Raw genomic sequence first — 283,790 nt, forward strand, 5'->3', positions numbered from 1 at the left:
AGTGTCTTGAATCAGACCATTGGGGAGAACTGGTTTGAGGAACTTGAAATCGCTGGTCCCTGAGCCTCCCATCAGACACACCTCATATTGATAACTCTGGGACAAGGTCCCAGTGCCACTAACGTCCACCAGGTGACCCGGAAAGTGACCCTCAGGAACAGAGCAGCCGCCCACCAAACCAGCCCTGCTCCGTCTGCACAGCCGCACCGCGATGAACGCCAGCACCGAGAAGAGGAAGAGCGACGACACCGACGCCAACGCGATGACCAGGTAGACGGTGAGCGGGTCGGCCTGGGCGCGGTCGGCCGCCGCTTCCGGCAGCGGCAGGTAGGGCTGCGAGAAGCCGTCCACCAGCAGCACGTGCAGCGTCACGCTGGCCGACAGGGGCGGCTCGCCATTGTCCTTGACCAGCACCACCAGGCTGTGCTTGGCCGCGTCGCGCTCGCTCAGCAGCCGCGCCGTGCGCACCTCGCCGTTGTGCGCCCACACGCCGAACAGCCCGGGCTCCGTGGCCTTGAGCAGCTGGAACGACAGCCAGGCGTTCTGGCCCGAGTCGCCGTCCACCGCCACCACCTTGCTCACCAGGTAGCCCGGCTCGGCCGCCCTGGGCACCAGCTCGGTGCAGGGCGCAGAGCCGTTCTGCAGCGGGTACAGCACGAAGGGCGCGTTGTCGTTGGCGTCCAGCACCTGCACGCGCACCAGCGCCTGGCTGCTCAGCGCGGGGGACCCTCGGTCTGTGGCGCCCACGCGGAACTCGAACGCTTGCAGGGCTTCGTAATCCAGCGCCCTCAGAGCGAACAGGTGTCCGTTGTCGGCATTGATGGACACCAGCGGTGCCAGGGGCAGGTTGGGGTCCTGGGGCGGCAGCAGCGAGTAGATGACCTGGGCGTTGTCTCCTGCGTCCCTGTCTGTGGCGCTGACGCTGCCGATGTGCAGGGCGGGGCTGTTGTTCTCGCTGACGAAGAGGGTGTAGGAGGTTTGGGTGAAGGCCGGGGCGTTGTCGTTGACGTCGGAGACCAGCACGGTTATGTTGTGCTGGGTTTTCAGTCTGGGAGTCCCCATGTCAGTAACCGTGATGGTGATGTCGTACTCGGCTCTGCTCTCTCTGTCCAGAGCCCCTTCGGACACTAGAGTGTAAAAGTTTTCTACAGATGGTTTCAGGATGAAGGGGAGATTGTTCTCGATGGAGCACATCATTCTCCCATTGTCTCCAGAGTCTAGATCGGAAACACTGAAAATGGCCACCACAGTCTCTGGTGAGTTTTCTGGGATGGGGCTGGTAATTGACGAGAAGGTCAGTTCTGGTGGGTTGTCGTTGACATCAACTACCTGAACTATCACTGTTGATTTTCCTGAAAGGCCTCCCCCATCCTTGGCTTCTATGTCGACTTCATAACTATTAACTGCCTCAAAGTCCAAATATTTGACTAGTTGGATATCACCAGTAATTGGATTTAGTTGAAAGGTTTTGCGAATTTCTTCCGAAGTATGAGAAAATGCATAAGATACTGTCCCAAAACTTCCTGTATCTAAATCAGAAGCTGAGACAGTGACAATAACAGAGTTAATGGGGCTGTTCTCTAGAACTTCAACCTCATAGAGCGACTGTGTAAATTCTGGGGCATTGTCATTTATGTCTAAGACCAGGATGTGAATCTGGACAGTCCCAGACCGGGGTGGAGACCCGCCATCCAGCGCTATGAGCGTTAAACTGAACTGTGGCTGATCCTCACGGTCCAGCGGTTTGTTCAGCACTAGTTCTGGGTACTTCCTTCCATCCCTACGACTGTTTGTGAGAACATGGAAATGAGAATTAGGATTGATCGTGTAGTTTTGGAGACTGTTTCTTCCCACATCCAAGTCCTCAGCATTTCCCAATGGAATTATTGTTCCTGGTGGAGTGCTTTCTAGGATTTTCAGCTGCATTTCATTTTCAAAGAACACTGGAGAATGGTCATTTATGTCTGTGACCTGGAGCTCCTTTGGAATAAACTGCAAAGGGTTTTGCAGTACTATCTGAAAATGCAGTATACATGGCTCTGTGGGGCCGCATAGCTTTTCCCGGTCCAATTTTTCATTCAGGAGCAAATCACCGGTCTGGTGGTTGAGCTGAAAATGCTGTTTGTTCCCCTTAGACACAACCTGGGCCCCCCTCACAGCCAGTTCCCCTGCACTCAGCCCCAGATCCTTTGCTATGTTGGCTATTAAAATGCCCCTCTCTTTCTCCTCAGCCACAGAGTAGCCTCTCGATTCAGACCCAGCCAGAGACCCACCCAGAAAAACAAAGAGAAACAGGACTTGCCTTTGTCTAAGAAATCGCTCCCTTCCGGCCTCCATTTCACTTTCTGCCATGTTCTTACAAGAAATATTGCCAAGCTGGGCCTCCAACAGCGCTGGAAAACGCAGTCTTTTGCCTCCGAAACTTTGAAGAAGGTCTAGCGAATAGTCCCTTCCAGGGCTCACATTTGCTTGCTTAAAAATCCGTCCAGGTTCTCAACCCTTGATGTACAGTACCGGATCACTACGTCACTGAGTACGCACAGTGCCCCTGGTTTAATTCTCCTTCTTAGTCAACAGCGCCACCATGCGTTCACTCGCAGTTTCAAGCTGCTAGAGAAGGTGCTTTGGAGCTTTTGTTGTTTTGGTATTTTTGTTGTTGTTTTGATATTTTTAGTTGCTTATTCCCCTTACTAAAACCAGTTGACGCTACGGAAGAAGTTTCTTGTGTTACTTGAGTTAAAAACATAACTAGGGAAAGAAATGTGCTCTTATCTAAAAGACGTGACTGATTCTGGCAGAATCCTCATTTTTATGATTTTGCAGATGTACATATTTGCTAGGGCTACCCCACCCCACCCTCCTCTGTAATTATTACACATAAATTTGAAAAGATCTTGTTATAACTTATTACACTATCATATTTGTGGTTTCCTTTATTTTCCAAATTGTGTAAAAGGTGCACGAGTTGCTTTTATAGTCAAAAAACACTATGAAAAGATGAAATCATGCAAGGCAATAAAAAATTAAAATAGATCATGTCATGAGGTATATCCAGAGGTCACAAATGCCTAACTCCATCCACACTTTTACACTCAGTCAAGTAATACAGAACTTCCTCCTCTACTTATTTAACAGTAATTTTACAATTATTGGTTTCATCAGTATAACTATTTCATCTGTGGAAACAGACACTTGTTGAGTTTGTAGAAGTTAGACACACAATGCTAACAAGGCAGATATATACCTTACACAGTTTTCCATATAATGGAGTGAACAGGCTTTAAACAGATGTTCAAGCCATGTGAAAAGCACTATATAGGAATGTACTTAGTGCACTTGACAGTATGGATAGGGGGACCTAGTTTAATGGGGTGGGAATATTTGAGAAAGTTCCCCCAAAGATGTGCCTTTTAATCTGGAACATTAAGGATGAGAAGCTTGCTAGGCTAAGGCTATAAAATGGGAAGATTCCTTATATGAGAAATTGATATGTAAAAGCCCTGGGTCAGTAAAGCATAGCTATTTCCGACAATGAAGGAAGGTCAGTATATCTAAAACTTACTGTCTCAAGGGTACATGGAAGAGAAGTCTGGAGAGGTAAACTGGGGCCAAATAATGTGTGCATGGTTTTTATTCTAAGAGTAAAAGAAGGCTACTGTAAGCTTTTAGGCAAATAAATGAAACACAAATATCATGTATTCAATCTAGCTCCTCCACAATGATCAGGAATATTACATGAAGGCTCATCTATTAAGAGCAATTATACTGCTATCTTTATATTAACTGATTTGATAATAACTGCAAGATATTGAAATAGTTATTATAATTTTGAGGAGGATAGAAATTATGTGAATTAATACACATAATAAGTTGGTTAATCAGAGACTTTGGATACCAAGGTAGTTTTTTATACCACTGCTAATCTCAAAATAAGACTTTTAAAATTCATTTTATAATTTAGTAGTATAGTTTAAGCATTAAATGAACATTAAAAATTAAAATTTTATTTTAATGTATGGGTCAAAAATTATACTGCAGGAAATAGAGAAGTAGGATGAATCCTTTAGAAAATTATAAAAGAAAATTTAAATGATAAAATACAAAACACGATTTCCCCATTTGTATTCCTTAAGCCATGAGTAGGAGAGTCCAAGTAAGCAGGAAGAGAAAAAGAAAAAATATTTTGAAGGAGAGAGATACTAGGGACTGATAACTGCATAGTGTTTGAATAACAGTAACTACTTCAATTAATAACATATATTACATATAAAATTCATTATGTATCACAGAACATTTAATTCAAGTAGAATTTGTCCTGTGATTTTTTAAATATAAATATATGTCACAGGTAAAATAAAGACACTTCTTTCTATCAATCAAAAATTTTATTAAGAATGTACAGTCTTCAAGTCATTGTGCTAATTATGCAATAAATGGGAGCTATTGAGGAGCATAATTCAAGCATCTAAAAATAAAAAAGCATTGAAAAGCAGGAAATTGAAAGGGAAAAAGAGAAGTACTCAATACAAAATAAAAGAAAAATCAAATGAGCAGACAGACCAAGATAAATATTTTATCCAGGAGCTTATATCCAATTAAGTCATAATGCTCCAGAAAATTTTGAAAAATGCAATGCCAAAATACATTTGAAGTTTATAAACTTTGGTTTATAAACCTACATTACCTCATATCTTTTGGGTTTGCATTATGTGCTCAAAGTTAATAGACATCTTTTAATAATTAAAACTGAGATTTTTTAAAAAGGGGGAATTGAAATAAGCAGAGGTTAATTTTTTTGAAATAGAAAGGATGAAGAATTAACATGTCTTTGAAAATGACTGTACATATGCTGCACATTTAACTATTTTGGAATATTAGTGGTTGATTTATTGAACACTGGTTATGTGAATGGTTTGTGGAATCCAATAGCCAAGGTTCTTATGATCTCTAAAAAGTCATCACTTCCATGTATGGACACTTTGCAAAGTATATAATTAGAAAAATATAAGAGAGTGCTTTGTTTTTCATGAACATGTCTGTATTAATGGTTTTAGCCAATATGACTTCATGGGGTAAAAGTTACATTACTCTAAGAGAATATAAAACAAATATTCTGAGCTTGAAAAAAGAACAACCCTATATAGTGAAAGAAAACATTTAAAAATGTAGGGCTGCAAAATTACCTAGGCCCTAGGAAAAGGGAGTTTGAGAAAGGTGCTGTAACTTAAAAACTCAGACTTTTGGGGGGGAAATTTACTTTCATATTTTTAAATTTTATTTTTAAAAAGATTTTATTTATTTATTTTTAGAGAGCGAGGAAGGGAGGAAGAAAGAGAGGGAGAGAAACATCAATGTGTGGTTGCCTCTCACACATCCCTAACTGGGAACCTGGTTTGCAACCCAGGCCTGTGCCCTGACTGGAAATTGAACCAGTGACCTTTTGGTTCACAGGCCGGCGCTCAATCCACTAAGCCACACCAGCAAGGGTTTAAACTTCATTTATTTTTTAGAGAGAGGGAAGGGAGAAAGAGAGGGAGAGGAGCATGCTGGGGAGGTACTCACAACCCAGGCATATGCCCTGACTAATAATGGAACCTGTAACTGTGACCTTTTGGTTTGCAGGATGATGCTCAACCAACTGAGCAACACCAGTCAGGGCTACTTTCACATTTTAAATGGAATTAGGGTACAGGGAGACTACTCACCAACGAGAATATGAAGAAAATTAGCATTAATTATACCACAAAGCAACACATTTAGAAACTCCAGTAACATGCACTGAATTGAAATATTTACATTTCAAAAACAGAAGAAAAAAGAAAAAGAAAAAGAAAAAAACTCCAATGGGCAAAGCAGTAAGAAAAGAACTTTTACAAATTAACCAAGACTAGGGTTAGTAGACCTTTACTAAATCTTAACTGAATTCAAAGCTATCCCTGAAACTGGGGTTTGCCTCATTAACCCTCTCCTCACCGTGAGCAAGGAAGTTGGGGAGAATCGGTTTGAGAAACTTGAAATCGCTGGTCCCTGAGCCTCCCATCAGACACACTTCATATTGATAACTCTGGGACAAGGTCCCAGTGCCACTAACGTCCACCAGGTGACCCGGAAAGTGACCCTCAGGAACCGAACAGCCACCCACCAAAGGGGCCCTGCTCCGCCTGCACAGCCGCACCGCGATGAACGCCAGCACCGAGAAGAGGAAGAGCGACGACACCGACGCCAACGCGATGACCAGGTAGACGGTGAGCGGGTCGGCCTGGGCGCGGTCGGCCGCCGCTTCCGGCTGCGGCAGGTAGGGCTGCGAGAAGCCATCCACCAGCAGCAAGTGCAGCGTCACGCTGGCCGACAGCGGCGGCTCGCCATTGTCCTTGACCAGCACCACCAGCCTGTGCTTGGCCGCGTCGCGCTCGCTCAGCAGACGCGCCGTGCGCACCTCGCCGTTGTGCGCCCACACGCCGAACAGCCCGGGCTCCGTGGCCTTGAGCAGCTGGAACGACAGCCAGGCGTTCTGGCCCGAGTCGCCATCCACCGCCACCACCTTGCTCACCAGGTAGCCCGGCTCGGCCGCCCTGGGCACCAGCTCGGTGCAGGGCGCAGAGCCGTTCTGCAGCGGGTACAGCACGAAGGGCGCGTTGTCGTTGGCGTCCAGCACCTGCACGCGCACCAGCGCCTGGCTGCTCAGCGCGGGGGACCCTCGGTCTGTGGCGCCCACGCGGAACTCGAACGCTTGCAGGGCTTCGTAATCCAGCGCCCTCAGAGCGAACAGGTGTCCGTTGTCGGCATTGATGGACACCAGCGGTGCCAGGGGCAGGTTGGGGTCCTGGGGCGGCAGCAGCGAGTAGATGACCTGGGCGTTGTCTCCTGCGTCCCTGTCTGTGGCACTGACGCTGCCGATGTGCAGGGCGGGGCTGTTGTTCTCGCTGACGAAGAGGGTGTAGGAGGTTTGGGTGAAGGCCGGGGCGTTGTCGTTGACGTCGGAGACCAGCACGGTTATGTTGTGCTGGGTTTTCAGTCTGGGAGTCCCCATGTCGGTAACTGTGATGGTGATGTCGTACTGGGACCTCATCTCTCGATCCAGGGCTCTGTTTGTCACAAGAGTGTAAAAATTCTCAACAGAGGGTTTAAGGAAGAACGGAAGATCATCTTGGATGGAGCAAACCATCTTTCCATTGTCCCCAGAGTCAAGATCTGAAACACTGAATACAGCAATTATGTTCTCCTGCAAGTTTTCTGGGATTTCATTGATAAGCGTTGACATGGTCAGTTCCGGAGGGTTGTCATTCAAATCCATCACTTGGACAAACACCACACAACTTCCAGAAAGACCCCCACCATCTGTCGCCTGAATATTTAATGTATAAGTCTGAATGGATTCAAAATCCAGTTTCTGTGTTAAAAGAAGTTCTCCTGACTTTGCATTTATTTGAAAAGTTTTGCGAATATCTTCAGAAGCTTGGGAAAATACATAAGATATTTCTCCATAGGCTCCGATGTCTAAATCTCTAGCCGAGACGATAGCAACCTGGGATCCAATGGGGCTGTTTTCTGGGACCTGAACTTCATAGAGCAGCTTTGAAAACTCCGGGGCGTTATCATTGATGTCCAAGACTTCAATGTGGACCAGGGCAGTGCCCGTCAGTGGTGGAGTCCCACCATCCAGGGCCGTGAGAGTTAACGTGATCTCCGACTGTTCCTCGCGGTCTAGTACTTTGTCCAGCACCAGTTGTGGTAATATTATGCGATCGGGACGCTCTTGTAATGTAAGATGGAAGTGGGAATTGGGGCTGACTGTGTAACTTTGGAGACTGTTGCTTCCTACATCTAAGTCCTGGGCACATTCTATTAAGAAAGCAGTTCCAGGAGTGATACTTTCTGGGATTTTCAAAATTATTTCTTTGTCTAGGAAAACCGGGGAATGATCATTTATGTCCCTAATTTGTAGCTTGGCCTGAAAAAACTGCAAGGGATTTTCCAGTAACACTTGGAAAGGTAGCACACAGGGCTCACTACGGCCGCACAGCTCCTCCCGGTCCAATTTCTCATTTAACAACAAATCTCCGGTCTGCCTATCCAAGTGCAAACGCATTTTTTTCCCTTGGGAAACGACGCGGGCCCCCCGCTCACGTAGCTCCTCTACTTCCAGCCCCAGGTCTTTTAGCAAATTGGCCACAAAGGAGCCACTCTCCATTTCCTCGGCCACTGAATAGTGCCTAGGCTCTGACCCAGCCTGAGCTATACCCAGCAAAACAAAGAATATCAAGACTTGCCTTTGTTTCACAAAGCGTTCCTTTCCTTCTCTGGACTCCATCGCCTTCTGGTCTCCCAGCAAACCTGACCCAGCTCGGGGTCGCGTTGTCGCTGACTCAATCTCCCAGTAAGTCCCAGATACTGGGATAAGTAAAGAGACGCCCAGGGCCCTGATTTCTCGGAGCGACCGCACTAGAAAGCCTCCCCTTCCTGCTAGCTTATTTAGCAGAGCGTCTGGCTAAAAGAAGGGCTGATTGGTTGCTTTCTTCATTTTACTTCTAATGCTGCAGCGCCACCGGGCGTCCTTTCTGAGTGTTTATTTTCTCCAAAACGTTAAGAAAATCCCAATCATTCCTTTCAAACTGATGGAATATTTTCAAGTACTACTCTCAATGTAGTGAAGTCTTATCTGCGTTTCGAAGGGCTTTTTCATTGCATCCACAACGATATGTAAAACGTAGACAAATGTCCATTCCAGTTTTCTCAGAGATTCGAGCAGTTTTTATTTTTTAACTGGAAAAAAATCAACTTCAAAAAATGGAAGGGAGTCACTTCAGTCCTAGGATGAAAGAAGGCGTTGACGAGTCAGTTTCCAGTTTTTACTCAGAGCTCTGGCATGTGCTCATCTCTGTGGTGGTTGTTACCATCCTCACACTTGAGCCAATGGAAAAGTATAGACCCAGGAAAAGCACAGAAATCACAAAAGAGCATTCTCATGGACATCGAAATATCCTTCTTACTCACATTTCTCTCCTGCACTCTCCCACTTCCCATTTTCCTGAAATTTGGTGCATTTGAGCCACATGAAAATCTAACATAGCTGGATAATTATTCTTGTGAATGTCAAAAGTTTTATTTTTCTTTCTAACAGATAAGAACATTTTAACATAACTTCAGTTTAATTATTGCATCTAGCAACATTAATCGTTTCATAGTATCAAATACCCAGTTAATATTGAAAAATTTCCAACCATCTTTTTAAAATGTCTTTTTAGAGATAATTTGTTAAATCAAGTGCCAAACAAGGAATATATGTTGCAGTTTGTCATTGGATCTTTAGCTTCTGCCATTTTGTGTGTTTTTAAAAAATGTGATAACAAGAAATAAGTTATCAAAAAAAAGTTATGGAGGAATCTTAAATGCATATTGCTTAGTGAAAGAAGCCAGTCTAAAAAGGCTACATACACTATTATTGCAACTACCTGACATTCTGGAGAAGGCAAAAGTACAGGCACATTAAAAAGGTTAGTGGTTGTGGGAATGAGGAGCCGGAGAAAAGGTGAATTAGAGATAAAACAGGGGATTTGGGGGGAACTAAGACATTTCTTTATGATACTGCAATAGTGAATACATAACATTATACACTTGTCAAAACCCATAGAAAGTACAACACAAAGAGTGAACCCTAATGTAAACTACAGACTTTAGTTAATAATAATGGGTCAATATTGATTCATCAATTATAATAAATGTACCACATTAATGCAAGATGTTAATACTGTGGGAACTGTGAGTTGGAGAAAGTAGGTATATGGGAACTCTCTGTTTTATCTGCTCAATTTTCTGTGACACCTAAAACTGTTCTAAAAAATAAAGTCTATAAATTAAATATTTGTATTAAGAAATGTTTCACATATACTGTATGGAAAAGTTAAAAAGAACTATAACAACATAGTTCTACCCTATTTAAATGTAAAAGTTATTTATATTTTGTCATATTTGTTCTATCTAGAATGTACCTAGAAGACATCATAACACTTCACCTCCAAATATTTCATCAGGCATCTCTTAAGTATAACGACATTATCCCACAGTCATAATGCTAGTATCACACTTAACAAAATTAACAATAATTTCATAATATTATAAAAATCCAGTTCCTATGAAATCCCATAATCTTTCCACTATTCTTCACTGGTTTTCTTCAGCTTGGTAAGAATTCATATTCACTCCTGAGGTTTTCTTTTTCAAATGCACTTACTTTCTTAACTACCTGTAATACAGAATGTCTTAGAAATTTTGTTTTTTAATCAAGTCTCATGAATTATATTGGGTGTTACATCTGTTAATTTTAGAAAAGTCTCCCATCTTTTATGATAACTTTCTGAAGTGTTCAGACCAGTTGTCTTGTAGGATGATCTACATTATGAATTTGTCTGACTGTTTCCTCATAGTGTCATTAAACCTGTTCCTCTATCCTCTGTATTTCCAGAAAACTGGAATGGATGATTAAGTAAATGTAACAATGGCATCACGTTTTTTAAAGCTCTCATTTATTTATTATGCTTGGGTTTTAAAATTTGGGCACTCACAGGTTCTCTTTCTTAACATTTAGAAATAAATTCTTACTTGTATTGTTAATATTATTTTTGCTTTTCATTTTTACTTTTATACAAAAAATACAAATTTTTCTGTAATCTATCAAGATATACATTTCACAAAGCTCAAGCAAACAGGATTTCAAAGTAAAGGTGATTCAAGGGGTTTATTATCTTCCCCAGTACAAATGTGCAACTTACAGTTTTGAAAGAAACACTTGCATAAGAATTTTGGCATTTGTGATTTAAGGAGAATCATCATAGTCCATTGGCACAAACTGTTGCCTTGAAAAAACCTTGATCAGATATTACCATGGGTTATAGTCTGATTTGAGTATATAGAGATTGTTTTGCCTATCCATGTTACATGACATTTCTTTTTAATGTACTGGAGATACTGAGATATTAATTGATAAAGAATGAATTGTCTTGTGTTTAATAAAGAACAGTAAAATTTAACAAACACAAATTTAACATTGCAATAAACGAGCTACACAGCAACACAGTCAATTACACCTTAAATAATGAAAGAGACATTTATTTTTGTCAATGACTCTTTTCCCTCTACAGTGGACCCTTGAACAATGTGTGTTTAAACTGCATGCATCCACTTGTGTGGGGAATTTTTTCCCCAGTAAATACCTGTACTGTTTTTGATCTGCTGTTGGGAGTCTGTGGATGTGGAGGGTTGACTATATGCATTGATTTACACCATTTTATACAGGGCACTTGAGTATCTGCAGACTTTAGTACCTTCAGGGGTCCTGAAACAAATCCCCCATGGATACCTAGGGACAACTTAAGTTTGGGGAGAGACAAAACTTATATGGGGATTTTGAATACATGGGGGTTAGCACCAATAACCCCTGTGTTGTTCAAGGGTCAAATGTAGTTTTATATCTGTATCTGATTTTGTATCATCAATATCATTAAAAGTCATCACAAGACTTTTTCAAATATAAAATAATAACTACATGACATTAACCATCTCAAATAAATAATTACTTGAATTTAATAGTAATTAAACTGGAGACCAGTCCTGCTGAAAAGTACACTATTAAAATCTATCAGCCATCACCTATGAAATATCAAGAAGAGCAAAAGATGACTTTAAAATAAATAGCCAGGCCTTCCCTGTGAAGTTATGAAGACTATCATTTTAGGTATAGAGTTGGGATGAGTTTTCTTGTCAAGCTTCTGGATATCTGCTAGGACAGTCCACGCAAAGTTTTAGAGGTAACTTACCTTTGGAAGATTAAAGGAAATTAGGGAGGAGCAGAAAAAAATGCATTTCTTTTCTGTACTTAACAATAAAGAGGCTACTGGCTTCTAAACAAAGACCATTGTGAGGTAAATTAAAAGACAGAATAGCTAAGCCACCAGTACTTGTTGACTATAAATTAACAATTTTCTATGTTTCAGAAGAAAAGAAAACACTACTGAAGTTAGAGCCATAAAATAACAACTCTGATGTTATTCAGAAAGGAGATGTTTCCTCTACTTTTTATCCAGGCCCCCAAAGCAAGAATGCCAAGGATGATACTTGTCCCTCTCTACCTATTGTCTTGTTCCCAGCCTCTAGGAACCTAATTTCATTGGAAATAAAGTGATGGTGCATGTTATCGCTCTCGTCTCTCTCATGCATTAGGTTGGCAAAATATGGAATATTTTAACACTCCATAAAAAGAAAATTCTGGAAGAAAGGATTAAGGCATTTTCTTTTTATTCCAGAGTGCTGAGATTATGATCCACAAAGTCTGTTTCTGGAAGCACCCCAGGATGACCAGATAGGTGTCAAAATGACCAATTCTATGGACATGTCATCCAACATTCTCACATGAAGAAGATATTTCTGAAACTATTTCCAGAGTGAATTACCTGAGAATTTGCCACAAAGCCATGAAATACCTGGTAATGTTCTTGCATTGGCTATCTATAATGCACAGATATCAGTAGATTTAAAATATTTGGTGAGTGCTTTCCAGAGGTTGGAGAATACAGTGAGCCTGGAGAATTCATCCAGCCATTTCTCATTTACTGAGACTAAATCTGCAGCCAAGTCTTCGACAACCAGGTTGCTGAGTGTCATGTATCTCAAGGGTTGTCACTGTCACAATTTGGATTAGGAGGTCCCAGGAGAGTTGATATCTACCACTCCTTTCTGCGAGAGTCAAACTTACCTTGGGTTATTCTTCATCCAGCGATTTTTCCCCCCACAAACGGGCTAAGTATTCGCCCCACGATTGCATTGCTCATTATTGTAAAAGTGGAAATTAAACTGATTGTGTAGTTTCCAGTGATGAAAAATTCCCCCAAATCTCATGCACGTACCCAGTGCACATTCTGGAACATTCAGAAGAATTTTTCAAAAGGTAAACATCTCAGACTCATAGATTTTTCTCAGAAAACAAAAATTTACAGGTAATACTTGGAAATGCAGAGGGCTTGTGAGTCTTTTTTTTTTTTTTTTAATTCGGGAGCAAAGGCTCTTCGTGGCTGGATCAAAAATATTTTTTGAGCTCTCACCTGTCCCCCCGCTGCCACGCAGACCGTCCCTTTTCCGCCGCCAGCGCCAAACCTGCAGAAACTCTGACCATAAATACAGTTTTCCTCTTCCTGGGCCACCTGCGCAACTTCCAGGAAGAAAAGAAAAACTCACCACTTGCCATTGCTGCCAGATTTTCTCCCACACGATTTCTTGCACATCCTCTGAGGGTGCTGCCTTTAATAAAAGAAGCCTTTGTAAGAGGAATAACATAAACTTATGTCTAGTCCCATTCATTGGCAGAAAGGTCTAAAATGTAGGCTCACTCCTGGCGTTTTCCAAGCCCCGTGCACCCCAGCACCCTGCAGATTTTGTCTTCTCTAAGATGGAGTCTACAACAAACGCAGGGCTCCTCCTTCTGCTTTTGAGCCTGTAGCACCACCAGGCGTCCGAACTGAAAACACGGTGTCTACAGCGCTTTCTCTCAAACGTCCAAGTCTGTTTGTAGTTCCGTCGTCTAGTGGCACATTTCCTACCTCCTGATAAGTTAAATGACTTCTATGGCTTTTAGTTTAGCCAATATGAACAAAATAATTGTTAACTAGTATACGGTTTTATTATAGTATTATCAATTATTTGATTATCGTAGTATCATAGCTGCACTATTTCTTCCATATCAGGTAGGCCAGTCATTTGGCCATGTGTTCATTGAATTTATAAATTCATTGGCAGGTGTTTATTTCAGATTGTATCCGGGCACTGGGAAAGGCACAGGGCATATAAAATTGGATAAAGCCTAGTGCCTACACCCCAGGAGGTTACAGCCTTTACTGGGGAGACCCAAGTAAAGAGACAATGACTGTAGTGAGTGGTAAGTGCTAAGACAGCTTTGCACAGGCATTGTGAAGTACTCAAAGTGGATATTGAAGTAAGAACAGAAATAAGGTATCAGGAAAGATTACCAGAGAAGGTGAGGTTTGAGAGAAGTTGAATTTTATGGTACCAACTTAAACACAGACCCACTGAAGTTATTTTTTACTCTAGATGAAGTGTTTCTAATTTTGCAGGAAATAAAATTTTCTCAAAAGATGGGAACATCGTGGTGTATGTAGAATGCAGTCTTTCAGTCAGTCCTCAACAGCACAGACCCCTGTATGAGGTGACAAAGACTAGGGATGGGTCCCTTTTTCCAGTTTGAATTGGGCTCATCTACCTAATACTCAATTTAAAGGAGAGTCCTGAAGCTTGAGTATGTGCACGGGTGAGTGGTTTGTTCTGTTAACAGTACCTTTAGAAGATACTTCTAAATGGCGATTAAGAACACAGGCTTTTATGTCAAAAAGTCTCATATTCAAGACTTGGCTCTGCTACTTCTTGTATGAAATATTTAAAAAGTTACTCTCTCCAAACTTCAGTTTTCTCATCTGAAAAAAAAAAGATATAATAATGTTATCTTATTCATGAAGTTGTGAGAATTAAGTGAAGCAATGCTTATGAAATGTTCAGCCTAGTGACAGAAACATTATGGTGTTTCATAAATGCTAACTGTTATCAGTGGTTATACTATAAAAAGAGGAATTTACCTACATACTTCTGCTAATTTCCACAAACAAATGTTAAGTTTAAATGATTCCTAAAAAGCAATCCTCGTGCACTATTGGTGGAAATGTAAATCAGTGTGGCCATTATGGAAATGAGTCTGGAGGTTCCTCGAAAAATCAAAAATAGAATTACATACCCACATCTGGGTATGAAATCAAAAAATTAAATCACTGTCATGAAGAAATATCTGCACCTTCATGTTCATTGCAGCATTATTTACAATAGCCGAGATGTGGGAAAACCTGTGTCCATGGGCAGATGAATGGATAAAGAAAATGGTATATGTATATATAATTAAATATTATTCAGCTATACAAAAAAAGGAAATCTTACCATTTGTGACAACATGGATGAACTTTGAGGGCATTATGCTGAGTGAGATAAGTCAGGTGGAGAAAAACAAATACTGTATAATCTCACTTATATGTGGAATATTAAAATGATAAATGCATAGAAACAGAGAGTAGTATGGTGGGTGCCAGGCCCTGAGGGTGGGAGCAATGGAGAGATGTTGGTTAAAGGGTATAAACTTTCAGTTATAAGATAAATGAGTCCTGGAGACCTAATTTATGGCACAGTGGCTATAGTTAACAATACTGTATTATATACTTGAAAGTTGCTAAAAAAATAAACCTTAAATGTTATTGCCACCCCCAAAAAAGGGTAATTATGTGAGATGTAAAAAAATAAATATTCTTTCAATGATTTCAATCAGACTTTGATGGGAAAGAGGGGAGAGCTATTGTCTGCTTCTGTTAAAATGTATTTTAAGCCCTGACTGGTGTGGCTCAGCAGTCAGGGCACATGCCTGGGTTGTAGGTTCAGTTGCTGGTCAGAGTGCAAACAATGTTTCTCTCCCACATTGATGTTCTTCTCCCTCCTTTTCTCCCTCCATTCCCCTTTCTCTAAAAATAAATGAATAAAATCTTTTAAAAATGTATTTTAAGTACTTTTCAACTACAAGTTCATTAGGAAACAAAACTGGCTTTCTGATCCCTTTTTTCTTTTTTAAGAATTTTGTAAATGCATAGCCTTGGGTAATTATTAAACATTAGAACTACAGAACAAACAGCAGCAGCATTGGGTTGACTTTAGGAATTATCTAGTGCTGTATATTCATTTTGAGGAATCTGAGAGTTAAAGGAAGGAATGAATAGCTTGCCCTAGTTAAAATAGCAAGTTATCTCAGAGATGAGGCTAAAACCCTGAATGGACTACTGATTGTCTGTTTCTGGAAGGGCTGCAAAAACAAAATAAAACAGAACAAAACAGAAGGACAACTTTCTGGCCTAGACAAATTTAATCCAAGGATGTTTCTATTTTTGAACTTTATATCTTCGAATAGGGTGTCTACTATGTTTACATTTATCCAACTTTTAATAAATTGGGCTATTTGAAGTCACAGAGGGAATTTGCAGCTGTTTTTACAAAAAATGCAAAGGGATTATTGCTAGACTTCATAAATCTTGGCAAATTCAAGAAAACATCCCAATACGTTTACATAAACTTACTCAGGTATGTTAACTTTGGGCTGTAGTTCTTTGTCAATATAAATATGTTTTGCATTATAAAAATAAATGACTCTTAAATTACATTCTATCATCTTTACCCAAAGCTCACTAAAACAATACAGCACATTCTTGTTTACGTAAAATTCTAAAAATTTTAAGCATATAATAAATTACAAGTGCTTTACTTCTTTTGAGTTTCTTTTGTTCTTTGTCTAGTTCTTGAGTGGGAGCTTAGATTATTGATTTGAGACTTTTCCTTCACCCTAGTGTATGTATTTAGTACTATAAATTTCCCTCCAAATATGATTTTCTTTGTCTCACAGATTTTGATATGTTGTGCTTTTATTTTCATTCAATTCAATGCATTTTAAAATTTCCCTTGAGATATTTTTCTCCTGACCTATGGATTATTTAGATATGTGTTGTTTAGTTTCCAAGTGTTTTAAAAATTTCCTTCTTATCCTTCCATTATTGATTTCTAGTTTACTTTCATTGTGGTTGGAGAGCATCTTTTGTATCATTTTAAGTCTTTTAAATTTGTTTAGGTTTGTTTTATTTCTCAGGCTATAATCTACTGGTATTTTGGTATATGTTCTGTGATCACTTGAAAAGAGTATAATTCTACTCTCCTTAGGTGGAGTGTTCTATAAATGTCTACTAGATTTTGTTGGTTTATGGTATTGTTGAGTTCTTGCTGAGTTTCTAATTGTCTGTTAACAGTTGAGAGAGAAGTAATGAAGTCCCGAACTATAGTGGATTTGTCTATTTCTCCTTTCAGCTCTTATCGGGTTTAGTTTCGAGTATTTTGCAGCTCTGTTGTTTTATGCATATACATTTAGGAGTGCTGTGTCTTCTTGGTGAATTGACTGTTTTTTATCATTATTATATAATGTTCCTCTCCATTTCTGATAATTTTCCTTTCTCTGAAGTGTACATTATCTGATATTAATGTGGCCACTGCTACTTTCTTTTGATTAACATTTGCATGATATATCTTTTCCCATCTTTTTACTTTCAACTTGCCTCTTCTGTTTGAAGTGAGTTTATTATAGAATTTGTTGCATAGTTGAGTCATGTTTTTAAGTCTATTCTGACAACATGTCTTTCAACTGATGTATTTTGAATATATATACTTAATGTTATTATTCATGTTAGGGCTTCAGTCTGACATATTTTTTTTCTATTTTTTCTGGTTTTTTGTTTCTGTTTTCTTTTTTCTATACCTTCCTATAGGTTACTTGAACATTTTTAAGCATTCAATTTGATATAGGTATAGTGTTTTTGAGTATGTTGCTCTATGTAGCTTTTCTAATGGCTGCTATAGGTATTACATTTTTTTATAGTTTACCACAGTCTACTGGTGTCAAGAAGTACAGACATACTATTACCTCCTTTTATGTCTCTTTACTATCTCTCATTGATAATATCATTGTATTAATTACTTGCTTTACATACCTTCAGAACCACATCAGATAGTGCTAAAATTTTTATTTCAACATAATTTAGAAAACTCAGGAGAAGGAAGCCGACTGTATGCATCCTTTTTTATTTTTTATTTTTAGAGAAATTCATTTAGCCATTCTTTTAGGGTAGGTATGCTGGTAATGAAGTCTCTTAGTTTTCCTTCATCTGAAAATGTCTTGATGTTCCCTTCATTCCTGAGGGATATTTTCACTGGGTATGAGATTCTGGGCTGACAGCTCTTTTCTTCCAGTCATTAAAAATATTGTACCACTTCCTCCTGGCCTCCTTAGTTTCTGATGAGAAATCTCCCATCATTTTGAATTTTTTTCCCTATAGGTAAGGTGCCATTTTTCTCTGGCTGCTATCAAGACTTTTTGTGATTTAATTTTCAGAAGTTTGAGTACAATGTGTCTTGGAGTGTATTTCTTTGGGTTTATCCTACCTGGGATTTGATCAGTTTCTAGAATATCCAGGTTTATGTTTTGCTAAATTGGGGGAGTTTTCATTCATTCTTTCTTTGACTACTTTTTAAATCTTGTCTTCTTTCTGATTTCAATGCTTCTTATTTCTTTTTCTTACCCAATTGCCCTGGCTGGGGCTTTTAGTACTATGTTGACTAGAATGGCGAAAGTGGCATCCCTGCCTTGTTCCAGATATTAAAGGAAAAGTTTTCAGTTTTTCATTATTTTCTATGATGTGACAGCCTCGGTTCCAATGCCCTCCTCCCTCCACCCACCCGCCTGCAGCTACCTGGGAGTTCCCCACGATAGCAGGGTGTGTCAAGCCGAGTCCTCTTTGGCCTTGATCGCCTGTCAGGCTTGCCGCTGCGAAATAAGCAGGCAACGACTAAATTCGATAGTTCCTTTTCTCTTCCCCCTATAAAACAACTCCCTCCTTCCCTAGGAGTTCAGAGTCGGAGCCACTCGTGGCATGACTCCCTCCCTGCCTGCTAATTCCCTCAATAAACTTGTTTTTTTCTGCTCACTGCATCTTCATGGCTTTCTGAGCGACTCCATTCTTACATGATGTTAGCTATGGGCTTTTCACATGTGACCTTTATTGCCACATAACAATGGATAACTGTAAGGTGACATCTTTTACTGCTCTTTCATAATTTTTATCTCTTTGTTCTGTGCTATTGCTGAATTTCTTAGTTATATAACAATTTATTAATTTGTTCTTCAATAGCTCTCAGGCTAAATTTTATTCCATCTGCTGAGGTTTTGTTACATTACTGTGTTTCATTTTTTAAATTTCTGATAGGCTATATTTATATCCATCTATTTTTAAAATTTCAGTCTCTTATTTTTTCATTCTTTCATAATTTGTTGTTCATTTGCAGGCATAACTCCTGAATTCATCTCTACAAGTATTTTTAAGTTTTATTTTGAATAGTACTGTTTTTAAAATGTTGTCTTTTTTTTTTTACTTGCTCTCCCAACCTATGTTCATCTACTAGACCACACAAACATGGTCTAGAATCAGGCCTTATAATAGTGATGTGGGCTTCTGGCACAACATGATACTAAAAATAGTACAGTTGAGTCCTGGCTGGTGTGGCTCAGTGGATTGAGCACCAGCCTGTGAACTGAGAGGTCACTGGTTCAATTCTCAGTCAGGGCACATGCCTGCATTGCAGACCAGGTCCCCAGTTGGGGGGTGTGAGAAAAGCAAGCAATCAATGTTTCTCTCACACATGGGTGTTTTTCTCCCTCTCGTTCTCCCTCCTTTTCCCTTTTTCTAAAAATAAATAAAAATAAAATCTTTTTAAAAATAAAAATTAAAATAGTACAGTTGACTTTAGTGAGCCTGCTGGCTGTAAGTTCAGTACCTAGTTTGTGTCCTCCTACCTCCATAGGTCTGAAACCTACTATAACGTATGACTTCAGGAATCTTTTGGCGGTGGTTTTTCAGCCTTTTATTGTGAACAAGATAGACCCATCATAGCTCCTGGCTCTAAGCAATAACCCTGACTTTTATTCTCCATCTTTCATGGAGGACATTTTTCTTCTGATGGCCCATAAGAGCCAAACTAATGCCAACCAGTGCCAACTTCCCATCCAGTAGCTCAGCAATGCAAAGGTTTTATCCCTTCTCACAAGTTTATGTTTTTTCCATTTCTCATTTTGCATTTTTAAATTTTCTATTTTAATTGTTAGCAATAATTTCTATGTTTAGAATAGTGCACAGAAATAAAGTTTGCTTCATCAACCTAGCCAGAAAACCCTTGTTATTTTTATTTTTTAATGTTACTTTTAAGTGTTAAGTAAGTACAATCAATAGTTTAATAATGTTATTTTAAAGTGTTACATAGATTTGGAAATAAAGTCAAATTTTTGGTTGAGGAGTGGGTCTCTGATAGTCATATATTTTAATGATACTCAACTCTATAGAAAATAGGTCGTTATATGGAAGAATTATGTGGATGAATTCTGCTTCCAAGAATAAGTAGAAAACACCTTAAGTAGAAAACAACTATAACAACAAAATATACAGACATGACAGAAAAAGCAATATATTTATTTATTTATAGGAGAACTAAATAAAACCAGACTGATTCCATTTCTTATATATCAGCATGTCTAGTTCCAACATAGAAATCTATTTTAAATAACATTTCTATTATAGATATCTTATAAATATATAAACATGTCTACATAATAAAATTTAATTTTTTAATAATTTTATATTTATTTAATAGCTTTATGATTGTATGGAAATTTAAAATCAAGTTAATGTAATTTTCATTTAAAGTTAAAACACCATTATAAATAAATCTTAACAAGATTAAAGAAACTTATGCTTATTTAAGATACTCTGATATATAGTATTACAAAGAAATACTAATTTTGATCAAAATATTTTTATATGTATAATTCCAGTCCTCAAAATCTTCTCTTCATCCTAGAGAAAAGGGTTTGTTGAACACCAAAAGAAATAACAATAACATTTGATTATAAACCAAATAATAGAGTAAATATTTATGACTCCATATATAAAGAAATAACTAAATAAATAATAATGGGGGGAAAGTAACAAATTTTTCTTACAAAACCAGGGAAATAGAAAAATCACCATTCAAATGCCATAGTATTAATTACCACAGGAAATATCCAACAATGGATACTAAAATTAGTGAGCAAAAGTTCAAGCAGAAACATGATATTTGCATAGTTTCAAAGTGTCTCTTTCCAAGTAGTTATTAATTCAAGGGAAAAATAGTAGTGAGAAAACTTGGTAGGTATTATCTTGACCAAGTGATCAAGATGAACACTACTAAACTGTTAATAAATTTTACCTTATGTTTTTTACCACAATAAAAAAGGATTGGCATCACCAGTTAATATAATATATTGACATCATGTGCCCCTTAACATGATGCCCCAAGGGGGACACAATATCATTTCTGTGATATTCTTTCAATAATGCATAACATCAATTTAAGCATAAAAAAACAATGTCAATCTCAAATTGAAGGTCACATTTGTTAACTAAACTTACTTTGGTAATCATTTCACAATATAAGTTGCCATTATTATACATACCTTAAACTTATACAATTCTATACATCAATCATATCTTAATAAAACTGAAAAAACTGAGATACATTTTGCATATAACTGACTAGTATCCTTCAGAAGTTTCAAGGTCATTAAAGACAAGGAAAGGTTAAGGTATTATCATGAGTGGTAGAAACTAAGGAGGCATAAGTAAATGTATTGTGGGATCCTGGATTAGAGCCTTGAAAAGAAAAAGGACTAATGAAAAACTGGTAAAATCTGAATAAAGTCTGCAGTTTAGTTAATAGAATTGTACCAAGGTTAATTTCTTCATTTTGATAACTGGGCTGTGTAAGATGTTAAAATTAGGGGAAGCTAGGAGAAGGGTATATGGGAACTCCATACTATTTTTGCAATTTTATACCTCAAAATAAAAAGTTTTAAAAGGGTTTAAATTCTCTATAACTTAAAACTTCCAGTGGAAATGTAGAACTATGTGCATTTCAAAGTGAAATTGATATTTGTCAGGGTCTTTTTATACAGGAGCACTTCAAGGCATTTGGGTTATAGCTTTGAATAAATACAAATAATTCTGATAGTTACTTGACATTTGGGAGACAGTAAGTGTCCTAATCATTTTCAGTCTTTGTGTTAATTTGCTAATGAAAACCTGGACTTAGTCTCACCTGGTACATAGTTCTCTCCAAATACAAATGGTTCACATCATACTCAGAAAATTGATACAGAGATGTTGTTAGTTTTTAATCACTAGGAACAATTGAAATTTTCTTGGGAAATTTAAATCTGAATAAAAATAGGATTAGATCATCATTTATTCCAGTAGTTCCCAATCTGAAGTCAGTGGCAAAATTTTCACTGGTCCAAGGCAAAAATGAAAAAATGGCAAAATACATTTTTATAAAACTATGTTTTTTTTAATTTAAAGGACAGTTCCTTTAGGAGGGTGTTGTCTTACTATTTTATATTAAAATATAATTTCTTTTATGAAATAATGGTATAAAATGATAGGTTTTAAGATATTTTTATTTAATGTTTATACATGGAAAAATTAAAAGTTGACAAATCTATGTCTCCTGCTCATTTTGTGTATGTGTGTATGAACTTTACTGCTGTTTGAAATTCAGTCTTAAAATCACTAATCTACACCATTTTCTTTTCTTATCATTGACATCAAGCCAAGCACCACTAATTATGCTCACATCATCAAATGTAATCAAATAAAACTATGTAATCAAATGCAGCTAATCCAGTGACTTTTAGTTAATATTATTTTAACAAATTACTACTTACCCACAAAATTTAATTCTATGTCTTTTCTCTCTTAAAGCCGCTGATATCAACATGTGTTAACCAGTCCTAACCCAAATACACTGGAATACAAAATTGTTCTATGTTTTGTGCAAGGAAGACTTTTACTTCAGTGGTCAGGATCATATATCAAGTTATGGAAAATATGTACCATTGGTAAAAAAGACAATTTACTGATGTTTTGTATTTGCTTCATTTATTCTCAAAATATTAAGGAAAATATTGAAGTCAGGATAGGTTATTCTAATTCTTCCCTAAGCACCTCCAACATTTTAAAAATAACTTAGCTCTAATTTTTAGTATATCCTGTCCACTAGGTAGACAGCCAGGGGTGGTACCATTAGGTATCAGTCATAATTCCAAGAATAAGACATATCAATAAATATTATCTGGTATATTTGAGAAATATTTTTAAATGTACTGCTCCACCCTTGGAGTTCCAGGTACAAATATTGTGCCCTCCTGTGTGGGACATATACTTGTTGGTCTGAATTTACACACATTTGTATAAAATAAGGCGCTGAATTAAAGCCTCATTAAAGCAGACATTTTTTAACTTTTAAGGCACAGTTAGTATTGATAGCATCCTTGAAATATGTTAATGTTTTAATATTGGTTTCTTTAATTTTAAAATGAGGAAACTTTAAATAGCTTATGAAGGCAAACAGTGATAATTAAAAAGAAGCCTAACTTTGTCCTTACTCCCTTTCACTTTATGAATAATTTGCTAGGAAATAACTTTTTCTCAGTTTCTATGCTATCTCTTCAGAATGCTCAGAGGGGAAAATGACTTAAAAGCTAATCTGGTAACAACTGAAAATGTATTTTTTTCTTGAGGCTACTTAATTGGTATTAACGAACTCTTTTTCCTTCAATATCTTTTTATTTTGCAGTTGTTCAATAGCAGTTATTAACTACAACAAACCTAATGTATTATTTTGTCATCCACCTTTCATTCCCCACATTCAAATAACTGCTCTCTGATGAGGAGTGAGATAGACATCTTTGTATAAAGAGAGATTTGGGACTTTCCCAAGGCCCCAAACAACCATTAAGAAATCTACATCTAACTTAATTTTTTTTCTTTTCTTTTTTAAATTTATTGGGGTGACACTGCTTAATAAGACTGTAGGTTTCAAGTGTACATTTCTATGATACATGATCTGTATATTGCATTGTGTGCCCACCACTCAAAGTTAAATCATCTCCTGTCACCATACATTTGGCTCCCTTGCCCTTTCCTAATTCCCACCCCCTTTCCCTCTGGTAACTGTCACACTGTTGTATGAGTCCATGCGTTTCAGTTTTATATCCCACGTAAGAGTGAACTCATATGGTTCTTAGATTTTTCTGACTGACTTATTTCACTTAGCATAATATTCTCAAGGTCCAGCCATGTCACAAATGTCCACATTTTATCTTTTCTTATGGCTGAGTAGTATTCCACTGAAGAACATTCCTGAGCTGAATCTCTTTAGCCTTAGATCTGCCCTTACTCACACTTCCAAATAAGTCAAATATTTTTTCATTTTTCTTTTTAAATTATTTATTTATTTATTTTTAGAGAGAAGGGAAAGGAGAAAGAGAGGGAGAGAAACATCACTGTGTGGTTGCCTCTCACTCACGTCCCCAACTGGGGACCTGACGTGCAACCTAGTCATGTGCCCTGACTGGGAATTGAACCAGCAACACTTGGTTCGCAGGCCAATGCTCAATCCACTGAGCCACAGAAGCCAGGGCTTATTTTTTTCTTTATCCTTCCTCCCACCTGATTATCTATGAGACTACCATTCACCAGGCATTTGCATGATTATGAATGATGGCATGCAAGATGTTGATTCAAAGATATCTCCGCTCAGCAAGGGACAAAAATCTAGAAATTTCTGAATAATGATAAACTATATTTCTGTTTCTCAGATGTAATTGCTTTCTGATACTATACCAAAACTAGAAGCTAGTTTCCTCCCCTATGTATGCATATATTTCTACTAGAAAATAATTTAAAGGCAAAATAAAAGGATACCTCTATGGAACTCAGTCTTTCCAGGGCCAGCATTAATGGACTTCCAAAGGAGACATGAATAATGGCTACATATAGCTCATGAACATGAGCTACATTAAGTTATCAGGTACTCGGGCAAGATCCTCTGACCTCGGAGACCTATTCCCATCAGAATCTGGTGGTAAACTGGAGCCAGCCTCTGTTTTTACCTCTCCAGTGCTTTGGGGAAAGGGGAAGTTGGGCATAAAGCGCTTAAGAAACCGGAACTCACTGGCGCCAGTGCCAGTGGCTGAGCACATTTCATAAGGACAAGGCTGGGGAAAAGGTCCATTGGCTCTTCCTTGTACCAGGTGGTTAGGGAAATTACAGTCATCATAGAAATGCTCTTGAATTGTGATCTTTTCTCTATATTTAATTTTCTGGTAGATGTGTGTTACGGAGATCACTGTGACAGAGAGGAGAAAGAGAAAGGCAAGTACAGCCAGAGAAATGACCAAATATCTAGTGGATGGATTTACCCTTGTAGGATGCTTGGATGGGTCCCGGAACTGCAGATAGGGCTCAGAAAAGCCATCTACCAGCAGGATGTTGAGTGAAGCAGTAGTGGAAAGAGCCGGTTGTCCATGATCCTGAACAAGAATGATCAGTTTCTGCATCATGGGGTCTCTCTCAGATATCTGCCGCAATGTATGGATTTCCCCATTTTGTTGTTGAACAGAGAATAACCCAGAGTCACTGGCCTTAAGCAGATGATATGAAAGCCAAGAATTCTGACCTGAGTCACCATCCACAGCCACCACCTTAGTCACCAGGTAGCCTGCCTCTGCAGACCTGGGCACCAGGTCATTGCAGGGTAAGGTGCCATTCTGCAATGGGTACAAGATCATTGGGCGGTTGTCATTGTCATCCAGGACAACCACCCGGACAGTAACCTGGCTACTCAGTGATGGAAAGCCACCATCAGTTGCCTTTATCACAAACTGAAAATTTTGAATGGCCTCATAATCCATGGTTCTCAGTGCATAGAGCTTCCCATTGTCTGAGTTTATGGAGATGTAAGCAAAGACTGATAGATCTCCACTTTCTGGAGGCAGCAGAGAATATGTCACTTGGGCATTCTCACCCAAATCTAAATCCTCAGCATGGACCTTGCCAATAAAGACTGCAGGGCTGTTATTTTCCCGAACAGTCAAGATGTAGGAGTCTTCCTGAAATACTGGGGGATTGTCATTAATGTCAGATAACAGCACCTCTATTACAGTCTCTGTGGACAGATTGGGTGGTCCAGTATCCACCACCACAAGAGTGATATTATATCCCGAGATCTCCTCCCGATCCAAGCCTCTGTCAGTAACCAGTGAGTAAGCATTCCGGAATGTGGGTTTGATTGCAAAGGGAAGGTCTTCTCTGAGGAAGCAGGTGATTTTTCCTCCCACTCGAATGTCCCGGTCTCGGACAGAAAAAAGGGCCACTACAGTTTGTAGTGGGGAGTCCTCAGGGAGAGGGCTGGATACAGATGAGACAGTCACTTCAGGAGGGTTGTCATTCACATCCACCACTTCCACCAGGACTTTGCTGTGGGCAGAGAGGCCTCCTCCATCGGTAGCTTGAATGTCAATGTCATATGTTTCAATCGCTTCAAAATCTAGGGGCCCACTCAGTCGAACCTCTCCAGTTTCAGAGTCAAGCTGAAATGTCTGGAGGATTGCTTCTGGGTTTTGAGCTAAAGAGTACGTAATCTTCTTGTTGGAGCCCTCGTCTAGGTCCGTGGCAGTCACCCTGGCCACCAAAAAACCACTGGCGCTGTTTTCCGGTACCCGAGCGCGGTACACCAGTCGGGAGAACTGGGGCACGTGGTCGTTGACATCCAGGACCTCCACGCGGATGTGGGCAGTGCCAGACTTGGGCGGGGACCCGCCATCCACCGCAGTAATTGTCAGGTTGACTTCCGGCTGCTCCTCTCTGTCCAGGGGTTTATCCAGCACCAGCTCAGCGTATTTGGGCCCGTGGCTGCGGAAGCGGGTGTGCAGGTGGAAATAAGCGTTGGCGCTCAAGGTGTAGTTTTGGAGACCGTTGAGGCCCACGTCCAGATCCTGGGCGCTCTGCAGAGGAAAACGTGAGCCCAGGGGAGTGCTCTCCGGAATCTTTAAAAGTGGTTCCTTGTTTGGGAAAATCGGGGCATTGTCATTGATGTCAAATACCCTGACCTCGGCACGGAAGGACTGCAGAGGCTCCACCAGGACTATTTCAAAGTGCAGGACGCATGGGTCAGCTTTGCCACAAAGTGACTCGCGATCCAGTTTCTCCTTCATGAAGAGGTCACCTGTCTTGCGGTGGAGCCGGAAATGCAGCTTGTTGCCCTCGGAAACCAGCTGTGCCCCGCGCTCAGCCAGCTTCCCTACCTCCAGCCCCAGGTCCTTTGCCACATTAGCCACAAACGAACCACTCTCCATCTCCTCCGCCACCGAATAGCGGATGGTTGCCGCACCCCCCGCAGAAATGCACAGAAAAAGGAGAAGGGACCTCACTTGCCTGTTCTGCAAGAGTTTTGTGCGCGCCACTGCCATCCGTTCTCACGAGCTCGCTCTCTGCAGCAGCCACCTGTTGTGGGTATACTTTCACTTTTCTGCCTACAGATTCCTGCAACCGCTCGCTGCTCTTGGCTTTACTAGCCTCTCAGTGCAGCCCCGCCAATGGCTAGCTGAGTCCTATAAGCTGTTTTGCACTTGTAGGAAAATTTGCACTCCCCAGCCTATCGAGTGTATTAATAGATATGTTCTCATTCCAGAGAGTTAAGCAGAGGTTGAAAGTTTGTTGCCAAAGCAACGGCAGACTCGCCTTGTAATCCTTTTCAGAGAAAAAGCCCATGGGAATTGAGGAGCCCGTGAGGACTCTCGCTCAAGCTGAAGTCACCGTTTCTGCGAGCTGGCTGGGGCCACTGAAGCAACCCTCAAGGAGTAAGCTACTCCGCACAGTTCGCCAGAGACCAAGGGAGAAGCAACAATATCTTGCAGCGCCTTCTGGGTCTCCAACCGAATGGTTGGGAGTGGGGGAGGTTGGCTTGGAAGAAGGGATCAGTAGGAAAATGAAAAAGGACACGCAGACATTATCTTTCAGGAAACTGGGATCCAGTAGGTACGCAGATAGTGGAATTGGCCAACAAGCCTCCAGATTTACACAATTTCATTCTTTTTCCCAGAACTCTCAAATGTTAGGAAGCAGCAAGCTTGGCACTTAAATTATCATGATGGCAGTAACATTTATTATGTATGATTTCTACATACTGGCACTGTGTTGGGTAGTTTACACACATTTTAAAATTTAATCCTTGCAACAACTCTATGAGGTGCACATTATTATTTCTTTTTTAAAGATGGAGAAACTGAAACTGGAAAAGTTTTGGCAGTCCCCCAAGATCCCCTACCTAGTAAATATTAGAACTGTAACTCAATTCAATATTGTCTGACTGCAACGTCTATGCTCCTAATCAGTATACTATTCTGCTTGTCAGAAAAATATAGTGGATAAGTTAAACAAAGGTAAATACTTGGCTTTGGGTTTTAAAGTGAATGAAACAATAGACTATATACTTATATTGAAAATAACATAAGACTTGGCAGGTATTTGTGAAGACTTTTCTTTACAATCACAGGATCATAGAATGTTTGAGAATGAGAAGGCACCTTGGAAATAGGAGGTCCAATCTCCCTGTCCCTTATTTTACAAATGAATAAACTAAGACCCTAATGATGAAATCACTTGCCCAGTTCATACATCTACTCATGGCAGTATAAGAATTAGAACCTGACTTCTGACAATCTCACGCTCATTGTCAAAAACATTTGGTGATTTCCCATTTGTGCTCAGCATTTTGTATGCTACATGCTGTAGAAACAGTTACTGCCACTTAAGAGAAGTCTAAACCACATTTTGCAAGTGAGAAAAGGTGCATAAGTAATTAATGACATCCTGACATGAAGAAGTTAACAGATCTCTCAGTCTATCAGCTCTCTTAATATCTGGCTTATGTGTGCATCTCTAAGCAGCTTAATTACGCCTCTTAAAAACCTGTATATAAAGTGTACAGAAGATAATCTTTTTATTATGCTAAAAAAAAACAGTAAGGAATCTTTTGAATTTAATCTGTTTCTTTCATTTTTTAGCTCAATGTGAGATTGATGTTGCTATTTTTAGTTCTAGCTCATTCATTACCATTGCTGTGTAGAATTCCAGTGTATTGTCAATGCCCTTTAGCCACAGAATATCAAGAACACATCTATAGTTGAACAAAGTTGTATTTTATGACTTATTGCAACACGGGAGACTGCAAAACACAGAGAATCATGAGACATCTCACTAAGAGAGTGTTAGAAAGAATTTATTGTATTTAGTCTTGTGCAAAACAATTTGGGGTGGTTTGAAGCAGGACTTTGCTCTGGATTGGATGCTGTCAGAAACAGTCAATTTTCTGATTGGGTATATTAGTAATTCTTATGCAGAAGGTGTGAAGAATGGGAGGAGGCTACAGCTGTAATTCGTAAACAAGCTGTGATTGGTAATTCATATTAACCAGGATAGAGATTTTTAAAGTATATTTTATTGATTATGTTGTTACAGTAATTCCAATTATTTCCCCCTTTGCTCCCCTCTGCCCAGTACCTCCCTTCCCTCCAGCAATCCCACCCCCTTTAGTTCATGTCCATGGGTCGTGTATATAAGTTCTTTCCTATATATTATTCTTAACTTCCCCCTGTCTATTTTGTACCAACCGATTATGCTTCTTAGTCCCTGTACCATATCCCAATTTCTCCCCCTCCCCTCTCCCAGATGATAACCCTCCAAATGATCCCCATACCTCTGATTCTGTTCCCATTCTGGTTTGCTTAGTTGAATTTTGTTTTTATTTTTTAGATTCAGTTGTTGGTAGTTGTGAATTTGTTGTCATTTTAGTGTTCATAGTTTTGATCTTCCTTTTCTTAATAAGTCTCTTTGACATTTCATATAATAATGGCTTGGTAATGATGAGCTCCTTGCCTTGTCTGGGAAGCACTTCATCTGCCCTTCCATTCTAACTGATAGCTTTGCTGGATAGAGTAATCTTGGTTGCAGGTTGCCTTTCATCACATTGATTACTGCTTGCCAGTCCCTTCTTGCCTGCAAAGTGTCCTCTGAGAAATCAGCTGATATGCCTATAGGCACCCCCCTGTAGGCAACTCTCCACCTCTCTCTTGCTGCCCCAAGACTCTGTCTTTATCTTTCACCTTTGGCATCTCAGTCATGATGTGTCCTGGTGTGGTCCCCTCTGGGTCCAGCTTGCCCGGGACCCTCCGTGCTTCCCGGACCTGTATGTCCATCTCCTTCACAAAATTTGAGAATTTTTCCTCATTTTTTTCAATTCTTGCTTCCTCATTCTGCACTGGTTGACTGTTTTTTTCTTCCTTGTATTCCAAATCATTGATTTGAATCCTGGTTTCCTTCCCTTCACCATTGGTTTTGTGTGGATTTTCCTTTGTTTCACTTAGCATAGCCTTCACTTCTTCTCTTATGTATTTACCGTACTCAAGCATAACTGTCAAGCCTGTGAGCATCTTTATCACCAGTGTTTTGAATTCTGTGTCTATTAGGTTGGCTATTTCCTCATCTGTTATGTTGGCTATCTCCTCATTGCTTAGTTCTCCCACTGGAACCTTGATTCGTACCCCCTTTTGGGCCATACTTCTCTGTCTCCTCATCCTGATAGGATGCTGTGTTTGTTTGCCTCCATGTCCCAAGGTAGAGCTGTTGCTCCTGTTATGTTGTAAGGGGTGGAGCCTTAGGGTTTTGTCAGTACAGGGCGACCCATTTCACCACGTTGTGGTGCTGTATGTGGGGGAGGGGTCAGAGAGGAAACAATGCCGCCTGCCCAGCACTCGCCCCTTTTCCAGGCACTTCTCCCACTTCCCTATGGGACTGGTGCCTCTCTAGCTGTTACCCTGGCCATTTTCCCAGAGTGGGTGGATCTGCGGATATTCTAGGACTGTGGGGGCCCTTTAAACAAGCGGACTCTGCTGAAAGACTGGCAGTTTCTGCCTCCACCCCAATCCCCACTGGTTTGCACTGTCAGAAGCAATGAGGCTTTGTTTTCCCCAGTGCTGGGACCATGAGCTATGTGGTCTGGTCAGGAGCTGGGAACACTCCCCAGGTGTCCCTCCTCACTTTTTAAAATGTGTGACTTCAATTTCTGCCAGCCTGCCACTGCCACCGCTGCTGCCGCCGCTGCTGCCACCACCACACTGTGTCCTCTCCACCTCGCCTCTGCCCCTCCTACCTGTCTGGATGAGTATTTCTTCTTTATATCTTTGTTTGCTGGACTTCCATGCAATTTGATTTTCTGGAACTTCTGGTTGTTTCTAGTTTTGAGGTAGTTGTATTCCTTCTTAGTTATGGAGGGAGATGCAGCATGTCTGTCTATGCCTCCATCTTGGCCAGAAGTTGAGAGATATTTTTGATCATTACTGTGGATTGAACAATGTTCTCTTTTGTCTGTGTTCAGATATGATTGTGGCAGGCTCTTGTCTTTCTCTTGACCCATCACAGTCACAGAGTGGTCTTCTCTATGTTGTTGGACTAGGAAATTGTTTTTGTTCAACAGGAGAATGCCATAGCATAGCTCAGAGTATCAGGCCAGCTCCTAGCTGTCGGGAACTTCTGTCTTTTTCAGTATAAATACAGCAAAACTTCTTTACTCATTTTATTGTCCTACTATTCATAGTAGTATGTCATTCTATATCACTTTGTGCAAACGTGTACATTTTGGGGGAGAGAGCATATGCCTAGAAGTGGCATTGGTGTCAAAGCATCTGTTCTTTTCAGCTTTACCTGATATTGCCAAAACTGCTTTCTAAAAGATCGTACCAATTACACTCTCATCAACAGTGTAGCCTCCACTTGTTCATATTCTTACCAACACCTAGCAGTACTAGTCCTTTAAAATTTTAACCATTCTAGTGATCTCATTGTGCACTTAATGTGCATTTATCTGCTTATTAATTACTAATGAAATAGAGCACTATTTAATATATTTTTTGTCATCTGGATAGCCTGTGAGTGGGAGGAGGGTTGTTCAGTTCTCTTGCCCATTTTTTACATTGGATTGTTTGTCTTTTTTCTATTGATTTGTAGTAGCTCTTCATATACTCTGAATATGAGTCCTGAGTATCTCTTTATATGTAGGAAAAAAAGACGTGTTTATCCATAGTCAATACATGTCTACAGAGTTTTTATTTTAAAAGAAGATATTTTGCCCAATGATTCACATATTATGTAGAAGCTTATGGCATCCTAGAAAGTCTTTTCTTATTTAGATATAATTGACATATAACATTATTTTAGTTTCAGATGAATGATGTAATGATTTCATATTTGTATATATTGTGAAATGATCACCCCCAATAAGTCTAGTTAACATCCATCACCACACATGGTTATAACTTTGTTTTTGTGATGAGAGCTTTTAAGATGTACTCTCTTAGCAATTTTCAAATAATCAATACAGTATTATTAACTATAGCCAGCACCTAGGAAGTTTTAATACAACCAATTTCCAAATAAGTTATCCAAAACAAATAATTTAAAAACATACATTTTATGAGTTAAAACACAAGAAATACTGCTCTTCAACTGGTTTCCTCTGAATCTTAATTTGCTTGGTTTGTCCTCAGGGGATGTAGTAATTAATACTCTCTTGATGGGATTAAATTCCAAAATATTTTTTTTCCTTTGAAAACCTTGGGAACTTTGAATATGATGGTATTTTTGAAAAGTCTCCAGCCTTTCCAGTGAAGTAGAATTGGGGCCCACAGAATAAATCTATAACCATTTAAGTTGTAATGTCAGGGTCTTTACTCAAAAATCTGGATACTGGAAAGAGGTGCAAACCCTAGCTATTACCATATCATGAGGATTTGGAGAACAAAAAATCCATTCCAAAACTATATCTAAATGCTGACTCTTAAACTTTTAAAAATATTACTTTTAAATAATTTAAAGTTATGAGTACTTACAATGGCCTACTACTTACCCACTGATTTGGCGTGACCAAACTTTAATCAGGTTTCTCTTCTTTGCAAAGGCCCCTGAACTTTAATTTGACCCCCAAATTAAACAAGCCCCAAAAGGCAGAACATCCCACTAAATGGCTTATTCTGAGAACTGGCCAACCACAGAAAAAAATTGTCTTGTGAAAACACCCTAATTATTCCATATGCTTACCCTATCCCCTTGCCCTACTCCCACACAAAGTTCCTGCTAGCCCTGTTTACCCCTCCTTATTTAAAAAAAAACAACTTTTTTTTTTCAATTTGATTTTGAGACATTTGCAGGTTTGTGGTTACAGTGCTCTGCTTCTGCAATAGTTTTTTTGAGTAGAACTTCTCCTTACCTAGTCTGGATTTGCTTATATTTGACATAATAAGTAATAATAAATGACTATATACTTTTCACCTACATTCCCCAATTTTGCTACACTTGCGTTACCACTTTCTCTTTTTTCATATATATGTTATTATAATATTACTACATATTATACAACATATTACACATTATAAGCATAGAGATTAGGACTTCAGCATATCTTTTGAGGGGACACAATTCAATCCACTCCGCTAATGTCCCATTGGCCAAAGCAACTCACATGGACAAGCACAAAGTCAAAGGGTGGGGAAGTATACTAAATCCAATATGAGGTCGAAGTATATAACATGACCAAACTCAGCATCATTAGGGCAGAGAGGTATACTTCTCCCATACAACTTGAGAGGGAGAGTAACCATTTTTTAATACAGGTTCTGCAACTTTAAGCAAAACAACGTATAAGGAAATCAACTTTATCATAGGCTAATTGGCATAAACAAAAGTTAAGTTCAAATGGCAGCTCATTAACATTATAATGAAATGGTATTGAACTAAAAACTATTTTAACATTTATATAAAATATGCCATTTATGTTTTTTTATTTACATTTGCATCATAGATTTAAATGCTTCTGAAACTGTTCTGCTAAAAATTTTGTTACTATTTTCAACTTTTTCCAGAAAAAAATACCCTAACTAGAATATGGAGAATCTCCCATTTGTTATTTTTATTGTTGTATCTAAATTTAAAGTAGTCTTAGAGTTTTAATCTTTATGATATTTATTGTTATCATCATATTTATAAGCATATTAGTATCTGGAATCCCCTTTCATTTTTTTTCATGTACACTCCTTAAGTTTTAAAAAAGCTGTATATTTTTAGGAGCAAAAGTATTTTAAAACACTTAGTTCACACCTGCAGTTTTGGACTTTACTACTATTTTTAAATTCTATTCTTTCATTGTCTTTTCATGCACTTTAGGTTTCTTAATTCATTTTGGCAGGAACACAAGTCTTTGAAGGTCTAGAAGTCTTTCTTTGGCAAATCAGTTTATCCCAGCTGCTCTTGACCAACCATCTGTTGCTTCAAATGACAATGCCTCTTATTGTTACCATCTGCAAGTCCGTCTAATGTTTCTGTCTTTCGCAGTAACATAAGAAGCCATATATAAATCAAAATTATTTACAGGCCAGATTTATATTACACTCTTATTTTAAACAGATGGCTTTCATTCCCTTATTCATGCTTATTTGTTTTCCATGTTGACTCTGGTAACAGAGATTATAGGTGTCTTTTCCTGAAATCTGGCAAGTGTTTTGGAAATTTCCCAACTTAATCAAATGGAGTAATACTTCTTTTCTTCATTAAACTCTGACAAGTTTCTTTCTTTTATATATAATTGAAGACAACCCCAATTCAGTATCTATATTTTTATTGAAATCAATATTTTAAAATAATATTTTATACTTTAAAACAGGAATGATAACCATGTTTCCTATGTTAAAATTCATAGAAGAATAACAAGAAAATACCTAAAAAAATACTAAATATTACTTGGGTTGGCTGACAAAGCCAATATTTTTGGATAGTTCTATTGTTTTCTGAGGTTGATAAATTTGTTTGTGAAAGAAATTTATTTTATCCTCAATTTGTTGGAATTGGTTTTATACTGTAACTCAGATATCTGAACATATAGTAAGACTCTAGCTATACAGCAGTTATTTGTTTCAAAAGATAGGAAGAATGATATTAAACTAATTGGGAAGACAAGGTTTTTATGAGACACATACAATTTTATGATCAGTTGGGTTTTTGACTTCATAACTTCTAAAAAAGTGTACCGAACTTTTTATAGTATTTTTATGACAACAGCATTTGAATGACTATTTCTTTTGCTCCTTTTTTGTTATGTATCAAAGAATCTCTACCTACTCAGTGACCTAACAGTCTCCTCATCTGAAGTTAAATTTACATATGTCACAGCACTTACTCATTACTGTGTAAAAGTACACAGTGTAAAACAGTGTAAAAATACACAAAGCAAAAATAATAAGCATACCATAAACTTCCTATATTTTCAATTCTCTGAGAGTTTATGTACTAGTCTTGGAAGGAAAAGAAACATGAGTTTTCCTTTTAGAATTCCTATAACCTCTTACTATTTTCTAAATATAATTACATATTTTCTTCCTTCCAGAAGCTGAAATCTTAGCAGTACTTTCAGCAAAGCTTCCTCGAATGTATTTGGCAACAAGATAGAGCTTTAATAGTATTTCTTTTAGTAAAATATACTCTGTGAATATTTTAGTAAATATTTCTAAATGCCTATATATACAAATACTTTTAAAATAGTTATCTGGTAACAAGATGTATTGGGGGGATGCTTGGGAAATTTAAATGTATTTGTAAATTGTTTTCTTGGGTAGAAGTGAGAGATCACTCCGAAAATTCTCAGTTTATCCTATATCTCTCTATGGCTTTTAAAAATAGATCTCCCAAAATCTGCAGCCTGAGCTCCAAGATCCCAAACCCCTTCAATTTTCTTCAGAGTTTAGGGTTTCAATCCCAAGTATTTTTTAAACTTTATCAAAAGCACTTTCCTCATCAACCACCAGGTGGCAGATGGATCCATTTTTTGGAACTCGACCCCGACCCCGCCCTACCGGAAGTTGTCATGTAAAGGAAATCTCTCTTGGCCACGCCTAGAGTTCAGCACCCTGGATGTGGACAGCGACACCGCCCCTGTTTAGTCCCATGACTCGCTGCAGAGATTTTCACCTGACAAAGGCACTGGCCAATACCAGTGGATTTCAAGGGACGCGTGAGAGACTAATTTACAATGCCAGATATGGAGGGGGGTAAGAACCCCTTGATTCGGGATATTTAGGCTGGCAGGGAACCAGCTGATATTAAATAATATCCCATATTGTGAAATCCTGATTTTTTTCTCTCTTCCTTCCCACCGAATTCTAAGTGCATTCTTGTAAATGCTGTCTTGCTGTGCGACAGACAGTAGATTAACCAACCTCGATGCGTTGGTTTATCCCAACAAAATGCGTAGGACAGCAAAGGCGGTACAAAATTCTGTGTGAGTTATGGCTTCCAGTCCCTCATCTTGTTCCAAGAAACCGGTGTGGGGACGGATTGCTCTTGCTGTATTGCTTTTTAATTAATTAGTTTCATACACAGAACCAGCAGATGTTTTTGCTCCCATGAGATACTGTTTCAGGCGAAGAGATTGATTGGGCTGCAGCCCAAGTGTGGTCTAGAAGTGACGGTTTAGGTGTCATTTTCCAGTTGCCTAACAACAAATCAGACAAAAAGAGCACGTTTGTGGGTTTTAATTCTTTTCTTAGAACGGCAAAAATCCAAGAGAAAATAAAAATAGGCTCCGGACAACATATTAACTGGGACTAGGGCTAAGAATTGGAGTCTAATTAAATCTCAGAGATAGGGCAGCAGATAGGGCCGAAGAGAACTACGTGGTTGTAAAAAATGGGCCAATAAACTAAATTAAGCTGTGTTTCAGCTGCAATTTATCCTTGTTATCTGGATTGCTTTCTTTCCCACTTTTGTTTTGGCAGCAACAATTCAGAACCTTAACCAGCAGAGGGCGAGTCAACTACATTTTTCGAACATGAGACACTCCCTCCCGAGCCCTGCCACCCTCGCCCCAACAGGTCCCTTGCCCCGGGGAAATTAATTTTCTATGCTCTTCAAATGCAGAGCAACCCAGGAAGGTGTGGTCGAAAGAGCAGCGCACAGAACTTGGCGGAGTGCCCGCCCTCTTAGCCTTAGATCTGTGGCTGCTCTCTACACTCCTGGTCTGGAGCTGCTGAGAGAATTGCAATGGTTGTCGCTCCCTGAAGGGGTCAGGGATGAAAAGCAGCCCGACCCCCCAGGAGCTGTGGACATTTGGGATAACTAGCTTCAGAGAAATGAGGGAGCCAGAGGTAACCTAGTTAGATGACGAATGTCACCAGTCAAGGTTCAAAAGAGAAAAGAAGCAGTTTACTTCTCAGGGCCAATAGCTCAGTGTGCTGAAACATCCACAGAAAAGGCTCTTCTCTGGCTTTGCTACTCTAGAAACAAAAATGGGGGTGAGAGAGGACATGAAAGACTAAGTCTGGCTGAGTCATCTTTAAAACAGAAGCAAGCAAGTCACTCAAGGGGAAAGACAATGAGAGAAAGCCTGCCAGAATGCAGAGCAGAGCAATAAAGGATGCTGTACAAAGTTAATTTATTGTAGGGCGGAGCCTTCTGCATTCCGTGTACCTCTTGCTCCAGAGGGGGTTTTACCTTGTATTGCAACATTTTGCAGAATTTCCTTGGTCAGGCTGCCAGAAATCCCATTAATTGGACATGCCCTTTCTCCTTCATATATTTATGTCTCAGAATTCATCTAACTCGGTTTCATAGAAGTAAAATTAATTTTTTCTGGAAGCCATACAATTAAATTTTATGCAGATTGCATTTTCTCTTCCTCAATCATTAAATTTCTGTAAAGCTTGTGTATAAAGGATATCACTTCATTAATAAATTCAATTCATGACAGTACGATTCTCCTTTAAGATTGGTAATGGGAAGGACAAGAATAAGGTGTCTTAACAGGATAGGTTGATACTTTCTGAAAGCACTTTTGAGTCACAAGTTCATGATTAATCTTACATATAAATTGCACTTTGATGGTGTTGTGTAATGCACCTGTTTTCTGTAGCATTCCTTCCGTACATGAGCCGTTGAAAATACATTTCCTATGCATATACAAAACTTCAGTTATATTGCACCAAGATCCAAGCAAATGCTTAAAACTGGCTCATATAACCTCCCCATAGAAACCAGAATTATCTTTTACAAACCAAAGTACTAAAGCAGTGAACAAGCACTTAATAAAAGAAAATATCCAAATATCCAACAAGCATATGAAAAGTCTTTCAATATCATTAATTATCAAATAAATGTAATTATAAGCAACAATGAAACACCTTTACCCACCTAAGAGAATAACTTAATTAATTAATTAATATTAAAAGCTGGCATTTTCAAGTGTTGGGAAGGATGGGGAAACTTCAACTATCACAGACTGCTGGTGGAGTGTAAACTGGTACACTCACCCTAGAAAACAGGCAGCATTTACTAAATTTCAATATATACAGACCCCATGACTCAGTAACTGTATTCTTATGTGTATACCCAATAGAAATGCTTATATGTGTGTAAAGATGTATACAAGAATGTTTATTATAGCTCAAACTTGAAAGCCATTCAAATGTACCTCAACAGTAGAATGGAATATATTGTTATTGCTATATATAGAAATATACACAGCAATGACTGTTTTTACAACTATTACTATGAGCAACAGTATATTATATATAAATCTCACATAATGTAATGTTCCACAGAAAAAATCATATATAAAAGAAAATATTTTGCATGATTCTATTTCTATAAAGCTGAATAATTGGAGAAACAAAGATGGTAAAAGTCAGAAGAGTGGTTACTTTTGTTAGAGATCAAGACTAGACGCAGGCAGGTGGGAGGCTTCAGTGAGGTTGGTAATGTTCTATTTTTGATCTAGGTGTTGGTTACCACTCTCTAAAAATCTGTTGAGCTCTACACTATGACTTGCACATGTTAAGTATGTTATATGCAATAAAAAGCAGACTTATAAAAAGACAAAAGACAGATTATGTTATACTCATGTGTAAAACCAGTCAATGTCTTCCTATACAAGGAGAGTGCAATCTAAATTCCCTAGTATAGCTTATATGGCCCTATGAGCTAATCCTACCTAAATTTCCAGTCTCTTATTATTCACTTTCTCTCTCAGTCACCACACTTGATTGTCTTTAATCAGTTCCTAGAGCATGTCTATCTCTTTTCAATCTTGGGCCCTTGGGCTGTTTTCTCTGCCTAGAATATATTATCACCAGCTGTTTTCATGATGCACTCTTTTTAATCCTTCAATTCTCAAATTAGTGTCACCTCTTTAGAGAAGCTTTCTTGGACTCTCCTATCTAATATCCCTGTGCTATTTTTGTATCTGCTGTAACAAATTATCACCAATTTACTATCTTAGACTTCTGAAGATCAAAAGTCTGAAATGGGTCTCACTGGGCTACAATCAAAGAAGGCACCAGCAGTTCTTTCCTGGTGGAAGCTCTTAGGAAGGATTCCTTTCCTTGTTTTGTTTTGTTTTGTTTTCCCCTTCCTTTTAGAGACTGCCTACACTTTTGGGCTTGCAGCCCCCTCTTCCATCTTCAAATTCAGCAGGGCAACATCTTTAAATCCCTCTGATTCTGACACTCTTTCCCCTGCCTCTCTTTTTCCACCCTTGTGATAAATCCAGATAACCCAGAATAATCCCCTGAAATCAAGGTCAGCTAATTAGCAACATTAAATCCCCCTTGTTATGTAATATATTCACAAGTTGGGGAGACTGCAATCTGGACATCTTTGAAAAGGGCACTAGTCTCCCTACCACAGTACTCCTCTTTTGTACTAGTACAGCACCATATTTTTTCCTTAAGAGCACTAATCACAATTTTTAATTATTTTATATATTCATTTACTTGTTCACTAACTGCCCCAGCTCAAATGTAAATTCTATAAGAGCATGGAGCCTATCTGTTTAGTCCTCTGCTGTTCCCTTAGTGCTTACCATAATGCCTGGCACATTGTAGGAGTGAATAAGTAATCATGGAAGAAATAAATAAATGACTATGGGTTTAAGTCTATGTTTTGAGACCTAACAGTTCTATTTGGTTTTATCTTTCATATATATATATATATATATATATATATCGTCGGCAGCCGTCCGTCTTGAGAGACGATGGTGTAGCTTCTTAAGAGTCTTTCTGCACCGCCGAGAATGGTTGTGCAGTCCGACTCGGGAGTGACATGGTATCTGTCTCCTCCCGTGTTGAATCGACATCTTGCGATGACGCTGGAGTGTCCTCTCCAGTGAAGCTGAAGCTACAGAGCCTGGGCAGGGTGATATGGAGGGTCTGCTGTTGCCCATGCAGCAGACCCCCCCTCTCTTTGCAGCTGAAGGGTCCAAGGGAAAGACAGAGTCAATACAGCTTGGCTTCAGGTGCGCCGCAGGAGTTGCCGGTGTTGACTACAACGTCAAACCGCCTTAGGGACTCCGGCTCCGGATTTTCTGTTGGGGTTTACTCCCTTAGCCTTTCCCCTGAAGAGGTATGCCACAAGGCAGTGGAGGTATATATATATATATATATATATAGTGTTTTGGCAAGTGGGGAATTTCTGGAGAAATCATAGCATAGGTTTTTCAAGCTCTCCATCATACAACTCACTGTAAAAAAAGCATGCCTACAGATAAAGGCCCGTGTATGTCACATACGTATCTTCATCTTTTTATTGTATTTAAAAGGATAGCTTATAAGTTACATCCTCCTAGTAAAAAGCATATCACAGGGCTCGTGCTGCTGAAGAAAAGATAATCTATGATGAAGAGTTGAGATTCTTTGTTACAATCATGTGAAAAAAATATGGTGCATGGGGCTCTAAGTATGAACTAGGATGTAACTACCAAGATAGATATCACTAGATATCATAGTTTGTTTCTGTTTTACCAGGTTATAATATCATATACCAAAGTTTTTAAATTTTTTGAGTGATTCATTCATTTATTCAGCAAATATTTATTGACCACCTATTCAGTGTTAGGCCCTCTCTAAGCGCCCCTGCATTTAGAGAGCCTGCAAACAGTTACATGAGCCATGGCAAGTGTTATAAAGCAGAAAGGTGGTAATGAGAAACCAATAGATGGTTTTGAATGGAGATTTGATATATGTTATAAAAAGATAAATCTGGTTGCTGTCTGGGTAGAAGAAGGGAGATCAGTCAGAGGACATTGTACTAACACAGACAAGATAATGGTAGTTTGAACTAGGATGATAGTGCTGGAGTTCATTAAAAATGGTTAGATTTGGGACATATGGGTATTTTAAAAATAAAATTGACATGATTTGATGATGGATTCAGATGTAGAGTATTAAATAACAACAACAACAAAAAAGAATGGTCCTCTCTTTGGGATATCTTGGTGGTTGATGGTGTCATTTACTGATATGGGAAAATCAGGGTTAGTTTTCGGATGAAAAAGTCAGGAATTTTGAACATGTTAAATTTGAAATGCATGTTAAACATCTAAGTTATGTTGATGGGGAAATTGATTATTTGGGTCTGAGGAATTAGGAAACATATCACATCTAGAAATATGAATTTTAGAGTAAAGATTAGAAAAACCATAACTAAGCAATAAAACTAAATTTGATCATCTAGGGAATTAGTGAAGATAGAGAAGATGGCCAGTCCTAGGGCATTTCAACATTTAGAGGTCTACAGAGTGAGGAGAAGCCAGCAAAAGAGACTTGGGGTTGGGGAAGCAGTCAATGTGGTAGGAAGAAATTTGGGAGGAAATGTGCCCTGAAAGTCGTGCAGAGAAACTGTGTCAAAATATGGAAGGAAAGACTGCTGAGAGTTTAGAAAGATAAAACTTGAGAAGGAAAGACGAAGATCCTTTGTTGAATTTACTATTTTATCCCAATGGCTTTCAAAGCATTTCAAAGACCTCCACTTGATATACTGTTTGCAAACCAGTTATTTGTATTACTTGTAGTGATACCATGATGAGCTGTTTCCAGTGATTGCCATCGTGATCATTAGGCCTCTTTATCTTGCACATTGTCCATTCCACAGAGCTCTTGTCCTTCACATGGGCCCAGTAAAGGAGTTTTAGAATGCGATCACTAAATAACCTGTGCCAGCTCTTTTTCATAGAAGGGGTAAATTGAGGGACTTCTCTCCTAAAAATTGTTTCATTTAACCTAACATTCAATCAGCACTATAGTCATTCAATTAGTAAATGTTATTAAGCACCTTCTATGTGTTTGGCCTATCCTAGGATCAGGAAATACAATGTTGAATGAGATGGGCACCTTTCCAGCCTCACAAAGTTTGGATTCCATGAGCAATATAGGGAATCAGATTGTCACAATAAATGTGTTACAGGTTACCATAAGAAGGATACAGGGTACTAGAATAACTCAAAACAACTTGTGGGGTGGGGGTTGAATGGTGAGGAAAGGCTGGGCTCTGAAAGATGAGGGGTTATCCAGGAAGGAAAACAGTGACCTAGCAACAGGGAAAGGCATAGCACAGGGTTAGAGGCAATGAAAGAATGAAAGGTTAGTGCATTTAAAGAACGCTGTAAAAAAATAAATAAACTTTATCATTATTTTTCTCTCCTTTAGGGTGACCTACCTCAATACTTTTTAGAGACTTTCAAACTACCTTAAAAATAGATTTTTTTTATTATGGGTAATACATGGATAAATACAAACAATCTGAATTATCCATATTATGGATAATCAAATTTTATTTTTTAACTTTAAAAGGTATTTATTTACATGCAGTAATCAATAGTCATTGTTAGTTAATATATAATAGCTAATGCAGATAAGTGCTAGAGATTTCATTAATCTTTAGTATTATTCTCTAACTCTTCCAAGATTGTCTAACCAATCCAATTGTTCATTACTTCACTCCCATGAGGCCCTGAGGAATACTTGTACATATTAAGTACTTCTCTTTATCCCAGTTCTACAATAAGAGCCATGATAGGCATAATAATTTATTAATAAATATGTACCAAGTGATGCTTCATTTCTAATATGCTCTGACCCTGAAACTAAAAGAAATGCAATTCATTTCTAAATTTTAATAAGCTCAAAATAACACACAACTGATGAGTCATCCCTTATTATTACTGGGTATGAAAGAGGTAAATGAAAATAGGTGATCACTTCTGGCCAAGACAGAGGCCTAGACAGACACGCTGTGTCTCCCTCCACAACTAAGAAGGAATATAACTACCTCAAAACTAGAGACAACCAGAAGTTCCAGAAAACTGAGCTGCCTGAATGTCCAACAAACAAATATATAAAGAAGAAATACTCATCCAGACAGGCAGGAGGGGCGGAGCCAGAGCGGAGAGGGCTCAGTGTGGTGGCAGCAGCAGTGGTGGCAGCACCAGGCTGCCAGAAAGTGCAGTCACACATTTTAAAAAGTCAGGAGGGACACCTGGGGAGCACTCCCAGCACCAGACCAAACCACACAGCTCACAGTCCCAGTGCTGGGGAAAATAAAGCCTCATTGCTTATGACTGTGCAAACAAGTGGCGGTTGGGGCAGAGGAAGAAACAGCTGGTCTCTCAGCAGAGTCTGCTTGTTTAAAGGGCCCCCACAATCCTAGAACATCCACAGACCCATTCACTCAGGAAATGACAGCCAGGGCAACAACTAGAGAGGTGCCAGTCCCGTACAAAGTGGGAGAACTGCCTGGAAAAGGGGCAAGTACTGAGCAAGCGACATTGTTCCTTCTCAGACCCCTCCCCCATATACAGCACCACAACGTGGTGAAAAAGGTCGCCCTCTACTGACGAGAAAAACTAAGGCTTCACCCCTTACAACGTAACATGAGCAACAGCTCTACCTAAGACACAGAGGCAAACAAATACAGGAGCCTGTCAGATGAGGATACAGAGAAATATGGCCCAAAAGAGGGAATAGATCAAAGTTCCAGTGGGAGAAATAAGCGACAAGGAGATAGCCAACCTAACAGACACAGAGTTCAAAACACTGGTGATTAAAATGCTCACAGGCTTGACATATATGCTTAAGTATGGCAAACGCATAAGGGAAGAAGTGAAGGCTATGCTAAATGAAACGAAGGAAAATCCATACAAAACCAATGGTGAAGGGAAGGAAACCAGGGTTCAAATCAATTATTTGGAACATAAGGAGGAAAACAACAGTCAGTCAATACAGAATGAGGAAACAAGAACAGAAAAAAATGAGGAGAGGATTAGGAACCTCTGGGATAACTTTAAACATGCTAACATCAAAACCATAGGGGTGCCAGAAGGAGAAGAGGAAGAGCAAGAAATTGAAAACTTATGTGAGAAAATAATGAAGGGGAAATCCCCATATTTAGTGAAGAAAATAGACATACAAGTCCAGCAAGCACAGAGAGTCCCAAACAAGCTAGACCCAAAAAGGACCACACCAAGACACATCATAATTAAAATGCCAAAGGTGAACGGTAAAGAGAGAATCTTACAAGCAACAAGAGAAAAGCAGAGAGTTATCTACAAAGGGGTGCCTATAAAACTATCAGCTGATTTCTCAAAAGAAACTTTGCAGGCAAGAAGGGACTGGCAAGAAGTATTCAAGGTGATGAAAAGCAAGGACCTACAACCAAAGATTACTCTATCCAGCAAAGCTATCATTTAGAATGGAAGGGCAGATGAAGTGCTTCCCAGACAAGGTAAACCTAAAGGAGCTCATCATCACCAAACTATTATTATATGAAATGTCGAAGGGACTTACTTAAGAAAAAGATCAAAATTATGAATATTAAAATGACAACAAACCCAACTATCAACAACTGAATCTAAAAAATAAGAACAAAATCCAACTAGGCAAACCAGAATAGGAATAGAATCATAGGTATGGGGATCATTTGGAGGGTTATCAGCTGGGAGGGGGAAGGGGAAGAAATGGGGAAATGGTGCAGGGACTTAGAAGCATAGTCCATTGGTACAAAATAGACAGGGGGAAGTTAAGAATAATATAGAAAAGGGTGAAGCCAAAGGAGTTATATGCACGACCCATGGACATGAACTAAGGGGGATACAATTGCTGGAGGGAAGGGGGGTCCTGGGTAGAGGGGAGCAAAGGAAAAAAATTGAAACTACTGTAATAACATAATCAATAAAATATACTTTTAAAAATAGGTGATCAGATGTTTTCCTTAATTATATTGTCATAATTTTTAAATAAATAATCAATGAGTCTATGTTTAGCATTCATTCTTATATGTACCTCTCCATTAGCCACATTCCATGCACAACTACAGAAAATAATCATTATTTGCATATAGATGAACCTAAATTATTGCAAATATGTTTTACATCATCTTCTAGTTTGTCTAATTTTAGTAGTATATTATTCTAACTCTTTGAATACTGGTAATTAGGAAATGGCATGTAGGAATGGTTACTTGCTATTGGTCATCTTTCATTTACCAGGTTTTCCTTCTAGGTATGCTGGATTGATTTTACAACAGATGAAAAATCATTTTTCTATTTTATTAACCACAGAACTCTTTGTTAGAAATTGATTAACAGTTACTGTATCAACTTAGAAGTCTTCAGCTTCTAAGAAATTTGAGAGTATTTTCCCAAAGGTTTGAATTATATAAATTTCTTATGTTAGAATGCATGTAGGTGAAGTGAACTTAGCTATTAGACCCATGGCAATAGCAGAGGGCTATTGCTAATAACAAAGGTAACACTTCCACCTTTCAGAAGACAGCTTACTGGCACTATATATAGTTAAAAAGCTGAGTGGCAACAAAAATCCTGCCTTCATAGAGTTTATATTCTTGGAGATGATATGGGAGGAGGGAAAAATAAAGTAAAAAGTATATTAGAGCTCTGACTGATGTGGCTCAGTGGATTGAGTGCTGGCCTGTGAACCGAAAGGTCATCGGTTTGATTCCCAATCAGGGCACATGCCTGGGTTGTGGGCCAGGTCCCCAGTGGGGGTGTGAGAGAGGCAACCAATCGATGTTTCTCTCACACTGCAGTGTTTCTCTTTCTCTCTTTCTCTCTCCCTTCCCCTATCCCTAAAAATAAATAAATTAAATAAATAATGTGTGTGTGTGTATTAGATGGTGAACAGCTCTATAAAGGAAAATAAAATAGCAAAGGAGGATAGGGAGTACAGTGGGGGGAGGGCTACATAGAAAAGGTAAAATCTGAGTAAAAAACAGAACCAGGTGAAGAAGCTAGACATGTGAATATGTGAGAACATTCCAGATAAAGTGAGCAGTGTAGCTGTACCAAAATAAGGGGTAGAACAGTAGGATATAAGATGCTAGAAAAGAGCAGCTTGTGGACTGCCTTATAGGTGATTATTATATCTTTGGCTTTTATTTGGGAGAGATTGAAAGACTTTAAATGAATGGTCAAAATTGACTAATGTTTCAAACTAATAGTTAGGACTGTTGTGTTGAGAACAGGCTGAAGAAGAGAGCAAGAGAAAAGGCAATGAGACCACTTAAGAGGCTATTGTAATAACCTGTGAAAGATTATGATATATTGGCAGAGTGGTAAAAGTGGTTGTAATTAGAATTGTTTGGATTCTGAGTAAATTTGAGGATTAAAGACAATAAGATTTACTGATGAAATAGATGAGAGAGGGAGAGAGAGAGAGATCAAAGATAACTCTGGAATTTGACCTGAGCAACTGAAAGGATGAGTTGCCATTAATCGGCACAGAGAAGAGATTTGGGGCAGAAAGATCAAGAATTTGCATTTGGAAATGTTAAATTTTATATGTCTACTAGATAGCCATATAGAAATGTTAAATTGAACTAACAAGAAAAATAGGGACGGACTCAGATGGAGAGCAGGATGACAGCTAGGGTGGAGGGAGGTTAAGGGGTGCAAAGATTGAGCAAAAAGAAAAAAGGCCTCATGGACATGAACAACAGTGTGGTGATTGCTGGGAGAAGGGGGATCTAAGGGGACTAAATGATGATGGAAAAAAATACAATAAATATTTTTTTTAAATGTTGAGTAGCCATTTAGATATATAAGTCTGGAGTACAAGAAAGATAAAATTGGGAAGTAGTGAATAAATGGTTTATAAATCTATGGGACTGTATGAGGAACATATGAGAGGAGACAAAAGAGATGAGGTGTAAGAACCAAAAAGGAGATGAGGGGTAAGAACCAATACTTGTAGCCCTTCAACATTAAGAGGCTGTGGTAATGATGAGGAACTAACCAAGAAGATACAGGAACTAATCAAGTGAAATAGTAGAAAAACCAGTAAAGTGTAGAAACCATGTAAAGAAAGTATTTCAATGAGGAAGAGGGCATTAACTGTGGTCACTGTTGCAGAAAGTTCGAGATGGGGAGTGAGAATTAGAAAGAACGTTGTAGTGAAACAGTCACAGTGAAAGCATGATTAGAATGGGTTCCAGAGAGAATAGAACATTTACTTCATAGGTTTGTTGTTACCAGTAATATTGATGGTATAATTCTGAGGCTATTTTGTGTATGTTGTAAGAGAGAAAAAAATGAGTAGTACTAAGGAGAAACCACAGCTACATTTTAAGAACTATAAAGGAGATGACGTTCTTCAGCAGGAAGGTGAGTTTTCAGGGAAGAAGCTGAGTATATAAGAGATTTTGCTGACTGACCAAAGAGAACAGTGGAAGGGTGTCAGGAGTTGAAGAGAGTGGAAATAACCCAAGAAAAAGAAATCCACAGAACAACATGGGAGTTACTCTCTGGGACAAAAGAGTTGTTGGGGGAGTTCTGAACTTTTGGAAACTGATGTAAACTGTAAACTTAATTCTGCTAGTCCTGATGGCAGTAATGTTCATAAGACTATGACTTGGGGGTGAGGGGTGGGGGACTTGTCAGGAACATTCAGAATTATGAGGCTTTCATTTAACTAAAATTGATGGCTTCCTTAGAGCACAGGGCTACAAAAAAAGCAAAAGAAAGAAAGAAAAAAGAAACCCCTTATGGCCCCTGCCAATGTAGTTATGGAGGCCAGAGACGAGGTGCAGTTGGCATCGGCATGAGAGTTTCATTCTGCTGCTTTGAATATTATCCACAGCAGGAGGAATCAAGGTTCTGGCTTTCCACCCATTTTGAAGATGAATCCACTCCTGAAGCCCATGCTTCTCAGGCAATCAGAACACTGGAATGAGAGTTGTCTGTCAATGCTGCCAGTTCTCACATGGCGCAATGGCCTGTGACAACCAAAGGACAACAGGGATGTCTAAAAAGTAGCTCTGAGCTGAAGAGTACTCAGCTTTCCCTGTGGCTAGGAAGGGTACTCCTGAAATATGGAAAGTTTAGTTAGAGCCTCCCAGATGAATTGTTTTTTTAAGTTTAGAAGTTGGCTACTTTCTATCACCAGGATCAGAAACACAGTGGCCTAATCAATAACTGTGGACATTTTGAAACACCCTAATATTTAAAAGGAAATTAAAAGGAAGTCTTGCTTGCTATCATTGCTAAAAATCACAAATAGACACACACATACTGAGTCACTGTAATAATTCTCTAGTCTTAGTTCACTGAGTCTCTGCAGATCCAATTTGGCATCAAATAACAGCCCATTCTTCTCTGCCACCCTGGTCATTGGAAGCTGATGAGGAGGCAGATAGTGCCTTAGCTACAGAGAAGGAGAAAGGAGTGCTTTCAGGTAACATTTTGTTTTGGAAAAAGTCTGCAACTGTAAAACTCTGATCTGCTTTTTCTGAGCTACACTAAGCAATTTTGGAGACTTTGTCCAAGGCGTCTTTTCTTAAATCAACTTAACTGAGTAGAAAATAGGATACCTGAGTTTGCCTCTGCTTATGTCCCTGACAATTGCAAATCACCAACTTACTTACGGTTTCTCCATCCATGCAAGTGAAAAATAAAAGTGCCCAAGACAGTCAAAGGGGATTTCTGCACCATTGCTGACTGGAGGCCAGAGTGTTTCAGCCTCCGAGAAGGAGAGAATGCTCTCATCTTCAGTTGCAGGCCTTCGCTAACAGGCAAGAAATGCAAACTGCTCCTCTCAGAAGGGACCTCACTTACGCAAAGAGGACAGATGGAGTCAGTTGCCAGATTCCAGGTGGGACCCTGTAACTAATGTCTTAAAAACGAATTAGGTTCTTAGGCCACGCTGTGCCAAGAGGGATGGACTGCATCTTGTAAGAAGCATGCTAAGGTGGTGATGGGGATTTAGCTCACCTGATACCATTTCACCTAAAGTCAATTCTGATGCCCATTTACCTAATTAACTCAGCTAAAATTAGCATTTTCTAGAGCACTGGTTCTTAATCCTCACTGTGACTTAAATGGTTCTAACCTGGGAAGTTTTTAAAAATACAAATGCCCAGGTCACAACCTCAAAAATTCTGCTTCATTTTTCTGTGGTTGAGCCCAGGCATTATGAGATAAACAAATAATACAGATAAAACAAATAATAATATTTTAGTGTAAATATGTTCCAACTATTGTATGGAACATATTGTATGAAGCATACTTATACTAAAAAATTATTTGCTATTTATCTGAAATTTAGATTTAACTGACTGTCATATATTTTTATTTGCTAAATCTGGCAATTCTACCTGACACTCTAGGTTTAGCCAGGGTTAACATCCACTGTTCTGGTGTATGTAAATCATACAGGTTGGACTGGGTTTATTTAATGTTTTCTGAATAATTTTGCATATTTTTAAAAGTATATTTTCCCCATTTCTAGGCAGTTCAAGAATTCATTTTTAGCCTGTGTGTTTCTAAGGAACTATTAAATATCTATAATTTTCAAATCTCTGATAAATGTTTTAATATATTAGGTTTCATGTGATTGTTCCAATTTAACTGTTTTTAGTGTTTATTTCCTTTTCACTGTTTGCTGTTATTGTTTACAAGTGAAATAATAAATATCTGGACTTGATTCAATGCTCCAGGGGGAAAAGCAAGGAGATTTTTTTTTTAAGTATTGTCAAAATGATAGTTGTTCAATGCTGAATGATGGCTACAAGGATTCATTGTACTAGTCATTCTAATTTATGTATTTGAAACTTTTGGTACAGTTTTTAAATTCATAAAAGTAAACAGAAGTAATAGACATCCCTAAGGAGTGAAGAATTAGGTAGAGGCCAGAAGGATCAAGTCCTTAGAGCTCCCCCAGAGTGGAAGGACTGAAGAAGTGTCATCTCACATCTTTGTAAAGACCAGAAAGTATGATTTTTTAAAATGTTTAATAATTCAATAAGTGACAAATGGTACCTAATTGTTTTATTATTTTACCTTTGATTATTAATGAGGTTCAACAGTTGAACATTTTCCAAAATGTTTTTAAAATTCTCTTGTCTGAGATTCTTAGAGCCTGAGCATTTTTATCAATTTGTATAATTTCTTTCTACAATGAAAATTAGTCTTTATTGTATTTTCTGTTAATATATTTGGCAGTCTATTTACCTTTTAACTTTCAGTCATAAAATAAATGTGTATAATCAAATCTATTTTATTTTGTTCTGCTTCAATTTATTGCCTTTAAACTTAGAAGGTTCTTCTCCCCATAGGTATTTAATAGACATACTTATTTTACTCTAATTTTTATGATTTAATTTATATTTAATCCTTTAATCCAAATGACATTTATGTTTTGTTGTATGGTATGGGTGAAAACCCCCTTTATTTTGTCTGCCTTTATCCCATCTATATCTCCAATTTTCTTTCTCTTAAACTCTGCTTTCTCACTTACTCCACAGGCACACAAAGAGTGAGGGAATGAAATGAAAAAGAAATACAAAATTATGTGATTTTTGTTTTCTTAATTAGAAGGGAATAGTTCTCTCTGTAAGTGACCAACATTTTTCTGGATGCTTTTCCTTTCTGACTAGTAGCCTACAATGTGCATGTTTCCTTTAAATTAAAAGTTCTTTGAAAGTATCCAGTAGAAACCCTTGAAATGTAAGGTGGAAAATCAACTTAACTTACTGTTGAAGCATGCAAATATGAGAAGAGTACACTCAGCATGTTTCATAGGAAATGCATTGAATTGGAAAAAATTAAATTTAAACTCAATTAAACATTATGTAGATTCACTTCATGTAAATGAATTTTTTGCACTGTGTTGACTTCCTGAGTTGTTATTGAAGAGTTTTAACCAAACCTGACTCTCACTGGAGATGAGATGAGAAGGGTTTAATAAAGGTAGTATGGGAATGAGGAAGAAGAGCAGAGGAAAGATAAGGAGGAGAAAAAATAGTGAGAAGTAAAAAGAATCAGGGAGAAGAGAAAGCACATGGGAAACAGAATGAATTGGAGAGTTGGGAGGTAAAGGAAAGAACAGAAGAGAAATAGAAGTCAATTTCCAGTCATTCAAAATGGGCTCAGGTGCCATGGCTGTCAGGTTTTTAAAAACGGCTCACATTTATTAAGTGCTTCCTCTTTACCTGACCCTGTTCTAAGATCTTTACAGATGGTAATTCTTTTAAATTACTTATCCCTCTTGGTATGTAATTAGACATTAGTGTTAAAATTCACTTTGTTTTTATTGTTAATACACATTACCAACTCTTTCAGTAAATCTAAAACCCAGGTCTACTACTTGGGGAGTTAGTGAAACCTCTGACCCATGACACATGGGCTCCTTTACAGGAAAATGGAAGACAAAATCTTGCATGCTCTAGTCTGGTCTCGAGTCACTATGAAGCCTTGAGGGCACAGCTCTAGAAGCAAGGGAATTGGCCCACTATACTGGATGTTTATAAGCTCCTGATCTAGCAAGCCTTTTGGGACACAGGCTTAATGTATTATGTTCCTTCCACTGAAATGTCAAGTTTGCATTTATTATAGTAATTATCTATTGCACAAATATATAGACTGAACATTGATTCTGAAATCATACACTGTAATCTATCTAATATATCTACTGAGCCAAATAACACCATCAATTTTTCACACAGTTTTAAAACCAAAGTTGCTGCTCAGATACTTAAAGGCATCTTGTATTCTCGTAAAGAGTTGACACCTGTTTTGTGCCAGTGTGAGCCTATCAATAACCAATGTTGTGGCTGGACCAGTCCTTGTGATTCTTATAATAGCAAGATGCCCTTAACAATAAACATCAGGAAACTTTGGGTGGGGGATGGTATTACTTACAGGTCCTCAAAGTTATTACACAGTACACATGGGGCCACACATGGAGGTTCAGGTAGAGAGAGAAGGAGAGTGAGAGGGCAGGCCTAGGGTTCTGTTTCTACTGAGGTTGCAGGTGATGGCTTAGGGTTTCTTGGGCTCACTCTTTATTGGTGATATAAAATGCAAGACAAGAAGAAGCTATCAGGCCAAAAAGGTCAGTTACGGATATCAACCAAGATCTGTGAAACAAAGGATCCTGGAGTCTGGGAGGGATGGAGAGGCGTGGCCTGGCTCTTCCTCTAGTCTAGTGTCTGACAATGTGTTTACTGAGATAGCCATCTTCGAGGTGGATGCCTTGCCATTCAAAGCTTAAATCAGGCACTTTAATTCCAAAAAGAAAAGCCAACTGTCAGGGCTTACACTACAACCACATATCAGATCATAATTATAATCTCTTGATAAAAGAGATGAAAATTTTGTGCAATTTATGATACTTAAAGAAATAAAAATTAAACCACAAATTTTTGGCCCTGACTGGTGTGGCTCAGTTGGTTGGGCAGCATTCCACAAACCAAAGGATCCCATGTTCGATTCCCAGTCAGGGCACATGCTGATGTTGTGGGCTAGGTCCCAGATTAAGGGCATATGAAAGGCAACCAATTGGTCTTTCTCTCACACACCCATGTTTCTCTCCCTCTCTTTCTCCCTTCTTTCTCCTCTCTCTAAAAAAATAAATACATGAAGTCTTTTAAAAATAAAATAAACCACAATGTTATGCTTAGCATATTGACAAAGATGAGAATGGCTGATAATATCTAATGTTAGGCAAGGTGTGGAAATAGTCATAAACTGTTGGTAGGAGTATGCTGTATTTTCAGGGGCCAATTCTGTAATATGTCTAAAAAAGTTTAATGTACATATTTTTTTACTTAGTAACTCCACTTTTTGGAGATTATCCTGAAGGAATATTGGAATGATATGCCAAATATGACTTTTTTTTAAAGAAAAGTGTTGTGTTCATTGTAGCACCATTTACAGTAGTAAAATTTTGGATAACCTTTAATATTTATTAACAGAGAGTGGTGAAATAGATTATATCATAACCATATCATGAAATACATGTAAATAATTTAAAAGATTTATATTTATATTGGTGTGGGGAAAAGTATGCTACAGAAAGTAAAACTAGTACTATCGTTACACATAAAGCTCACAAAGACCTTCCAAATTTCCTATTTGGGATACACCTAGCCCTGGGTTTATAAAACGTAGATACTGAATTTATCATTGTACACCAGTGCTATTTTTTGTTCCTAGTAGCAAAAATTTGGATGTAACCCAATTGTCCATTAATAGAGGAAAAGCTGAATGCATTATGACATTATGATCTGGCCATTATGTGGAGTTGTACAGGAATTAAAAAGAATGATTTAGAATTGACCTGGAGAAATCTCCATCTTACTGTAAGTTTTAGAAAAAGAACATTCAGGGTAATGAGCATGGTATTATTTTGTTTTTATTTTTAAAAGAAAGCAATTAAACTTCTGTGATATATGTATGTGATATATAATACATGTGAGATATAAATATAATATATATATATGTGTGTGTGTGTGTGTGTGTGTGTGTGTGTTTAATTCTCTACATTTTCCCTAACTGGTTATGACAGTAGGCACAACTTCAAAGGGAAAATAGCACCAAGTTCATTGACTGAAGTCATCCTGATTGCAAAGTGTGTGTGTGTGTGTGTGTGTGTGTGTGTGTGTGTGTGTAGAGACACAGAGAGAGGGAGAGAGAAATGTGGGAAAACACACCTGAACATGTTAACACTGGATACCTGTGCGAGGGAGAATCGAAAGAAGCTGATAATCAGATTAATAATTTTTCTTTCTATGCCTCTGGATTCTTTGATTTAAAAGGAAGAACATGTATTATTTTTATAATAAAAATTCAGTGTCACAAAATTTAAGTTAGGCTAGTGAAAGCAAAGCTTAAGAATGGAAACTGTTTAATCAATCTCCTGTATGTTTATGCCTCAGTTGGCAATTTTTCTTTTTGCTCTGCCCCTGGCTGAGAGCTTGCCTGAATTGTTCACGTGCTTTGTGGGTTGATGATGCCCAAGTCACATGGTAAATGCATAACCGAACAAATTGTTGGGTTTATACTTTTCATGACCCAACCTCCCTCATTTCTTTATGCAGACTAGACTCCATACTACAGAACTGAAGTTACCAGCACCTCTCTCACAGGAGCTTAATTAAGCTCACAGACAAACTCACAGACTTCTTTTTTTTTTTTTTTTTTAGGCAAAAGACTTAAGATTTAATGTTCTGGCAGGCATTTTCCTATGGATCAACCCCAAGACAAAATAGGAATCAACAAACGTGTTACCTAGCTAGTTCTGACAATAAGGTTGCTATATACCACTCTCAGGCACAGTTTCAAAGAAAGACTAGCACCAGGATTCTTTACTAAAACCCCCTAATTATAATAAAAGTGTGTGTGTATGCGTGTGTGTGTGCACGCACACACATAAAATCAGAAGGAATTTCTCAGGCTGCAAGTTATGTGTCCTGCTAGCCAACAGCCAAGCTAATTCTGGGAGAAACGATGTAATCAGCTTCTTCTACAAAGTACAGGAAGCACACGAAAAGGTGATGAAATAGTCAAGGAATGACCAACTTGCCATTTTGGGGGGAAGCTCTTGGGGCTTTCAGGTACTAGGGAAATACATGGTTTTGTGTGTGTATTTAGCATACTTCTTGGTGTTTTGGTGATTTTAAACATCTAGATTTAACACTAGAATTGCATTAGTGTTTGATCAATTACATTTATGCTTTAGGATTGAGTTTTGAATGCATAAAACATAAAATACATTAACATGAGATCCTGAAACTCAGAATCTTACCTAGGTGCCTAAAAACCAACAGTCAAGGAAGGCTCTGAACACTCACTGGGGAACTTTACCCTTTAAAATGAGACAAATTGCAATTCTTCTAAAGAGAATCCTGTCCTTTGTATATGTGACCCCCATATCAAGTAACCTGACCCTTAAAAAAGATGGAACTTGCATTGTTCTTGATTAGCTGTAGGAAGGTAGGCAGGTCTGTGGCTCTTTTGGTGTTTTGCCCATCTGCCAAAAGAAGTTGTTGGAGGTGACTCTTCGCTTTCTCTCTCAAGCTGTTGTACTTGGGTTCACATGAAATTTATTTATGTGAACTAACAGAATCCTTTGGTCCCTAGCTTTCAGATCACTGACTTTTTACTATTAAAAAAATGGTCACTTGACCATTTCCTTAGAGACCTGATTATTATTTCTAATAGAAACATATAAAGAGTTATAAAACTGATTTGACTTCATTTTCTTCAGGGATGAGCAAAAAAATGAAGGGGTAAAAAATATTTTTATTGCAAAGTCTATACTGATGTATTTTACCACCTGTCATTCACATTTTAATCTATGGAGAAAGTGTCCTGAATGTAATAGCTAAATCTGTGAAAAAGGGGTAAGAAGAGTGAAGAAAATGATTAATAATAATAATAATAATAATAAAAACAACTATTTATTGAGCACTGTGGTGTGCCAGACACCTAAAATCTTTTTTGAGATAATCTCACTAAATCTTCCTACAAATCTATAAGGCCCATACTATAGATATTGTTATGTTATAGATGGTTAAATTGAGGCTGAAAAACTGAGAGTAGTAGCTTGCCCAAGGTTCCCCAGCCAATAAGCAGTAGAGCTGTAGTGGCTTATTTCTTTCTATAAGTAGTCACCATACATCCTGGTTTGCCTGGAATGGTCCCAGTTTCCCTGTTTCCTAAAGTAATTATTAAGTAGACTCAACAACAAATTATATTGTCACTCTATATTAAGGTTTCTCAATTTTGGTACTGACATTATAGGCTGAAATTTTTTTGTTGTGGGGGCTGTCCTGTGCATTGCGGGATGTTTAACAGCATCCCTGGCCTCTACCCACTAGATGCCTGAAGCAACTGTCACCCAAGTACCAAAAAACAAAAATTTCTCCAGATGTTTTCCCCTGAGGGGCAAAACTGCTCCCACTTGAGAATCACTGGATTGAAAGCCTATGCTCATGAAAATTTAACTGCAGAAGGAAAAGATAGTTTATTTGTTACAGCACATGAACCATGAACTGAACCTACCTATCACAGTGGCTGGCACATACACTGTACTCAATAAAAGTTCATTTCTTGGGGACATTATTTGACTTCCCAATTGTAGAGTGCAAGGGCTAACCAAATAATGAAGATGACTGGAAGGCTTTAATGATAAAAATTGGTTTGTTGCAATTCTTATTAGAGAAGACAAATAGTGTACTGGGAAGTAACCCATTTGAGTAATATTGTGGGGTCTGATTCCTGATTCCGTTAGGTGTTGTGCCTTAGTAATGAACATAAAGCCAGGGAGATAGCCAAGGAGTGATAAGAGTAAATTTCAAACTGCGACTTTCTTCAAAAATAACAGCCAAGGATAATCAGTGTTCTATTTTCTCCTACTCTTATACTTAGAAATGACCACCATTTCTTTCATACCACCATTTTCCATTTATTAGCAATAACAGAGGAAATACCAATAGCACCAATTAAAAATGAATCCATATGAAGTGTTTTATCCTTACAGCTGTAATAACTAGTAACTAACATGGATTGGAAAGCACTTTGCAAAGCTAAAAAGTGCTAAAGTGCTGTACAGATACATCATAATTATCATCGTTAATAAATTAGCCCGATTCTCCTAGTATTCAAAAGGCACGTAAGGTCAGATACATGGGTTTCAGTGGGGCAAAATGATCACAACCTACAATGTAGCAATGGTTCAGATGTGTTGGCCACAAGTTTTACCCCATGCAATCCTGCAGAGCTGAAGTTACACACCCTTCCAAATATGGGAGAATGAAGCTAAAAGTAGACAAAACAGATTTTTTTTTTTTAGATTTACTGCTTTTGTTTTAAAACAGACTCCTACCTCTTTTACGTTAATGTTTAAAATATAATTACTCAAACTTCTAAATTGTACATTTTAACAAAATTAAAATTTCTTGTTTAAGGTGACAGTAAATTTTATTATTCTCTGAACTGATATTCCAGACATCATTAGAATTTCAAAGCATTCTGCAACTTGAAAGAGGTCAGATTGGTAAATTTTGTGCTTGCACCCTCAGGGAATATATCCAGTATTCATTCCAGAATTGTTACTAGAAAAAAAACAGCTTTATCCATTCCCTTGCCAGCAGGAGTCTTGGCAAGAGACAGCTCTTGGCTGACCATAAATAAAATTCCTTGAATCACCAGTATCTTGATTTAAGAAATAAATTTTACTGTGTCTTACATACACAAAAGCTGATTAACAATACTTAAAAAAACACTACTCCACTTTTTCACAGGTGTACAAAAGAAAATATAATGGAATTACATTCAACAATAAAGCTTAAAGTTCACTCAAGGTAATAGTTGCATTAACATTCACATACACAAGCACAGATTAAGTATATTTTGGGAGTCTTATAATAGCATACAGCATACATATGAGAGATTGATCTCAGGTAACATATGTGTTAGCAAGGTTAGCAATTCAGAGTGTTATAGAAAAGGTAAACAAAACCACAGAGAAGGTGTCGGCTAGCACACCAAGACAAATCACGGAATTAGAGGATTGCAAAGTCTGCTCACTGTGTGTATGAGAAAACAATATTTTTCTTCAATTTCTGGGTCTTGATAGTGTTGGCTAGAGAAGGTTGTGTATTCAAAGTGCACATATTGTTTCTTAGAAAAGAGAGAGAGAAATATCCTTTTACTTAGTCATTAATACATGCAAGAGGCAGCCCCAGAGTGACCTGAAAGAGTAAAGCTGTGATTGGCAGGTGGCCGGTATAATACAGATGTTTCAGGCAATTCTCTTAAAGCACTTCTGTAGCAGCAATGATCGTTTACATGGCTGTAGACTGAATTCGCTTTTGAGGAGAGTGTAAGGGAATTATCTTCATCATAGTTCTTTTTAAAGATTTAGTTATAGACTTTCTCTTTTTTAAATAAATCTATCAAACAATGAACAGCATAAAGTGAGGTGTTTGGGTTTTCTTTTTCTTTTTTCTTTTGCTTTTGCATATGTGTTGTTGGAAAAGGATCTAGCCTTTTCATCAACATTGTTTGCAAAAGAATTTTTAATTAAGTGAGCACAAGGACATGTACAGGAAACACATCAGATCTGCTTCTGTTGCCCTGGCTGGCCCCTCACTAAACACTGAACTATCGGCTTGTAGAGACAGCCACCAGACTTTAGGGACTGCTAAAGCCTTGTCAGTGAGGGCGGTTTTGTCTGACTTGAGTTTTAAGATTTAGAAAGTCTGGTCCCTGTTAAATTTCACAGTTCCCCTCCAGAGTGGTAACTCCCACTGTTCATTTGCCCTTGTTTCCCAGCCCTCCCTGCACCAACTAGTCTAATCTGGCCCATCCAGGCCAACGTCTGGCATTCACATACCACCCCCCACCCCCCGGTGGCCACACATACCTAGTGGCCACAGATACCCAAGCTGCTCAATCTCAGAACCTTTCAGCCTGCCCTGCAAATGTCATCAAGACAGGATCCCCGGAGCACAGGGCAGAGAGTCCAACCTCTCACTGGCGGGGCTGGGAAGCCTCTCCTTTGCGGCGGAGGAGAAAGGAAACTTGGGTCTGCTTTTTAGGTTCTGAAAACAAGCCAGAGTGGAGAGAAAGAGTTAACACCAGACTTAGTAAAGCTTTTAAGACAAAACCTCCTAAATGTGATCTAGACAGACACAGGGCACTTGCTGCAGATTTCTGAGGTCTTTAAAAGAGGGCTCATGTGGATGGGAGAAAGGAGTAGGCAGGGAGTCGCGACAGGGAGAGAGTTGCCATTATTACAAAAACTGGCTAAGTGGCTTGTTTTCCATGACAGGACCTCACTGGTCACTGTTGTCAGTGGTGCTGTTCCCTTTCTCTTTTTTCTCCTGGGTCTTGTTACCCTTCTTCTTTTTCTTCTTTTTCTTGGTCTCCTCCTTTTTGCCGAAGGTTATGAAGTCACTTTTGTCAATTTGGCTGTTAGTGGGCTCCTGCCGGATGGAGATGATTGCAGGAGATCCTGGGATAATGAATTTGTCTGGCAACTCACCGGGACCAGATTGTTTGGGGTTGCCTGGTCCGTACTTAAATGTCCAGCTGTTGCTGTTGACCCCAGCACCGACTGGAGGGGACACCTCTCCTGCCTCTGGTTCTGAAAGACAAAACATCACAAGTCAGTAACAGAGTCAACACACACCTTCCACGTCACATTAGTGGGTAGAATATAGGAAAAGCTACATGGACAGGCCTGGCCTCCAAGAAAAAGGAAAAACAAAAACAAAAAAAGCTGAGGTCCTAAGAGCTACAGTGAGCAGGGAATTCCCTGGGGCAATCAGCACTGTTAATTCTCTTTTTTATTTTATTTACTCTTTGTTAACTTTCTTTTAACCTTTCTACAATGAGAGATACCCTGGGGCCATTTCTGACTGTAATCACAAACTGAAACACAGGAATCTTCACTGATGTCAGATACTAAAATACTGTTTCTCAAGCCAGTCTAGGGACCTCTGGAGTCTCCGAGCTCTGTCAGAATTTTTAAATAGATATTTCAATAAAGATGGCAACTTAAAAGACAGCTGACATGGTACATTCTGCATCAGCTGCCAGGGATTTCAGAACCCTTGTCTGCAATCATACTCGAAATGCTTTAATTATCTTCAGCTAATGGAGAAAAGGAACCTAAACTAGAGGTATATGATGCAGTTTAAGATGTTAAAAAAAAAAAAGAAAAGAAAAATATATTACTTTTAGTGTATGAATTCGAGAAATTACTTTGGCTACAAATATATTTTGATACTCTGTCCAAAACAAAAAATAAAATTTAGTTGAATTAATTACAGTTGACCCTTGAACAGCATGGGGGTTTAAAGGCACCAAACCCCCAAGTCCCCAAGTCCCCAAGTCAAAAATCTACATATAACTTTTGACTACCAAAAAAACTTAACTACTAATAATAGCCCATTGTTGACTGGAAGCCTATGAATATAACATAAATAGTTAATTAACATATATTTTATATATTAAATGTATTATATATTCTTACAATTAAGCCAGAGAAAATAAAATGTTGTAAGAAAATCATAAGGAAGAGAAAATACATTTATAGGACTCTGTGTATTTATTGAAAAACATCTGTGTACAAGTGGACTCATGTAATTCAAATGTGGTGTTAAAGGGTCGCCTGTATTTGATCCAAAGAAGCAAAGAAGAGATGGGAAGAAGTGTGGGTATACAGGATACTACACAGCATAAGGGAATGGAATCCTGTTGTAAATTAGGCTTGAATAAAGCTCTGGGAGCCAACTTTACTTGCCAAATCCAGTCCCCACCCCCAATGTGCTTACAGTCTAGTTGGGATTTACATTCAAGCAATTATAAACTAATTCAATAACTGCAACAACTAAGGTACATGCAAAGTGTTATGGGACTCCAGAGGAGAAAGTTATTAATTATGCTTCAGAAAGTCAAAGGAGATTCCAGAGGAGAGATAAAATTTACACTTGGGGAAATGATTATACATTTACAAGGGTTCTCAATGCAAGACTTTCCCAAGAGTCTAGTTGGAAGACACACCATAAATACACCAATGACTTCTAAAAGAGTAGAGGTCAGAGCTAGAGAGGAAGAGTAATGGTCTGTCTGGGCAGAGTAATCCCAGTGGCCATGACACTGGAACCTTTGACATCACAGCAGTGCTCCTGTATCTGACACTTCTCCTTTGCTGGAGTCATCAAAAGTCCGCCAGATAAACCATTTATGTTCGATTGCAGTTTGAGCTCACTAATCATATTATTTCTAAAGCCAGTGGTCACATTTTAGCGTTCATCTTATTGAACCTCTGAAGCATTTGTCACCTCCTTCCTGAAACACTTCTTTTTATGAGTTCCTTGTCGAACCATTCTCCTGGCCTTTCCCTGTGGCTGTTCTTAGTCAGTTTCCAGGTCGGATCCTCTTCACCCCTGTGTGGAGCTTCCTTCCGTTTGGCTCTAGAACTTCTCCTCTTTCTCTTCACTTTCTCATTTTGGGATCTCAGCCATGTCCATGGTATACATACTATCTAAAGATGCTGATTAGATAGAAATTTATATTTAAAGCCTGTGTATCTCTGTGCTCCAATCTCATGTATGCAACTGCCTGTCTGGTATCTCCCCTTGGAGGTCTCATGGGCATCTCAAACTGAAGCAATTTGAAATCAAACCTATGATTTCTCTACTTTTTCTAAATCTTTGCACTCTCAATAAATCACACTCTCTTCACCCCATGTCTAACACAGAAACTTCAGAGCTATTCTCAGTTTTTCTCTAGTCTTCATTCTTCATTTATAACAGATCAAGGCCTGTTATTTCTGCCTCCCCCAAATACCTTGACTTTATCCTCTTATCCCTATTTTCACTGCTACTACGTTCTTTCGGGTGAATTAATAATAGCCTCTTCCTTGTTCAGCCTGCTTCTACTTTTGCCTCTCAACACTCCACACAGTAGCCAGAGTCATCTTTGTTCCTTCAAATCTTTCTCCACTTTTAAAAAACTGAAGTATAACATAATACAGTAAAATCCTTTAAAAAATAGAAATCAGATTATATCATTCCCCTGCTTGAAATGATTCAGAGAGCTTCCACTGCCTTGAGAAAAAAAATCAAACTCCTTAACACGGTATATAAAATCGGGTATTTTTTATTCTCCAATCTCATCTACAAGTCTCCTTCTTCCCAGTATCCGCCAACCACATAGGCTTCCTTTCAGTTCTTCAAACACCACATGGGATTGCTTTTGCCTCTAGATCTGTACACATAGTGTTTCTCTTTGCCTAGGATGATCTCCCCTCCATTCTTGTCGTGACTCCTCATTCTTCAAATCTGTGCTTAAATGTAACCTCTTTGGAAAGGCATTCCCAAGCAGTACCCTCTTCCCCTCTGTCTCTACACTGTAGGGTCCACAGAGGCAGAAAATATATCTGATTTATTCACCAATGTATTAACGGAGTCCAGCACAATTCCTGGCTTATCACAGGTGTTTACTAAATACTTGCTGGATGAATGAATGAAAGGACTGACGTGAGAAGTGGTAGTGTGGTGCCCATTCCTGAGCAGATCTAACAACCTTCCATTGACAGCACTTTTGGAATCCCTAAAGACAATGCATGTAAAGTGCCAAGCCTGACTCGGCGCAGTGTGAAAACTCAGTAAGTGGAATCTTGGATGGGCAACTATACAGGGGTGGGCAAAAGTAGGTTAATAATAATAAATGATACAATAAATAATAAAACAAGAATAAACTGTTTCACATACTCAGCTGTAAACCTACTTTTGCCCACCCCTGTATATTGTGGTGCAGGGTAAGGATGTTGCAAATTTAGGCCAACTACCAGCAGGCAGAGGGAAAGGGAGTAAGAAACTTTGTTTTCTCCCCTAAACCCCTTCCCTACACCCTGCTTCCCCTGCCAGAGCTGACTGACAATAGCCCTTTGCACAGAAGGCAATAGATATTTTTCTCTGAGACACTTTCTCTGATTCATCTAAGACAATCACATCCACAGTTAAGCTCAGCCAGATTCTGCCTGTTTACCTTTCAGACACAGGCTCTGACCCTGAGAGCCTGAGACAAAAGTGGGAAATGTATTTAAAAGCCTCTGATTTGGCATCTAAGGGAACTGGGTTTCAACACCACTCCTCAGTCTTAGAGTGGCTCTCACGGGAGTCCAGGATGGAAATTTTTTCCAACCACAGCCAGGACTCTGCATGAGGCCTTTACGACTGTCATCTGGAGATGAAGAGCTCAGAGGTATCTTTATCTTGCAGAATTGAGGAACATTAACGGCTGGGGCCAAGGGAGCCCCTCACAGCAGGACTGCTAAGAGTTAATGAGCTTTTTTTACCTTTCGGTTGCTGGGAGTCTCGGTTGGGTCTGACTCAGCCTAAACTCCAAGAAGCAATGAGACAACCAGCCTTTCAGGTGTATCCTCCTCATATTCGGCTTCTGCAGAGAAGGACAAGGTCTGCTTTCTCAGTCCCTCATAGACCGTTGTCCCTACCTGTTCTGGCTGATGTGTAAGCAAACATCTCTAGGGGCATTCAAGTAAAATAATAGCTTAAGGATCTAACAAACAACATTTACTGACCTCCTAGCCTCTGTCCCTTTTGGCCAAGAGCACTGAAACCCTTGGTTAGTTTTGCCTATAAAATGCTGTGACTTTGGGGAGAATCAAGGAGATACTCCCCTCTGAAGAAGCTGAAAAGGAAAGACACACCTTTCATGCCCCTAACCCCAGCCCAGCGCCAGTCCCAGCAAACGTAAATCAAGGGAATGTTTTCTCCTTCAACGCTGCCTCCCTTCCCCCCCCCTGAGACCTCCCACAAGTCCCCTCCCCTCTGCTCCCAGGAACCTAGCTCACAGGCAGGCAGACAAGACTGAAATGCAGTCAAGACCCAAATGAATGGATTGATTAGAGCCTAGATAGAGGATTTCAGATACACATCAAGCAGGTGGAGGTCTGCAACCCTGGCATTCAGATTAAAACCCAATAGGACTTGAAAATTTTAATAAAATAAAATCATCATAGTAAATGGTTTCGCTTCTTTTTTTTTTTTTTTCCCTCCACAACAGGTAGGAATACGTTTAAAAACCAGAACATACATTTTTTAAAAAGCATATAGATCTGCAACTTTAAAAACTGCTCTCTGGAGGTAGCTGACCACATCACTTAATCCTGTAATCCAGTTTAGGCACTTCCCTTAGGCACTGCCCAGGGTCTTCTGGGCAACGTCTCTTAAGCTAAACCAGCTCTGGCAGTAATCCAGCCTCCATGACTGAGAATGATTGGGCTGGAGGCTTTGCCAATGCCAATGTCAAAGAAGGTCCTGAAGACTGTGAAGCAAATGCCAGACTTGTAAACTCACCCCTAATCCCTATTCTGAGTTGCCCTGGACAATCAGCTAAGGCCAGGAGAGGTTTATCTGATGTACACTGACTTCCTCTAACAGAACAACATTTTGGCCAAGGATGGTTTCTTTCAGGAAAGCTCTTAGAAGGGCATGGGTTGTAGAATTATGGAGAGTGTTTAACTCTTTCCCTTGTCTTCATCTTGCTTTACTCCTGAATTTGAGGGCCTGCCCTGGCTCTATCGTTTGACAGGGTATAATAGTCATGAGCAAGATATTGAACTATCTCTGAGCCTGTTTCCTCATTCATAAAGTGGAGATGCTACCCTCCTGTCTGCATCAAGGTTATAGCTGTAGTTAACTGTGCCCTTCCTAGGTGCATGGCACTGGGCTGAGGAGAGCTGGATGCAATGTAATTTTTGCTCCTCACAAGAACCCTATTAAGTAGATATTGCCAATATCTGTCTGTTTTATAGGTATATCTGATTTATAGATTAAAAGACTAAGGACCAATGATCACATGGTTACTAAATGGTGGGGGCTGGGACTCAAATCTAGGCAATCTCACTCCAGTTAGGAGACCCTCATCCTGAGCGGTATGTGAAGGCTCTTTAAAAACCCTGTAACATTACATACATGTAGCAGTTACTATATTTATAACTGTTTTGTCACCATTTGGGAAACAGAGGGGCAGGCAGGAGTCTCTAAGCTAGAATCAGTTGAAAGGAAGAGTGGAGGTTGGGGGAGGGGTGTGGATGTGGGAGTGACAAGCTCAGGAAAAGCACAGCCCAGCCTGCAGGTTTCAGCCCCTCCCCCTTCACTCCCCATTCATCCTTTTGTTACCATCTCTGGGATTTGGGTGCTAAGGTTAATAAAGAGCTTCCAGAAAACCCATCATTTTTATTAAAGCCAGGGACTATCTTGCCAGACAGCACGCTGCAGCCTGCCTACCGCCCACTCCGCTAGGTTAGTGCAGCCAGCAAAGGCTATTAAATTATTACAGCCATTTCCGGCCCAACCAGACAGCTCCCCTGGACCACACGTTCTCGCCCGCAGATGCTCTGTCTCTGGCTGCGCTGGGAAGAGTCAGGACGCAGGAGGCTCTGCAGATTCTGGGTTTGCAAGTGAACGTCCTGGGTTTCTGCGCAGAAATACCCGCCCTACCCCCGTTCTTGACTCCTCTCCCCACCCGAGCCAGCTACCGCAGCCTTTCAAGCAGCTTCGATTTCATCTGAGCCTTCATTTTGGCTTTGAGCAACCATTTCATCACTCCATGCAGCCCCTATTTCTGTCTCTCTCTTTCTCTGCGCACGCGTGTGTGTACCAGAATTTGGCAGATTGTAGAATTATACATGCTTAACCTGATCAAAAGGCAGAACGCATCCGCCATCAAATCCACTGAAAGCCCAGGTTGTAAAACATCTCTAGCTCCCTCCCCCTGCCCCCTAGTCTGCCATCTGTGGGGTTTGTGCACTGCCTGAACAAGCTCCACCTCCTCTCCCTCCCTCAATCCTTTATGAATTGGGCAACGTTAATCTGAGTAATTACAACCCACAAAACACAGGAGAACCGTCATCTGAAACCCAAATCCTGCCTAGGTCAGAGAGACGGAGAGAAAGCTCAGACCACGTGGGCTAACATTTCCAGCATTTCCCCATGGCTTCTTAGTCCTTCAGCTGCCAGCAGAAAGAATTTTCCATGGAAACAAGAAATGTAAAAATATATCCCCTGCTCTCTGTAAGACTTTAAGGCTCTATAATCAGACTACTAGGCTTAAATCTGGCAACATCATGTAAATTATGTGATAGTTAGCAAATTATTTAATACTTCTGGGCCTCAATTTTCATGGGTAAAGGAGATAATAGCACCCGCCTCATGGGTTGTTTTAAGACTAAATGTAATTATCCTTATAGAGCATATAAGGCAGTACCTGGCACAAAGTAACAACTCATTACATTTTACTTGTTAGTAAGATCAGAGCAGCAGATTTATTCCTTGGTTTATAACAGGTCAGGCACTTTATTAAACATTTTGCATATATACTTATTTGTAAATGTGTTATATATGTATATATATTTTAAAGATTTCCATTTTATAGATAAGGGAACTGAAGGCTTAAATTACAGCAAGATGATCTTCCCTGAATCACAAGGGATTATGTAATAAAGACAAAATATTATTCTTGGACTCCTCCACTCAATAACAGAATTTTATAATTAAATTATAATAATTATATGATGATTATTATTATACTTCTTGAAGCTTTGGGGATGGGGGAGCAGACAGAGTTGAGCTCTCTCTATTCACAGGCCTAGCACTCTGATCACTAGAGCAGCTGGAAAGGGAGGTGTATGTGTGATCAGAAGGAGGTAGGCTTGGTGATGTGGAAGCTGATCTGGTACCAGTCCCAGAGGCTCCCACTCCTGGATCTTCTGCCTGCTTTGGGTGGGTTGAGTGATCTGGAAGAAGATTTTGTGGCTGATTGGTGCCTCAGGCCACAGCTGGGCTAATTTTCAGTAATCTTGGAGCGGAAGAGATAAATACAGTGGCATATTTTTAAAGCCACAGCTCTTGCTTTGTGCCCAAAATAATTCTGCCATTTCTAGGTTAAGAGTATAAAGACACCATGTGCGAGGAACCCAGATTCAAAAATCAGAATGGCCAGTCTCAAATTTTCCTAGCTCTCCACAGTCAGCTAAAAAATAATAAATTAATTTAAAAACTAAAAATAATCACATTTTTTTCTTTCTGTGACTCCAGCAGGGCTCAGGTTATATGGTTTTCTCTACTTTATTTCCTGGTTGCTAAAGTCCCCCAGGGTCTAGAGGAGGCAATTTCCCCTTCGTCGTCGGCAGCCGTCCGTCTCGAGAGACGATGGTGTAGCTTCCTAAGAGTCTATCTGCACCGCCGAGAATGGCTGTGCAGTCCGACTCGGGAGTGACATGGTATCTGTCTCCTCCCGTGTTGAATCGACATCTTGTGATGACGCTGAAGCTACAGAGCCTGGGCAGGGTAATATGGAGGGTCTGCTGTTGCCCATGCAGCAGACCCCCCCTCTCTTCGCAGCTGAAGGGTCCAAGGGAAAGACAGAGTCAATACAGCTTGGCTTCAGGTGCGCCGCAGGAGTTGCCGGTGTTGACTACAACGTCAAACCGCCTTAGGGACTCCGGCTCCGGATTTTCTGTCGGGGTTTACTCCCTTAGCCTTTCCCCTGAAGAGGTATGCCGCAAGGCAGCGGAGGTTTTTTGGAGTCAGAGTTTTCCTTCTCTGTTCTTTCATAGGTACAACAAAGTTAACAATATCCACTTAATAGAATTGTGAGCATTAAAAAGAGACGACGCTCATAAATCACACAGAACAATGTCTGCCATGTAGAAACTGAAATAAAGAATCATTATTATTACTATGTAGAATTCCTCTGAGGAACCTGATTCCCCGTTTAATAACCTATCCCTGGTCCCCCTACTTCTAGACACTCTTTTCCAGGGGCTCTCCTCCCCTTGGGCCCTGTCCCCCCCAGGGATCATTAAAGATTTCTGGCTGGGAAGTTTTCCAGCTTAGAGCTGGTTGCTAGGCAGGGAGCCATTCTCCTGAACCCTCACAAGCAGGCATGGTGGACAGCACACTGGCCCAGGTATCAAAAGCCTTGGGTTCAAATCACAGCTCCACCATTCCGTTTTCTACTCTTTTCACCTACACTGTTTTGGAAGATACTGACTTGTAGTTTTGAGGCTAGCCAGTAAAAAGCTAGATAAATTTCCTTGACAAGTGGGATGGGGAAACTGAGACAGATAGCTGATTCAAACTGGCCCCATCCTGCACCCTGATGCACCCACCTCCTCCCTTTTCACATCCACTCCCTTAAGCATTAAGCCCTCAGGACAGTGAGGTTCTGATCAACATCAAATAATCTTAGGAACAAAGCCTCAGAGTTTTGGTCAAACTAGAGATAATGTCTAGGCTTCAGTGTGTTTCAACTCCAGACCCAGAAAAGCAGCAAAACCAGGCAAAGCAAAGCCATGGCTGGCATTGGGATCAGATGTAATTACCAATGACTTCACACTTGAGCGTCAACCAATTAGTAGAGACCAGGATCCTGACCCTATATGCTCATTTTGATGAATCAACACATTAAAGGACATACCTGGAAAGCTGATGAATATTCTATTAAGAACCTCCCCTGAGCCATCCCCTAAAATCCCTGCCTTAAGAAAACAGATAAAAACCTTTAAGACAAAGGACCCAGTGCATGCTCTCTCTCTAGAGCATACTTATACCTTCTTTCTTCAGGGGTGTATCTTTGTTTTCTTTCTCTGAAGGTCTACGGGTCCTCACAAGACTTGCGACCACGGGAGCAGTGGGCAGTGGCAGCTTGTCCCAGGCTAACCACTGAACCTGTCTCCAAAGATCCTCCTTTTGCCTCTGTAACTTGTTTCCTGAGTCCATGCAGCCCAGCTGGCTCACTTCTGCTGCCTCTGCAACTTTCTTTCTAAAAGGCCACGGTAGCTCTCTAAGCAGCCCACTCAAATCTTCTCTTCGAGTGTATTTTCGCTTTTCATGCTAAATAAACTTCCTCTTGCGGTACAGTTCTTGGTTCTGAATTCTTTCCTTGCCACACTCAAGAATCAAGAGCCCATATGGCTGGTAACAGTTTCTACAGCTGTAATGTGGATGAAGTAGATTCCTCCCTGAGGTATTGTTACTCATTCAACTAAATGTATTAATATTTAATATGTTAGACATTGTGTTAGAATCAAGGGTAGGGATATAAATAATATCAGGAGAGGTACCCTACCCTCAAAGAGGTAGAGTGTAGAAAAAGACAAATGAATGAAATAAATACAATATTGTTTTAAGGAATAACCAAGGTAAAAAACAAACAAACAAAAACCCTCTTGCATAAAGATGGCGGTACACTTTCTAGATACAGTCTGTGCAGAAGTTAAGAGCACTGGTTCAGAAGTCAAAGATTCCTGCTTCACATCTGGGCCACACCACTTACTAGATAGATGTATGCTTTTTCTTAACCCCAAGTATCTCAGTTTCCTAAGCATAAAATGGCTTTAATAGACTTATTGCTGAAGGTGCTTATGCAGATTAAAGGAGTTAATATATGTAAGGTGTTAGAACCATACCTGGATTAAATTCACAAAGCATGGTTTAAGTACTCAATAGAGGTTAGCTATTAACAATTATTATCCACAGGTAAGTTCTCTCCTCTCTCTGCTCTAGTATTCTCAAGTCTTCGGGCTAAGTCCCTGGGTGATGGTGTCACTGAGCTGACAGACAGCACGAGATAGAGGAGGGGCAGCCCAACCCCAGATAAGAGAGTGCCAATTTTATGTGTTTGTATCCCATAACCCAGTAATCCCACTTCTGGAAATCTACCCTATATAATGCTAGGAGGAGTATATATATTATATATATATATATATATGGATGTGCATTGCATGCTTTAAAAACATAGGTACCAATAGGAAATTGAACAAATAAATTATAATATATGTATGAAACATACCATGCCCTTATTAAAGAAGAATGAGGTGGGTATATATGTACTGACTTAGAAAGGTGCTTTAAAAGAATCTATATGCAATACTAATATGCATAACATTATACCATTTTGCTTTTTTTAGTATATTTTATTTATTATGCTGTTATAGTTGTCCCAATTTCCCCCCTTTCCTCCCTCTTCCTGGTACCCACCTTCCCTCCAGCAATTCCTCCCTTAGTTCATGTACATGGATCCTGCGTGTAAGTTCTTTGGCTTCTCCCTTTTCTATACTATTCTTAGCATCCCCCTGTCTGCTTTGTTCCTACTAATTATGTTTCTTAATCCCTCCACAATTTCCCCCATTCTCCTCCTTCCCCTTCCCAGCTGATAACGCTCCAAATGACCTCCATACCTATGATTCTGTTCCTGTTCTGCCTATTTTCTTAGTTTTATTTTTGTTTTTGTTTTTTAGAATCAATTGTTGATAGTTGTCAGTTTGTTGTCATTTTAATGTTCATAGTTTTGGTCTTCTTCTTTTTCTTAAATAAGTGTTTTTAACATTTCATGTAACAATGGCTTGGTGATGATGAACTCCTTTAGGTTTACCTTGTCTGGGAAGCACTTTATCTGCCCTTCCATTCTAAATGATAGCTTTGCTGGATAGAATAATCTTGGTTGTAGGTCCTTGCTTTTCATCACTTTGAATGCTTCTTGCCAGTCCCTTCTTGCCTACAAAGTTTCTTTGAGAAATCAGCTGATAGTCTTATAGGCACCCCTTTGTAGGTAACTCTCTGCTTTTCTCTTGCTGCTTGTAAGATTCTCTCTTTATCTTTCATCTTTGGCATTTTAATTATGATGTGTCTTGATGTGGTCCTCTTTGGGTCTAGCTTGTTTGGGATTCTCTGTGCTTCCTGGACTTCTATGCTTGCTTCCTTTGCCAAATTAGGAAAGTTTTTCTTCATTTTTTTTCACATAAGTTTTCAATTTCTTGCTCTTCCTCTTCTTCTTCTGGCACCCCTATGATTTGGATGTTGGCACACTTAAAGTTGTCCCAGAGGTTCCTAAGCCTCTCCTCGTTTATTTCAATTCTTGTTTCTTCATTCTGTTCTAGTTAAGTGTTTATTTCTTCCTTTTGTTCCAAATCATTGATTTGAATCCCAGCTTCCTTCCCTTCACTTTTGGCTCCCTATATATTTTTCTTTATTTCACTTTTTGTAACCTTCACTTCTTCCTTTTTTTTTTTTTTTGCTGTACTCTATATGAATTCTCTGAGCATCCTGATCACCAGTGTTTTGAACTCTTCATTTAATAGGTTGGCCATCTCTGTTCCATTTATTTCTTTTTCTGGGGTTTTGTTCTGTTCTTTTGTTTGGGCCATAGTTCTTTGTCGCAATGTGGCAGCCTCCCTGTGTTTGTTTCTGTGTAGTAGGTAGAGCTGCTTTTACTTCCTGTTTTAGTAGCACAGGCTATGAAGCAAAAGCACCAGTAAATTGTGTGGGGCAGAGCCCTAGGTAATTGCCAGGGTGGGGCCACCTGCTTCACCACTTTGTAGTTCTGTTTGTGTCAGAGGTCTTGGAGAGGGGACAAGGCTGCTGCCTGGCTTCTGGCGATTTGCTCAGCACTTGCCCAATTTTGAGTCACTTCACCCACTTCCTGTATAGGATTGGCACACTTCCAGTTGCTGCCCTGGGGTTTGCATATGTTCTAAGATTATGTGGGCCCTTTAAGCAGTGGAAATCTGGCAGTTTCTTCCACCACCCTCACCCCCACTGGTTTTTACAGCCAGAGGTAATGGGGGTTTATCTTCCTGATGCTGGAACCCTGGGCTGTGAGGTCTAGCCTGGGGCTGGGATTGTTCGCTCCCAGGGTACCCCTCCTGACTTTTATCCACCACACATGAATGTGGGACATCCGTTCTGCTACCGCCACTTGTCTGAGCCACACCACCTCTCCACCCCATCTCCACAACTCCACCCCTCCAACCCTTCGGGATGAATATGGCTTCTTTAAATCCTTGGTTGTCAGACTTCCATATAGCTCAATTTTCTGATGGTTCTGGTTGTAATTTGTTTTTGAAATCTGATTGTAATTCTGTCTATGGTTGCATGAGGAGACAAAGCATGTCTACCTACACCTCTGTCTTGAACAGAAATCCCCATTTTGCTTTTTGAAAGCCTACATATTTATTAATAAACATGGAAAAAACATTCATATAGCAATCACATGATTAAAAATTAATCTGAAAAATATTTGGAAAAGTAAACCCTAATGTAGACTATAAATTTTAGGTTATAATGTGTCAATGTAGGTTCATTGATTATATCAAATATCCCACTCTGGTACTAGATATCAATAGTGGGAGAGGCTGTGAAGGTGTGTGGGGACAGGGGTACACGGGAATTCTCTGTACTTTCTGCTCAGTTTTGCAGAAAGTGAACCTAAAACTGCTCTAAAAAATATATATATATATATATATTTTAAAATATTTGGAGAATAAACACAAAACTGTTAACAATGGTTGCCTCACTGAAGGGGAATAGGATTGAGGGAAACTTTAATATTTTCATGCACATGATGCTGTATTATTTAACATTTATGTCAATGTAATTTCATACTGTTTTTATAATACATTATTTTAAATTTTATACTCATAAAAATATGGGGGTATACACTAAACTATTGGTAGTTGTTATTTCTAGGGAGCATGACTGGAGGTGGTAATGAGGCACTACTCACTTTTAGTTCTATGTAGACTTAATTTGTTATGATTTTTGCTCTTTTATAATTAAATCAGAGAGAGAGAGAGAGAGATTAAAAAGAATACTAGCCTAGCTACTACTTGTTTAATCAGCCACAAATTTAAAAACTAGCTGGGACAAAATGTCACTGTCCCAATCTGGGCCCAGGACTACTCACATAATTTGCAGGGCCCATTGCAAAATGAAAATGAGGGCCCCTTAAAAAAAATTAAGAACGTCAAGATGGCGACAGGATAATATTAAACCAAACAGGGCTTTCCTATGTGCTGGGTCCCAGAAAGCAGCCTTGCTTGGGCCCCAGAGCCCACTGCTGGGTTCTTCCATCAGCACCACAACTTGAAAATGACTTCCCAGGGTCTCACACTGACTCCCTGTCCCATCCAAAAACTGTGATGTGTAATCATTTCACCTAACAATAATATTGCTTCTGGCTTTGGTTGGGTTTTCAAACTTTTGTCTCCATCCTTCCCCCTTACTTTGATACAATCTGTGCTTCTTAAACTTGGCAGCAATCCCAGGCTCTGTGATGCTATATCACATCTCAGCCTTGAGCAACCATTTCTAGACAGACAGTGATATCCCTGCTTTGAAGGTGCAAAATGGAGGTGCTGTCAGAACACTGCAGAGCAAGAGGATAAGAGTCCTGCAGAGATCCTTCTATCCCCACTACCCACTCCCCTCACTCTGAACTTTAATGCAATCCCACTGAATCTAGCAAAAACATTGTGAATCCTGTTTACTGTGTGCCAGGCATTGTGCTACTGCGAGGATATTAAAGTGAGTAAATGCTAACATTTTTGCACGCTTACCATGAACTAAGCACTGCGCTAAGCATTTTTGCATGCATTGTCTCGTTTAATCCGTATAGCAGCCTACGGTCTTGCCTCTTTCACACACTAACAAATCCGAGGCACAATAATTACGTGGTACTACAGGGGTCTGAGGCACTGTGCAATGCCATGCTGCCTCCCTTAAGCTCACAAAGGTAAAATGTAAACAAACTTGCCCTTCACTTTCCATATTTTCTCATATATAATCAAGACTAAGTCCACCAGAATCACCTAAGAACATTTCTTTTCACAAAAATGCTGCACTCGCCTCCCTTTTGGTTCCACATTTCTAGACACTCAAAATTTCCAATGCTTGGTCTAGGTAGAGAAAAACACTAAGTTAATAGATATCTCATGAGCCTGTCTTGACATATGTTAAGTTTTAAAGATTTGTAGAGAAACAAGGGCTCATTGAGCCTCCTTTCTTAAAAACAAACAAATCTTCTGTTGGCTCTCCATTGCCAGCAAATGAATCTACAAGTTATTTAGCTGGAATTTTAAGGCCCTACACAATCTGACTCCAGTCTACCCCTCTGATCTCATTTCCCAACAGCCCTCCATCCCACCCCACCTCTCAAATGCATTATTCCATTCACCCAGATCACACACTTCTTTTTTTAAAAGAATGCATGTATTGTTCCCTTGGGCAAAAACTCTCTTCTTTCTCACATCCTACATGCCATCCTTCAACACCCATATTACATGCCACATAATCTCTGACCCGGTCCCCTAAATTCCCAATTCCATATTCTGGGTTCCCACAGCATCCAGTATTTATGGTTATTGAGGGAGGGTTTAGGTAGGCCCCATGGAAACAATTTGGGGGACTCTTGCAGGAAAGGTGAACCAGTTTACTGTATTTACATGGGGTTTGTTTTTATTACAACATAGATAGACTGTTTCCTATCCCCTCATTGGCCCTGCCTATACACAGCACTATTCTGGTCCTTATCACATGACATTGTAATATTTTTGTCTTATTTCTTCACATTTATGTCTCCCCACACTGGGTTATGAAGACAAGACTGTATTATATTTAATATTATACCTGTGTCACCTAGGACAGAGACTGGCCTTAAGCGGGTGCTTAATAAATATGTTTAGTGACTGTACAGAAGGTTCCAACCAAATTCTATATTGAAGTCAAGCCAGGAAAGATAGCCTTGGACATGATATTCTAATACAAGAGTGTTTTAGTTCTCTGTGTGTGTGTGTGTGTGTGTGGGTGAGACAGAGAGAGAGAGAGAGAGAGAGAGAGAGAGAGAGAGAGAGAGAGAGAGAGAGAGAGAAATACCTATGAATGTATGAATGAATAAATGAATGAAGATTTCAAAAGAGAATGTTGGTGGTGGTGGTTTAAGGTGGAGTTCTAGGGACCTGCTTTTGAAGTGGGTTTTAGAGGATCTTCATAGTGCCCTTCAAATCATAACCATTTAGAAGGTTAGTACCCGGAGGCAAGGTTGTGACTCTGAGTGAGAAAGAACCAAAGCACCTAACTTATATCTCTAAATCCCTAGATTTAGCAAGAACATATTGAAGAGCTCATCCTCCCTAAAAAGTTTCACCAGGGCAGATATTTAGAATCAGTTTACACTTGGTCCAACAGAGGGAAATTGATGAGATAGTGACCATTGACTGAGCACAACTCCATGCACTGCAGACTACAGGGACAGGGGTTTTATTGACAACTTGGTGACACAAGGAGCCTATGGGGGTGCTGGACTCCAAAGAGGCTCTTTCATGGGTCTTATGCCTAATCACTGTCAGAGACATGAGGGTGATTTACTAGCCAATCACAGCTGCTGAGGGTGCTGAGACACTCTAGGTTTTGGAGGTGCCTAATCTGTTTGGATTTCAGGGAGATAGCCAGTATAAGAATAGGTTTGTTATGCAAAATGTTCCTAAAAAAAAAAACCCAACAAATCCTGAATATAGGTATTTCCAGAGAATCGGCCCATAACCACCCTGACTCCTGACCCTGACACAGGATGCATCATCAAGGAAAAGCAAGTGAAATTTAGAAATACCAACTGAAGTGCCTCCTCTGACCCACTTCCCACAACCCCCAACACACACATACACACGGATCAGGCTCTGCACTTTATTCTTCAGGAAATTCCTGGATATAAACCTTAATCTGTTTTCACCTAGACACATATACTAGATGCATACAGGACAAGCAATATGTGTTGTCCCTGGGGACAGTAACTTTTCTGCTAGCTGCCATACCCTTTAATCGACTCCTTTCAGATTAGCCTGTAGATGATTCAAAGAGTACTATCTTCTCATGGCTCTCCCCAACTTATGGGAAAATGCTCTTAAGCCCAGGACAGAACAATATCTCTTATCCCTTAATAATGCAGTGGGAACCATTTTCCTCTTGTCTCCACATTTCTACCCCTGCTCATAGAGAAGGAAACACCCTCCCCCATCAAACCAATACTTCTGTCCTGCAGGAGCACAGTAGGAAGGGAGTTTGTACCTGTAGCTCCACTTCCTTACTTACTCTCCCCAATAAGAAGACATTGTTATTCTGATTGGAAAGATTTCCATAAATTATACTTTAAAAGGTTGTGCTTCTTAATTGGAGAAAGTTAGCATCAACAGTCACTACTCCTTCATGGCATACCTCTTCTCTAATTCTCTTTCTCTTTTCCTGCTCAGCCTCTGTTTTGTAATCAAATCAGGACAGTTCTCCCTCCTTGTCAAGGAAGAGATCTGCCATTCTTCCCTTTCTTCCCTTGCATTTGGGAGGTTGGATACCATATCATAGTCTTCAGACCACCTTTACCAATAATAAACCTGATTCTGGACTTTGTTCCTCAGTTAGCTCCTTGCATCTATTCTTAATTAGTGGAGATTTGGAGGGAAAGCAATGGGATTAATTAGTCTGCACCAAACTTCTAACAATTAATAGCTTTCAAAAAACATGTAAAGTCTCATCCACACTGATTACACCCTCTTCACAGTCCTAATATGCACTTTATTTTATCTTCACCTCTACTGAAATTTACATACACAGAGATGCACACAGCCATCTCTGCCTGAACATGAAAGGCCTCATGGGAGAAAGATAATGGCCCCCAATGATGCCCACATCCTCATTCCTGGAAACTGTGAAAATGTTGTTACATAACAAAAGAATAATGTGATTCTTTGCAGATGTGATTCTGAGACAGAGACATTATCCTGGATTATCCAGGTGGGTCCAATGTAATCACAAGGGTCCTTGTAAGTGAAAGAGGGAGGTAGGAGACTCAGAGTCAGAAAGAGATTTGCAGATGCTCTGTTGGCTTTGAAGATGGAAGAAGGAGCCAGGAGCCCTGAAATGCAGGAAGACTCTTAAAGCTGGGAAAGGAAAAAGAAAAAGGACCCTTTCCTAGAACTTCCATTAAGAATGCAGCCCTGCTTACACCTTGATTTTAGCCCAGTCAAACCCATTTTGGACTTCTGATTGACAGAACTATAAAATAAATTTATATTGTTTTAAGCCGTGTAGTTTGTGGTAATTTGTAACAGCAGCCCTGGGAAACTAATACAGATTTTGATATCTGGAAGCGAGGTATCCTTCACCTGGTATGTGGAACAAAATAACAGTAGGGTGTTAGTTAAGTGCATAGGGTTCAGCATCAGAGAGGCAGGAGTTTAAATATTGTTCTTGCTATTATATTAATTAACAAATTCAACAAATATTTGTTAAGCGCCATTGTGTGCTACACACCTTGCTTGACACTGTAAATACAATGGTGACCTAAAAAAAAACTAACAACATGACTGTGAAGAAGTCACTTAATTTTTGAACCTCAAGTTTCTTATCTAAAACATGAGAATAATAATATACTTCTCTCCTATTTAAAGAGGCAAGGCATATAAAGTGTGCATTATGGTTCTCAATAAATAGTAGCTATTATTAAGATTTTTCTCTTGTTCTAAAAGACTACTGTACTTTTCTATAGCTCAGGGCAACAGCACAGGACTTAAAGACTCTAGAACTTCAACAACAAAGACCATCCCACTAATACAAACACACATATATCCTGACTAATAGGTGTTGGCAGAGAGAAAGGAACTTCTATATTCCATGGCTCATCATCAAATACAAAGCCAAGCTCACAGGCACAAACATGTCCAGCTCTGGCCTGGTTACCTAACTGGTGAAGCTCTTCTTCCCCCAGAACTCTGACACGCAGTTCTGTGTGCACCTCACATAAATCATTCATAATGGCCAAGGCTTCTTCCAGTCTTGCCACAGAACTTCAGGTGTCCCTGGTGATTATGGGAACAGAGATGTGACACATGTGTTCCTGGGTAAGATAGTATCTATGATGCAGAGTCACAAAAGAGAGAAGACTTGGGGAATGTCACCTCCATACTCTGCTTGGTCCATGATGTCATCTAGAACAACAGCTCTGGACACAGTATTGGCCCAATGTTGGAAGTAAGCCGTAGCTGTCAGACTTCTTTGGACCATCAATACTACATCTGTTTGCTCAGACCTTCTGTACAGAGCAGGCTTTGCATATTTTTAAAGCTTTTCTGGTTATTCTTTTACATTCAGTGGCAGCTGTAATCTGGGGCCCAGGGTGCCCCAGGTTCAGCAGTCAAGGGACTCAGCTCTAGTATCAATAAGCTTCTTATCATTCCTGTTCTTTTTTGGCTCCTAATTTGGTTTCTAAAAGTTACCTTTTCATACATTAACCTTCCAGGGTTACACCTCTTGAATCTGGCTTCTACAAAGCTCTCAATTTCCTGTTTTAATACCAGTGCAAACATCCTTTCTCTCTTATTTCCTTCAGTATTGCCACCCCTGGGCCTGCCTTCTCATATCCTCCACTGAGTCCACTCCCTGGGAGGTAGAACATTCCAGGAAGGGCTGCTGCTGAGGAAGCTCTTGTCTCACTGAGATCTGAGCAGAATGGCATCGATCTCTACTCCCCTCCTTTCTCTGACTGTGGGTAACGAACTGAGGCAGAAAGAGGTTCCTCTCCAATTCACATGCTTACTTATAGGCTTCTAGGCAGGGAGCTCTCTTCCATGACCATTCCCTAGAGGCACCTAGTTTCTAGCAGTGCTTGACCTGAATATGTTTCTCCAGATTAGGCAGTGACCTTCTCAATGGTAAGCCTCTGTGAAAACAAGCTTTTCAAACTCTTTTGGAATCTGGGCTAAGTTTCTCTGAAAATATTTGTCACTAAACATCCCTGTTGCTGTTGGGGACAAGCTTTCCCTTCTGGTTTACTAGAATCAGTGTGGCTGAGGGCAACGCTGGCTGCAGCTGCAAAGCTTAAAGGAATTACAAGCTATCACTACTCCTCTGCCCTTGACCCAGGTCATAAGTAGGTTCTTCTTGTCCACGTACCTCCCAGAAAAGAGCTCCAAGCCCATCAATTCCAACAATCCAGGCAATCTTTCCCACAGAATGAAGTGTGGACTCCCACTCTCTCCCTCCCCTTCTGCACAGAGCGTTCAAACACACGGGTAGCCTGCCATCTTTCAGCTAAGTCAGGTGGCAGAGTTGGTGACCAGCCCCCCCGCCCCCTCGCTTCCTTGGCTCTTTTTGACACTAGGACTTTCCCTGGAGAAACCTGAATTTTCCTTCTGATAAGAGGCTTAAAAAGTCAGCTACAAAGCATGGTGTGTAGAGAAAGTTAGAAGGAAGGGTAACTCAGGGAAGGGAGGGATAAAGAGAGGGAGAGAAACATCAGCCTGAGAGAGAAACATCAACACGAGAGAGAAACATCATTTGGTTGCCTCTCCTTCACGCCCCACCACTGGGGACTGAACCCACAACCCAGGCATGTACCCTGACAGTGGACTGAATTCAAACCTGCGACCTTGTGCCTTGCAGGACGACACGCAACCGTGCCACACCAACCAGGGCCTCATACTACACTCTTAAACAAAACAATGATAAGGTGTATTATTTTTCTAAAACATACTCAAAAGTTGTTTCTCATGATGCAGTTTTCAGGGGCCAGATTGCACCACTCCAGTGGCACATTAGAGGGATCAATGATAACTGAAGGAGCTGTAATGTCTCTTCCTGACCCTGCATTAGCTGCTTGTCTGCATCTGTGGGATTTGAAGGGAACTGCAGCCTAAGGAAACAGTTCCTGCAGCTCTTCTCTGCTCAGTCCAGGAGCATACATCTGAGGGCACATGGGACTGGATTTTCAGGAGGCAAATGATCTCTGTTTTGGGCCACTGTTAGAGAAGAAATCAATTTGTTATGCATCATGGCCCCAGCTGTGACTGCATTCTGCCCAAGGCTACCGATTCTGTAAGAAGTGATGTAGGAAAAATGAGGGAGGTGCACGAACTACCTGGTGGAGAGGAAGAACTGTCTCAGAATCTATTTATTAAACCAAAATGTTTAATTTCAGAAAAACCAGAAAGTCTTCACTCTAGTTGCTTATCCCCACGGCCATTAAAAATAGAAAGCGCACTGTTCTTCCAAGAAGGAGATAAAGAAAGTCCTAGATGGATGGATGGAACCAGCACAGACTTAAACTCAATGGCTCCTCCTAGGTAGAGGACTCTAATTCCCCTTCCACACTGTCTTGCTTTCTCTCTCTCCAGGCCAGGTTAGAGACCTCCAACAGACATGATGAGCTCCCTACACACACCACAAGGTAAAAGTGCATCTAAAAGGACTCAACTTTCCTTAGTTCGAGACCCACAAGCCCAGCTGGCACTCCTGGGCTGTGCGACACAAGATGAGAGTGAGGAGGCTGACAGGAGGGAGCTGCCCCACCCACACAGGTCACCAATCTCATTTCTTTGCCTAATAAGGACATGCACACACCTCCCGGGGCTATCATTGCCATGACAACAGCAGAAATGGACGGTGAGCAGGTTAGTGGAACAGCAAGCATGATTTCTAAATTCTCAAACAAGGCCCGAGGCTGGGCTCACTCACCAAATGGAAAAATTCATGTTGGCAGTTCTCATAAATGGATCCCAAAACATTTATAAGGACCATGGCTCCTTTCTAGGGGAGAGTCAGAGATGGTATCTCCATGGAGGCCCTCCATGGGGAACTGATTTTGTCAGAAGGGTACGAATTCCTAAGACAATTAAGAGCCTGAACTCCCCTTTAAAACTAGGACACATAATCTCTGTCCATTTTCCACAGAGCAAAGAAATGTGGCAAACCAGGGCAACAACATCCCCCGAGGACACAAAAAGACAGGCACCTAAAAAAAAAATCTGTATAATAGAGCCCTCCCAAAGAAACAACTCAGAGCGACTCAGACCTACATTCTGAAGCTGAAAGACAGATTCACACCTTGAAAAATCATAGAAATGGCTACCACGTACTATGCTCTGTAATATGTGTGTATTATCTCATTTAAGTCTTGCAACAACCCTATAAAGTAGACATGACTGTTATCTCAATTTTACAGAGGGAGAAACTGGGAACCAAAAAAGTGAAGCAGCCCTGGCTGGTGTGACTCAGTGAATTGAGCACTGGCCTATAAACCAAAAGGTCACCAGTTTGATTCCCAGTCAGGGCACAATCCTGGGCTGTGGGCTGAATCTCCGGTTGGGGGCATGTGAGGGGCATCGATGTTTCTCTCCCTCTCTTTCTCCCTCCCTTCCTCTGTCTCTGAAAATAAATAAAATCTTTTAAAAACACACAAAAAAGAGGACTTATTATTTTTTAAAGAAGTGAAGTTATTGGCCCCAGGGACATACAACTGCCGAGTGGCAGAGCTAGAATCCAAAGGAGAGCTAGTCTGACCCAGAGCCTGAGCTCTTAGTGATTCTCTCTCTGATATGGAAAAGGCTTCCTGCTTGTTGCAAGAATCAGGATAAGGAATGAACTAAAAATTAAAGCTAATGTTTCCCTGTGTGGTTTCTGGGCCTCCAAAGATATCAGACAGCCTCGAGAATATTTACTCTTGAGTCTTTTGACCAGTTCTTAAACTTTAGGGTCCATCAGTAGCACGTGGAAGGCTTGTTAAAACGAATGGCTGGGGCCCACCCTGAGAATTCCTGGTTCAGTAGGTTTTGTTAGTGCTGCTGCTCTGGGAGCCATCCTTTGGGAACCACGGCCTCATCACTCTCTACGCTAAGGTTCTCTAACTCAGCCTCGCTACCTTTGTTGCCTCACCCACCTAATTAATCTTGCACTGCTCGGTCCTGGATCCCATGGGGTGTGGCTCAACAAGCTATAAAGTTATCTTTGGTAGTACTGTGTGGCTGGGGGTTCCCAGAGCTCTTTTGAAAATAGTGAACAGCTTCTACTCCAAAAATAATTTATTTTTGCCTTAGGTAAGTCCTGAGATCCCATCAGCTGCAGAAAGAGGACCCTGGATGAACCAGTGGTAGACAGCAAGGCAGCCTGGGGCCCTGAAGCCCGACCAGCTTTCTCTCAAAGGCAGGGGCAGTTTTGTTTTGTTTTGTTTTATAACCTTTAGGGATGCCCTCTAGGAACCAGTCACAAGAGGGCACTCATTAAAACTTCTTTAGAGCATTCACACAGAAAGTCAGAGCTGTAAACATGAATGTCTGGCCCTTAAATGCCCCTCTCCCCAAAACACATTCCTCCATCTGAAGAGGAGGCCTAACTGGAGTGCAGGGCATTTGCTTTCTCCGCACAGTCTCACAGGAAGCTGTGAAAGAAATAAGAAGCCCGTGGTCTAGGTCTGCCACACGGAGAGGCTGGAAAAAGGGGCCAGTAATCAGGATGAATGGATTTAATGTCTGACTTGTTTATCTAGCAGGACACATCGGCTGGTGATGTTTCCACACTGATCCCTTCAGAGCAAGGCACCTGATCCTAGGCTTTTGTGGACTGTGAAAAACAAATGAACAGTTTAGTGACAAAGCAAAAGAATTAGTCAATGGAGGGAAAACAACTGCAAGGCACACATGATTGAGGATCACAGCACAGCAGGCCTCTCTCCCTTTATGCGCAAGATAGCAGCTGTTGTGGGAGCTGGTACGAGAAGGTGTCGGTTCATGAGGTCTCAGACACAAGTGGATGGAGGCTTGGGCACCAGGAGGAAGCCTTTTGGAAGCAACTGCACCTTCATCATGAAGCACTAGAGGACAACAGAATCAATGAAAGGCAGGCTCTACTAGAAACAATAAGGTTTTTAAAGCATTTTCCTTTTCTTCAGGCAGAACTAATAAATCCTCCTTATTTCATCCTCAAGAAGGTGGCCGGAGGGTCACTGGACTGAACAGATGTCAGGATGACTCAGAAAATCTTAGAGAGTCTGTCTCTGGTCCTACAAATGAGAACTATTGCATTCTGGCCACCAGGTTATCAAGCAAGTCCAGGCACATAGCTGCACAAAAGTATCCCAGAAAAAAGGGATAAAAAAGATTAAATATCTAATAATATTGTATATCAAGCACTATATTCAGCTCTTGCTTTAGTTGTCATAGCAACTCAATAACATAGGTGTTATAATTATACCTGATTTACAGGCAATGTAATTAAGAAAACATGAATTTAAGCAACTTGCTTATGCGCACCCAACAAGTAAGTTTGGAACTACGATTCAATTCATTTCTGATGCCACATCATAATCTTAATCTTTATACCAAATTCCCTCCAAACAGTGTAGAACATATTTTGAGACCTAAAACCTAAAAGTACCAAAGGACAGAGCAGAAGGCAGAGGATTATCTCTTTAACTTTATATCATTAGTATCGACGTATGTTGATAAGTATGGTTTGGTCACCCATGGAGTAATTGGAAGATGTAAGCTCTGTCCAGTTCAGTCCATGAGGACTGGGATTCTTGAGTCAGCAGCCAGGCACAGTCCTGCAGAAAAGAGATTAAACAAAAGGGATTGGGACAGAAGGGAAGGGGAGTAATGGAAACTCCTTTCCTATCTTCTGGCAAGAAGATGGGTTCCTAACATTCTTTTGAATCTGAAGGAGACCTGTGCCAGATGCAAAGGAAAGAGTCAGTAGACAGTTCCTGTTTCACATTTGCCTAGGAATATACACCAACCAGAAATTAATGAAAGGGAGAATGTATTCAGTTAGTTCTTGGTTCACCAGAGTGCTCTCCAAAGCCTCTATGGGAACAAGAAAAACCCTGACATGAAGACAGCAGGGCATGGCTTCATGTGGCTGCTCTGACTGGGTAGCTCTCACCTTTGCAGATGCTTCCCCACCCTGCAATGCTTGGCAGTGTAAACCCACCTATTCTTCCATCACTTCTTCACTCCATCATTGGCATAAGAGCTGCAAATTTGTCAATGAATGTTCTTCCCCTTGCCATCTGGCAATATTAGCTCTCTGATAAATTGCTTTAACTTGTGCATTTGTTTTTTTGACAAATGTGACTTTTAGTTGGATTATGCAACATTCATAAATAGCAAGTGCTGTCTGATTAGAATCAATGAAAACCCTTAAGAGTTGCCAGCAAAACGGGCTCTTAACTGCACATCTTAGTTACTTGGATAGCCTAAACACTTGAAAGGCACCTGATTATTTTTGGAAAGTACTTTTTACTCACAAACTTATGTCATCTGTTATAAGTGTGGGTATGTATTTGAATTCGGATGAATTCTTGCAAGCAGACCATGCTCTGAATATAAGTGCTAGATACTTTGGCTTTGAAGCAAGATACACTTGGGTTTGAATCCTACTTCTGTCACTTATAAACTTCTGTCACGTGTTTCTGAACCTCTCTGTGTCTCTAGTTTCTCATATGTAAAATAGATATACTAAATCCTTTGCAACTCTGTCATGACAAATAAATTAAATCACACATGTAATGTGCTTGGCACAGTCTGGGTATATTATGGCTCAGTAATTCATTAACTATTATCATCACATGATATTCTACTCACAGAGGATTATGGCAGACACCATTTTCAGTCTCCATAATTCTTCCTTTCTGAAAACTGCCAAAGGGATGAGCCTCCAAAGCCATATTTTTATTATATGACAGTGCTTTAGTGACTGAGCAAGAATGAGGGAACTAAGGAAATGTGACTTGAAGCAATTTTTCTACACTCACCTAGCCACCGGGTTCTTGATTGAACCTGGTGTATTCTTTTCCCTAAAAGTTTGAGTTAGGAGTTTGTCTCCAGTGGTCTTCTGGACTAAGAAACTGTGAGGCAGTCATGTTGGCAATGTGCATGTTAAGGTGGTAAAGGTCAGTCTAGAGAATGATGTAGTTGTACAGAAAGAAGCAGATCTGACTTTAACTTGAAGTCAAAGAGAATGGTGCCTTTGTTCCAATAACTTTCCACTTCCATGAGAAAGCCCACTTCATCCATCTATCATCTATCTATCTACCTATTTATCTATCTGTCATCTCCCTTTTACTCACTACTTTGAGTAGGTTTCCATTGTCTTCAACAAAAAGATTTTTGCTAAGTGTTATCTCTGTACATGAGGCCACCAAATCTGCTCTGTGAAATTCAGAGAACCTAAGCATTTGAGAGTTACCTGGTTATTTTAGAATATTACACACATACACACACACACACACTTTATGTTATCTGTTTTCAACTCTTAAAGGACATTAAGTAGACAATCAAAATAATCATGTATGTAAGGAAGTTACACGTGTAAGGAAAAGAAGAAAGAATAGAGAGCCACTAACATTCCTGGTCTTACACAAACAGGTCACCAGATTGTTTTCCAGAACCCAAGCATGAAGGCAGAGGCCCTGGGTCTTTACCTGGTGTCGCACTGGATACTGTTGGCCACTGCTGATCAGGCCCTCCCGGACCAGCCCGTAGAATGCCAGCCTCCTCCAGGTGCACAGAGCTGAGTAAACACATAGACCCAAATAACAGTTAGACCATAAATGCCTTTCCAGATCTTGTTCCTCCCTCCAAAAGTGCCTACACCTCTGGAGACAGGGCCACAGCTAACACATTCTACTTGTGCTCGCATAGAAGCAATTACTGCTGAGCACCACCTTGCAGAAACGGTGAAAGCATTGCTGACTTACTGCCTGCTATATTCGGGCATAAACACTTTTTATCTTTACGGCAATTCTGATTTTCATTAATGCCATGGTATTCATTTAATCTAACTGGAAACCTATCAGAGGGCTAATGTTGTTTTAACATCTTAATGCTGAGACAGATGAGAGCTTGTTCTAAAAGCCCCAAGCCTCTCTTGCTGGTTCTCTTGTTTCCTGATTCTCTATAGCAAGGAGGAAAACACACGAAAATTATTCGCTCATAACTGCAGTATTATTTCATTTTGGCTACCAATTAATTCTTAACCTTACATTCTGTTTTAATCTTTCTGTATCTTTTACTCATAGATGACACCCCACCCCTACATTTAGTGACTAGAGGAAACTTAATGCCACTTACTCAGAGATCCCAGTTCAGAAGAGATCAGTTCAGCATGAAATATGGCAGGGAGTGAGACATGAACTGGGAGGTCATTAGAGGGCAGCAGAGACAGAACACGAACTGTTCAAGGGTAGAGGGAACATCAGAGACATTTGTGTATATGTGATGCCAGCACACATTAGACCCTCAAGTATTTGTTGGATGAATGAAGGAAGGAACAAATGGGGCTCTCAGGGTAAATATCATCCCAGAAAACCCTCACCAAAATTAGAGGACTCTTTTAAACTAGCCATTGGTTCATTTTGCAAACTAAGTTGCTACAATGAAACTTATACTACTGTTTGAAGGGGTTATGGGAGGTAAACCTGAACAGTTGTGGGGGAAGACCATATATTAGCTTAATATTCCCTTATTCTTTGGAAATTCAGTCATTAAGCTGTGTCCTATTGCTATTATTCCCTTCATCCACACCCTAGAATCTTCTCTTTTTCCCCAATATTAATAGTCTTTCAGTGTTTCTAGATCCTACCAGCAAATTATATGGGTTCAATTAGATTCATTCTAAAGGTGTAACTATCCTAAAACCAGCTCAGCTCAAAGCAGAATTTTCAAAGGAACAGTAACATGATGTCTAAGGTTGGAAAGGCCAAGAAGTCAAGCACATGTGTGAAAAAATGCGTGTTACTTAAGTTCACATCTCTAATATATGGTCAATGTACTACATTGTGAGTAATAAATTATATTTAGCTTTAATTTTTAGTTCATTCCTTATCCTGCTTAAATCTCATATCTTAATTGAAACCTGACTAGAAACACATTTAGCCTTTTTTTTAATTTCACTTAAAAATCGGGTAAGGATGTGATATATTTTAGCACTTTTCAAGTAAAGCACTAATTCAGTTGGGAAACAGTTGGTATGATAAGCCATGCCTTTCATATTGCATAGCTCCACCTCAAGAGCTCAGATGGAGGCAAACGCATAAGCTGTTCTAACAAACCTAAAAACTCCTTCTGATATCTCCGATTATAATAGGCCTAAAATTATGGCCCAGGTTATAATGTAACATCTCACCAAGCCAACTGCCGATCTTCAGCCCTTCACTGATTGCTTCTTGTTTAGAAATAGCAACCAGTATAACAATTTCTGCTCAACTTGTAGTGTAATGCTTAAGAATATGTTAATTAATTTTAATTTAAGGCATTTTAATGGACTGAAACTAATTTTTCATCAACTCAACACATACTTGGTAAGCCCCTCTCTTCAGAAATTGATCTAGGTTTGGTGAAGATCAACCTGAGTTGCACAGATATTTTGTGGGGCTTAAGTTTGAAGTTTATTTGTTCTTTAAAACAAAATTCTTTTGGTGGTAATGATCATTAGTTTCTCAGCCCTCCCCATTTGGTTTCCAAAGACATTCACAAATAATAAATCTTTCATTTGGTCCCATGGTATAGATACTAGATCACCTCTGGGAATAATGGTTGTTAATCAATTATTGTCAAAGAGACAAAGTAGAGAAAGCAAAATTACATTTCATCTGACTCTTTGAGTAATACTATTACTCTAGATTAATTTAAAGTAAGCTAGATTTGGTCTCCAGATATTTAATAAAGGCCCTTTACATGGCTCATCCTCCGAAGAGCCCATGCCACTGATGGCCAAAAGATAGCCACAAGATGAAAAAGATAAAAAGACTCTAGTAGGGGTGAACATGAATAAGAATAATTATCAGTTATTGTGTTGGATAGGCTATAAGAGTCAGAGTGAAATAGAAAATCAAAGTAGACAACACGTACATACACATTCCACAATGTACTCAAGTCCAAATGTGTCAGTATTTAAGATAAGTTTTAAGGAAGCAGGGGGCAGGGGCAGGGGGTCCAGAAAGTAGAGATGGAGAAGGGATAAAGGAAGTTGGAATTTCTTCCTTATAGAAATTGTGATGAGAGCAAGTATACAGCAGCCTGTCTCTGACTTTATAGGAGACTTATTTGCCAGCACTTGAGAAGCATTTGGCACTGACCACTTCCAATGTTTCAAGGAATAGACAGAGACAAAAATAATTACATTTCCCTGGCAAAGTGTCTAAAGCTTCTTAGTTTTGACAGCTGCTTCCTGCCTATGGAGGCATAATTTATCTGAGCCTTACAAAGTTCAGGTTCCTTCAGAGCAAAGGAAGGAGGAAAATACATACCTGTGCATTCCTGCTCTCAGGGAGGCAGAGTAACGCCAGTCAGGATTGGGCTGTCGTGGCTGGAAAATCACAAAGGGAGTTTTGTTAATATGGCCAAACAATGATCTCCCAGTGATGATGTCCACTGATTAGTTGTTTCTTAAATATTTCTATGCCTCTAAAACAAGTACTGAAGGAGCCATTTCATGTGCAGCTCTAAGATAATATCCATATAGATAGCACTTCAGGAGAAAACTAAATTAGCCCATCAGACCCCCCACATGGGCTAAATACCAGAGGAAACCAGATTTAATAATTCTGTAAGGACACGCTTTGGCTTCACCTTGCCCAAAAACAGTTCTGTGTTCTGAAAGCAGCACTAGGGAAGGGCAGTCTGTCTTGAGATAGGAACAGCTTTTGTTGTTTTTGTCCTCAGATGCTCCATGAAGGGAACACCCCCAATCTGGTATTCCAGTTGTAACAGGGCACATGACTACACAGGTTCTGCTACTCTGGCTGCACTGCAGAGCACTGCAATCTCCTGCTGGCTTTGCAGACTGCAGCATGTTTGACCCAGGATGGATGTGCCCAGTCATAACACCAGCAACTGATAACCGCCAGTCTGCTGATTGAAGAGGACTGCTAGGAAGGGGGAAACAAACCAGGGCAGAGTTTGACCTTGTTTTGCTACATAATCCTTTTTTGTAAAATTGTACTTGTTCCCTGATCCCCTGAGTGCTTTGCCTCCTCACTCAGATACTGTTCACTAAGCTCTAATTCTTTCACAGGGAGTAGCCGACATCTAAGAAGCTGACTCATTCTGCACCACCAATGTGTTGGAAAGATCTGTTACCCTGTGCCTACAAACAATTCATCCAAAGTGAAGGGGACAAAGAGGAAAATAGGGGCATCTAAATACTGTCCAGGGAGTTATGTGCTCAGCTGAAGCTACTCAAGAATCAATGGGGACAAAAATCAATAACCATCACTATTATGTATCAATTAAAAGTTTTATATGAAAAACCTGTGATAGATGTTCCTCTCAATGGGTTATCATGGGCAGAGATTAAAGTGGTCCTGTCACTAAATACTGAGGTCTATAAACTATTTCAAAATGTCAATAATACTTGTCCCTACCATTCTTATAGTTCATTCATGGGATTCACAGTGTTTCATAAACACATTTCTACACAACATTTAGAGAAGTGATCAGCAGCTCAACTTCCAGACAGCCTTTGGGATGGCCAAATGATATTCAAAGATTTGGCCAAAGTCAAGGCCCAGGAAAGCTGCAGCTTTAGGATACTTTAAATGTCTCCATACCCTAACTGCCCTCTCTGGTCCCTTTCAGTCTATTGGCAAGATATGCAATCTGCGTCATCTGTTTCTGAAGTTCACAAAATGCTATGGATATTCCATATAAAGTAGCATAAAACCATCTACTGACCAAAGGAAGGGGTTGCCATCTTCTACCAGTGGTGTTAGAACAGAAGAGCAAATGTTTGCAAATCATTCTGTAAATCATCTTTCACCCTGTCAGCAGCGCTAGCATCAGCTTGTCAGCTTTGAGAATCTTCCTTCAGGAAAGACTTTGATACCCGTTGAATCAATGTTGCCATTTTTTTAAATGATTGGGTAACATTCATGATGAAAACTGCTGCAACTTGATCTTTGGAACAAAATCACCAACCTCATTTTGCTGAATGGCAAAGTTCCAGCAGGACTGACCAGGAAATTCAGTTCATTACACAAATTCCCTTCCTCAGCAACATTTAATTTGTCACGCTGCTATTTTCTAGACTAGTCCATCAGCAACAAGATGCTTCTGAGATTTATTTGCTGGAATCATAGTTATGATAGCCAGTAAGATCAGGCAGGAAAAAGGTAAGAAAGTAAGAAATTAATGCTTTAATTAATTCCCATACAGTATCCATACAATACTAGGCAATGGGATAAGCACTTTATACAAGTTATTGCATTTAACCTGACACTTTCTTAAAAAAAAAAAGTTCATTCTTTTTTGAATTTTTCCATTCTATAAAAAGGGTAATATCTGTTTTGTTCATAAAACATGAACATCCCGAGATATTCATAATACATAGCTATGTCCTCAGAGCCTCGCAGGGTTCAGGTATTTGCAGATTTTTAAAAGTTTTGGATATATGAACTATCCATCAAGGGCAACATTATGGTTCTTAAATGACAAAAATGAGAAATATAAACTTTAAAGAGATTAAGTTATTTGCCTAATTGGTGTATTTAGCTAATAGTCATGTTTAGGTCTCCCTAACATGAAAGTCTGTGTTTTAAATAAATTTACATGAAATGATATATATTTTCCTTTTTTCTCCTTTTTACTTCTGAGTTTCCCAGATACTGCTTTATATTATAAGTAGACAAAATTAAAAATAATAAAATGTACATAGTTTTCATCCAAATTTGGTTAAACCTGGAAAAATTCAAGTTGAAAGGTTGACTTCTGATACACCTGACACAATGATGACATATATTAAGGCCTTGGACTAATTGTGACTGTTTGATTCTCTAACACTTGCATGGTACATCCCAAAACTGTCAGGCAGTCTTGCTCTGAGTAATCACCCAGAGACCACTCTAGGTTTATTGAGGAAGTGGAGAAAGGGGTCAAGGGGGCAAAAGAGCAAGGAGACAAAGGGGAGAAGCAGGGAGTGGGGCATGGAGACTCCTGGTCAAGCCCCCGGGCACCTGCCTCAGCCTCTGCAGGCATCCTCTCCACACTTTGCCAAACACACATTCTGGTGAGGGTGAGCCCCCCCATCAACACATCTAGTAGGTCATTTACATCTCCCTGCTTTTCTCCCACCAGGTCAGTCAACATATCGGGCTGGGTCCCTCAACATTTTCCCTGGGAAGTATCGAAGTCCATTATCATTTCCTATGGAAGGGGCTAGGACTAGGTTGATTTGCATATGGTTCATTTGCGACAGACAGAAGTCCAAGTGGGCATTCCAGCTGCCTTCATGTTCTGACAAGAGCTATGATTAATTCCTATTGGTAAAAAGCCCCAGTATGTTCTGTTGTTCCAAACCTTAGTCCTTTAGTAGAATAATGGTCACAAAATTCCAGGTGTGGAAAAATTCAGATAGATAGTCCATAGGGCTGATACAGTTTAATTGAAGAACAAGAACCTATTTAAGTTTCTATCAAAATTATGGCAAAGAATTAACTTATCCTGTTATGGTATTTTTATTATAATACCATAGAATATTTGAGCTACAGAAAGATGAATCACCTCTTCCAAGACAGATTTAAAATAAAGTAGGTTAAAAATACCCTATGTCATTCACAAACTCATAGGCCTACTCAGAAAATAAAATGCTATCTCCTTATCATGGAAATCCATGTTGCAGCTATCAATAAATGGCCCTCTGAGATATGAGACTAGATAGAACATCTCATTTTCCTTCCTAATATGACTTTTATTAAGGATGTATTCACAGTATTCAAAGTGATATTCTGTGAACATTGGTATAAACTATGATAGGCAGAATACTAAGATGGCCCCCAAGATCCACACACTCCCATGTATAAGCCCTGACTAATCTCAAAGACTATATGTATATGATGGCTCTTACTCCATGATTAGGTATGTTAAGTAGCACAATTGGCTCAAGAAAAGGAGGTCACCCAGGAGGGCCCGACCTAATCACATGGGCCTTTAAAATCTAGGTCTAGAGGCCAGCGACAGGTATCCGTGAGATTTGAAGCATGAGAGAGATTCCATCAGTGAGAGAAGATACTCCATTATAAGCTCTGAAGATATCAGGGGCCATGGGGCAAGGGCCTTAGAGCAACCTCTAAGAGTTGAGAGTGACTTATAGCCAAAGGTAAAAAAAAAAAAAAAAAAAAAAGTTGGGGGAGGATTTCTCTTTTCAAGCAACTGAATTCTGCCAACAACCCAAATGAGCTTGAAAGTGAATTCTGCCCCACTGGGGCCTTCAGAAGAGAACTAGCCCAGCTACCATGTTGATTTCAGCCTTGTGAAAACCTGAACAGAAGCCCTGGCTGCTGTGGCTCAGTGGATTGAGTGTCGGCCTGCAAGCCAAGTGTCATTGGTTTGATTCCCAGTCAGGGCACATGACTAGGTTGCATGTCAGGTCCCCAGTTGGGGGCACAAGTAAGAGGCAACCACACAGTGATGTTTCTCTCCCTTTCTCCTTTCCCCTCTCTCTAAAAATAAATAAATAAATACATAAATTATTTAGAAAACAAAACAAAAACCTGAGCAGAAAACCCAGTCACACTGTGCAGGACTCTGAGATAATAAACAAGTATTGTTTTAAACCACTAATTGGTGGCAATTTCTTACAAAGCAGTAGAAAATATACATATAGACTGTTGGTTATTAAGGCAAAAAAGAATATAACATTTAAAATAATCATTGTTAGGTTTCGTATTATTTGTCTAGTAAAGCAAATTGGGAATTCTAGGTTAAATACTTGCCTCTAAAGTCATTTACAACTCATAGTCCACAGAGCAGGAAAGTAAAATAAACATGACTTTAAAACATACCTAATGGGTTTCAGTACAACAGAAAATGCTAGGTTTGCTTAATTCTGGATGTACAGCCTGCTAACACAGCAGTTACTCTCTCACTCACGGTTTCACTTCCCTGGAGCCCAGAGTTCCAACCCTGCAAGGCCAGAATGGAACTGATGTTGCTTATGTGCCAAGGAACTAACATTTCTCTTCACTTTTGCAATGTTAGATATTTCTTTGTATTTTCAAGTACAAATTCTTGAAAGACAAATGAATAATATGTAGGCTGGCAGATTTAAAACACCAAGAAATTCTCTTGACTTTTGATTTTTGAAATCATGATTCAAGATTACAATGCTCAAAATATTGTATGAGTAACCTAAATTCACACTATAATATGCACAGGGAAACTTAGCCAGGTGAAGTCCTACATAAGTCACATTCAAAGATACCAGTAAATCCCCATTAAATTCAGCTAAATCTCTGGGCTTGATGATGATCATTTTTCCTCAAACATTTACAAACTGGTATCATCCTGACCTCCCATGAGAGCAAAAACTGGTGGCCAACAAGGCAAATATCCAGAACTGACTCTGCTATTCTGACAGCATGCCAGTAGACAATTTATAATATGCCAGACTGTGTCCCTGCAGTGTTCTGAGGTAGACCAGATGCCCATATAATAGCTCACTCCTGGGTCAGAGGAAAGGGTAGGCCAATGACATTCAAGCTACAATAAATAGATTTCTTCATCAGTCAGAATATGTACAAGATAAAGAGACAGAGAAGAGCTCAGCCATAATTCCATCTGGCTCAGCATATCTGCAGAAAAGGAAGGAGGTAATTTGAAGAAATTATTATATTATCAGACCAAGAAAATAAACCTTTTCTCAGAAGAAGGGTCCTATAATCAATAAGGAAATGGCAAACCAAATAGTCCCACCCACTCAAGGATGAAACACTGGAATGAAAGTTCACAGATATAATTTCTATGCCTATCCTGACCAATGTGCACTTTTTATAAATTTGCCACCAAAACACTTTACACTTAGTGCAAATCTGATCCAGGACTGAGTCACCAGAGAGAAAAGTCAGTCCTGGGGAAAATAAATATGGTGCCACTTAAATAGAAGTGTTAACCCATTTAGGTCACTGCATCTGGAATTAAGGTAAATATGTGCACACAGTGGCAGAAGTAACTGAAGATTTAGTGACTACTAATTGTTTGGAAATAAGTGAAAGTGAATATAAAACAACTCATTTCTGCTAGTCTTTTAGAATTTCCACATCTTGTACCAACTGGTCCCACTGAGGCACAGTTGGACAAAACAGCCCAGAGCACTCAAAGTGACTCAGTAGTAATAATAGGACCACAAATGCACAGAATTCACCTTAAGATTCAATTCCTTTTCTAGGAGACTCTGAAAGCTGTGCCCGCCACAGTCAGTATCAGGTTTTCAGAATCCCCAAAGAGATATTCTGCCCTATTGCCAAATAGTTACTTCAAAAACCTCATTGCACAAGTGGCTCACTGGGGGGTAAAATTCACCAAAAGATTAGAGACTGATGTTAAATGCTGATGTTTAATTAGCAACGAGAGAGGAATCAGAGAAAGAAGAGAGATAAAAGATCTTAACAGGCTATGTCAACTGTAAAACAAACAAATAAAAATATATTAGCCTAGTAGTAACATTTTTACTCATTGAGCCACCTATTTGTGACCTCTTTCTATGCATGGAATCACTTTTTCTAAAAACAGTTAATTTATGCTACTAGGAGAACCACTGGTAGCACAAATGCCTGAATATCCCCTATCAAAAGAAGTAGAAACATTTTGTCTACTCATGCCATTTCAAAAACCACAGTCTTTGGAGCCAGACAGGCATGAGTTAAAATATCACTAGCAGAGTGACTATGTATGTCACTTAGCCTTTCTGAGCTTGTTTCCTTACATGTTAGATAATGATAATAAATGTGTATTTAATATATGACCTACAGGTAATGAAACCATACATACATTGCAAAGCAGAACACTTTCCTATAGCAGGGTAGTCAGTGAGTGCAAATTCCCTTACTCATCCTCTCCAACCCCCATCTAATTTTAATGTAGGCACATGGCATTAATTGCATCCCAGGACTCTCCTGCCATCTGCAGTAACTAGGTATGGAAAAGAGAAAACCTAGCATGGGAATTTAACAGGTTGATCTAGCAGTGATGACTTTCAGAGTTGAGTGATGTTTGTTCCCATTTTTTGCCATGCTGTGACAATGTGACACTCTCTCCCCAACACTGCAACAATTTCAGGAGCTGTTGATTTTAGGTCCCTTCACTGGATTTCCAAGTGTCTGGCAGAAATTTGCCTTTATTAAAGTCATGTACTCTCCTGGCAAAGTCCCACAGAGCAAGCACTTTTCTCATATAACTTGCTCCCTAGATTAAAGGTTTGTGTATCAAAGCACATATTAACACTCAGGTCAGTGTAAAACAAATAATTCATGTATGGAAGTGCCCCAGACTCTGAGCCAGGAGAGGGAGGGTAGGCATGTCATTCCCCTGAGCTTCCAGCTCACAGCTGGTAGCAGAGTGTGCCAGGCCTGCTCTCCAAACCTCTTCACCATCTGTGACCCACCCCAGGCCCAAGGGGCCTTCACAGGAATTTGTTAGGCAAATGTCTTACAGCTTCCTTATTTAAAGCTAATCCTCTGACATGCTTCCAAAAGCTATGATCTAAAGAACTCTAGAAGTTCCTTGATTTTCCCCCTTGTTTTTCTTCATCTCCAATCTACCTCCCATGGCTGCTCAGCATTAACTAACATTAGTCTCTTCTGATAAATCTGCTTACAATGTAAATGGGAAATTCTCTCAATCCATCTCTCTTTTTTGTTTTTTGCTTTTTCCTGTGCATATGCATCACTTTCCTCAAGCTTATCACGAATTCAGAATGTGAAACTGGGGATATTAATAAAAAGACAGCAATACATATGGCAATGAAAATGCATCACAAAAATACAGGAGGGACGACTACTATTAACTCAGTTTGTATTAGTTCTAAAAGTTCTAGCTACAAAGTAGTTATGTAAGAAGATAACAATTCATCATTATTTATGGGACAAAATTTTAGCTTCTGAAATCCAAGTTTAAAGTTTCACAAAGCAGATATCCCGATTATTTCAGCATGCTTATGGAGACAAACACACTATACAAACACATCCACACCTTCATGCACTGTCTAATAATTTATAAACATTCTTCATAATAATGAGCAAGCTGGTCTTATGCCCACTTAAAACTAGTGTATTTACTAATATCTCTTGCATGTACAGTAAGCCATCCACTTTCCAAGGCTTTTGTAGCTATTGCAAACTAAATTTTAGACCCAGAAAATGAACATGTGCTTTGGAATATGTTGACATATTGCCATTTAACTTAAATACACGAGGGGCTTGAAGAGGCTGCTTCACATCTCATCAAAACCTTAGGAATTATCAATAGGGAATGAAAAGATATAGGTTGCTAAATGCTGGGAAACCCTCTTACAATGAATTCACACTATGTCAAGAAAGGTGACTAATAGGACAGTTCTCAATCACAGCTTGGTCTGGTCTTCAGCATAATGCCACATCCCTAATCCACCCATTTTAATATCTCCCTGGTCCAACCAAACAAAAATTGCTTCTTTGTCTCTCTGCTTACCACCATTCATTTCCTCTGACAGCCCCTACAGAAGAGTCACCACATCAAATAGCCAAAGCAAACTTGCGCTTCAGGGTGAGGTCCACACTCTTCGGCTTTATTACCTCTGCCACGAATTTCCAGAATTCCCACTGAACATGAGATCAGTGCCATCACTAGAAACATTAACTGGATAATTTTCACTGTAGACAGTTCAAGGTATAAACAGGAACAGCACATAGAGGTGACCACTGTGGTGACAGTGCCCAGAGGTTCCAGAGCTTTTTGAAAAACAACACTCCTATAGCATTTCAAAAGAGAACTTTCCCTTTGTTCTGTATAGAAAACAGCAGAGGCCATTTCTCCTTGAATCTCAATGTTATGCCCTATAGTATCATTTTATTCTCAAGCCTATACTATTCCTCTGCAGAGCTGTACCTGAACCTCAAATAGTAAAGACTAATCCTCATTTCTCAATTTTATGATCAAGTCTTCATATATCAGAAAAGAAAATGGAAAATAAAACAGTTCTCTGGCACCAGTTTTCCAGAGAGGAAACATAGCAGATTACAATCAGATCACAAGTACTATATATACTCATTTGTCAGATAACCCCTGTCACTGTTAATAACCTAATAATGCCATGCACATGATACTGGGGGTAGGGGAATGTAAAAAATGCATGACTTTGTGGAAGCTCCCCTGACTACTATCTCACCTCATTTTGAGAAACAGCCTCATTTTTTAGGATAATCAGGTTCCCGGTACTCTGTCCACTTTGGCCTGTGAGGTGCCTGTTGTCACTTGCTGCTGCTTGGGCTCCCCCAGGCCCAGGTCCTGTCTGTGCCCCTGTGTTGTAAAACATAAAAGTGTCACTCCCTGAGCCTGCTGTCAGACAGGCCTTGTAGCAATAGGTCTTGGTGAGGGAGCCATTCCCTCTCACTTCAATGAAGTGAGGCTGCACTTTGAGGCCGTGCGGTATCCTGGCATCAATATTGTTATTGGCCTGTTTGTACAGTTCTGCAGGGCACCGCTCCCTCACTCCACAGAAGCCTCCACAGCACGCAGTGCCATAGGCGGTGTAACGGTAGCACTTGATGATGCTCAAAACAATGATTGTCAAAAGAAATATAAAAGATACTGTGCTTAATGCTATTATGAGATAAAGTGTAATTTCAGAGTATGTCCGAGGACTCCGAACATGTCTCTGAGTATCAGGGAGGATTTTGGAAACTCTATCCACCACAGCTACTGTAATGGACACAGAGGCTGATAGTGATGGCTCTCCATTGTCTCGGACCACCACGGTCAGGTTGAAAGTGGTTCCGCTCTCATCTCCCATCTTCCTGGTAGTCCTAATTTCTCCAGTGTGTAGTTCCACTTTAAAGAGCTCCAGGTCAGAAGTCTGGGCCAGATGGTAAAAGAGCCAAGCATTTTGCCCAGAGTCTGAGTCCATGGCTATGACTTTCGTGACCAGGTAGCCAGCAGGGGCAGTCCGAGGCACCATCTCAATGGCTGCTGACGAATTGGTTGAGGTAGGGTACAAGATATAAGGGGCATGGTCATTCATGTCCACCACATACACATTGGCGGTCACAGTGCTGCTCAGTGGTGGGCTCCCCTTGTCCTGAGCTTCCACAGTCACAAAGAACTCCCGAAATTTCTCATAATCAAAGGAGTTGACAGCATAAAGGCTGCCACTGGCACTGTCAATGGAGACATAGGAAGTGACTGGCAGCCCTTGAATCTCCCTCTCCAGGAGGGAGTAGGTCACCTCTGCATTCTCCTTTTCATCTGGGTCTGTGGCTTGCACAGTGCAGAGCAACACCCCTGGCAAATTGTTCTCTGGGACATAGATGGAGTAAGAGTCCTTCAGGAAGCTTGGTGGATTGTCATTGATGTCTGAGATCTCAACCAGCAGTGTCCGCTGAGATGTAAGCTGTGGTACTCCCCCATCAGTGGCTGTCACTGTGATGTTATAGGCAGCCACCTGCTCCCTGTCCAATGGGCCACTCACTACCAGTGTGTAGGAGTTTCCAAAGCCATTCAGTCGGAAAGGCAGTGTGGCCTCCAGGCCCAAGCTCACTTTCCGGTTGGGGCCTGAGTCTTGGTCATTGACACTGAGAAGGGCCACCACGGTGTTGAGTGCAGCATCCTCAGGCACTGGGCTATACAGGTCTGTCAGTACCACTTCTGGTGCATTATCATTCACGTCCACGATGTCCACCAGCACCTTGCAGTGACCCACCATGGGCACTGGACCTCGGTCAGTCGCCTGCACATAGATCTGATAGGAGGAGGCCTCCTCATAATCCAGCGCTCCACTTACCCGCACTTCTCCTGTGCTGGGGTCGATGCTGAAGAGCTGCCTCTCCCTGTCTGACGTGTAGCTGCTCAAGGAATACCTGAGCTCTCCGTTGGAGCCCTCATCCGGATCTGAGGCATTGAGCTTCACCACCAATGTGCCTGGGGGCGCGTCCTCCCGAAGCTGGGCGCGGTAAGTGGACTGATTGAAAGAGGGAGAATTGTCGTTGGTGTCCAGGACGCGCACGGAGATCTGTGCGGTGCCGGAGCGGGCTGGGCTGCCGCCGTCCACAGCCGTGAGTACCAGGTGGTGCCAGACTGCCTGTTCGCGGTCTAGGCCCTTACGCAGCACCAGCTCCAGCACCTTACTATTTTCCTGCAGGGGTTTCAAGTCCAGCTCGAAGTGCTCGCTGGAGCTGAGCTCGTAGGTCTGCACCGAGTTGGCGCCCACGTCGGGGTCCTGAGCGCTCTCTATGTGAAAGCGCGCTCCGGGCGCAACTGATTCGCTTACCTGAAGCTGATAATCAGACCGCGGGAAGCGCGGCGAGTTGTCATTGATGTCCAGTACCTCCACCTCCACAGCGCTCACCGCCACAGGGCTGTGCGCCAGCACTTCCAAGCTGAGCAGGCAGCGAGGCCGCTGCTCACACAGCGCCTCCCGGTCAATGCGCTCGTTGACGTAGAGCGCTCCGCTTGTCAGGTCCAGCTCCAGATAGCGCGGGCTGGGCGAACCCAGATGGTTAATGCGCAGGCAGCCTGGCCCCAAGCGCCGCAGCTCCAGCCCCAGCGCCCTCGCCACGTTGCCCACGAGCGCGCCAGGTGCCTGCTCCTCCGGCACCGAGTACCGCAGCTGGGAGGCCGCTGGGCCCGGCAGTAGCAGCAGCAGCGGGAGAGACAGCAGCAGCAGCAGGAGCCAGGGCTTGGGCGGCCTGAGTCGTGTGTGCTCTGCCGCCCCAGGTCTGCTGCCCACCAGCTCCATAGCCAGGGCCGGAGGCAGCAGCTTCCCCAGCCGCGCTCCACGCCCGGCCCCGCCTCCGCTTGTGCCCCCCGGCGCCCGCGGTCCACGGCTCACGCGCTAGCAAACACCGGGGGCTGCTGCCCTGGTAGGCCCTCCGGAGGGCTCCTGGCCCCACCGCCCCGCTGGATCCCCATACCCCAGCTCCTCCGCTCTCCCCAGAGTCGCTCAGCTTGGCTTCGCTTCCTGTAGCCTCCGCCGCCGCGGCTGCTCCAGGGAGAGGGAAAAGGAAGAGGGGAGGAGGAGGAGTGCTCGGCTGGTCCCGGTCCGATTCCGCGCCGAGGTGGCGGACGGCAGCCCGCACTGCTCGCGCACTCCAGCTGCTCCAGCCACTCCAGCCCCAACTCCTTCACGCTGGACCCACCGGATCCCCGCAGACCGCGAGAACGCGGCCACTCCCTTCCTCCCTGCCCCCACAGTCCTGCTCTTCCAGCCTTCACAGTCCTTCGACTGCTTAACGGGTCTTGTAAGGAGATTACTGTGGGAAAAGCAGTTATCTCTAGGGCTCGGGCTATCAGCTCCCCAAGAAAAGATTTCCAAGCGCAATTTAGAAAAATAAACGGAAGGCCTTAGCTGAATAGGGCATCCGGGTGGAGGCTCCACGTTCGAAGGAAACAAACGCAGGGGAGGCGCTCTGGGATTACTCTGATGATAGGGATTCATTATTTACCTGACCCCAACATTTTCCCTGGAAAACTCGTAAGTACTGCATAAAGTGTTCAACCCCTATGGCAAAGGGGGTGGGGGGGAAGTGCTGTCTTCTTTCAGAGCAAACCTAAAACTAGCATCCTGGGATTCAACACTAAAGTCTGACCCAAGCCAGGTGGCCCTTCCTTTCAGTGTGTGCCTTGGCAAATAAACAATATTTCAGGTTTTAAAATTCTCTCTTTAAAAATTTGGCCCCATTAAGCTGCAGGCTAAACTCTAATTTGTCCCTTTTGATCATAGTGGGGGAATCTGGTAAAATTTTAAAGAGATTCTTCCCTCGAGCTCTTCCTAATTTTACTTCAAATCTTTTTCATTTATCACCCAAGACATTTGCTTTGTTCTTTCGAGAGTAATTTTTTAAATGTTCTTTAATAGATGACAATGTCTTCAAGAGCCCACAAAACCATTGAATCAAGAGAGTTACTCTTGATCTCCCAAGCCTGGCTGGAATTTGGACTCCGTTAATGTCTGCTGTTATTAAGCAAAATGTGGGAGGCTGGGATTTATTTTACAACAGCCAGCAATTTCAATGGCTGCAGCTCATCTTCCAAAAATATAACACTCCTTTCCATCTCTGAGCTTCAGTTCCCCTAAGACTCCACCTTGTATTGCTGCAGAGGCAACAAAAAGACAACCACTTCTCTTCAGTGAACAAGAAGGCAGAAGAACCACAGGAATCCTTTCCGGCTGTGTCATTGCCTCTGCGTCTCTGTTCTGAACATACACTCTTTATAAGCCCTCTAATCTCTTCCACAGGGGTTTTAAATCCAGTGCCACACATGCAAAAAGTACTCCCTAAAATGCCCTTTCTCTTCTTTGTCTCCTAGCATCTTCATCTGTGGGTCATTTTCTGGCTATGAACTGGAACAAAGCCAGACTAAGACTAATATTTGGCATGCTTTCCTTCTTAAGGGGATAGCTGAAGAGGCCAAGGCAGTGATTCTGACTCCCAGATTTCAAAGGCCTGGACTAGCACATCCCTGCCTTCCACCCACCAAGCACACTCGCTGACAACACTCCCCAACCTAACCAATTGTAGTCCAGAGAAGCTCCAATCTACCTGCTGTCACTGCTGCTTATTCGCCCTCAGTTCCCTCAAGAGTGCAGAGTGGAAAGCAATTTCCATCACATTCTATTCCTGTCTTCTTTCTTAGGTCTCTGGCTTCTCCCTCTCTGTCTGCTTCCTCCCAAAATGTCCCTGTTGTAACTTTGTCTCTGTTTGCTGTGGTAATTTGATCTCAGAAAGCCTTAAACTCTCAAGTGCATGAATTGGCCTTTGTCTTCACCCATTACTTATTTCTGAAAATAAATGGCTTATAAGTGGAATCAAGTTATAAGTTGCCAGGAAGAGTGACCTTTTCTTCCCTGATCTCCTCCCAGGCCCTCACAGTTGCTGCCTCCTCTGCCCACAACTCAGAAACCTGGCCACTGGGTATTGACCACGCATGGCCCTGTGCCCCAGAAAAGATCACAAGCACTTAAGGAAGAGATTAATGGAAGTCCCCAACTGTCACATCTCAGGAGAAAAACCAGGGCTTGTCTTTTAGTAATTTTGTCATCTTCCAGCAAGGACACCTGCCAGGTTGTCCATTTTGATGTGTAAGGGTCACAAGCTTCAACTAGTATTTATTCCCTCAAAGACTGAGAAGGCAAACATAGAACCAACATAAATCAGCCACCTCAAAGACATTGTCCTAAAGAGGTGGTATAATCTATACTTGGTGTAATGATTTAGTTCCTCATGCTATTGTCCTTAGACTCTTGTCAACCTTACAAGTTGGTGAAATGTGATTACTTAGACTACCAGCAAGTGCCCTGTCTACAAATATTAATGCTAATGCTTCAACCACACTATATGTATTTCCTTCCCTTGGATGTTCAAGAAGCCCCTATTACAAAGCAGAATAGCACAGTGATTAGAAACACAAACTTTGGAGCCAGTCACACCCCTGCCAATAACTAACTGTGTGGCCTTAGCCATGTTACTTAGCCTAAGCTTCAGTTTACTCACTTTAATTAGGGACAACAATATTAAGTAAAACTCATTGAGTCATTACAATTACATGAGATGGTGTATATGAAAAAATGTGCGTAGTGACTGACAAGTACAATATTACTATTATTATTAAAATGCAATCATTTATTATCATCAGATAACACTTTAGTTGACAGTCTATATATGGCAAGGCCATTTAGGAATCAAACACAGATAAGCAACTGTAACTAGGCCAGATAGGAAGTCAATGATGATGGGGAAGATGAGTGTACCTCAACATTATGCTTTCCCAATTATTCCTAGAGCTTATCCTATATTCTGAAAACAAAAATCAGTCCCTTTCTATATCACCAAGGAAAAGGGACTGCTGTCATAAGTATTCTTTCAAGGGATTTATTTCCGCACAAGAGATTCACCTTTTCAGGATATGTGAACATACAGTAGTAGAGTTCCCAAACATGCTATCATTTCCGGAGCCCATATAGACTTGGCACAGAGGTACTTAATTTATGTTTTGTTTTTTTTTTTAACAGAGCTGAATTTAGAATTTTACTTGTACAATTGTCTCAAATAGAAATTGCACCCTGGCTGCCGTGGCTCAGTGGATTGAGCGTCAGCCTGTGAGCCAAGTGTCGCTGGTTCGATTCCCAGTCAGGGCACATGACTAGGTTGCACGTCAGGTTCCCAGTTGGGGGCGCGTGAGAGGCAACCACACAGTGATGTTTCTCTCCCTCTCTTTTTCCTTTCCCCTTTCTCTAAAAATAAATAAACAAATAAGTAAATAAATTATTTTTTTAAAAAAAGAAATTGCTTCTTTTTTCTCCCCCTTTTTGAATTTTATATATAATTCAGGGTCCATCTTAAAACCCACCTAATCCATGAAACATTATCTATTCTAAACATAATGGCCTTTTTTCTCTTTCACAGTCTACCACATATCTCTGAGTGTTGACATGTGTCATTCTTTAATTCACCAAAATTCTTTAGTATTATTTCTTTACCTTAATTATAAGCAACTTGCAAGCAGAAGCCGTGTCTTATATTTCTGTATATTCTTCAGAGTGGGAAACCTTATAAGCTCTCAATAATAAGTGATGATTATTTCATTTTCTTCATATCTACTTTTAGCAAATTCAAAAAGCACTGCTTAATTAACTCATTTGCCTTTTGTTATATATGAACAGACCATGTCTAACAGAGAGAAGGCTCAAGAACCTGCAATGATTTTATTATAGTTTTCTCCCTTAAAAATGTGAAAATAAAAGTATTTCTAACCTGGAGAACTAAAACCTACAAATAAAATTGCTGGACTCTAACTAAGACTTTTCCCCAAAGTACTATGTTATTACTCTTTCTATTTTGTATTATAATTATAAAATGAAGGTATTCCTTTCTCATAACTAACAAGTAACAATGATAAGAGAAGTACCGTGGTAAGGCATGGTTGTTTTTACTCCTATGCTAGAAAGGAACTCTGAAATAGTATCCCTCAATTGTATGCCTTAATTGTATTTTTGAAATGCATCTATCATGAGGTTACTGGGCACAGGAGCAAAACCAATCCCAATACATCTGTGTTAAGCCTATAAGAAAAATACTGGCACTCCGTGAGCTCTCCTAATTCACATAAATTTTCCTTTATCTATTATTAGCATCAAAAATTATTTTACCTTAGGGGACCAAACAATCTGGAGCCTTTTGGCCACAGGGCAAGGGGACATACTCATTCACTTGATCAGACTTTGGGCTGACCATTATAAAAATATCTGTCAAATAAGTAAGGGCCTAATTTCCATTTTAAGTTGTGTATTTATTTATATTTTCCACAAACCAAGCACATGATATATAATTTAAAAACAGAGATAAATGAACATCCCAATGTTTAGTCCAAGGTAGTTTTAAAAACTACATCTTATTATGAAGGAACAGGACTTTTGACCTGTATACATCTCCAGAAGGGAAACACTTTCCAATATCATTATAGTGTTCTTTATAGGTAAAGTATCCACTGAATGTGGGAACAACACATTTCTTCCCTGCAGAAGGAATACATTATCTCTTAGGGAGAGATCCTCTAAATGTTTAGTTCTACAATATTTAGTTGATTCTTAACTCAGGCATCAGAAAATTGCTCAGAATTAACAAGAGGACTCAAACTATGTTTGGATGAGTAACAATAAAAAGGGAGGCATACATTGAAAGCTTGGGACAGATTGTAGAATGTTAGCAATAAAATCAAACTATTCAATTATTTTGAGGTTTTGCTTTTCTATCTGTATTCTCAACTGAAATGACCTAACAAAAATCACAGAATGTTAAAGTTTGAGAGATATTTAGAAACTATCCCAACTAAATTTCTTATTTTCATTGAAGAAAATGTTTAAGTGAAACTTGAACCTCAAGAATAGTGAGGAGATACAAAGTACAAAAGTGCTGTAAGTAAATCAAGAGTATGTAGCAAGATAATGATCTTACAAATGTGACCGAAGAAACAAATTTCCTATTTTTAAAGTGTCATTGAGCTTAATCTAAATCCTTTAACACTCTAATATTACTAATGTGGCTGTTTATAAGCACTTAGAAATGAAAACATTCATACTAGACTATTTTTTAACTAAAAACTGGTAACAAAACCAATCACACAGATAAAAAAATTTACATAGGCATTTTAGGTTTTCATTTGCTGAAATCATTGATAAGGGAAATGACACAGGCAAAGTCTATCTGGAATTCACGGAGACATTAAGCAAGGTCCCCTAATATCCTTCCAGACACAATGCAAAAAGAAAGGCTGCAAGACAGGATAGTTAGGTGATTTTATAATTGAATAACTGTGCCAAAGAGTATTTATTAATGGAATGCTTCAACTTGGAAGAAGTCTAGCAGGTAACTGTAGAGAACCATCCACCATTGATCTCACCCCATTCAACATTTTATCAATGACTCATGACAAGGAAGCATCAAGTTTCCAAGCTAATCTAGCAGCAAGTTGAGCGCTCTGGAATACAAATAACAACTGCCTAGGTTAAGTCATGTTTCTAATTCACTAAAATTACTACCAGTATTCTCTCTGAGACTTCATACATGACAGAAATTTGTGAGTTTGTATTTAAGCTAATTTCTGGCTTCTAGTATTACCATTAAAACCTGTTCCAAGTTTCCATTCATCACTTGGGGCCTTTTATTTTAATAGAAAACTTTGTTTGGCCCTGGTTCTCCCCTGCGATTCTTGGGATTTTAGCCACAGAATGAAGTAGGATGGTAATTTGGCACCAAAGAACATTCTTGTTCCCAAGTGGGTTTTAGCCAAAGCATTCATTGATTTGGATACTTTTCTTTTCTATTTCAAAAAAATGTAAATATTGTTGAAGTACCTCGAATTTGAACTGTCTTCCAAGATATGACCTAAGCTCAGTCTAAATGAAGGCCATGGTTTCTCCTTTCTATACGTATTGCGTTTGCTGCTTGGAAAAAACTAAACATTCCTATACCTCTGCCTAAGAAGAGTCAATTCTCAAAAGTTTTTCTTCATATACTCAGGGTATCAAATAATTGTTGGGTTTTGGGGTCCCTCTTGCATCCTGATGCCTTAACACTAACAACTTACATATTATTTCTATACATATTATTTCACTTAATCCTCACAAGAGCCCAAGGAGGTTGGTATTAATGAAGAAACTGGATCCCAAAAAGGCAAAGCAATTTATCAGAATCTCCAGGAAGCTTTTTTCCATGTGTAATACAACATCTGACAATTGCACAAGCAATTTTAATTATGAATCATATCATTCAAAAACCAAATCATTATGTTGTACAGCTGAAACTAATATAATGTTATATGTCAGTTACATGTAAATTATAAAAAAGAATTTCATTATTGGTCTCAAGCTATTATTTCCAAGTATTGTATATGAGATCCTATTCAATATCTTTCACAGCTACATTTTTTTTCTTTTAGAGACTTCAATTGGATCTTCTGTATATGTTCTTTAAATGGTTGACCTTAATAAAATTGTGATGCTAAACAGATTTGTATACTCCAACCTCTTTCAGTACCATCTTCCCCCCTACAATATTTTGCCTAAGTAATGGGGTTTTACAAATGGCTTTGACTTTTCTCATATAAATCCCACTCATGTGTTTCTTGTGATATTTTGTTACATAATTCCTTCAGCAGTTATGTGTATGTTATAAGGAAGATAAAATATAAAACCTCTAAATTAGCCAAGAGGAGTTATACTGTGTTTTCTGTGAATATTAGAAGATACTTTAAGACATTTTTGTAAGGTAATTAATGTTACCTAAAACCTTTCTTTATCAAAGCTCATTTTATCACAGTTATTTAGAATAGACTTATAGATTCTTCAATGTTGTGGTAACCTCAGAAATTTTCCCCAAGCATTCTTTAGATAGTAAGAACTAGAATTAAATCCCACTGGAAATTATAGACCACAATCCCACTTTAAGTGTTTTTTAAATTAAAGATTTTGTTCATTTATTTTTAGAGTGAGAAGAAGGGAGAAAGAGAGGGAGAGAAACATCGACCAATTGTCTCTCAAACATGCCCAGACCACCACAGCCCAGTCATGTGCCCTGACCAGGAATCAACTGGCAACCTTTTGCTTTGTGAGACAATGCCCAACCAACTGAGCCACAGAGGTCAGGGACCATGTCAAGGTTCTTAATCACACTGATGCTTAGATCATGAACCTAGGTCAGAGCCTCTGTAGAAATCCTGCTTGTTGTAAAACCAGACTCACAGATTAGGCTCTACTATTTATAAATTGTGTGTCCTTGGGAAACTTAGTTAATTTCTACAAACCTCGGCTTAATAAAATAAAGAAAATATTGTACTTACTACAGTTGCTGCTGGACATTTACTGAGATGAAGTACATAAAATTTTCATTATATAAATTTTTTATAATTATTAGCCAGAAAAAAGAAGAGGCAGCATGGGCATAGAAGTCTCATGAAATTATCCAAATAACCTGAGGATAAAGGATGGAAATAGAAAAATCCGAGTTTCTGCATACTCTCTTTTTTTCTATCACAAGTAAAGGAAGCATACTCTACCTGACTGACAAAACCGAAAAGGAAAAATCTAGTAATAGTTCTATTTATATGGCATCTCTGAAGTAATGGTCTCAAAGATTTTAAAATCACTTAACCTGATGCATCTACAACTTGAAATTAGTTGATACCAACTTCAGCTTTTCAGTACTGAATAGGAAAAAAAATACACAAAACTCCCCAATTAGATAACATTTTAACTTTTGAATTTTCTTTATCTAAATCTATTGGGTAATTCTCTAATAAATCCCGTTAACCAAAGATAATGGGGTAATAACTTTAACAAAGATATAAAATTGAAGTGTAGAATGGTTTAACAATTTACTAGAAATACAGAGTTGATGTCAAACAGAACTGGGTAAAAACCTCACTTTCTCTCTTTCTAATTTAATATCACATCTATTATAACAAAGTTGTCACCCAAGGATATCCAATATCCTTTATAATTAAAATTTCATCATAGTCTCCCATGATTGGTTTTCTGAAGTACTCTCAAGTTGGACCAGTATTCCTTTGATCCAATTATGATAAGTTCATTTAAAATCTCAACTGTATATGAAACATTTATTGGTTCATAAATCAATGTATACATAGAATGTATAGGACAGCTATATCTCCTAGAATATGTGGACTTAGTGTGCCATAAGCTAGAAGGAATTGAGGAATAAAGGGGATTTTCAAATTACAAAACGTCATGCTTTGCAAGGATCAGTAATGATGGCTTAGAAAGTAACAACTACCCTGATAAAGTCAGACTGCGAGTTTCCTGGGTACAATGATGAATATTGCATCCCTGGATGAAAAACCCAGCTGTAATTCTGGAAAGTTGGCAAATGTAGGTTGGGAGTAGGCACAGCAAACTATCATCAACTATTTCCTATTCTTATTTCCTCACCCCAAATATTCTGAAAGAAGTCACAGAGATATTCAGTATTGTTACAACAGGAAGTGCCAGCCTGGAAATACAGGAAGCCAGTGATCACATTCTTCTTCATAATAACTATTTTTAAAACTTTTATATGTTAAACTAATGAAGCAAGATTTATATTCCAATTCATCAAGCATTTACTTAAAATCTAGTATGTGACAATTCCAGAGCTTAGTGCTTTCACGTATGTCACCAAATTTAATTCTCATTTAAAAAATATTTTAATATCCATCAATGTTATTGAGGCAACATCAAAAGTAATTGGAAAAAAACTGAACTCATAGATACAAAGAACAGATTGGTGGATGCCACAGTGGGGTAGGGAATGGGCAAAATGGGTGATCAAAAGGTACAAACTTCCATTCATAAAATAAGTCACGGTGACTATAGCTAACATACTATATTGTAAATTTGAAAGCTGCTAAAAGAGTGGATCTTAAAAGTTCTCATCACAACGCATAAGAGAAGAAGTGAGGGCTATGCTAAGTGAAATGAAGGTAAATCCACACAAAACCAATGGTGAAGGGAAGGAAACTGGGGTTCAAATCAATGATTTGGAACATAAGGAAGAAAAAGTCAACCAGTGCAGAATGAGGAAGCAAGAATTGAAAAAAATGAGGAAAACTTCCCAAATTATGTGAAGGAGATGGACATACAGGTCCGGGAAGCACGGAGGGTCCTGGGTGAGCTGGACTCAGAGGGGACCACACCAGGATGCATCATGACTGAGATGCCAAAGGTGAAAGATAAAGACAGAATCCTGGGGGCAGCAAGAGAGAGACAAAGAGTTGCCTACAGGGAGGTGCCTATAGGACTGATTTCTCAGAGGACACTTTGCAGGTGGTAAGGGACTGGCAAGCAGTATTCAATGTGATGAAAGGCAACCTGCAACCAAGATTACTCTATCCAGCAAGGTTATCATTTGGAATGGAAGGGCAGATGAAGTGGCTTTTCAGAGAAGGTGAAGCTAAAGGAGTTCATAATCACCAAGCCATTATTATATGAAATGTCAAGGGGACTTACTTAAGAAAAAGAAGATCAAAACTATGAACACTAAAATTACAACAAACCCACAAGTATCAACAACTGAATCTAAAGAATAAAAACAAAATCCACCTAAGCAAACCAGAATAAGAACAGAATCACAGGTATGGGGATCATTGGAGGGTCATCAGCTGGGAGAGGGGAGGGGGAGAAATAGGGAAATGGTGCAGGGACTAAGCATAATCGGTTGGTGCAAAATAGACAGGGGAATGTTAAGAATAATATAGGAAAGGGTGAAGCCAAAGAACTTATATGCACGACGCATGGACATGAACTAAGTGGGGTGGGATTGCTGGAGGGAAGAGGGGTACTGGGTAGAGGGGAGCAAAGGGGAAAAAATTGGAACTACTGTAACAACATAATCAATAAAATATACTTAAAAATTAAATAGAAATAAAAGTTCTCATCACAAGAAAAAATTTTAACTATGTATGGTGATGCTAACTAAGCTGATTCTGCTGATCATTTTGCAATATATATATATATAGAGAGAGAGAGAGAGAATCATTATGATGTACACTTGGAATTAACTTACTGTTATATGTTAATTATATCTCAATGAAAAAATTTAATGAAGTAAACCCTATAGGCAAGCAAGAACCATTTATAATTTTCCAGCAATTCTTGTTCATAATTTATCTTAAAAGGCAGTATAGTTTGAATGTTCCTGGATTTAGATAAGCTCAGTGGTTTTCAAGTTTTAGTGTCCATGATAATTTCCTAATAGAGTGATAACAGTACAACTAGGAAAATTATACTTGGAAAGATTTATGTGATTTTTCAAGCTTATTATTACTTAAACATAATATTCACCATACACACTTGCTTTGGAACCTAACCCTTGAGTAACTTATTGCACTGTATTTTTATTTATTTTTACCTTCTATTTTTTTTTGTTATTTTGAAATCTCAATGTATAAAGAAAAAAATATTGCCTTAAGTTAACTCTCAAAATCTTAACTGCACAGATAAATCAGAACAAAACAATCTCACTACATTGTTATTAAAATAAAACATGTCCACTTTCTAATGCTGAGGAAATTTTCATTCATTCAACATTTACTGAGTATTAATTGTGTGACAAGGACTGAACTAAAACCCTAAACTTCTGAAGCACTTTCCTGGTACCATTAATGTAGAGTGTTAATTTATATATTTTATTAAAGCTATATGTACATAATTTAGGCCCTGGCTGGTTTAGCTCAGTGGATTGAGCGTCGGCCTGCGAGCTAAGTGTCGCTGGTTCGATCTTCCAGTCAGGGCACATCAGAGAAGGAAAACTCTGACTCCAAAAAACCTCCGCTGCCTTGCGGCATACCTCTTCAGGGGAAAGGCTAAGGGAGTAAACCCCGACAGAAAATCCGGAGCCGGAGTCCCTAAGGCGGTTTGACGTTGTAGTCAACACCGGCAACTCCTGCGGCGCACCTGAAGCCAAGCTGTATCGACTCGTCTTTCCCTTGGACCCTTCAGCTGCGAAGAGAGGGGGGGTCTGCTGCATGGGCAACAGCAGACCCTCCATATTACCCTGCCCAGGCTCTGTAGCTTCAGCTTCACTGGAGAGGACACTCCAGCGTCATCGCAAGATGTCGATTCAACACGGGAGGAGACAGATACCATGTCACTCCCGAGTCGGACTGCACAGCCATTCTCGGCGGTGCAGATAGACTCTTAAGAAGCTACACCATCGTCTCTCGAGACGGACGGCTGCCGACGACGACAATGTACATAATTTATCTCCCCTGCTCAACATGCTTAAGGACAGGGTTCACTCATTCATTCTACAAATGTTGATTGAATGACTATTATGTGTCAGATTTTGATAGCTACTGGAGGCACCGAGGCAAAAGAAATAGGCATGATATTGATCATCATGGAGTAGTGCACTGAGGAAGGTGGAGGCTAAACAAGTAAATAAATAAAAAGTAGGTAAGAAGAGCGATAAATGTCATAAGAGAAATAAGAAATAATGATAAAGGATGTTTGAAGGAATTCTACTTAGATATAGATATCAGGGAAGGCCTTTCTGGGAAGATGACATTGAAACTAACCTGAAGGATGAAAAGAGGCCAGCCATGGAAAGAAGAGTGAGGAGAGCATTCCCTGCTGAGGCAACAGCAAGTGTGAGAGCACTCACGTAGGAATAGCCAGGGTATGCTTGAAGACTAGAAAGGTAGCCAGTATGGCTAAAGCATAGGGAACAATCGGAATGTGGCAGAGATGGGTGAGAAACAACCAGAGGCCAGATTTTAAAGTCTTACATGTGATCATAAAGAGTTTGGATTCTGTGCCATTTATTCCAAGGTAAGCCACTGTAGCTTTTAATAAGGGGTGTGAGATAGTATCAAAATTGCTGTATGGAGAATGGTCTTCAGAGAGTAGGGGTGGGGTAAGGGTGAGGGAAAACCAGTTCCAAGGTAATTGCATCCATCCAGAGGAAATAAGATGGTGACGTGGACCAAGGTAATGGTTGTCTGTGGAAGATGGACACCTGTTGGCTAAATTTCAGAGACAGAATTTACAGGACTGATTAATGAGAGGACAAATTCCCCTTGACAGAGGAAGCTGTCCACCACAACTTCCCAGTTTCTGGAAAGAAAGACTAAGTGAAAAATGGTATCAGTTTCTAAAAATACTGTGGGAGGAGATGGATTGAGCAGGTCTGGAAATCATGGTTCAATTTTAGGCATGTGTGAACTGCCCGTGAGAAAGCCAAGCGGAGATGTGAGGTAATAGGGTATGAGAGTTTGAAGCTCAGCAGAAGGGCCTGGGCTGAAGAAGTTCAAGTGCCAAATGAGTAAACATTTTCGGAATGAATGCAGACACTGGACAAACTGGCAGCGGTTATCCTTCAGCCTTTAACAGCACCTCCTATCCTAGCCTTACTCTCCTTTTCTACTGCAGCCGATGCTCCTTATTTCTTCAACGTAGGCCCCTTCCTGAAGTGGTTATGAAGTTGTTTGAAATCAATGACCTACTCAAAGGAAAGGGTACTGGGTGCTCTGGATATTCCTAGAAGCAACCGATGAAGGCAAAAACATCTGGGGACCACTAGCCAGTAAAAGTATATTTTCTTATACTGATATATATTTTTAAAAGCCTCTCTTGTTCACATAAGTGCTTTGTGAATAGTGAATACAAGTAGCCATAGGTTTCAGAGTTTTGAAAGAAATAAATTTCTGTTATAGTTCTTGGGTGGTTTATTTTTACTTTTCTTGGTCTTCTATTTATTTTATTTAAGTTCAATAATATTAAAAATAATACTGATTGTACAAAATCCAGTTCTTCCAGAATTTTTAAAAGCAAAAAAAACAGTGAGCTCCTTCAAATCTTTTTCTCCTGTAGATCACACCATTAACAGATAATTATAATTATATCCCTCCAGACTGTTACCTATGCATGTACAAATGTATAAATTTATATACTTTACCAAAATGTAACCACACTCTACACACTATAATGCAACTTTGCTTTTCATTTTTACTTAATATATATGACGGACATCTTTTCGTGTCAGTACATACAATTCTGTTTTATTCTTAGTAATGGCTGCATAATATTCATTGTATGGATATTTCATAATTTATTTTTACCCTGTGATTGAATATTTAGGTACATTTCCAGAAGTATGTGCATGTATATGCCTGTGTGTTTGTTTATTCTGAGAGGTGCTTAGTTAGAAGTATGCACATTTTAATTTTAGTTAGACATGCCAAAATGTTTCCCCAATTTTTTCGTGCTAATTTTTACTCTCAATCAACGATAAATCAGTCAATTCACTTACTTCTGATTTGTCTCCAAAATTCTTAATTCATAATGAAACACAGAATTATGTTCACAGCAATATTTTGTTTTCCTTAATAGAAAGGTCTCATATTATAATGTAATTCATATGACTCTCACAAATACCTAAATGCTCACTGAGAAAGTCATCTCACTGCTTTGACCTTTCCCCTCTTTTCTTTTTCCTCCACTTTATACATTGTTCATAGAGAGTTTTATTCACACTCCAGGCTTCAATGATCATTTTTATGCAGATGATTCGAAGTCTATATTTAGAATTCAGACCACCCTCAGATCAACAAATTCAACTGACTACTGACTACCTCTGCCTAGATGACATTTCCAAACTGAACTCATCATTTGTATGAACCTTTATATCATCTATTTATTTTACTATTATCCCTCACATTTACTAATGCAGACCTAAGTCTACCGCTTATATTATATTAAATTACTTCTCTCTAGCCTCAGTTTAAATCTTCATCTTTCTTACCTGAATATCTTAATGGTAGTTTAATCTCCCTTCCTCCACAGTAGCCCTATCCAATGGATACTATATAATATTACTAATGATGTTTTACCAAAATTTAATCCTGATAATGGAACTTCTACATCTTAAACTGTTACAATTTTTAAAAAATTTTTACTGCATGCTATTCTTAGAGGTAAATTTAAGGTAAAATAATAATTCCATTGGAATTTTCATTGACACAGGGCCAAAGCCAACTAATTTGGAGAAAATATGCTTTTGTAACATTCCATCTAAGAATACATTATACCACTCTATATAAGATTTTTAAATAACTTTCAACAAAATTTTACACTTTTCTTTCACATTTCTCATTAAAGTCATTCCTAGGTATTTCATGTTTATGGGTGTTCTGAATGAGACCTCACTTTGTTTTATTTTATATATATTTTTACTGTTGGAAAGTATAAAAGCTATAATTATTTGGATGCACATCATCTACCTTGGCACCTTTATATGATTTGGTGCAAGACAATTAAAATAATTTTTAATCAACTTACTTTGATTTCCTAAGTACACAGTTTGCCATTCTTAATAAATGTGCATATTAATGTAAACATAATTTATATAGTCATATTTTTAAATCTTGAAATAGTTCAAATTATAATCCATATTATTAGTGGAATGTATTAGTCATTAAAATTATGCTGACAAAGAGTTTAATAACATAAGACCTTTTGAAACAATATTTAGTGAGTGAAGATCATGAATTTAAAATGCATATGCTTTCCTAAATTTTACATCACTCATTTAAAAAGATAAATTAACTTTATAATAAAATACCATATCCTTATATATAATTACAACTATTTTTTTAATATGCATGGAACACTTTTTTTTTTTAAGAAGCTATAGAAACATATAATTGTGACTATACTTGGATATTGGGATTGCAGATAATTTGTTTTCCTAAAATGTCTGAAATGATCATGTAATAAATACCCTTTAATGGGAAATTTATTTTTAGGTCTTTTTTCATCCTCACTGGGTCCCTATCTCCTCATGATAAAGTCTAAAATGCAAGCATTTCATTGAAGAATCTTCTTAATTTGATTCTTCTGTAACTTTCTAGCTTCAGCTTCATCCCTGCTTACTCGTTTACATTATGCTCTGGCCAAATCAAACTATTTTTAGCTTCTCTTATGCTTTCTCATTCCTCTAGGCCTTTACGGTGCTTGCTATACCTCAAACAGTTATTCTCCACTCTGCCTCCTTGCTTCCCAAATCATCCATTAACATTCTGCTAAAAAGATGTCTTACATGGAAAGATTTCCTTGCCTGCCCCCACACTCCATCAAACACCATGCTGAGTTAGATGCTTCCCTTCTGTGCTTCCTGGAGAACACGTATTTGTTTCAGTTGTAGCTGAAAACTGACTATATCATAATTGATGGTTGACTTGTTTATTGTTGAATATTTTTAATGTTAGAGATTATAAATTATTTATCTCCACATTGAGTGTCTCATGCTCAAAAAATATGTTACATGACATGACTAGAATAGAGATATACAGAAATTGTTTTATGTCAGGTAAAGCCACAAATACCACCTTTAATAAAATTTTATTATCTCTGAATGTTTTAGGTGAAAGCGTGTGCTCTTTTCGTTCAGTTACTACGTGTTTCATAGTAGATATGCTCTCTAAATTTCTTTCTAAAATTAATGAGATTTAAACCTCCCTATTGGGGTTTGGATAAAATTAAGATACTGTTGTTTTCAAAGGAAAAGTAATTCAAATATTTTAAAATATACATAAAAGCATTTTTATATTACTTAGATGTAATCTGCTAGTGATAAAACTGTATGATAAGGAATTTCAGGTAATGACAGCCTAAATTATTCAGAGCTGACACCCTACTAAAAGCAACTAAATACTCTGGATAAATTATTAAAACAATTATCTTAAAAGAACTGAAAATCTGACAAGATAATGGGGAAGCGCAAGAACAAATTCTGGAGGGAACATAAACCCAGATTGGTGAGCAGAATATTGAACTTTCTTTTTGTTCTAAAAGAATTGGCTGATGTAAAGTTGGACATAAATTCAGATAACTTGTGGGGTAAGGAAAACAGAAATTAAGGACCAGGATGTATATGAGATAAGGAACCTTATAGCATCTACATTAACCAGGAACCCCAAGGACTATACTCTCCAAGTGACGGTGTACCAAAACTAAACCTTCTATCCTCTAGCCCAAAGAACTGCCAGGGAGCTTGACGGGGCACCAACCAGGTCAGAAGGAAAAAAGGAAAGTAAAAAAAAAAAAAAATCCTATAAACTTGTAGTTGGATACTGTATGTCCTAGGTATACATGGCCATCTAAGAAGTCAAGGATCCTCAAGTCTTGAACTTGTTTTAAAGTGGTTTACAACTGGTAGTATTCAGATGTAAATAAAAGTCTATCCTAAAGGAAGACACTTCCACTTAAGATCTCGGAATATTCTGGAACATATTGTTTTCAGGTTAATGATCATTACAAGTCAAAATAAAATCTGCTACACATGGGAGAAACAAGATGGCGGAGGAGTAAGTGGAAGCTACACTAACTTCCTCCCAGAACTAGTCTGGATTTACAACGTAATTTTGCAGAACTCATCTGGAATAACCAACCGAACACCAGCTGGAGAGAAGTCTTATAACCACGTAGAGACAGAAAAGGCCGCTACATCACAACGTGACCGGTAGGGAGTGCGGAGACCCGGAAGGGCTGGCTGGGCTCACACGGGTGGCAGCTGAAGGGACTGAGAAACAGCTCAGCAGCCGGGGATTCCCCCTGAGAAGGGCAGTGTCTAAACCCCCAGCTGAACTTCCCAGCCTACAGCAACAGAGTGGAAAGTAAAATAGTATCCAGCTGAGAAAAGTGAAAAGCCACAGGGTTTCTTGCTAGCCAGAGAGAAACAGCTGGAGAAAAAGAGCTCTTAAGTGGATCACGTACAAAAATATTTTGGCCCCCACTTACCCTGGGCTCAAGCGGAGGAAAGGCAGAGAGGACTGGAGACACATGGGGAGAGTTTGGTGTGGTGGCTTTGAGGGGAGAGCTGGGGAAGAGGCCGGCTGGGTCCCAGTGCTGACTCATCCCCACACTGCAGGCCGACCATTCCCGGCCAAGTGGCGTCAGCCTGAGGGGAAGCAAAGGCCCAGCCTACAGGAATTAAGCTGCCACACCCACGGTCCTTAAGCCTGACGGCTAATCACAGATTGAATAGATTAACAACTAAAGAAGACTGACAAAGGCTGTAGATCCCTGGAAGTCTCCAACAGGCTGCCTAGGCCCAGACTGGTACAGGATCTGACGCCACCAGGGGCAGATCCAGGAAGTGCAGATCATTCTAAGAAGCAACAACAAACAATAGGAGTCACAAAAATGGGGAGACAGAGAAACAACACCCCATCGAAAGGAAAGGTAGAGTCCCCAGAAAGAGTGCTAAATGAAATAGAGGGGAGCCAACTATCAGATATGGAATTGAAAGCATGTATTATGGAGAAGCTCAATGAGTTCAGTGGAAACTACAAAGAACTCCAGAAAAACTACAGTGAACTCCAGAAGAACTATAAGGAACTTACTGAGAATTATACCAGCATCAAAAAGGACATGGAAGCTATCAATAAGAGCCAGGAGGAAATGAAGAATACGGTCTCTGAATTGAAGAACACAGTAGAAGGAATTAAAAACAGGCTAGAGGAAGCAGAAGATCGGATCAGCGAGCTGGAGGACAACGGAGACAAAAACTCACAGACAGTGCAACAAAATGAAAAAAGGCTGAACAAGACAGAAGAGGTTCTAAGACAGCTGCAGGACAACATGAAACGTAATAATATCCGTATCATAGGAATTCCAGAAGGAGAAGAAGAAGAGCAAGGGATAGAAAACCTCTTTGAAAAACTAATGACAGAAAACCTCCCTAACATGAAGAGAGAAAGAATCATGCAAGTCCAGGAAGCACAGAGGGTCCCAATGAAAATGAACCCCAACAGGCCCACTTCAAGACACATCATAATTAAAATGCCAACATTCAAAGACAAAGAGAGAATCCTAAAAGCAGCAAGAGAGAAACAACTAATAACATACAAGGGAGCTCCAATAAGGCTATCATCAGATTTCTCAGCAGAAACACTATAAGCCAGAAGGGAATGGCAAAATATATTCCAAGTAATGAAAAACAAAGGCCTACAACCAAGAATACTCTACCCAGCAAGGCTCTCATTCAAAATGGAAGGTGAAATAAGGAATTTCCAAGACAAAAGAAGGTTAAAAGAATACATCTCCACCAAACCAGTATTGCAAGAGATGCTAAAGGGTCTGCTTTAAGAAGATGAAGAAACAGAGAGAGACAGAGAGGAACACGAGTACAAAGGGGGAAAATGACAATGAATAAGTACTGAAAGAAAGAAGGAACTTCTACCATTTGCAACAACATGATTGGAACTAGAGAGAATTATGCTTAGCGAAATAAGCCAGGCAACAAAAGAAAATTACCTTATGCTATCACCTGTTACAGGAAACTAATGAACAACACAAACAAATGAGCAAAATTGAACCAGAGGTATGTAAACGAGGAATAAACTAACAGTAACAAAGGGGGAGATGGGAGGGAGAGAAGTGGTAAGAAGGGGAAGGGTCTAGTCAAAGAACATGTATAAATGACCCATGGACATGGACAACTGGGTGGGGACTGAATGTGGGAGAAGGGAGGGACAGGGTGCAGAGAAGCAAGAGGGGGGAAAAAGTGAGACAACTGTAATGGAAAAACAAACAAACAGAAAAATTTTTAGTGGGGGGGAAAATAAAAATATAAAGAAAAGAAATGCAAGTTCAGTGAATATTAGAAGGACAAGGTTTTTCCTTCACACTGTATATATTTTCTCCCTATCTGATCCCTCCAGAATTTGGCATTTTAAAGAAGTAAGTAATGACCTAAGTTTCTTTGCATAAAACTAATAAGACCAGTTGTTAATAACGATTTTTTTTGACTAAGACTTTGACTGGAATGTTATGACTAAAGGAGACATGCTTGGGCTTTGGTTGTTACCAAAAAGCCCTGAGCAACTGGGACTGACTTTCAAAGGTAATAAAAGTCCACGAGATAAAAGACCTGGTACCTTGGATGGATGAGCGGTCCATAGCAATCTTTCCAGGGAAGGAACGAAGGTTGTTTTCCTGAAAGATGGCTAGAAGGGACCTTAAGGCACAATGGAAAACCAGAAGGACCTGGAAAAGACAGGTGTTTACAGGCAAGGCTGAATGCCAGGTATGTGGCTCAGCTTCTGTGCCCTGAAGGACAGACTGAACGTCACCCTAAATGTTCCTTGCGTAAGTTCCAGCAAAGCAGAACTAAAGATCATAAGTGATCATTTGCTGCTCTTGTTATGTTTATGCAAATGAACAGGATAAATTAAAAATGAACTTAATGCAGTCCCTTTAATGACAAGGAGGGTAATCTTAGGGAGAAAAATCAAGATTCAAGGAAGATCACAATGCCCAGTGGTAGACTATAAGTACAGCTAACCGTCTTTAAAGTTTCTTTTCATTTAAAATTTGTTTTCATTTGAAAGTTAAACTATGTCTGTGGCATTATCAAAGATGTTTAATTTACAGGCAAGAAGAATGTCAAATGCCTTGCAACTGGATGTCTTTCCAATAAGACAGTCCTACAGATCTATAAACTTGTGTGTGGGTTATGTTACATAAATTAACATGTGTTTTCTGTTTTCAAAGGGCATAAGCCTACGATCTCGTTACCTGAGTGATTGTCTGTACGTACAGGCCTCACTTAATTCTGTCTGCATTGCTGCCTCCTGAGACTCAATGGTTTGGCTGAACTAAGTGGCTGGGTTGGTGAAGAACGGGGTGGTCTGTGGGCTTCACTTTAAAACTAGTTTCTCTTTTCTATCCTAATGGCTTGGACAGAAAGAGCCCAGAGGCCTGAGAGGGGGGAAACCTAAAATATTGCCCTCAGTCCAAACTAAGTATAATGGGCAAAAGGGTTTTGGACAGGTGAGATGTACCTGGCATACCTTCCTCCAAAGAAGCCCTTCTTTTCCCTAATGTGGGACATTGAAAAATTAATACCTGTCTTTTGTCATCTAGTGGTTACGGATTGAATGATGTCCTTTAACCCTGTTGCCCCCAGAATACAACAAGGATGCCAGCCTGTTAAACCAAGCATGCCGTTGTCCAGAGACAGCCAACCAACCTGGAGTCTGCACGATCCTTCCCCTTGTAGGAAGGCCACCCTCCCCTCTACATCCCCACTCTTATTAGGGATTTCTTGACCCAAGGGTAGGTAGGACGACGACCATGTCCAGCTTGAAGCAGCTAGAGGAGCTCGAGACCTTCGTCCATTGTCCTTTATAAGATTGTAAAGGGTCTTAAGTCTGAGAGGGAGGGATTGTTATTTTTTATTGTTAAAATATTTAACTAATTAATTAATTATTTTTTTTAAAAAAGAAGAATATATGAAAGGGTGAGCCATGGGCATGGACTTGGGGAGGGGATTGTTGGGGAAGTGGGGTGCTGGGCGGAGGGGAGCAAAGGGGAAAAAATTGGAACTATTGTAACAATATAATCAATAAAATATACTTAAAAAAATAAAAAATAAAAAAAATAAAAAGTTAAAAAAAAAATCTGGTACACATGGAAATAGGGAGATGCAATCAAAAACAATCTGAAGCAGCACACAGCAGAAACATGCTTGCAGACTGTAGACTCTAGAATTATGAGATGGAGATTTAATATAGTTAAAGAAACAAAAAGCAAGCTTGAAAATATTTGAAAGAAGAAATGATAAAAAGGTCATAGCAGACTTGAACAATAATAATTAGAACTTTTTGATGAAAAACATAACTAAAATAAAAAACTCAAGGGATACTTTTAATAACATATTGTACACATAAGAGATAAAATTATTAAAATTAAAAGAAAGATAATAAATTACTCATAAAATGGAACAATGAGACAGTGGAACCCAGAAGATAGTGAGGAAATAAATTTAATGTGCCAAAAGGAAATAAATTCCAACCTAGAATGCTACACCCAGGGAAAGATATCTATCAGTAATGACATTTCAGGCAAACAAAAACTAAAATAGTCCATCAGCAGATGAAGTAGGCATAGAGAGGGTCATTTCATTATGTTAAGTTTCACTTTAGCAGAAAGAGATTACAAATTTAAATTTGTTTAACTATCTAAATAAAACAGTCTCAAAATTAATGCAGCAAAAATTTGACAGGAATCCAAGGGAAATAAACAATTCACCACTCATAGTGGGCCACTTTAACATAACTTTCTTAGTCGCATAAAAATGTAAATAAAAGAAAATTTTAAAATAGTGAATATTTGAAGAATACAATCAACAAAAAACTTAACAGACATATACAGAGCACTACAATAGGCAATTTCAGAATACTGCCTTTTTGTGACTATGCAGAACATTCACCAAAAAATTGAGCATTCACAGCCTGAAATACTATACAATGAGAATGAATGATATGCAGCTGCCCACAACATAATGGATGAATCTCACAAATAATCATATTCAGAAATAATAGCAAAACAAAAGTGTCTATGCTGTATAATTCTATATACGTAAAGTGTAAAAACAGTAAAACTAATTAAAACTGTTAAAAGCCAGAACAGTGATTATCCTTGGGGGATTGCGACTGGAGCTTCTGCTGTGCTGACAATGTTTTGTCTCAGTCCGTGTGCTAGTGACATAGGTATATTCAACTTGTGAGCATTTATCCACCTATACATTTATGATGTGTGCACTCTTCTATATGTATATTATACTTTGACAACAAAAACTTTTTCAGAAAGTCACTATAAAGGGCAGCAAAGCAAATTTCAACAAATAGCAAAGAATTAAAGTCACACTAAATATGATTTGATGACAGTGAGATGTAACTAGAAATCTACAGCCAAAAGATTATAATTATCTCTATGTGTAGAGTATCTCTATATGTTTGGATATTAACAAAACATATTTCTGAATAGCCTGTGGGTCAAAGAAGATATCACAAAAGAAATTTAAAAATGTATTGCTTGATAAAGAAAATATTACATATGAAAATTTGTGATGGAATTATTGAAACATCCCTTATGGCCCAAACCTAGACTATGTTTAATTTTGGTAAACGTACCATAAGCATTTTTAAAAGAGTTTGTATTATGTAGTTGTTATGTGAGTTCATACAATACACATTTGTTATTCCTATTATCAAACCTTCTTCATCCTTATTGATTTTCTTTTGTCTCCTTGCTCTGTTTCTGAATGAAGTATGTTAAAATTTCCCATTCTGGTTATGAATTTCTCTATTTCTCCTTAGAGTTCAGTCATTCTTGCTTAATGTAATTAAAGATGGTATTATTGCACTGAAATTTATGATTGTTTTTACCTTCCTGGTGAATTGTTTTTATCTTCCTGGCAAATTAACTTTTTTATCCTTATGTAATGTCATATTTATATCCATAAGGTTTCTTATCTTAAGGTCTGCTATGAGTTGTAGTTGTAAAGGTAGCTATACAGTTTCATCTTGATAAATGTTTGCATGGTATCTCTTTCCATCACTTTACTTTAAACCTTTCTTTATCCATTTAATAAAGGTTTGTCTAGGGGACAGCCAACTGACCTGGAGTCTGCACGATCCTTCCCCATGTGGGAAGGCAACCCTCCCCTCCACACCCCCACTCTTATTAGGGATTTCTGGACCCAAGGTTAGGTAGGACGATGATCATGTCCATCTTGAAGCAGCTAGAGGAGCTCGAGACCTTCGCCCATTGTCCTTTATAAGATTATAAAGGGTCTTAATATCTGAGAGGGAGGGATTGTTATTTTTTATTATTAAAATAATTAATTAATCATTTATTTATTTTAAAAAAGAAGAAGAATATATGAAAGGGTGAAGCGGGAGAGCTTATATGTATGAACCATGGGCACGGACTTGGAGGAGTAAAGGGGAAAAAATTGGAACTATTGTAACAATATAATCAATAAAATATACTTTAAAAAAATAAAGGTTTGTCTAATAATCACATGTGGTTGTTTAATTTTTAACCAGTCTGACCATGTCTGTTAACTGGAGGGTTTAGTCTGTTTACATTTAACATAATTACTTACATACTTAGACTTAAGGGTCATCTTACTATTTTTTAATTTCATCTGTTCTAAGTTGCCTTTTTTCACTCTCTTACCTCTTTTAGAATAATTAAGTATATTTTATCCTATTGTCTCTTCATTATTAACTTATTGGCTACACTGTCTTTTAACATTTTAAATGGATTACCCTAGAAGATAAAACATGCATTCTTGACTTATTTAAGTCTAACATAAATTTTTACTTTTACCACATCTAGAACAATGCAATGGCCTTAAAATCTTCTAACTCTATTTAACTCTCATCATACTCATATACTTTGTTACTGTTTTAATATATTTCAGTTCTTTTTATATTTTAAATTCTATATATTATGGTTGCCTTATTCTGTGAATATATTACCTTTCCTGTTTCCTTCTATCCTCCCTTCCTTCCCTCTCTGCCTGCTTCCTTCCTTTCTACATTTTTACACCTAAAGAAATCTCTTACTATAATATTTCCCTCACTGCAGATCTGCCTGGGATGCATTTCCTCAGTTTTGAGTCATGTAAAAATATTTTTATTTATTTTATTTATTGAAGGATATTTTTGCTGGGTATGAAATTCTAGGTTTGTAGATGTTTTTCTTGAAGCCCTTTGAAGATGTCACTTGATTGTTTTGTGGCTTCCTTTTTTTTCTTGAGAGCTTAGTTGTTAGTCTTATTATTGCTAATGTAAAGGGAATGTGTCTTCTTTCTTCTAGTGGTCAAAAGATGGTTCATTGGGGAAAAAAACCTAGTAAAATCAATAAATCTATAGCAAACCTTATATCAGAAACCAGAGAAAGGAAAAATATCAATAGGAATAAAGGGGAAAAAAATCACTATGGTACCTACAGTATTAAAATAATAAGAAATATTATCAACAACTTTAAGTCCATACATTATAAAATTTAGATTAAATGCACAAATTTACTGCATAACACAATTAACCAAACTAGAAACAAAGACCCGTATATTTCTATAACTCTTATAGATACTGAATTTATAATTTAAAACATTTTCATAAAGAGAACTTAGTCCTTCAATGATTTATTTTTAATTCTTCTTAATGTTCATGGGAGAAAAATACTAATTTACACAAACTTTTCAAGCAAGTGAAAAAAAGGTAATACTTCTCAACTTACTACATGATCCCAACATAGTTTTGATAACAAACCCTGACAAAAACATTACAAGAATGGAAGATTGCAAGCCAATTTCTATTATAAACACAGATTTTAAAAAAACTTCTTAGCCAGATGTTAGAAAACTACATTCAGTAATATAAAGGATAATACATCACGACAAAACTGAGTTTATTCTAAGGAAGCCAGATTGGTTTATTGTTAATTATTTAAGTAATATAATTCATAATTTGAGTAAAATAAAAGGATAAAAAATCACACAATTACCTCAATAAACATTAAAACATGATAAGTTTCACATCCACTTATTATTTTAAAAACTCAGTAAATTAGAAAGAGAAGGAAATTTCCTTAAACTGATAAAGGGCCTCTGAAAAAAATCAAATAATGCATTTCATATTAAGTATTTAAAGCTTCATCTCTGAGATCAGGAATAAGACAAGATTACCTATTATCATCATTTCAACTTAACAATGCCACAAAACCATAAAACAAGAAAACTATATGATTAGAAAGTAAATAAATATATAAATAAAACTAACATGTGGAGATGGCATCACAGTATATGAAGAAAAAGCAAAATAATATAAAAAGGTGAGATTTAAAAATAAATTTATCAAGGACACTGGATATACAGTTATATAAAAATCAATTTTATATCTATATACCTGCAACAAAAACAAAACATAAAATGAGAAATTTTAAATAACATCAAACTATCTCATGAAAGTTGTACAATATCTCTACACACCCACTCACAAATACACAAATACACATAAACATCAAAAGAAAATAAATAAAATAAATGAAAGAATATACTATGCTACTGTAAAAGATGTTTATGGACATATATTGCCATTATGCCAATAAACCCCACATTTTTACAGAGTAAATATAAAAATCCAAATAAAATGTCAATATGCCCTATATTTTCTACAAATTTAATGAAATATCAATTAAAATCAGAGCAGGCTTTTTGGTAGGGATTGACAAACTAATTCTATAATATATATAGAAATGCAAAGGGCCAAAAATTAATCTTAATCTAAATTAATCTTGAAGCAGAAGAACAAAGCAGGAGAACTTACACAATTGTATATCCATACATATTAAAAGCTACTCTCTTTAACACAGGATGGTACAGCATAATAATAGACAAACAGACCAATGAAACAGAATCAAGTCCATAAACAGCCACTTGCTTTATGATGTAAGCAGCACTGCAGAATAGTGAGAATAAAAATGTTTTTTTATTAAATGGCACTGTAAATGTAGAAAATTCAACTGGATTTACACATAGAAAAGAATGAATCTAAGCTCCTACATTATACCCTTCTGAAAAAAAAAATTTCAAGTGGATTTAAGAATCTAAATGTGCAAGTTAAAACAAGAAATCTGCTGAAACTGTGGCAACCGATAATTAGATATGGTTATTAAAACTCAAGCTTAAAGTTATTAAAATTAAAAATTCAGTCTGACAGCTTCAACTAGGCACATTTTAAGTGCCCAGTAGCCGTATGACCTATATATATGCAGAAATAGAACATTTCCAACATATAAGAAATTTCTACTGGACAGCAATATTCTAGAAGATTATATAGGAGTATAGCTTCATGATCTTGAAGTAGGCTAATTTTCTTTAAAAGAATAAAAAGGGTAAAAAGTAAAAAATAAAATATTGATAAACTGGATCTCATTAAAATTAGGAACTTCTATTAATCAAATATATCATTAAGAAACAGGGAATATTTCTATATACTACTGTGGGATGATCATAAGTTCATATTTTTAAATGAAAATCAAGGTCAGGAAGAATGTGTATTGTATGTTAAAATTTATCTTAAAAGTAGAAGATACACACATATATATTTGCTTACATTTTATATATACACTTACATTTAAAAAAATGAAAAATATACCATAAAATGTGATCATCTATAAGAGGAGAGAAGGACTAAAGTGAAGGAACAGGGATATCAGATGCTATATTTCTCTAAATACACTCATTTTATAAATTTATCTTAGAACCATGTAAATATTTCACATAGCTATTAAAAATTAAGTTTTGAAAAGCAAGCCCTAAATTTAAAAGTAATTTGAAAAAAAATGAACCTTACTCTCTATGTAGTTGGTGACTTACTATGCAGAGGTGAACTATTCCCAAATACTTGAAAATGCAGTAATTTCTACCATATGTGCCTAGCAACATATATCCTACAAATGAAAAGAATGCAAAAATATTAAACTGTTATTGTAATCATATTGTTGGTGTGGTGCTGGTATTGTTTTGTAAAAGTCTATTGTTTGAGTAGTGTGGGGTGACAAATGAGTAATAATGTTGATGTAAATGACAAATGGGATTTTTGTTGTGGGGAAAAGGAGATACAAATGCAAGATTGATGAAATTAGGCAAAAACCTGGAAAGATTAGTATTGGACTTGTGAGGTATAAATCTTTTTTTTTAATGCAGAGTAACTGAAAATATCTAGAAACACTGACTGAACCTTGTAGCAGCAATAAGCATACCTATTGTCCAGATTATATCTCTAAATATTATCTCCCACAAAAAAGAATTGAAGGATCCTTAAAGAACAGTTAATTCCATGTCTGAGACAGAAAATTTATAAGATAAACCTGGATATTTGTAATACCAGGCAACAGAAATTCTCTTTAAAATGAATTAAATAACTCTGTCACTGCAAAGGAAACTGACAGTACTTGCTGCAAATAATAACATTTAAGATTTTGAGTGAGAATTATACTTTTGAAAAACTTGTGTCACCATTATAAGCTCGTTGTTTCCCAATACAAAGAGACTGTCTCGTGAGATCAGTGGTGGCACTAACAATGTGGTATTTTTTGTTATTGTATAATAAAATGTGTTTACATTTGGAAGATCTGTATAGCTCTGTGAACCAATATTTCCCAAACAACTGGTAAACCTGACTTCTAGAAAAGCATATAATGGCCCATGGACATGGACAACAGGGTAGGGGTTGGCTGTGGGAGTCGGGTGGGCTGGGCAGAGGAGAGCAAAGGGGAAAAATTGGGACAACTGTAATAAAACAATAAAATATTTAATTTAAAAAAGCATATAATGAAAGTAAAAGATGAACGGTGTTAACATTTTAATAGTCACTTATGTGGACTGTTCAGTATTCAATTATTACATTGCATGAAAAAATAACACAAATCTAGAACCAAAAAAAATGAGATACTGGTACACACCACTATAATGATGAAAATTTTAAAGGCTGCTGATGCTAAGTATAACAAGAATGTGGAGCAATGGGAACTCTCAAGTACTGCTGGTGGGAGAGTAAATTGGAACTAATTTGGGAAACTGTTGGCAGTGTCTATTAAAGCTGACCATACTCACACCTAATAGCCAAGCAATTTCCACTGCTAGCTACATGTCCAACAGAAATGCAAATATATGTACACCAAAAGACACACGAAAAATGTTCATAGCAGAATTGTTCATAATAGCAAAAAAAAAATGTCCATCAACATAAAAATGGATAAATAAACTGTGCTATAGTCATACAATGCCATATACAGCGATTTAATGAAGGAATTATTGCTACACACAGAAGGCTGGATAAACATCACATGTATATTATCGAGTGAAAGGAACCAGACAGGAAAACATAATCATATCATATAATTCTATTTCTGTGGTGTTGGAACTCATGATAATGGTTATATTTCAGAAGTGAGTAATGATAGGGGAGGTTTGAGGGGGGTTTGGAGGTGCTTATAATGCTCTTCTTTACCTCTGTAGTAGTTCCCTGATTGTTTTGGCTTTGAGTCAAGCCATACACTTTTGAGGTATGAACCTTTATTTATATTATACTTCAATTAAAGTTTTTAAAAGTAAGAGTTGTGTAAAGCAGCTAATACCACACTTATTGGAAATTTCTCAGCTTTAAATCCATACAAATACATTAGAAACAACAAAACTTGAAAATCAATAAGCTAAACAAGAAGCCAGAAAACAAATAGCAAGTTGAATACAAAGAAAATATAAGGAAAGAAATATAGCAGAAATCAATAAAATAAAAAGCAAGTATAAAAGAAAGAGAATCCCCAAAGCCAAAAGTTAGTCCTTGAAAAGGATAATATAATTAATAAATTGCTACTTACAAGTCTAGTTAGGAAAAATGTGAGGTGAGAATACCTAACATCTGAGTTGAAAAAGGAAGTATCACTACAGATCCTCAGATGTCTAAAAGATTACAAGAGGATATTATAGACAACTTTATGCCAAAATATTTGAAAGTTTAGATGAAATTAACATATTTCTGGAAAAAGAGAATTTACCAAAATGAAACAATAAAAATATGAATAATATTATTACTACTAAAGACATATGATATCACAATTTAAAACTTTCCCACAAAGGAAACGTAAGCAACAAAAGCATCACTAGTGAATACTACTAAATATGTAAAAGAGAAATATCACCAATCTTAACAAACATGTCCTCTAGAGAAGAGGCAAAAAGGGACAAAAACTTCTAACTTGTTTAGTAGGGCCAGCATACCAAATCCTCATAAGAAAGAAAAACGGCAAGGCAATCTCAAGTGATGAATACAGATGCGAAAACCCACTATTAAGATATCTTACTTGATTGGTTTTATTTTGTATGAACATCATTTTGAGTCTAAACAAAACAGCTGTAATCTTTGCTCAAATATACTAAAGAATTCAGGTACGTTACATACCTGAATTCAAAGAGCACATTTTTGAAGGTATGAAATTAGAGCTCCGCTGTGAAAATAGTATATTCATATATGTAGATGGCAACCAGATGACTCTGGGAACAGCCAAGAATTTGGGATGGGATACGAAGGTGTTTCTCTTCTTCTGCAGCTCGGAGACTGTGATTGCATATTTATTCCTAGATTCTAAGACAAGTTCAGATGAATAAATAATGACCTTCTGCACTTATAGCTTAAGGAAGAAATTATTATCCTAATTCTTTTCCACAAATGCAGTATAAAGGAGACATGTAATTTATTTATATCCTGAACCATTCTCATCTTGTAAATTAAAATTAGGAACAAAATGAGTAACCACCTTTATCATTTAGCTTAGGTTTTTAAGAATAATTCTTACCCACAAATTCATTACTTCCTGTAATATTTTAATCAAAACCTTAGGCTAAGATCCATATTCACTTGACCTACTGCCAAATGTTATTTCTGATATTCATGTCATATGCATTTGAGCAATGTAAAAACCTGGTAGCAATTTAGTTCACCTTTATCCCAATATGACTAAGTGTTTTTAGTTTCTGGAATATTATTGATTCCCTCTAACTGCAAATACTGAAGACAACAAAAATCAATAGGTCATTAACATTATCAGACATGTTGTTAAAACTTTCCCAGGCATTGCTTTTTCTTTCTGTCCACTCAAGTTATAAAATGCTCTTTTCCTTGCTTTTTAATAGTTTGGGGTTTCTCTATTATACAGCAAATACTATTGTACTGTCTACATGGTATTTTTTTTAAATCTGAATATATTTCATATGCCATGCAAGCTTCCTTAGTTATGACACTCTGAAGTTTTTCAGTGTGGTTATCAGCTTCAAAGTCAAAATTTAAAAAAGGAAACATCTAATTAGCCAATGGAAAAGTCTAGTTATGGAATATATATTAACAAATAAAAACACCTAAAATGCCAAATGATTCTACAACTGTTGATAAATTACACTGAAAAGGATAAATATCTTGTATGCTTTATATCCTGGCAAAGAGATTGCTTTAAGAATAACAATACACTAATATAACACTGGTATGTTCTACTTATTATTTTCATGTGGAATGTTTAATAAAGTCAGTTGTACAGCTCTACATTTTGGTATAAAAATATTATCTAAAATAGTTTCCAATGTAATTAATTTTAAATGCCAAGTAGAACTTTATATCTCAGAGGTACCATCTTAGATAACACTCTACAAAAATTAAATTGCCCATCAAAAATCTTATTAGGAAAAATTGACATGAGACCATGTTGTCTTCTTGCTGCCCAGTAAACCAATTTTGTTTATATCTGTTCAGTATTACCAATGGGGGAGAGAAAGATATAAATGTTTTTCTAAGTTGCTTAAACTGAGAGATTTTATTATTGTAAACTATGTTAAAATACATTGTAAACTGAAATAAAACAGAAGAGCTTAGAATCTGAACAAAATATAAACATGTGCATCAACATGATTCTGTATGACTCAAGCACACAGTTAAAATCAGTAAAAATTATACCCTTTTCAAAGGATTTTTGTTTTATAAACTTTGAGCAATAAATATTTTATTTCTAGAATTCTGTAATTGTTATTAAGGCATTCAATTACAAGCATCTTTTTTCTAAAGAATTAAGGTTGGATCACTATGCAATTGGATAGAAAGAAGTAAAAAATAAGTGCTTGTGTGAATTACAAAGACTCCAGCTTTATAAAATTTACTTTACCCATGTTTTTATACATCATACTTTCTTTACATATCAGAAGATATACAGCCCACAAAAATTATTGGCAGACAATGGACTACCTAAAAGTGAAATATTAACAATGAGGAAAAGACACTCAACTGGATGAATGGGTGATGCAATATGTCTGCATGTATGAATAGTATATTTCTGTTACCTTATCACTCATGTAAGTAAAAATTTGGTCATGGGGACAGCTATATCTTTCCTTTTAAGTAGCTAGTTTTCCTTTTAACTTACAGAGCCATTGGTTTCCCTATCACTTACTTATATTTCCTTTCTAATTTAGTCAAAATGTGTTTCTCAAACAATTCCTGAATCCCAAACTTCATAGACATTATTTGTATTTGCATCTCTTCCTGTTACAGAAAGCAATGAAATAAAAGAAATAAATGGTGAGAGCTGATGTGTTAAGTGTTTTAACACCTAAGATAATAATGTTTTATGCACCTATTTTCTCCCTTAAAATTAATTGCATTTTAATTTGTATTCGCTGAAATTTCAGATATGATGATATGCATCCCTACTAATCCACAGGAACTAGGCTCATATTTAGCCTCAGAATACAGCATTGAGGTTTTTCATGCTAACTTCAGAACAAGAAAATCCCTCTATGTTGTTTCATTATTATTCACCATAAGGAATAAAATAACCATTGAAATAATATAGGAGAAAATTACCTTTAAACTGTTAGCTATATATATACATGTAAAGTAAAAAAAGTAAGTTAAAGTTTTTCCCTCTATGTTGAACAGCAAGTACTAAACTAATCATAATGTATGTAATGGATTCTATTACATCATGTGAGGATATTTAATATGCAAAATTATAATGATGAAAATCTAGTTTGGGCAATTAAATCATTATTTAAAGGAATATAACATAACCCACTTTCCCCCTTATTACCTGGAATAGTAAAACAAACAAATCTTCTACTCCCTTCCCTAATTTCTGCACACCTCCTTTCCTTCTATCCATGATCTCGGTGAGAAGTCAGAAAGTAATATTGTTAAATCACCATCCAATTGTTCCCACTCCGTTCAAAGAGGTTTTTTTAAAGATTTTAAAATTTATTTTTAGAGAGAGGGGAAGGGAGGGAGAAAGAGCGTGAGAGAAGCATCAATTGAGAGAGAAACATCGATCCATTGCTTCTCCTACATGCCCTGACCTGGGACTGAACCTGCAACCCAGACATATGCCCTGACCAGGAATCAAACCAGTGACCTTTTGCTTTGCAGAATGATGCCCAACCAACTGAGCCACACTGCTCAGGGCCATTCAAAAGTTTTGAAATGCCAAGGACCACTATGGATGAATTGAAATATTTGAATAACTTAACTTCTATTAGATGCATTGCTCTGGCTGGTTTGGCTCAGTGGATTGAGCGTCGGCCTGCAAGCTAAGTGTCGCTGGTTCGATCTTCCAGTCAGGGCACATCAGAGAAGGAAAACTCTGACTCCAAAAAACCTCCGCTGCCTTGCGGCATACCTCTTCAGGGGAAAGGCTAGGGGAGTAAACCCCGACAGAAAATCCGGAGCCGGAGTCCCTAAGGCGGTTTGACGTTGTAGTCAACACCGGCAACTCCTGCGGCGCACCTGAAGCCAAGCTGTATTGACTCCGTCTTTCCCTTGGACCCTTCAGCTGCCAAGAGAGGGGGGGTCTGCTGCATGGGCAACAGCAGACCCTCCATATCACCCTGCCCAGGCTCTGTAGCTTCAGCTTCACTGGAGAGGACACTCCAGCGTCATTGCAAGATGTCGATTCAACACGGGAGGAGACAGATACCATGTCACTCCCGAGTCGGACTGCACAGCCATTCTCGGCGGTGCAGATAGACTCTTAAGAAGCTACACCATCGTCTCTTGAGACGGACGGCTGCCGACGATTAGATGCATTACTCTCAAATATGGTATTTACTTATTTCTAAGTATAGTGGCTTCTAAAATAATAATATTAAATCCAATTTGAATGCACTTTGAATGGTAAGTGCACCTTTAAATACACCCATGTTTCTGACATAAGAATTACTCATCTTTCTTATTAAATATATTAATTAAAGTACAAAAAGGGTTGTCAAGTCCTATACACAATAATGCCATCATCTTTCCATCAGTACAAATAGGTGTTCTGAGACATGCTTATAATTTCTATGTACTTACTAACACTACATGTAGCTATTAGATATGATGTGGGGTAGTGTTCTTTTTTAAAAAAGACTACTTTGCCTAAATGGTATTCATGCAAAGTATAGCCTATGCTGCATTTTATTAAGTGGTACACCATTCAACATCCAATTCAAATGCCGTCTCTGATTCCTCCTCCATGCCCACATGTTCTCTCTCTCCCTCCCTTGAACATCTTTGTCTTTGGGCATCCATTGAAATTTGTTTTTACATTTTTTAGGTTATTATCATTTTTACTCATGTATTATAAAGTTTGAGTAAATATCTCACCTTCTATGATATTGTTTGTATTATGCAAAGACTCACATACTTTTCATTCCCACTTTTAGTAACAGAATGCCTTACACATACTTGCTACTCAAAATATTTTTTGAATGAAGGGCTATTTGCTTTAAGTAATTCCTTTTTTAAAAATTCCTAAAATAAATGATTTAAAGACATTTTGGGTCATTTATTACCTGCGCCAGAATTTTTCGTGCTTTATTATTTATACTGCTAGACTTTTATGTTATATTACTTTTATTGTTCTTTAATAGGTTTGACTTTCTTACCCTTATTTTCACTCTACTTTTAAAAATCCTCAACCAAGCATATGTTTATTGATTTTAGAGAGAGAGGAAGGGAGAGAGAGAAAGAAAAGGAGAGAAACACATCTATGTAAGAAAGAAACATTGATCAGTTAGTTGCTTCCCATACACAGCCTGACTGAGGATCAAACCCACAATGTAGGTATCTACCCTGACCAGGAATCAAACTCAAAACCTTTTGTGTACTGGGTGGTGCTCCAACCAACTGAGCCACCCAGCCAGGGCCTTACTCTTGTTTCTAAAAAATAAACTATAATCTCCTTGAGGCCAAGAACAGTCCTTTAATACTTTTATATACTCCCAGAATTCTTAGCACAAGAGGTACTAAGCAGGAGTGTTCAACTTAATGTAATGAATTAAATGTTGCCAAAGGATCATCTAAGAAACATGTTTAAACGTAGCTGGCAGCCATCTCCTGGTCAAGGCAATTGAATCCCATAAAATTTGCTTACCGTGGCATTGACATTTGCGTGATCTTTTCTATTCTGGATCTGAATACAGGATATTGTCAAATTCAGTCCTCACCGGGTGGCCAGCTTTCTCAGGTCAGCAGCACTGTATTCCCCACGCCACAGTAAACTGTCATTATCAAAACCAAGTCCCAGAGAAGCCCTATAGAGATAGATCTGAGAAGGTCTCTCAACCATAGTGACATCTATTGTGGTTGATGTCATACAAGGATTTGAAGCCATCTTCCTTCTGTACCCCAACTCCTCTGGAGAGCCACAGCAGCTCTGAAAGCAACAACCTAGTCTCTGGCTCAACTTGATACACCAAAGAAAAGTAAGCACCCAGAAATAAAAAAGAAATGCAGGCCAGAGCAATTACTAAATAGAGGTTCTGGGCAGAAATGTGCCCTCCTGTTTCCCAGGCATCTTCAAAGTCTGGAAGGACCTGAGGGGCAGAGTTGCTCAACAGCACACCCAGTGTGACAGAGGAGGAAAGTGGTGGGTCTCCATGACCCCGAACCACTACCACCGCTCTCTGTTTAACTGCATCAGTGGGAAGAACTAAGCGAGTAGTTCGGAGCTCTATTGGCTGAAATTCTGAAAAGGCTAGAGTCAGAAGTCTGAGAGATGTGGTAGGAAAGCCAGGCATTGGTGCCACTGTCTGCATCCTCTGCTACTACTTTTGTGACCAAGTGTCCAGTTTGGGCAGAGCAGGACACAATTTCCACTGGGACAGTGCCATTTCTGGTCAAGGGAAACAAGATGACTGGAGCATTGTCATTCCTATCTACCACAAACAAGTTCACAGTCACTGATGAACTTCTTTGAGGAACGCCACCATCTCTGGCTTCCACTTGAAAGCGAAACACCTTGAGCCTCTCAAAGTCAAAGGAAGTTCTGGCAGTGATAGCTCCCTGGATGATTCTACTGCCACCAGGCTAGAGGCTGTCTGCCCTTCAGAGGTAATATCCAACAGTTTATAGAAGACAAGGCCATTCTTCCCCAGGTCTGGGTCCTGGGCAAATACACGGCCTAGAGAGGCTCCAGGGCCATTGTTTTCAGCCACCAAAAGTTCCTGTTGTGGTTGAGGAAACCTTGGTGTATTATCATTCATATCAGCAACTGACACAGTCAGTGTCCTGTGAGTGCTAAGTGGTGGCGAGCCACCATCTGAGGTGGTGATCAGAACCTGGTACTCGCTGACCTGCTCCTGGTCCAGTGGCCCATCAGTTAGCAAATGGTAGTAATTGTCAAAAGAAGCCTTCAGCTTAAAAGGGCCTCCATTGGACATGCTACAAATGACCTTACCATTGGGACCAGGGTCTTCATCCCTTACACTAAGGAGAGCAATCACTGTGCCAGGGGCGGTGTCCTCGGAAACTGGACTGGAGTCAGCAGATTCACCTCAGGGGCATGATCACTCACGTCAGTCACTTCCACCAGCAGTTTGGCGGTGCTAGCTAGACCGAAGGCACCTTCATCTCTCGCCTCAATGTATGCCTCCAACAGCGTTTCAGGAGGACCTAGTAAAGCAGCTACCCGCACCTCCCCCTTTGTAGAGTGAACATGAAAGTACTGTCGAAGCTTTGCTTGTGTGCTGTTGCTTAAGGAGTACCGGATTTCCCCATTGGAGCCTTCATCCGGGTCGGAGGCCTGAACTCGGAATAACAAAGCCCCATTGGGCATAGTCTCTGGCACCTTGGTGCGGGTATACTGTGCGCTCAAATACAGGTGCATTGTCGTTTGTGTCCACCGCAATGATGGTGATTTGTGCGTCTCCGGAGCGCGCGGGCCGCCCACGGTCCTGAGCGGTGAGCACCAGCCGGTGGGTGGCGCGTTCCTCGCGATTCAGAGCTTTCACCAAAACCAACTCCGGGTATTCGCTGCCGTTGACCCGTGACCCCATGTCCAGGAGAAAGTGCTAGCTGGAGCACAGACTGTAGCTTAGCACCCCATTGCTTCCCTCGTCAGCACCTTGGGCATTAGGGAGAGTAAAGCGGGCCCCAGGCATCAGGAACTCGGGGATGTGCAGCTGCATGTCCCCGGCAGGGAAGAGAGGTGAGTTGTCATTGATATCCAGGACGAGAACGCGAATCTTGTGCAGCTCCAGCGGGTCCTGAAGCATCAACTCATAGGTCAAGATGCAAGTTGCTTCGGTCCCGCACAGACCCTCGCGATCCGCCGGCTCCAGGACCACCAAGCTACCGCTGGCCAGATCCACCCCGAAGTAGGGCTCTTTGTGTCTGGAAAGGAAGTGAAAGTTCCGCAAGGACAGAGCCGCTGCTGACAGCCTCAAGTCCGCCGTAACATTGCCTATGGCTACACCCCGCTGAGTCTCCTCCAACACGGAGTATTCGAGCGGTCCTGCGGCAGAGCATCAGGAGACCCACAAACAGAACCGCCACCCTCCAGCCCACCATCCTCCCTGTCGGCGCCCGCACTCCACCGGCGGTGACCCGGGACCATGCTCCAGACTCCCGGAGAACACGAGCCGCGGTAAAGACAAGAGCCGGCCGGCCGCCGCTTTCGGCTCGAGGTTCCACTTTCTGACTCCCGGGATTGCCCAGGTCAGGCGGGAGGAGAGCTAGACTTGCTAGATTCGAGGCTTGGCAGCCATCTGGGGAAGCGGTGCAGGCTGGGTGCGGAGGAGCGCAGCGCCGCCTAGGGGTGCAGAAAGACGAGGTAAACGGCCGGGGTGGGGAAGTGCGGTCTCCATTCCCTGGCGGCTGGGATCTCCCTCCGAGCTGAGGCAGCAGGGCTCTGGGCAGCCAAGGAAGACGCTCGGAGAACCTAACACGTCTTCCTTTAATCGGTGTTTCCCAGCACAGCGCCCCGAGACCGCCCCGGGCTTAGCCCCCACAACCTCTGCCTGAGGATTGCTTGTAACTAGGGCTAAGCGCGGCTGAGCTTCTCTCAACTGCTGGAGAGCAGAGCATCCAGTCCCGGACGCTCGGATTCTCTGTCCCCCTAAATGGCCCGCGAAAGAGGGTAGAACCTCGAGGCAGAGATGGTGAGAGGTGGAACCTTCACCGTGAACGACCATCCCTTCAAGACTTAAGGAAACAGCAACCTCAAACCTAGTGCTTCTGTGCATTCCGTACTTGATTCCCAACCTCTCCACTGCGGATTAAAGTCTCTCCTGCGCCTCAGTATAATCCCAGGAGTCGCCAAGATTTCAATAAAGTCATCCAGAAAGGGGCAAGTTGGGGGACAGTAACCTCCCTCAAGCTTCCTCCGGACTCTCGCGTTTGCGATGCACCAAAATAGGCGAGCGCAAGGCTCTCCGTCCTACGTTCAACTTTTTGCGGGTTAGCAGTTTCTCGTTTCCCGGGAGGCCCTACTGGGAATGTTTTGCAAGCGACTCTTAACGCTCTGGGTGAGAAAGGAGGTCAGGAACCAGTCAACATCAAGCACCAGAAACTCACAGAGATGGACAATTTATCCCCAAACAGGACTTGCGAAGTGGAAGGGAAAGAAAGTACTGATATACTATTCAGGGTGTGACCAGGAAACTACGCTGTAAATACTTAGAAAACAGCGGTGAGACGGGGTAAAAACAGGCTAGATGCCCGTATTTTCTCCATCTTTGTCTTTAAGCCCGACTTCTGCACAGAAATCGGAACAGTGATTAGTTCTATGAAAAACATCTGTGAGCTACAGGCAATACCTCCAAGTTCCGCCTAGACCCTCCAAGTGCCTTTCCCTGAGATGGAGGAAAGCTGAGAGATTGAGTTAAATTACTATTAAATACTAAATTCCTCACTCAAATCCTTCCTTTAATTGCAGTGTTCAAAGTCCCAATAACCAAAATGTGAAAGACAAAAGCTCACTACAAATCAGGAATGGAAGCTTTCAGGGCATTCTATCTTCTGATCAGAAAATTGCCTAAAAGTGCAGCTGAGTTTGGGATATGTGGGGGTTAATTACACAATTCTCTCAACTCTAGTGTATATTTGAATAGTTCTGTAACTTTTTAATTACTGATTAAAATGGAGTGGGGGGGGCAGGCTGTCCCAGCATTCTGGTCTTAATACTAAAGGTATTGGTAATTCTGCTCTGCCACTAAGAACCAATCACCTCCTGGGAACATCACAAACCCAGTCCTTCTCTCTTCCAGGGAAGAAGGGCAGGCTGCAATCTAAGGTAATATAAGCAGTAAATGCCCCTGTCTAATTTGTCTTTCTGAATTAAGGAACCAAATCTTGGATGCGAAGTCTCAAGTAAAATTAAAGCAGGAAATATGTCAGCCCATTGAAGTGTTGGGTAGAGTTATAAGAATAGCCATCTTTGAGAATCTTCATTAAGATGTAAAATAACTCATAAAAATTAAATTTATTCTCCACTAAGTTTCAGAACCAAAACTAATTGCCTAATTTAGTACCAGAGATTAGGATTTGCATTTCCTCATTTTAACGTAATGCTTCTAAACAAGCTAACTGCTTTGGGGTGAAGGTTATACTTTTTACTTTTCCCTTAGCATCAGGTAAAATACACCTGAGGGGATGTTCTCAGCTTCTGGAAGGCCCTGACTTTTACCAATCAAGCTTCCAATGATACTAGGTTAAGGAATTCTTAGCTCTATCTAGGACAGTATGTGCAGGTGTGGATTAGGAAGTGCTTGGAGAAGAAAAATTCATCATGACAGAAACTATTCCCTCTTCACACACTTCTCAGACTTCTGGCTTCCCTTTTTTCATGTTTCCATATTTAAACTGCCACTGGTGTCTAATTTCAAAGGATTTAAGTTGTGTCAAGAGTAAGTGGATAGCACTCACCTAGTAGAATTTGTCCCACCATCTGACTCCATATGTTAAGGCATAACTGTGATTTGTGGGAAAGCAATGTTTACTCAAATACAATGGGACTTGTGGGAAAGCAATATTTAGGAGATATTTGGAAATCCCAAAGATAAGCAAGTCTCAGGAATTTTTCCTTTTGTATAAGATGACTAGGTAAACATTAAAATCATGAATTAATGAACTATTTCTTCAGCAGAATCTTTTCTCTCTGATATTTCATTTTGCCATATTATGGCGTTTCCCATAATTTCCATTATTCAGGCATTTTCAAGTTTTTAATTAGGTGCAAGTACACTTTTAAGTGGACTTGATGCAAAAACAGTCCTGATTACTGCTTGGGCTCTATTGCCAAGACTATGATTATAAAGCTCTGCCACCAAACTTTGCCTTAAGCTGTAAATTCAAAACATTTCTAGCCATATGCATAAGCTCCAGTTAGAGATCTTGAAGCCAAACAAACAAACAAACAAAAACAGTAAATCTAATTCCCACCAAAGAGCTTGCTAGCAAAAGAATATTGTACTTTGAACAAGGTTTCTTAGTGCTTAAGATTATTCCTTGGGAGTATATTATGTATTTATGGAAACTAAATTAAAAGATAAGACACCACAATTATATTAAGCAAATTTAATCCAGTAAAATAGCTTAATAAAGTGTCCAAATCAAGTCTAACAAAGTGGGAATTCTATGTATCGCTATGTCATTCCTTTTTTACTTGAACCCTTTACCAATAACACATTACTACAGAACTTCTTCCTCATGTTTCTAGTACAAATGAACTAGTTTCTCTCCATTATATAATACCATACAAAGTGTCTTGGATGTTTCTTCATGAATCTTCACTCTAATGAATTCTGTGCTGTGTTTACTTACTGCTTTTGATAATTATGTGCCAATTTTTCAAAAATTACCTTTTTATAAAAATATTTTTCTATGTCATCTTCAAAGCGTAGCCCTCAGAATTTGAAGTCATATTCCAGATGGTCAAATCAGATCCAAGGAGAGGAGCTCTGATCCTTTGATTCTAAATATCGCATAGCAAGTAATGGAGTCTAAAACTGTATCTGGTGCTTAAACAGCTACATCACATACTTTTTCCATGATAGATTGAAAATTAAAATTCACATCCATTTTTTTCCTAGATGGTATTAAGCCACAGATCAAAAAATCCTAGACTGTTATACTTACCTTTTTTCTTAAATTTGTTAAATATATTAATTACATATTTTACCTGCATTCAATTTCATATTCTACATATTTGGTAAGCAGTCACACTAGACTTTCTGAGCTGCTGATACAATTATTCATCAAGTGTGGCTGAAGAGGAAGACCTGTGATGATTTACTACCAACCAATCTACCTGACATAATTTTATTAGATGGTGTCTAACCTGAAATAAAAATCTGACAAAGATACTGTTAACAGTCTCCAGAAAAGAATCTATACAAATCTCATATTATATAATAGTTTCCTAAAATACCAAACAAAATGTTGCCAGATCACCATTATGATAGATGCTTAAAAGAAATTTGATTAAAAACATGGCAGCTTTTACAAAATAATGGCCATCTTTATTTTAAGCAGTAAAACACCAGAATTATTCCCATGAAAAATCATGAACATAATATAGGACACTATAATAATAGAACATAATAATAGGACACTTCATGTAACACTTATTATTCAGTACTGACTGGATATTCTAGACAACACAAGATAAGGAAATGTGTTTGTGTGAGAGAAAAGAAGATACAATATATTTAGATGATAAATTTATAGATAGTATAATTTTCTATTCATAAAATCCCAGAGAATTACAAAAAATAATTAAAACTAGAAAGAGTTCAATGAAATAATTACCTTAAAATAAAAATAAAAAACAGCTTTTCTACATACCTGCAGTAACTAGACAAAAAATAGGATTTCTACCAACTATAAATAAATGATAATGGACATTTTAATGTCTCTTCTCCTCCATGAAACCTACAAAAAAATAACAAAAAGTACAACCATCAAAAAATAAAATTATATCTTTTATGAAACTCCATAAGCCAACTAAACTTCAACCATAATATATATGAAGTTCCCAAGTGCCATGAAAATTGGACCAAGATGGGAGAGAATGCTAAGAGAGGATTCCTGCCACTAGAGACCTTGGGAAGAGCTGGTAGATTAGAGTTTTCCAGAGTAGTGGTTCACGCAGAGCTACAAAACCAATAACTTCTTGTTTGGAAAAAAAAGAAAAAGAAGATCTAGGTACACAGGCTGAATTAGACAGGAATTTCCCATAATCCTATGTCTCAACACAAAAATTAGAAAGAAAACAGGACTTAATGTGAATAGTGAGCTGACACTATTATTTCAAGAATGAAACTAAGGGTGTGGTAAGATAAAGAGAAAACTATAGATGACAAGTTGCTCTGCAGCTGCTAGTTCTCATCAGTTGGAAATATGAGGATATTTAAAAGCTAAAGTGTACGTTAAATAAGAAAAATAAGGAAATGTCACATTAGTCCAGAGAACTGCTCACCATTACATTTATACTCTTCACCTGCAGATAGCTAGTCCTGAAGGAAGTTGCCTCAAAAAGGTAAGTAATAATTTTAAAAAGCCAACATAGGATCTACATAAATATTATAAGAAAGAATACAAAACAAAAATGAAAAATTACAGATAGGAATACACACCTGAAAATTTTTACTACCAAGCAGATAAAATTTTTGACTAGCAGTCTCTAATCAAATGAGTAACAAAACAATTCTAATGGATTTCAGAGAATTAAGAACTAAAAACAGAATTACAGAATTTCAAGGAGAAAATGAAAAGTTCACAGAATACCATTTTCCTCTCCCATACCTGATCAATGCCAATGCTCCTGTGCAGAGCCTTCTCCTCACATGGCTAAATCATGGTCTGTTTGGGCCTAGTGAACTCTGCTGACTTCATCCTGATGACTCCCTGAGACCCCACCCCACCACAAATGTTGGGAGCCACCAGGCAGGTGGTGGCTGGCATTAGTGTACCCTGGGTCTTTTGCTGAGTGACTTCAGACCCAGCACTAGAGCCAAGTTTGAATTTGTATTACTCTGGTAAACACCACTTGCTCCTATCTGGTGACTCACTGAGAACCTACCTCAAGCAATTCATGTACTACCAGAGGCTCTTTCAGTAACTGAGCCTAACAGGAAAATGGCAGATGGAGGTTGATCTCAGGCTGCCTTTGGACTTTTTCTGACCTACCCCCTCTCCCCCATACTCAGTGCTGGTGGAAGCCAACCTAGGTGTGCAGCTTGGCCCCTTTCACACACACCCAGGCCCAGCAGAGGCAGCCACAACTGTGGGTTGGTTTGTAGCACCAAACATGTAGGCCAGGGCCATCACAGGCAGTGCCTGATATTGGTCTGCACCAAGTCCCTCCCAAGAGGCCCTAGAACCAACACACCCAGTGGTGGGCTTCAGGTCACACCAGAGTATGACCACATTAGCTCCACAAGTGGCACACCCAAAGGGAGATCTTCAAAGGCACCAGACCCTGCTGAGGCAAATTTCACTTCATGGGGTCAGCCCTTGCACAGCAGATCATATACTGTGGTAGGGGTCGTTCTTCACAGTCAGTCAGCCTGAGGGTCAACTCCCCCCACAGACAGGCCAAGATCAATAAAGACTCAATTACAACAGGAAGGCTCATTCACCTACCCCACATAGGGACATTACTGAAGTACCGAGCTCAAGTGATCAGAAAGACTGCACCACTGAGCCCCACAAGACACCAACTATATAAGGCCACTATACCAAGACTGGGAGACACCTAAGACACAGAAACAAATACAGTGACATGGCCAAAATGAAAAGACAAAGAAATATGCCCCAAATAAAATAACAGAAGTAATCCCCAGAAAAAAATAATTAGATGAAATGGAGGGAAGCAACCTACCAGATACAAAGTTCAAAACAATGGTTATAAGAATGCCCAAGAAACTTAGGGGAAGCATGGATAAACTAAGTGAGAATTTAAACAAAGAGATAGTAAGAAGAGATAGTAAGCATTAAAAAAAAGACACAGAAACCATAAAAAATAAAGTCATAAATGAAGAAAACAACATCTGAAGAATACTTTACAAGGAATCAACTTCAGGTTCGATGAAGCAGAGGATCAAATCAGCAACTTGCAAGACAAGGTAGCAAAAAACATTCAACTAAAGCAACAAAAAGAAAAGAAAAAAATTTTAATGAAGATAGTTTAAGGGACCTCTGAGATAACATCAAGCACAACAATATCCACATCATAGAGGTACCAGAAGGAGAAAAGAGAGAGCAAGGGATTAAAAACTTATCTGAAGAAATAATGACTGTAAACTTCCCTAACTTGGTGAAAGAAAAAAAAAAAACACAAGTCCAGGAAGCACAGAGAATCCCAAACAAGATAAACCCAAAGAGGCCCAAAACAAGACACATCATAATTAAAATGGCAAAGGTTAAAGACAAAGAAAGAATCTTAAAAGCAGCAAGAAAAACACAGTTAACTATAAGGGAGTTCCCATCAGACTTTCAACTGATTTCTCCACAGAAATATTTCAGGCCAGAAGGGATTGGCATAAAGTATTTAAAGCATTAAAAAGCAAGGACCTACAACCAAAACTTCTCTATCCAGCAAGACTATTATTTAAAATTGAATGTGAACTAAAGCTCTACCCAGGCAGAGAAAGCTAAAAGACACCAAACCAGTATTACAAAAAAAATGTTAAAGGGTCTTTTTTAAGAAAAAGAAAAAAAGAGAGAGAGGAATATAGTTATAAAGAATAAAATGGCAATAAATAGATGCCTATTAATAATTACTAAAGTGTAAATAGGTTAAACTCTCCAATCAAAAGATAGGGTCACTAAGTGGGTAAGGAAACAAGACCTATATATATGCTATCTACAAGAGACCCACCTCAGAATGAAAGACACACACCAACTAAAAGTAAAGGGGTGGAAAAAGGTATTTCATGAATATAGAAATTTTTTAAAATCTAGGGTAACAATACTTAGACAAAATAGACTTTAAAATAGTCTATAATAAGAGACAAATAATAACATTGTGTAATAATAAAGGTATCCATCCAACAAGAGGACATAACTCTTGTAAACATTTATATGCCCAACATAGGAGCACCTAAGTATATAAAGCAAATCTTGATGGACATAAAGGCAGAGAGCAATAGTAGTACAGTCATAGTAGGGGATTTTAACACCCCACTGACATCAATGGATAGACCTTTCAGACAGAAATCAACAAGGAAACAGCAGTCTTAATGAACACACTAGATCATATAAATTTAATTTATATTTTCAGAGCATTTCACCCCAAAGCTACAGAATATACATTCTTTTAAAGTTCAAATGGAACATTTTCTAGACCCATAACAAGTCTCAAAAATTTAAGAAGATTAAAATCATATCAAGAATATTCTTTTTTTTTTTTTTTTTTTTTTTTTTTATACTAGGCAAAGAACTTTATTAATCTTGGTTTCAAACTTTATTCCCAGGCTTCTTCAGCTTAATTTGCTGCAAAGAATGATTTGTGTATAAGCAAAAACTGAAAAGAGCTGCAGTGTCCAAGGGGCTAGAGCTTAAAAATATTAGAGATCTAGATTTTATCAGATCCATAAACAAAATTTGAAAAAGCAGTCATATTATAAAATAGCAGCTCCCAGTAACTTCTTCAAGTTTATCTTCTTCAGAAGTTGACTCAATTCAGTTTGCTTCATTCTTGGAAGCCTCATCAAAATTCTCCACAAGATCTGGAACTTCATCATCATCATCCTCTCCTGTAGCAAGTGGTGCTTTTCCATCCACAGATTGTTTGGGCAGAGCTTCAGCTAGTCTCCTTAAACTGGTCAGACTGTCTGCACCAAGCTGATTTAAGATGCTGGGCAGCATTTCTGTCAGCTGCTTCGTCTCAGCATGGCCTGTAATGGTGAACGTGTTCGCTGCCAGAGATGCCTGAACTTTAGGGTTGTTAAAGTGGATCACTGTTCCTTGGTTTGTGAACATATTTACCTCTTCAATGCCAGAGATGTTGTTTACCCCCAACTTCTTTAAAGAGAACTGAAGTTTTTTATCATCTGCTGTAGCTGTTCTGTGAACCACCTTCTTCTTCCTACGAGCAGTACCTTTCCCACCAATGCGCACTTGTGCCTGCAGTTTGGCGAGTTTCTCTTGGTTCATGATAGTTTCTTTCATCTTGTTGGAGAGAAAACGGGGCCGCGCGGGGGACTAGGGTTGGTGCTCAGGGGGGTCTTTGGCAGACCAGCTGAAAATAAGCGCGCACACGCGGGGACGCAAGATGGCAGCTCAAGAATATTCTTAAGCCACAATGGTATGAAACTAGAAATCAACTACCACCACTCTCCCAAAAAACCCTGTAAAACACATGAGCACGTGGAGGCTAATGACATATTACTAAACAATGAATGGATTAACAATAAGATCAAAGAAGACTGACAGTGACCAGGGGGGAGAGGGAGGAGGAAAAAGGGGGAAAAGAAGATGAAGGGTATAATCAAGGAATTAGTATAAATGACCCATGGACATGGACACCGTGGTGGGGATTGACTGTGAGAAAAGAGGTGGGTGGGGTGGGAGGGAGCAATGGGGGAAAAAGTGGGACAACTATAATAAAAAAACAATAAATAAATTTTTTAAAAAGAAATCAAAAGATACCTTGAGACAAATGAAAATGAAAACACAACAACCCCAAACCTATGAAAAACAGTGAAAGCAATCCTAGGAGGAACATTCATAGCATTACAAGCCACCTCAAGAAACAAGAAACTTTGTACCTAAAGGAATGAGAATAATAACAACAAACAAAACCCAAAGTAGTGGAAGGAAAGAAATAAAGATCAGAGTGGAAATAAACTAAATAGAATCTTTAAAAATACAAAGGACCAATGAAACCAAGAGCTGGTTCTTTGAAAAGATAAACAAGATTGATAAACTTTAACCAGACTCATCAAGAAAAAGAAAGAGAGAGGGCCCCAATAATAAATGAAAGAGCAGTAACACAAACACCACAGAAATACAAAGGATTATAAGAAAATATTATGAACAATTATATGCCAACAAATTGGACAATCTGGAAGAAATGTATAAGTTCCCAGAAACATACAATCTTCCAAAACTGAATCAAGAAGAAAAATCTAAACAGACCAATTACAACTAACAAAATCAAAGCAGTAATCAAAGAAATCCAAACAAATAAAAGCCCTATGGTACATATTTAATGGAATACTATTCAGCCATAAGAAAAAATGAAATACTGCCATTTGCAAAAACATGGATGAACCTTGAGAATATCATGCTAAGCAAAATAATTCAGACAGAAAAAGTTAAGAACCACATGATTTTACTCATATGTGGAATATAAAACTGAAAGCAACAAATGAACAAACAAGGAAAACAAATAAACAGAAATTCAAAGACACAGAAAACAGTATGTGGTTATTAGAGGGAAGAATGATAAGAGGGTATTAAAGGGTAAAGGGGGTCAAACATATGGTGATAGAAGATGATTTGACTTTGTGTGGCGGGCACACAAAGCAATTTGAAGATCACGTATCATAGAAAGGTAAACTTGAAAGCTATATAATCTTATTAACCAATGCCACCCCAATAAATATAATAAAAAGAAAAAACAGTCCTAGGTCACATGGTTTCACAGGTGAATTTTACCAAGCATCCAAAGAACAAACACCTATCCTCCTCAAAAGTTCCACAAAGAATTCAAGAGGAGGGAAGACTCTCAAGCTCATTTTACAAGGTCAAGATTATTCTAATGCCAAAACCAGTTAAAGACATTACAAAGAAAGAAAATTATAGGCCAATATCCCCAATGAAAATAGATGCAAAAATCCTCAACAAAATATTAACAAACCAAATTCAGCAATACATTAAAAAGATCATACACTGTGATCAAGTGGGGTTTATTACTGGAACTAATTCAAGGTTGGTACAACATCCACAATCAATTAATGAGATATACCACGTAAGATAAAAATCATATGATCATATCAATAGCTGCAGAAAAATATTTTGACAGAATCCAGCACCAATTTATGATTTAAGAAACTCTGAGCAAAATGGGAGTGGAGGAACACATTTCAGCATGATAAGGGCCACATATGACAAATAATCATTCTCAAAAGGGGGGAAACTAAAAGCATTTCCCTTAAGATCAGGAAAAAGGCAGAGATGTCCACTTTTATCACCCTTATTTAACATAGTACTGGAAGTTCTAGCCACAGCAATCAGACAAGATAAAAAAATAAAAAGCATCCAAAATGGAAAGGAAGAAGTAAAATTGTCATTATATGCAGACAACATGATATGTCTATAGAGAATCCTGAAGATTCCACCAGAAAGTTCCTAAAACTGATAAATGAATTCAGTAAAGTACCATGATACAAAATAAACATTCAGAAATTGGTTGCATTTTTATACACCAGTGATAAACTATCAGAAAAAAAAAACTTAAAAAAAAATCCCGGACTTCCGGCCAAGATGGAGGCTTAGACGGACATGCTAGGTCTCCCTCTACAACTAGAGAGGAATACAACTACTTCAAAACAAAGGATAACTAGAAATTCCAGAAAATAAAACTACACGGAAGCCCAACATATGAAGTTATAAACCAGTGGTGCCATTTGGGCAGGTAAGAGTTAAAGAGGGCAGTGCTGTTTGCGGTCACACCTGAGACAGCCGCGGGGCAGCGAAAAATTCCGGCTGCAGTCAAGCCCCTGGCGGTGCGCGACTCCGGCGCTGGGGAGAGCGGCCGCCGCATCGCCTTGAACAGTGAGGCCCCGGGGGGCGGGAGGACGGATCCCGGTCTCCTAGCTGAATAACTGTGTGAATCCATCTTGGACCCCGGCCCCCAAAGAAAGCGCCACAGGGCTGCGAAATAGGTCGCGGACAGGCGCCGGTCGCTGAATTGTGACGCGTACACAGACACTGCCCCCTACAGCCGGCCCAAGAAAACAAAACGCATCTGTCAAAATGAGGCAGACAACTATAGAAATCCCGGTAGCACAGCTCACCAGGCAACAGATAGAGAACCTGACAGATGAACAGATAAGAAACCTGTCAGAGGCTCAGTTCTGGGCCATTGTTATCAGGTGGCTTACAGAATTCACAAAAGAGCAGGAAAAAGATAAGAAAGAAGTGAAAAACTTTCATAACGAAAGGAACAAAACCACATACGAGACAGATGGTGAGGAAAAAAAATCCAGAGTTCATTTCAACAAACTGGAATATGGAGAAGGAACAAGCAGTCAACCAATGCAGAGAGAGGAAATGGGAAGCAACAATGAGAGGATCAGAAACCTCTGGGACAGCTATAAAAGGCCCAACATAAGAATCATTGGTTTGCCAGAGAGTGAGGAAGATGAACTAGAACTTGAAAAATTGAGTGAAAATATAATAAAGGAGAACTTCCCAGACTTGGGGAAGGGAATAGACTTGCAGGTCCAGGAAGCAAGGAGAGTTCCCAAGAGACTGGACCCAGGGAGAACCACTCCAAGACACATTATAATCAAAATGTCAAAAATTAAAGATAAAGAGAGAATCTTAAAAGCAGCAAGAGAGAAGAAAAGAATTATGTACAAAGGGGTCCCAATTAGACTATCAGCTAACTTCTCAAGGGAGACCCTACAGGCAAGAAGGGACTGGCAAGAAATATCCAAAGTAATGAAAATCCAAAACCTACAACCACGAATACTCTATCCAGCGAAATTGTCATTCAGAATAGAAGGACAGAGAAAGTGTTTCCAGGACAAAATAAAACTGAAAGAGTTCATTAGATCCAAACCACTGTTATATGAGAAGTTAAAGGGACTGGTTTAAAAAACAGAAGCTAGGGAGATGAAACAAAGCCAAACTAAACAGGCAACGAGAGTGGAAAAGGAACTGTGGGTACGGGAAGCATATTGGGGGGAGGTTAACACGGAGGGGGAGTGGGGAGAGGGAGGGAGATGATATAGGAATTGGGGATCATGGTAGGAGGGAATGGAATAGATGGAGAGAGGTTGGGAGGAACTGTATGCACAACTAATGGACATAATCTAAAAGGGGGGGACAACTGGAAGGAGGGGGGCCACCGGGTGGAGGGGAGCAGAGGGAAGGGAAATTGGCACAAATGTAATATTTTAATCAATAAGACACACTAAATCTGAAAAAAAAAATCCCATATACAATTATATTTTTAAAAAACATCCAAGAATAAATTTAACCAAGGAGGTAAAAGACTTGCACTCAGAAAATTTTTAGACACTGAAAAAAATGCAAATAAATGGAAGCATAGACCATGTCCATGGATAGGAAGAATTAAAATATCTATACTACCTAAAACAATCTATAGATTCAATGCAATTACTATCAAAATACCAATGATGTACTTCACAGAACTATAACAAATAAATTAAAAGATTTTTATGAAACCTCAAAGGACCCCAAACAGCCACAACAATCCTGAGAAAGAAGAACAAAGTTGGCAGCATCATGCTACCTGATATCAAACTATCCTACAAGACTATAGTAATCAAACAGCATGTGCACTTAGGTAGTTATTCCACCTCTAAGTGTGGGCTGTGCTTAGCGACTTCTTTCCAAAGAGCACAGTGTGGAATGGGGGAAAAGGAGTAACTTTATAGTGGATAAACCTGGCAACCACTACCTCAATCAAATGATCAAAGTGAACATCAAAGGCAGGAAGTCATGCTGATAGTATGATATGACATGATAAAAATGGCACTTTAAACCTGTGGTTTTCCTCCCCAAAGCCCACAATCCTAGCCTAATCATGAAAAATACATCACCGGGAGTCTGCACGATCCTTCCCCATGTGGGAAGGCCACCCTCCCATCCACATCCCCACTCTTATTAGGGATTTCTGGACTCAAGGGTAGGTAGGACGACAATCATGTCCAGCTTGAAGCAGCTAGAGGAGCTTGAGACCTTTGCCCATTGTCCCTTATAAGATTATAAAGGGTCTTAATATCTGAGAGGGAGGGATTGTTATTTTTTATTATTAAAATAATTAATTAATCATTTATTTATTTTAAAAAAGAAGAAGAATATATGAAAGGGTGAAGCAGGAGAGCTTGTATGTACGAACCATGGGCATGGATGTGGGGGCGATTGTTGGGGGAGGTTGGTGCTGGATGAAGGGTAGCAAAGGGGAAAAAATTGGAACTATTGTAACAATATAATCAATAAAATATACTTTAAAAAAATACATCAGCCAAGATGCTCCTAAGGACATAAAACAGCTAAATGTATTATGGTATCCTGGATGGGATCATAGAACAATTAAAGGACATTAGGTAAAAACTAAGGGAATCTAAATCAGTTATGGATTTTAGGTAATAACAATGTATCAATATTGGTTCATTAATAAATACTGAGTTGTATAATTATTCTATGAAGTCTAGTAAGATGTAAAATACATATAGAATTAAAATAAGTGGTAATAACAGCATATTGGTTGGGAAGTTAAATGCACTATCCAGGAGTAGAAAGATATAATTGTCTATGGCTTGTATTATTTATCCAATAATAATTATTATAAAATTTTATGGTGGTGAAATGCTTATAATTTTCTATTTCAAAAAACCATCTTCTAACAACTGTATATTTTTTATAGATAAAATTAATATGACCTCTGTAAGCTAGGTTGTACACGGTCCCTAGATAAGTAAGGACTTCCTGGTCTTAGAAGTCCAAGCAATAAAACTTACTTTCATATTTTTTAATTTTTTTTAAATTTATTGATCTGAGAGAGAGAGAGAGAGACAAAGGGGGAGAGAGAAAGAGAGAGTGTGTGTATATATCATTGATTTGTTGTTCCACTTATTTACGTATTCATTGGTTGATTCTTGTATGTGCCCTGACCAGGGATCAATCCTGCAGCCTTGGTGTATTAGAACAATGCTCTAATCAACTGAGCTACCTAGCTACCCAGCCAGGACTTTGATTTAATATTCCTTAATACTTAGAAAACATAAGACACATTGCAAAAACAATTATTTACTTAAAAAAAAAACTCTTTAGGTTTCCAGCTCTGCTTCTGAATTTATAAATTTCGATTCATAAACAACTTTTAGGGAAAGTAGGATGCACTTGAGTACTATTCCTCTCAAGAACAGAATGGAAATCTTGAATTCTTGACTACAACATGGTTGCCATATCATATCACAGACCTGACACCAGTTAAATGAAGTAAGACATTGAAATGAGATTTTAACACTTCATAGAACACAAGAATTTGTGTTTTTCTTTACTGGGGGTTAAAGACTGAATGTAATATTTCAATCATACCTGAAAGAACATGAGTTAATATTTCACAGCTACTTAATCCACTCATTCAAAATAGTAATCCAAATGTTCAAATATTTATGCTTTGTAAGTAAATTTCAATGCAAATCAATTGCCTTCAAGACAAATTATATTAAAACATTATAGTCCAAGTCAAAAAGAATTCTTAAAGCAATAAGAGAAAAAAATTCTTATACAAGGAACCACCCCCCCCCATAGGATATCAGTGAATTTTTCAGCAGAACTATTGAAGGCCAGGAGAGAATGGGCTCATGTAGTCAAAAAGTTGAAAGGGAAACAAGAACCTGCCAACTAAAAATACTTTACCTTGCAAAGCTGTCCAGAAATGAAGGCAAAATAAAGACTTTCACAAAGAAACAAAAGCTGAGGGAGTTTATCACCAGTAGATCTACTGTATGAGAAATGCTGAAAGGAGTTCTTCAAGTTGAAATGAAAGGATGCTAAATAGAACAAGAAAACACAGGAAAATATACAATACATTGATAAAGGTAACTATATAGCCAGATTCAGAATACTCTAATAATATAGTACAGTGGTGTGATAACCACTTAACTTTAGTATAAGGGATAAGGGCAAAAGTATTAAAAACAGTTATAGCTACAATAATTTGTTAATGAATATATAATAAATAAAAGGTGTAAATTGTGACAACAAATACATAAAATAGAGAAGTAGGAGAGTAGACTCTTTGTATGTGATTAAAGTTAAGTTGTTATCAACTTAAAATGTTTCAGGGTAACCACAGAACAAAACAAAACAAAACATTATTAGATACACCAAGACTGAAAAAGAAAAAGGGAATAAAGTATACCACTACACCATTATGGGAAACCATCAATTCACAAAAGAACATAGCAAGAAAAGAAGAAAGGAACAAATAAAATAGCCAGAAAATAATTAGTAAGATGGCAATAGTAAGTCCTTACCTGAGGCGGAGGTGCCTCACACACCCTAGGCTTGGGTGGAAGTTGCTCTGTCCAGCAGAGGCTTCGTGACCACGGTGGAACAAACTTTACCCAGGACATTTTATTATGCCTGGGGGAAAGAAGTGGCTGCTCTCTTTAGGGGAGAACAGCAATTAGACCTTCTTCCCTCGTGCCTTTTATTGAGGAGGATACACACGAGAGATACAAGGTCAAGATTCATGAATCATCAATAACTTGGAGGTGTTAGGATTACAGTTGACAGTAACAGATTACATGTACCAGTACAGGGGGCACGGTGACCAGTCTGTGTCAAGATCTATTAAACATCTTGATGCCACACTGGCATTAGGTGCAAGGTTTCATACATTTCTTGCTAGAGATTGTTTATGTTACATTAATGATAAAGAAAGCAGAGCAAGTTCTAAAGCATAATAAACATAATAAGCATTTTTAAAATCCAATTCCCATGGCAACCCTCTGAGTGGTCTTCGGTTATGTTCCACACACAGCCTTATGTTGAAATTTAAAGACAAGCACCGCTGGAATGTCAGCAGCATTCATGCTTAGGCCAGGGCTACAATTCCCTAAATCATGAGGAGCGGTTCCCTACACTTAACTACCAACAATTACTTTAAATGTAAATGGATTACATTCTGCATTCAAAAGGCATAATGTGGCTGAACGGATTTTTTAAAAAAACAAGACGCAACTGTACAGTGCCTCCAAGACATTTACATCAGTTTCAAGGACACACATAGGCTCAAATTGAAAAGATGGAAATACATATTCCATGCAAATGGAAAACAAAAGAGAGAGCAGGGGTAGCTACATTTATATCAGACAAAATGGACTTAAGTAAAAACTACAGTAACAAGAAACAAAGAAGGTCATTATATAATGATAAAGGGTACAATTCATCAAGAAGATATTACAGTTATAAATATATATGCACCCAACATCAGAGCACATAATGCATAAAACAAATACTAACGGATCTGAAGGAAGTAATAGAAAACACTAACTAAAATAATAGTAGGAGACTCCAATACCTCACTTTTGTAAGTGGATAGATCATTTAGACAGAAAAATCAGTAAGGAAACATTGAATTTAAACTATGCTTTAGGTCAAATAGAACTAAGAAATATATTTAGAACATTCCATCTAATGGCACCAGAATATACATTATTCTCAAGTGCACATGGAACATTCTCAAGGATATATCATGTTAGGTCACAAAATAAGTCTTTGCAAATTTTAAAACTGAAATAATATGAAGTATCTTTTCTGACCACAGTGGTACAAAACCAAAAATAAATAACAGACAAAAACCTGGAAATTTTACGTATATGTGGAAATTAAACAGCATATTCCTAAAAACCAGTGGGTCAAAAATGACATCAAAATGAAATTTTTTAAATCTTGAAACAAGTGAAAATGAAAACACAACATACTTTGTGGGATTTAGCAAAAGCAATTCTAAGAGGCAAATTTATAGTAATAGACACCTACATTAAGAAAAATGGTCTCCTTGGGAGGGTAAGATGGCCGCGGAGTAGGGACAGTGTTCTCAGCTCGCTCCTGTTAAGGAAAGAATCCAGGAACAAATGCGGAGAGGAGTGACTGAGTGAGTGTGGATATCTGATAACATGAACGGGGAGGAGATCGTGGGAGCAGCGTGGAGTGGGGTGGAGGGGTTATCACAAACTGCAGGCTGAGTCATTCCGAGACTCCGAGCATTTGCAGTATCAAGCCAGAGAGCTCACTAGCCGGGAGTGAATTCTTGTAGGGAGTTAGGGAGAGGATTTGGCCAAAAAAGCCAGAGGAGGGAGAGAACAGTGAACAATCAGGACTGGGAGAAACTGTGTGATCTGAGTCTAGAGGGAAACATCCTCAGCTGCAACCTCCCACCGAAAGCTCGGCACTCCGGGCGAGCCCAGCACTAGCGCTAGGGCCCTACAGAACAAAGGAGCAGTTTTGGGGCAAGGAGAACGGCAGCACAGAAAAGCTGCTGCGGAACTCCGGACTGGGGGAGAAGTGCGTTCTTGAAACCAGTATTTGCTCTTTAGTCGCGCTAGAATCCCACAGAACAAAAGGCCGGTCTGGGGCTAGGAGGGAAATAGGATGCTCAGGGTGTGTAAGTAGGGAAGAGAGCAGAGGCGGAGGTTCTGGAGGGGAGACGGTTTTAGGGCAGGGAGGAGGAGCCGCAGGGAAGGGCTGCTGCGAAGCTCCAGACTGGCAGAGAGCTCCGGGGTAGGAGAGCACTGCACTGACCGACCACACTAGAATCCTACAGAACAAAGGGACGGTGCTGTGGCGGGAAGAAAGATAGAGTGCACAGGCTGATAGACAGGGAAGCCAGTGGAAGCTGTAGCTCGGAATAGAGAAAGTTTTGGGGCAAGGAGAAGAGCACACGCAGGAAAGCCACTGCAAAGCTCCAGACTAGGGGAGAGGCCCTGGGCAGGAAAGGGCCACTGGGCCCGGCACTTTGACCGACTGTGCCAGAGTTCTGCAGAACAAAAGGACGATCTTGAGACAGGGAGAGAGATAGGGTGCGCAGGCATATAGACAGGGAAGAGAGCAGAAGCTGTAGCCTGGGAATAGAGACAGGACTGGAGGTAGGGCGGGGATTGCTGGCAGGCACGGGCTGGACCAACATAGGGAAGGAGTAGCTGGACACGCCTGAGGAGGGCTGAGGCTGCCTCAGGAGGGAACAACTAAAGGCAGCTCACAGCAGAGCGGTGGTAGGCCCACAAAAAAAAGACTACCAATCCCAGAATCAAGCAGAACCCTCCCACAGCCAGCCAACCAACCGGAAAAGATTTGAAACTCATGGAATTTTGAATAGGAGCGGACTCAGGAAGGAAGCAAGGAAAAACCAAAAAACAAACAAACCAAAAATACTCAGAGACTGTGCATAAAAGTTGAATTAAGTTAAAATCCTCATTCTTTTATCTCTCACTCTCTCTCTAACTACCCCTACCGTCAGTCCCTTCTTATTCTCTCTCCTTTTCTCCCCTCCTCTTCCCTCCCTTCTCTCCCCTTAGCATGTCTCCCCTTCATCCTATTCTCAGTTAATTTTATAATTTTAAGTTCTCTCCCTTTCTCACCCTCTCCTTTCTCTGTGCTACACACCTTCAACTTTATTAAATTTCTTTCTTTATTTTGTCCCCCTTCAGTCTACATTTGTTTTTCTTTCATCTCTTGTCCTTATTTTCCTTCTCTCCCTACACATATTCTCTCTCTCTCCCTATTCTACTTTATATTCTAATCTCTTAATATTCAATTATAATTCTAATCTATCCCCCTCTCCCTTTACTCTCCCATTCTTACCCCTTCTCTTTTTCTACCCCATCCCCTCACTTCTTTCTCTACCTCTTGTATTTCTCTCCTTCATCCTATCTTTTGTCAACTCTTCAATTTCAATCCTCCCCTCCCTAATATCTCCTCTTCCTCCTGATTCCCCTCCCTCCTCTGAGCTCTTTTCCTCCCAAATCCTCTTGCTTTCCTATCTCCTATTCCTCTCTCTCTATATTCACCCTTTCTCTCTATCTTGCAACTTTATATCATGTTTTAATCTCCTAATCTTTTTTATAATATATAATTTTAAAAAGAATTTTAATTCAGTCCCCTCTCTTCTACCTCCCCTTCTTCTTTCGTTCTCTCTCCTACCCTTCTCTTCTCTACTTTCTCTCTCTCTTTCCTCTCTCCCTTCCTGTCTTGCTATTTTCTACTCTGTATTTTTATTCTTAAAAAATTCTCTCTCAATCTGTTTCCTACCTTCTAACTTCCCCAGCCCTCTCTTTCAATTTCTGGCTGTCTGTCTGTTACAGAAACAGGGGAGTCCAAAAATCCCCAGAGTTTGCTGCTGGGGGATGGGGAGAAGTAAGCAGCTTTTCAAATGCTTCCACATGCCTGAGGCTGGTGGCTAGTGTCTTTCTTGTGCAAATGGCTTTAATGCATCCAAAGCCTCAGGCAGATGGGAGGAGTCTTGAACCAGGGGACGGTATGGAAAGCACACAGAGCCTACGTAAGGGTCTGTGAATGGTCAGAACTGTTTGCAATGCCCACTGCGTCAGAGGACGCAGTCAGGGATATATAAGCAGCTGCAGACATTTTAGCTCAGACTCTCGCTCTCTGACTCGGGCTCTCACTCGCGCTCTGGCTCTGGCGCTCTGACTCTCTGGCACGCTCGCGCGCTCGCTCTCGCTCTCTTGCTCTCTCGTGTGCTCCCTCCACGTGGCTTGGTGAAGGGGCCTTCTCCATGTGGCTTGGAGAAGGGGTCTCCAGGCTGCTTTAAGAGGCTCTCGCCATGCAGTTCTGAGAAGGAGAGAAGATCCACGCGGTTTGCAGGAAGAAGGCAGTTTGCAAGGAGGCTGAGAATCCAGGCGGTTCTGCATTGAGAGCTGGAGGGCACCACAGCACAGAAAGGACCTCCCCAATCAGATTGAATGATTGGCAGCTGCTGGTAAAGCTGAACTGTGTTTGGAAAGTAGGGAAACGGTTTCTCTGACTTCCCTAAAACTAGCCTGGTTTGGAAGGGGGGGAGGCAAGGATATGTGTTTGTGGGGTTTTAAAGAGCATAAGACTTAACAACAGAAATCCGCAAATAACTAAATCTATATAACTGTTAAATAAACAATTCTTTTTCTTTTCACTAAACTCTGGTATTGAGAGTTATAATTTTGGCGGCGGGCAACTGGGCCCCTAACTAAAGAGCCCGTGGGTTTGTTTTCAATTGGAGCAGCCCAGGGGTTCTGTAACATGTCTACCTGGATGTCTGTTGTGTCTACCCTACCTCCCACGCTAATCATATAGTATATACCGATTATATAATCCTAATACTATACACTTCCACTTTCTCACTCCACACTGTAACCCTCCCCTCCTTTTCAAACATACAGTGTAAGTGTTAATTGCTCTCTTACATAACCTTGATCCCAATTGCTAATATTAATACTCTATCAACTTCCAGCTCAAAAATTACCCTTCCTTCATTTAAAACAACTCCTTTCTGTTTCTCCTACGAAATAAGAGTCCCAGTATCTCCACAAGTATATTAACACGGGCTCATTTGCAGCCTATAGTGGGATTGCATTTGGGGGAGACATTGGAGGGTGTGGGTTTCTTGCCTGGGTTGTGTAATTATGTTTTAGCAGCACCTTCACAAAAGATCTCAAGACAAGGTGGGCAGAGTGACTCTCAATCAACTAACCAGAGAAAAAGATCCACCAAAAAGTAGCTGAAATACAACCAGACAGATTAAAGAAATATCATCAAGGACAACACAGACGGAGATCTAGAAGGGCGGAGGAGTAAGTGGAAGCTACACTAACCCCCTCCCAGGACCAGCCAGTGCTAACTCAGCCCCAGTACAGCAGACAGACCATTCCCCTCCAAGTGGCATCATACTAAGGGAAAATAAAAGCCCTGCATACAGGAATTAAGTTGCCACACCCACGGTCCTTAAGACTGATGGCCAACCACAGATTGAGTATAGTAACAACTAAAGAAGAGAGACAAAGGCAGTAGATCCCTGGAAGTCTCCAATAGGCTGCCTAGGGCCAGTCTGGTACATGATCTGATGCTACCAGAGGCAGATCCAGGAAGAACAGATCATTCTAAGAAGCACCAACAAACAAAAGGAATCACAAAAATGGGGAGACAGAGAAACAACCCCCCATCAAAAGGAAAGGTAGAATCCCCAGAAAGAGTGCTAAATGAAATAGAGGGGAGCAAAATATCAGATACGGAATTTAAAACATGGATTATGGAGAAGCTAAATGAGTTCAGCGGAAACTACAAAGAACTCCAGAAAAACTACAGTGAACTCCAGAAGAACTATAAGGAACTTACTGAGAATTATACCAGCATCAAAAAGGACATGGAAGCTATCAATAAGAGCCAGGAGGAAATGAAGAATACGATCTCTGAATTGAAGAACACAGTAGAAGGAATTAAAAGCAGGCTAGAGGAAGCAGAAGATCGGATCAGCAAGCTGGAGGACAACGTACACAAAAACTCCCAGACAATGCAACAAAATGAAAAAAGACTGAACAAGACTGAAGAGGTTCTAAGACAGCTGCAGGACAACATGAAACGTAATAATATCCATATCATAGGAATTCCAGAAGGAGAAGAAGAAGAGCAAGGGATAAAAAACCTCTTTGAAAAACTAATGACAGAAAACTTCCCTCACATGAGGAGAGAAAGAGTCACGCAAATCCAGGAAGCACAGAGGGTCCCAATGAAGATGAACCCCAACAGGCCCACCTCAAGACACATCATAATTAAAATGGCAACACTCAAAGACAAAGAGAGAATCCTAAAAGCAGCAAGAGAGAAACAACTAATAACATACAAGGGAGCTCCAATAAGGCTATCCTCAGATTTCTCAGCAGAAACACTATAAGCCAGAAGGGAATGGCAAAAAATATTCCAAGCAATGAAAAACAAAGGCCTACAACCAAGAATACTCTACCCAGCAAGGCTCTCATTCAAAATGGAAGGCAAAACAAGGAGTTTCTCAGACAAAGGAAGACTAAAAGAATACATCTCCACCAAACCAGCAATGCAAGAGATGCTAAAGGGTCTGCTCTAAGAAGATAAAGAAACAGAGAGAGACAGAGAAGAACACGAGTACAACGGGGAAAAAGGACAATGAATAAGTACTTATCAGTAATAACCTTAAATGTAAGTGGATTAAACGCTCCAATTAAAAGACATAGGGTAGGGACTTCCGGCCAAGATGGAGGCTTAGACGGACACGCTAGGTCTCCCTCTACAACCAGAGAGGAATACAACTACTTCAAAACAAAGGATAACTAGAAATTCCAGAAAATAAAGCTACACGGAAGCCCAACATATGAAGTTATAAACCAGCGGTGCCATTTGGGCAGGTAAGAGTTAAAGAAGGCAAAGCTGTTTGCGGAGGGGCGGGGCGGGGCGGCCAAAAAGCCCGGAGGCAATCAAGCCCCTGGCGTGCGCGACTCCAATCAAGCCCCTGGCATGCGCGACTCCGGCGCTGGGGAGCAGCCGCAGCATCGCCTTGAACAGTGAGGCCCAGGGGGGCGGGAGGACGGATCCCGGTCTCCTAGCTGAATAACTGTGTGAATCCATCTTGGACCCCCGCCCCCAAAGAAAGCACCACAGGGCTGGGCAGGTCGCTGATTTGTGACGCTTACACAGGCACCGCCCCTGACAGCCAGCCCATGAAAACAAAACGCATCTGTCAAAATGTGGCAGACAAATATAGAGATCCCGGTGGTGCAGCTCACCAGGCAGCAGATAGAGAACCTGACAGATGAACAGATAAGAAACCTGTCAGAGGCTCAGTTCTGGGCCATTGTTATCAGGTGGCTTACAGAATTCACAAAAGAGCAGGAAAAAGATATGAAAGAAGCGAAAAACTTTCATAACGAAAGGAACAAAACCACATACGAGACAGATGGTGAGGAATCCAGAGTTCATTTCAACAAACTGGAATATGGAGAAGGAACAAGCAGTCAACCAATGCAGCGAGAGGAAATGGGAAGCAACAATGAGAGGATCAGAAACCTCTGGGACAGCTATAAAAGGCCCAACATAAGAATCATTGGTTTGCCAGAGAATGAGGAAGATGAACTAGAACTTGAAAAATTGAGTGAAAATATAATAAAGGAGAACTTCCCAGACTTGGGGAAGGGAATAGACTTGCAGGTCCAGGAAGCAAGGAGAGTTCCCAAGAGACTGGACCCAGGGAGAACCACTCCAAGACACATTATAATCAAAATGTCAAAAATTAAAGATAAAGAGAGAATCTTAAAAGCAGCAAGAGAGAAGAAAAGAATTATGTACAAAGGGGTCCCAATTAGACTATCAGCTGACTTCTCAAGGGAAACCCTACAGGCAAGAAGGGACTGGCAAGAAATATTCAAAGTAATGAAAATCCAAAACCTACAACCACGAATACTTTATCCAGCGAAATTGTCATTCAGAATAGAAGGACAGAGAAAGTGTTTCCAGGACAAAATAAAACTGAAAGAGTTCATTAGATCCAAACCACTGTTATATGAGAAGTTAAAGGGACTGGTTTAAAAAACAGAAGCTAGGGAGATGAAACAAAGGCAAATGAAACAGGCAACGAGAGTGGAAAAGGAACTGTGGGTAAGGGAAGCATAGTGGGGGGAGGTTAACAGGGAGGGGGAGTAGGGAGAGGGAGGGAGATGATATAGGAATTGGGGATCATGGTAGGAGGGAATGGAATAGACGGAGAGAGGTTGGGAGGAACTGTATGCACAACTAATGGACATAATCTAAAAGGGGGGGACAACTGGAGGGAGGGGGCCACCGGGTGGAGGGGAGCAGAGGGAAGGGAAAGTGGCACAAATGTAATATTTTAATCAATAAAACACATTAAATCTGAAAAAAAAAATAAAAGACATAGGGTAGCTGAATGGATTAGAAAGAATGACCCACATATATGCTGTGTACAAGAGACACACCTTAGAACAAAAGATCTACACAGACTGAAAGTAAAGGGATGGAAAAAAGTATTTCAAGCAAATGGACATGAAAAAAAAGCCGGGGTAGCAATACTTATATCAGACAAAACAGATTTCACAGCAAAGTCCATAAAAAGAGACAAAGAAGGGCATTTCATAATACTTAAGGGGAAAATCCATCAAGAAGATATAACCCTTATAAATATATATGCACCCAACTTAGGAGCACCCAAATATATAAGGAAAATTTTGAAAGACTCCAAGAAAGATATAGACAGCAACACACTCATCGTAGGGGACTTTAACACCCCATTGTCAACAATGGACAGATCTTCGAAGCAAAGAAACACCAAAGATATTGAGGCACTGAACAACACTTTAGATCAAATAGACTTAGTCGATATATATAGAAGTTTTCACCCCAAAGAAGCAAAATATACATATTTCTCAAGTGTACATGGAACATTTTCAAAGATAGACCACATGGTAGAACACAAAACAAGCCTCAATAAATTCAAGAAAATTGGAATTATATCAAGCATCTTCTCAGATCACAATGGCTTAAAATTGGAAATCAACCTCAAGGAAAAAACTCAAAAACATTCAAACTCATGGAGAATGAATAACATGCTATTAAATCATGAATGGGTTAACAATGACATCAAGGAAGAAATCAAAAAGTTCCTGGAAACCAATGATAATGAACACACAACAACCCAAAACCTATGGGATACAGCGAAAGCAGTCTTAAGAGGAAAGTTCATAGCAATACAAGCCTACCTAAAAAACCTAGAAGAATCTCTAATAAAAAATTTAACCCTACAGCTACAAGAACTAGAGGAAGAACAACAAGCAAAACCCAGATCAAGTAGAAGGAAGGAAATCATCAAGATCAGAGCAGAATTAAATGACATAGAGTCTAAAGTAACAATTCAAAAGATCAACAAAAGTAGGAGCTGGTTCTTTGAAAAGATAAACAAAATTGACAAGCCTTTAGCCAGGCTCATCAAGAAAAAAAGAGAGAGGACCCAAATAAATAAAATCAGAAACGAAAAAGGAGAAATCACAACTGATACAACAGAAATACGAAGAATTATAAGAAATTATTACGAACAACTGTATGGCAAGAAATTTGACAACCTAGAGGAAATGGACAGATTCCTGGAAAACTATAGTCTTCCCAAACTGAATCAAGAAGAAGCAGAAAGTCTGAATAGACCAATAACAGCTAGTGAAATTGAAGCAGTAATCAAAAAACTCCCAGCACACAAAAGCCCAGGACCGGATGGCTTCACAAGTGAATTCTACAAAACATTTAGGAAAGAACTAACTCCTATCCTCCTCAGACTATTCCAAAAGATACAAGAAGAGGGAAGACTCCCAAACTCGTTCTATGAAGCCAGTATAACCCTAATTCCAAAACCAGGTCAAGACACAACAAAGAAAGAAAACTACAGACCAATATCGCTGATGAACATAGATGCTAAAATCCTCAATAAAATATTGGCAAACTGAGTCCAGCAACACATTAGAAAGATCATACACCACGATCAAGTAGGATTCATCCCAGGGATGCAAGGATGGTTTAATATTCGCAAATCAATAAACGTGATACACCACATAAACAAAATGAAAGACAAAAACCACATGATCATATCAATAGATGCGGAAAAAGCATTTGATAAAGTACAACACCCATTTATGATTAAAAAAACTCTCAGCAAAATGGGAATAGAGGGAGCATACCTCAACATAATAAAGGCCATATATGAGAAACCTGAAGCCAACATCATACTCAATGAGCAAAAACTGAGAGCATTCCCCCTGAGATCAGGAACAAGACAAGGATGTCCGCTCTCTCCACTCCTATTCAACATAGTCTTGGAAGTTCTAGCCACAGCAATCAGACAAGAAAGAGAAATAAAAGGCATCCAAATTGGAAAAGAGGAAGTAAAACTGTCATTATTTGCAGATGACATGATAGTGTACATAGAAAATCCTTTAGACTCCACAAAAAAACTACTCAATCTAATAAGTGAATTCGGCAAAATAGCAGGATACAAAGTCAATATTAAGAAATCGAAGGCATTTTTATACACCAACAATAAAAACTCAGAGATAGAAACTGAAAGAAAAATCCCACTTACCATAGCAACAAGAAAAATAAAATACCTAGGAATAAACTTAACCAAAGAGGTAAAAGACCTGTACACAGAAAACTACATAACACTGAAGAAAGAAATTAAAGAAGATACAAATAAATGGAAGTGTATATACCATGCTCATGGATGGGAAGAATCAACATCATTAAAATGTCCATACTACCCAAAGCAATTTATAGATTCAATGCAATCCCTATTAAAATACCAGCAACATATTTCACAGACCTAGAACAAATACTTCAAAAATTTATATGGAACCAAAAAAGAGCCCGAATAGCCACAGCAACTTTGAGGCAGAACACAGTAGGAGGAATCACAATACCCAATATCAAACTATATTACAAGGCCACGGTAATCAAAACAGTCTGGTACTGGCATAAAAACAGACATATAGATCAATGGAACAGAATAGAGAGCCCAGAAATAAGCCCAGGTTCATATGGTCAACTAATATTTGACAAAGGGGGAAAGAACATCAAATGGAGTGAAAAGAGCCTCTTCAACAAATGGTGTTGGGAGAACTGGACAGGGACATGCAAAAAAATGAAACTAGACCACCAGCTCACACCATACACCAGAATAAACTCAAAATGGATCAAAGACTTAAATGTAAGCCGTGACACCATAAAAGTCCTAGAGGAAAAAATAGGCAGGAAAATTTCAGATATCCCACGTAGCAACATTTTCACTGATATATCTCCTAAGGCAAGGGAAATAAAGGAAAGAATAAACAAATGGGACTACATCAAACTAAAAAGTTTCTGCTCAGCTAAAGAAAACATCAGCAAGATGCAAAGGAAACCAACCATATGGGAAAATATATTCGCCAATGACATCTCAGACAAGGGATTGATCTCCAAAATATATAAAGAACTCATACGACTCAACACCAAGAAGACAGACAACCCAATTAAAAAATGGGCAAAGGACCTGAACAAACACTTCTCCAAAGAAGACATACAGAGGGCCCATAGACATATGAAAGTATGCTCAACATCACTAGCCATCAGAGAGATGCAAATAAAAACCACAATGAGATACCACCTCACACCAGTCAGAATGGCCATCATCAACAAATCAACAAACAACTTGTGCTGGAGAGGATGCGGAGAAACGGGAACCCTGGTGCATTGCTGGTGGGAATGCAGATTGGTGCAGCCACTGTGGAAAACAGTTTGGAATTTCCTTAAAAAACTAAAAATGGAACTGCCTTTTGAACCAGCAATTCCATTGCTAGGATTATATCCAAAAAATCCCGAAACACCAATTCAAAAGAACCTATGCACTCCAATGTTCATAGCAGCACTATTTACAATAGCCAAGTGCTGGAAACAGCCTAAATGCCCATCTGTAGATGAGTGGATCAAAAAACTGTGGTACATTTACACAATGGAATTCTATGTAGCAGAAAGAAAGAAGGAACTTCTACCATTTGCAACAACATGGATGGAACTAGAGAAAATTATGCTTAGTTAAATAAGCCAGGCAACAAAAGAAAAATACCTTATGCTGTCACCTATTACAGGAAACTAATGAACAACACAAACAAATGAGCAAAATTGAACCAGAGGTATGTAAACAAGAAGTAGACTAACAGTAACAAGGGGGGCGGGGGGGAGGAAAAGAAAGGTGTAAGGGGATGGGTCAAGTTAAAAAATATATATATATATGAATGACCCACAGACAGGTGCAACTGAGTGGGGACTAAATGTGGGGGAGGGGAGGGACAGGGTGCAGGGAAACAAGAGGGCTAAAAAAGTGAGACAACTGTAATGGAAAAACAAACAAAAATTTTTTAGTGGGGGAAAAATGAAAATATGAAGAATGGAAATGCCAGTTCAGTGAATATTAGGACAAAGATTTTCCTTCACGTTGTATATTTTTCTCCCTATTTGATCCCTCCAGAGTTTGGCATTCTAAACAAGTAAGTAATGACATAAGTTCCTTTGCATAGAACTCATAAGACCAGTTGTCAACAGAGGTTCTTTTTTGTTTTTGTTTTTGTTTTTTTTATCAAGTCTTTGACTGGAATGTCAAGCCTAAAGGAAACATACTTGGGCTCAGATTGTTACCAGAAAGCCCTGAGGAACTGGGAATGACTTTCAAAGGTAATAAAAGCCTGTGAGATAAAAGGCCTGGTACCATGGTTGGTTGTGCGGTCCACAGCAATCTTTCCAGGGAGGGAACGAAGGTTGTTTTCCTGAAAGATGGCTAGAAGGAACCTTAAGGCACAAGGAAAGACCAGAAAGACTTGGAAAAAACAGGTGTGTACAGGCAAGGATGAATGCCAGATATGTGGCACAGCTTCTGTGCCCTGAAGAACAGACTGAAGGTCACCCCAAATATTCCTTGGGTAAGTTCCAGCAAAGCAGAACTAAAGATCATAAGTGATCATTTGCTGCTCTTGTTATGTTTATGCAAACGAACAGGATAAATTAAAAATGGACTTAATGTAGTCCCTTTAAAGACAAGGAGGGTAACCTTAGGGAGAAAAATTATTATTCAAGGAAAATCACAATGATCAGTAGTAGAGTATAAAACAGGGTAACTAACCATCTTAAAATTTCTTCTCCAGATTTAGAGACTTGTTTGCGGGTTATGTTACATAAATTAACACGTGTTTTTTGTTTTCAAAGGACATAAGCCAATGATCACATTACCTGAGTGATTATCTGTACGCATAAGCCTCACTTAATCCTCTCTGCAGCGCTGCCTCCTGAGACTCAACGGTTTGACTGAACTAAATGGCTGGGTTGGGGAAGAATGGGGTGGTCTGTGGGCTTCACTTTAAAATGGGTTTCTCTTTTCTATCCTAATGGCTTGGACAGAAAAGGCCCAGAGGTCTGAGAGGGGGGAAAACCTAAACTATTTACCTCAGTCCAAACTAAGTATAATGGGCAAAAGGGTTTTGGACAGGCGAGATGTGCCTAGCACACCTTCTTACAAAGAAGCTTTTTTTTTTTTTTTCCCTAATATGGAACATTGAAAAATTAATCCCTGCCTTTTGTCATCTAGTAGTTATGGATTGAATGATGTCTTTCAACCCTTTTCGCCAAATCTGTTGCCCCCAGAACACAACAAGGACACCAGCCTGTTAAACCAAGCACGCCGTTGACCGGAGACAGCCAACTGACCTGGAGTCTGCACGATCCTTCCCCATGTGGGAAGGCCACCCTCCCCTCCACACCCCCACTCTTATTAGGGTTTTCTGGACCCAAGGGTAGGTAGGACGACAACCATGTCCAGCTTGAAACAGCTAGAGGAGCTTGAGACCTTCGCCCATTGTCCTTTACAAGATTACAAAGGGTCCTAATATTTGAGGGGGGGGGATAGTTAATTTTTATGAACCAGGGGTATGGACTTGGGGGGGATTGCTGGGGGAGGGGGGTGCTGGGTGGAGGGGAACAAGGGGGAGAAAATTGGAACTGTTGTAACAATATAATCAATAAAAAACATTAAAAAAAATAAAATGTAAAAAAAAAAAAAAGAAATCGAAGGCATTTTTATACACCAACAATAAAAACTCAGAGATAGAAACTGAAAGAAAAATCCCATTTACCATAGCAACAAGAAAAATAAAATACCTAGGAATAAACTTAACCAAGGAGGTAAAAGACCTGTACACAGAAAACTACATAACACTGAAGAAAGAAATTAAAGAAGATACAAATAAATGGAAGGATATACCATGCTCATGGATGGGAAGAATCAACATCATTAAAATGTCCATACTACCCAAAGCAATTTATAGATTCAATGCAATCCTATTTAAATACCAGCAACGTATTTCACAGACCTAGAACAAATACTTCAAAAATTTATATGGAACAAAAAAAGAGCCCGAATAACCACAGCAACTTTGAGGAAGAAGAACACAGTAAGGAATCACAATACCTGATATCAAACTATACTACAAGGCCACGGTAATCAAACAGTCTGGTACTGGCATAAAAACAGACATATAGATCAATGGAACAGAATTGAGAGCCCAGAAATAAACCCAGGTTCATATGGTCAACTAGTATTTGACAAAGGGGGAAAGAACATCAAATGGAGTGAAAAGAGCCTCTTCAACAAATGGTGTTGGGAGAACTGGACAGGGACATGCAAAAAAATGAAACTAGACCACCAGCTCACACCATACACCAGAATAAACTCAAAATGGATCAAAGACTTAAATGTAAGCCGTGACACCATAAAAGTCCTAGAGGAAAAAATAGGCAGGAAAATTTCAGATATCCCACGTAGCAACATTTTCACTGATATATCTCCTAAGGCAAGGGAAATAAAGGAAAGAATAAACAAATGGGACTACATCAAACTAAAAAGTTTCTGCTCAGCTAAAGAAAACATCAGCAAGATGCAAAGGAAACCAACCATATGGGAAAATATATTCGCCAATGACATCTCAGACAAGGGATTGATCTCCAAAATATATAAAGAACTCATACGACTCAACACCAAGAAGACAGACAACCCAATTAAAAAATGGGCAAAGGACCTGAACAAACACTTCTCCAAAGAAGACATACAGAGGGCCCATAGACATATGAAAGTATGCTCAACATCACTAGCCATCAGAGAGATGCAAATAAAAACCACAATGAGATACCACCTCACACCAGTCAGAATGGCCATCATCAACAAATCAACAAACAACTTGTGCTGGAGAGGATGCGGAGAAACGGGAACCCTGGTGCATTGCTGGTGGGAATGCAGACTGGTGCAGCCACTGTGGAAAACAGTTTGGAATTTCCTTAAAAAACTAAAAATGGAACTGCCTTTTGAACCAGCAATTCCATTGCTAGGATTATATCCAAAAAATCCTGAAACACCAATTCAAAAGAACCTATGCACTCCAATGTTCATAGCAGCACTATTTACAATAGCCAAGTGCTGGAAACAGCCTAAATGCCCATCTGTAGATGAGTGGATCAAAAAACTGTGGTACATTTACACAATGGAATTCTATTTAGCAGAAAGAAAGAAGGAACTTCTACCATTTGCAACAACATGGATGGAACTAGAGAAAATTATGCTTAATGAAATAAGCCAGGCAACAAAAGAAAAATACCTTATGCTGTCACCTATTACAGGAAACTAATGAACAACACAAACAAATGAGCAAAATTGAACCAGAGGTATGTAAACAAGAAGTAGACTAACAGTAACAAGGGGGGCGGGGGGGAGTAAGAGAAGGGTGTAAGAAGGGGAAGGGTCAAGTAAAAAAATATATATATATATGAATGACCCACGGACATGGGCAACTGAGTGGAGACTAAATGTGGAGGAAGGGAGGGACAGGGTGCAGGGAAGCAAGAGGGGTAAAAAAGTGAGACAACTGTAATGGAAAAACAAACAAAATAATTTTTTTAGTGGGGGAAAAATGAAAATATGAAGAATGGAAATGCCAGTTTAGTGAATATTAGGACAAAGATTTTCCTTCACGTTGTATATTTTTCTCCCTATTTGATCCCTCCAGAGTTTGGCGTTTTAAACAAGTAAGTAATGACATAAGTTTCTTTGCATAGAACTAATAAGATCAGTTGTTAATAGAGGTTCCTTTTTTTTTCTTCTTTTTTTTGACCAAGTCTTTGACTGGAATGTCAAGCCTAAAGGAAACATACTTGGGCTCAGATTGTTACCAAAAAGCCCTGAGGAACTGGGAATGACTTTCAAAGGTAATAAAAGCCCGTGAGATAAAAGGCCTGGTACCATGGTTGGTTGTGCGGTCCACAGCAATCTTTCCAGGGAGGGAACGAAGGTTGTTTTCCTGAAAGATGGCTAGAAGGAACCTTAAGGCACAATGAAAAACCAGAAAGACTTGGAAAAAACAGGTGTGTACAGGCAAGGATGAATGCCAGATATGTGGCACAGCTTCTGTGCCCTGAAGAACAGACTGAGGGTCACCCCAAATATTCCTTGGGTAAGTTCCAGCAAAGCAGAACTAAAGATCATAAGTGATCATTTGCTGCTCTTGTTATGTTTATGCAAACGAACAGGATAAATTAAAAATGGACTTAATGTAGTCCCTTTAAAGACAAGGAGGGTAACCTTAGGGAGAAAAATTATTATTCAAGGAAAATCACAATGATCAGTAGTAGAGTATAAAATAGGGCAACTAACCGTCTTAAAAGTTTCTTCTCATTTAAAATATGGTTTCACTTGAAAATTAAACCATGTCTGTGATATCATCAAAGATATTCAAGTTGCAGGCAAATAGAATTTCAAGTGCCTTGCAACTGGATGTCTTCCCAATAAGACAGTCTTACAGATTTAGAGACTTGTTTGTGGGTTATGTTACATAAATTAACACGTGTTTTCTGTTTTCAAAGGACATAAGCCTATGATCACATTACCTGAGTGATTGTCTGTACGCATAAGCCTCACTTAATCCTCTCTGCAGCGCTGCCTCCTGAGACTCAACGGTTTGGCTGAACTAAATGGCTGGGTTGGTGAACAGTGGGGTGGTCTGTGGGCTTCACTTTAAAACTGTTTTCTCTTTTCTATCCTAATGGCTTGGACAGAAAAGGCCCAGAGGTCTGAGAGGGGGAAAACCTAAACTATTTACCTCAGCCCTAACTAAGTATAATGGGCAAAAGGGTTTTGGACAGGTGAGATGTGCCTAGCACACCTTCTTACAAAGAAGCCCTTTTTTTTTTTCCCTAATATGGAACATTGAAAAATTAATCCCTGCCTTTTGTCATCTAGTAGTTATGGATTGAATGATGTCTTTTAACCCTTTTCACCAAATCTGTTGCCCCCAGAACACAACAAGGACACCAGCCTGTTAAACCAAGCACGCCGTTGACCGGAGACAGCCAACTGACCTGGAGCCTGCACGATCCTTCCCCATGTGGGAAGGCCACCCTCCCCTCCACACCCCCACACTTATTAGGGTTTTCTGGACCCAAGGGTAGGTAGGACAACGACCATGTCCAGCTTGAAGCAGCTAGAGGAGCTTGAGACCTTCGCCCATTGTCCTTTACAAGATTACAAAGGGTCCTAATATTTGAGGGGGGGGATAGTTAATTTTTATGAACCAGGGGTATGGACTTGGGGGGATTGCTGGGGGAGGGGGGTGCTGGGTGGAGGGGAGCAAGAGGGAGAAAATTGGAACTGTTGTAACAATATAATCAATAAAAAACAGTAAAACAAAAAAAGAAAAATGGTCTCACCCATATAGAATCTAAAAAACAAACACACACACACATAGATACTCATCTGGTGGTTGCCAGATGCAGGGAATGAAGGATGGGTGAAATGGTTGAAGGATGTCTAAAGGTGCAAACTTGTAGTTATAAAATAAGTCATAAGGATGTAATGTACAGCCTGGTGACTATAGTTAACAAAATAATATTGTATTTTGAAAGCTGCTAAAAGAGTAGATTTTAAAAATTTATCACAAGGAAAAAAATACTATTTATGTGATAAGTGTTAACTAGACTTGTGTGGAGACTATTTCACAATATATATAAAAATTGAATTATTACACTGTATATCTAAAACTAATAATTTTATAGGTTAATTATACCTCAATTTAAAATGAAGTTAAATTTAAAAATAAATGTTTATTAAATTAATTTAATTAATGAATGTTCAATATAAGAGTTGGGGAGATATTTCTAACTAAACCTGGAGATTCTTAAATCCATAAGAAAAAAAAACATTTTAATATAGTAATTTAAATACATTTTTATGTGGCAAAATAGGCTATAAACAAACCAATATGTTATATAGAAGAAAAATATTTTTATATAGGTGGGAGATAAAAGTTAATATCTACATTTTACAGAGAACTTTGCCAAATTGAAAAACAAAAATGTTACAGTTAAAAACTGGGCAAAGAACTTAACTAATAAACCAAAGAAAACTGAATACAAATGAGAACATGCTCAAATTCACTGGCAGTATATAGGAATAAAATTTAAGTAACAATTAGATCATTTTATACAAATTACATTGGCAAAATATAAAACCACTATTCCTTTTGGGGATAAAATGGAGAGTGCTCACAACTTGCTGATGGAATTTAAAGGTACTACAAAATACTTGAACAGTAACCTAACAACACATTTTAAAATTAAATTATTGATACTTTTTGATGCATCAATTCCACATCTGAAAATAATTTTGTAGAAATAAAAGCACCAAAATTTTAGAAATATGTAAAATGATAGTACAGAATAGTCTGATAGTACAGATGAATAACCAAATATATAAATGATATATCTACACTAGAGAAGTACTATACAGCTATTAAAAGTATCAGATTTGTAGGAATTTCCAAGAGATTGGTAACTGAGATGTAAAATGTACAATTATACTAATAAACTTTCTAAAAGAAACAATAACAAAACCCACTAGGTGTATACATATATATATGTAACTGTAAATAAAATGTGAAAGGAAAATCACAAGAGTTTTCATATAAAAATCTGACAGGGGGGATGCTGATGTGCCTAGAGGAAAACAGGGTGGGACCAAGCCAAGGTTTTTTTAAAACAAAGAGAACTGCACCTTTAAAAACATTAGTATAAAAAGTTTTTATACACTAAAACAAAACATTTATGTGGGTATATTATAATTTTTTTAAATAAAGAGATTTACATTTTAAATTATGGTTAGCTTCATTTAAACAAATGTTTTTGAAATGCTTAAGCATTCACAATGTGTTGGTTTTTTGTAAATGCTCACACGCCATACTTACCAACTATTAAGAACACAACAACAACAACAAAAAACAGACAAAAAAAAAGAACACAACAAACAGAAAGGATTAATGTTATTGACAGTTTATACTGTTTTTGACTTGAGATTTCAATCGGAAGGATAATTAAACCAATCATGTCCATAACACTCATTAATGCCATAAAAATAACCAGCATTATTTTTTAAATAGCCTTAAATTGAGCTTGGAGAATCTTAAACCACAAACTGAGGAAAGTGAAAATAGACAACTTTAAATATGAACTCACCTCTTTCAAATGTTCTAAATCTGCTTCTTGTTCACCTGTTCCCTCTGAAGAAATCAGACAAGGAGGAAGACTGGGGCTAAAGGCCATCAGGTCGGTCTTCGGCGGCCCCTCCCCAGAACACACCCTCTGCCGCCCCTGCTGGGAGTAGGACCAGCTCCCCAACGCGCTGGCGCACACCAGCGTGGGCTTCCCTGGCCCGCACACGCCCTCGGTGGGCGGCGCCGAGCACCGCAGCGCAGTGTACAGCAGCAGCGTGAGCACCAGCAGACTGGACACTGCACAGATGGCGATGATCAGGTACACGTTCACATCCACCAGCGCCCCTTCTGAGCCTGTGGCCCCCGCAGTCATCCGCGACGAGGCCTTCGGGGCCTGGCCACTGTCCACCAGCGACAGCAGCACAGTGGCCGTGGCCGCCAGCGCCGGCTCGCCGTGGTCCTTCACCAGCACCAACAGGCGCTGGCGTGGCACGTCCGCCTCATCCAAGGCTCGTGTCGTGCTGATCTCGCCCGTGTACAGCCCCACGCGGAACGGGCTGCGCGCCCCACCCGCCGCCGGCTGCAGCTCATAAGCCAGCCACGCATTGTAGCCAGAGTCCGCGTCCACCGCGCGCACCTTCGTCACCACGTGGCCTGCACCCACAACCCGCGACACCAGCTGGCTCACCGTGCCGCCCCCGACGGCCGCCCCAGGAGGCAGTAGCACAGGAGGGTTGTCATTCTCGTCCAGCACGAACACCTGCAGCGTCACGTTGCTGCCCAGAGGCGGCACGCCCGAGTCGCGCGCGCTCACCTGGAACTGCAGCAGCTCCAGCTCCTCGTGGTCCAGAGGCTGCAGTGCGTACACCTTGCCGCTCTCCGTGTGAACGGACACGTAGCTCGAAAGCGCACGCTCACCCACCCGCCGCTCCACCAGCGAGTAGGACACCAGCGCGTTCTCCTGAGAGTCCAAGTCCCGCGCGGACACCGTGAAGATGTGGCAGCCCGGCGGGTTGTTCTCCTTGACGAACACCGTGTACTCGGGCTGCGCGAACGTCGGAGCATTGTCGTTCACATCGGCCACCTCCACGGACACGCTGGCTGTGGCCGACAGTGAGGGCGAGCCCCCGTCCCACGCGGTCACTACTACCGCATAGTCCGACACGCTCTCGCGATCCAAGACGCTGTCCAGCACTAATGAATAATAATCTTTGAAGGTGGACACCAGCTTGAAGGGAATGTGCGGTGTTAGTGAGCACGTCACCTGACCATTGGGGCCTGAATCACGGTCGGACACGCTGATCAAGGCAATGAGGGTGCCCACCTGAGCATCCTCTCGCACAGGGAGTGACAAAGAAGTGATAGTAACTTCTGGAGCATTATCGTTTATGTCTAGAATTTCCACCAAAATGGTACAATGACCCGCCATTGGGATATTCCCCTGGTCAATTGCCTCCACAGATATTTCATAAAATTTCTTTTCTTCAAAATCCAGTTTACCTTTTGTCCTAATTTCTCCACTACTGGGATTTATAATAAATGCATTCAACACTGCAGGCGATACAGGCCTTCTAAATGAGTAGATTACATCTCCATTTATACCATCGTCAGGATCAGTGGCATTTAGCTTGAACACTGATGTCCCATTAAATGCGTTCTCTGAAACTCTCACCTTGTAAATGAATTTGTCAAATTCTGGGGCGTTGTCATTTACATCCAGAATTGTAATGATCAGCTGAACTGTGCCGGTGAGCTGGGGTTTACCTCCATCACTCGCTGTCAGTAATAACCTGTGTTCCTGAATTTCCTCTCTGTCCAATGCTTTCCTCAATACAAGTGATAACGAAGACGTTTGTTCAGGATTGTTTTGAGTGTCCAAAGCGAAATAATCATTGGGACCGATTCGGTAGGTCAAGGCCGAGTTTACTCCAACATCTGCATCGGATGCGCCATCTAGTGGAAACCGAGTTTCCGGAGGTCTGGATTCTGCAATGATTATTCTTTTCTTATTTTCTGGGAACACAGGCGGGTTGTCGTTAATGTCCTTCACCTCCACCTCCACGTGGAAAACCTGCAGCGGCCTCTCCACAATCACCTCCAGGTGGATGCTGCACTCCGCGCTCCTCCCACACAGCTCCTCGCGGTCAATCCGAGAATTCACAAACAAAATGCCATTCTGCAGATTTACCTCCAGAAGGTCCCCATAGCTTTTGGACGCCACCCGGAATAGGCGGGGCACAAGCTCCGCCAGCTCCAGCCCCAGGTCCTGCGCGATGCGACCCACGAAGGTGCCGTGTTTTGCCTCCTCGGGGACCGAATAATGGACCTGGGTTCTCCCCACCTTCCAGGTAGCAAGGAGCAGAAGCGAGATCAGCAGAGGTCGAGCTCCTGGGCCTCCTCGCCAGGAAAACAACATGGTGCACTCAATAGGCCTCAGAGCTACCTTAAGTATATAGAATATCATACCTCAAATAGACTCTCAAGATCCAATTTTACAGCCTTCTGTTGTGGGAGGATTCGCTAGAGGTTTTCGACCATATGTCAAATTTTCTGCAGGAAGGAAAGAGCGGAGGTGCTTTCTTGGTGAAACATTCTCAGTGAAGAGCGACACCATGCGCATGAATGTGTAAGTGTAAAATGATTCCGTTTTCATATTGTTCATATATATAGGGTTATTTCTTGCATTTCGTGACATTTTTCACTGCAGATACATAACTGAGGATTTTTTTTTCTTCCAGAAACAGTAAATTACTGAACTGTACTCAGCATTGGATGTCAATTGAAACTTGGTTGAATGAATTCCTTTTTCCACAAGTATATTTTTGTATGTGTAAAACTTCCATGCAGAATTTTAAGAGGGGCAATACTCTACATTTACTTTTGGAAACCAGCCTCTACTTCTGCAAAGCTTTGTAGGTTTTGGTGGGAATGTCCTTTTCCTGTAATATTTTTTGAGATCTTCTCACACAACAGCCATTGACTCCAAATGGAAACACGACCAATTACATGATAAAATGGATGAACATGAAAAATAATGGTAAGCATAACTAGATTTTAAATAAGTACATCATGTTTATAAATTCCCCCAAATATGTCTTGAAATGTGGATAAAATATTTGTATTTGAATTAGGTGTCTGATGTGTGTAGTTTATATTTGTGTGTGTGCACAAACAATAATTTAGACCATTTATATATAACAATGATTTAAAGTTCTGGATTCTCTTTGTATAAAACATGTGAAGAACTAGCACTCCAAGAACTATGTGCTTGATGGAATTTAAATAACTATCAATATATTAAACTTCCCTCTTCCTTTCTCCATCTTACACCACCACTGGGGAAATTTTTACTATTATTTAAATTGATTGATTTTTCCAAGAAACAACAGGTTGACACAGATGTTAACACAAGGAAGAGAGGAAAGAGACCCTAACTTTTACTGTTATGACTATCTTTACTAGGCCCAAAAGTTCCAAGCCAAATAGCACTATGAAAGACATAGCATTGCTCCAATAATTCTCTTGCCTGTTATGTGCACAACTCTACAGGAAATAATAGTTGAGTTCATTTCTGCATCTTTGCTCTACTCTGAAAATATGAGTAAAGTATTTGATATTCTCTTACCTTCATCTTCTTCTCCTGCTCCATTATTCTTATAATGGGAATAATCCCTGATTCTTTCTAATAGTTCTTGTTTATCAGGCCCTACCTTCCCACCTAACCTACACTACATAGTCAGCCATTTAAAACATGCCCTTCCAGACACTCACTACTTACTCTATTACACCTCTAACATTTTCTTTAGTTTCCAACACATAACATAACTATCTATTTTCTCCATTTTTCCTATTGAGCTTCTTAGTATAAAATAGGCACTTAACCATGATGACTATATTCTCCACAGGTTCACTCTCGCTTTTACCTCAATAGGGCCCTCAGATGAATGCATGACTATTCCCTCATGCCTACAGTGATTCTTTCATATCCTCTTCCCTCTCATCTCAAATTCCCAACCTCATTCTCACCAACTGTTTCTCAGATGATTTACCCAAAGAGATAAGTAATCAATATGAACTCAATTGCTCTCTTCTATCAACATTTTCTTTATAGTCTATTTTTATCCCCTACTAAGGAAAGATGTTCCCTACTTTTAAGGCCAACCTACACCTTTTAAAATATATTTTATATTCTATTCTCCTTTGTATTTTTAATCTTCATTCTTTTTCTGCCTGTCTCTTCCTCAGAATCTTCTTCTTTACTTGATTCTTTCCCTCATGCTACAAAAACACTCAAATGCCATATTTTTTAAAAAAGGCCTCCTTCTCTTTACCTGTAACTTCAACCACGTACTTGATATATTGCACTTTGTTTTATTTCAGTTGTCAACCATCTTATTATTATTTTAAGCCTACTATCATACATTTGGTGATGACTCTCCTAAAGATATGCCCACATCTTAATCCCTGGAACTGGTGAATATTACTATATATAGTCCCCAAAAAAGTGTGATTAGGTAAAGGATCTTTAAAGGAAGGACTGATCCTAGATTATACAGGTGGGCCCTAAAGTGCAATCACATGTATCCTTTTAAAACAAACATATGGAGGAGAAGAATAGAAGGCGATGTGATCACAGAGGCAGAGACTGGAGTGGTGTGGCCACAAGCCAAAAAACTGTGAGATCTTTCAGAAGCTGTAAGAGACAACAGATTCTCCCTGTGAGCTCCAGAATTGGTACAGCCCTGCCAACACTTTATTTTGAATCTCTGGCCCTCAAAACTGTGAGAATATCAGTTTTTGTTGTCTTAAGCTATGCAGTTTTTGGTAGTTTGTTACAGCAGCCCCAGGAACATACCTATCCACCTAAATTCTTTACTTGAATGCATTGCTTTTCATTGTTCTTTCTTAATTTTTAAAACTTATTTCTTTATTTTAGAGAGAGAAAGGAAGGGGGAGAGAGAGAGAAATCTTGATTTCTTGTTCCACTTCATTTTTATGCAATCACTGGTTGCTTCATTTATGTGTCCTGACCAGGGGTCGAGCCCACAACCTTGGTGTATTGGGATGATGCTTTAACCAACTGAGCTACCAAGCCAAGGCTGCTTTTCATTTTTCTGCCTCTCTTTGGTGATGTTGTTTTTATCATAGACATATTTTTTCTCTAAGGTAATGGCTCACAAATCTACATCTGCAATCTCCCCTGAGGTCCAGATCCATATTCCCAATCACAATGGTATTCTCCTAGAACCTCAATAGTAATATTTTTTTTAATGCTCCTCTCCATTGCTTAGCTTCACAAACACACACAAACTGTTTCTCCAATCTTACTTTGCATCTTGGTTAAGGCAATCTATCTCCCAGGTGACCAAACTAAAAATGTTAATGTTATCTACTTTTACATTTTTATTATCATTGTGTTGAATCAGTCATTATCTGGCTGCTTCTACTTTACCAATATCTCTTCCACATGTTTCTCTTAATCTCTTTTGGCTGTCACAATTTAAGTCTTCATTACCTGATACCTAAAGTATTATAAAATATTCTTTACTAGATTTTCTTCTTCAGAATCGCCTCTGCTCCAATCCTTCAAGTACACATTCACTATAGCAAAGAGCAAACTCTGCTCATTTATTCACATTTATCTTTCCATCTGTAACACCCTCCTGTTGAAATGTTAGCTATCCTTCAGGCACTCTTTAATAAAACATTGCCTAATCTCTGGAGTGCACCCCAACTTCTGCAATGAAGGGAATTACCCAAGCAGTTTATTTACTACCCTATATTAATTTAAAAAGTATTGATTGAACATATGCTATATTCCACAGCCTAAACTAAAGATATGTGAGAGAGTAGTAGGCTAAAGGCAGGAAAGCTTGATGTCTTCAGTACCAGGCTGAGAGACTTAAGGCTTTACTCTGGTCAAAGAGAGTCTCCAGATACTTTTGTGGAAGAAAGTTACAGCATGTAAAATGCACTAAGAGTATTCACCTGATAATATAGTCTCAGAGCAATATGTCATAATGGGTTTGGGTTCCCCCAAAACTGAGATTGAGCCACGTCTAACTATCTATGTGGCTTAATCTTTAGGTTTCTCATCAGAAAAATTACAATGATAAATATTCTAATGGCATAATTGGGCTGATTTGAAAACTAAATGATATAATACAATTAAATACTTAGCACGGGTCCTGGAAAAGAATAAGGGATCAAAGTACTCATATTTTATTGAATAAAAATGTCATTAATTGTAAGGTGCAGCATTATTTATGTGTGACCAAAAAAGTAAAACATCTAGGTAAATTATTATAAACCATCATTATAAGATGCATTCTGATTTCAATTATAACATTTTAAATAGAAAATGATTTTTATTATATTTATGTAAATAAAGATAGTGTAACAGCCAATTCTACTTGAAAGAAAGAAGGCACTTTATGTGAACAATAACAAAAATATTTCATCTTAGAATTAATAACAATTATTATTGATATAATATCTGGAAGAGGATTGTACTGAAATTAGAATGGTGATCAAGGAGACTATTTTAAAAGTCTGTGCACATAAAAAAACAGTAAAGGAATCCAGTTATCTGGAAACTCTTTGTATTAATCTTGTAAATTTTCTGTAATCATGAAATTAAGTTCAAATTAAAAATAAATGTAAGAGTTATCAAACACCTAGTTTTACTGTAGTGTACTAATATTGTCAAGGCTAATCATTCACAGCTAATAGGAAAGATGATAGAAATATTAATAGAAATGTTTAGTGTGGTGATCAATGGCCTCCAGCTCATCTATATACCTCACTAGTCAATACATGAAAAATCGGGCAAATACATGAAAGATCAAATGACTAAAAATGTATGACAGAAGAGGAGATATTGGCAACTTAAAGAGTAGCATGGAAAAAAAAGAAAAGAGAATGTATTTATACCCTAAGAGAAAGTTCTTAAAAGAAACAAATATATATTAATAACTTACTTCACTGGAATCATTTAGACAATCCTTTATCGGCTGTGGAAGGCCCGGACTGAAGGCGATGAGATCGGTCTTGGTTGGCCCCTCCCCAGAGCACACCCTCTGCCGCCTCTGCTGCGAGTAGGACCAGCTCCCCACCGCGCTGGAACACACCAGCGTGGGCTTCCCCAGCCCGCACACGCCCTCGGTGGGCGGCGCCGAGCACCTCAGCGCCGTGTACAGCAGCAGCGTGAGCACCAACAGGCTGGACACCGCACAGATGGCGATGATTAGGTACACGTTCACATCCACCAGCACCAACTTTGGGTCCGTGGTCTCCGTTGACATCCGCGACGAGGTCTTCGGGGCCTGACCCCTATCCACCAGTGAGAACAGCACGGTGGCCGTGGCCGCCAGCGCCGGCTCGCCATGGTCCTTTACAAGCACCAGTAGGCGCTGGCGCGGAGCGTCTGCCTCGTCCAGGGCACGCGTCGTGCTGATTTCGCCTGTGTACAGCCCCACGCGGAACGGGCTGCTTGCACCAACAGCCGCCAGCTGCAGCTCATAAGACAACCACGCGTTGTAGCCAGAGTCCGCGTCCACCGCGCGCACCTTCGCCACCAGGCGGCCCGCGACCACCGACCTCGCCACTACCAGCTCACTCACCCCACCTCCCCCGACACCCGCCCCAGGAGGCAGCAGCGCTGGCGCATTGTCGTTCTCGTCCAGCACAAACACCTGCAGCGTCACGTTGCTGCCCAGAGGTGGCACGCCCGCGTCATGCGCGCTCACCTGGAACTGCAGCAGCTCCAGCTCCTCGTGGTCCAGAGGCTGCAGTGCGTACACTTTGCCGCTCTCCGCGTGCACAGACACGTAGCTCGACAGCGCACGCTCGCCCACCCGCCGCTCCACCAGCGAGTAGGACACCAGCGCGTTCTCCTGTGCGTCCAAGTCCCGCGCAGACACAGTGAAGATGTGGTAGCCCGGTGGGTTGTTCTCCTTGACGAACACCGTGTATTCGGGCTGCGCGAACGTCGGAGCATTGTCGTTCACGTCGGCCACCTCCACGGACACGCTGGCTGTGGCCGACAGCGAAGGCGAGCCCCCGTCCTGCGCGGTCACTACTACGGCGTAGTCAGACACGCTTTCACGGTCCAGGGCTCTGTCCAGCACCAGCGAATAGTAATTCTTGAAGGTGGACACCAGGTTAAAGGGAACGTGGGGTATTAGTGAGCAGGTCACCTGCCCATTGGTGCCAGAGTCAGGGTCAGACACGCTGATCAAGGCAATGACGGCACCCACTTGAGCATCTTCTCGAACCATTAGTGACAGCGAAGTAACCATTACCTTGGGTGTATTGTCATTCAGGTCTAGAACTTCCACCAGAACCGTGCAGTGACCTGCCATGGACGGAATCCCTTTATCAATGGCATTAACATGAATTTCATATTCATTATTCTCTTCAAAATCTAGTTCCCCTAAAATTCTAATTTCACCTGTTTCTGGATTTATTGAAAACATACATTTTTCACTCACTGGCAAAATCATTCTGATTCCATAAGAAATTTCTCTATTCAGTCCTTCGTCTAGATCAGAAGCATTTAGTTGAATCACTCTTGTGTCATTGGGGACATTTTCAAACAGCACAGCTTTATACCTAGGTTTATCAAACACGGGAGCATTATCATTCACATCTAGGATGGTTATTTGAATATGAGCAGAGCTTGTTAGCTCCGGTTTACCGCCATCCAAGGCGGTCAGCAATAAATTAAGTTCTGGCGTTTCCTCCCTATCCAAGGACTTCCGAAGAACCAGTTCAGGCAATATACTTTTATCATTTTTCGTTATTATTTTAAGAGTAAAATACTCATTTAGACTCAACCTGTAAGTCAGAAGAGAGTTTACCCCGATATCCGCATCAGAAGCGCCCTCTAGGGGAAAATGAGAGTCCAGAGGTGCAGATTCAGAAATAAGCACCTTTTGTTCTCCGGTAAACACCGGCGGGTTGTCGTTAATGTCCTTCACTTCCACCTCCACATGGAAAACCTGCAATGGCCTCTCTACGATCACCTCCAGGTGGATGCTGCACTCCGCGCTCCGCCCGCACAGCTCCTCGCGGTCGATCCGAGAATTCACAAACAAAATGCCATTCTGCAGGTTTACCTCCAGAAGGTCCCCGTGGCCTTTGGACGCCACCCGGAACAGACGCGGAACCAGCACCGCCAGCTCCAGCCCCAGGTCCTGCGCGATGCGGCCCACGAAGGTGCCGTGTTTGGCCTCTTCGGGGACCGAGTAGTGGACCTGGGCGCTCCCCACCTTCCAGGCCAGGAGGAGCAGAAGCGACAGCCACAGACACCGGGCTCCTGGGCCTCCTCGCCATGTAAACACCATTGCAGATAAGGAGGTCTCTGAGGTAAGAATGTACGTTTTAAGGGAACGCTCGTCAGGAACATTTATGAGCAGTCTCCCTTTATTGTAAGTATATTTAGTTAATTTTACCCATAATTCTGGTTGATGTGAAGTCGATCCTGTTCTGTGAATGGTTGAAATCTGGGCTCGGAGACAAATTTTCCGTTTTCACCTTTTGAGCGTACAGCGACATCATGTGACTGATCGTGTATGTACAAGAAAAATCCTGTGGTTGTTTTCTGGTTTAGCAACTTCCTGGGTCACTTTAAATTTTTCTACTTTTGGATATTTTCATGAATCATCTGTAAATGTCTATTTTTAAATATATATTTACAACAACACACCTATACTTCTATCATTCTGCAGTTTTAAAAAAATATTTTGCTTCAAAGTTTATCATAAAATAATGATTGATATAGGTGTGTCAGAAGCTACTGTTTAGATATCATGGAGAATAAAATAAAGAATATAATCACTCCTGCCACTATATTGCTTATAATTCACACTTGTAATGATTTTTATTGTACAGAAGCACTTCCGTGTAGGACTTTGGGAGAAAGTAAAGAATTCTCTCATTAAGTAAAGGAAAAGAAACTTAATATTTCATTCATTCATACAAATTATTTTATTCACAGTCTGTTAATATTAGAATTCATCATAAATATGGAAGATGTTATTGTTTTTGAATTGTTGATACTCAAATGTAATGACCTTTTATACAATTGCTCTCATTTCCATAACATGTTAAGATGAGGCCTGGGTACAGATTCTGAAAAGTTTTACTCTAGCAGGTGTAAAGGCTTTCACATAAAATGTTAGGTCAATGTCTCCAAATTATACATTATAAAGTAGAAGTGAAAATATCATGAAATGTTTTGGAGCCTAAGCTCATTGACTAACATCAAAAGAATATGAACTTTATAATAACCCATTGGTTTTCCTCTAAATTTTCCCCTTCAGGGCACTTCATTACTCAGAATATGCCTCTCTTCAAAAATTTAAGTGACTATGCCCTGACTAGTGTGGCTCAGTTGGTTGGGTGTCGTCTGGCAAAGTGAAAGGTCACTGGTTCAATTCCTGGTCAGGGCACATGCCTGGATTGTGGGTTTGGTCCCTGGTCGGACACAGCATTTTTAAGAGGCAACCAATCCATATTGCTCTCTCTTTCTTCTCCCTCCTTTCCCCCTCTCCAAAAATAAGTAAATAAAATCTTTTTACAAAGATTAGGTGACTATGATGAGAGTAAAAATCAAAATATTTTCCATAATTTTATTTATTAATTCAAGACCAGCTTTATGAAAAAGTAAAACTGATAAGATACCACAGCTAGTTGTGAACAAGTAAATATCAATTTTATAAACTCACTAAAATTCAACTCAAAAAATTTTTAACCAATAATTTGATACCATTCCTTCCATGTATAATAATAATAAAGGGAACTGAGATATGAATTCTTTACAGAACCAGAAAATAATAACCAAGAATGCTTCTAAGAGTATAAGATAACAAGTCAACTATAAAACTGGCTCTTAATTAATCAAAAACACTGATTAATTTTGAGTCTGATGCTATCAAACTATTAAATTATCTAATATCACCCCCAAGCTTCTTCTATTTCTATCTTCCATTTTCAAAGATAGTCAATGTACCATAAATGCTAAAGAACTTTACTGAAAAAAAATGGTGTGTTCAAAATCAGTTTGTTTTACATATTACCCTAAAAACTCAGATAATTATGAATTAAAGTTCTAGCTTCTGGTTTCTCAGACTCCACACATGTGCTAAGTGCTGCTCCACTGTCATGTAAGGAAACTAGCTTGTAGTTATGAATTCTTAAAGAGGTATTTTTCCCACTCTTCTGAATAGATAAATAAAATGTGGAATATATACAATATATACAATAGAACATTATTCACCCTTTAAAAGGAAGGAAATTCTATGCATGCTACATGGATAATCCTTGAGGATACTATGCTAAGTAAAATAAACCAGTCACAAAAAATACTTTATGATATCTGTTTTTTATAATATTCCACTTATATTAGCTTCCTAGACTAGTCAAATTCATAGGAACAAAAAATAGAACGGCTGTTTCTAGGGGCTGAGGAAGGGGGAAGTGTGGAGTTATTGTTTAATGAGTATGCAGTAAAAAAAAAGTGATGTATTATGTAGTTCTCACACATTGTTAGACATAACTAAATCATTAAACAGATAGAAATACCAAAATTTAGCCTACTAACTAAACAACTGAACTAGAAAATAGGTTGAAATAATAATCTTAGAACTAAGAATATAATCCTAAAATATATAGAATAAGTGTAAAATCACTAAGTTTGTAAAAATTAGTTTACATAGTTTGAAATGATCAAAAATGTGCATTGATTACTTATTTACTGTACATATAATGATTTGCAGGATTTTAAACTACTTAAATTTTAAATATCTTTGTTTATTAAATTTAAATGACCTTGAGTCATTCCAAGAACTTCATTTAGAGATAGGTAATATTGTATGCCTTACCTAACATGCTCAGAGAAGGAAAACTCTGACTCCAAAAAACCTCCGCTGCCTTGCGGCATACCTCTTCAGGGGAAAGGCTAAGGGAGTAAACCCCGACAGAAAATCCGGAGCCGGAGTCCCTAAGGCGGTTTGACATTGTAGTAAACACCGGCAACTCCTGCGGCGCACCTGAAGCCAAGCTGTATTGACTCTGTCTTTCCCTTGGATCCTTCAGCTGCGAAGAGAGGGGGGGTCTGCTGCATGGGCGAGCGCAGACCCTCCATATCACCCTGCCCAGGCTCTGTAGCTTCAGCGTCATCTCAAGATGTCGATTCAACACGGGAGGAGACAGATACCATGTCACTCCTGAGTCGGACTGCACAGCCATTCTCGGCGGTGCAGATAGACTCTGAAGAAGCTACACCATCGTCTCTCGAGACGGACGGCTGCCGCCGCCGACGACGACGACCTAACATGCACATTTATTATATTTTCAGTTTCATAAATGACATAATGGTTTAACACTTTTGAGACTGAAATATTTTATATTTTAATATGGTTGCCTACTTTGAAATAAAGAATGTTTTTAGCCAATTAATATTGAGATACAAAGGTTCATGATAAGAGGTCCAAAAATGAGCTTCAGCATGGCATTCTTCAATATTATGCCAAATGGTACACTGTGTAATTTTAAGGGGAGAATAGCCACATATGATTTTTGTTGGATTCCCAATGAAGTCAGTAATGAACCATCCTACATACAGTTAAGAATCACTGAATTAGAAAAATGACCAAGAGGTAAATGGTTTTTGATAGAATCTTCAGATGTGATTATACTGAATGGAAAGATAATTTCACAAATATTAGAAATAAATCATTGAAAGATGAGACCTTTAAAAGGTGAAATTTCCTGCTGGTGTGGCTCAGTGTATTGAGTGAAGTCTGAGAACTGGCAGATCGCTGGTTTGATTCCCTGTCAGAGCACATGCCTGGATTGCAGGCCAGGTACCCAGTTGCAGGCATGTGAGAGACAACCTATGGATGTATTTATGTACATCGATATTTCTCTCCCTCTTTCTCCCTCCCTTCCTCTCTCTAAAAATAAATAAATAAAATCTTTAAAAGGTGAAACAGATGAAACAATCATTGCCAATAGGCATCAGATTATTAGTTAACTCATTCCTTTCAAGAAAAAAAAAACCTAAAATAAGAAAAATGCCACCTAGCATTTTTGACAGATATCATAAGCTTATACACATGCCTTTAGCAAGTTTGAATGACTTGATTGAATAATATAAGTAACTTTATTAGCCTAGTTTACTTTGGAAGCATAAACCTGGGAGTTCTAATTGAGTATGTAGTAGATAAATCTCTACTCATTTCATGGAACAAAATAAAAAATAAATGAAACTTTTAATTATATTATTTCCATGAAAGCAGCATACTAGAATGCAAGACTGCCTTTTTACTGCAAATAATATTAAAACAAGTTTTATCTTATCAGGAGAGGCAAAACTAGAGATTATCTGATGGACAATAAATGTATAATGGATGTATAATACCACAGAAAAAGAGGTAAATTTTTTCAATTCTAATAGAGTGTTGTATCTTTTATACAAGCCTGTAGTGAGAAAAGTCAAGTGACTTAATAATATGAAAATATCAAGGCAAAACGCTGTTTAAAGACAAGGAGAATGAGAATGGCGGTTACCTACATTATTTAGGACTGGAGATAAAACAAAGTGACCTGAGTAGATTGGTGATAAATAAAAATATTTCTAAGAAAGTGATAACAGGAAAGTCAATCTTGCATTTTCTAACAAAATATTAGGACAAAGAAGACATTTACTGGCTAAAAAATCAGGTTCTTCATATGACCAAAATTGTATCATATATTTCACTAACATTCTTCTTCAAAGAATACTCAAAATAAACAGTAGTCATTAAAATTTTTTATGATATAAACTGATCGTATTAAAATTTAACTTAGATTTCAACATAGAGGGAATCTATAAAACTCACCTGCCCAAGATAATTTGATCCAGTTTCCTGCCTTTCCTCTCCACCTCTATCCAAACCCGGAGGAAGACTGGGGCTGAAGGCCATGAGATCCGTCTTGGGCGGCCCCTCCTCAGAGCACACCCTCTGCCGCCTCTGCTGCGAGTAGGACCAGCTCCCCACCGCACTGGCGCACACCAGCGTGGGCTTCCCTGGCCCGCATGCATCCTCTGTGTGCGGCGTCGAGCACCGCAGAGCCGTGTACAGCAGCAGCGTGAGCACCAACAGGCTGGACACCGCACAGATGGCGACGATCAGATATACGTTCACATCCACTAGCGCCAGCTTTGGGTCCGTGGCCGTCGCCGACATCCGCGATGAGGTCTTCGGGGCCTGACCACTGTCCACCAGCGACAGCAGCACGGTGGCTGTGGCCGCCAGCGCCGGCTCGCCGTGGTCCTTTACCACCACCAGCAGGCGCTGGAGCTGAGCGTCCGCCTCGTCCAGGACACGCCTCGTGCTGATCTCGCCTGTGTACAGTCCCACTCGGAACGGGCAGCGCTCACCACCTGACGCCAGCTGCAGCTCATAAGACAACCACGCGTTGTAGCCAGAGTCCGCATCCACCGCGCGCACCTTCGCCACCACGTGGCCCGCGCCCACTGACTGTGCCACCAGCACCCTCATGATGCTGTCCCCGCCACCCATCCCAGGTGGCAGCAGGGCGGGTGCATTGTCGTTCTCGTCCAGCACAAACACCTGCAGCGTCACGTTGCTGCCCAGAGGCGGCACGCCCGAGTCGCGCGCGCTCACCTGGAACTGCAGCAGCTCCAGCTCCTCGTGGTCCAGAGGCTGCAGTGCGTACACCTTGCCGCTCTCCGCGTGCACAGACACGTAGCTCGACAGCGCACGCTCGCCCACCCGCCGCTCCACCAGCGAGTAGGACACCAGCGCGTTCTCCTGTGCGTCCAAGTCCCGCGCGGACACTGTGAAGATGTGGCAGCCGAGTAGGTTGTTCTCCTTGACAAACACCGTGTACTCTGGCTGAGCGAACGTCGGCGCATTGTCGTTCACGTCGGCCACCTCCACGGACAAGCTAGTGGTAGCTGACAGCGAAGGTGAGCCCAGGTCCCGTGCCGTCACCACCAGCTCATAGTTCGCCACGCTCTCGCGGTCCAGTGCGCTGTCCAGCACCAGTGAATAATAGTTCTTGAACATGGACATGATTTTGAAGGGAACGTTGGGCGTTAAATAACATAACACTTGTCCGTTGGCACCGGAGTCGCGGTCGGATACACTAATCAACGCAATGACAGTGCTAGGCTGAGTATCTTCTGGTACTGGGAGAGACAGGGAAGTCACGGTGACTTCAGGGGCATTATCATTGGCATCTAAGATTTCTACCCAGACTGTACAGTGACCTGCCATCGGAGGATTTCCCTTATCTTTGGCCTGTACTTCAATTTCATAAAGCTTGTTTTTTTCATAATCTAAAGTTCCATTGATCCTCACCTCTCCATTATTATCTATTGTAAATAAGGATTTTCCATTGGGCTTAACCAACAACATGGAATATGTTACCTCCCCATTAATTCCTTCATCTTGATCTGTAGCGTTCAACTTGATCACAAACGTTTCTTTAGCTGCATTTTCCATTAATCTCACCTTGTATTCTGATTGTTCAAATTCTGGATCATTGTCATTTATATCCAAGACGCAGACGTAAAGCTGAACGGTGCCGGTTAACTCCGGTTTCCCCCCATCTACAGCCGTCAGTAGCAAACTGATTTCCGGAGTTTTTTCCCTATCTAGAGACGTCTTTAATACAAGTGACAGTCTATTAGTCTGCTTACTATTTGTTGGTAATTCTAAAGAGAAATACTCATTTTGACTTAGGCTGTAAGTCAATAAAGCATTCATTCCTATATCCGCATCAGAAGCGCCCTCTAGAGGAAACCGCGAGTCAGGTTGCTTAGATTCAGAAATCATCAGCTTCTGTTCTCTCAGCGAGAACACTGGTGGATTGTCATTAATGTCCTTCACCTCTACCTCCACGTGGAAAACCTTCAGTGGCCTCTCTACGATCACCTCCAGGTGGATGCTGCACTCCACGCTCCTCCCGCACAGCTCCTCGCGGTCGATCCGAGAATTCACAAACAAAATGCCATTCTGCAGGTTTACCTCCAGAAGGTCCCCGTGGCCATTGGACGCCACCCGGAACAGGCGCGGCACCAGCTCCGCCAGCTCCAGCCCCAGGTCCTGCGCGATGCGGCCCACGAAGGTGCCGTGTTTGGCTTCCTCAGGGACCGAGTAGTGGACCTGGCCGCCCCCAGCCTCCCAGAGCGCGAAGAACAGAAGCGACAGCAGCAGCCGCTGAGTGCCCAATCCCCTTTTTTGAAACTCAAACATCGCATAGGACATTGACTTGTAAAACAAGATTATTTATACTTACAGTACCAGAGACTCCGGTTTCGGATTTAAAATCTCGTTGAATTTTTGAGAAGCTTTAAAGGATACGTTAACAGTGGTGACTGGCGTGATGGAGTCTTTGCATACTCGAGTTCCTGGATATTCAGACCAATCCTTGAAGCAACTATTTCCACCAAGTAAAGAGCGACACCTTGTGCCTGAAATTGTGAGTACCGTACACTAACTACATCCAATACCACAGACTTGTACTTCCAGAGGAAAAAAATAAATTTCCTCTTTCATGCTATTTAAACCCAAAAGTGTTGTTTCCAAAGTGTTCATCTCTTTAATAGTCAGATTAAATCATATTAAAATTGAGGGTATGTGAGAAATGCCATTTTAGTCTAGACTAACATCAAATTTAAATTTTTGTTCCTATGGTTGAGTTAGAGTTATAAAATTATTATGTTACTTATATACATATATACAGAGAAATCAATTCTAAGAGTAACTTAATGAAAAACTATGGTTAAACGCTTCCTAAAGATACTGTTCCTCATATAAACATTTGAATTGTTTTACTTCTAGTCTCCCTTGTTAGTTTGGCTGCTAGGAAACTCAAAGACAAAATTCAAGTTTTTATAACAACTATTTAGTCTTTAAGTTCTGCATATTGTGTTCCCACCTATGTGCACTTGCCTTCTACTCATATTTTTTTTAGTTCTGAATCTTTATTGTTTACATTTAATTGTGATTTTATTGTAAACACCTTTATATCCATTGAAAAACAATAAGAAAAACAAAAATATATCTTCAAATTTGGTAGTTTAAAACATGGAATTCACAAAGGAAAAAGGGAATCATTTACTGATGTAGATCAAACTTATATTTCACATAAATTTTATATTCTCATATAAATTACATTGCAAACAGTATAATATGAGGTATCAGAATGAAAATCATGTAATAATGTCTGTCAGTGACATGACAGGAGCCATCTTTCAACTATAGAATGAATTTCATTTAATGAAATAAAAATCACCATGAAAATATCTATACTATATTGGTATTTCCAAGTCACCTACATTGGTTTTTGTATATCTACTGAAACTATGTTGATGAAAATAGCTGACCTGTTTCTTGTTGAAAGAATTTGGAGTTTATCCAAAACCCAGGAAATGATTTCTAATTATATTTCCTTTATGTGCCCAATAGTGCACTAAAAAAATAAATAATCAAACAATCTAACCAAATGGCAAATCACTTCAGTGTCTGTGGAAAGTCAATTTCATAAAATAACAAGTAGAAAATAGAAATTGTTGATGTGAGTTTTTATTGCCTGAAGTTGTAATTTGGTTACATGTCCTTTGTGTTTTCACATAGCTTTGGGACTTAAGGGTAGGTGAAGAGGATACAATGGAAGAGGAAGAGTAGAAAGTGATTCAGAATATATCACTCTAGCTTGAGTGTTTTGTTGCACAGTCTTTTTTTTAAATTAATTTATTTGTTTGCTTGTTTATTTATTTATTCATTTTTAGAGAGGGGAGAAAGGAGAAAGAGAGGGAGAGAAACATCATTGTGTGGTTGCCTCTCATTCGCGCCCCCAACTGAGGACCTGACGTGCAACCTAGTCATGTGCCCTGACTGGGAGTCGAACCAGTGACACTTGGTTCGCAGGCTTGTTGTACAGTCTTGATGGCTTATCTCCAATCTAAAAATATTGCAATGACATGAAAAATTACTAGCACTAATGATTTCTCAGCATTTCTATTAAGTTCACCCTCTCTACTATAACATGGTTCTCCTCCCTTGTGTAAATCATCATATATAATTTATTTCTCCACACAATATAATGAAAGAATCTTTAATTTGTAAACTGAAGCCAAGAAAGAATGACAACAAAAACTTCCACATTATTTGATTCACACCCTTACAATTATAAATAAAAATTCTCTGTGATCTTTTTAAAGAAAATGCACATGAATATAGCTTTGTGACAAAAAAAAGTGTTTCCATCAAATGTATCTAAAGTATTCAATGTTAAATGCTGAAATGCAATCAACAACACCACTGTCAAGTACTAATGCCAAGGGGAAGTGTCAAGTAGAAGTTCCATGATTGTTGTGTTTAAGTTATTTAAAGCAATGTCATTTTGAAGACGAAGTGACTTGGTGAACACAGGAAGCAATATCACACTTCCCCACACATGGGAAGATGCTCTTAAACTCAAAGCACAAAGAAGCATAAACTTTCCTACCCTAAAATATTTCCATAAAGCCTCATGGAAGGTACCATAAATGGAAGAAAAATAAGTATGATTAATGCTCAAAAAAATCTTCCAAATACAATAGAGGAGCTCAATAAATTAATCTGGAGGAGAACAGCAGTGGGTTCCACAGACAATTTAAAAAACTGAGCTTACATCAGGAAATAAAGAAAAATATCTGTCTAAACCAACTGAAGACTATGAAGAAAATGAGCTTGAAATTGCAGGGAGATAAAGACAAAAATAAGTAAAATCATCCTTAAAATCAAGGAGAACTCCACCCACTACCTCAAAGAAGCATGCCTTTGATTATAAAGAAACAAAATGGTTTATAAAATGAGGCCACCACCAGCTCATGCCCATTAGTAATAAGTAAGTAAACTTATGTACAATAGAAAGATAAGAATTTAAATGTTTGAACTTAAATTAACTAAATTATAAAGTTATGCACTATTAAAATAACTTTGAATGTGTAAACATAATGAGTGAGGGACTCCACTTAGAAAAAGAAATGAATAGGAATAACGATCTTCCTGCAGAATTGAGGAGTAAAATATTTAAGCCTTGCCCACACCCTCCATTTCTGATCAGTGATGTTGCCTCCTTCCTGACTTCAACTTATGCATTTACAGGAAGCTTTAGTCATCTATTACATTACTGCTATTACTACTATCATTATTTCTACCAACTAATATCCCTGATATGTTCATAAAGACAGTTGTGAAAAGTAATTTTAAAATGACTGGACTTCCAGTGTGCTTTAAAATAAGCCATTGGAAAAGAAATGCTAAAAGAAATAAATGAAGCAATAAACTTTACATTAATATGTTTGTTAACTTCTATGTCATTGACATTAATAGGCATGAAATACATCCCAGAATTACTGTACTTACATTCTCGCAAATCTGTTGTTCTCCACTATCTCCAGAACTCGAACCAGGAGGAACACTAGGGCTGAAGGCCATGAGGTTGGTCTTTGTCGGGCCCTCCCCAGAGCACACCCTCTGCTGCCTTTGCTGCGAGTAGGACCAGCTCCCCACCGGGCTAGCGCACACCAGCGTGGGCTTCCCTGGCCCGCACACGCCCTCTGTGGGCAGCGCCGAGCACCTCAGAGCCGTGTACAGCAGCAGCGTGAGCACCAGCAGGCTGGACACCGCGCAGATACCGATGATCAGGTACACGTTCACGTTCACCAGCGCCACTTCTGAGCCTGCGGCACTCAAAGACGCTCGCGAAGAGGACTTAGGCTCCTGGCCGCTGTCCACCAGCGACAGCAGCACAGTGGCCGTGGCCACCAGCGCTGGCTCACCGTGGTCCTTCACTAGCACCAACAGGCGCTGGAGCGGAGCGTCCGCCTCGTCCAGGGCACGCATCGTGCTGATCTCGCCCGTGTACAGCCCCACGCGGAACGAGCTTCGAGTACCACCAGACGCCAGCTGCAGCTCGTAAGACAGCCATGCGTTATAACCAGAGTCCGCGTCCACCGCGCGCACCTTTGCCACCACGTGGCCCGAACCCACAGACCGAGACACCAGCTCACTGACGGAGCCGCCCCCGCCGCCTGCCCCAGGGGGCAACACCGTGGGCGCGTTGTCATTCTCGTCCAACACAAACAGATGAAGCGTCACGTTGCTGCCCAGAGGCGGCACTCCCGCGTCATGCGCGCTCACCTGGAACTGCAGCAGCTCCAGCTCCTCGTGGTCCAGAGGCTGCAGCGCATACACCTTGCCGCTCTCCACGTGCACAGACACGTAGCTCGACAGCGCACGCTCGCCCACCCGCCGCTCCACCAGCGAGTAGGACACCAGCGCGTTCTCCTGTGCGTCCAAGTCCCGCGCGGACACCGTAAAGATGTGGCAGCCCGGCGGGTTGTTCTCCTTGATGAACACCGTGTACTCGGGCTGCTCGAACGTCGGCGCGTTGTCGTTCACGTCGGCCACTTCCACGGACACGCTGGCTGTGGCTGATAACGAAGGCGAACCCCTGTCCCGTGCGGTCACTACAACAGCATACTCCGACACACTCTCGTGATCAAGGGCGCTGTCCAGTACCAGCGAATAGTAATTCTTGAAGGTGGACACCAGCTTGAAGGGCATATGGGGTGATAGTGAGCAGGTAACTTGCCCATTGTCACCAGAGTCACGGTCAGTTACACTGATTAGGACGATGACGGTCCCCAGTGAAGCATCCTCAGGAACAGAAAGTGACAGAGAAGTCACTAGCAACTCTGGAGCATTATCATTGATGTCCAAGACTTCCATCAAAATTGTGCAGTGACCAAACATTGGGGGACTTCCTTTATCAATTGCTTCTATTTGAAGCTTCCATAACTTAGTTTCTTCGAAATCTATTTTTCCATTTACTTTTATTTCTCCACTGGCTGAGTCTATGCGAAAAGATGCTTCTGTATCCAGGGAGACATCATTTGCAAAGGAATAAAGAATATGGCTATTTGAACCCTCGTCCAAATCTGAGGCATTAATCCTAATAACCAGTGTACCATTCCTCGCATTTTCCAGTAATTTTACATGATAAACTGCCTTGTCAAACATTGGGGCATTGTCATTTACATCCAGCACTGTGATCTGTAACTCTACAGTACCTGTCAGCTCAGGTTTGCCTCCATCTGTTGCTTTAAGCACCAAGAGAAGCTCCGAAGCTACTTCCCTGTCTAAAGGTTTTTTTAGTACCAGTTGAAGTAGTTTTACCTGGTCGTCGTTGGTTGGTACTTCCAGAGAGAAATACTCATTGGCGCTCAGTCTGTACGTTAGCAGAGCATTGACCCCGACATCTGCATCAGAAGCTCCCTCTAGTGAAAAATGAGAGTCAAGAGCCCTACTTTCGGAAATAAAGAGATATTTGGGTGTCGCTGGGAACACAGGCGGGTTGTCGTTAATGTCCTTCACTTCTACCACCACAAAGAAAACCTGCAGCGGTCTCTCCACGATCACCTCCAGGTGGATGCTGCACTCCACGCTCCTCCCGCACAGCTCCTCACGGTCGATACGAGCATTCACAAACAAAATGCCATTCTGCAGATTTATCTCCAGAAGATCCCCGTGGCCTTTGGTTGCCACCCGGAACAGGCGCGGCACCAGCTCCATCAGTTCCAGCCCCAGGTCCTGAGCAATGCGGCCCACGAAGGTGCCTTGTTTGACCTCCTCCGGGACCGAGTAGTGGATCTGGCCGCTCCCGCTCTCCAGAAAAGTGAGGAGCAGAAGCGAGAACAGCAGAAATGGTGCTCCCTGGTCACCTGATCCTGAAGCTAACATCGCGCCGGTTGATTCTGGTTAGCAAATTAGCATTTCAGGAGCAGAAACGTATAGTCCTTCTGAGATCTTTCTTTTGAGTCTTTATTCCTGAGATCTCAGGTGATCCTAACAATGTAGGCATGTTTATAGTCTTTAAAGCTCCGGAACAGTGGAGAATCTTTCTGGTCCTGGGAATAATCGTTAATTTTCTTTGTCAAAGCAATACTCTCCTTGGAGAACAACGACATCCTGTGGCTCAGAATGGAAGTACGTTTGCATTTATGGGAGTATTTCACTAATATTGCTTCTTCTGTGATTTCTTCATATTGGTCCATGTTTTTTCTTTGTGGACCTTTAACTCCTTCTGTGTGACCACTAGCTATTTAAAGGGTCTTGTCTTATAAATTAGAATTCCAAGAAGAGTTTTACCTTGCACATAGACATCTAAGAGAATGTACTTCTGCACAACTATATTATCATGTATATGAAAATGAAAACTCTAGACATTGTTCTTTCACAGTTTTAGAAATTGGTCATTTTGGTATGGCTTCTTATTAATTTTACTCCATTGTTAACATTCTATAATTTTCTATTGCTTAATCCTTATAATATGTTACATTATCCTAAACATTTAGTCCAGCCGTGTAGAGATAACTCAAGATGCAAGTTCTCTCAGTTACCTCTTTAATGTAATGATATTTTAAATCAGTGCTAATTTGTAAGCTACTTATCAGTTCATTCAATGATTTAATTGCTTTGATGCTAATGAATTTATGAAGTTCTGGTTTCTGGAAACACAAAGTATCTTATGTTTGTCTCATTTTAAAGCTTTTTATCCAATTTCTGTATTTGCTCTGGGTCAGTGTTGTTGTTTCCATCCTGAAGGACAACTTAAATTTGCATGACATGCATTGCTATTTCTAATAAGTAAAAAAGCCCACACCACTAAATATTTATATATTTGTTATATTTGTCTGTTTTTTATACCATTTTATTCTAGAATTGGCCTAAAGAGACTATGGTATAAAGATTATTCTAAATCTCATTTATTCACTCAATTTTATTTTACTGTATTCATCTCAAATATTAAAAAATACATTGAGATTTTCATAACTTATCAATTGCAGTAAAGTTTATCAGTGTTGTCTTTTTAAAAAGAAAAATGTTTTAATCCTTCTCAAGCTGTTGAGGAATCAACTATCTAATATCTGAAACCCCTTCACTAAGATGGCAGCCTTTGGGAAAATAAAAAATTTTTCTATTAAAACAATTGTAAGTGGATACCAATGGAATCTAAGGTTATATGTAAATGTTAACTTTTCATTTTAAACACTTTTTAAACTGCCGATTCAGTGAATCTATGCCAAAGGTTTATAATTCAAACTACTACTAATTTTTTTTTAATTGTGAAAGCCATCAATTCACCAACATATTTGCCTAAAGAAGAGCAAGGAAAATATTAACACATGCAAGTGACTACATTTTTTTTAAAGCATGACTAAGAAATAAACCTCATTTGCTAATTAAAATAATTTAGTCTCTTGGAAATGACGCCATGCTGAAAAACCATTCTATTTTTGATTTAAAGGGCTCCTCCATGAATTAAGTATATATTGAATACTGTTTTAAAGCCCCCAAATTCCAAGGCTTTCATATAGCTAAATAACTATAGTATGTCAATAAAGCTAAGGGTTGGTTACTCGTCTTGAAACAGATTACAAAAATACTCTATCACCATAGCTAAAAAGTACTCATGATTAGCCTCGTTTTAATACCATCTAGTAAAGAGCAAGTTAAACATGATTATAAAAATAAGATGCTGTAGTTTTAAAAGAAATGAACTAATTTCTTTTTTTGCAAGAATGTTAAAAGCAATCCTCGATTTCAGAAAATTTGTTTTTATCTTAAAAATTCAATCATTCTGCAATGAATGGAAGAGACTGTTCACAGAGTTTTGAAGAATATTTATCTCTATTAACAGAGCCAGAGAAAAATGCTGTCAAACTAAAATCAGAAAAATTTATCTTTGCTATCTCTCAACTTCTCATTCTGAGCTATCTCATCATGTCCTCTCCTTCCTGCACTTTCTTTTCCATAAACTTTAGGATTATTGTGCTGCTGGATAAAATCCCAACTTGTTATGTTGATATTTTTGTGAATATTTGTGTTTTTAAAGAATATATCTCCCCCCAAAAGGCAAAGTAAACAAATAGGACTAAATCAGTAAACACATAATTCTATGTGTCATTTATAGATCACATTAAGAGTTGTCTTTAGACAAGGTTTTTCTGCATAGGGGCACACTGACATTATAAAGGTCTGAAAGAGAGGGAAGATATAAGAGGGAGGAATTCTATAAACAAGTTGAAATGTGCATAACTTACCATCTATAATCTCTAAGAGTTAAAGATGGGCTGTGGAAAGTATTAACACTGAAGGCAATGTCATGCTTAACTTCCTGACATAATTCTCCTTTTTAGTGTTCCTAAACTTGAACAGAGATGTCAAGTTTTATTGGAAGCTATGAAGCACATGGAGTAAAAATTTGGCCTGCATGCAGAAAGAAAAAAGTAATTGCTAAAAACCAGAGACAAGATAATAAGTGACTTGCATTCCTATTTGGTAACCCTGAAATTAATAAAAAATTTTAAAGGAAATTATAGATGTTAGATAACAACCAATTTCAAAAAGGCATAATTAGTAGAGTAGTGTTGGCCACCATGAGATTTAATTGTCTTGCATGTCTAAGTCTACGTCATCCAACACAACCTGGTTTAAGATGTCTAGAGAAGTTATCTCACTAAATTGCATGATATGACATCAGAGAAGTATACAATACATTCTAAAAAGATAATTTCATTTTCTCTTCAAACTTCTAACATTAATTTGAATGAAAGTAATAATTTTCAGTCTTCTATAATTAAAAGTGATTTTCAAGTGCTCTCCATTAGTAAACAAAATCATGACCCCTTCCTCAAAGTGGAAGAGCTAATACTTGAATATCATAAACAGTGCCTCATTCTAATAAATGAATAGAAGATAAAGATCTACTGGATAAAATTATATAAATAACTATGAAACCTTTTCTACTGCTAAAATAAGTGAGTAATACACACTAACAAAGGTACCACCAACAAAAATAAAATTAAATAAAATGTTTAAAGCTCAAAACGCAAGTTAATTCCATAGATTAGAACATTTTTATGAATGAACTTCCACTCTACATACTGTACTATTATAAATAAAATACAGACTTCCTGCCGAGATGGAGATGGAGGCAGAGGTAGACACACTTTGCCTCCTCACACAACCATAAGAAGGATCATAAGTAACCTCAAAACAAAAAACAACCAGAACTGCCAGAAAATCAAACTGTATGGAAGTCTGACAACCAAGGATTTAAAAAGAAATATTCATCCAGATGGGTACGAGGTGTGGAGTCAGGAGCTGGGGCAGAGAGGACATGGTATTGAGGCAGCCAGTAGGATGGGCACTCCCACACTTATGTATGACAAACAAAAGCTGGGAGGGACACCTAGGGAGCCATCCTAGTCCCAGGCCAGAGAGTGCAGCCCAGGGTTCCAGCTCCAGGAAAATAAAGCCTCATAGCTTCTGACTGTGAAAACCAATGAGAGTTGGGACAGTGGAGGAAACTGTCTATCTCTCAAGAGAGTCCATGTAAAGGGCCCTGATAGCTCTAGAATATACACAAACCTACCCACTCAGGGAACCACCACCAGGGCAATAGCTAGAGGGGTGCCAGTTGCATACAGGAATTGGTTGAAGTGACTGGAAAAAGGGTGAGTGCTGAGGAAGTGGCATTGTTCCCTCTCTGACCTTATACTGTGCCACAAAGTGGTGAAACTGGCCACACTGACAAATACCTAAGGCTCTGTCCCTTTCCACATAACAGGTGCAGCCAGACAGTGAATAAAAGCAGCTATATCTAATACACAGAAACAGACACAGGGAGGCTGCCAAGTTGAGGAGACAAAGAAATATGACCCAAATGAAAGAACAGATCAAAACTCCAGAAAAAAAACTAAGCGAAACAGAGATAGCCAACCTATCAGATGGAGAGTTCAAAACACTGGCAATATGGATGCTCAGAGAACTCAATGAGTATGGCAAACACATAAGGGAAGAAATGAAAGCTACACTAAGTGAAATTTTTAAAATTCACATGAAACCAATAGTGAAGGAAAGGAAGCCGGGGTTCAAATCAATTATTTGGAACATAAGGAAGAACAGTCAACAAGTACAGAATGAAGAAACAAGAATTTAAAAAAAACAAGAAGAGACTTAGGAAACTCTGGGGCAACTTTAAACATGAAAACATCCGGGTACCAGAAGAAGAGGAAGAGCAAGAAATTGAAAATTTATTTGAAAAAAATAATGAAAGAAAACTTTCCTAATTTGGCAAAGGAAATAGACATACAAATCCAGGAAGCACAGAGAGTCCCAAACAATTTGGATCCAAAGAGGACCACATCAAGACACATCATAATTAAGACAACAAGTTTAAAGATAAAGAGAAAATCTTAAAAGCAGCAAGAGAAAGCAGAGTTAACTACAAAGGAGTCCCCATATGACTATCAGCTAATTTCTCAAAAGAAACTTTGCAAGCAAAAAGAAGCTGGCAAGAGGTATTCCAAGTGACTAAAAGCAAGAACCTAAACCAAGATTACTCTATCCAGCAAAGCTATCATTTAGAATGAAAAGAGCAGATAAAGTGTTTCCCAGACAAGGTAAAGCTAAAGGAGTTCATCATCACCAAGCCCTTATTACATGAAACATTAAAGGGACACATTTAAGAAAAAGAAGATAAAAACGATGAACATTAAAATGACAACAAACACAACTATCAACAACTGAATACAAAACAAAAACAAGCTAAGCAAACAACTAGAACAGGAACAGAATCACAGATATGGAGCTCATGTGGTGGGTTATCAGCTAGGAGGGGGAAAAGGGAAGTTGGGGAAAAGGTACAGGATTAAGAAGTATAATTGGCCTTGGCTGGTGTGGCTCAGTGAATTGAGTCCCAGCCTGTGAACCAAAGGGTCACCAATTCAAATCCCAGTCAGTGTACATGCCTGGATTGCAAACTGGGTCCCAGTTGGGGCATGGGAGAGGCAACCACACACTGACATGTCTCTCCCTGTCTTTCTCCTTCCCTTCCCCTCTCTCTAGAAATAAATTAATTAAAATATTTTTTAAAAAGAAGCAGAATTAGTGGGTACAAAATAGGCAATGGAGAAGCCAAAGACCTTATATGCATGACCCATGGACATGAACTGAGGGTGGTATTGCTGGATAGAGGGGGAGACAAAGGGAAAGCAATTGAGACAACTATAATAGCATAATCAATAAAATATACTTTAGAAAAACAATAAAATATAAACATTGACTATTAAATTTCTATTATGCATTATAAGTTATTTTACACTACATATATTCTTTACTTAGTGAGCAAAAAGCACATTTTTATCAGGAAGAAAATTGACTGTATCAGTCTTTTTGTTACTATAACAGGGTCATTTTAAAATTTAGGTTTGAAAAGTAAGTAAACTTGTGAATTAAAGTACTAAACCTACAAATATTTATAATATTAAAAAGATAATGGTGTATGAAAAACCTACAACCAACATTAAATATTTGTATTACAATATAAATAAGTTCAATATAAATGGAATATTTTTAAAAGTTGAAGTATCAAGCAAAACTTGATGCACAGGGTGCAATAAACAAAATATAAAATGAACTTTTAAAATAAACTATGTTACAATAGGTATTACTAGATATACTTAAGGTATTATAGACATATGCTATACAGACAAAGGATGAAGATATTCCAAGACATGTATGTGAGGGGAAAAAGTAGTGAAATAAAATATCATTCACAAAACAAAATACGAAAATTAAAAAGTAATGCCCACCTTTCTAGAGTGATCCCCTCCAACAGACTGTTCTTCCACCTCCACCACTGGTACAGGACAGGGTGGAAGACTGGGACTGAAGACCATGAGATCCGTCTTGGGCGGCCCCTCCCCAGAGCACGCCCTCTGTCGCCTCTGCTGCGAATAGGACCAGCTCCCCACCGCGCTGGAGCACACCAGCGTGGGCTTCCCTGGCCCGCATGCGCCGACAGTGGGCGGCGTCGAGCACCGCAGAGCCGTGTACAGCAGCAGCGTGAGCACCAACAGGCTGGACACCGCACAGATGGCGATGATTAGGTACACGTTCACATCCATCAGGCCTGTGTCCGAGCTCGCATGGCTGGAAAACACTCGCGATGAGATCTTTGGCACCTGGCTGCTCTCCACTAGGGACAGCAACACGGTGGCCGTGGCCGCCAGCGCCGGCTCGCCGTGGTCCTTCACCAGCACCAGCAGACGCTGGCGCGGAGGGTCTGCTTCGTCCAGGGCACGCGTCGTGCTGATCTCGCCCGTGTACAGCCCCACGCGGAACGGGCCGCGCACACCACCCTCCATTGACTGCAGCTCGTAAGACAACCACGCGTTGTAGCCAGAGTCAGCATCCACCGCGCGCACTTTTGCCACCACGTGGTCCCCTCCCACAGACCGAGACACTAGCTCACTCACCGCGCCTCCCCTGCCGCCCGCCCCTGGTGATAGCAGCGTGGGCGCGTTGTCATTCTCATCCAGCACGAACACCTGCAGCGTCACGTTGCTGCCCAGAGGCGGCACGCCCGCGTCATGCGCGCTCACCTGGAACTGCAGCAGCTCCAGCTCCTCGTGGTCCAGAGGCTGCAGCGCGTACACCTTGCCGCTCTCCGCGTGCACAGACACGTAGCTCGACAGCGCACGCTCACCCACCCGCCGCTCCACCAGCGAGTAGGACACCAGCGCGTTCTCCTGCGCGTCCAAGTCCCGCGCGGACACCGTGAAGATGTGGCAGCCCGGCGGGTTGTTCTCCTTGACGAACACCATGTACTCAGGCTGCGCGAACGCTGGCGCGTTGTCGTTCACGTCGGCCACCTCCACGGACACGCTGGCTGTGGCCGACAGCGAAGGCGAACCCCCGTCCCGCGCGGTCACTACTACCGCATAGTCCGACACGCTCTCGCGGTCCAGGGCGCTGTCCAGCACCAGTGAATAGTAATTCTTGAAGGTAGACACCAGCTTGAAGGGCACATAGGGTGTTAGGGAGCAGGTCACCTGCCCATTGGAGCCAGAGTCACGGTCAAACACGCTGATCAAGGCGATGACAGTGCCCATCTGAGCATCCTCTAGCACCGGAAGAGACAGTGAAGTAACAACCACTTCAGGTGAATTGTCATTTTCATCCAGGATTTCCACTAGGACCGTGCAGTGACCAGCCATAGGTGGGTGTCCTTTATCTGTAACATCTACATGAATTTCATAAGTGCTACTATCCTCAAAGTCAATGACATCATTTACTCTTATTTCTCCAGTCCTTTCATTCATTAGAAATTTCCTTCTTATGCTGGGTTTAACCAAAGAGCTAAATGAATATATCAGTTCCTTGTTTATTTCTTCATCCGCATCAGAAGCATTTAGCCATATTACTAACATTTGGTTCGGTGCATTTTCATACATCTTAACTTCATAAATGGATCGGTCAAATATGGGAGCATTATCATTGGCATCCAACACCAAGATCAGCAGAGAAACAGATCCGGTAAGTTCCGGTTTGCCTCCATCAGTTGCCGTTAATAACAACGGAAGCTGGGGATTTTCTTCACGATCTAGCAGTTTTCTTAGAACAAGTACTGGGAATTTGCCTTTGTCTTTTTTGTTTATAATATCAAGAATGAAAAACTCATTTGCACTAAGTCTGTACGTAAGCATTGCGTTTTCTCCAACATCCGCATCAGATGCGCCTTCTAGCGGAAATCGAGAGTCAAGCAATCGAGATTCCGGTATTGAGAGCTTTTGTTCTGAGACAGAGAACACAGGCGGATTGTCGTTAATATCTTTGACCTCCACCTCCACATGGAAAACCTGCAGCGGTCTCTCCACGATCACTTCCAGGTGGATGCTGCATTCCGCGCTCCGCCCGCACAGCTCCTCGCGGTCGATCCGAGAATTCACAAACAAAATGCCATTCTGCAGATTTACCTCCAGAAGGTCCCCGTGGCCATTGGACACCACCCGGAACAGGCGCGGTACCAGCTCCGTCAGCTCCAGCCCCAGGTCCTGAGCGATGCGGCCCACGAAGGTGCCGTGTTTGGCCTCCTCAGGGACCGAGTAGTGAACCTGGCAGCTCCCGTTCTCCCACGATGCGAGAAGCAGAAGCAAAAGCAGCAGGTGACAGGTCTCAGGCCTTTGGGTCTGCAGATGAACATCATACATACCTTTTCCCAGTTTTTAAAATCTATGAATCAGCTGTCTAGAAGACTCACACGCCCTGAATTTTCCGGTTGGATTTCTTAACATTCAATTGTGTCGCAATGGTTGAGATCTCAGAATGAAGCTCCTTCCTAGTCCTTGAGAAGCATGAGTTTCTGCCTTTGTTCTAAAAACCCATTTTGTGGAAGACAGCGACATCCGGTGGCTTAATGTGTAAGTACAATTCCATTAATTAATTTTCTTTCATTCAAAGTTTTTTCCCCCTCCTCATTTGATACATTAATTCTGCAAGTGCACAGTTCAACTTTGGGAGGGCCCTTCACCAGTAGCCATTACCTGCAGCCAGTCCTTCATGCTCATGATTCAGTTTTACAGGCACTCCTAATACAGAAAGAGTTCTCACACACTCACTCCTGTACCCCTAGAGCTCCCCAGGGTCCCGCTGCCCTCACGGCCTGCAGGGAGGAGCCTCAACAGCTGTCCTCATCCCTACCCGCCCTCTTAGCTCCCAGGACGCCCATAACCCCTCTAGGACTTCCTGGTCCCTGAAGGGGGTCAGAGGCCGATGGGGACAGTGCTACAGGCTGGTGGTGGCAGCTGCTGCCACAGGAGAGGAGGTAGAAGGGGCTCCATGGGGTCCAGTGGGCCACGGTTGGGCCAGAATCCTTTGAAGGGTGAGAACTACAGAGGTTTGACAGGGGGCTGGGGTCTGCTGTTGAGGTACCTGGGGGAGCTCAGCTTGGACTGGAAGCAGAAGCCTTCCTTGATGCTGTCCAGGGCAGAGGGTGCCACATACCTACCTATGTGAAGCCCAGGAAGGCCTGGTTGAGGCTCTCACTGAGGGCCCTGTTGTCTGCATTGTCTGTTTTACATACCTCTATCTCTATGGATTGTCAAAGCCTCACATTATGTCCCTTTTATAAATAATAACAATCATTGTCCATTGCTAGTGCAAATCCCCAGTAAATGTAGAATCTCAGAGAAGTAATTCTTTCCCTAACTGTGATTATCACTTCATTAGCTAAATTTGAAAATACCCTTAATATATGTGTAATAATGAGCATACTCATATTTTGTTGGATGACAAATTTAGGTTTCTTTAATTTCTGACAATTCATTTCTCTTTGTCATTATTTTGAGATTAAATAAACCTTATTTAGTCCATAATCTGAAGCATCAATTCTCTGTGAAATGTTTGCAAATTCTAAAAGAGAACACTAGCTTCAACATCAGAAATCTCTCCGTCCTGACCCCCGTTTTCCAACTTACTAGTTGTGTGACTTGGAGAAAACAATTTAACCTCTCTCAGTCTGAGTTCCCACTTTTATAACATTTGTATAATAATATGGTGGTTGTGTCAATTAAGTGCCAAGTGTAGTACCTTAAGGAGAGTGAATGCTTCATAAGTGGCAATTATTCTCAGGCCTCAATTTAGCCACACTTATTTTTGTAATGCTGAAGACCAAAACTGATTCCTTGGGGAAAATTGTTACCAATAGAATATTGTAGCTCTACAATGCCTTCACTACTGCTACTGCTCAGGCTGAGTAGAGTCTCCTCTTTAAGAAAACATAAAAGACTCTTACTGAGAAATCAGTTAGAAAGGGAGATGTTTCACTTTTTTATATACATCTTACATAGGCAAAAAAGAACGTTATTTTATAAATAAGTAAAATAATTCAAAAATGTATGATTTCCACTTTCATAGACAACTACTTTCATCTTTATTATACTTAAGCTTTTCAAATACCCTTAAATATACAGTTTTTGAATTATCTAATAGTTTTATCAGTGTCAATAAAGTTTTTCATCACCAGTTGCCACAAAATATTTTTTGGAATCAAATATGCAGTAACTTAAATTCTCCATTAATATATTTATGAGACTGAAAAAACTTCAAGTTTATCTTTAAGGAAAACTTAATAGGACCTGTGGTCTTGTCCAGAGGTTAATTTCTTTACTTCAATGATGTTATGATTTATAAAAGAGATACTTTTAAGAAATCAATAATTTTGAACTCTTATTTTTACCTAGAGCTGAAATACAGCAACATTTATGAATAAGGAAACTGATGGGGATGAGGGTTATTGGGTTCATTGATTTATGTGTGCTCCTAAATTCTGTTTTTATACCTCCTTACTTATGTAGAATGACTCTGGTGTCAAAGTACATTCAAATGCTGATTTTAAGAGTTAATTTTCTTATAAAGCATAAATTAAAATGTAATGAGGTATCCATCCAACCACAATACCAATGTTCATTTTGAGCTACTATCTGGGGTCTTAAAATAAGCTTATCATTAATTAATGATCTCAACACAAGGTAATGACATAAACTAAGCTTCAGTCCTCTTAAGGTACATTTTATACTAGGTAATAACATAAATGTCTGAAAATCAATCTCCAATAATGAATAATAAGTAGGGTGTAGCTATATTACACTTCATCATATAATAGAAAACTGCTTTGCCCAGCATCTCATAGGGCTATTGGATCTAAAACTTTAGTTGGATAAGAATCACCTGAGGTGCTTGTTAATATGCAAATTTGCCAGTACCACTTATTTCAGATATTCTGATGTGGAGTCTGAAAACCAGAGTTGTTAATACAGTTAGCATTATCAGATCTAATAACTGGCTGACCATATACCTTAATTTGCCTGGGATATGCTTTACTAATGCTGTAGTATTGTATACTTATTTACAGTGCTCTGTTTACTTACAAAAATGTCTGAGATTGGCTCATAACTTAGTTAGCCCTATATAGAAACTACAACTTACAGACTGGCATAGAGGAGCTTTAATATTGGTTTCATGATTCTGGCTTGAATTGGGGAATGCTACTTATAGAAGCACAGAGAGAGAGCTATTAGGCACAATACTAAAATGTCTTCTGTGTTCTCACCTCTGTATTTTGAACTTTCTACTTGTTTTGAATTCTGACCTTCCTGGATCTCAATGTTCTCATACTTCCTGATGACCAAAAAAATTAATTCAGTACTAAGATGTTCACTTACTCTCTGAAATTTTGCATATTATGACAGCCCATATTCTGGGAGAGAATAAAGATTAATTTAAAGGACTAAATTACCAATAATATCAATACAGCAATCAATAATAAAGAATAAAATGTATCATTATAGAAGAAATAGTAACTACTTAGTAAATAATACTAGCTCTAAGAGATTTAAGGTGGATTTGGGAGGGAATGACATTTGTAGCATTCCTTGATCAATATAACATATTTAAATACTTTAGCCCAAATTCAAATAGCACATAAAACCTGAAAAAAGTGCAAGGACAGAGATATTTGAAGGTGTAAGTCTAGATTTAAGGTAAGTTTTGTGCTGACAGAAATAGACAGGTTTACCACAAAAGTTCCAAAATTATTCAAGTCTTAAAAGAGATAAAATGAAAAAAAAGTTATTTGTAGCATATACCAAACACGTTTTTTATAGAATGAAATAAAATTATTGGAATATTTTATGTAATTTTGCTTGCATTTTCATGTTTACACTACTGTGGCTCTATTCTAAAGTTCAGTCTGATCTTGCTCCACCGAGTTTTTAATTAAGGAATATATTGTCAAGTACCTAACACAACAAATAATAAAATGCCTGAATATAAATATTAACCACTTCATAAAAACTCCAATACAAAGGAAGTTTTAAATATAAATTAGAAAAGAAAACACATGCTTGAACTAACAATAGAGTGTGAAGAATCATCAGTTTGAAAAGTTCAAAAACATTATGCAGGAAATCGAAGTTTACCATGTAGTGACTTTAAAGCTGTGTCACCTATTATCCAGATTTCTGTCTTTTGGAATATTGAAAAAAATGAAGACCCATATAATCTGATAGGGGTTATTTTTTAAGTAACAGAGTATGAATTTCAAGAGAATTCAAAGTGTAGAATATAGGTAGATCTTTTATATCATTACCAGAAAATTATGATAAAAAGGAGAATGTATTCTTGAAGAAAGAAAATATCAATCAGGAAATATTTTTTCCAATATCAGATAAACTATAAATTTTGATAAAGTTTCTAAAGTAGAAAAGATTCTCAACCAATATTTTCTTGTCTATATTGTCAGACATATAGAAACATTTTACAGTTTTAATAAGAATTATATTTGGAACATTATTGTTAGAACTACATTTCTAAAGTTAAATAACTGTTTCCAAGTGTGTACTGGAGATTACTCGCTGAGGTTATAGACACTGAGTAGTGCTAATCAACCATGTCCCTAAAAGTTCTCCTTCCAGAGAAAGGCAGAAAACTACAAAGTTGACAAGGTAACCATTTCTACATATTTCGGCTTCTAGGTTACTTATAACCCATGTTATTAGACTAAAATATTATCCATACCTTAGAAATGAAAAAAATAAGAGTGGTGTTGAAGTTTACTTAATGTGTCACAACTAAATTGGTTTCCACCAAGTAGTTTTCAGGGACACTGACATGAGTACTTTAGTAATTCAATATGACTCTTATAACAGGTTTTAAATAAAACGGATTCAGCACCTAAAAAATAATTGTTCAATGTATAGTTTATAATGATTCTCAATTGCAAGTGGAAACAAACACAAAAGTAGCTATAATTTTAAGGTATTTAGTTTCTGGTAATAAAATTTTAAAATTAGACCAGATGTCTAAAAATAAAAGGATAAGAACTATTTAAATGTAGTGTATAAGTAATAAGAATATTTTCTAGACTTAATTAATCAATTAATTTATAAGTGTTAAGAACAACCCACCTTCCCAGAGGAGTCAAAAGAAGCCTCTGGATCTCCGGTTACAACTACAGATCTAGGAGGACCTGGAGGAAGGCTGGGACTGAAGACCATAAGATCCGTCTTGGGCAGTCCCTCCTCAGAGCACACCCTCTGCCGCCTCTGCTGCGAGTAGGACAAGCTCCCCACTGCGCTGGCGCACACCAGCGTGGGCTTCCCTGGCCCGCACACGCCCTCGGTGGGCGGTGACGAGCACCGCAGCGCCGTATACAGCAGCAGCGTGAGCACCAACAGGCTGGACACCGCACAGATGGCGATGATTAGGTACACGTTCACATCCACCAGAACCGTCTCCACAACCGTAGCACCGGAAGATACTCGTAATGAGGTCTTGGACACCTGGCCGCTGTCCACCAGCGACAGCAGCACGGTGGCTGTGGCCGCCAGTTCTGGCTCCCCATGATCCTTCACCAGCACCAGCAAGCGCTGGCGCGGAGCATCCACCTCCTCTAGGGCTCGTGTCGTGCTGATCTCGCCCGTGTACAGCCCTACGCGGAACGGGCAGCGGTCATGACCCGCCGCCGGCTGCAGCTCATAAGACAACCACGCGTTATAACCAGAGTCCGCGTCCACCGCGCGCACCTTCGCCACTACGTGGCCTGCACCCACAGACCGAGACACCAGCTCACTCACCGCAGTGCCCCCACTGCCTGCCCCAGGCGGCAGCAGCACGGGCGCATTGTCGTTCTCGTCCAGCACGAACACCTGCAGCGTCACGTTGCTGCCCAGAGGCGGCACGCCCGCGTCATGCGCGCTCACCTGGAACTGCAGCAACTCCAGCTCCTCGTGGTCCAGAGGCTGCAGCGCATACACCTTGCCGCTCTCCGCGTGCACAGACACGTAGCTCGACAGCGCACGCTCACCCACCCGCCGCTCCACCAGCGAGTAGGACACCAGCGCGTTCTCCTGTGCGTCCAAGTCCCGCGCAGACACAGTGAAGATGTGGCAGCCCGGCGGGTTGTTCTCCTTGACGAACACCGTGTACTCGGGCTGCGCGAAAGTCGGCGCGTTGTCGTTCACGTCGGCTACCTCCACGGACACGCTGACTGTGGCCGACAGCGAAGGCGAACCCCCGTCCCGCGCGGTCACTACTACCGCATAGTCCGACACGCTCTCGCGATCCAGGACGCTGTCCAGCACCAGTGAATAGTAATTCCTGAAGGTGGAAACTAGCCTGAAGGGCCCGTGAGGCATCAAGGAGCAGGTCACCTGACCATTGGCTCCAGCATCTCGGTCAGACACGCTGATTAGCGCAATCACAGTACCGAGTGGAGCGTCCTCCCTCACTGGAAGGGACAATGAAGTCAAGGAAATCTGAGGGACGTTATCATTAACATCTAAGACTTTTACCAAAATTGTACAGTGACCCGCCATCGGTGGGTGGCCTCTGTCCGTGGCATCAATGCGGAATTTATATGAATTCGCTTTTTCAAAATCCAGATTCTTTCGAATTGTTATTTCTCCAGTATCTGAATCTATGCTAAACTGGTCAATAACCATGGATGGAACAAGGCTATTAAAAGAATAATAAATCTCCTGATTAGATCCTTCATCTGGATCAGAAGCATTTAGTCTGATAACTATTGTTCCATTGTCTGTGTTTTCAAATATTTTTACTTCATATTCAGATCGTTGGAAACTGGGAGCATTGTCATTCACATCCAGCACAATGACGAGAACCTGAAGGGTTCCAGTGAGCTCAGGTTTGCCTCCGTCAGTGGCCATGAGCAATAAGTTATGTTCGGGAGTTTCCTCTCGGTCCAGGGATTTCCTTAACGTGAGCTCGACTTGCTTATTCTCTTCATTCTGTGAATTCACATCTAGTATGAAGTAATCACTATAGCTAAGCTTATAGGTTAAAACGGAGTTAGCTCCAATATCTGCATCCCACGCACCCTCTAGTGGAAACCGAGAATCTGGCAATCTGGATTCTGAAACAAATAGCTTTTGCTCCTTCACCAGGAACACAGGCGGGTTGTCGTTAATGTCCTTCACTTCCACCACCACATGGAAAACCTGCAATGGCCTCTCTACGATCACCTCCAGGTGGATGCTGCACTCCGCGCTCCGCCCGCACAGCTCCTCGCGATCGATCCGAGAATTCACAAACAAAATGCCATTCTGCAGGTTTACCTCCAGAAGGTCCCCGTGGCCTTTGGACGCCACCCGGAACAGGCGCGGCACCAGCTCCGCCAGCTCCAGCCCCAGGTCCTGAGCGATGCGGCCCACGAAGGTGCCGTGTTTGGCCTCCTCCAGGACCGAGTAGTGGACTTGGCCGCTCCCAGTCTCCCAAGCTGCCAGAACCAAAAGCGAAAGCAGCAGACACCGGGCTTCCGGGCCTCCTCGCCAAGAAAACACCATGTCAAGTACTCGTTTTGTTGCTATCAAACAGCTTGTTTAATGTAAAGACGAACTACTGCATAACCTGGAGACTTGAAACCAATTCTGCTGCCTCCGCCATTGTTCAGCATTTAGAGACAGATACAGGAGTACTAAAGTCTGGAGCTTGGCTAGACAGAACTTCTTTGTAGACAGCGACATCATGCGGCTCACAAGGGTAATAATTATTGAATTCACTTACCTCCTCTACAATGAGGTTCTTCTAATCCAATGAATCTATTCTTTTCCCTTATCCTACTTAATAGTGGATTTTCACCTTTATCAGTCATAGAGACATTTATGCCGCCTGGCTCCTTGCATTAACTTTGGATCCAGTTGTGTATCTCTTTCTTCATAAAGAAATTTCTTCCCAATATTTTAAACATTGTTATGTCCAGCTCATAAGTTAGTAGTTACTTATGCACCTTAAATGCCTCTATAGTAGGCAATTGAGCTCTCCTTTGAATTCATATGCTATCAATTCTCAATGGTAAAAAGTTTTCAAATAACCTGTGATCGTCAAGATTCTGGCATACCTGAAATACCTTCAAAGGTGACTGTGATTTAAAAAGCACCTTTATTTAATGAGATCTGTCTTAATATATTTAATTGGAATCTCTGTAGAGGCACTTATCACTGAACTTTCATCATTTGGAGACAAAAATGAGCACTTTTCTTACAATCAGAAAAGACATCATAAAGTATGTGTTGATCAACATTTTTTACATTAAAGGTTTTCTTGGGAGGTAAGAGTATTTCATTAACTTAGCCCTAACAGAAGATTTCTAATTTTTAAAACTTAAGTAAAGCATCACATATAGCTTCTACTCAAGTTCCTAGCAACCCAGATGTGTGAGAATGTGATTAACATGTAATCACAGTGATATTTTCAGTAATAATATAAACATCTTTAAAAGCCTTATATAAACACATGTAATATGGGTGAGAGGAATAAGCATTTTCTGTGAAATTCCTTATGTTGCCCTCACTTAAAGTACTCAGAAATTATCTCTATAGTTCATTCTAAATAATGAGAAAGATTATATAAAGATAATTGCATTACTCAATAGCTGTGCTAGGACTTTTTAAAAATTAATTAATTGTTTGTTTATTTATTTTATTTTTAGAGAGAAGGGAAAAGAGAAAGAGAGGAAGAGAAACATCACTGTGTGGTTCCCTCTCACTCGTGCCCCTGACTGGTGACCTGATGTGCCAACTAGTCATGTGCCCTGACTGGGAATCGAACCAGCGACACTTGGCTCTCAGGCCAACACTCAATCCACTGAGCCACAGCAGCCAGGTCTGTTAGGACTTTTTCCCAACAAAAGAAAAATTCCATAGCCTTATTATGTCAGAGTATGAATTTCTTTTTTAAATTACCTTAATAAGGAAGTGATAATTGGTGGATAAAGATTGGAGTATGGAGGAAGATTTTTATCAACTTCTAGTAATTCCCCCATTCCAAAAGTAGAATTTTAAAGTTTTCTCAAAACATTCTTGGAAAATAGTTTTTAAAGTATATGTATGTAAGAATAAAAGAAAAATAAAGCAGTAAAAAGTAGAATTACAATTAATCACCAAGAGTTAGACTATTTATGTTTTCCTACATTCTTTCAACAAAAGCAGCAAATTTGGTCTTATTTTGGTGGATGCAAATTACTGCTCAATGATAAATAATTCCATTGAATATGGAAACTTCTTGAACTGTCAAATCTCCACATTTATGTAAAAGAACGCTGAAAACAAACACCCTGAAATGACTTCCAAAGGTATATATACTAAGATTTTACCAACTGTAAAAGTTGACAATAATTTTTAACTAATCAAAATTTTTGTAAGTTAAAAGATTTTAAAAACTGTAAATGTTGACAATACTAGTGGTTATGAGTCTGTATAATTAAGGTATTGCTCCCCTAATGTATAAGCATAGAAATGGATGAATAAATCATCATATATCCATACAATAAAACAAGATGCAGATATTTTTTTAAAAAGAGAAAACAATCAAACAACCAAAAAGTTTTTAATAAGAATAATATGGCATAAATATCAAGATATAGTAGGGGAAAAGAGTACATAAAAGTAGGTTAAGTGAAATTTCTTGCCTTTTTTTTTAAAAGAAAGGCAGAGTGTAGGTACATATATACATATAAAATCTTGGCAGAAACTAAAAACTTTATAAATGTTTCAGCAACTCAGAGAGTCTAAAATGAATGGTTTAGGGTTGAAGGTGACAGTGAGACTTGTCACTATATACTAGATTTGGTGGTTTGAAATTTTGAGTGTGAATATATCAACTATACAAACAAGGAACAAAATAAATATATATTGAAATGTCATTTAAATTCTATTTTTAAGTTATAAATAGTATTTATCATGGACAGGGCAAAAAAATCTACACAGTAAGTTAATAAGAAGTCAGTTACTAGACAAAGAAAATAGAAAAGAGATAATAGATTAGCATATAAAGAAATTAAGATAGTTCAGTTTTTAGATTAAATATAAAAAGGCAATATTGAACAGATGATTTGAAATATAAATTTTTATAAAATAAGAATGTATGGAATATGTCATATATCAAATGTGTTCTTATCTTATTGTTTTAAAAGATTTATTTATGGGGGAGAAGCAGGAAAGAAGGGGAAGAGTCTAGTAAAGGAACTAGTATAAATGACCCATGGACATGGACAACGGGGTGGGAATTGACTGTGGGAGAAGGGGTGGGGGGTTGGGGGGAGAAATGGGAGAAAAAAGTGGGACAACTGTAATAGAAAAACAATAAATAAAATTTTTTAAGATTGTATTTATTTTAGAGAAAGGAAAGGAGGGTGAAAGAGAGGGAGAGAAACATCGATCAGTTGCCTCTTGTAGCTCCCAGGCCACACCGACCCTGCAATCCAAGCATATGCCCTGACTAGGAATCCAATCAGTGACCTTTTACTTTATGGGACAACAGCCCAACAAGCTGAGCCACACTGGCTAGGGCAAATATATCAAATTTATTTTTTAAAAGTTATAAAAACTTCACAGTGAAGTGTGGACATGTAAAGATTCAGTTACAGAATTCCACTATATAACACAAAGTGAAGCTATTATTCCAATTAGTAAAAATTTTATACAAAAATAGGAAAAAATATAAATTGCCAATTTTAACCTAAAAGATTGGACATTCCAAAAACAAAATTGCATATTTAACATAACCATAATTCAAGGTAAAGAAATAGTGCAAACAGAGCAATTACATTAAAATAAAAATTATATATAGGTCTATCAATTAAAATAGAATAAATTAAATAAGAAGTATTTTAGCAGAAAACCTTTAAAAGATTTTTTTTTAATTGCGGAAAATAAAATTTCTTTAGACTCACCTTGTCTGCAGAGCTGGGACCCTGAGGTAGGCTGGGGCTGAAGGCCATAAGGTCCGCCTTGGGCGGCCCCTCCCCAGAGCATACCCTCTGCCGCCTCTGCTGTGAATAAGACCAGCTCCCCACCGCGCTGGAGCACACCAGCGTGGGCTTCCCCGGCGAGCACACCAGCGTGGGCTTCCCCGGCCCGCACACGCCCTCGGTGGGCACCGCAAAGCACCTCAGAGCCGTGTACAGCAGCAGCGTGAGCACCAGCAGGCTGGACACCGCGCAGATGGCGATGATCAGATACACGTTCACGTCCACCAGCGCAACCTCCGCATTTGCGGCGTTGGAAGATGCTCGTGATGAGGTCTTTGGCGCCTGGCTGCTCTCCACCAGCGACAGTAACACGGTGGCCGTGGTCACCAACGCCGGCTCGCCATGGTCCTTCACCAGCACCAGCAAGCGTTGGCGCGGAGCGTCTGCTTCGTCCAGGGCGCGGGTCGTGCTGATCTCGCCTGTGTACAGTCCCACGCGGAATAGGCTGAGTACATCACCTGTTGCCGACTGTAGCTCGTAAGATAGCCACGCGTTGTAGCCAGAATCCGCATCCACCGCGCGCACCTTTGCCACCACGTGGCCCGCACTCACAGACCGAGACACTAGCTCACTCACAGTGCCACCCCGGCCGCCCGCCCCAGGAGGCAGCAGCACGGGCGCATTGTCGTTCTCGTCCAGCACGAACACCTGCAGCGTCACGTTGCTGCCCAGAGGCGGCACGCCCGCGTCATGCGCGCTCACCTGGAACTGCAGCAGCTCCAGCTCCTCGTGGTCCAGAGGCTGCAGTGCGTACACCTTGCCGCTCTCCGCGTGCACAGACACGTAGCTCGACAGCGCACGCTCGCCCACCCGCCGCTCCACCAGCGAGTAGGACACCAGCGCGTTCTCCTGTGCGTCCAAGTCCCGTGCAGACACCGTGAAGATGTGGCAGCCCGGCGGGTTGTTCTCCTTGACGAACACTGTGTACTCGGGCTGCGCGAAAGTCGGTGCGTTGTCGTTCACGTCGGCTACCTCCACGGACACGCTGGCTGTGGCCGACAGCGAAGGCGAGCCCCCGTCCCGTGCTGTCACCACCAACTTATAGTCCGACACCTTCTCGCGGTCCAAGGCGCTGTCCAGCACCAGCGAATAGTAATTCTTGAAGGTGGACACCAGCTTGAAGGGAACATGAGCTGTTAGAGAGCAGGTCACTTGACCGTCGGCTCCAGAATCTCGGTCAGATACTTTAATCAAGGTTATGACTGTGCCTGGATGAGCATCCTCTGAGATAGGAAGAGACAAGGAAGTGACAGTCAATTCTGGAGCATTGTCATTATGGTCCATAATTTCCACAAGAACTGTACAGTGACCAGCCAGTGATAGGTAACCTCTATCAATTGCCTCTACTCTAATATTGTAGGCTTTAGTTTCTTCGAAATCGATATGTCCTATAGCTAGAATTTCCCCACTTACTGGGTCTATGTAGAACTTAGATTTTACATCTGGAGAAACATCACTAGAAAATGAGTAAATGATATCCCCATTCGACCCTTCGTCTAGATCTGTGGCATTAACTTTGATTACCAATGTTCCATTGGGAACATTTTCTGGTAATTTCACCGCATAGAGTGTTCGGTCGAAAGCTGGGGCGTTGTCATTGGCGTCCAGCACTGTGATGTGTAACTGAACAGTGGCAGTCAGCTCAGGTTTGCCACCATCAGTGGCCGTGAGCACTAAGAAGATCTCCAGAACTTCTTCTCTGTCTAAAGGTTTCCGTAATACAAGTCCAAGAGGTCTTACCTCTTGGTCTGTGGTTGGTTCGTCCAGAGAGAAATACTCATTGGGGCTCAGTTTGTAAGTCAACAAAGCGTTCTCCCCGATATCTACGTCGGATGCACCCTCTAGTGGAAACCGAAAGTCAAGCGACCTGGATTCCGAGATAAACAGATTCTTTTGCGTTCTCGGGAACACAGGCGGGTTGTCGTTAATGTCCTTCACTTCCACCTCCACATGGAAAACCTGCAGCGGCTTCTCCACGATCACCTCCAGGTGGATGCTGCACTCCGTGCTCCTCCCGCACAGCTCCTCGCGGTCGATCCGAGCATTCACAAACAAAATGCCATTCTGCAGATTTACCTCCAAAAGGTCCCCGTGGCCTTTGGACGCCACCCGGAACAGGCGCGGCACCAGCTCCGCCAGCTCCAGCCTCAGGTCCTGCGCGATGCGGCCCACGAAGGTGCCGTGTTTGGCCTCCTCAGGGACCAAGTAGTGAACTTGGGCTCTCCCGGTCTCCCATGCTGTGAGAATTATAAACAACAGCAGTAGATTCCGGTTTCCCGAAACGCCTGGATTCAAGTGCACCATTTTAAAGTATTGTCGTTTTTAAAATTCTAGTCAGCGTAACTTGTCTCAAAATGTACAAGAATCTTCTTATCCCTTCTTTGGTATCTTGATTTGCTCGCCATTGTTCAATTTCTGGCTAGTGTAACCGTGTGGAGCGTCTTTCCAATATGAAAATGGATGACTTAGTTTTGTCTTGAATACGAGAGAATTTCACGGTAAAGAGCGACATCATGTGGCCCAAAAAGTAAGTACAAATTACAAAAATCTATTTTATATAAGATACAAAGTTTTATTTCAACCTCTGAATTTTTCCTTTGTTTTTGTTAAAAGAAACATTCTCATGCTTGCTGAAAGTATTCTTAGGAAACCTGACTTCTGAATATTTAGTGTGACCATAATTGTGGTTTCATTGTGCCTTGATAGCTGGTATTTCCACAAAGTTTTGAACTAGAAATAAAAGTCTAAGTGACAAACGAATTGCGTTAAGTTTTAAAACTCTTTGATAAGATTCAGGAAACTCTATTTTCTTAGACTTCTGATAAGAAAATTCCCAGTTTCTCTAGGGACTCGGGATCTCAAGAATCTACCAATGGAAGAAAATATTAGATAGGTTGTTTGTTTTTAGGAAGTAAGGGATATAAGCAACTAATTTGTGTACTTTTCTTAAGAAAACAGTGATTGGTTTTGAGGAGTTTGAAGGGGAATGGTTTGTATTAAGTGAATTTTGTAAGGAGGAAGTATTCTGAGTTTCTCTTTTCATCAGAATTGATATCATCTTCTTCAGGAGTTCATGGTTCTTATATCTCTTTATTCTTCCCATCTTTTCTAAGCCTCGTGTTTTATGAATATCCACTGTTTTTATAATCTTCAATACAACTTAGGTTTTTCATTTTATCATGTAAGTTTATTTCATTAAATAAATGTTGGTACTCATCTGTCATACTTAGAGCAGACCTTTAATCAAGCTTGGGGTATTTTATCCTTTTTATAGTACATAACAGAGCAAGTTTTAAATGTTCACTCATATGTTCCTAACTTTGTGTAAAATAATTACATCTGCATTCTAATGCTTTCCAAGTTTGATCTCTGCCTAATGGAGTTCTAAATATTGCTGCTCTCCTAGATTATTGTAGTTGCTTCTGATTGTGCCATCTTGTCACAACCTTCACTTAACTCTGACAGTAATATTCTTGAAAAACACCTTTTATTCTAACTGCTTCACACTTTTTTGATAGTTTTTAAAGGACATTAGAGGTGAGTTAAAATTTCTTTGTGTAGCACTCAAAGTTACCCAAGAGATTTATCTCATATTAATTTTCTTCCCTTACCTCATACTCTTTCTTATGAGAGCCATACGTTTTGACCAAAGCAAACTATTCCTTGTTTTCAGGTACCTTTGGAATTTTCTGTGTGCTCACTTAAGTTCATTTGTTTCCAAGAATACCTATTATACTCAATATTCTCCCAGGGGAAACTTCTCCATTATATAACCACTAAAAATATTATAGCCATTGAAGGGTTCCTTCAACAAGAGAAATAGGCAGAACTTTTTTTTTTCATTTTGAACCATAGGAATTTACTTTGCTTGTACCTCATTATATTCTGCCTTCTAAAAATGGTTATATTTATGTATGACATACATCTTTATTTTTCTAGAAACTTCTTGAAGCCAGGCACCAGAGCCTGTTCATTCAATGAGTCTTAGCACAACATCATGCTCTTGGAGACCTGCCTAGAATCTTTTAAAAATGTATCTTCAAGAGTAATGGCTATGCTTCTCCTCTGTTTCCTAAGAAAGCATGTTGTTTTTAAGGTTCTTATATTTAACTATCTATCCAAATTATGTGCTTTGTTAATTAGTATAACCATGGCCTATTTTGTCACTTTTAAGTGTATGTTTAAAAATTATCATGTGCTTACTTATTTTTAAAAAACATAAAATATTATTAATGATTTCGTCATTTCAAGAATGGAAAATGAACACATTGGGAAGCATAAATGCAATGGAGTCCTCTCATGGACCTTGAGCAACTTTTAAAGATGGGAAAATATCCCACTCTAGTTAAAGATAATCTAGTATTTTCTTGTAAAACTTAGACAACACAAGAAGTTAAAACCACCTTCAGCAAAGCACTGAGGGCTCAGCAACTTAACTGTTTTTTTATGAATTCAAACATCTTTTGCACTGCCAAGTCTTAATTCAATTTTCAACTTTGAAAAACTGGTTTTAAGTTATCTTTTCAGTATAGTACATGGCATTTCAAATACTAGAGACACCTGGAATTAATTTGGCAATTATGTCACCCTATGAATAACAAAACATGTAATCCTCACACAAAATCAAAGTAATATAGAAGGTATGATGACAACATTTTGACATTTAAAATTATTCTATTCTTCACAAAATAGTAGCTAATTTGTTAAATACTGTTTAACACATACTATTATGAGTACTTTATAAGTAGAAATTTACTAAATACTTCAAATTCTTTGTGCTAGATACTGTTTATCACCCCAACTTTACAGCTGGTAAACTGGAAAGTGAGAGTTTAAACAGTTATCCATACTGCACAGAACAAATGATAGGGATGAAATTTAGGAAAGAAAGGATGGCTTCAAAACTCACACAACTTAACACTACAGCCTGTTGCTTTCATGTACAGGAGTAGTGAATAGTTAAAATCATAATACAGAAAAAACAGTGAATGCATTAAATTAGAAGGTATAACTCTCCATAAAAACAAATCCACCAAATAAAACTCAAATATAAATAAAAAATTGCCACTGTCTGAGGAAAGCAGATTTTACATGGATGTATTTGATCAAAGTCCAGATTTCATTTAATTACTATTTCTCCCATGTTTGGATCCCTGATATACTGAACAATAATATGGGTGACACATGGTAATTAAAAGATTATGAAATTTACCCTTTCACTCCTTCATCTCAACTGGAAGTACTCAGTTGGCTAACTAAAGTTCTGTCCTTTATTTCTAAGTGGTTTAAAAGACCAACAATAACACTACAGACCCTTGGAATCTCTGGGTTCAAAGGGAATATAAAGAACAAGATAAGATGGACAGAGTCCTTACACAAAATAGATAACTTAATAGTGATAGTTCAATAAAATTCACCAGCAAAAGAATGAAAAGAAAGAGAAACAGAAAGAGTAAAAGAATAAGTAATAAAAAAAAGAATAAGTAATAAAGTGGTGTTAAAATGTCATCATATTTTAAAGTGAGTAAATGAGAAATAACTACTCTAAAGTTCAAATGGAAAGATATAGTTTTACAGAATTAGTCAGAAAAATACTATTATAAGTGCAAAATTTTAATAGACCAGAAATGTACGTGTCAAAAATTTTTGAGTTTGAAGGCAAAATTCTTGTGGTGCAGAATAATGTTAATGTCTGATTTCACCTTAAGGTTAATAACAGACCAAAGGATTATAGTTAAAAGAAAAAATGAAAAGATGTATGTAATATGAAATTATACAAATTTTTAAGAATAGAAAAGTTTAAAGAGAAACATTGCGAAAATAATTATATTTCAAAATAACAAATAATTGTACATGAAAATTCACTTACTTTGCCACAATGATCATCATTTAAATCTTGACGTTCTCCTATATCCGCTACTACAGGACAGGGTGGCAGACTAGGGCTGAAGGCCATGAGATCGGTCTTGGGTGGCCCCTCCCCAGAGCACACCCTCTGCCGCCTCTGTTGCGAGTAGGACCAGCTCCCCACCGCGCTGGAACACACCAGCGTGGGCTTCCCTGGCCCGCACACGCCATCAGTGGGCGGTGACGAGCACCGCAGCGCCGTGTACAGCAGCAGCGTGAGCACCAACAGGCTGGACACCGCGCAGATGGCGATGATTAGGTACACGTTCACGTCCACCAGAACCCTCTCCACGACCGCAGCGCTGGAAGATGCACGTAACGAGATCTTTGGCACCTGGCCACTGTCCACCAGAGACAGCAGTACAGTGGCCGTAGCCACGAGCACTGGCTCCCCGTGGTCCTTCACCAGCACCAGCAAGCGCTGGCGCGGTTCCTCTGCCTCCTCCAGAGTGCGCGTCGTGCTGATCTCGCCTGTGTACAGTCCCACTCGGAACGGAGAGCGCGCACCAGCAGCCGCCGGCTGCAGCTCATAAGACAACCACGCGTTGTAGCCAGAGTCCGCGTCCACCGCGCGCACCTTCGCCACCACGTGGCCCGCGCCCACCGACCGTGCCACAACCAGCTCGCTCACCCCGACGCCCCCACCGCCCGCCCCAGGAGGCAGCAGCGCGGGTGCATTGTCGTTCTCGTCCAGCACGAACACCTGCAGCGTCACGTTGCTGCCCAGAGGCGGCACTCCCGCATCACGCGCGCTCACCTGGAACTGCAGCAACTCCAGCTCCTCGTGGTCCAGAGGCTGCAGTGCGTACACCTTGCCGCTCTCCGCGTGCACAGACACGTAGCTCGACAGCGCACGCTCGCCCACCCGCCGCTCCACCAGCGAGTAGGACACCAGCGCGTTCTCCTGTGCGTCCAAATCTTGCGCAGACACTGTAAAGATGTGGCAGCCCGGCGGGTTGTTCTCCTGGACGAACACTGTGTACTCGGGCTGCGCGAAAGTCGGCGCGTTGTCGTTCACATCGGCTACCTCCACGGACACGCTGACTGTGGCCGACAGCGAAGGCGAGCCCCCGTCCCGCGCGGTCACTACTACCGCATAGTCCGACACACTCTCGCGATCCAGGACGCTGTCCAGCACCAGTGAATAGTAATTCCTGAAGGTGGAAACTAGCCTGAAGGGCCCGTGAGGCATCAAGGAGCAGGTCACCTGACCATTGGCTCCAGCATCTCGGTCAGACACGCTGATTAGCGCAATCACAGTACCGAGTGGAGCGTCCTCCCTCACTGGAAGGGACAATGAAGTCAAGGAAATCTGAGGGACGTTATCATTAACATCTAAGACTTTTACCAAAATTGTACAGTGACCCGCCATCGGTGGGTGGCCTCTGTCCGTGGCATCAATGCGGAATTTATATGAATTCGCCTTCTCAAAATCCAGATTCTTTCGAATTGTTATTTCTCCAGTATTTGAATCTATGCTAAACTGGTCAATAACCATGGATGGAACAAGGCTATTAAAAGAATAATAAATCTCCTGATTAGATCCTTCATCTGGATCAGAAGCATTTAGTCTGATAACTATTGTTCCATTGTCTGTGTTTTCAAATATTTTTACTTCATATTCAGATCGTTGGAAACTGGGAGCATTGTCATTCACATCCAGCACAATGACGAGAACCTGAAGGGTTCCAGTGAGCTCAGGTTTGCCTCCGTCAGTGGCCATGAGCAATAAGTTATGTTCGGGAGTTTCCTCTCGGTCCAGGGATTTCCTTAACATGAGCCCAATTTGTATATTGTCATCACGGTTTGTTTTCACATCTAGTGTGAAATATTCACTGGAACTGAGTTTATAGGTTAACATGGAGTTTGAGCCCACATCTTCATCCGACGCGCCCTCTAGTGGAAACAGAGAATCTGGCAGCCTAGATTCGTAAACCAGTACTCTTTGTTCCTTTACCGCGAACACAGGAGGATTGTCGTTAATGTCCTTCACTTCCACCTCCACGTGGAAAACCTGCAACGACCTCTCCACGATTACCTCCAGGTGGATGCTGCACTCCAGGCTCCGCCCACACAGCTCCTCGCGGTCGATCCGAGAATTCACAAACAAAATACCATTCTGCAGGTTTACCTCCAGAAGGTCCCCGTGGCCTTTGGACGCCATCCGGAACTGGCGTGGCACCAACTCCGCCAGCTCCAGCCCCAGGTCCTGCGCAATGCGGCCCACGAAGGTGCCATGTTTGGCCTCCTCGGGGACTGAGTAGCGGACCTGACCTCTTCCAGACTCCCAGAGGGCTAAGAACAAAAGCGAGAGGAGCAGGCACCGGGATCCCAGTCGGCGTTCCGGAGTAATAACCATGTCAAATACTTGTTTTATTTCCACCAGAAGATGTTTAGGCATTGAGGTGAAATACTGTTTGCTCTGAGTCTATTAATCCAAATCTTTTGCGCCCGCCATCATTCTGCACTGGTGGAGCGATACAGTAATAGGAGGACTGTTTGAATAATAGTTAGATGTTACTTCATGGTAGACAGCGACATCACGCGGCTCCAAAGTGTAAGTAGAAAAGAATTCCTATAACTACATTATGCTATATAGTTCCTTAATTTTTTAAAAAAACGACTTTACTTTTAATAGTAATTCTCTTCATGTTTGTAATTTGCAGAGTCAGTTTCATCTTGCCTGACTCCTTTTATAGTTTAGAGTAAAGTAAGAGGTTAAATTATTCACAGTGAAACAACTTCCCTTCCAATAATTTAAATACTGTTATCAACCAATACAGAAAATTAAATGTGATTTGAACTAGGTTTGGGGATTAGAAATAAAAACTCTTCTACACTTCTTATGTAGAAGAGAAAACACTTGCATATATTTCTGTCACAAAACATGCTGTTATGTTTTGCTCTTAGAAAAGAATGTAATTTTGAATTAACAAAGTTTACCCAAAATTTTAAAACTTCATAGTTTATTAAAGTTCATTCTTTCTTTGTTCAATGAATACCAAATACTCCTATTGGTTTTTTATTTAATAATGGAAGATAAAGATTATGCTATATATTCTTTACATTTTAAAATTTCTCTGCAGTTTATATTAGGCCTCCCTCTTAAAACATTTTCCTTCACATACTTCTCTATCATTGCTAATTCTAGTGAAATTTCTACCCATTGTTCTTTAATGTTGTGATCCTTCAGCTACTCCTAAATGACCTCATCTTTCTCTCTCCACCTCAACCTTTTATATGCTTTCCTTTAAGTGTTCTCACTAACTTCCAATGTTTCAACAGCATGGATGGACCTAGAGAACATTGTGCTAAGTGACATAAGCCAGTCTGGGAAAGAAAAATACCATATGATTTCACTCATATAGAATCTAATGAACAAACTGAACTAACAAGCAGAATAGAGACAGATTCATAGATAGAGAGCAGTCTGGCAGCTTGCAGGGGGTGTTAGGTGTTAGAGAGATCAAGCAAAAAGAAAAAGAACTAATGGAGATGGACAACAGTGTGGTGATTGCTGGGGGGATGAGTGGGTGAAGGTGGAAGAGGATATAAGAGGAATAAATGGTAATGGGAAAATGCAATTAAAATAAATGATAAAAATAAAGCCCTGGCTGCTGTGGCTCAGTGGATTGAGTGTCGGCCTGCGAGCCAAGTGTCACTGGTTCGATTCCCAGCTAGGACACATTACTAGGTTGCACGTCAGGTCCCCAGCTGGGGAAGCGAGTGAGAGGCAACCACACAGAAAAAATAAATAAATAAATGATAAAAATAGTTTTATTAAAGGTATTCCCAAACCTACATCTTACCTCATTTCTATTATTATAATTGTCATTCTCACCCATACATGATGATAATTCCTAGAAAATAATTTAATCACAGTTTGAAGATTATGAAGAGAATTTATTAATAACCCCAAATTCAACCCTCAAAATACTCATTTTAATGATATGATCACTCTCCATGCCACCAATGTGAATTTTTTATTACCTCTTCTCCACTACCCACCCTATTCAGAGTCTGCCTACAGTTGGTCTTTCTTTTCACATACCACCATGTTTATCATCACGAATACAGCTTTTATTGTATTGCACTAAACTCAGAAAGTCCAAAACATTAGAATAACTTCTACATGACCTAATATATGACCGTAGGCTATTTTCAACTATTCTCCAATATGAATTTTATTTCACAGACAATATAGATCACTTTCTTGTCTTCTTCTTCAATACAATCTTCATTCAAGTTGTTTTTATAAAATTACCTCTATCTTTACCTGTAAAAAATTACCTTCATATTAAAGTAAAGCTCAAATTTCACTATGAATTCATTCTTAATGTCATCAGCTGGAGGTGATTACACTCTTCCTCAAATGGAGAAATAAGAGTCACAAAAGAAAAGAGACTTTTAAATAGATGCATGCCAAACCCACCCTCCCTCAAAATTCTGATGTACTTGTAAAATCCTCACAAACAACTGTAATCAAAGCTCTTACCAATATGTTACACCTTAAAATAATAACGTGGATCTATGTAAAGTCCTTATCACTAGCTTTTTATTGCAGTTATTTTGGGTAAACAGAAAGTTCATTTACTAACTGATATTAACCTCTAAAAGAAAAGATTCCTTTGTTTGCAGGAAGATTAATCCTTGAAAAAAGATATATTTGACCTGCAATCTTATTATTGTAGGTTTTCTAGAGTAGTTAAGGTGTTTCCTAAGTTTTGCCATAAGTGAAGCATCTTTTCAAATTTCAACTTTCTAATTAGTATATTAAACTTAAATATCAAATCTATTATTCCATTGCAGTCCTCAGCAATTCTCAGAAAGTTTATAATATAGTCCAATTAAGTGGATAGTTATAATAATTCTGTTTAGTTGCTTTAATAGAAAAATATACAATTTTACTGAAATCCTTTATGTAAAATAAATTAACATGGAAAAGGAAAATGTTGGTCCTCTCATGAGAAAAAGTTTATATATTTGTTCATTTATTTACAAAAAAATTCATTCTAGTCAAGGGATAAGATTATGTAGAGAAACGCTTTAGTCAATCTATGAACAGCTTCTTCTCCCACCAAAGAAAGATTTCAGTTGTAACATAAATCAAAGAATTTCTATTTTAACACTAAATTAACTTCATTTCTTAAAATATGACCATTGCTAACCACAAGTTTACACAGTGGTGAGAACTCACTTCTCAATTTCTAGGATTCCCCCAAAGTAGTAAGGTCATAAAATATTTTAATACTGTGATACAGTGTATTTATAAAATTAAATATATGTGAGAATGCAAGAAATAGGCAGCAATAAAAATGGGAATTGACATTTTTATCATATGAACTGTGAAATATTAACTACCTGCTAAACCACATTGTTTTTTCAACAAGTATAAAAAACAGTTCTCTGTAATTGAGATGGAGAGCACATTTGCCTATGGTAGATTCAAATGTATAGCTTTGTTATACTCAATTATATTGGTAAAAAACCAACTCAAGAGGGAAGTTGGTATCATGGCACACTTATTTGACCTAAAAACAGAAAAGCAACCATAAGTACCAAAATTTTCTAATTCAAAAATGTTAGGGTTTAAGATTTTCCAAACTATGAGATTTCATGACTTCTCACCAATATTGTAATTTCTAAATTGGAAAAATGCAAGTTAAACAAAAACTAATCATTGTTTCACTAAATGCTGATGCTAAGGGAAAATTTTATGATATATCTACAGAACAGGACTCCATAGGCCTGTGAAAAAACATCCCCTTGAGTAATATGTCTTGGTCAAGATACACTGATTGAAGAAAACAGAAGGAAAAGCAGTATGAATATTATAGATTAAAATAGGAGAGAACAGTTTATTTATATATAAAGAAACTATCTCCAGAGAAATAACCAAAATATGGCACTGTTTGAAATTTTCAAGGTGTATTAAGTGGCTTGTTATTGGGAGTAGAAGGGAAACATTTTAAACAATGTAAATGTATTTCCTATTAAAAATGAATAAAATGAAACAATTGAAGCTAAAAAATGTTAAACTATAAATTCATCATGAGTATGCAAGACTGTTTAGACAAACCTGAAAAGAATCATTCACTGCACAAATATTACCAATAAAAAAAATTAAATTTGTGTAACAAAAATGCTGAAATAATTAATATTCAACAGAGAACAAAAGACAAACTGATTTAACGATGTAAAAGCATTTTGATGTACCATAATATGGGGCTTTGAGAATAAATAAAACTCCAAATATATGTCTTACAAATATCTTCTTACATTTCCTAAGACTGAAAGTTAAAATGTTTATTAAAATTTAATTTTTGAAACACTTCCTATCATAAAAAAACGAATCAATTAACTACAAACTTAAAAACTTAATAAAAAGGGGGAATGTCACAAATAAACTCTATAGTGCAAAGAATTATCTCCAAAAAACCAAAGTTAATTTTAAGCTTAAGGATAATTTTAAGTAAATGAGTTAGTACCAACAGAAAATTTACATTTAAAAAAATAGTAAATATAAAACCATTATTTAAAAGAAAAAATATAGAGGAAAATATTAAAGACTTATGACGAAAAATTGCAATGAATAAAATACTTGAGACTCACGTTGTTTGCAGAGCTGGGACCCTGAGGTAGGCTGGGACTGAAAGCCATGAGGTCTGTCTTGGGAGGCCCCTCCCCAGAGCACACCCTTTGCCGCCCCTGCTGCGAGTAGGACCAGCTCCCAACCGCGCTGGCGCACACCAGCGTGGGCTTCCCCGGCCCGCACGCGCCGTCGGTGGGTGGTGCCGAGCACCGCAGCGCCGTGTACAGCAGAAGCGTGAGCACCAACAGGCTGGACACCGCACAGATGGCGATGATTAGGTACACGTTCACATCCACCAGCGCCTTCTCTGCGCTCACAGTGCCGGAAGACGCTCGAGAGGCTTTGGGCGCCTGGCCGCCCTCCACCAGCGACAACAGCACAGTAGCTGTAGTCACAAGTGCCGGCTCGCCGTGGTCCTTCACTAGCACCAGCAGGCGCTGGCCTGGCTCGTCCGCCTCGTCCAGGGCGCGCGTCGTGCTGATCTCGCCCGTGTACAGCCCCACGCGGAATGGGCCGCGAGCACCACCCTCCACTGACTGCAGCTCGTAAGACAGCCACGCGTTGTAGCCAGAATCCGCGTCCACCGCGCGCACCTTCCCTACCACGTGGCCCGCGCCCGCCGACCGAGACACCAGCTGGCTCACAGTGCCGACCCCGGTGTCTGGCCTTGGCGACAGCAGGGAGGGCGCATTGTCATTCTCATCCAGCACGAACACCTGCAGCGTCACGTTGCTGCCCAGAGGCGGCACTCCCGCGTCATGCGCGCTCACCTGGAACTGCAGCAGCTCCAGCTCCTCGTGGTCCAGGGGCTGCAATGCGTACACCTTGCCGCTCTCCATGTGCACAGACACGTAGCTCGACAGCGCACGCTCGCCCACCCGCCGCTCCACCAGCGAGTAGGACACCAGCGCGTTCTCCTGTGCGTCCAAGTCCCGCGCGGACACTGTGAAGATGTGGAAGCCTGGCGGGTTGTTCTCCTTGACGAACACCGTGTACTCGGGCTGCGCGAATGCCGGCGCGTTGTCGTTCACGTCGGCCACCTCCACGGACACGCTGGCTGTGGCCGACAATGAAGGCGAACCCCCGTCCCGCGCGGTCACTACTACGGCATACTCCGACATGCTCTCGCGGTCCAGGGCTCTGTCCAGTACCAGTGAATAGTAATTCTTGAAAGTGGACACCAGCTTGAAAGGAACGTGTGGAGACAGGGTGCATGTCACCTTTCCGTTTGCACCAGAGTCGCGGTCGGACAAACTAATCAGGGCGATGACAGTGCCTAGTGAAGCATCCTCTTGGACAGGCAGAGAGAGGGAGGTTATCACTATTTCTGGGGAATTATCATTCTCATCCAGTAGTTTAACTATTACTTTGCAGTGTCCAGTTAATGGGAATGAACTTTTATCCACAGCATCAATATTAATTTCATATAAATTGCAGTCTTCATAATCCAGGTCTCCCTTAACTGTTATTTCCCCACTATTAGAATTGATTATAAATTTAGATTTTACATTGTCCAGAACAAGATTACTAAAGAGGTAGACTATTTCCTTATTAATACCCTCATCTGCATCTGTGGCGTTCAGTTTAATAACTAACGTTCCATTAGGTGCATTTTCCACTAACCTAACGTTATAAATTGATTTATCAAATACCGGGGCATTATCATTTGCATCCAATACATTGATCAATAACTGAACACTACCTGTTAATTCAGGTTTTCCTCCATCAACTGCAAACAATAATAAACGATGTTCTTGGGTTTCTTCTCTATCTACTGGCTTCTTCAATACTAGCTCTAAAATGTTTGTTTCTTCTTCATTTGTTTTCACATCCAAATGAAAATATTCATTAGAATTTAACTTGTACCTCAGTTCTGCGTTTGCTCCGATATCCATATCAGATGCGCCCTCTAGCGGAAACCGAGAATCCGCTAGTCTTGATTCTAAAATAAATAATCTTTGTTCTTGTCGGAAGAACCTTGGCGGGTTGTCATTAATGTCCTTCACCTCCACCTCCACGTGGAAAACCTGCAGTGGCCTCTCCACGATCACCTCTAGGTGGATGCTGCACTCCACGCTCCTCCCGCACAGCTCCTCGCGGTCGATTCGAGAATTCACAAACAAAATGCCATTCTGCAGATTTACCTCCAGAAGGTCCCTGTGGCCTTTGGATGCCACTCGGAACAGGCGAGGCACCAGCTCCGCCAGCTCCAGCCCCAGGTCCTGCGCGATGCGGCCCACGAAGGTGCCGTGTTTGACCTCCTCGGGGACGGTGTAGTGGACCTGGCCGCTCCCAGTCTCCCAGGCCGCGAGGAGCAGAAGTGAGAGCAGCAGACGCCGAGATTCCTGGCATCTCTCCCAGGAAAACTCCATCTCAAGCCTGCAGTGCTTGTTCTCATTAAGGGATCTTATTTCAAAATCAAGATATCTTCTAACCATTTAGCACAATGTCGCTGCATCCTCCGTTTTTCAGCATCTGGATAATGGATACAGCTTCTTTACTATAAGAGGGGATTTTTTTTTTTTCCCTTCCTTTCTCCATTAGGTCATTTTATGGTACAGAGCGACATCATGTGGCTCCAAACTGTAAGTAATTGATTCTGGAAATTCATACCCTATGCTGCTAAATCTTATTTATTCTTTCAGGCATCTTGCATACTTTAATACCATTGGAGAATGGAATCACATTTTGTAATTCTGCTTGAGTGTAAATCTTAGTTTCACCACAGGGGCAGCTTTTAAGTGGAAATCCTTTTTTCCCATAGGTGTTAAGCATTTACAGAGACCCAACTATAGTTACATACACTTCGTAAACATACAATTGTAAAGTAATGGTTAGGAGAACTCATGGGTTTCTGAGAATGCAGGTAGGTTGTTATTAACGATGATACTCTTCATCTTTGGATTTCATATTCCAGATGTTGACATCTTCAGAGAACCAATCTATAAGGAACCTCTTGTACCAAGAATAAGCCATTGAAAGGGAATTTTGAAATTGTTCAAAGAAGGAAGAAAAGACGAACATTTAATTGACAGTCTTCCTTAAATCATCTAAGGGCTGAAGGTGCAAGGAATATTTAACAAATAAGTAGGGTGTTATGGCATATAATTTGTTCGAAAAAATATTCTAAAGAATATTATTCACTGAAATCCATTCACTTCCCATGATTAAGACTGGTATTCTCATTTGTCTTGTGGTTTACAAATATTTGCCCATTCTCCAGTGTCTAACATGCCTAACCTTCTGTTTTCTCCTATATTGCTCATATATTTTAGTCAAAGTGGTCACTTTACTGCTTCCAACAAAATTTTTCACTAAACAAATGTAACTCATTTTGTCCCTTGCCTATATAATATTTATCATTTCCAAACACTTAGCAAAGCAATTTCCCACATTTTATAATCATTTAAAACCTCCTTGACTAATGAAGACTTTTATGATTAAACAGATTGGGCAGGCATCTTTAATTTCTTGTATATACTATTGCACCCAGATTGGATCACTGGCCATTTATGATATTAACTTCTTTTTTGTGGATATTGTGGTATGTGTGTCTAATTATCTTTTTTGAAATATAAACTTTTCAAAAGAAGTGTTTTGTCTTAATAGTCTAAAAGCTCAGAATACTTAAGTAGTATTTGCTGAATATGTACCTCATAGAATGATTTTGTTCTTTTCGATTAACTGATATCGTCGGCTGCCGTCCGTCTCGAGAGACGATGGTGTAGCTTCTTAAGAGTCTATCTGCACCGCCGAGAATGGCTGTGCAGTCCAACTCGGGAGTGACACGGTATCTGTCTCCTCCCGTGTTGAATCGACATCTTGCGATGACGCTGGAGTGTCCTCTCCAGTGAAGCTGAAGCTACAGGGCCTGGGCAGGGTGATATGGAGGGTCTGCTGTTGCCCATGCAGCAGACCCCCCCTCTCTTCGCAGCTGAAGGGTCCAAGGGAAAGACGGAGTCAATACAGCTTGGCTTCAGGTGTGCCGCAGGAGTTGCCAGTGTTGACTACAACGTCAAACCGCCTTAGGGACTCCGGCTCCAGATTTTCTGTCGGGGTTTACTCCCTTAGCCTTTCCCCTGAAGAGGTATGCCGCAAGGCAGCGGAGGTTTTTTGGAGTCAGAGTTTTCCTTCTCTGATGTGCCCTGAGTTAACTGATAACTGATAAGATACATTAAATTAAGGTGGTCACAGATCTAGTCAGGAAAATATGATGCATCAGCAGCCTCTATAATTTTGCAAAGATATAAAAATATTATCCTTAGCTATTGCCCTAATTTATATATGAATATCCATATTGAAAACCTGGAATTTAGCTTAGTTTTCATTCCAGTCCTTGGTAATCATGATCTTTGAGACATCTGAGCTTTAACAGACAATGAATAAGCCCCAATTAATACAGCACAATATAATTTCCTGATATAAAGAAACTTCATATGGAAGGACATTTGGTAGCAATTTTTAGACTTTTTTTTTGCCTCTTATGTTCATAACCTCTTTCCTCCATGGTTGTCTAGGAGAAAAAAATATCAGTATAATGAAAATGACTTTAGTCTCCCATTATATGAAGAGCTACACTCACAATTTTTTTCTGAATTAAAAAATAAATCAGAGTTTCACTGTTTGAGGACCCAAACTGCAGCTTTGTACAAAGTGATCACAGATGTCAAACACAATGGAAGAAAGTGAAAAGGACTCCCTGTCCATTTATTTTGCAAAATAATTAAATACATATATAAGAATGCAACAGAATAGAAAGGATATTTATTGGGAAACTATTCAGTATTCACCTGGTATAGCAGCAATATATCTCTAAGGAGAAAGGCTCAAAAGTCTTTAAAATGTCTTATTAACTGGGAACTTCTTAGTCAATAATTTGAAGAGGAGGGCTGCATTTGAAGACTGAAGTACCATATCCTGGAGACAAGAACATTGCATGACTCTATTATTTATAAAAGGATAAAAATGAGGCCTAATAAAATAGTGAACTGAGGTTGGAAAAGCTGTGGCTAATACTGGATAGACAGAGTGTAGGAAAGGATAGTGCCAGAAAAATGAAATGAAAAGGAGAAAGGGAAGAATTATCTCACTGTTTTATGTTAGCCTTCCCCACAATGTCATTGAGTGTTAACCAGGTTTCAGCAAGGAAGCTTAAACAGGGAAGTAGAAAGTTATAGTATATAACTTGTGTGGAAGGCATTTTATTTAATTGTATACACTGGAACCCATTCACCTTCCATGAACAAGGTTGGTTTTCTCATTTTTTCTCTTATGGTTTAGAAATACTAGATGGTTCCTCAGTCTCTAATATGCCCAAGCTTTGGTTTCCAGTGGCAAGGAAACTTGAATGGAAGCCCAACTATTTGCTAGGGAAAATGACCAAATAACAAATAAGGAAATGACTGAAAAATAATCTCACTTCAATTTTATTGAATTTGGAGCAAGTCACTTGGAGCTTTAAACTTCCTACATGAGACACATTAATAGCCAGGTTGGTATTTGGAGGAAGACCACCATATGACATTGTCTTATTGAACTTTTTGGATATAAGCATCCTTAACACCATATGTAAAAGATGTTAGTGATTAATAAGTTTCCTAGTAGAATAGTTTTTAAATTATACATAAGTATTACTTTTAACAAATTGATCAATAGAAATCATAATTCTTAACAAGGTCAATAATACTCTTTCTAAAAAGAGTATTTTATATATGATGATATAAAGCAAGTGTTACAATTTTACGTTCTATTGATGTTAATGCTCACTATTAAAAGTAGTGAGAAAATGAAGATGAACAAAGATACAATTCTAAGAGCAATAAAATTATTCTATTTATTTTTTTACCCAGTTGGGAAACCAGCAACAATACATATATTGCCAAATGTGAGCACAGTGCTGAAATAAATCATGTTCAAGCAGAGAGGGAGAACTTAGGCTCCAGAGAAATGAATAAGGGAGCAACAGAAGCTCCATAACAGATAACAGGTTTAATACATTAATATTGAACCTGAAGATATGAGCATAATAAAAGGGAGTGGAAGCATGTAGGGTTGCTTCATAAAATGGGCCAGTGACATTTGGACTAAAATGTAGTAGGAACTCCAAACGAAAATGACAAAAGCTACTAAAGCATTGTGCAGGGATTAGTATACCACATTTGGAGTCAAATATTCTAAACAATGCAAATAATGCAGGAAAATATATTTAAATCCTACCTAGACCTTTAGTGATAAAAATAATCTTACTATTGCACCTACTAACAAAATAACACACACTGCAAATATGGTTCTCAGTACTTTTTGCTGATTCGGTTCAAAAACGTTAGATACAAGATTTTCAAATATTTCAACCACAAAACCAGGACTTGGAAAACTCTAATCACCAAAAACATGGAGTATTTAACTGTAACATGTTTCCAAAGTAGTAGAAACATTGAGGGGTAAACGATAAAGACATTACTGAAAGGATTTTAAAAACTACTCACTTTGGCAGAAACATCAGCATCCACATCCAGTTGCTCTTCTCTATCCCTGCTAAATGGACCAGCTGGAAGGCTAGGACTAAAAGCCATGAGGTCGGTTTTTGTCGGGTCCTCGCCAGAGCACACCCTCTGCCGCCTCTGCTGTGCGTAGGACCAGCTCCCAACCGCGCTGGAGCACACCAGCATCGACTTCCCCGGCCCGCACGCTCCGTCGGTGGGTGGTGCCGAGCACCGCAGCGCCGTGTACAGCAGAAGCGTGAGCACCAACAGGCTGGACACCGCACAGATGGCGATGATTAGGTACACGTTCACATCCACCAGCGCCTTCTCTGCGCTCACAGTGCCGGAAGACGCTCGAGAGGCTTTGGGCGCCTGGCCGCCCTCCACCAGCGACAACAGCACAGTAGCTGTAGTCACAAGTGCCGGCTCGCCGTGGTCCTTCACTAGCACCAGCAGGCGCTGGCGTGGCTCGTCCGCCTCGTCCAGGGCGCGCGTCGTGCTGATCTCGCCCGTGTACAGCCCCACGCGGAATGGGCCGCGAGCACCACCCTCCACTGACTGCAGCTCGTAAGACAGCCACGCGTTGTAGCCAGAATCCGCGTCCACCGCGCGCACCTTCCCTACCACGTGGCCCGCGCCCGCCGAGCGAGACACCAGCTGGCTCACAGTGCCGAGCCTTCCGCCAGGCCCAGGCACCAGCATGGCGGGTGCATTGTCGTTTTCATCCAGCACGAACATCTGAAGGGTCACGTTGCTATCCAGAGGCGGCACGCCCGAGTCGCGCGCGCTCACCTGGAACTGCAGCAGCTCCAGCTCCTCGTGGTCCAGAGGCTGCAGTGCGTACACCTTGCCGCTCTCCGCGTGCACAGACACGTAGCTCGACAGCGCACGCTCACCCACCCGCCGCTCCACCAGCGAGTAGGACACCAGCGCGTTCTCCTGTGCGTCCAAGTCCCGCGCGGACACTGTAAAGATGTGGCAGCCCGGAGGGTTGTTCTCTTTGACGAACACCGTGTACTCGGGCTGCGCAAACGCTGGCGCGTTGTCGTTCACGTCAGCCACCTCCAGGGACACGCTGGCTGTGGCCGACAGCGAAGGCGAGCCCCCGTCCCGCGCGGTCACTACTACGACATACTCCGACACGCTCTCGCGGTCCAGGGCTCTGTCCAGCACCAGTGAATAGTAATTCTTGAAGGTAGACACCAGGTTGAAGGGAACGTGGGGTGACAGGGTGCAAGTCACCTGCCCATTGGGACCGGAATCTCGGTCAGACACGCTAATCAGGGCGATGATTGTGCCAAGTGGAGCATTTTCTAATACAGGTAAGGATAATGATTTGATAACCAACTCAGGTACATTATCATTGGTGTCTAAAATTTCCACTAGGACAGTGCAGTGATCTGCCATTGGGGGATTTCCTTTATCTGTCGCTTCTATCTGGATTTCATATGACTTAGTCTCCTCGAAATCTAAATTACCCTTTACACTGATGTATCCATTAACCGAGTCCAAGTGGAATTTCGACAGAATATCTTCCGAAGTGTCTGTACTGAAAGAATATACAATATCTTTATTTATTCCTTCATCCGAATCAGAGGCGTTAACAATCACTGCTAGGGTACCATTTGGTGCATTTTCAAATAATCTTACTTTGTAGACCGACTTCTCAAACTCCGGGGCGTTGTCGTTTACATCTAGAATGGTGATTGTCAATTGAGTAGTGCCAGTGAACTCAGGTTTCCCACCATCAACTGCCATTATTCGTAAGTTATGCTCAGGAGTGTCCTCTCGATTTAAATTTTTTTTCAGCACGAGTCCAAGGGATTTAATTTCCTCATCATTTCTTTTAACATCCAAGGTAAAATATTCATTGGAGTTAAGAACGTAGGTCAGCTGCGAATTCGCTCCTATATCTGCATCTGATGCGCCCTCTAGCGGAATCCGGGAACCAGGCGGCCTGGATTCGTAAATAAACAATTTTTTTACAGCCATTGGGAAAACAGGCGGGTTGTCATTAATGTCTTTCACTTCCACCTCCACGTGGAAAACTTGCATCGGTCTCTCCACGACCACCTCCAGGTGGATGCTGCACTCCACGCTCCTCCCGCACAGCTCCTCGCGGTCAATCCGAGAATTCACAAACAAAATGCCATTCTGCAGATTTACCTCCAGAAGGTCCCCATAGCCTTTGGACGCCACCCGGAACAGGCGCGGTACCAGCTCCGCCAACTCCAGCCCCAGGTCCTGCGCGAGGCGGCCCACGAAGGTGCCGTGATTGGCTTCCTCAGGGACCGAGTAGTGGACCTGGCAGCTCCCAGCCTCCCAGATTGCGAGGAGCAGAAGCGAAAGCAGTTGTCTCCGGGCTCCTAGACCTTCTCTCCAGGAAAACACCATTGCAACCTTCTTCCAAATATATGGTCTCTCTTGCATGGGTCCAAAATTAAAAAAATAATTTGAGATCTTTATTCTTCATTTCTTAAATAACCTTGCTGTGCCCGTATTTCAGAAATGGTGAGGAAAAGCGTCATCTGTGTACGTAACGCGCGCTGTGTATCTTTTGTGATGAAAGACCTTGTGGTGAACAGCGGCATCATGTGGCTATTAATGTGTATTGTAAGCATTAAATAAATGTGTATTTGTTTTCTTTTTCTTATACTTCGTTTGAACTCTCCCAAATTACTCTTTCCATTGTAATTTCTTTCAAGCTCTCCTCAAAGTCTTTATATTATATAAAAATATATCCTTACAACTTTTTACACTAATTCATTATTTTCAGTGCTGCCAGTCCATGACATAGTGTAAAATACAATAGTGATTACTGTTGTAACAGCAGTGGACATCTATTGGAAATAGTCCCCATTTGACAAGCACTGTTCTATTTGTTTTAATGGTGTTATCACATTAAATTTTCAAAACATTTCTCTGAGGTGTATATTAATATGTTTTACTTTTCACAAACAAGAAAGTGGAAGCATATATACAAGTTAAGCAACTTAAAATGCTATTAACTGGTGGTTTTGGGGTGGGATCTAAATCTTATAGAGGAGCCATAACTTTAAACATTTGGTCTCTAAGTCTGCATTTTAAGAAAAATCAGGCCTTCTATATTTGTGGCCATCAAAACATTGAGACATTGAAAATATGTGTGTATACATATCTATATATGATACATATATATTGACTTCTACATTATTTTAGCAATTGTTAATTCACCAAATATGTTCACTTTGTTTTTACATATTTGTAGAATGTCTGTAAGTCACTCTTGCATCTTTTATCCAAAGATTACATCCTTGTTAGCTGTCTTAATTGTTATTCACACAAGGATATAAAGATCCCAGAAGTCAGTCTTTTGCAGCACAGTTTTCTCATGAATTTTTTTTTCTGCATGACAACACTGTGATTTGGATATGTTACATTCACATTACACCAAGTAAGAGTATATTAGGTTTTAACATTTTCACATCATTCATATGTTTGAATTTACCTATATATCCTTAAATGTTCATAACATGAAATAATTGTGTATTTAATCATCTCCACTCTGGATACATTTCTGGATTCTAGTTTCTCAAAACATTCTTACTTGGAAGAATTGATGATTTAACCAATCAGTAAAAAGAGAACAGTAACTTTAGCACATGAGTCACTACTCAAAATAAGATAAGGCAATGAAATATCCTAAAGATCTCTAAAAATTCAGTGAGAGGCATAAGTTATCTGAGCATTTGGAAGTTGAGCAGAGAAAATCCATGGGAAAAGGTTGAATTTAGAGAGGCAAGAGAATGTCCAAATTTTTGCTTAGAGTCAGACCCTTTTTCTTTTCTAATTTTTCTTTTTAAAAAAGATTTTATTTATTTACTTTTTAGAGAGAAGGGAAGGCAGCAAGAAAGAGAGGAAGAGAAACAGCCATGTGTGAGAGATACATCAATTGGTTGCCTCTCACACACCCCCAACTGGGGACCCAGCCTGCAACCCAGGCATGTGCCCTGACTGGGAATTCAACAGGCAACCCTTCAGTTCAAAGATCAGTGTTCAGTCCACTGACCAGTCAGGTCAGTTAAATGAAATCAAACATGTGATTTAAGTATTAGGAGAAAAATATTCATATCAGTTTTTTCCTGTGTACTCATTGAATGCAAGTCAGGATTGCAACTTACTCATATCTTATCAATTATATTTAGAATAGAATAAATTATCAATTAATATTTTAATGAATAAATATTTTAAATTAATGTCTTAAAGTAATATAAGTTAACAGATAAGTTACATTAATAATATTTGTTAATATTAAATTTACTTAATTTCTAACTGAATCTATTGTACTAGTTCATGAAAAAGTAAACATTTAAGAATTATTTTGAAAAAACATGGATCTAGAAAATAATTATAGAGATCAATATGCTAGTTCTTTGATAAATCTTGAAAGGTAGGGAGTTTTAAAATGAGAAACAAACTCAAAATTTAAAAATATCATGAATTTCAGACTTCAGACCAAGATGCAGGCATAGGTAGACACACTTTGCCTTCTCACACAACCATAAGAAGGATCACAACTAACCACAAAACAAAAAACAAACAAGCAAAAAAAAAAACAAAAAAGAACAAGCAGAAATGCCAGGAAATTGACCTCTATGGAAGTCCAACAACCAAGGATTTAAAGAAGAAATATTCGTCCAGAGGGGTAAGAGGAATGGAGCTGGGGAGCTGGGGTGGAGAGGATGCTGTGTGGTAGTGCAAGGCAGCTGCGGCCACCAGAAGAACTGGTAGTCCCACATTCATATGTGGGGGATAAAAGCTGGGAATGACACCTGGGGAGGTATCCCATCCACAGCCCAGACCATGCAGCCCAGAGTTCCTAGGCCCATAAAATAAAGCCTCATAGCTTCTGGCTGTAAAAACCAGTTGGGGTTGGGGCAGCAGAAGAATCTACCCCTCTCTCAGGAGAGTCCATTTAGAGTCCCCTGCCCCCATCCTCATCCTAGGTCTTAGAATGAAGCAAACCCACCCATTCTGGGAATCACCACCAGAGCAACAGCTAAAGGGGTGCTAGTTGCATGTGAGAAGTGGATGAAGTAACTGGAAAAGGGGCTAGTGCTGAGCAAGTGACATTGTTCCTTCTCTGACTCCTCCCCAACATACAGAACCACAAAGTGGTATAGTGGGTTGCCCCACCCTGGTGAATATCTAAGGCTCTGCCCCTTACAATATAAAAGGTGCACCAAGACATGGAGTCAAAAGCAGCTCTACCTAATACATAGAAACAAACACCAGGGAGGCTGCCAATTTGAGGAAACAAAGAAATATGGCTCAACTGAAAGAACAGATCAAAACTCCAGTAAAAGGACTAAGCAAAACAGAGATAGCCAACCTATCAGATGCAGAGTTCAAAACACTGGTGATAGAATGCTTAGAGAACTCACTGAGTATAGCAAATGCATAAGTGAAGAAATGAAGGCTACACTAAGTGAAATAAAGAAAAATCCACAAGGAACCAACAGTGATGGAAAGGAAGAAAACCAGGGTTCAAATCAATGGTTTGGAACATAAGGAGGAAATAAACAGTCAACCAGTACAGAATGATGAAAAGATAATTTTTTTAAATGAGGAGAGAATAAGCAGACTTTTGGACATCTCCAAAAGTGCCAACATCTGAATCATAGGAATGCCAGGAGTAGAGGAAGAACAAGAAATTGAAAACTTATTTGAAAAAATAATGAAAGGTAAAAGAAATAGATATACAAGTCCAGGAAGCATGGAACAGTACCAAACAACTTGGACCAAAAGAGGACCACACCAAGACACATCATAATTAAAATACCAAAGCTTAAAGATAAAGAGAGAATCTTAAAAGCAGCAAGAGAAAAGCAGAGAGTTACCTACAAAGGAGTTCCCATATGCCTATCAACTGATTTCTCAAAAGAAACTTTGCAGGCAAGAAGGAGCTGACAAGAAGTATTCAAAGTGATGAAAAGCAAGGACCCACAACCAAGATTACTTTATCCGGCAAAGCTATCATTTAGAATGGAAGGACAGATAAAGTGCTTCCCAGACAAGGTAAAGCAAAAGAAGTTCATCATCACCAAGCCCTTATTATATAAAATGCTAAAGGGACTTATCTGAGGAAAAAGAATATCAAAACTATGACCTTAAAATGACAAACTCACAACTATCAACAACTGAATATAAAAAACAAAAACAAACTAAGCACACAACTAGAACAGGAACAGAATCATAGATATGGAGGTCATGTGGAGGATTATCAGTGGGGAGGGGGAAGGTACAGGGATTAAGAAGCATAATTGGTACATACAAAATAGACAGGAGGATGCTTAAAATAGTAAAGGAAATGGAGAAGCCAAAGAAGTTATATGCATGACCCATGGACATGAACTAAGGGGGGATTGCTGGAGGGAAGGAGGATATTAGGCAGAGAGGAGCAAAGGGAAGGAATTGAGACAACTGTAATAGCATAATTAATAAATTACACTTAAAAAACACTGTGGGTTTTATAATCATTGTAATACTATTAATTGACAACTTATTGTAATGCCATACATTTCAAGACACTTCAGAATGTACTAAGGCAACTAGGAAAATGTAAATAATAAGAAACCTTAAAAAAACATATATAGCAATAAAATTTGACTCCTGTAGATCTGGGCACAATTGGATATAGTTTTAAAAGCTTACCATTTACCTATAGTAGAAATGTAGTGGCTAGAGCCCCAGTAGAAGGGATTCCACCTAACCATTCATACATTCTACACACAAATCTCAAGGTGGTGAGTAGCTATGATACTCTAGGTGGGATTGTTACAGAAACAGGGGAGTCCAAAAATCCCCGGAGTTTGTGGCTGGGGATGGGGAGAAGGAAGCAGCTTTCAGAATGCCTCCACATGCCTGAGGCTGATGGCCGGTGTCTTTCATTATGTAAATTGCTTTAATGCATCCAAAGCCTCAGGTGGATGGGAGGAGTCTTGAACCAGGTGATGGTATGGAAAGCACACAGAGCCTACGTGGGGTTCTGCCAATGGTCAGAACTATTGGCAACACCCACTGCATCAGAGGACGCAGTCAGGGATATATAGGCAGCTGCGAACACTTTAGGGAGGACACGCTGGGGGGGGGCATGCTCGGGGGCACGCTCGGGGGCACACTCGGGGGGCTGGCTTCCTCGCTGGTGAGTGCTCGCAGAGGTGCTCTGGAGAAGGAGAGGAGATCCACGCGGTTTACAGAAAGAAGACAGTTCGCAAGGAGGCTGAGAATCCAGGTGGTCCTGCATTGAGAGCTGGAGGACACCACAGCACAGAAAGGAACTGTCAATCAGATTGAGTGATTGGCAGCTGCTGGTAAAACTGAACTGTGCCTAGGAAGTAGGGAAACGGTGTTTCTGACCCCCCTAAAACTGGTTAGGTTTGGTAGAGGGGAGACAAGGATATGTGTAACTGTTAAATAAACAATTTTTCTTTTCACTCAAATATAATATTCAGAGTTGTAATTTCGGCGGCGGGCAATCGGACCCCTAACTAAAGAGCCCGTGGGTTTGTTTTCAATTGGAGCAGCCCAGGGGCTCTGTAACAGGATGACCCCCTTCAAGAAAAAGCTCTTCCTCATTTGTTCAAGCTATCTGTTTTTCTCTGTAAATATATAAAGCCTCGGATGAACTTTTCTGATTCCTGAGAAATATATACTCTGAATTTTGAGGCTTATCAGTGCTGAGAAGCTAATAAGTTTCCTGTAAGAGCTGGCTACCCTTAAATGGAATTCAAAATCTCTAAACTCCTCAATTCCTGTAAAAGAAAATCCCAAATGTGAAGCGGCCCAATTCCTGTAAAAGAAAATCCCAGACGTGAAGTGGCTATGGCTAAGATCACTTATTGGAAATTATTTCTATGCTTCATCAATATCCTCATACATTTGGGGGCAGGAACAGCAAATAACTAAGAACCAAATAGTCAATGACAGTTATTTCATCCCAAGACATCTTCTTTTGGTTGAAAAAAATTTTTTTAATTCCATTTCCAAGTGTAAATTTTACTTGTCAAGTTTAGTGTTTTATTTACCCATCACAGGAGTTTCCAATGAAAATATAGTAATCCAATACCAGTTCTTACCTTAAAAACAAATTCCAACTTCATTAAGAATTTGGATGCTACCAAGTGACACTGAGTGACCTCTGTCATAGAAAACTTTATCCTAGGCACAGAGTGTGGTGCCAGAGAGAGGTGATCAATCTTCGCTCAGTGGGACGCCTGTATACATTATTAGCCCAGGGGTACCGACATTGGAAGAATGATCCAGCAACCAGTAAACATCAAGATTGGATTAGAGTATGCTCCATTTGTGAGAAGAAAAAGTCCCAACATCTGGCCCCTCCTCTACGTAACCTTTTGTGTGTTAAACATTATTTAATTAAAAACAGGGAGGGGGCTCTTTTCTCAATGAACTCTCTATTATGCCTTAAAACATCCAGGATTTTGCAAGTGTGAAATCTCAGTCCCAAATAGCAGTTTATTTTACTACTGAAAGCCATACCAAAGTAATGATCTATGATAGATGATTTTGGAGGACCTGACATTAAAAGGTCTATTACCGCTGCTTTCAAACACAAGGAAAATAAAAACTAACTTATTAACTGTTGCACAAACAAATAAAGACAAATTAATTCTTAACTGAAAGAATTATTTAGGACATGTTCAGATATATAATATAGTCTTAGTCCAACATATTCTGACTGACTGAATGGATGGTGTGCACGTATTTGGGAAATATATATTATAACATCATACTCTATAAATTTTACCAATTGTAAATTTTTTAATTTGAGAAAAATATTCACAGGTAATAAGTTTTCAAATCTTGCTGAAGAGTTTCAATCTTAAAGGCTCTTTTATGCATGAATAGATTTAATTATGGAAAAGCCAAAATGTAAAAATAACAAAACTATTTAAGTAAATTGTTTTCAATGCAAAAAATTGATCTTTAATCCATTCCAATAGGATAATGATATAAAATAAAGGCAGAACTTTGAATGAAAATAATAGAATCATAAAAAATCAAGGAAATAGGACAATTTTAGAATTGGCAGGAAAAATTAAAAGACTCACCTTTCCTACATGTTCTGATTCTGAAACTTGTCTTTCTTCTGCGGAGCCTGAACCCTGAGGAAGACTGGGGCTGAAGGCCATGAGGTCTGTCTTGGGAGGTCCCTCTCCAGAGCACACCCTCTGTCGTCTCTGATGCGAGTACGACCAGCTCCCCACCGCGCTGGAGCACACCAGCGTGGGCTTCCCCGGCCCGAACACACCGTCGGTGGGCGGCGCCGAGCACCTCAGCGCCGTGTACAGCAGCAGCGTGAGCACCAACAGGCTGGACACCGCACAGATGGCGATGATTAGGTACACGTTCACGTCCACAAGCGTCACCTCTGCGTTTGCGGCGCCAGAAGACGCTCGTGATGAGGTCTTTGGCGCCTGGCTGCTCTCCACTAGCGACAGTAGCACCGTGGCCGTGGCCGCCAGCGCCGGCTCGCCGTGGTCCTTTACCAGCACCAGCAAGCGCTGGCGCGGAGCATCTGCTTCGTCCAGGGCGCGCGTCGTGCTGATCTCGCCCGTGTACAGCCCCACGCGGAACGGGCTGCGTGCATCACCTGTTGCCGACTGTAGCTCGTAAGATAGCCATGCGTTGTAGCCAGAGTCAGCGTCCACCGCGCGCACTTTTGCCACCACGTGGCCCGCACCCACAGACCGAGACACTAGCTCTCTGGAAGCACCGCCCCCGCCTCCCGCCCCAGGAGGCAGCAGCGCGGGCGCATTGTCGTTCTCGTCCAGCACAAACACCTGCAGCGTCACGTTGCTGCCCAGAGGCGGCACTCCCGCGTCATGCGCGCTCACCTGGAACTGCAGCAGCTCCAGCTCCTCGTGGTCCAGAGGTTGCAGCGCGTACACCTTGCCGCTCTCCGCGTGCACAGACACGTAGCTCGACAGCGCACGCTCACCCACCCGCCGCTCCACCAGTGAGTAGGACACCAGCGCGTTCTCCTGTGCGTCCAAGTCCCGCGCGGACACTGTAAAGATGTTGCAGCCCGGCAGGTTGTTCTCCTTGACAAACACCGTGTACTCGGGCTGCGCGAACGCCGGCGCATTGTCGTTCACGTCGGCCACCTCCACGGACACGCTGGCTGTGGCCGACAATGAAGGGGAGCCCCCGTCCTGCCCGATCACTACTACAGCATACTCCGACACGCTCTCGCGGTCCAGGGCGCTGTCCAGCACCAGAGAATAGTAATTCTTAAAGGTGGATACCAGCTTGAAGGGAACTTGGGACGCCAGGGTGCAAGTCACTTGCCCATTGACACCTGAGTCGCCGTCGGACACCACGATGAGGGCGATTACGGTGCCCAGCGGAGCGTTCTCTCGGATCGGGAGTAAAAGAGATGTTATTGAGACTTCTGGGGTGTTATCATTGATGTCCACAATTTTTACTGAAATTTTACAGTGCCCAGTCATTGATGGAGTTCCATTGTCATATGCAATGACTTGAATCTCGTAGGATTTTGTTTCTTCATAATCGAATTGTCCCTTGGTTCTGATTTCCCCTGTGCTGGAATCTATTTTGAACTTGGTCTTTATAGTGGAGGGCGCATCACTGCTAAACGAATACACAATCTCGCTGTTTGATCCTTCATCTGCATCAGAAGAATTTAGTTTAATCACCAATGTTCCATTTGCGATATTCTCTAACAATTGTACTTTGTAAACTGATTGGTCAAAAGTCGGTTCATTGTCATTCACATCCAACACCTTAATAAGCAATTGAACGGTACCCGTAAGCTCAGGTTTGCCGCCATCAGTAGCCACTAGTAACAAATTAACCGCGGCAGTTTCCTCTCTGTCCAGAGATTTCCTAAGCACAAGAAACAGAGACTGGCTTAGTTCATCACTTATCTGTATATCTAGAAAGAAAAACTCACTGGAGCTGAGTTTGTAGGAAAGAAGAGCGTTTATTCCTATATCTGCATCAGTTGCCGCCTCTAGAGGAAACCGCGAGTCAAGCAGCCTCGATTCGTGAAAGCAGAGAGTCTTTACCGCCATTGGAAATATCGGCGGATTGTCATTAATGTCCTTCACCTCCACTTCCACGTGGAAAACCTGCAGCGGCCTCTCCACGACCACCTCCAGATGGATAATGCACTCCAGGCTCCACCCGCACAGGTCCTCGCGGTCAATCCGAGAATTCACAAACAAGATGCCGTTCTGCAGATTTACCTCCAGAAGGTCCCCATAGCCATTGGACACCACCCGGAACAGGCGCGGCACCAGCTCCACCAGCTCCAGCCCCAGGTCCTGCGCGATGCGGCCCACGAAGGTGCCGTGTTTGACCTCCTCGGGGACCGAGTAGTGGACCTGGGCGCTCCGGGTTTCCCAGGCTGCTAGGAACAGAAGCGAGAGCAGCAAACGCCCGACCTCCCTGTCCCTTCTCATAGAAGACACCATTACCAATCCTCAGCGAGTTGCTCAAATTAGAAAATCATGTTTTGCAAAATATGAAATATTCTCCGCTAGTCTCCTGCTGCTTCTTTTATTGTCCTGCTTCTCTGGAGTGAGAATGCGGCTCTGGGTATTTTTCTTCCTCGACACCACTCTGTGGTAGACAGCGACATCATGTGGCCAAAATGTAGCCTCTACTGCTTATCCTGTAGATGTAAAACTAGACTGTCTGATCTAAATTGATTCATAGCTTTCATCTTTGAAACATAGCTTTAAACTCTGGAATATATTCCTTCCCTCTTCTTATTGTCTTAAAAGTATTAAGTTTACCATCTCAACCATTTTTAAATATACAGATTATTAGTATGTTAAGTATTCACATTGTTGTGAAACAGAACTCCAGAACTTTTCACCTTTCAAATCTGAAACGCTATATTTATTAGACAACTTTAAATTTTCCACCACATCCCCATTCATCATTCTAGTTTCTGTCTTTATGAATTTCACCCCTTTAGATACCTCGTATCAGTGGAATCATACAGTATCTGTCTATGACTGTCTTAGTTCACTTAACATAGTGTCCTTAAGTTTCATCTATGTTGTAGCATGTTACTGGATTTTATTTCTTTAAGACTAAATAATATTCTAATGTGTGTGTATACCACATTGTTTATCTATATATCCATATGTTCATGGAGATTTGGATTGTTTCCACCTCTTGGCTATTGTGAATAATGCTGTTATGAACAAGGGTGTGAAAATCTATCTCTGAGATCCTGCTTTCTTTTGGTTTTATTACCTCTTTTTGTTTAACCATTTCTTCAAGTGAAGCACATAGGAATCAAAGGTAAATCAGTCAATTGAAAATACATTTATATATTTCACTGTTGATTTTTTATGATTTAATTTTGTTTTCTAAACAGTTTGCAGATGTTTGAAAAGTTAATAATTCATTTCTCACTTGGATAATGTGCTCTTAATTTAAGAGTATTTAATTTTATACTACATCTGAATTATTGAATAGTACAACTGATCTATTTTTAGTATTAATTGTTTGTGAATATCTTCTTTTATTAATTCTTAGCTGGGCCCTTCACATACATCAATAGGCAAATAAAATAAAGATAACATAGGGATGAAATAAAATGAATTTAGGGGTGGGTCAGTGTGCAAAATACATAATAATTGTTTTTAGTTACTCTAAGGAGGTCAAAAGTTTTGTTTTGGCAAAGAGGAAAACAAAATTAATTGCAAACTTTACTGTTTCCATAAAAGAAAAGCAAAATCCATGCTAAAGAAAAACAAGTTTTTCCTGGCACTAAAAACCAAAAGTAATTTCTCCTTTGAGGCCTATATCTTAAGATACTTATCCACACCATGTATGGAAGTGCATATTTATATTAATCATATTCTAACAGTGAACTCCAAGTGAACTGATGTAAGAAAGCAGAGCATCATTTACTGTCTTATATATGGAAATGGATAATTACTTACTAGTTTCAGGCAGAACTAGTAAGTAATCTATTATTACTTTCCTCTGTTGACCTTCTTTCTCAGGTAGGCTTTTCCCATGTGATGACAAACGGCCAAAGTAACTTTTAGGCTATATATTTTTAGGCTACATTTAGTGACTCTCAACAGAAAGTGCCCTTTTCCTAATAGCCCTGGCAGAAATCCCAAACTATCACTTCACATGACCCAGTTTAGATGACATATCTTTCCTTTAGTCAATAGTTGTGATGGTTCTCACTTGGCCAGACATGAGTCTCTCATTCATTGTTGAAATCAGGAAATGAAATAAGCCATGCCTAAATTATGTGGACTGAAAATGAGGAGATTGTTCTTGTGAAGTGAAGGCCAGCGCAAGGCCTCATGTAGCCAGATTATACTGGATCTTAAACTGATTGCACAGAGCTACAGACTGGCCATTGCATCATTATGTAGTTGCAATGCAACTGCATGTTTGTTAATACCCAGTAATGTTGATATACTAATCAGTGGCCAACATACTGGCTACTGTTGACGTATTAAGAAATTATACCTGGAATTAGCTCTAGGAAACATAGCTTACTTGAGGCAATTTTTATAATCCTAGAAGGTGATTTTGCTGGAGTTTCAGAATGACATGGCTGTGGGTGTAAGGTATATTATGCATTTATTAGAGTTTCTGAGGATCTAGAATATTTTTCTCCCTTGCTCAGAGGGATGGAGTGCCATTGCCAGAAATCCAAGCATATTTCCCCCAATGAGGAAAGAAGACTGAGAAACCATGCTCAACAAATACCACCCAGCTTGACATCTCTTGGCATCTGCAATGGTTTGAGTAAATAGTAGCCCCCAAAAGATATACCCACTCAGAACCATGGCATGTGATGTATTTGGAATAAAGGTCTTTATGAATATAATTAAGGTAACTCTAATCCTAACATCATTGCAGATTAGGGTTGGTCATAAAGCTTATGAAAAGTGTCCTTATAGGAGACAAGAGAGAGAGAAAGAGAGAGAGAGAGAGAGAGAGAGAGAGAGAGAGAGAGAGAGAGAGAGAGAGAGAAATACATAGAGACACAGGAAAAACATATGATGACTGACACAGAAATTGGCATTATGTTTCCATAAGCTAAAGAATGCCAGGAACCACCACAAACCAGAAGAGGCAAGGGAGAATTCTTCCCTAGAGTCTTCAGAGGGAATGTGGCTCTGAGAACAAACACCTTGGTGTTGGACTTCTGGCCTCTAGAATTGTGAAAAATAATTTCTGTTGTTCTAAGCCACCAAGTTTGTGGTAATTTGTTGCAGGAGCCCTATGAAACTAATATAGTACCCATTGCTAAAATTATACCCTTTGTACTTATCAAAGCCAACTGTCGAGTCCCTAAATTAATGTGTCAGAGCATTTATTCTCACAATATCTTCATCCCAGTATTTCATAAAACTATAGCAAAGCCCTAGAAGGAAAAAAATGAAGAGGGAAGGGATCCTAAACAATACATAAAAAGAAGAGGTCCCTAAAATATTTAAAATTGTTTATTTTTTCTATGTTTATATATAAGAAAAAGAAATCACAACACAATTATTTTTTCCATGGAATCCATTATCTAATCTGCTTAGTGGTCAGATGCCTTAGCAAAAAGGTCAATAATAATGTTCTATCAGTTGTAATGCTCTCATCTTAAAATTTATTCTGTTCACATTAGCTTAATGACAGTGGAACCCCAATGAACATGTTGCTATACACTGACTACTTCAGTTTTCCCTCTAAAATAAACACAGCTTTATTTCTGGCTCCTGCAAAGTCTTCTGTGGTTATGGAGACTGCCTACGACAGCTTTCCTCCACATGTTGGCTCGGCATCCCAAACTGCCTTCAGATTATGGCATCTCAATATCAACCTGTGCTTTCACAATTGCTGCAACAGCATAAGACAGTAGAAGAGCCTTGCATTGGCAATTACATGCTTCTGCTTGGAAGTGAGACACAGTTACATTTCACTGGTCAAAGAAAGTCACACCTCAAAGTAACACAGAAGTGAAATCCTCCAGCGTTCCCAGAAGGAAGAGAACAAAACTACTGCTATCAATCAAAATCAACAACTTTCTCATTCTTATCTATCTGTATTCTTGACTGACCACAAGTCTCAAAGGTGCCTGAAGTAATTAATACCTTACTTTAGAATTACTTATTGTTATACCAGAAAATAGAATTACAATCCTAATCTTGGAAAGGAAGGTTTTTTTAAAAAAGAAGGAACATACCAAGAATTTGTCTTCTCAAGTGTCCTGCCTTGCATTTTTGGTGATGTAAATGTAATATTTTCCTACAAATGGAGTTACAATGATATCATCATACCAAGGTAACTTGAAAATAAAGTTACAATTCTTAAAATCACAGTTATGAAACAAAAACTAATTACTGAAATTAGATAATTAAGAGATAATGTATGTGGTTAACAAGACTTTACAAAATCATGTCTTTGTTTTTCTTGGTATCTTTGAAAATTGGAACCTCCATAGAAATGTGAGAATAATATTGTAATTCTCAGTATCTACAGGACAATGATCATTTCAGATAGACAACAAAAGAATGATGGATAACTAATATTCAGCAAAATTAAACCAGTTGTCTAACAATGATTATAGTCTGATAAAAGATCTCATCATATAAAACTTCCTCTTCTGAGGATATGACCAGTTTTTAATTAATTAATTAATTAATTGATTGATTAATTAATTAATTGATTGATTGATTGATTAATTAATTTTTAGAGAGAGGGAAAGGGGATGGGACCCAAAACCCAGGCATGTGCCCTTGACTGGGAATCGAACCAGAGACCCTTTGGTTCTCAGGCCAGAGCTCAATCCACTGAGCCCGGGTATATATGACCATTATTAAATCAATAAATTTCCTATGTGAATAACTAATTTGAATTGTAAACATACCATGAAGAACTAAAGAATAAGCTTGGCCATAATCTACATTATTCTATGCTTTTATTAATACTAAAATATTCAATGAATAACATATTAATCAGAGGAAAGAATAGGTGGAAAAGTTAGAGGATAAAAGATTCATCTTTTAAAAAATTTTTTTTAAAGATTTTATTTATTTATTTTTAGAGAGAGGGAAGGGAGGGAGAAAGAGAGGGAGAGAAACATTAATGTGTGGCTGCTTTTTGCACTCTCCCAACTGGGAATTTGGAGTAACCCAGGCACGTGCCCTGACTGAGAATCAAACCAGCAACCCTCTGGTTTGCAAGCCAGCACTCAATCCACTGAGCCACACCAGCCAGGGCTGGTTCAACTTTATAAAGAAGAAGAAAAGAATTGATATACTACATTTCCTGAAATAAATCTTACAAAGAAAGACAAAACAATTGAAAGTTGTGTTGCCCAAGCCTGATGGTTCAGTTGGTTGAAGCATCATCCCATGCACCAAAAGGTTGTGGGTTTGATTCCCAGTCAGGGTACATACCAAGATTACAGGTTCATTCCCTAGGTGGGACGCCTATGGGAGGCAATCAATCAATGCTTCTCCTTCACATTGATGTTTCTCTCTTTTCATTCTCCTCTCTAAAACCAATTTAAGAAAATATCCTTGGGTGAATATGAAAAAAAATTTTAAGAGAAATTTGTGTTAACTGTCCAAAGATTCTGAATGAAACAAGAATATTAACTATCAATGGGAAAACTGCTCATTTATTTATATTAAAATAAATACTAAGTAACAATATCAGTCCACAATAATCTTTTTTTCCATTCCAGAATTACCTTTTCATTAAAAATCTCCTTTTTAAACCCATTTCTTTTGGTTTAGTGATCAAGTTAGTACCTTCAACCAACCCAACAATAACCATTATACAGAAATAATTGTTTAGTTGTTCTTAGATCCATAATTTATCAATCTAAAATTCTGTTTTTGTCAGTGATCCAAATATATTTGTGTGAAGGCATGCCTGAGTGTCTTCAGGCTGCCCTGGCCAGGTAACCCAGTTAGTTGGAGAATCATCCTGATGCACCAAGGTTGTGGGTTCCATCCCCAGTCAGATCACATGCAAGAAGCACCAATGAGTGCATAGATGAGTGGAGCAACAAATTGATGTTTTACAGTCAGTCTCTCTCTCTCTCAAATTAATTTTTAAAAATTTAAAAGGCTATTGGTATTTATCAAATAATGCTCAATTCCATTACCAATCTTATTGTTACCTCTCAGTGAAGTATTGTCAGAAAACTCCTTCTTCAACCTATATAAATTCTTGAAGAAACAACTTGTGCCATTTTAGCTTCAAGTGCCAGCCTTTACCTCAAGTTTTTCTGGCTCAGTAGAAGAAAATATATGTTTACCTTTGCCATACTATTTATGATTTTTAGCTTGGTCTCAAAATATAGTTTCCTCTATCTATCCCAACTGTTTGATCATTTTAATTTCCCCTTCCAGGGCATTTCCCTCTATTTGATTATATTTTTCTTTAGCTGAAGCAATGAGAATTACACATAGTTTCTGAGTACTGGTCACACATACAGGGAAAACCTTCATCTGCTTTGTTTCTAAGAAACCTTGCTAATAACAACAGTCAGCATTTTACTGCCTCTTTTTTCAAAAAGTCATGAATAGAGTACCCTGGTTATACAAAGAAAATGGAAGAAGCAATATTACGCCAAATCCACATCTTTTCATAACCTAAATGTTATTTTAAATACAATATGGTCCCCTGGAAGCAATCTTGCCTCTGTTGTTTTACTGTTGCTCTGTCCCTAGGTTCTGCAGTAGGGCTCTCCATGTGTGCTTGTGGAATGGATTCATAAGTACTGAATGTCTCCAGAAGAAATCTTATCCATAGACATTAGCAAATGCAGCTATGGGGACAGAGTAATGTGAGTGGAGGAGAGAAATTAATTTTTGTCAAGGGCTTGACCTTTCATTACAAGATTAAGGTAATAAATAGACCTGGAAATGTCTGTATATGACTACATTGTGATCCTGTGTTAAATATAATCAAGACTGCTTAGTATTTCAGTATTTTTAAAAAGTAAGATATTTTTTCAAATAATATGACAATCGGTCCCTTTTTGTTTGTTTGTTTCTATGGTCCATTCAAGATGCAGCTGCAAATAACAGAATGAATATTTATATTAAATGCTAAGATTTGTTTCAATTATAGTGAACATTTTGAATACATTTTTAAAAGTCAAATTTGAAAAGGTGGTTATATAGTAAAATTTTCTTTAAAAAAATTAATTAAAGCCAAAGCTTAAAAGTCGGACTTACATTACCGGAAAGTTCCGAATTTGTTTCTGGATGTTCGTTTCCTTCCGTCATTTTCGGACCCGGAGGAAGACTGGGGCTGAAGGCCATGAGATCCATCTTGGGCGGCCCCTCCCCAGAGCACGCCCTCTGCCGCCTCTGCTGCGAATAGGACCAGCTCCCCACCGCGCTGGAGCACACCAGCGTGGGCTTCCCTGGCCCGCATGCGCCGACAGTGGGCGGCGTCGAGCACCGCAGAGCCGTGTACAGCAGCAGCGTGAGCACCAACAGGCTGGACACCGCACAGATGGCGATGATTAAGTACACGTTCACATCCACCAGCGTGGTCTCCGCGATCACGGTCCCTGCAGACACTCGCGACGAGGTCTTTGGCGCCTGGCTGGTCTCCACCAGCGATAGCAGCACTGTGGCCGTGGCCACCAGAGATGGCTCCCCATGGTCCTTCACCAGCACCAGCAGGCGCTGGCGCGGATCGTCAGCCTCATCCAGGGCGCGCGTGGTGCTGATCTCGCCTGTGTAGAGCCCCACGCGAAACGGGCTGCGCGCACCACCCTCCACCGACTGCAGCTCGTAAGACAGCCACGCGTTGTAGCCAGAATCCGCGTCCACCGCGCGCACCTTCGCCACCACATGGCCTGTGCCCACCGACCGAGACACCAGCTCACTCACCGCAGTGCCCCTGCCATCTGCTCCAGGCGGCAGAAGCGCGGGTGCATTGTCGTTCTCGTCCAGCACGAACACCTGCAGCGTCACGTTGTTGCCCAGAGGCGGCACTCCCGCGTCACGCGCGCTCACCTGGAACTGCAGCAGCTCCAGCTCCTCGTGGTCCAGAGGCTGCAGTGCGTACACCTTGCCGCTCTCCGCGTGCACAGACACGTAGCTCGACAGCGCACGCTCACCCACCCGCCGCTCCACCAGCGAGTAGGACACCAGTGCGTTCTCCTGTGCGTCTAAGTCCTGCGCGGACACCGTGAAGATGTGGCAGCCCGGTGGGTTGTTCTCCTTGACGAACACCGTGTACTCAGGCTGCGCAAACGCCGGCGCATTGTCGTTCACGTCGGCCACCTCCACGGACACGCTGGCTGTGGTCGACAGCGAAGGCGAGCCCCCGTCCCGCGCGGTCACTACTACCGCATAGTCCGACACGCTCTCGCGGTCCAGGGCGCTGTCCAGCACCAGTGAATAATAATTCTTAAAGGTGGACACCAGCTTGAAGGGGACATCAGGTGTCAGGGTACAGGTCACCTGCCCGTTGACACTGGAGTCGCGATCGGACACGGAAATGAAGGCGATGACGGTGCTGAGTGGAGCGTCCTCTCTGACTGGCAAAGACAAGGAGGTGACCGCCAGTTCCGGAGCATTATCATTTACATCCAGCACTTTCACTAAAACCTTGCAGTGATTTGACATTGGGGGACTTCCTTTATCAACTGCTTTTACCTGAACTTCATAGGATTTTGTTTCTTCATAATCCAGTCTACCGATTAATCTAATTTCTCCTGAGCTGGAATCAATTTTGAAGTTCTTTCTAATGTTGAGAGGGACATCACTGCCAAATAAAAATACAATTTCTCCATTTACACCTTCGTCAGCATCAGAGGCATTTAATGTGGTCACTAATGTTCCATTTGCTGTAGTTTCTAATAAGTGGACTCTGTACACGGCCTGGGCGAACAATGGGGCGTTATCATTAACATCGAGCACCGTTATCAGCAGTTGAACTGTACCTTCCAGTTTAGGTTTGCCTCCATCAGTGGCTGTCAATAATAAATGAAGTTCTGGTTTTTCTTCTCTATCCAAAGATTTTCTCAATTCAAGTGAAAGTGACTTACTCAGTTCATCATTTGCCTGTACATCCAAAGAGAAATAATCGCTGGAGCTCAGAGCGTAGGTTAGAAGAGCATTTGTACCAATGTCCGCGTCTGCAGCGCCCTCTACCGGGAAACGCGAATCCAGCAGTCTAGATTCAGGAATAAATAACCTCTGTTCTCTTTCTCTGAAGACCGGTGGATTATCATTTATATCCTTCACCTCTACCTCCACGTGGAAAACCTGCGGCGGCCTCTCCACGATCACCTCGAGGTGGATGCTGCACTCCAGGCTCCGCCCGCACAGCTCCTCGCGGTCAATCCGAGAATTCACAAACAAAATGCCATTCTGCAGATTTACCTCCAGAAGGTCCCCGTGGCCTTTGGGCGCCAACCGAAACAGGCGCGGCACCAGCTCCGTCAGCTCCAGTCCCAGGTCCTGCGCGATGCGGCCCACGAAGGTGCCGTGTTTGGCCTCCTCCGGGACCGAGTAGTGGACCTGGCCGCTCCCCGCCTTCCAGGCTGCAAGGAGCAGAAGCGAGAGCAGCAGGCGCCGGCCTCCCTTGCCCCTTCGCCTGGGATACAGCATCGCAAAAGCACACCTTTCGTACTTCTCTCACCTTACTTCAAAATCATGACTTTTTACTTCATATTTTTAATAACTTATCTCCTTATCGTTTTTGTCTTCTCTTGGGCGGTGACAAAATGGAGCTTCCTCCTTAAGTTTTGATGATCAGTACATTTCCAATGATAAGACTTTGTGGTATACAGCGACATCATGTGGCTAATGGTGTAGATTTTAGATCAATTCATTGATTTCCAAAATAGTCTCAAATTCATTTGCAATTTACTCAATGCAGTCATGTTCAATTTTATGTCCTTTTAAAGGCCCAGATATTTCAAATGTCCCTAGAGAGTATGTCCTTCAACATTTTCCTTTAGCTGTTTTCACAAAAACATTACAATTAGATTTTAGAAAATCACAATATGCATAAAAAAACTACCTCTTTCATTTAAAGCAATCTATCAGCTCATATATTTTATTGTTAAATACTTATAACTGAACACTGGAGTTTTCAAATAGGGCACTTAGACCACTAAAATTGACGTTATCCTTCAATAGTTTGGTTGTCTATTTTTTAAATGATATGTCATTACCAAGTACTTATATATGAAATATTTAGAAATTTTGATGAAATATATTTAAGATGCTTTCTGTGTTGTATAAAAAACAGCACCATTTTCTGATACTTTAAGTCTTAGAATAATGATATTTGGGACATTTCACTTTCTTACTTTTTATATAACATCTAATTGCTGAACTTATAGCTCTGACCTCCAAAAGTCATTCCAAATTGATTGATCTTTATTCCTACAGCCAGTTTTAAGGAAATTATATTTTTTCTTTTTTCTTATTAAGACAAAATATTGTCATACTTAAGTTAAAATAATATAAATATAGAATCAATATCAAGTTAATATATCTGGGGATTTGAAAAGAATCCATCATCAACATTTTTTTTTTCAGATTTAATGTGTTTTATTGATTAAAATATTACATTTGTGCCAATTTCCCTTCCCTCTGCTCCCCTCCACCCGGTGGCCCCCCTCCCTCCAGTTGTCCCCCCCTTTTAGATTATGTCCATTAGTTGTGCATACAGTTCCTCCCAACCTCTCTCCGTCTATTCCATTCCCTCCTACCTTGATCCCCAATTCCTATATCATCTCCCTCCCTTTCCCCATTCCCCCTACCTGTTGACCTCCCCCCAATATGCTTCCCGTACCCACAGTTCCTTTTCCACTCTCGTTGCCTATTTAGTTTGCCTTTGTTTCATCTCCCTAGCTTCTGTTTTTTAAACCAGTCCCTTTAACATCTCATATAACAGTGGTTTGGATCTAATGAACTCTTTCAGTTTTATTTTGTCCTGGAAACACTTTCTCTGTCCTTCTATTCTGAATGACAATTTCGCTGGATAGAGTATTCGTGGTTGTAGGTTTTGGATTTTCATTACTTTGAATATTTCTTGCCAGTCTCTTCTTGCCTGTAGGGTTTCCCTTGAGAAGTCAGCTGATAGTCTAATTGGGACCCCTTTGTACATAATTCTTTTCTTCTCTCTTGCTGCTTTTAAGATTCTCTCTTTATCTTTAATTTTTGACATTTTGATTATAATGTGTCTTGGAGTGGTTCTCCCTGGGTCCAGTCTCTTGGGAACTCTCCTTGCTTCCTGGACCTGCAAGTCTATTCCCTTCCCCAAGTCTGGGAAGTTCTCCTTTATTATATTTTCACTCAATTTTTCAAGTTCTAGTTCATCTTCCTCATTCTCTGGCAAACCAATGATTCTTATGTTGGGCCTTTTATAGCTGTCCCAGAGGTTTCTGATCCTCTCATTGTTGCTTCCCATTTCCTCTCTCTGCATTGGTTGACTGCTTGTTCCTTCTCCATATTCCAGTTTGTTGAAATGAACTCTGGATTTTTTTTTCTCACCATCTATCTCGTATGCGGTTTTGTTCCTTTCGTTATGAAAGTTTTTCGCTTCTTTCTTATCTTTTTCCTGCTCTTTTGTGAATTCTGTAAGCCACCTGATAACAATGGCCCAGAACTGAGCCTCTGACAGGTTTCTTATCTGTTCATCTGTCAGGTTCTCTATCTGCTGCCTGGTGAGTTGTGTCACCGGGATTTCTATAGTTGTCTGCCTCATTTTGACAGATGTGTTTTGTTTTCTTGGGCCGGCTGTCCGGGGCAGTGCCTGTGTACGCGTCACAAATCAGCGACCGGCGCCTGCCTGTCCGCGACCTATTTCGCAGCCCTGTGGTGCTTTCTTTGGGGGCGGGGGTCCAAGATGGATTCACACAGTTATTCAGCTAGGAGACCGGGATCCGTCCTCCCGCCCTCCTGGGCCTCACTGTTCAAGGCGATGCGGCGGCCGCTCTCCCCAGCGCCGGAGTCGCGCACCGCCAGGGGCTTGACCGCAGCCGGGATTCCTTGCAGGGGTCGCGCACCGCCAGGGGCTTGACTGCAGCCTGGATTCCTCCCCGCCCCGCCCTGTCCAGGTGCGACCGCAAACAGCACTGCCCTCTTTAACTCTTACCTGCCCAAATGGCACCGCTGGTTTATAACTTCATATGTTGGACTTCCGTGTAGTTTTATTTTCTGGAATTTCTAGTTATCCTTTGTTTTGAAGTAGTTGTATTCCTCTCTAGTTGTAGAGGGAGACCTAGCGTGTCCGTCTAAGCCTCCATCTTGGCCAGAAGTCCCATCATCAACATTTTTAATGTAAACTTAATGTAATTAGGCTTTGAGAAGAAACTACTTGAAAAAAACATAAATAAACTCCTTTTTCAACTTCAGTCCAATTCTTTTTATTTATTTATTTATTTATTTATTTAATTTATTTATTTATTTTGGTTTTTCAATCACAGTTGTCCCCTTTTCCCCCAATTTCTCTCCCCCACCCAACCCACCCCCTCTCCCACAATCATATCCCACCCCGTTGTCCATGTCCATGAGTCATTTATACGGGTTCTTTGACTAAACCCTTCCCTTACTTATTCCCCTTTTCTCCCTCTCCCCTCCCCCCTATTTACTGCTATTTTGCTCTTTGTTCTATTTAGTTCCTTTGTTTGTGTTGTTCTTTAGTTTCCTGTATTAGGTGATATCATATGGTATTTTTCTTTCTTTGCTTGGCTTATTTCACTAAGCATAATTCTTCTAGTTCCATCCATGTTGTTGCAAATGGCAGGAGTTCCTTCTTTCTTTCTGCTACATAGTATTCCATTGTGTAAATGTACCACAGTTTTTTGATTCACTCATCTACAGATGGGCACTTAGGTTGTTTCCAGCACCTAGCTATTGTAAACAGTGCTGCAATGAACATAGGGGTGCATAAGTTCTTTTGAATTGGTGTTTCAAGATTCTTCGGGTATAATCCTAGTAGTGGAGTTGCTGGTTCAAACTTCAGTCCAATTCTTAATAACACCATAGCTACATCAAAATTTGAGTATGTGGTTATAAACTATCACTAGTTAATTTTTAAAAGAATGTCCTTAACATATCTACTTAAAGTACTAAGGATTTTCAAGGATGTTAATATTAATGAGGATTAATCTATTATGTGTCCCTAATCAGAAAACCCAAATCATTGTTTAGATTAATAATTAAAATATAGATGAAACATGATACTATTGTTAAGGTTTGTTTTATTCTCACTTAAGATAGAGGGGAAGGGAGAGAGAAACATCTATTGATTGCCTCTCGCATGCACCCTGACTGGGGATTAAACCCACAATTTAGGCATGTGTCCTGACTGGGAATTGAACCTGCAACCTTTCTGTTATGGAACCATGCTCCAACCAGCTGAGCCATTCTGGCAAGGGTTTATGATGATATTTTATTTTTTTAAACAAGCATATAATTTCAATAGTTTGGTGTAATCATTACTTTATTACAAAGTGTACAGCAACATAAGATACATCAATATCCATTTATTCTCAAAATGAAGCAAATTCAGAATTTGGAATTTCCCTAAATATTAGCAGATTTAAACAATACTACCAATATTTGAATGTACAAGATACTTTAATGTATTATAAGTTTTCTTGGGATACATGTTATTATTATTAAGAAAACATAGAATAAATGCTAACAACAACCCACTGGCATTTAAATATTTTAAATATAAAACTATTGAATTAAATATACTTTATTTTTCACAGTTAAAAGCTTGATTTACCTTTTAAAACATACCTAATTTAACTAAAAATTATATAATTACCATGCATTAATATTGAAAACCACAATGATCTTTATATATAATTTCAACCACAAACCACATTATACTGTTTCATCCTTTCTTTTGATTAAAAAATGCTCAATTTGAAGGTATTCTCAATATTAGAAAAACATAATTTACAATAATCATAGAACTCTTAATTGAAACAAAACAATACTTAACCATGAACTTCATTATCATGGTAATGATCATGAAAATAAAAGACTATACAATACTACCTTCAAGGGGAAAAAATGAAAGTATAAATGCCTTGAAAAAAGTATTAGCAGACAGAGCTGTTTAAAAACTAGTGTTTGTATGTTTTTAAAGTTAAGCTGGTATAAACTCAAATTAGAGTGTTATAACTTAAAGATATTAAAAGCAATCTCCATGGTAACCACAAAGAAAATAGCTATAGAATCTGAATAGATATAACCATTAAGGAGATTAAATCAGCAACTTTTAAAATCTGACAAAAAGAAATCCTTGACCTAGTAGTTTCACTAGTGAATTCTACCAAACGTTTAAAAAGGAAATAATATCAATCTATCTAAAACTTTTTCAAAAATTGAAAAAAAGGGAACACTTTCTAACTCATTCTATGAGGCCAGCATTACCCTGATACCAAAGCCAGACAAAGACACTACAAGCAAATAAAGCTACAGATCAACATTCCTTATGAAGATTGAAGCTAAAATCCTCAAAAAATATTTAACAACAGGACTCAGCAGCATGTTAAAAGGATTATACACCACAAGCAAGGGGGATTTATTCCTAGAATGTGAGGATGTTTCAACACAAATAAATAAATCAGTGTAATACACTACATTAACAGAATGAACAAAAATCCACATAATCATATTAATAGATGCACAAAAAGAATTTCACAAAATTTATTATCCTTTCATGAAAAAAGGACTCAAAATCCTAGGAATAGAAGGAAACTACCTCAACATAATAAAATGCAATATATGAAAAACCCAGAGTGAACATTATCCTCAATAGTGAAAGACTGAAAGCTTTTCCTCTATCAGGAACAAGAAAAGAATGCCTGTTTTACCTCTTCTAATTCAACAGAGTAATGGAAGTTCTAGCCAGAGCAGTTAGGCAAGAAAAACTAATAAAAGGTATCCAAATTGGTTAGAAACAAGTAAAATGATCTCTGTTCACATATGATATGATCTTTTATTTAGAAAACCCTAAAGATAACAGAAAAAAAATTAATTAATTAATTCAATGAAGTATTAGGAAACAAAGTCAACACACACAAAAAATCAGTTGCATTACTATACACTAAGAATGAACAATCTGAACAGAAAATTAAGAAAGTATTTACATTTACAATATCACAAAATACTCAGAGATTAACTGAGGTGAAAGATCTGTATGATGAAAAATATAAAATTATTTCTGAAAGAAATTAAAGAAAACACAAATAAATAGAAAGACATCTCATGTTCATGGACTGAAAGACTGATTATTGTTATGATGTCAATAATACTCAAATTGATTTACAGATATAATGTAACCTTTACCAAAGCCCCAATAATGGTTTTTTCATAAATAGAAAAACGCATCCTAAAATTCATATAGAATCTCAAGGGACCCCGAGTAGCCAAGACAATCCTGAATAAGAACAAAGCTAGAGGATTCTCACTTCATAATTTCAAAGCTTACTACAGTACCGTAATCAAAACATATGATATTGGCATAAAGACAGAAATATAGACCTTGCCAGGTGGTTCTGTCGGTTGAAGCATCATCCCATGCACCAAAAAACTGTGGGTTCAATCCCCAGTCAGGGCACATATGGGAGGCAACCAGTCAATATCTCTCTCTCTCTCTCTCTCTCTCTCTCTCTCTCTCTTTAAAACCAATAAACATATATTTGCTCTGGCTACTATAACTCAGTAGGTTGGGTGTTTTCCTGTAAATCAAATAGTCTCAGGCTCCATTCCCAGTCAAGGCACATGCCTGAGTTGCAGGTTGGGTTCCCAGTTGTGAGAACAGAAGAGGCAGCCAATAAATGTTTTTCTTGCACATCGATGTTTCTCTCCCTCTCCCACTCCCTTCCCTTCTCTCTAAAAATAAATAAATAAAAATTTTAAAATGAACATATCCTCAGTTGGGGGCATGCAAGAGACCCCCAGTCAATGTTTCCTTCCCTCTCTTTCTCCCTCCTCTTCCCTCTCTCTAAAAATAAATAAAAATAAAATATTTTTAAAAATCAAAGGATGCTAAACAATACTTTAAATTTAAATAAAGACATAAAGATCTCCAGGAAATATCAATACATAAGCATATATAAAAGTCAATATTATTGTAATTTTGGTTGTAACTGCACTTCTTGTTTTCTACATAATTAAAAGGAAAATACACAAATATAATTTAAATCTATGTTATTGGGCACAGAATGCATAAAGATGTAATATATGACATCAAGGGAGCTTGTCAAGATGAGGAGATAGAGAAGTATGGCCCAAAAGAAGGAACAGATCAAGGTTCCAATGGGAAAACTAAGTGATGAGGAGATAGCCAACCTAACAGATGTAGAATTCAAAACACTGGTGATAAAGATCCTCACAGGCTTGACAGATATGCTTGAGTATGGCAAACACATAAGGGAAGAAGTGAAGGCTATCCTAAGTGAAACGGAGGAAAATCCACACAAAACCAATGGTGAAGGGAAAGAAACTGGGGTTGAAATCAATGATGTGGAACATAAGGAAGAAAAAAAGTCAAACAGAATGAGGAAACAAAAAATGAAAAAAATGAGGAGAGGCTTAGGAACATCTGGGACAACTTTAAACATACCAGCATCCAAATCATAGGGATGCCAGATGGAGAAGAGGAAGAGCAAGAAGTTGAAAGCTTATGTGAAAAAATAATGAAGGAAAACTTCCCAAATTTGGTGAAGGAAATAGACATACGAGTTCAAGAAGCACAAACACTGTCCCAAACAAGCTAGACCCAAAGAGGACCACACCAAGACACATCATAATTAAAATGCCAAAGGTTCAAGATAAAGAGAGAATCTTAAAAGCAGCAAGAGAAGAGCAGAGAGTTACCTACAAAGAGGTGCATATAAGGCTATCAGCTGATTTCTCAAAAGAAACTTTACAGGAAAGAAGGGGCTGGCAAGCAATATTCAATGTGATGAAAAGCAAGGACCTACAACCAAGATTACTCTATCCAGCAAAGCTATCATTTAGAATGGAAGGGCAGATGAAGTGCTTCCCAGAAAAGGTAAAGTTTAAAGAGTTCATAATCACCAAGTCATTATTATATAAAATGTTAAAGGGACTTCTTTAAGAAAAAGATCAAAACTATGAACACTAAAATGACAACACACTCACAACTATCAACAACTAAATCTAAAAATCAAAAACAAAATCCAACTAAGCAAACCAGAATAGGAACAGAATCATAAGTGTGGGGATAATTTGGAGGGTTATCAGCTGGGAGGGGGAAGGGGGAGAAACAGGGAAATGGTGCAGGGATTAAGAAGCATAATTGGTTGGTACAAAATAGACAGGGGGAAGTTAAGAATAATATAGGGAAGGGTGAAGCCAAAGGAGTTATACGCACGACCCATGGACATGAACTAAGGGGGGTGGGATTGCTGGAGGGAAGCGGGGAACTGGGCAGAGGGGAGCAAAGGGGAAAAAAAATTGAGACTACTGTAACAACATAATCAATAAAATATACTTTTAAAAAAATAATCCTGAACCCCCCCAAAAAAAAATACATAAAGGGCCCTGGCTGGTGTGGCACAGTAGATTGACCACTGGCCTGAAATTCAAAAGGTTGCCAGTTCAATTGCCAGTCAGGGCACATGCCTGGGTTGTGGGCCATGTGCCCAGTTGGGTGCATGCAAGAAATAACCGATCGATGTTTCCCTCACACATCAATGTTTCTCTCCCTCCCTTCCTGTCTCTCTAAAAATAAATAAATAAGTAAAAAGATTTAAAAACATAAAGGAAGGGGAGAGGAAGATTCATAGGAGCAAAATTCTTGTATGTAATTGAAGTTAACTTGGTATCAATTCAAACGAGACTGTTATAACTTTAGGATGTTATATGTAATCCCCATGGCAATCACAAAGATACCTATAGAAAAGCACAGAAGTAAATTAGAAGGGAATCAATACATGTGACTACAAAAAAATATCAGCTAAACATAAAAGAAGCTAGCAATAGAGTATATAAGGGACAAAAAAAGCTATAACACATCCATAAAAATAGCAAAACGGCCGAAGTAAATTCTGTATTTCCTTATCAGTATGGCATTATTCTAAATGTAAATGGACTAATTCTCCATTCAAAAGGCAGAGATTGGCAGAACAGATATATATTTTTAAAGATTTTATTTATTTATTTATTTATTTATTTATTTATTTATTTATTTAAAGAGGAGGAGGGAGGAAGAAAGAGAGGGAGAGAAGCATCAGTGTGTGAGAGATACATTGATTGTTTGCCTCTTTCATGCCCCCAGCTGGGGACCTGGCCTGCAACCCAGGCATGTGCCCTAACTAAGAATACAATTGGCAACCTTTTGGTTTGCAGGCTGGCACTCAATCCACTTTCAACCTATTTGTATCTTTGATTCTAAGGTTTGTCTCCTATAGACAGCATAGAATTGGATTGTTTTAAAACCCAGCCCTGGCTGGTGTGGCTCAGTGGATTGAGTGCTGGCCTGCAAACCAAAAGGTTGCTTATAGCATTCCCAGTCAGGCACATGCCTGGGTTGTGGGCCGGGTCCCTAGTTGGGGGCGTTAGAGAGGCAACCGATAGATATATCTCTTGCACAATGATGTTTCTCCCCTTATCTTTCTCCCTCTCTTCTCTCTAAAAGTAATAAATTAGGTCTTTAAAAAATAAAATAGATAGGGAAAGGAATGTAATGGGTTTTTATGAATCTAAAAAGGAGGTAGTTCTAAGTGTCTCATATTTTTTATTTGCTTTAGTTAGGAATTATTTAATAAGACAATTTTAAGTCCAATTTCAAGTTGGAATATTCCTCCTAACAATTAAAGAAAGCACGCCTTTGGTAAGTAGAAATATTATTTCCTTTTTGTTCTAAAGTGATGCAAAATGTACAATATGGGTGGGGGAATCAAGCAAAAAAGAAAAATAACTCATAGACACAGACAACAGTGTGGTGATTTCAGGAGGTGGGGTTGGGTAGGGGGTGGGTGGAAGTAAAAGGGGGTATAAGGGGGATAAATGGTAATGAAAAAACATACAATGAAAGTAAAATATTTAAAAAAGGAAAAATGTACAATCTAGTAGTCCACATCAAATGTTCTCCAAAGTAACTACTATAATTCCAAATTGTACCTGGTAAAATTGTGGCAAAAATATATGAGCTTAATTTAGCATACAGAGTCTCTACATTCTCCAATTTTTTTTCTAGGATAGATATTCTTATATTCAACAAACAAAGCATAAAGAGTGAAGTCTTCCTTAGTTAAATTATATCATAGCCCTGGCTGGTGTGGCTCAGTGGATTGAGCGCTGGCCTGTGAACCAAAGTGTTGCCAGTTCAATTCCCAGTCAGCTACATGCCTGGGTTGTGGGCCAGGTCCCCAGTTGGGGGCATGCAAGAGGCAACTGATTGATGTTTCTCTCACGCTCAATGTTTCTCTCCTTCCCTTCTTCTCTCTCTAAAAGTAAATTTTAAGAAAGTAAAATGTTTAAAATGTTTAAAAAAACAAAAGAACCAACAAAAAAAAAACAATAAATATTTTCTCACATTTATTATATTAATCAGGTATCTTACCTATATAAATTATCTGATATTGAGTAATTTGTCCACGTATAAAAGCTTTCCCACATTCCTAACATTCAAAATTATTATCATCAGTATGAATTCTCTGGCTTGAAGAAAGAACTCAGTTAGGTCTAAAGGCCTTCCCACATTCTTTATATTCCTGTAATTACTCATCTGTATGAATTCTCTTATGGTTATTAAGTTGTCCATACACAGTAAAGGCTTTCCTTCATTCTTTACATACATAAAATTTATCACCAGTATGAATTCTCTAGTGTGAAGAAAGAACTCAATCAGGTCTCAAGACATTTCTGCATTCTTTACATTTCTATTGTTTCTCACCTGTACATCACTCTACTGTGAATGATTTGTCCACATACAACAAAGGTTTTATTGCATTTCTAATATTCATAAGCATCTCACCAGTATGAATTCTCTAATACATGGTAAGAACTGAATTAAGTCTAAACATTCTTCCACATTTCTTACATTCATCAGATTTCTCATCAGTATAAATTCTCCTTTTTATTGAATTTATTGGAGTGACATTGGTTAATAAAATTATATCAGTTTCAGGTATACAATCCTACAATATATCCTCTGTATATTATATTGTGTGTTTACCACCCCATCAAGTCTCCTTCCATCTCATCAATATAAATTCTTGATGTTAACTAACTTGGCCACACACAATAAAGACTTTCCTACACTACTAGTATTTATATCATAAATATAAATTCTCTGGTGTGCAGAACTCAATTAGTTTTAAAAACACTCCTATATTTCTTATGTTAACAGGTCTTCTCACAAGTATAAATTTTCTGGTGTTCACTAAATTATTCACACAGATAGACTTTCTCACATTCTTAACACTCATAAAATTTCTACCAGTATGAATTCTCTTTGGTGTGGTCAGGAGTGAATTAAATTTAGACGTCTTTTTACATTTCTTACATTCATTGTAATTTTCATCAATATGAGTTCCCTGAAGTTGAATAAATTGATATTCATTACTAAAGATAATTTCACACTTTTTTATGATTACACCACTTGTAATTAGAGAAAAATTTCTTTTAATTTTGAAAAAGATTGTATTTATGATATTGATTACAGAGTTTCTATCTATTATAAATTGTGTTATAAAATGACAGGATTCTATAAGTGGTAATTTCTGTAGATAATAATTTAGGTTAAAAATTCTCTTGAGATACATGACATCTTTCAAACATGCTCTCACACTTTCAGTCATTTCAAAAAATAGAGGCCTTGAGATCAAGTGTATAACTTCTTAATTCGATTCCTTAATTCCTAGATCACATATTTAATGTCCACACTCCTTAATTCTGAGTCCAAAGGCAGTTGTGGTGATAGAAGTTCCAGAACTAGACTGATATATCTTTAATAGCATTCTCAGAGGAAATAAATTTACTAGTAAGCTAGTTTTGTGCAGAGTACCACTTGCAGCTTTCCATAATATTGTAAGGATAAAATCCTCCATATGAATATCCTCCCAATTAAAAATACCTGCAATTGGCCCTGGCTGATGTGACTCAGTGGGCTGAGCGCTGGCCTGTGAACCAAAGGGTTGCCAGTTCGATTCCCACCCAGGGCACAGGCCTGGGTTGCAGGCAAGGTCCCCAGTTGGGGGTGCGTGAGAGGCAACGACGCAGTGATGTTTCTCTTCCCCTCTTTCTCCCTCCCATCTCCTCTCTCTAAAAATAAATAAAAATAAAATCTTAAAAAAAAAAAAAACCATTGACCTGCAATTGGCCTTGGCCGATGGCTCAGTTGGTTGGAGCATCATCTCATGCACTGAAAGATTACAGGTTCAATTCCAGGTCAGGCACATATGTAGGTTGTGGGTTCAATCCTTGGTCAGGGTGTGTATGGAAGGCAACCAATGATGTTTCTCTCTCACATCAATATTTCTCTCTCTCTCTCTCTCTCTCTCTCTCTCTCTCTCTCTCTCCCCCTTCTTCTCTCTAAAAACAATAGATATATTCTCAGGTGAGAATTTTAAAAATTAAAGATATATCATTAACAATATCAAAAAAACCATAAAGCATCTAGAAAATTAACTAAGAATATACAAGATCTCAATGAAGAAAAATATAATATGTTTTTAAAATACAGAGAGGAGCCCTGGCTAGCATGGCTCAGTGGATTGAGTGCCAGCCTGCGAACCAAAGGGTCACTGGTTCAATTTCCAGTTAGGGCACATGCCTGGGTTGCAGACCAGATCCCCAGTTGGGGGCATATGAGAGGCAAACACACATTGATCTTTCTCTTCCTCTCTTTCTTCCTCCCTTCCCCTCTCTCTAAAAATAAATAAATAAAATCTTTTAAAAAATAAACAAAATACAGAGAAGATTATAAGTAAAGCAACATTCTGTGCTTAGACACTACTCATCAATATAAAATACAATCTACCTAAATTAATCTATAAGTTAAAAATCATCAACATCGCCCTGTCTGTAGTGGCTCAGTGGGTTTGGACAATGTCCCCCAAACCAAAAGGTCACCAGTTTGATTCCCAGTCAGGGCACATGCCGGAGTTGTGGGCCAGGCCCGTGGTTGGGGGCTTGTGGGAGGCAACTAATCTGTTTCTCTCACACATCAATGTTTCTCTCCCTCTCTTTCTCTATCCCTTTCCCTCTCTCTAAAAATAAATAAATAAATAATTTTAAAAAATCATTGATATCAAAATTCCACTTGGATTTTTCAGGCAAATAAATAATCTTAATCTAAAATTTAACAGAAGAATTTTCAATAAACAAATGGGACTACATCAAATTAAAAACCTTCTGCACAGCTAAAACAATCATCACTAAAATGGAAAGGGAACCAACTGTATGGGAGAACATATTTACCAATAATAAATTGAACAAGGCTTTAATCTCCAAAATAAAACTCAACACCAGGCAAGCAAATAATCCACTTAAAAATGGGCAAAGGACCCGAATAGACACTTCTCTAAGGAGGACATACAGATGGCCCACAGACATATGAAAATGAGCTCAACATCACTGGCCATCAGAGAGATGCAAATTAAAACCACAATGAGATATCATCTCACACAAGTCAGGATGACTATCATTGATAAGTCAACAAACAACAAGTGCTGGTGAGAATGTGGAGAAAAGGGAACAATAGTGCACTGTTGGTGGGACTACAGACTGGTGCAGCCACTGTGGAAAGCAGTATGAAATTTCCTCAAAAAATTGAAAATGGAACTGCCTTATGACCCAGCAATTCCAATGCTGGGAATATGCCCTAAGAATCCTGAACTACCAATTCAAAAGAACTTATGCACCTCTATGTTCATAGCAGCACTATTTACAATAGACAAGGGTTGGAAACAGACTAAGTGCCCATCAGTATATGAGTGGATTTAAAAACTGCGGTTCATTTACACAATGAAATACTACACAGCAGGAAAAAAAGAAGGAATTCCTACCTTTTACAACAGCATGACTGGAACTGGAGACTACTATGCTAAGTGAAATAAGCCAATTGGTGAAATACAAACACCATATGATCTCACTTATAACTGGAATCTAATGAACAAAATAAACTAATGAGCAAAATAGAACCAGAGACATGGAAACATGGAACAGATTGATAGCTGTAAGAGGGAAGAAGGAAGAGAGTGAATGGTGGAAAGAAGGAGAAGGGATTAATCAAAGAACATGTACGAATAACCCATGAACATGGACAATGTAGTGAGAATTGACTGATAAAGGGAGGGTTGGGCTGAGTGGAGGTGGGGCAAAGGGGGAAAAGTGGGACAACTGTAATAGAGTAAAAATAAAAATAAAATAAAATAAAGTTACCCACTACAAAAGAATTTTCATTGAATTATCAATAAATTTTTTATCAACAATTTTAATTAATTAATTATTTTTAGAGGGAGGGAAAAGAGGGAGAAAGAAAGGGAAAGAAACATCACTGTGTGGTTGCCTCTCATGCATCCCCAACTGGGGACCTGGCCCACAACCCAGGCATGTGCCCTCACTGGGAATTGAACCGGCAACCCTTTGGTTTGCACTCAATCCACTGTGCCACGACAGCCAGGGCTATCAATAATTTTAAATCAATACAATAAATAGGAATTGACTCAAATGATTATGAAGGTTGTAAGAAGTTCCAAGATCAATAGTCTGAAGGACCTGAGAATTAGGAGAGCTATTACTGGTATGACTTCCGGTCAGATTCTGAAGGCAGAAGAAAAGTAATGTTTCCACATGAAAGACCATCAGGCAAAGAGTGAATTCCTCTTGTTCAGCCTTTTGTTCTATTTAGACCTTCAATAGATTGGCAAAGGCCCACCCACACTGGGGAAGACAATCTTCCTTACTCTACCAATTCAAATGTCCTGAAACATTCTCACAGACACACCTAGAGTAATGTTTAACCAAATACTTGGGCATCCCATGGCCCAAACAAGTTGATACACAAAATTAATCATCACAGTATGTCTTTGTTCTTAGAAGACATTACCTGAAGTATTGCAATATAAATGTTATGTCTTTAACTGACTGTAAAATGATTTAACATGTAACATAAAAATCATTTAACTTTTAATTTCTCTAGATAAATATATCTCCCTATATATTTATATGTAATATGGTAAGTGTTCACAATTAGTGAATTTTGGTGGGGAGGGAGCTGTAAGGGGACTAAATGGTAATGGAAAAATAAAATAAAGATTAAATTAAAAAAAAACAATTAGTGAACCTTAAGTCAAAGATATATAAATGTTTATTGTCTTATTCTTGCAAGTTTTCTGTAGATTTGACATTTCTCAGCAGTTGAAAAGGTATTGAGAATCTGACTTTTATTTTCCCCACGGTTACCACCCTGCTCAAAGTCATCATAATATCTTGTTGGGAGCAATGAAATAGTCTCTTAAATATCTTTCTGCTTTTACCCTTTTACCCCTGCATTATATTTTCAATATGCAGCCAGAATGACTTTAGCTTTATCACTCCTACCTGAAAAGAGAAGTTCTAGCTTCTTGTTTCACTCAGATGAGGCAGGATAGTAAGAAGCTAGGAAAATTCCTGGGCAAGTGGTATAGGGAAGCTGAGACAAGAAAATAAAACAAGGTCAAATAATTTGAGCGACTTAGAGCCAGCTGGTGAATTGTAAAAACTTATCTCCCCTAACCAAGGACAGTTGAGAGTGAATGGTTTATACCTCTCCTCCCTAACCAAAGAATATATAGCTTAAATCATCCTGGCCTGGGGAAATTTGTGCCAGCTAAACCCAAGGACACATGAAGTCAAGGGAACAAGTAACAAAACCCCATTAAAAGCCAGACAGACTCAAGATAAAAGTAAAACAGTATAATGGACCCCCCCCCCAAAAAAATCCTAAACCCTGCTATGTGTTCATTTTGACACATCAGCATATTAAAAATGCACCTGGTGAGCTGATGAATATTCTGCTGGAAATCTCCCCTAAGATTCTCACCCATGGGGAGGGGGGCAGGGGGGAGCCCTCAGGACAGAAACTCAGCATGGTCTTGCTCTGGAGCACACCCGTGCCTCGGAAACGAACATTTTATTTCATCCTAAATTCTAAGGGCCCCAAGGAGACTTGCACTCAGGGAAACATTGGGAAATGGTAGCTTGACCCTGGCTTACCCCTTGATCCTGTCTCCAGGGCCCCCTTTTTCTCTGACTTCCAGGTGAGCTCAAAACAGTCCCACCTAGGTTCTCTCCTTTTACTTCTTCCACTCTAAGTCGTTCCTTTTTTTCACTGTTCCCAAACTTAAAAATAAATGTCCTATCAAAATCACCTTGACTGGTGGTGTGAAATCTTTCCTACATGAAGTCAAGAACCCACACACTATTGGCCAACCTGTGGCAGAGCCACTCCAGGCCCATGCCTGTCCAGTAACAAGAGCACAAAGCAAAGCCTCAACCTAACACAGCCCAAATTATCTGGTTCTCCCATTACCACCCGACCTCATTTCCTATGCTTTCCTTGTTGTCTTTCTCTATTCAGCCACAGCTACAGGGATGCTATTCTTTGAACACATCAAGCACTTTTCTTCCTTAGAGCTTCTGCTCTAGATTTCCCCTCTGCCTGGAATGTATTCCTCCAGAAAACCACTTGGTTAATTCCCTCACCTTACTTCAGGTCTTGGCTTAAATTTAACTTCCTAATGAGACCTACCATGATTATCCTGTTTAATATTGCAACATGTACCTCCCATACCCCAGAGATTATTGACCTTTTTAATCTGTTCAACCCTTATTTTGTGCCAAAGCATGTATCTTCACTTTATTAATTATAGTTTACTTGTTATTTTCTTACTTATTGTTTGTCTCTCCTTTTCACAATACAAGTCCTTCAAGGGTTGTGCTTTTTGTCTTTTTTGTTCAGTGATATACACCCATTTCCTAGAAGGGTGCCTAGTGCATAATAGATATTCAATACATATCTGTTGATAAAGACAAGTTATTTAAATAAAATTTATATATTAATTTTGACATGATATTTAAAAGAAAGTGATCCAAGAATGACTCAGCAGTTCATTGCTTCAGCAACAACGGCAATAAAGTTGTCTTCAATTCAAATAGGAAAGACTGTGAGAAGAGCAAATATGTAGGAGAAAATCAAGTGTGTGATACAGGCATATTAAGTTATAGATGTATATCAGTCATTCCTAGTGGAAATGTCTAGTGTGCAGCTGGATTTATGGAGTCTGCACTTTGAGAAAATATATAGACTGAAGTTATAAATTTGGAAATTGCTGGCATATAAGTACCATTTAAAATAATGAGATTAAATGATACTACCAAAGAAATGAGTGTCAATAAAGTAGAGAATATAACTAAGGACCGAGTCCTAGAACACATAATAATAAAGGATTTTGTTCAATGAAGAAACCATGGCAAAGTGAACAACAACAGCTAAGAAGAATATAGTTGCAATGTCTGAAAAAAACAAGCAACTGATACCTGGAAAATAAACATAATCAACAACAAAGAAAGGAACAATAGTAGCAATACAGACTACTGACCAAAATAAGTAAACTAGCACAGTGAAACAGTGATGAACTACATAAGCAAAATGGAAAATAAAAAGAAAATAAAAAGAAAAGATGTAACATAAGAGACAATAACTCCAATATTTATTAATAATTACAGCATGAAAATTAAATTAAATTAAAATAAAATGATATAGCACTTTACATCTATCAGAATGCCAAAAATATGAAAACTAGTAATTCACAGTGTGAGAAAAAATATGGAAATAAAGGAAATTTCATTCATTGCTGTGGGGAGTGTAGTCTAATGCTGCCCTTCTGGAGACCAACTGGAACAACTTAATCAAATTAAGTAGAATACTCTACAAACCATCAGTTTTAGCAATGTATTTCTTAAGGCTTTATTTATTTATGTTTAGAGGGAGAGGAAGGAAAGGAAAAAGAGAGGAAGAGAAACATCAGCGTGTGTTGCCTCTAATGCGCCCTCAACTGGGGACCTGGCCTGCAACCCAGGCATGTGCCCTAACTGGGAATAGAACCAGTGACCCTTTGCTTTGCAGGTCGGTGCTCAATCCACTGAGCCACACCAGCGAGAGCCAAACCATCAGTTTTATTTCAGTGTTGTACCCAAAGGAAATTCTCATACAGGTGCATACAGGAATACAAGTATGAGAATGTTAATTTCTGCATTTTGTCAAAGAATAATTCTCAAAATGTTAAAAACATAATTCTCATACAAATAGATAGTGAGCTGATCAATTTTATTTAACTCATTGATAATGGAACCAGAAAGATGACAAAGCTAGCCAAAAATAATATGATAAATGTGAATTTTATAATCAGGGGATGGGAAGAATGCTAAAAGCAATTGCTAAAGTAAATTCCAAATTGATTAATGTTAACTAGGACAACAAAACTCTGATGATTAATTGCTCTACTTGACAGATAAGACATCATCACATAATAGTCAGTTTTGCAAAACTGAAAAAATTCTGGACCCTAGTCAACTATGCAAACTAAGTTGTGTCCCTATCCACAATCACACAATCCTCAGAGAAGCTTATAGAAAATACCCTAGCCCTGACCTCAGTTGGTTGGGTGTCATCCCACAAAGCAAAGTGCTGCCAGCTCGATTCCTGGAGGGGCACATGCCTGGGTTTTGGGTTTGGTTCCTGGGGCACATTGGCATCCCATATTTCTCTCTCTCTCTTTCCTTTTTCTCTCTCTCTAAAGAAAGAAAGAAAGAAAGAAAGAAAGAAAGAAAGAAAGAAAGAAAGAGAGAGAGAGAGAGAGAGAGAGAAAGAAAGAGGAGAGAGAGAGAGAGAGAAAGAAAGAAAGAAGGAAGGAAGGAAGGAAGGAAGGAAGGAAGGAAGGAAGGAAGGAAGAAAGAAAGAGGAGAGAGAGAAAGAATGAAGGAAGGAAGGAAGGAAGGAAGGAAGGAAGAAAGAAAGAAAGAGGAGAGAGAGAAAGAATGAAGGAAGGAAGGAAGGAAGGAAGAAAGAAAGAAAGAAAGAAAGAAAGAAAGAAAGAAAGAAAGAAAGAAAGAAAGAAAGAAAGAAAGAAAGAGAAAGAAAGAAGTAAAATCTTTTGAAAAATAAAATGCCCTAAAATTACTTTGAAAAGTCATACTGTAAACTTTTTGCCTCATTTCCATGCTTTGGATATATTCTTAATCCCTCTATGTGACTATAAATCATTCCAAAATATTATTCTTCATCATTAAAATGTTGTCTTATGTAGGCTTTGTTTAGTGATGGTTTGGCTAGATTTATAGATAAAACAAAGGGTATTCATTAACATACATAAGTCTTTGGATGGTCAATAAATCCAGAGCCATACAGCACTGAGCCACTCACTGCCAGTTCTATAGAATTAACAGCTGTCAAGGTACCGTGTAAGGAATGTAAATTGCACTTTAAATAGTCATTATCTTCTACAGATTTTGTCTTCTTTGCTCATCTGTTCCAATGTTAGAAAACCAAAACCAAGCCCTGACCCACGTGGCTTAGTTGGTTGGGTGTTGTACCCATAAATCGAAAGGCTGCTGGTTTGATTCCTGGTCAGGGCACATGCCTGGGTTGCAGGACTGGTCCCAGTTGGGGTGCATTGAAGAGCCAAACAATTGATGTTTCTCTCTCACATCAATGTCTCTCTCTTCCTCCTTCCCTTTCCTTCTCTCTAAAAATAAGTAAAAAGAATATTAAAAAAAAAGAAAACCATGATATTCATCTCAATCAGGTTCTGTCTTCAACACCAGTGAATGTGAGTGATATCTTCTTTTCTCTAGGATGCAAAAATTTGCTAGAATTTCTGGACCGTCAATAAATAACATTTCTTATTCTTTGTAAGGTTAAGATTCACAAGCCTCAAATAATAGATACCAGACCATCTACTTAATAACAATCTTAGACATTGATTCTACACATGAAATACAGCTCATGCTTCTTGATGATGGGATTGTCATACCTAATAAATTAGATCTGTTCTCAAATATTACATTTGTGGCCTTGGTTGCACAAATGATGTGTCAAATTATTGGATAACTCTTATTTGCCCAACTTTTGAAATTATACATTTTTTAAAAAAGACAGATTCTGATGGAACCTATTAGATTTAAAAAAATAAGAAAATTCTTGTTCCAAGGAAAATGGAGTAATTACACTCCATCCTGTATAGTTGCATTCTACAAGTGAATACAATTGTAAGTGCTCAGTAGAATGTAGCAGGCAAATTTGTGAAAGAGACCAAAATTTGAAATTCCACTAAACCAACACTTTTTTCCTCCTCTGATACTATTCAATCTGGACTCAAAGGGAGCCTGAAATCCAGAAGTGCACATCAGTTGAAGACAAGAGTTCCGAAAGAATCTTTCTCTTTCTGGTTTTGGAACCAGAAAGAAGAGTAGTAGAGCTCAGAGGTGGTAGCCAGGGTTCTCTTTTATTCTTTTTCCCTTTTGTCCTGCCATATCCCCAGGTACTAAGCAGGTCCCTAAAGTTTTGAGGACGGGGAATCATTCTCTCTGACCAGAGGATCCATTTTCCCAAACATTGAACAAATCCCTGTTGCTTTTTTTTTTTTTTCCAACTTTTTTGAATAGTGTTTGAGCTGTTTTTAACTGAATTTATTGGGGTGACATTGGTTAATAAAATTATATAGGTTTCAGGGGAAACAAGTCTGCAATTCATCATCTGTATATTCTATGTGTGTTTATTACCCCAAGGCAAGTCTTCTTTCATCATCATTTATCCCCCCTTTCCCTTCTTCTCCTTCCCCACTTCCCTCTGGTAATTACCACACTATCGTCTGTGTCCATGAGTCTTTCTTTTTTTCTTTGCTTAATCCCTTTACCTCTCTCTCACCCCCTAAACCCCTCCCCTCTGATAGCTGCCAGTCTTTTCTCTGTATCCATGAGTCTGTCCCCACCTTGTTTGTTAGTTTATCTTGTTCATTAGATTCCATATATATAAGTGAAATCATATGGTACTTGTCTTTCTCTGACTGGCTTATTTTACTTAGCATAATACTCTCTGGGTCCATCCATGTTGTCACAAAAGATATCTTTCTGTCATCTGTCTACTTGGTCCTTAATGCAGACACCATCATGGGCAGAGAAGGGAAACTGAAGCCTCAGTTTTCAGACTGAAGGACCAGAAATAGAGACCCCAGAGAGCATGGAGGACAGGGACATCAGAAGGGTGATCCCATAAATTTGTGTACGTACTCATGGGCTTACCTCTGAGATGGAGACCTCACTCTAAACAACATGTCACCCACTTTAAAAGATGATGTGTGGAGCAGACCACTGGATGGCACACCTGCAGGTCTGATGCAAAGCACCATAATCACTTTGAAACCATACTGACTTTAAAAGGCAGGTGAAAACTTGAGGCCTAAATCTAACCTGGCCAATAGTCTGTTAAAACAAAACAAAACATTATGATATAAGTAAGACCAAGAATCTTATAAAATATTCAAAGTGTCTAGGATAGAATCCAAAATTATATGACATGAAAAACCAAGAAACTGGCACTTCCAGCCAAGATGGAGGCTTAGACTGACACTCTCTGTCTCCCTCCACAACTAAGAAGGACTACAACTACCGCAAAACCAGAAATAACCAGAAGTTCCAGAAAATAAAGTTACATGGAAGTCCAACGTATGAAGTTATAAACAAGTGGTGATCATCCGGATGGGTAGGAGGGGTGAAGCTGGGGCAGAGAGGTCAAGCTGTGCTGCTGTGGCAGCTGCAGCGACAAGTGGTGGGACTGCGGTAAGCACAGACACCTGTATTTAAGGGGAGGCGAGAAGTGCCATGGGAGCACCCCCAGCTGCAGTCCAGATCCGTCTGCTTATGATTCCAATGCCAGGGAAAGCAGACCCTCATTTCCTCAAACCGTAAGGCCCAGAGGGTGTGGGGACAGAAGAGGAGGCTCCCGGTCTCTCAGCGGAGAGTAACGGCAGGAATCCATCTTGGACCCCCACCCCCACACAAAGCACCACAGTGTGGTGAGAAGAGTCACCCGGTAGTGATGAGTGCACAGAGATCTGCCCCCGATAGCATAGGAGGTGTGACAGCTCCACCCAAGAAGGAAAGATAAATGAAAACGGTCAGGATGGCAGGAATCATGATTGAAACACCAATCACGCAGCTGACCAAAAAGCAAATACGTGAATTAACTGATGAACAAATAGAAAATCTTTCTGAGGCTCAGTTCAGAGCTATATTCATAAGGCAGTTTACAGAATTAACAAAAGATATTGAACAAGAAGGGAAAGGAATGAAGGTTAGCCATGCTGAAATGAACAAAGACACATACGAGACAAGTGGTGAGGAACGGAAAACCAGAATCAAATCAACAAATCAGAACATGGGGAAGGAACAAACAGTTAACCAGTGCAGAAAGAGGAAACAAAAAGTGAGGAATGTGAGGAGAGGCTCAGAAACCTATGGGACAGCTATAGGTGAACGAACCTCCGAATTATAGGGTTGCCATAAGGTGAAGAAGAACTATAAATTTAAAAATTATGTGAAAAAATAATGAAGCAAAACTTCCCTAACTTGGGAAAGGAAATAGACTTACAGGTCAAGGAAGCACAGAGAGTTCCAGAAAAACTGGGCCCAGGGAGAACCACACCAAGACACATTATAATCAAAATGTCAAAAATTAAGGATAAAGAGAGAATCTTAAAAACAGCAAGAGAGAAGGAAAGAATTATGTACAAAGGGGTCCCAATTAGACTATCAGCTGATCTCTCAAAGGAGACTCTGCAGGCAAGAAGGGACTGGCAAGAAATATTCAAAGTAATGAAAATCAGAAACCTACAACCACGATTACTCTATCCAGCGAAGCTGTCATTCAGAATAGAAGAGCAGAGAAAGTGCTTCCAGGACAAAGTAAAACTGAAGGAGTTCATTAGATCCAAACCACTGTTATATGAGATGTTAAAGGTGTTAGGTGTTACAGAACCCCTGGGCTGCTCCAATTGGGCTGCTCCAATTGAAAACAAACCCACGGGCTCTTCAGTTAGGGGTCCGATTGCCCACCACCAAAATTACAACTCTGAATATTATATTTGAGTGAAAAAAAAATTGTTTATTTAACAGTTACACATATCCTTGTCTCCCCTCTACCAAACCTAACCAGTTTTAGGGGGGTCAGAAACACCGTTTCCCTACTTCCTAGGCACAGTTCAGCTTTACCAGCAGCTGCCAATCACTCAATCTGATTGGCGAGGTCCTTTCTGTGCTGTGGTGTCTTCCAGCTCTCAATGCAGGACCACCTGGATTCTCAGCCTCCTTGCGAACTGTCTTCTTTCTGTAAGCCGCGTGGATCTCCTCTCCTTCTCCAGAGCTCCTCTGCGAGCACTCACCAGCGAGGAAGCCAGCCCCCGCCGAGCGTGCCCCCGAGCATGCCCCCCGAGCGTGTCCCCCCTAAAGTGTTCGCAGCTGCCTATATATCCCTGACTGCGTCCTCTGACGCAGTGGGTGTTGCCAATAGTTCTGACCATTGGCAGAACCCCACGTAGGCTCTGTGTGCTTTCCATACCATCACCTGGTTCAAGACTCCTCCCATCCACCTGAGGCTTTGGATGCATTAAAGCAATTTACATAATGAAAGACACCGGCCATCAGCCTCAGGCATGTGGAGGCATTCTGAAAGCTGCTTCCTTCTCCCTATCCCCCAGCCACAAACTCCAGAGATTTTTGGACTCTCCTGTTTCTGTAACAAAGGGACTTGCTTAGAAAAAGGAGGATCAGAACTATGAACATTAAAATGAAAACTGTATCACAACAACCAACAACAGAAGCTAGGGAATCAAAACAAAGGCAAACTAAGTAGGCAATGAGAGTGGAAAAGAATTATAGGTATGGGGAACATATTGGGGGAAGGCCAGAGGGGAGGGGGAAGGGGGAAAAGGGAGGGAGATGATGCAGGAATTAAGAAGCATAGTAGGAGGGAGTGGAGTAGACAGGAAGATGTTGAGAAGAACTATATGCACAGCCAATGGGCATGAACTAAGAGGGGGACAACTGGAGGGAGGGGGGTCACTGGGTGGAGGGGAGCAGAGGGAAAATAAATTGGTACAACCGTAACAGCATAATCAATAAAATATTTTTTTAAAAAAACCAAGAAACTCTCAAATCACAAGAGAAACTTCAATAACAGACACCAATTCCAAGATGACTCAGATGTTGAAATTATCAGACAAAGATATTAGCACTGTGCTCTAGGAATTAAGAGTGGACAATCTGGTAATTAATTAAAAACTTCAGCAGCAAAATAGAAGATACAAAGGACTGAATGCAAATATTAGAACTAAAATACAATAACCAAAATAAATTCACTAAATGGGTCAATAGCAGAATGGATATGACAGAGAGAAAAAGCCAGTGAACTTGAAGACATACCAAGAGAAATAATATAATCTGAACGACAGAGAAAAATAAATTGGAAAAAAAAAAATCAGAAACCTGAAGGGCAATACCAAAAGGTAAAATGTTAATGTCATCAGTATCCCAGAAGAAAAGAAGAAGAAAAAAAAAATGAAGCAGAAAAATATTTAAAGAATTTATGGCTTCAAACTTTTCAAATTTGGCAAAAGACACATTTACATAAACAAGGAACCTAATAAACCCCAAACAGGATAAAATCAAAGAAATGAATTCCCAGAGACATCATTACCAAACTTCTGAAAACTAAAAAGCCTGTAGTGATAGCCTGAGGGAAGGGAGAGTAGGGACTGGGTGGAGGTATGCAAAAGAGGGGGAAAGTGAGGACATCTGTAATAGTGTCAACAGTAAAAATAAAGTAAAAATAAATAAATAAGACAGCAATATCAAACACTCAAAAAAATAAACCTGAGAGCAATCAGAGAAAACCATGCATTTTATATTGCTGAACAACCATTCAAGTGACTGTGGATTTCTTATCAAAAACAATGGAGGCCAGAAAAAAATGAAACTTTGAGTGTTGTAATAAAAAACTATTAACCCATAATTTAGTATCCAGCAAGAGTATTTGTCAGGAAATAAGGTGAAATAAAGACATTATCAGATGAAGAAAAACTAAGAAAATTTGTTACGTAGATCTGCTCTAAGAGAAATGCTGAAGAAATTTCTTCAAATGGAAGGAAATTATATCAGGGAGAAATCTGCAATATCAGAAGTGAAGTAAAATTAAAATAAGTGGTAAATACCTGGGTAAATCTAATAGATTATTATACGCTGAAGTCCCATATATTATATGATTGTTGAAAGCAAGAATTAATTATCCTGCCTCTATTTTTAAAAATATTTCAATTCTTTAAATTACAACTGATTCTTGAAAATAAATAAGATACACAGGAATATATAGAGCAGCATGTTATTGCTTCTCAAGTTCCTCTTCTCTCTCCAGAGTTAACCACTGGTAACACTTTAGCCTTTACGCCTTAAAATTTTTTTTTATCCAACTACATACATAAGTAGATAAGTGTACAACTACATTATACAATATTATTATTGTTTTCCTGATCTCTTAGTTGGTTTGTAGCATATTTATAGAACTTTTTATTTATCAGTAGTACTTAGAAATCTCTTTATGTCAGTACATTCTTGTGTTCTCATGACTATATTGTAATCTACAAGTCAATTTGAATAGTTATGTCATGTCCAGTGTTTCTATTCAGAAAAATGTAACAATGAAACATTATTATACATATTTGTACATGTGTGCCAGTATGATTTTAAGATGAATGCTTGGGAGTAGAGTTACTGGATAGGAAGTTTGTAGATTTGAATTTTTTAATAGATTTTCTGAAGTCTATTTAAATTTTCATCAGATGGGGAAAATGAGATATTATTTATGATTTCCTAATTACTAGTGATGCTGAGAATCCTTTATGCATTCAGTGGCCAATTGTAATTTTCCCATGAATACAATGTCCAGTCAACAATAATTTATTGAACGTCTTCTGTCTGCCAGGCATTTTACCCTGGTATATAGGAATGAAAAAAACAGACATAAATTCGTGCTGACTTTTTAAGAACTTTCTTTTTCTTCCTTTCTTTCCTTCTTCCTTCCTTTCTTTCCTCCTTCCTTCCTTCTTTCCTTCCTTCCTTCCTTCCTTCCTTCCTTCCCTTTCTTTCTTTCTTTTTTTCCTTTTGTTTTAGAGAGAGGAGAAGGAAGGGAGAAAGTAAGGGAGAGAAACATCAATCTGAGTGAGAAACATCAATCACCTGCCTCTTGTACATGCCCTGACTGGGACCAAACCCGCAACCTAGGCATGTGCCTTAACCAGGAATCGAACTGGCAACCTTTTTGCTTTGTGGTACAATGCCTAACCAGCTGAGCCACAGAGGTCAGGGTGGCTCTTTTTTGTTTTTTTTTTGCTTACATTCTAGGGTTTATATGCTTAGTTTTCTGCTGGGCTGTTGCATCTTCTTTATTTCCAGAAAATATTAATATATACTTATAAATTATCCATATTTTGAAATATTGTCCAAGTTAATTAAAATATTATTTATATAGTAAAACAAACCTCAAAATATTGTGGGCTAGCGTGGAAGTTTTCCTGAGTTTGCCATATAACAAATCTGGTTCCAATCCAGACCATCTAAGGTACAGTGACTGGACATTATATAACTTACTAAGTGATTACCCCAATAAATCTAGAACACAGCTAGCACCATACAGTTATTACACTATTATTGATTGTATTCCCTATGCTTTACTTTACATCACTGTGACTATTCTGTAACTACAAATTTATACTTCTTAGTCCCTTCACCTTTTTCTCCCATACTCCCAATCCCCCTCCCACCTTTCACCCAGTCTCCCAACCCCCCTCCAGCCTGGCAACCACGTGTTCTCTCTCTGTGTCTATGAGTTTGTTTCAATTTTTAAAAATATTTTATTTATTTATTTAGAAAGAGGGGAAGGGAGGGAGAAAGAAAGGGAGAGACACATCAATGTGTGGTTGCACTTTGCGCACCCCCAACTTGGGACCTGGCCTGCAACCCAGGCCTGTGCACTGACTGGGAATTGAACCAGCGACCCTTTGGTTCATAGGCCAGTGCTCAATCCACTGACCCACACCAGCCAGGGCTAAATTCTGGATATTAACCTCTTATTATATGTCTCATTGGAGAATATGCTCTTCCATTTAGTAGGCTGTCTCTTCTTCTTCTTCTTCTTCTTCTTTTTTTTTTTTTATGATTTCCTTTGCTGTACAAAAGCTTTTTAGTCTGATGTAGTCCCTTTTTTTTTCTTTTTTCAATTATATTTTATTGTTTATGCTATTACAGTTGTCCTGATCTTTCCCTTTGCTGCCCTTCTACCCAGCATCCCTCACTCCCTCAGGCAATTCCTCCACTTTGTTCATGTCCATGGTTCATGCCTATAAATTCTTTGGCTACTGCACTTCCTATACTGCACTGTACATCCCCATGGCTATTCTGTAACTACCTATTTGTATTTCTCAATCCCTCACCTCTTCACCTATTCCCCCTCACTCCCCTCCCACTCTCACTGGCAACCAAAAATGTTCTCTGTATACGTGATTTTGTCTCTGTTCTTCTTGTTTGTTTTTAGATTCAATTGTTGACAAATATATTTTTTCTATTTTATTGTTCATAGTTTTGATCTTCTTTTTTTTATATAAGTCCCTTTAACATTTCATATAATAATGGTTTGGTGATGGTGAACTCCTTTAGTTTTTTCTTGTCTGGGAAGCTCTTTATCTGCCCTTCAATTTTAAATGATAACTTTGCTGGGTAGAACAGCCTTGGTTGTAGGTCTCTGCCTTTCATGACTTTGAAGATTTCTTGCCAGTCCCTTCTAAGCTGCAAAGTTTCTTTGAGAAATCAGCTGACAGTCTTATGGAAACTCCCCTGTAAGTAACTAACTGCTTTTCCCTTGCTACTTTTAAGATTCTCTATTTATCTTTAACTTTGACATTTTAATTATGATGTGCCTTGGGGTGAGCCTCTTTGCATCCATCTTGTTTGGGACTCTGTGCTTCCTGGATTGGCATGTCTATTTCCTTCACCAAATTAGGGAAATTTTCTTTCATTATTTTTTCAAATAGTTCTCTAATTTCTTGCTCTTCCTCTTCTCCTTCTGACACCCCTATAATCAAATATTGGACCTCTTAAAGTTGTCCCAGAGGCTGCTTATACTATCCACATTTTTTGGATTCTTTTTTCTTCTTCTCCTGATTGGTTCTTTTTTGCTTTCTTATGTTTCAAATCATTGATTTGATTCTCGGCTTCATCCACTCTACTGTTGTTTCTCTGTAAATTGTTCTTTATTTCAATTAGTGTATCCTTAACTTCTGACTGGATCTTTTTTATGCTATTGAGGTCCTCACTAAGTTCTTTGAGTGTCCTTATAACCAGTGTTTTGAACTCTGCATCTGATAGATTGCTTATCTCCATTTCATTTAGCTTTTCTTTTCTGGAGTTTTGATCTGTTCTTTCATTTGGCCCATGTTTCTTTGTCTCCTTGTTTTGGCAGTCTCCCTGTGTTTGTTTCTATGTATTAGATAGAGCTGCTTTGACTTTGTGTCTTGATAGTGTGGCCTAATGTAGTAGGTATCCTGTAGGGTTCAGTGGCACAGCCTTCCCTATCACCCAAGCTGTGTACTCAAGGTGCACCCTTTGTGTGGGCTGAATACACCCTCCTCTTGTAGTTAGTTGAGCCCTGGTTGATGTTGACAGATCAATGGGAGGGATTTACCAAGGCCAGTCAGCTGCAAGGATTGGCTGTGACCATTTACCACCAATCTCTGGCCTCCATGGAGGATCAGCTGTGCAAGGGTAGGGTAGTGTTGCTCGGCATGGTCAGTAGCTGTCCACTGGGTACACTGGCCCTGGGGTTTCCTGGGCAGTGCAGGCCAAGGTCAGTCCCCACCTATGCTTTGCCCAGGGCCACCCTGCCTGAGCTATAAAACAATCTGAGATGGCTGCTACTTGTGCTGGGCTTGGAGATTCCCAGGCGAAGCCAAGCTGTGAATTTAGACTGGTTGCTGCTAGTGACAGGCCTGGGGCTCACTAAGGCCAGCTGTTGCTTGTGTGATTGTCTTTAGGAAGTTTTGAAGCATGAGCCAAGTCCAGCCATTCATATGGAAAAAAAGCTTGGGTGGGCCTGTAATTTGGGTGGGGCAGAGTCTCTGGGATCTCCAAGGTGGGTCAAACAGTGTTAGCCAGTTTGATGGAGTCTCAGATATGGCACCAGCCTGCTGGCCCTCTGGTGAGAGGGTTTACAAAAGGGACAGTGATTTCTGCTCTTCTTGATGCCATTCAGTTTTTCCCTGTATATTACTGGTGCCTTTCAAGCTGCTACCCCAGTGCAGGAGCTCAGATGGAGTGAGTCTGAGTAGATGAGTCTGTGTGTGGGTTCTTGAGAGGAAGTGCTTGGGGCTCCAGCTGTTTCTTCCACCAACTCCATCCCCACTGGTTTTTGCAGCCAGAAGTTGTGGGGACTTATCTTCCTGGCAATGGAACCTGGGCTGTGGGGAGGGCTGGCACTCCTCACTCCCAAGATAACCCTCCTGAATTTTTATCCACCACACATGGGCGAGGGACCAGCCTGTTCCGCATCTGTGCTCCTCCTACCAGTCTGGATGGATGTGGTTTCTTAAACTCTGTAGTTGTCAGACTGCCAACCAACTTGATTTCTAACAAATTTCCTATTCTGTTCCATTGATCTATGTCTGTTTTTATGCCAGTTTTGATTACTTTGGCTTGGTAGTATAGTTTGATGTAAGGTAGTGTGATACCCCTAACTTTAATCTTCTTTCTCAGTATTGCTAAGGCTATTGTGTGATTTCATATAAATTTTTGAAATATTTGTTCTAGTTCTGCAAAAATACACCACTGTTATTTTGACAGGGATTGCATTGAATCTATAGATTGTTTCAGGTAGCATAATAATGTTATTTCTTCCTATCCATGAACATGATATATACTTCCATTTATTTGTATCTTTTTCATTTTCTTTCTTCAGTGTCTTAAAATTTTCTGAGTACAAGTCTTTTATGTCCCTGGTTAAATTTATTCCTAAGTGGTTTTTTTGGTGCAATTATATATAGGATTGTTTTCTTGGTTTCCTTTTCTATTAGTTTATTATTGGTATATAAAGATGCAATTGATTTCTGAATACTAATTTTGTGCCCTGCTATTTTACTGAATTCATTTATCAGTTCTAGTAATTTTGGTGGATTCTCTAGGGCTCTTTATATGAGGGGGCATCCAAAAAACAGAATTTATTTATTAAAAATTGTGTACTTACTCTTACCTGTTTAAAAGTACTCTCCATTTGATGCAATACACCTATCAAGATGTTTTTCCACTGCTCAAAACAGTTTTTGAACTCATCCATTTTGATGCCTTTTAGTGCTTCTGCCATTTTCTGTTTCACCTCTTTCACATTGGCAAAACATTTACCGTTGAGCACTTTTTCATCTGTGTAAACAAGTCACTTGGGGTGAGATTGGGTGAATAGGAGAGTGGGGCATGGAAGTCATGCCATATTTGATCAAAAACTTCTGAACACTCAGCACAGTGTGGGCAGGTGCATTCATAAATCACCCATCATGAAAATGGGCAAATGCATTGGAAGAGCCTTCAAAAAAATTTTACTGAAGGCAAATGCAGCCTCTCACAACAAAGCCAGCTGGTACACTGATGCAGATGGGTTCATAGGACACTCACCTAGCAGGGGAAGCCTGCAGTACAAGGGGCCCACCCTCTGGAAGATACTTCCATATTTTCCCCCCCTTGTATTAAGTATCATGTCATCTGTGAATAATGAGAGTTTTACTTCTTTATTTCCAATTTGGATGCCTTTTATTTCTTCCTCTTGTTTGATTGCTGTGGCTAGGACTTCCAGCACTAGGTTGAGTAAGAGAGATGAAGGCAGACATCCCTGTCTTGTTCCTGATCTTAAGGGAAACACTTTTAGTTTTCCCTGTTGAGTAAAATGTTAGCTGTAGGTTTGTCATGTATGACCTTTATTATGTTTCCTTTATTTCCATTTTGCTGAGAAGTTGTTGTTTTTTTTAATCATAGATGGGTGCTGAATTTTATTAAATGCTTTTTCTGCATCTATGTTCCAAATCATTGATTTGATTCTTGGCTTCATCCATTATACTGTTGTTTCCCTGTAAATTATTCTTTATTTCAATTAGTGTATCCTTCATTTCTGACTGGATCCTTTTTATGCTGTTGGGGTCCTCACTGAGTTCCTTGAGAATCCTTATAACCAGTTGTCTATGGAAGGTTCATCAGGGTGATGGGAGAATCCTCAAACCAAACTTGGCCATGTCCAAAGAGGAGCTCCATGTCTCCCAGGGAAGGATTGTTTTAGTATCCTTGCTCAGCTCAATTCTTGGTAGGTAACAACCTGTGGGAAGCATGGCTTCTGTCTACAAATTTTGTGATGGAGTTCAGAGCACAGGAACTTGGGTGCTTGGTCAATTACTCTCCTTGTATTTGGAGATCCAAGAGCACATTCTCATGGCTGCTGCAACCTCTAACTCATTCTCTTAGAGGAGATAGTAGAAGCCCCTAGGTTTGGAATTGCCTCAAGAAAAAGTTGTATAATATTATGATCAGGTTTTTCAAAGGAAGTGGCTAATAGTGAGCCATGAGTTCCTGTATTCTAACCTCTACTCAAGGAGTAAGGGGAGGCATGACTGCCTGGCCATTGGTAGACCGAGCAATGAGGTTCTCACCATAGTTTAGAGAAAAATTCTAGCAGTGACACTCCATTCCTTCTGTATCATTCTAGTTCAATGTCTATATTGTGCCAGGCAAAATGCTAGGTTAGAGGGAGTCACAGAGAGTAAAATAAAATGACATATGCACTGAAGATCCCTCTTTAAATTGTTCCAGATCATATAAAAAAGTAAATCTCCAAATTTTTTATTTGAAACAAGTATAAAAAGACAGAAGAGACTTCTGTTGTCTGCACTGACAGCTACAGAGCTTGGAACCAATTCATCACTCCCTAAAGACAAGACTACAGCTGAACAAACCAAAAACCAACTCCTGTTAAATCTATCAGAGAACCGAAGTCACATGGCAAAAACTGGAGAGAAAAGTGGCTACAGAGAATCACAGCTCATCTGAAGAAGCCCAGGTGCAGAAGCCCCCTGCTGGAGACAGTAGCTAGGACACTTGAATTGTAATTGACAAATTGCTAGAGGCTCAGTGTGCACTGGATTGAGAGTTAAAAATTCTGGGGACCCTGTTTTAGGGAACTCCCACACTTTCCTGAGTTCTATCTCCAGGAAACTCCGATCATGTTGCCAACAGGAGGAGGGGAAAAGTAACCATTTAGAAACACACCCAATAGGTTCTATTCTTTTTAACAAAGGTCTGCTCTCAAAAGACATTATTTTACCAGAGCCTAACCAGTGTGGGGAAGAAAAATACCCAACTACAGCTCCTTCTAGCCTTCAACATGGGGGGAATGATAATACCTAAATCCAGCTGCTCTAGCACTCTTGTCTCACCTAAGAGAGGGGAAAAGTGATGTCACCAAGATGGTGGAGTAGGAAACCTCAGCCTCCAACCCTCCACAAAAATCAACAATTACAAAAATCAACATGTACCAAAAAAGGCTCAGGAAGAGCTCTGGAGTCCACTTAAGAAACTCAGCAACAAAGAAGAACAAAAGCAACTTAAGAATAACCACACACAAGGGTAAAGAAGACCTAGGGCCACAAGCATGCCCTAGCATACTCTCTCTGTAGGTGAAGATCTTTCCTTGCTCAAGTAGGTCCATAAAGTCTGGAAGAAGTGACTTCTTCAAATGTGCAGACAACTACACAAGGCTACAGAGATCATGAAGAATCAGGGAAATGTGACTCCACCAAAAGAACATAGTCAAGTTCCAGTAACTAATCCCAAAGAAATGGAGATACAGTAATTGCCCAACAAAGAATTCAAAATAACAAATGTTGCCAAGAATGTGGAGAAAAGGGAACTCCAGGTCACTGTTGGTAGGAAGGTAAAGTTGTGCAACCACTAAGGAAAATAATATGGAGCTTCCTTGGGAAAATAAAAATAGAAGTACCATATGATCTGGTAATTCCACTTCTAGGTATATTTCTAAAGGAGATGAAATCACTATCTCAAAGAGATACCTGAATTTCCATGTTCACTACAGCATTATTCACAATAGCCAAGACATGGACACAACCTAAACATCAACAGATGAACATATGTACATATGAATATTATTCAGTCATAAAAAAGGAAATCCTGACACTTGCACCAAGAAGGACAGAATTTTAGGACATTATGCTAAGTGAAATAAGGCAGAGAAAGACAAATACTGCATAATCTCTTTTACATGTGGAATCTAAAAACATCAACCTCATAGAAACAGAGAGTACAATGGTGGTTCTCAAGGGCTGAGGGGTGTGGGGGGGAGGGCAGATGTTGGTCAAAGGGCATAACTCAGTTATAAGATACAGTAAGTCCTGGGAATCTAATGTACAGCATGGTGGCTATAGTTAACAACACTATTGTATATTGAAAGTTGCCGGGTGACATGGGTTGGAAGATGGCGTCTCCCACAGAGGGGACAGATCTGGA

General features: G+C 39.7%; 15 protein-coding genes and 2 pseudogenes across 17 annotated transcripts in view; all 17 read right to left on the reverse strand.

Moving 5' to 3' along the window:
• The window catches only part of LOC150000648 (protocadherin beta-3), a 2,582-nt gene extending 74 nt beyond the window's left edge, over window positions 1-2,508 (reverse strand). The window contains exon 1 of the mRNA XM_090289377.1: window positions 1-2,508. This exon is cut by the window's left edge and continues 74 nt beyond it. Within this exon, the coding sequence (XP_090145503.1) occupies window positions 1-2,352 (2,352 nt within the window). The 5' untranslated portion in view covers window positions 2,353-2,508.
• Window positions 2,509-5,315: 2,807 nt separating this feature from the next.
• On the reverse strand, window positions 5,316-8,422 carry LOC150000649 (protocadherin beta-2). Its single transcript, XM_090289378.1, has one exon. The coding sequence runs from the start codon at window positions 8,309-8,311 to the stop codon at window positions 5,915-5,917; it is 2,397 nt and encodes a 798-aa protein (XP_090145504.1). The 5' UTR covers window positions 8,312-8,422; the 3' UTR covers window positions 5,316-5,914.
• Window positions 8,423-24,571: 16,149 nt separating this feature from the next.
• Window positions 24,572-27,028, reverse strand: PCDHB1 (protocadherin beta 1). The gene has a single exon (XM_090289782.1). The coding sequence runs from the start codon at window positions 27,026-27,028 to the stop codon at window positions 24,572-24,574; it is 2,457 nt and encodes an 818-aa protein (XP_090145908.1).
• Window positions 27,029-56,938: 29,910 nt separating this feature from the next.
• LOC150000651 (protocadherin alpha-C2) lies at window positions 56,939-179,726 on the reverse strand. 3 transcript variants are annotated; one of them, XM_090288159.1, is made up of 5 exons: window positions 177,360-179,726; window positions 87,169-87,227; window positions 84,343-84,431; window positions 58,772-58,873; window positions 56,939-58,328 (listed from the first exon to the last, which is right to left on the reverse strand). In XM_090288159.1, the coding sequence occupies exons 1-5, from the start codon at window positions 179,724-179,726 to the stop codon at window positions 58,258-58,260; spliced, it is 2,688 nt and encodes an 895-aa protein (XP_090144285.1). In that variant the 3' UTR covers window positions 56,939-58,257. The 3 variants fall into 3 exon arrangements, with proteins under 3 accessions (XP_090144285.1, XP_090144284.1, XP_090144283.1); XM_090288158.1 differs by having other exon boundaries at window positions 58,260-58,873; XM_090288157.1 differs by lacking the exon at window positions 177,360-179,726 and adding an exon at window positions 96,057-98,621 and having other exon boundaries at window positions 58,260-58,873.
• LOC150000652 (protocadherin alpha-C1-like) lies at window positions 132,654-135,103 on the reverse strand (annotated as a pseudogene).
• Window positions 142,969-143,813, reverse strand: LOC150000653 (transcription factor BTF3). The gene has a single exon (XM_090289379.1). It carries the CDS (start codon window positions 143,705-143,707, stop codon window positions 143,219-143,221), a length of 489 nt encoding a protein of 162 aa, XP_090145505.1. The 5' UTR covers window positions 143,708-143,813; the 3' UTR covers window positions 142,969-143,218.
• On the reverse strand, window positions 170,318-172,795 carry LOC150000654 (protocadherin alpha-13-like). The gene has a single exon (XM_090288988.1). The coding sequence runs from the start codon at window positions 172,793-172,795 to the stop codon at window positions 170,318-170,320; it is 2,478 nt and encodes an 825-aa protein (XP_090145114.1).
• Window positions 179,727-184,229: 4,503 nt separating the features above from the next.
• Window positions 184,230-186,650, reverse strand: LOC150000655 (protocadherin alpha-11-like). The gene has a single exon (XM_090290243.1). It carries the CDS (start codon window positions 186,648-186,650, stop codon window positions 184,230-184,232), a length of 2,421 nt encoding a protein of 806 aa, XP_090146369.1.
• A 68-nt stretch (window positions 186,651-186,718) lies between these two features.
• LOC150000656 (protocadherin alpha-10-like) lies at window positions 186,719-192,237 on the reverse strand. Its single transcript, XM_090290244.1, has 2 exons — window positions 189,810-192,237; window positions 186,719-186,868 (listed from the first exon to the last, which is right to left on the reverse strand). Exons 1-2 carry the CDS (start codon window positions 192,186-192,188, stop codon window positions 186,719-186,721), a joined length of 2,529 nt encoding a protein of 842 aa, XP_090146370.1. The 5' UTR covers window positions 192,189-192,237.
• A 46-nt stretch (window positions 192,238-192,283) lies between these two features.
• On the reverse strand, window positions 192,284-200,506 carry LOC150000657 (protocadherin alpha-10 pseudogene; annotated as a pseudogene).
• Window positions 200,507-205,206: 4,700 nt separating this feature from the next.
• LOC150000658 (protocadherin alpha-8-like) lies at window positions 205,207-207,658 on the reverse strand. Its single transcript, XM_090289380.1, has one exon. It carries the CDS (start codon window positions 207,656-207,658, stop codon window positions 205,247-205,249), a length of 2,412 nt encoding a protein of 803 aa, XP_090145506.1. The 3' UTR covers window positions 205,207-205,246.
• A 3,323-nt stretch (window positions 207,659-210,981) lies between these two features.
• On the reverse strand, window positions 210,982-213,445 carry LOC150000659 (protocadherin alpha-7-like). Its single transcript, XM_090290245.1, has one exon. It carries the CDS (start codon window positions 213,424-213,426, stop codon window positions 210,982-210,984), a length of 2,445 nt encoding a protein of 814 aa, XP_090146371.1. The 5' UTR covers window positions 213,427-213,445.
• A 3,501-nt stretch (window positions 213,446-216,946) lies between these two features.
• Window positions 216,947-219,412, reverse strand: LOC150000660 (protocadherin alpha-6-like). The gene has a single exon (XM_090290246.1). The coding sequence runs from the start codon at window positions 219,386-219,388 to the stop codon at window positions 216,947-216,949; it is 2,442 nt and encodes an 813-aa protein (XP_090146372.1). The 5' UTR covers window positions 219,389-219,412.
• Window positions 219,413-223,599: 4,187 nt separating this feature from the next.
• LOC150000661 (protocadherin alpha-5-like) lies at window positions 223,600-225,993 on the reverse strand. Its single transcript, XM_090290247.1, has one exon. It carries the CDS (start codon window positions 225,991-225,993, stop codon window positions 223,600-223,602), a length of 2,394 nt encoding a protein of 797 aa, XP_090146373.1.
• Window positions 225,994-230,091: 4,098 nt separating this feature from the next.
• LOC150000662 (protocadherin alpha-3-like) lies at window positions 230,092-232,497 on the reverse strand. Its single transcript, XM_090290248.1, has one exon. The coding sequence runs from the start codon at window positions 232,495-232,497 to the stop codon at window positions 230,092-230,094; it is 2,406 nt and encodes an 801-aa protein (XP_090146374.1).
• A 2,238-nt stretch (window positions 232,498-234,735) lies between these two features.
• Window positions 234,736-241,601, reverse strand: LOC150000663 (protocadherin alpha-2-like). The gene is given in 3 exon segments (XM_090290249.1): window positions 234,736-234,961; window positions 237,207-237,307; window positions 239,133-241,601. Coding segments are annotated over 3 exon segments (2,796 nt in total).
• A 6,726-nt stretch (window positions 241,602-248,327) lies between these two features.
• On the reverse strand, window positions 248,328-250,751 carry LOC150000664 (protocadherin alpha-1-like). Its single transcript, XM_090289381.1, has one exon. The coding sequence runs from the start codon at window positions 250,749-250,751 to the stop codon at window positions 248,328-248,330; it is 2,424 nt and encodes an 807-aa protein (XP_090145507.1).
• Window positions 250,752-283,790: the final 33,039 nt, after the last annotated feature.

This window comes from Furipterus horrens, unplaced genomic scaffold (genome assembly GCF_987537825.1).
Source record: "Furipterus horrens unplaced genomic scaffold, mFurHor1.1.pri manual_scaffold_10, whole genome shotgun sequence".
Lineage (NCBI taxonomy): Eukaryota > Metazoa > Chordata > Mammalia > Chiroptera > Furipteridae > Furipterus > Furipterus horrens.

What these genes read in the sequence shown, in the direction of transcription:
- LOC150000649 (XM_090289378.1), bottom strand. Translation starts at nt 8,311, where the DNA reads ATGGAGTCCAGAGAAGGAAAGGAACGCTTTGTGAAACAAAGGCAAGTC.
- PCDHB1 (XM_090289782.1), bottom strand. Translation starts at nt 27,028, where the DNA reads ATGGCAGTGGCGCGCACAAAACTCTTGCAGAACAGGCAAGTGAGGTCC.
- LOC150000651 (XM_090288157.1), bottom strand. Translation starts at nt 98,621, where the DNA reads ATGGAGCTGGTGGGCAGCAGACCTGGGGCGGCAGAGCACACACGACTC. An exon ending in AGGCTGTTTCTCAAAATGAG is followed by an intron (nt 87,228 to 96,056) that starts GTGAGATAGTAG and finishes GTGATTTTCCAG; the next exon opens with CCACGACAGCCCAATCCTGA. An exon ending in AGTATCCAGTGCGACACCAG is followed by an intron (nt 58,874 to 84,342) that starts GTAAAGACCCAG and finishes TTTGTCTTTCAG; the next exon opens with AACCAGAGGCAGGAGAGGTG.
- LOC150000653 (XM_090289379.1), bottom strand. Translation starts at nt 143,707, where the DNA reads ATGAAAGAAACTATCATGAACCAAGAGAAACTCGCCAAACTGCAGGCA.
- LOC150000654 (XM_090288988.1), bottom strand. Translation starts at nt 172,795, where the DNA reads ATGTTGTTTTCCTGGCGAGGAGGCCCAGGAGCTCGACCTCTGCTGATC.
- LOC150000655 (XM_090290243.1), bottom strand. Translation starts at nt 186,650, where the DNA reads ATGTTTGAGTTTCAAAAAAGGGGATTGGGCACTCAGCGGCTGCTGCTG.
- LOC150000656 (XM_090290244.1), bottom strand. Translation starts at nt 192,188, where the DNA reads ATGTTAGCTTCAGGATCAGGTGACCAGGGAGCACCATTTCTGCTGTTC. An exon ending in AACAACAGATTTGCGAGAAT is followed by an intron (nt 186,869 to 189,809) that starts GTAAGTACAGTA and finishes TCACAATTTCAG; the next exon opens with GCACAAGGTGTCGCTCTTTA.
- LOC150000658 (XM_090289380.1), bottom strand. Translation starts at nt 207,658, where the DNA reads ATGGTGTTTTCTTGGCGAGGAGGCCCGGAAGCCCGGTGTCTGCTGCTT.
- LOC150000659 (XM_090290245.1), bottom strand. Translation starts at nt 213,426, where the DNA reads ATGGTGCACTTGAATCCAGGCGTTTCGGGAAACCGGAATCTACTGCTG.
- LOC150000660 (XM_090290246.1), bottom strand. Translation starts at nt 219,388, where the DNA reads ATGGTTATTACTCCGGAACGCCGACTGGGATCCCGGTGCCTGCTCCTC.
- LOC150000661 (XM_090290247.1), bottom strand. Translation starts at nt 225,993, where the DNA reads ATGGAGTTTTCCTGGGAGAGATGCCAGGAATCTCGGCGTCTGCTGCTC.
- LOC150000662 (XM_090290248.1), bottom strand. Translation starts at nt 232,497, where the DNA reads ATGGTGTTTTCCTGGAGAGAAGGTCTAGGAGCCCGGAGACAACTGCTT.
- LOC150000664 (XM_090289381.1), bottom strand. Translation starts at nt 250,751, where the DNA reads ATGCTGTATCCCAGGCGAAGGGGCAAGGGAGGCCGGCGCCTGCTGCTC.